At 43.0% G+C, this 288,358-nt stretch overlaps 1 protein-coding gene and 1 pseudogene across 1 annotated transcript; one reads left to right on the forward strand and one right to left on the reverse strand.

Moving 5' to 3' along the window:
- Positions 1–104,053: 104,053 nt before the first annotated feature.
- Positions 104,054–235,850, reverse strand: LOC126203407 (fatty acyl-CoA reductase 1-like). Its single transcript, XM_049937711.1, has 9 exons — positions 235,736–235,850; positions 194,839–195,069; positions 183,407–183,655; positions 179,340–179,485; positions 166,380–166,489; positions 149,649–149,841; positions 132,896–133,135; positions 115,468–115,725; positions 104,054–104,800 (listed from the first exon to the last, which is right to left on the reverse strand). The coding sequence occupies exons 2-9, from the start codon at positions 195,058–195,060 to the stop codon at positions 104,647–104,649; spliced, it is 1,572 nt and encodes a 523-aa protein (XP_049793668.1). The 5' UTR covers positions 195,061–195,069; positions 235,736–235,850; the 3' UTR covers positions 104,054–104,646.
- Positions 235,851–267,542: 31,692 nt separating this feature from the next.
- LOC126204706 (U4 spliceosomal RNA) lies at positions 267,543–267,626 on the forward strand (annotated as a pseudogene).
- Positions 267,627–288,358: the final 20,732 nt, after the last annotated feature.

Below are 288,358 nucleotides of genomic sequence, written 5' to 3' on the forward strand. Positions count from 1 at the left end.
CACACAAACAAACACAAACATACACACAAAATTCAAGCTTTTGCAACAAACTGTTGCCTCATCAGGAAAGAGGGAAGGAGAGGGAAAGAGAAGGAAACATTCCACGTGGCAAAAAATATCTAAAAACAAAGATGATGTGACTTACCAAACAAAAGCGATGGCACGTCGATAGACACACAAACAAACACAAACATACACACAAAATTCAAGCTTTCGCAACAAAGTGTTGCCTCATCAGGAAAGAGGGAAGGAGAGGGAAAGACGAAAGGATGTGGGTTTTAAGGGAGAGGGTAAGGAGTCATCCCAATCCTAGGAGCAGAAAGACTTACCTTACGGGGAAAAAAGGACGGGTATCCACTCGCACACACACACACACACATATCCATCCACAGATATACAGACACAAGCAGACATATTTAAAGACAAAGAGTTTGGGCAGAGATGTCAGTCGAGGTGGAAGTGCAGAGGCAAAGATGTTGTTGAATGACAGGTGAGGTATGAGTGGCGGCAACTTGAAATTAGCAGAGATTGAGGCCTGGTGGGTAACGGGAAGAGAGGATATATTGAAGAGCAAGTTCCCATCTCCGGAGTTCGGATAGGTTGGTGTTGGTGGGAAGTATCCAGATAACCCGGACTGTGTAACACTGTGCCAAGATGTGCTGGCCGTGCACCAAGGCATGTTTAGCCACAGGGTGATCCTCATTACCAACAAACACTGTCTGCCTGTGTCCATTCATGCGAATGGACAGTTTGTTGCTGGTCATTCCCACATAGAATGCATCACAGTGTAGGCAGGTCAGTTGGTAAATCACGTGGGTGCTTTCACATGTGGCTCTGCCTTTGGTTCCATCAGATTCACCTGGTCCTACTCCAAATCCCATGCCACTTTCCTTGACGTTGACCTCCACCTGTCCAATGGCCAGCTTCACACGTCCGTCCACATCAAACCCACCAACAAGCAACAGTACCTCCATTATGACAGCTGCCACCCATTCCACATCAAACGGTCCCTTCCCTACAGCCTAGGTCTTCGTGGCAAACGAATCTGCTCCAGTCCGGAATCCCTGAACCATTACACCAATAACCTGAAAACAGCTTTCGCATCTCGGAACTACCCTCCCGACCTGGTACAGAAGCAAATAACCAGAGCCACTTCCTCATCCCCTCGAACCCAGAATCCCCCACAGAAGAACCACAAAAGTGCCCCACTTGTGACAGGATACTTTCCGGGACTGGACCAGACTCTGAATGTGGCTCTCCAGCAGGGATACGACTTCCTCAAATCCTGCCCTGAAATGAGATCCATCCTTCATGAAATCCTCCCCACTCCACCAAAAGTGTCTTTCCGCCGTTCACCTAACCTTCGTAACCTGTTAGTTCATCCATATGAAATCCCCAAACCACCTTCCCTACCCTCTGGTTCCCATCCTTGTAACCGCCCCCGGTGTAAAACCTGTCCCATGCACCCTCCCACCACCACCTACTCCAGTCCTGTAACCCGGAAGGTGTACACGATCAAAGACAGAGCACTTGTGTACCTCCTCTGGACTGAGCACATAGTCTCTTGATCTATGATGCACTTGCACCAAACCATTTTTCTGAATTATCTGACCTGAGAGTTGAAAATGAATTGATAATTTTGTGCTGACTAGTAATTAAAGAAGCATGTTACTTTTTCAGTTTTTCCATATTATTAGAGTGATGTGATGGGAAAGTCGGCTGTATTATCCGTTTCACCTGAAGCTTACTCTTGAATCTGCACTGCACTTTCGGCCATGCCACTACAAAGGAAAGCCTTCGGTGATATGGAATGGTTCAATGTACACACTAACATAGAAAAACAGTTATTCATTGATTAAACTTGAACTGCAACGTAGTATTTTTGCTAACTCAGACCTATATATAATATAACACAATTAAGAGAATGTTGCTGTTTTCAGAAAAGAAGCTGCTTCATTGATTATATTAAATAGCTGCTGTTTATCTCATGTAGTTAGTTTGCTACACACATAACTTCACTGAAGTATATTACAGGAAACGTTACGTATGTGCCATAAGAAGAGAAACTTCTTTGAAACAGATTATTACTCGCCATCCACTTATCAGGACTATTCCATTGCTGGTGCTAGATAACATGTAGGAGTGATTAACAACAAATATTTCCAACATTCTCTGAATTTATAAGAATTCTCAATTTTCAGCTCTGTTTCAGAGAAGAGTTTGTTGAATTCTTTTGCACCACAATGCAGAATCCCACTGCGGGGCCAAGATAAGGATATTATTTAGTTCAAACTGATTTTTATTCTTAAAGAGTAAATATTTTTATAGATATCTGACAAGGGCTTACTTTCTACAGATGTACATGAAATGTATTCAACTATAAGCTAGAAAATGGAATGACGACAATAAAAATTTGTGCCGGACTGCGACATGAACCCGGATTTCCTGCTTATCGCTGCTGTCTCAGCACAACCTACGGCCAGACTCAAAGTTCCACATGTTGTAAATCATTTGTCTACAAAATGTACTTATACATCAATTATGTATGTTCCCATACAGGCGAGACATTTTACATTAAAGTCGCTTGCATGGTGCCAGCAGATAAATATGGTATACATCAATCATGTATATCCCGTACAGGTGAGACATTTTTCAAGAGAGTCACTGATCTGGTGTTGGCAGATAAACACGATATTGCAATGCCTGTGTTATTCCAAATTATGATGCACTGATGTATGCATGCATGTCTGAAGGAACTTTGCATCATAATTCAGACTAACACAGACACTGCAGTATGATATTCTACAGATATAGAAATGCACATTTATTCATTCATACATGCCACAACCCCCCCCCCCCCTCCCCCATGAACCATGGACCTTGCCGTTGGTGGGGAGGCTTGCGTGCCTCAGCGATACAGATGGCCGTATCGTAGGTGCAACCACAACGGAGGGGTATCTGTTGAGAGGCCAGACAAACATGTGGTTCCTGAAGAGGGGCAGCAGCCTTTTCAGTAGTTGCAGGGGCAACAGTCTGGATGATGGACTGATCTGGCCTTGTAACATTAACCAAAACGGCCTTGCTGTGCTGGTACTGCGAATGGCTGAAAGCAAGGGGAAACTACAGCCGTAATTTTTCCCGAGGAAATGCAGCTTTACTGTATGATTAAATGATGATGGCGTCCTCTTGGGTAAAATATTCCGGAGGTAAAATAGTCCCCCATTCGGATCTCTGGGCGGGGACTACTCAAGAGGACGTCGTTATCAGGAGAAAGAGAACTGGTGTTCTACGGATCGGAGCATGGAATGTCAGATCCCTTAATCGGGTAGGTAGGTTAGAAAATTTAAAAAGGGAAATGGATAGGTTAAAGTTAGATATAGTGGGAATTAGTGAAGTTCGGTGGCAGGAGGAACAAAACTTTTGGTCAGCTGAATACAGGGTTATAAATACAAAATCAAATAGGGGTAATGCAGGAGTAGGTTTAATAATGAATAAAAAAAAATAGGAGTGCGGGTTAGCTACTACAAACAGCATAGTGAACGCATTATTGTGGCCAAGATAGACACAAAGCCCATGCCTACTACAGTAGTACAAGTTTATATGCCAACTAGCTCTGCAGATGATGAAGAAATAGATGAAATGTATGACGAGATAAAAGAAATTATTCAGGTAGTGAAGGGAGACGAAAATTTAATAGCCATGGGTGACTGGAATTCGTCAGTAGGAAAAGGGAGAGAAGGAAACATAGTAGGAGAATATGGATTGGGGGGAAGAAATGAAAGAGGAAGCCGCCTTGTAGAATTTTGCACAGAGCATGACTTAATCATAGCTAACACTTAGTTCAAGAATCATAAAAGAAGGTTGTATACCTGGAAGAATCCTGGAGATACTAAAAGGTATCAGATAGATTATATAATGGTAAGACAGAGATTTAGGAACCAGGTTTTCAATTGTAAGACATTTCCAGGGGCAGATGTTGATTCCTACCACAATCTACTGGTTATGATCTGCAGATTGAAACTGAAAAAAACTGCAAAAAGGTGGGAATTTAAGGAGTTGGGACCTGGATAAACTGAAAGAACCAGAGGTTGTACAGAGTTTGAGGGAGAGCATAAGGGAACAATTGACAGGAATGGGGGAAAGAAATACAGTAGAAGAAGAATGGGTAGCTCTGAGGGATGAAGTAGTGAAGGCAGCAGAGGATCAAGTAGGTAAAAAGATGAGGGCTACTAGAAATCCTTGGGTAACAGAAGAAATATTGAATTTAATTGATGAAAGGAGAAAATATAAAAATGCAGTAAATGAAGCAGGCAAAAAGGAATACAAACGTCTCAAAAATGAGATCGACAAGAAGTGCAAAATGGCTAAGCAGGGATGGATAGAGGACAAATGTAAGGATGTAGAGGCTTGTCTCACTAGGAGTAAGATAGATATACAGCCTACAGGAAAATTAGAGAGACCTTTGGAGAGAAGAGAACCACTTGTATGAATATCAAGAACTCAGATGGAAACCAAGTTCTAAGCAAAGAAGGGAAGGCAGAAAGGTGGAAGGAGTATATAGAGGGTTTATACAAGGGCGATGTGCTTGAGGACAATATTATGGAAATGGAAGAGGATGTAGATGAAGATGAAATGGGAGATAAGATACTGCGTGAAGAGTTTGACAGAGCACTGAAAGACCTGAGTCGAAACAAGGCCCCGAGAGTAGACAACATTCCATTAGAACTACTGATGACCTTGGGAGAGCCAGTCATGACAAAACTCTACCATCTGGTGAGCAAGATGTATGAGACAGGCGAAATACCCTCAGACTTCAAGAAGAATATAATAATTCCAATCCCAAAGAAAGCAGGTGTTGACAGATGTGAAAATTAATGAACTATCAGTTTAATAAGTCACAGCTGCAAAATACTAATGCGAATTCTTTACAGACGAATGGAAAAACTGGTAGAAGCGGACCTCGGGGAAGATCAGTTTGGATTCCGTAGAAATGTTGGAACACGTGAGGCAATACTAACCTTACGACTTATCTCAGAAGAAAGGTTAAGGAAAGGCAAACCTACGTTTCTAGCATTTGTAGACTTAGAGATAGCTTTTGACAATGTTAACTGGAATACTCTCTTTCAAATTCTGAAGGTGGTAGGGGTAAAATACAGGGAGCGAAAGGCTATTTACAATTTGTACAGAAACCAGATGGCAGTTATAAGAGTCGAGGGGCATGAAAGGGAAGCAGTGGTTGGGAAAGGAGTGAGACAGGGTTGTAGCCTCTCCTTGATGTTATTCAATCTGTATATGGAGCAAGCAGTAAAGGAAGCAAAAGAAAAATTCGGAGTAGGTATTAAAATTCATGGAGAAGAAGTAAAAACTTTGAGGTTCACTGATGCATTGTTATTCTGTCAGAGACAGCAAAGGACTTGGAAGAGCAGTTGAACGGAATGGACAGTGTCTTGAAAGGAGGATATAAGATGAACATCAACAAAAGCAAAACGAGGATAATGGAATGTTGTCAAATTAAATCGGGTGATGCTGAGGGAATCAGATTAGGAAATGAGACACTTAAAGTAGTAAAGGAGTTTTGCTATTTAGGGAGTAAAATGACCGATGATGGTCGAAGTAGAGAGGATATAAAATGTAGACTGGCAATGGCAAGGAAATCATTTCTGAAGAAGAGAAATTTGTTAACGTCGAGTATAGACTTAAGTGTCAGGAAGTCGTTTCTGAAAGTATTTGTATGGAGTGTAGCCATGTATGGAAGTGAAACATGGACGATAACTAGTTTGGACAAGAAGAATGCTGAAGATTAGATGGGTAGATCACATAACTAATGAGGAGGTGTTGAATAGGATTGGGGAGAAGAGAAGTTTGTGGCACAACTTGACTAGAAGAAGGGGTAGGTTGGTAGGACATGTTTTGAGGCATCAAGGGATCACAAATTTAGCATTGGAGGGCAGCGTGGAGGGTAAAAATCGTAGAGGGAGACCAAGAGATGAATACACTAAGCAAATTGAGAAGGATGTAGGTTGCAGTAGGTACTGGGAGATGAAGAAGCTTGCACAGCATAGAGTAGCATGGAGAGCTGCATCAAACCAGTCTCAGGACTGAAGACCACAACAACAACAACACTCTCTCTCTCCCTCACACACACACACACACACACACACACACACACACACACACACACGGGGAAAGGGGGGGGGGGGTGCTGTGATCTCCAGGCACAAAGACTGGAAATATATGTGTCACTCTGATTTCAGTTGTGTTCCTATGATAACATGTTTTGTGAAAGTGACTATCTCCAATCTCAATTCCATCTTTGCAAGGAAGGTGCTATTAATGCTGTAACACTTTTAAAACCAATTAAAATTTTATCATCCATAAAAAAAGGCACTTTCAAGATTGTTGAACAAGTATTGAACAAGCTAGTTTATTACTACCAACTAACAAATATAAAAGCACAAAAATTATCCATTCTTTTGGAGCTAATAAGTCCTTCCTTTCTTTACTGAGTATTCAAACAGACACTGACATTTAGCCATTAAAGTGTCAGTTACCGCTTCCTCTGGAACTTGAATAAATCAAAACTGCTATAACATTTATGTGCCTCAACTCTGCACAGAGGTTCTCAAATGTACCCTCTACGCTCAGATAATGAAATTCACTGCAAATTTCAAAATTTATGCCAGAACTCTGAATGAGCCTAAATTTGATTTATTTCATCTACGAAAGCTACTAACTACTTTAAAATAGTTGGCTTTAGAAAGCATTTTGATACCAGCTAAAACATGAGCCTGTCACAGCACAAAACAGGCAAATGTGCTCTTCTTTAAAATACTCTTTACAGGGAAATGGGGGACCATCTGTCTCAAGCCTCATACCCCCTTTCTCACCAAGAATTTTAGCATCAAAATGTATTCATGCTGTTTTAACACACAACATTCTAAATGCTTTTATCAAATTTCTCTTTGGAGTGAGGCCTCCATACTCATCATCTCCCTCTCACTTCCACTGACTATGTGTGTCTCTCACACAGTCTTTGTTCTCTCACTGGCACTTTCTCCTGTCTATGTCTCCCACTGTCACTGTTTTCATTCATTTCTCTTGCTATTCCTTGCCACTGCCTCCTTCTCGGCCACTTTCATTGTCTCTTAATCCCATTGTCATTGTCCTTATCCCATTCTTTATCTCTCCCACGGCCACTGTCCCCCCCCCCCCTTTTTTTTTTTTTTCCCCCCCCCCTACAGTCTGCTCTTGGGGATGGTTGGCTTGGGGTTTTGGCCCCTAGATGGAGAAACATTAGTGTGTGGGTATAGGGGATGGGGGAAAGAGACCAAATTTTTTAGTGTTAAAGTTTGCCAGTGTGAGGAGGTCCAGACCATCCCTCGCCCTCCCAATCTTATGTATGGTCTCCAGTCATCTGTATTATTTATTTCCACTGTCTCCTCTCTCTTTTTCTCCATCTGCTGTTGTCTCCATCCATCTCTCTCTCTCTCTCTTACTGCCATTGTCTCCCATGGACCATCACTATCTCCTCTCTCTTTGGCTCCTGCTGCTGTTGTCTTCATGCACCTCTCTTCCTCTTTCACTACTATTTTCTCTTTCCCATCATCACTGTTTCCTCAGTCTTTCTCTACCAGTAGTACTGCCTCCTCTCTCTTTCTCTCCATTGGCAATGTCTCCTCTCTCATCCACTGACACTGCCTCTGTGCTATTCTCTTTCAGCACAAAAAAAGTTTGAATATGTTCCCATGTCAAAGCTATTCTCTTCCAGCACGAAAAAAGCTCGAAAATGTTCGCATGTCAAAATTTTTGGTGAGGAAGGCAGAATGAGAATTCAGGCAGTTGGTTCCCCACTTTTCTGTCACCTCTTTTGTGCTCCAACAGAAGCATTTTTCAGCTGGTTCCCTTCTTTTTTCTGTTACAGCAGGGTGTACTACTTATATAAAACGAATTCTGTAGTACAGAAAAGTTTTGACAGTTTATTTATATATCTTGAACACATTTACATACTACTCGCAAACTATATCTTGGCACCTCACTAGTGGGGGGAATGGAGGGAGAGATCGCAGGGAGCAGAAAGAGGGGGAGGGGGAGGAGGGGAGGATAGGGTTCTGCTATGGTAGAGCTGAAGTGTGGTGGGTAACAAGCTCTGCCTCCATGAACTTTAAGTACACTGTGCAGGTAGCACAAACCTACATTTTCAGCTTTGATGAGCTCCTGATAATCAACTACCCTATTTTGAACTGGAGTAGAAGGTAACCCCCACATCACTCATTTTGGAAAGCATCACAATGAAAATAGCACAACAAAACACAGACAGTGACAGCATAGCTTAGCAACAAAGCAAACAGCAATCCAGTTAACAACAGCTAATAGTATGCTGCATAACTGTCAGTGGACATCTGCAAATTACTATCGCATGAACCCTTCTGATTACTGCCAACTGCTACTGGTCAGAACTGGGGAGTCCACTTGCCGAGTTATAGTTCCCACGTAGTACTTTGACACATACAATCAACAAATAAGTATACAAACAATGGAAAATCCAGGATGGAATAATGACAATATTATGAAAAGGATAGATTGTTACTCATCATACAGTGAAAATGGAGAGTCGCAGACAGGCACAACATAAAGACTGTTAAAAAAACACACACACACACACACACACACACACACACACACACACACACACACACTGTGAACAACTGTGCATGAAGGGTGAAGATCTGGGTGGTTTCGATAAGGAGGATGCTGAAGTGGGAATGGGGGAAGGAGGGCAGGTTACCGGAGGAGGACAGTGAAGTGCTGTTTGTGGGAGCATCTAGGGACTGGGCAGAGAGAGGGTAGGGCAGCTAGATGCAGTCAGGAGGTTAGACAGAGGGACGGGTGGGGGCAAAAAAGAGAGAAATAAAAAGACTGTCGCTGCACTTCAGAAGTAGAAGGTTGGGGAGTGGGAACAAGGAAGGAATGTGTGGGTGAAGGACAATGACTAATGAAAGTTGAAGCCCAGAGGGTTCAGGGGACATAGGGAGTAAATTGCAGGGCAAGTTCCCACCTGCACAACAGAGAAAAGGTAGGAAGGATCCTGATGGCACTAGCTGTCATGCGATAATTAAAATTGAGAATGTTGTAATGAACAGCATGATCAGCACCTGCGTGATCCAGCTGTTTCTTGGCCAAGCATTTGCATGAATGTGTGTGTGCATGTGTGTATGTTGTGTATTTCTGAGGAAGGCCTCTGGCCAACAGCTTTTGTGTTTAATGTTGTTTTTGTTGTGTCTGTCTGCGAATCAACGTCTCAACTATATGGTGAGTAACAATCTATCCTTTTCATAATATCATCACAAATAAGTGTGCATAATATAAAGTTAGCACAGAATTGTCTCCCATACAACCTAAGTTTGCTTTTCATTACTTTACATGAAAATACACATTTTTGAGCTACACCTACAGTATACCAAAGAATGCAGTATTTGATTTGCAAGTACAAAGAATTTTGTACAACACAATAATCTTTTGTAACATGCTTATGCCACCAGGTGGCACCACTGAATAATTTCTAGTTCAAGTCAGCTTATATAGACACTGCATTATGAAGATTTCTTGGCAGAATAATGGTAATTAAAAACTGGTTTGGTGACCTTAGAATGCTTGTGGTGGTCCCAGAGGCCTTAGTGTGTGTTCACTATGTAAGTTAACACTACAGTTACACCTCACATAGGATTTCATGTGCATATTTTACATGCATAATTATGGTAACTTTGAACCTCTGGATCTCAGTAATGGATAATGAACAAGAAAAAAGTTTCAAGGTTCCCTGAAAACATCATTTTAAGAGCATCTGATAAAAATTTCGATGATCTGCCAAGAACAGAACTCATGGAAGTGATTATCCCCACAAATTCATGGCTTTTTTCTTTTCTGTTTTTTTTTTTTTTTTTCTGTTTTAAATGATCCACTCTTGAACAAATTGTTCTTTTATAAGCCACCCAAGACCTACTTTAGGACCAAACATAATGCTGAAAGAACCAACTGATCTGCTCAATTTGTATGGGTTGGAGAAAGTGTGCAATGTTTAAATTTTGGCCATTTACTGTAAGATAGCTAGATCATGTTCATTCTTCTGATACATATACAGATGTTGACTTACCCAAGAGCTATTCAAAACCCTTGACCCCTTATCTGTGTGGCAATAGAACCAGATATGTGACACCCTGAAAAATTAGATCTTCATGCTCAGCTATTTGGAAGATATTGGTACCTTGCACTGTCATGCACAGACTGATTATCCACTTTACGCCAATGTTTGTTGAGACAAATGACTGGTATTTTTACATTCTGAAAGAATAATATCACTCTATAAATTGTGCTTGAGAGTTAAGCAGTTTGGTCACAAATATTCCAGCACATAATTTATGTACTTTCTTTTTTCTGGTTTTAAATATTGTCAAGTTAACAGAGCAAGTAGCCCATATCCCTGTTGAATTGTGGTGCCCTAGGTAACAATATGTATTCATATTTCATTTTAATGTTCTATTTTACTTCCACAAAATATGTGAAGGGATAATGTGTAATAAAATCATGTTTCAGTGCTGTTTCAATTTGACATGAGGTTATTCTAAGTCATTCTACATTAGCTTACAGGTGGTTACCTGCACTCGTCTATGGAGTGGTGGTCTAGAGGAGTGTTTCCATCTCAGTTACACTTCACAGAATAAGGAAGAATACAAAAAATTATGTCTACATATGAGTGTCATTACAGCACTAGATATCAACATTCATACATAATAATTAATCACCCTGTTTAGACAAACCACACACAGAACAATATTTGTACAACAAAAAGATGTTGGATTCTGCATCTCCACAATTCGGGTCATGTCTCTCCCCATTCTCATACAGAATTTAGCCCTTCACCCCAGCAGCACCATATTCTGTCACTGCTCCCCCCAGATGATTTCCAGAAATTAACATTTAAAATTTTAATCTTAAACATTTGAATAAGGCTCCATGTCAGTTCTGTGAGAGTTGAAAATTACAGCAGCAACTCAGATGACAGATTGTTGGACATTAAAGTACACATTAGAACTTCACTAAAATGTATTGAAACACAGTAGGCAAACATAGTGCAAAGATGTAATGTGGCTGAACATAAAAAAGTAGCAGATATCAGCCTTCGAGAATGTTAAAAAGGTAGCAGATGTCAGCCTTTGAGAAATTCTGGTTTTTAAGTAATCATTGTTAACAATGTAAAGAAAATAGTGTCTGCTGACACATTGGAAGTCCATAATCATACTGAGCAGAATGTGTAGCATTTCTATACTGACTTGTGCTAATTTGCTATCAGCAGTTGCACGTCAGTTGAATCTGGCTGAAAAGTGGGTGTCTGAAGTAGCTATTTTCAGTAAATCACCCACACAAAGTTTACAATTTAGAAATTTTAATCGTGCTTTGGTGTCAGATAACTTACGATTTACAGCCAGCTTAAGTGTCATCTATTGTACTTTAGGCCAAGGTAAACAGCTAGCCACATACTACAGTCAGTTGATGTCCTGTAATAAGAGTGTTCTAGAGCAGTAACCTAATGCAGAAGTGACCCAAAAGTTTTCATGTGGCAAGTAAACCATTAACACACTTCCTAATTACACTATCTTTCCATATCAAAAAGGAAATTATGTGCATATTAAGCATAATTAGGAAATAACATAGTTCTCAGTCAAATACTATTAGTGTAGTTCACAGAATCTTATTGAAGATCAACATAGTACTTGAGATTAAATGCAATTTTAGAGCCAATCACTGAAAACAGTCACTAAATTACAGAAAGATCTCCTGGATATGAAATTTAGATAAAACTTAGCACATTGTATGAAGTGTAATTTGTGTTAACTCATCTGTGGTGGATTTATAGAAACATGTCTTGCTCACATTACAGTCTTCTGCAGACTGACTGAAATTGTTCTCAAAATGTTCCCTTTACGAGTTTAAAATAATTAGTAATACATTCAGCTGTAGCTGTTTGCTCTCTTTTAATAATCTACAGTTAAAGATTTACATTGTCGATTAACTGAAAGTAGTGGAAGATTCTTCTGAATGTGAACTTTCAGATACAACAATAATTGCTATTGAATTACACTGTCTAGTTTATCAAAACTTGCTATTCTGTTTCAGTAACAATGTTTTACTAATAAATGCTAATTACTCTGAAACTGAATGAGGACAAATGTTTTCAACATAAGCCATGTAAATGCCATAATTATGTAAAAATACGACCATCAAAGATATTTGTGCATATATAATTTACCTGCTTTGTTATAAATGGAACAGACTGTGCCAGTTTGTAGCTTATAAAAGTGGATAGAAGTAGAATTACAGTGATACCTATATTCTATAAACATTCAAAAATACACTAATTTTTCGTCAGTCATCTATTATTTCCAGTGCTTTGTAAAAATGCACAATTATGCACACATAATCTTACACACTTTCTTATTTACAATTTAAACCTGCTAACACTCAATTTTCTCATGAAAATTTGAGCCATGGAGCTCTGAGGCTCCTGAAAGTGTATTGCCTGTAATATGTTCTGTATGGATTAAGTTGCTTCTGATTCCAAACACATTTTCTTCTTAGGTAGTGTGTAACTATTAACATTTTCATGTACCCCACATGGTTTGTCATCTCCATCATCACTTACTAATTTCTCTTATTATTTAGACTTTTACAGTTATTGTGAGATTTTTAACAAGAGAATTTTAAAAATAATTCCACTCCCTCATGGTATGGTGATATAGCAACCTTATTATGGCTAATATTAAAAACAGTTGTAGGTTGCACCCAGTTCCTGATTAACTCAAGAATAATGCATTTTGCCTGAGTAGGTAGGGCACCATCAGGTTTTCTCGAAATATAAGGAGAAGATGACATTAAAATCAACCTGAAGTGGTCTTATCATGGATTACAAAACAGCAAAAAGATACTGCCAAAAGGCAAGCATCAATTGTGGTTACAGTACCAAATGTAATGTTGAAAAACAGACCATAAAGGCAGACTGGAGAAAAACAACAAGAACAGACAGTGGTAAAGAAACAAGAGAGCACAAGTTACCTCAGAAGCATTGGTGACAACAGTCATAGAAGTGCAGAACAAGACCACGTGCACAAATTGTAGATGTGGCCCCAGACCAAAATGGCACCAGAGGCCTGCCTGCATACCTGCAGATTGTATGAATGAATGATAAGAGCATGGGCAGCATTAAGTGGAGGGGCAAGGGCATTACAGTGCAGTAACAGAAAGAAATTGTAAAATAATAATGAACAGAACAACAAACAAATATAAATCACATTAGAATAAAAAATGCAAGTATACATTGTTCAGGATGTATAAGATCGAAAACTATGTGTGGAGGCATAAACAGAAAGGCTCATATGTGCAAGCACAGTACAATAATAAAATTTTGTAAAAGCAATAATAAATGAAAAAATTGACAAATATGGAGCTAAAATGAAACAATAAAATATATGTGATTAACAGTGGCCTTGGTCATAAAGAAAAGGGGAACTAAAAATTATTAATTCTTTAAAAATGGACACATGGAACCACAGAAGACATGATTTTTTACTGGTCAGCTGTTCCTTAAGCAACAGATGCTTCTTAATACATGAATGTTTAAAATTTCAATCTCTTCAAGAATGTTGAGTCCCTTCCCTTTGGGAGTCTGGTGTAAAACTTTTAGGGGTGGTTGATGGCCACTGGATTTGAAATATTCTGTGAAGACGGAATTATGTTTAACTTGCCCCCTTATGTGTGAGTACATGTTCGTGAAACCTAGGTTTTAAAGCACTTCCTGTCTGGCCAATGTAAGCTCCTTGACATTCACAGCACTCAAGTCTAAATACACCACAGACAACATACTACTTTCAATTTCATCATACTGCACTTACACCTTTGAACCTTTCTGTTTGTGCCTCCATACATAATTTTTGATCTTATACATCCTGAATTATATATCTTTGCATTTTTTTCTGATATGGTTTACATTTGTTTGTTTTTCTGTTCATTGCTATTTTACAATTTCTTGCTGTTATGCACTGTAACCCAACCCCAACACCTCCTCCACTTACAGTGCCACCTAGTGTCTGTCACAATACTTTGCTTGTGCTCTTATAATTCATACATGTGTTCTGCATGTATGCGGGCAGGCCTCTGGTACCATTTTGGTCTAGGGCCATATCTGCAACTTGTGCACATGGTCTTGTTCTGGGCTGCTATGACCACCAATGCTCACAAGGTAACTCTGCTCTCTTTTGTTTTCTACTTCTGTTCTCTACCACTGCCGTTTCCTGGTATTTTCCTCCAGTCCATTTTTATTATCTGCTTTTCATGTTATTCCATTTGGCATAGTAACTATAACTGGCATAAGCCACTTGGCAGTAAATTTTTGCTGTTGGAGTGTTCCAGAATTATAGCAGCATCTTCCCCTTGTACTTCAAGATAATCTAATGATGCCCTACTGGGTGAACTGCATCATTCTTGAGTTGATAAAGAACACTGTGCAACCTACAACTGTTTTTAATTTAAAGAATTTTTTATCCTAACCTATTTTAATGTAAAAATATCTTCATTCAAATACTAGTTCTGTGAGAACTTCTTTAGATTTATAAATGCTGTTCCAGGATTGTGATAGTTTACATACTTTGTATTTCAGTTTATTCTCTCTCTCTCTCTCTCTCTCTCTCATATATATATATATATATATATATATATATATATATATATATATATATATATATATATATATATATATATATATATATCACTTACAAATCTTCTGTGAATAATGACATTCACTGCAATTACAGGCATTCTGCAGAGGCTTCTGACAGATCAAGTTGAGGTTTTTTTTTGCAATAACAGTTTGTCCTTTGCTTCTGTTTTGGAGAGAATTTGCACCTATGTGGGTGAAGAGTGTAGCTCTCAGTGCTAGATTTTTCTGCTGCAACACTCTGTGAACATAGCATGATGCTTAAGTGTTGATACAGCAGTCATGTACCAATTACTGGGGTTAGCTATGCTGTGACAGTTAACTATTGATACAGATCATAAAATAAGTTGCTGACAATTACTTCTCCCTGTAAATGTATATTTTCATTTTTCCCACAACCTACATAGTTTTTCCTCACAACAGGGTTTACAGAGATTGAGCAATGAATTTATATTATTGGCACAAAATAAGATTCCATATTTATAGCAATGAGTAGCAATATTTCATCTTGAAGTGTCAGCATGCATATAATGTAAAGTGGAAAATAATTAGCAGTTGGTTAGTATAGCTGGTTAGTATAAGATTGCAGCTTTACAACTAATTCAGGCATCCATTCATAACCATTATGACCTCACATAAGGCATAGCTAATATTTCATTAATAAGTTATTCGAACTAATGTCATTAATAGTGCTTTTAAAGTAAGGCCTATAAATGCGAACTACAATTGTCGATTCCCTTTGCAAATGTAATTCTACGCTTAATCTGCATCCCAGAAGGTCCTTTTCCATGATAAGATTAAAAGACCAGAGTATATCATTGATTGAATGAATGAATGAAAGAATGTATGACAAGCATTATTTCCCTGAGCACTGTGCTTTATTATGTGAGATATACCTTATAGGATCTGTTATTGCAAATCTCACTTTATGTGGAACTAACATCTTTCTCTCTATGTTTACAGATTTTCCTGGTGACAGGGTATGTGTGTGACCAACTTAGGTGATCAGCAGATGATACTACTCACACTGCAATAATATGAATTAAAAAATATGTGATGGCTGACTGTTGATTTTCTGCAATGTGTCTTTGTCATTTCCTTTACACATGAAGTATCAGCATAGTATTCTGTCACTTCATGGAACAGTAACACTAAAGACAATCATTCAATGCTTCAGTTCTAAGAAACTGTGACTCTCAGATACCTGATTACATAATACTCTTAAAGTGAAAAATTTATTGCAAAGACTGTTTGTTCTCATCTCAAAATATTTTTCTGTGAGACACTCGCAAGTACGCTTTATTTTTTCCTCTTGCTGACAGCTTTCAATGAGACATCTAATGTCATATGTTTCATCAGTACATTGTTGTTGTCAAGAATCATACTATACACATGTTGCAAAAACATGTAAAGAAACCTCACTACTTCATTATCACTTCTTCTATGCTTCATCTTCATAAACATGTGCATTTCATCATCAACATGACATTCCAGTAGATTATATCTTCACTTTCATTCATTCAGCATTTTCTCACTTTTCCACAGGTAGCTGACAGATGTTTTATTTGAAAAAAAGATCAATGTCTACATAATTGATGTAATATACTAATAGAGACTTTTCTAATCTTGTGCATATGTAAATGATGAACTGTTAAGAATATATGATGTCCTCTCTGGCAATAATGCAATGTGCGAGACTATTGTTAAGACTTTTGTTATGTATATAAAATTCTAGAATTTTATCTCTGTCCAAAACACTCCTTACTTTCCTAAGTCATGCAGCTCTGTTTCTCAAACCCTATTTCTTGGGAGAGAAAATAATGCACTTTGTGTAAGAAACTATCTGTTTTGGCCTGAAAATGAACAAACTAGAAAGCAATTAGAGATGAAAGTAGTGTAATGAAACTGTAGAGTGTATATTGCAATCAAATTAATATAATGACTACAGCAGCAAAAGAAAAAAAGAAAATACATTTACACACACATTATTAATATTTATGTTTATTTAGAGTTAGTATATTCATTAAGATATTTTTGCCATAGGACATGTCATCTGCAGACAAATGAGTGTTTTATGTGTATTTCTTGGCCTGATTACTTTGTTGGGTGTGACTTTGTTCAATATTTATGGCCTAAATATTACAATGAAAGAAGTAATAAATTTAACTCCATTTTGGAAAGCTGGATTTGCTGTTTTGTATATGTTCACTGATTCATTGTGCTCTAATGAAAATTTGACTGATACCAAATAAAACTACACTGTTTCTGTCTCATGATTTTGTTCTGTTAAAACAATCCTCATGTCATTGAATACCTGGCAATGTCTGGAGCAGTTCTGAAAGCCCTTCTAGGGAATTATACTGTAAAATAACACTTTTTACGTGAAAGTAACAGGCAGCATACAGTTAAAACCAGCCATGCTCTCACAGATGTATATTTCACATTAGATTGTGTCTTCTTAAAATTGTGCACCATAGCTTCCATAAAATACATTTTCTTGTAGATAACCCCAACAACTTGATAATAGTTTTCATTTTTATTATTCTGAAACTCATTTCGACCTTGGATTCATCATCGGGCAGAATTTTCAAAATTTTTCATGGTGAATGTCATACATCCACAGTTTTAAAATGTATTCCATAAATATCATTGTGCAAAAATATAGCACAGGCATCCAATTGATGATGGTGTGCCACAAACCACGTTACAGAATGATAAAAAAAAATCTATTAACAACCTGTGATGGTTATTTATAACAAAATGTCTTGATAGACATTTTCTTACTTTCTTACAACAGGAATTACATACAAAATTAAGTTCATCAACAATGATAAATACTCTCTAGGTGTGGACAAACATCAATATGCTAAAACCAGTAATAAAGAAAAATGTAAGCATATCCTTGTACATGAAATTAGCATCTTACACAATATGTGGCAAGGAGGCTACACAAAATGTGCCAGTATGTCTCTTAAAGAGATTGAGAATATCTAGATGAAACTAAATGTGCAGCATGTGCTTTTTAATCTGTGCTTTTCAGAACTGGACAGTAAAAGTGGCTCAAATAATTTAAAGGAAAGGAAAAACATAACATTGGAAAAAGATATACCTACAAAAATTTCACCATATTGTTATTTCTTTAAAATTTACTTCTGAAATAAGGAAACTATTGACTGAAAGTCAATTTATTCATTTCTAACAATGTTGTCTGTGTGGAATGTGACTGTGAGGAGAGAAAGTTCACAGATAACAAAGCCTTATGACTGCAGCTATCTTGGTCACAGAGTCCAAAAATAAAAGCCTGAGCTTTAAGTAACATTATTCTCTCTTGAGAAGCTATGAATGGCAGTGAAGAGAAACAAGGAAGAGAAATCTGTGAAGATGAAATGGATGCTGATTATGAACTCAGACAACTAGCTGTCTATTATCAGTGGCGTATTTACAAATAGGCCCACTAGGCACAGGCCTAGGCACGACACATTATGGGGGACCCCTGAAAAGCTGTGATAAACTAATCAGGAGTTTCTTAAATACTGTAACATGTGTGGGCCTCAGTATGTAAAACCCAATTCTACTTAAATTTCTTGTAGAAATTACGGGAAAGCATCAAATCAACCCTCCATTACTGTAATTAATGTGAAAGCTCTGTGGTCTTCAATATTTGAGCTCTGATTTAATGACACCCGTTTAACAAAACATGTTTATACAGGGAATGTTTTACATTTTTAAACACGTGGTTGTATGAAAAGAACATAAGCAGAATATCTAATAATGTGTGAAATACACTTCACTACAGTTTAAAAATACTATTTTTTGATGAAAAAAGAAGAAGAAACCAACTTTCGTTTGCCTCATTTATTGTGCTGCAGCTTGCAAGATAGTATGTGGTATTGCAAATTTTATATTAAACTTCTTAACTACGCTTTATTTCTTCATGGAAAGGTTATTTTTATTTTATGTTGGAACAAAAGGTGCATTTGCGTGTAGACGTGACAGCAGTGTTCACACAAATGACAATACATAACATCAACTGCCAACAAGACTACTTAAACTTTGTAGTCTTGTCTTATCTACCCACAGAAACAGTTAAAATGTTATAAGAATAAGTGGGATAAGAGTCGATCCAGCACACCTGACTGCAAGAAATTGGAAAAATTATTTGCTTTTTAAATTAGAAAGGCAGTGTCAAGAATATTCAGAACATATTTGCTTCCCAGCTAAAATTCCGATGACGCGGGAAACAGAAGCCAAAAAAGGGACTGTACCAATTTCTTTACAAGATGAATTCCAGCTGGCAGGTGTGCTTCTACAGTTCACTGACAACAGAGACAGGCGAAAATGCAACTATATTATTCTGCGCTGTCGTTCTTTCATAGCACAGTTACGCCGAGTAATCCGAGTTGGTTAGTTCATCACTCCGTGTTTAAAGGAAAAATCTTTGTACTCATATGTCATGTTTAAAGTAAAAAGCTTTGTGCTCAAGTAAATACAGATGAAAGATGAAGAAAAAGAAATTGTTCCCGATTTCAAGTTTCATGAAAGACTTCGAGTCAGACATCACAAAAAAGAATAACCTCATTAATGATGATCCTGCAGAATGGCATGTCAATGAATCAACCATCAACATTCCCTTACAACGTGGCATTAATCAAAATTGTAATGGTGATTTTTCTAATTCAGGAAGATCAATAGGCAATAAAACCAGATATTTCAACTAAAATGTATTTTACATAAACTTTTAAATAGTCAATCAACTTCGTGTGATTTTCAAGTATACTCCTGCAGCATCAGTGCAGTGTTTTGTGCACCATATAAATTGTTCCGACGTAAGGCCATGACTGCTACTAATGGTATTGCAGATTGTAAAAATATTTCTAATATTTTATCCCATCATGAGAATTCACTTGAACACAAAAATTCTGAGTTATCACTCTTAACAAGAAAAAAAGTCAGTTGGAACAATATATAATATTTTCAGTCATATATTGAAACAGAAAAAATGTACTGGCGCAGTGTGTTGAAAAGGGTGTTTGCAGTAGTGAAGAAGCTAACAAGTCATGGACCTCCCCTATGTGGACATGTTGAAAGATTCCATAATGATCAATTTATGATGTCTATTGAACTTATAGCTGAGTTTGATCCTTTTCTCGCAGAGCACATTGAACAATATGGTAATCCAGGGCAGGGACATAAAAGTTATCTTTCTTGAACCAAATTTATCTTTCTTGAACAATCTGTAATGAAACAATAGAGCTTCTTGTAATGAAACAATAGAGCTTCTTTCTGAACGAATATAAAGAATTATCATAAGTGAAATAAAACAGGCCAAATATTTCTCTATAAAAGTAGATTCTACTGTGAATGTTTCACAAATTGATCAGTTATCTTTCATATTAAGATATGTGAATGAGAATGGTGAACCTGTTGAACGTTTCCTTCTGTTTTTACCAAACCCGGAACACAAGTCCAAAAACTTAGCTCAGGCCATACTAAAAGTCCTGTATACAATTCCATTGATATTACTGCCTGTAGAAGCCAGTCATATGACAACATAAGCAACATGTCAGGAACCTACACTGGTATGCAAGCACGCATTAAAGAACGAAATCCGAAAGCGCATTATGTGCCTTGTGCAGCACATTCTTGCAAGCTGTTGTGAGGAAGCATGTTCAATTTCCAATGTACTACAAAACCTTTACAATTTTTTCTCTGCTTCTACACAGCACTGGGATAAACTTTTTTTTTCATGAAACCAGGAAGCAAAATGGTAAAAAGTTGATCAAAAACACATTGGTCAGCAAGAGAGGAAGCATGTGTATGTCTATATGAAAACTGGGAGGGCGTTATCTATGCCCTCACACTTATTGCAAATAATACGTTTGAAAAATCACTTGTGCGATGTGAGGCTTCAGCTTTACTGAACCAACTCAGCAGAATAGAAACAGTAATCATGATGACAGTTTGGAAGGACATACTCCAGAGATTTATAAGTGTAAATCTAAAATTGCAAAGGGTAAATATTGATTCTAAAATAGTGCATGAATTATATGAATCACTTGTAGGGTTTATTGCATCTATTCCTAGCATGTTTGACTATTATGAAAATAAACCCATGCAGTTGTGACTGATACAGATTATGAATGCACCTACAAAACACCACAGAAACTTCATGATGATGAAGAAGCAGACCCAGAAGAAGTTTTTCTGACTGGAAGGGAAAAATTTGGAGTTAAAACATTCCTCCCAGTACTCAACAACTTGTATGCTGAATTAGTGATGGGGAAGGAAATACGTAGAACAGTCTGTGTTTCCGAATGTTGACATTAATCTTAGAATATTTCTATGTATGGCACTTACAAATTTTTCAGAAGAACACTCGTTTTTGGCTCTTAAAAGACTGAAACCATTCCTAAGTTCTACATCATCTGAGGAGAGATTGAATGCCTTGTCCATTCTTTACATCAAAGCCGACCTCCTAACTGATAACTGTCTGAACTAGTAAGATATGATCAATGAGTTTTCTGCCATTAAAGCCAGATGTAAGCTTTGCCGACTGGCGAGTTTGTTTATTTATTCATATTAATTTTAAAAATTTAAAATTATAATGTAATTTTTATTACATTCATCGAATTTACAAAGTATGTACTACCTGTTTATTTCACAATTGCTGATGGCAGAACTAAACCTCATTTGTATGCAGATATGATCAAAGATGCCCGACAATACTAAACAATGCCCAAATGACCCAGGTCACTCGGCGCTGTACAGTCAAGTCATACTGATACTGTAGTATATTACAACTGACTGCTGAAATGTATAGTTATCGCAGAAATATATGTTATCGGAGAGTAAGCTCAGATGAAAAAGTGTTAATAAATAACGTAGTTCAGTTCTGTCAATAAATACGTAAAAGCTTTGCTAATACTGTTAGAAAGAGCTATGGGGAGAGCAGTAGCTGCAGTACAAAACAGTTCAGCCCTTACATGGATTAAAGGTATTGTGTACACTTATTATGCAGCATCTAGCTACACAGACCCAATGCTGTACACTTTAACTATTAGATTATAAACCAAATCTGATTTTTCCAGACTAGTCGGTAAAATTATGTAATAGCAAATTCAGTTCTGTGTCTGTTCGTCTGTATTTAGGTATTAGTTCGTGCACCAAAATCTCTATTTCATTTTCATTTCTTATACTTTCCTATAGATTCACATATTAATACTGAATGTATTTTTTCTATCTGCTACATATTGAAGTTATTAGATCATAAAAACTGTTTAATTTTAATTTCGAACACACCTCTGTAAAAGTACCTATTAATTTCTAATTTATGACATGTTTGCTTTAATTTTTAGACCATAACACCACATTTTTATTTTCATTTTAAATGGTTTCATGAAAAATAACATATTAAAAGTGAATGTATAACAAAAATCTGTTGTCTCCTGCATACACTGCTGAATTTTTAGGCCACAAAAGAAAAGTTATTTTCCTTGTGTTCATTTCTGTTGTCGTTTGACAGAATAATGTGTTAACACAATGCAGTTTAAAGTTTGTTTTATCCGCTGCCATATACCAAGTACAGTTCAGGAACCATATTACAATTTGATTGAGCATGAACCTCCCAAAAATAGCCAAAAAGTTAAAAGTTCACAAACTCGGTGCTGGGAGAGGTCCCCCGAGTTGATCTCACCTTGAGCCAGTATGCAGATCATGCACTATGCTAACTCGAAATTCTACAAAGAATACCCCTGACATGACTCCTATACACAATACCTTACTTTTAATCCCTTGCCCCTATTGAAAAATGGCACCAGGTGAAAAGGCACATTGCAAATACAACAAAAATCAGTTTAATAAAAACACAAAAATAATCCCCCAAAAGAATGTCTAGATTCTGGGAACTGGTGGGTAATTTTAGCTGACAGCCAGAAATACTGAGCAGAATTAAACTAATATTTATTACTACTAAGTCTTTTACATTAACCTCTCAAAACGCAAGATGAGGTGATATCTCCTGAGTAATTACAGCACAGTTTGCGTAAATAAAAATGACAACTAATACAAGAGTACTATTTTTTTATGAGTTTTCAATATGGATTGGATGCACTGCACTGTACATATGGCCCTTCTGTACCTACCGATTACAGCTGGAGCTGTGGATATTTAGCCTGTGATGTTCCCTGCTACGTCAAAACCATGGCAGGTGGATACTTCATGCTGTAGAGATGTAAATCAGCATCTTGTTACAATTGTGACTGCCCCACATGATACATATGTGCAAAACTATTGTCTGGGCTGTCGGTTGAAACACAAAACTTCATTATCACTCCATCGCACAGACTGGAACAAAAGCAACTGCTTTTCTTCGAAGCCAAGATGTGTGTATCTAACTTCTGTCCAAAGTAAAAATTTTCTTATGAACTACCGAAGCACCGTCATTCCTGATTGCTGTCTGGATGCTCCGCAGCTGTCCAATCAGCATTGCTTTTGAGTGGTGCCCATTGTCTGGCGTTAACTAACCGAAGCGACACACCAGCGCCTTTTTCAGAATTCACGGAAGCTCCCTCTACCACCCAGCAATGGTGCCGCCATTGTCTGGTATGGGCATCCAGTCTAGGGTAAGATCAAAGGGACGCTTCTGCACAGGATGCCAATCTGGGTGGCCCTCTCTGTGGGAGTTATAAAATCTCCTCCCTACTGCTCAGCACTGAGCCCGCTTGCACTTGTTTCCAGCAGAGAATTCTGCCATGGAAAGGTTCTTCATAATACAGGATATTTACTGCAATGCAGCTTGTGTGCACTTAATGGACATATGATGGTTGTAATTACAACCCTTAACTTGATCTCCGCACTTTGCTGGTCACCTCAATTCAGTAATAAAAATGCAAGTAATAAAAACTGGGAGTGGATGGCCCAGGCAGGATGTCACTTTGCGGTGCATTAATTAAAATTCTTCGAGTGTGGAAGTTTGATTAGATCACATAAATAATACCACCAGAAACATGTTGATGGGATTACATTTTTGTTAATGTGTGAATATGGCTAGCAGAAAAAGCAATGAAGGGAAGTGTGGAAGAAATTTAGGTAAGGTGATGTAGCATTAAATGTAATTATTTAATACAGATATATATGTAGCTGCAATGTTCTTCCCTTAAATTTGATAGAAAACCTTTCATAGTTAAAGAAATCTCTGAATGAATAACTCAAACATGAGAAAATTCTATGTCAATACGGCAGTGAAAGTAATGCAGGTTTAAACAATGATACGGAGTGACCCTATTTTGAGTATCAAATAACACAAGGAAGGATTAACAGGATTAACATTACACAAATTATAGTATGTAGAAATAATGACTCATTAAAAATTATAGGACTCCTCACAGTAAGGAAGCAGGTTATTTTCAATACAGTCTGTACCATAAAGATATGTGATATGGAAGTCAATTGGGTAATGACATGATAGTTTCCCCCAGCATAAGGACTGGCTATCTAGCATTTCAGGAAGTTACATTCTACATGCTGCCAGAACACACATAAAAAGTAGAGAAAGCTGCAATAATTGTTAGAACTGTTAGTTTCTTACTGAGGAATGAAAGAGTGATAGGTTGGGGTAGTTTAAAAAGGAGGGGCACATCATGTAGATTCTAGGTAGCAAAGGACTTCCCAGTCCTGAGGACAATTGGAGACAGACATGGAATCCTATAGACACAGTAGGGGAGGTGGGGATCAACACCAACACACTGATAGATACTGTGCTAGCTTCAATTCACTGACTATATTCTACTCTATTGTACTTTCAGTGCCCCCCTCCCCTCCCCCGTACCTACAAAATCAGCTTATACATAAGACACTGGACAAGTCAATTTATATGTATGAAGGACTGTTGAAAATTAATGCCTCTGAATTTTTTATGTGAGAACTCAAAGTGTTTTTAAATAAAACAAATGGTAATAACATACATCTTTATCCTTCACATCTACATATTTGCAGCCCTCTGCCACTACAGTTCCCTGACTGTAGTGCGTAACATGGCAGTGCATAAAGCACCTACACTATGTGATCAAAAGTATCGGGACACCTGGCTGAAAATGACTTAAATGTTCGTGGCACCCTCCATCGGTTATGCTGGAATTCAGTATGGTTTTGGCCCACCCCTACCCTTGATGATAGCTTCCGCTCTTGCAGGTATGCGTTCAATCAGGTGCTGGAAGGTTTCTTGGGGAATGGCAGCCCATTCTTCACAGAGTGCTGCACTGAGGTGAAGTATCAATGTCAGTCGGTGAGGCCTGGCACAAAGTCAGCATTCCACAACATCTCATCTCAAAGGTGTTCAATAGGATTCATGTCAGGACTCTGTGCAGGCCAGTCAATTACACGGATGTTATTGTCGTGTAAACCTCTGCAACAGGTCGTGTATTATGAACATGTGCTTGGTTGTGTTGAAAGATGCAGTCACCATCCCCAAATTGCTATTCAACAGTGAGAAGCTACAAGGTTCTTAAAACATCAATGTAGGTCTGTGCTGTGATAGTGCCATGCAAAACAATAAGGGGTGCAAGTGCCCTCCTTGAAAAACAGGACCATACCATAACGCCACTGCCTCCAAATTTTACTGTTGGCACTACACACTCTGGCACATGATGTTCACTAGGCATTCGCCATACTCACACCCTGCCATTGGATTGCCACATTGTGTGCCATGATTCATCACTCCACACGGTTTTCCACTGTTCAATCATCCAATGTTTACACTCCTTACACCAAGCGAGGCGTTGTTTGGCATTTACCGGTATGATGTGTGGCTTATGAGCAGCAGCTGCTCAACCACGAAATCAAAGTTTTCTCACCTCCCGCCTAACTGTCATAGTACTTGCAGTGGATCCTGATGCAGTGTGGAATTCCTGTGTGATTGTCTGGATAGATGTCTGCCTATTACACATTACAACCCTCTTCAACTGTCGGCGGTCTTTGTCAGTCAACAAACAAGATCAGCCTGTATGCTTTTGTGCTGTTAGTGCCCCTTCATGTTTCCACTTCACTATCACATCAGAAACAGTGGACCTAGGGATGTTTAGAGTGTTGAAATCTCATCTCGCATAGAGACGTATGACACAAGTGACACCCAATCACCTGACCACGTTCAAAGTCCATGAGTTCCGCAGAGCACCCCATTCCACTCACAATGTCTAATGACTACTGAGGTCTCTGATATGGAGTACCTGGCAGTATATGGCAGCACAATGCACCTAATATCAAAAACGTATGTTCCTTTTGAACTCTAATGGATTATTTAATACAAATTTTATGAGAGAAAATATGTACTGTAATGCTTTGATAAAATATTTAACACTTTAAGCAGTTGTCTACAACTTAATCAAGGGTGAACAACCCATATTGCTCTTATGAAATACTTTTATATGGCAAATACTTTGGTGTCTAATTCCCTAATCTAATTTCCTCAGCATCTCCTACTTTAATTACACATTCCATTACAACTGCTTTACTGTTGCTGCTGTTCATTGTACACTGAAGAGCCAAAGGAATTGGTACACTGGCCTAATATCATATAGGGCCCCCAAAAGCACTCAGAAGTGCCACAACATGAAATGGCATGGACTTGGCTAATGTTTGAAGCAGTGCTGGAGGGATTGATAACATGAAACCTGCAGGGCTGTCTATAAATCGGTAAGAGTATGAAGGGTGGAGATCTCTTCTGAACAGCACGTTGCAAGGCATCCAGGATATGCTCAATAATGTTCATGTCTGGGGAGTTTGATGGGAGGCGAAAGTGTTTAAAACTCAGAACAGTGATCCCGGAGCCATTCTCTAGCAATTATGGATGTGTGGGATGTCACATTATCCTGACGGAATCGCCCAAGTTCGCCGGAACGCACAATGGACATGAATGGATGCAGGTGATCAGACAGGATGCTTACATATGTGTCACCTGTCAGTCATATCTTGATGTATCAGGGCTCCCATATCCCTCCAGCTGCTCATGCCGCACACCGTTACTGAGCCTCCACCCGACTGAACAGTCCCCTGCTGACATGCAGGGTCCATGGATTCAAGAGGTTGTCTCCATACCTGTACACATCCATCCATTTGATACAGTTTGAAATGACACTTGTCCGACCAAGCACCATGTTTCCAGTCATCAACAGTCAAATGTTTACGAGTTCATCTGCATGCAAGAGTGATAAAATATTTTTTTTCACACTGTCAAAGACATGATATGAAGTGCTATCGATAAACAATATGTAGTTACAATATCAGCAAATGTTTTAATATTGTACTTCAGCTCTGACTCCTCCCATGCTACTTAAGAGTGGTGAAATAATCTGTTTTTGTATGGATACATTTTGTCATTGCTCTGTAACTCCAGACAGTTTGTTACATACTGAACATAGGCAGATTTAAAGAGGCACATCAACGTACTCATTTATATTAGCCCAGCAACAATTTTTATATGTAAAGGTCTATTCATAATTTATGTGATTTCTTGAATACATATTTTATTAATCTCTGAGTCTTTTTTTGATTACAGTTGTTTTAATAATGATGTAAGCAGCTGTGACATGGCAGAGGTTTGTGTGCAATTTAATGGAAAATTATAAAGTCCTAGCATAAAAGAACCATAAGTCAATCTTCACGGCAATTTTACTGCAAGAAGTCCAATATTTCACACGATAATGCAAAAATACTTAGCAAATGCACCTCAGCCACCAATGCCATTGTCCATATGCCAAACAAAGTGTGAGGAAATAATATTATTTAATCTTAATACTTTGAAATCTTATTGATTATCTGATCTATATTCTTATCCTAACTCGCAATATTATTATTTGTATTGGTGACTGCGTGTTAGGACTTTCTTACGTGTATTATACCATCTGTTCTCTTTTCCACGACAATCAACAACAACCAGAGGAACAATTACCAACCATTAGTTGGAAAAGAATCAACAAATCCCAGATATGACCTGGCTGAAATTGCAGTCTGCAGATCCAAATTCCAGATTACAGTAAGACACACCATATGTACATTTGCATTCAGTTTACAGGGTACTCAATCAATCTTTATGTTCAGAGTTTATTCAAAATTCAGATTCATTTCATTTTCTGGCATTGAAATTAGGACAGTAGTTAGGACAGTAATCTTCACATGAAAGGTTCTTTTCAGTACACAAAACGGCCATATTCAGGTTTATTTCATGTAACATGGCAAGAAGCCAGCAAGACTGAAATTTTGCATGTGAAGATTATTTTCATTTACTCATATTAACAGAATCAGTGACTTAATTATAGGGATTACACACACATTTTTTACACACTTAGAATTTAATTAATTTCTTTTTGCATTTTTCATTATGGTTAAAACCAGAAAACAATTCAACCATAGTGCAAGACACAGTGATTGATTATATGTCCAAAAACAAACAGGTGATTGATCACACAGCGCAATATACAGTATCGAATAGACATATACATACAATCCTTCACCTAAACAACAGTATGACACACAAAAACATCACCCAAGATTTGGTAATGAACAATTTTATTGTCATGAATCGCAGCACACAGGAACACTGCACATGAACAGTGACACAAACTGACACATGACACCAGAATACAATTACAATTACTGCTTAGAAGACATACACCCACTAGAACACTACACATTCCCAGATTGTAGCAGACGCAGTGCCTATAAGGAAGAAGAAAGCCAGTTTAAACACAGTAAATTTCAACCCTTTATTCCAGGAAAGAATACCATACATGCTGTGATATTCCTCAAAGTATTCAAAAATGCCTTTCCTCCCTCTTGGCGCAATAGAAAGAAAATTTCCCACATTGTTGATTGCATTCAGGGTGTAGCTGCTGTCTGGGCATATGAAGAGAGTGACAAATGTGACACATATGAGCAATTAGAAAATGCATTCCTGAATAGGTACTAGTAAGAGACTGTTCAGCAACACATTAGGAAACAAGAAATGAAACCTGAGGCGATACTTTGAGAAATATCTCAACATGATCCACTTCCTCGATAAACCAGTCACACCTCATGACATAATCTGTTCACTCAAATCAAAATTTCCTTTTCACATAAAAGAAAAATTAGTCCATCTCCCTGTCCATGCCACAGAATACATTTCAGAAAGACTTTGCGCTACTGATTTACTCTACAAAGAGAACCAACAACACCAGTCCAGGAGCAGAAATCGTAAGTATTTACATAGCGGTTATGCCAAACTTGCAAGCTAGCCAAGCCAACTTAGGTGCACAGTCAAATGTTTCTTTCCAGCAGAACCACAAAATGCACAGAACAATTTCCAGAACTCACCACCACAAAACAATGCAAATAACTACAGTCATCAAAACAACTACACACAATGGGGCACACCCTACAAAAGACAAAAATTTAATAATTTCAATCTGAGAAAAAATTATAACCAATATAGACAGAACACTACCAACCTTGGTAGTGGACAATCTTCAAACAGAAAACAGAGGCAACACATAATACAAATTACACAGCACCACAAAACTACGTGCAAAACCAAAACTTTTATCAACATAATCAATTTCACAACAATCAACACTGGCAGCCACCACTGCAGCCTATACAACAGTTGTAGTGGACAAAAAGCAAATGTTTTAACATTTTACTTCAGCTCTGACTCCTCTCGCGTTGATTAGAGTGGTGAAATAATCTGTTTCTGTATGCACGCATTTTGTCATTGCCCTGTAACTCCAGACATTTTGTTACATACTGAACATAAGCAGATTTAAAGAGGTGCATCAGCGTACCTATTTATATTAATATACTGCCAAGCAACAATTACTATTTATATGTAATTTATGTGATTTCTTGAACATATATTTTATTAATCTCTAGGTCTTGTTTGATTTTAGTAGTTTTAACTATGATGTAAGTGGCTGCGACATGGCAGAGATTAATGTGCAATCTGGTGGAAAATTATGAAGTCCTAGCATGAAAGAACCATAAGTCAATCTTCACAGCAATTTTATTGCAAGAAGTCCTATATTTCACACGGTAATGCAAGAACACTTAGCAAACACATGACCTCAGCCACCAATGCCATTGTTCGCATGCCAGACAATGTGTGAGGAAATAATATTGATTAATCTTAACAGTTTGAAATCTTATTGATTATCTGACATGTATTCTCATCCTCACACGCAGAAGCAATATTATTATTCATATTATTTATAAATGTTGACGCTGACAGGCCCAGGTGAGGCATAAAACTTTGGGTCGTGCAGTCATCAAGGATACACAAGTGGGTCTTCACCTTCTAAAGCCCATATCGATGATGTTTCGTTGAATGGTTCACATGCTGACACTTGTTGATGGCCCAGGATTGAAATCTGCAGCAATTTGCATAAGGGGTTGCACTTCTGTCACACTGAACAATTAATTCATCGTTGGTCCCATTCTTGCAGGATGTTTGCTGCAGCAATGTCGGAGATTTGATGTTTTGCCGGATTTCTGATATTCACGGTACACTCGTGAAATGGTTGTATGGGAAAATCCCCACTTCATCACTACCTCAGAGATGCACTGTCCCAGTGCTTGTGTGTCGACTATAACACCATGTTCAAAATAACTCAACAAATTTTTCTTTGGTTTCATTTACTGCATGCTAAATGGCATTGGGATTAGGCTGTAGCCTTCTCTCCCACTCACTTCTCAACAACCCTCTGTTTATGCCCTTAACTCTTGTAACTGCACTGTGTTTTTGCACAAGTTTTAAATAACCTTTATTCCTTGTATTTTATCCCTGCTACCTTTTGAAGTTCAAAGACTATTCCAGTCAACATAGAAAAAAGCTTTTACTAGAGTTACAAATGCTATAAAGTAAGTTTGTCTTTTTTTAACCTATGGTCTAACAAGTTGTAGGGTCAGTATTGCATCACATGTTTCCGCATTTCTCCAGGATACGAGCTGATCTTTCCTATCTTCCCTGAATCAACTCATACCAGTTTCTCCATTCTTTTGCAAAGAACAGTGTTAACAACTGACACTTTGGTAATGTTCACACCTGTCAGCATCTGCCTTCTTTGGTATTAGGATGGCTGCATTCTCCTTGATGTCTGATAGTATCCCACTTGTCTCTATCTTAGAAATCAGAAAGAACAGTTTTGTCATAGATGACACTCCAAAGAACTTCGAAAATTCTGAGAATTATCATCTGCTGCATGGGACTTATTTGACTTAGATCACATCAACTCCACCTAAGATTTTGATTTGAATGAATTTATTATTTCCTTTTTGCGGGGAAAGGTGGTGGGAGAGTACCATCACTGAATTTTATGGGAATTCCTTTCAAAATATTTCTAACTTAGGTCCCTATTCGAATTTTGTTTTAATTAAGTGGATTAGAATTTACATTTGTTCAGAGGGTACCCAAACCATAGTCATTTAAAGTAACTTGATATTTTTATTTGTCACCTCTTTCCCATTTAGAATATGTGAGAGAAAATCCAGAAACACACAGTCTTATGCCCTTCATACATTGCCTCTAATGGGGGCCACCCATAATTCTGTCTGGGATGCAACAGAAAGCAAAACTCTCTTAACAGTAAATCACTAAAATATTTCATATGTCAGAATACACAAACTAAGCAAAATCTACATGTTGATTCAAATTACAAATGCCCTCAGCATATTGGCTTGTTACATACAGCAAAATCATTTCTAAAATAAAATTTTTGTTGTCTTCAGTGGTAACACAATAATGTGAATATGTCCACACAATGCCTCTTTCCCCATGCACAAACACAGACACATGGGAACAAAAGTGCAAATGCAGAAATCAGTGGAACAAACATAGCGTATGTATACATGCTCTCATGACAACATGTTGCCTCATTGGTTGAGCATCTTCCCTCTGCTTGGCAGTTGGTACTGAATTTATCCTGATGTAAGGTGGCAGAAAATGTAAGCAGTATCTAAATAACAGAGCAGCTATACTGTGAGAAATATAAAGCGACAGTAATGTTTTGTTTGCAAACTTCAAAAGGATGTCTCGGCAAGATTTTGTTTTTCTACTTATAACTGGTACCTTTGCTAACTGGCAACTTGTACACCTGTTTCAGCTATTTACTTCACATTTTGAAGTAAACAACTGCAGTAGTTACTCCTGAAACTAGGAAAAGCTTGAGTGATGTTGTTGGTGACTACATGAATGTCCATTGGTTTTCAGTAGGTACTTTGTATTTTGTTTCACAAGGAAAAATTATTTACATTGTTTCACTAAAAAAAAGTCTGTAGGATAACACTCCCACATTAGACAAATTTGAGAAGACCACTGACTGAGGATCCACGACAATGGAGGCCATGTTACACATATTTGTATTTTATCATCAGTGTAGTATATTTCAGTTCATAGTTGTTTTCTGAGATTAGAGTTTGTAGTAGCAATTTATTTAGCTCCACTCATGCAACCTTTTCCATTTGTTCAGATGCCAAAGTCCTCAATACCTGTTGTATTAAATCACTAAAACATGAATGTTCATCCACAAATCAACATGTACTTTTTGTAAATTTATAGTCTATTTCTCCTGTTGTCCTATTCAACAGTACTAGTCTGTTTTTGCTGTTTTCCTACTCAGTAGTACTTGTCACTTTCTTAATGGTAATACGAGCACATACTATTTAACTTATATTTAGTTAAAGTCCATACTTTCTACTCATGACGTTTGAATAATCATTGAGGTGGTGTTCCATATGATCTCTCATTCTTTTTATTCATCTGTAAATTTGTGTGTGGTTTCTTTGGGGTCAACAGACATCATTGCACATAAAATCACCTGCAAGCATAACAAAAACACAGTACAAAATGAGATGTACACAGTTCCCAGCTGTTCATGAGTGTCTGTCTTCTTCTAAACAAACAATATATTTTAATGAAATGTGCTCTCCATTCTGAACAAATTGAGATGCATACTCAGGCAGTCAGAAACTTGGTGTGCACTTGCAAAGTTGAACAGCAAAAAGGCATTTTGTGGACTCACAGTAACATAACAGTGTAGTGGCTATTGGAAACAGTAAATGACAAGAAAAGGGGGGACTCATTGTAAGACCACATGACCTTGGAATTTTAAGAGGCACAGATGCAAGACATGATGACTTTTTGAAAAGATAGCACTCTTAGTGTTGTTTTTAAATAATATTTTATACTCAGACCACAATTTTATTCTGGTGTACATTAACTGATTAAAGCAGAGAAGCTATTATATTGGCTACTCAGTAGTTTTTCCTGAGCAATTTGAAGACTGTACGGTCCATAATGGACAATTTGTAAAATATTGTAGAGCTGTGGGCCCTCACACAAACAAAATCATTGTGTCAATAGGATTTGCTTTGCAACTGAATTAAGTTTATAGTGCAGACATGAAACCATGGAGGTGGATTAGCCAAAACAGATTTAAGAATTGTCTCATCTGCTTTAGTTTCTTTGATGCCTGGCAAGTCATTTTTGTAGCTACACCCATCAAAGAAAACAAATCTTGCTCAATTACATGACCACAAAAAAGTAGTATACTGGATAATGGGATGCACTGAAATACAGGAAACGAGGAAGCAGACAACAGTTTGGAGAGTTGTCAAATGTACCACGAAAAGTGTCATTACCCTGTGAGATGTTTTGTGGTGCTAGATAACTAAGATCCATTCAAAGGAAGCGGGCCTACAAATTGCAACAGCAAACTGCAGTGTTTGAAAGCAGCTATTTGGTTGTTGTGATCTTCCTCCAGGCTTTGATTCAGAATAAAATGGCATTCATAGTCCTCGTATAGATCATCATCCTCTGATACATGGCAATCTGCCCTGACAAGATTTTGTGAAGTTCATGGGATGTGCATTTTAATCCATCACATTTTGACTGAATGTATTACATTCTCATGAGAGGGCAGCCCTCCATTTTAGCCGACGAGAAATTGAGTGTGATACTTGCCAGACTCTGAGCTAAACTATTAGGTTGGATGTTTTAATTTGTTGCAGAGGGGATAGGTGATCCATTTTTAGTGTAATGATTGACTGGCCACATTTATCTATTATAATATTTTAATTCCTGCTCCATTCTTAGCATGACAAAGTTGGCAATATTTCTGGGCCTACTATTTTATTATGAGCTGCTAAGTTACCTCATCTGAGGGACTTAAAAACAAGTCATTAAATGTTTATAAGTATGTTAGTCACTAGTCTTAAGGAGCAGGTAGTGTATCAACCAGTTTTATAAGGTTCCTGTGCAGTTCTTTTTGGATTATAGAAGCCAGGTAAACAGATCAGCAAGGCGGTGCATCTGAAGATAAGACACTTCACTGTTGTAGGGCTAGGTTCGCCACAGGTGCCAGTGGGACCAGGCCTACAACCGACCTCTATAATGAGGCTATATGACCACAGTATACAGGGTACACTTTACATAGAGTTTGTCGGCTGATCCGGTCATCAATATTCCACCTAGTTGAGTAACCAATTACAGAAATTGTATTGTTGAGCCTACCAAAATGGACACAGCCATTTAGGGTCTCCATCAAAGCATACCTAATAATATTTTTCTCAGACTAGGTTATACTTAAGCTAAGGTAGAAGCAGGCTCTGTCCTTAACTCTTGAGAGGCCTGAGATTACTCTCAAATTGCTGTTGCATAAAATCTGATATTTTAACCATAACCGCACCCAGATTTCCACTGATAGGTATGAACTTGGAGACAATCTTAGCATATGTATTGTTAAGTAATATAGTATGCAGTCTGTTTCTCAGTAAAATGACCAGTTTCAAAGTTGCCTACAACAGGACAAAATTTAATGTTCTAATATACTATTTCTACAAGAATTCTATCTGTATAATCCAAATGGCAGACACCTTAAAATTAGTGTTGAAGCCATCACAAACACTGGCTGACTGTCCCCATGTTCTCTGATGGTATGTAACTCTTTTGCAGTAATATGACTGTAAAATTACACATTATTTAAAAGCTTTCAGTGTAAAAGTATATCTAAAATATTATTTAGGGTTGAAATTGCACATAAGACAAAAGAAGAAGACTCTCAATCATAAAATCAGCAATAATGTGATGACACCCTTTTCTTGTATCAGCTTTAACATGCGAAGATACTGCTTACTGTGTGCAGACTTAAGAATTGTGCCAACAGTGCTAGGTAACTTGCTGCACTCACTTATTTGACTGTGGCATCCTGAATAAGCCAAGCATGAAATATCTGCACATCCCTTGTGATCTGTCTTGTGAGTTACTTACGAGATTACTTCTGTGGCTCGAGATTGGACATTGAGCCTAAGGTCTGTCTGTTCTTCACTACAGTAGATGCAGAATGAAGGAATAAAAACCACTCGTCCTGTTCACTGAGCAGCATTTCAGGTTTTTTTGTAGCAAATTTATCTACTTAAAGTGCATTAAGAACTTGGCCTTTCCCTATCATTTGTAGATCCATAAACTATTCAGTATACCTCCATTATTGTGGTTAAGGCCTTTGAGATGGCACCTCAAAGTAGATTGCTCGACTTCAGTCCCCCCATGTATTCCTTGTATCATATTACAGAGCTCCTTCTAGTCTGCTCAACATTTTACAGAATGCGCCCCTGTTTGTTGAAGGTATTCATCATGTCCTTTCTTCATAAGATTCTGTAGCAAACCTAGTGTCTAACTTGTCTAGTGTGGTAAATGCAGCCTTCACATGAATGTGACAGATCCTTCTCTTACATGTCCCACATTTGTAGGTCAGCTTAAATTCTTGCCTTTTACCTATCTCCTCAGTTTTAATTGTGTGTGTGTGTGTGTGTGTGTGTGTGTGCGCACGCGCGCGCGTTACAGTTTATCTCACTTCTTTGACTGGTAGTTGGATTTTCTAAATCTTTAGAACACATGTTATTAATGTGCCTCAAGTTTGATTATAAGCTTACCTGGATATCACATTTAACACCTGAATGATGATTCCTCATTAATGTAGACTGTAAGGAACAAACTGAGCTTCCATGCCGCAGTTCAACATAACCGTGTTTCCAATCGCAGCTCAATTATGAACATGTATTTACTGTACCTAATAGACATCTGCACTGAAAAACATAAGTACATCATGAGGGAATCAAATGAACAATAAAAAAGCACTGACTTGTGCAGAAGATGTCTGAGGAATATGAGGAGTAGAGTATTCGTCAAACAAAATTATTTGACAAAGGAACTCATTGGCTGAGTCTGAGATATTCTGGAAGTAGGCTCATCCTATCTTACTATGGCCCACATGATAAAGAATAGTTTCCTGTTGCAGGTCTCCACAGACGTTTCAACAGTCAGTCTCCCCTGGATGGGTCTGGCAGCTTATGACTCAGTCTGGTCGCCTTGTCTGGTTTTCGGCTTTCAGTGTCACCAAGACAGTTATTGAAATTTCAATAAGGATGATTGCCTGTAAGTGCCTGGTGCAGCTAGTGGATCATTTCAATGTATACTGTGTTAAAGACCACAACTGTGAAAAAATTCTCTACACTGTGAGCTGAGGTACTGTCACCTAAATCTCCTTTTGGTCTTCTCCAATTCCATGAGCTTCCCACTATGTGAAACCCCTCCTCCCTCCACGTTTCCATATCTATTTGATTTGATGTTTGCCTAATATATTTTTTTTTATTTCTGTATTACAATTACTGATTTCCCTTTTGGCATTCTAAACTATCTTTTCTGCGACGACTCTATATATTTGCATGATGCCTTTCTGTGGTGGAACTCCTATACGGACTGATACTTCTAAAGCTACCTCTAGATTCTGCAAATCACTGTGCCCATTCCATTCATGTGTGGAGTGCAGGAAGAATGATTGTTTAAATGCCTTTGTGTATACTATAATTATTGTAATCTTATTCTACGTGAGGGATCTGTAGGGCCTGTAGTATATTCCTACAGTAATGATTTAAAACCAGTTCTTGAAACTTTGTTAGTAGGCTATCTCAAGATAGTTTAACAAATACGAACAAAGAGATAGAGGGGCTGGCCAGTACTTACCTCAGCTCAGTACAGCCGATAGATACACATAAAACAGAACTGAAAATTTAAGTTCCTAGCTTTCGGAACAAATGATCCTTCATCGGGGAGGAGAGAGGGGAAAGAAAGGGAAGAAGGGAAAGGAGATTCAGTTACTCACAACCCAGGTTATGAAGCAACAGGGAAAGGAAAATAGGGAGGGTAGCAAGGATGGAGGCATGGTTGTCAGAGGGAAGCCAAAGATATTCTACTGTAAGTACTGTGCCAGCTTCAAACCAAAGAGGATGCATACAGAAGTAAAGAGATATATAGTATAAAGATAAACACAACTATGTAGGATGAAAAGATGCATGAATGGCTAAAGAGGAAAGGGAAAGAGGAGAAGACTGAAGAGAGAATGGGAGTGAGGTTGTTTAACGTAGGTTCAGTCCAGGGGGATGTACTGAGCTGAGGTAAGTACTGGCCAGCCCCTCTATCTCTTTGTTAGTATTTGTTTCACATCTTTATATGAGATTTTCCATTAATCATCAAGATAGTTTAAGTTTGTCTTTAAGACTCTGCTAAATCAGTTTCTTCAGTATGTCTGTGACACTTTTCCACAAATCAAACAATTTGTGACAATTCATGCTGCCATTCTCTATATATGTTCAGTATCCCCCGTTAGTCCTATTTGGTAGAGGATAAATGTAAGGATGTAGAGGCATATGTCACTAGGGGTAAGGTAGATACTACCTACAGGAAAATTAACGAGACCTATGCAAAGACTATGTACTTGAGGGCAATATATTGGAGATGGAAGACAACGTAGATGAAGATGAAATGCAAGATATGATACAGCATGAAGAGTTTGACGGAGCACTGAAAGACCTAAGTCAAAACAAGGCGCCAGGAGTAGACAACATTCCATTAGAACTACTGATAGCCTTGGGAGAGCCAGCCATGACAAAACTCTACCATCTGGTGAGCAAGACGTATGAGACAGGCGAAATACCCTCAGACTTCAAGCAGAATATAATTATTCCAATCCCAAAAAAAGCAGGTGTTGATAGGTGTGAAAATTACTGAACTAACAGTTTAATAAGTCAAGGCTGTAAAATACTAACACAAATTCTTTACAGATGAATGGAAAAACTGATAGAAGCCGACCTCGGGGAAGATCAGTTTGGATTCTGTAGAAATGTTGGAACACTAGAGGCAATACTGACCCTATGACTTACCTTACAAGATAGATTAAAGAAAGGCAAACCTACGTTTATAACATTTGTAGACTTAGAGAAAGCTTTTGACAAATGTTGACTGGAATACTCTCTTTCAAATTCTGAAGGTGGCAGGGGCCAAAAACAGGGAGTGAAAGGCTATTTACAATTTGTACAGAAACCAGATGGCAGTTATGAGTTCAGGGGCATAAAAGGGAAGCAGTGGTTGGGAAGGGCGTGAGACAACTATATAGCCTATCGGTGATGTTATTCAATGTATACATTGAGTAAGCAGCAAAGGAAACAAAAGAAAAATTTGGAGTAGGTATTAAAATCCATGAAGAAGAAATAAAAACTTTGAGTTTTGCCAATGACGTTGTGATTCTGTCAGAGACAGCAAAGGACCTGGAAGAGCAGCTGAACGGAATGGACAGTGTCTTCACAGGAGGATATAGGATGAACATCAGCAAAAGCAAAATTAGGATAATGGAATGTGGTCAAATTAAATCAGGTGATGCTGAGGAAATTAAGTTAGGAAATGAGACACTTAAAGTAGTAGATGCATTTTGCTATTTGGAGAGCAAAATAACTGACGATGGTTGAAGTAGAGAAGGTATAAAATGTAGACAGACAATGGCAAGGAAAGCGTTTCTGAAGAAGAGACATTTCTTAACATCAAGTATAGATTTAAGTGTCAAATAAAAATAATAAAAGCAAGTCTTCTGGTCCAGACTGTATACCAATTAGGTTCCTTTCAGAGTATGCTGATGCATTAGCTCCATACTTAGCAATCTTACACAACCATTCACTCGACAAAAGATTTGTATCTAAAGACTGGAAAGTTGCACAGGTCACACCAATATTCAAGAAAGGTAGTAGGAACAATCCACTAAATTACAGGCCCATATCATTAACGTCGATATGCAGCAGGATTTTATAACATATTTGGTGTTCGGAAATGGTCTATTGACACACAGTCAACATTGGTTTAGAAAACATCGTTCCTGTGAAACACATCTAGCTCTTTATTGACAAGGGATTTCAGATCGATTCCATTCCATATTCCAGGATTTCCAGTAGGCTTTTGACACTGTACCACACAAGCAGCTCGTAGTGCAATTGCGTGCTTATCGAAAAGTCATTGAGTAAAACAGAAGTGATTTTAGGTGTTCCCCAAGGTAGTGTTATAAGCCCTTTGCTGTTCCTTATCTATATAAACGATTTGGGAGACAATCTGAGCAGCCATCTTTGGTTGTTTGCAGATGACGCTGTTGTTTATCGGCTAACAAAGTCATCAGAAGATCAAAACAAACTGCAAAACGATTTAGAAAAATATCTGAATGGTGCATAAAGTGGCAGTTGACCCTAAATAACAAAAAGTGTGTGGTCATCCAGATGAGTGCTAAAAAGAACTCGTTAAACTTCAGTTACATGATACATCAGTCTAATCTAAAAGCTGTAAATTTAACTAAATACCTAGGTATTACAATTACACACAACTTAAATTGGAAAGAACACATAGAAAATGTTGTGGGGAAGGCTAACCAAAGGCTGCATTTTTAACCAAAGGCTGCATTTTATAGGCAGGACACTTAGAAAATGTAACAGACCTACTAAGGAGACTGCCTACACTACACTTGTCCATCCTATTTTAGAATACTGCTGCGCGGTGTGGGATCCTTACCAGATAGGATTGATGGAGTAAATTTAAAACGTTCAAAGAAAGGCAGCATGTTTTGTGTTGTCGCAAAATATGGTAGGAAGTGTCACAGAAATGATACAGCATTTGGGCTGAGAATAATTAAAGGAAAGGCGTTTTTCGTTGCGGCGGAATCTTCTCACGAAATTCCAATAACCAACTTTCTCCTCCGAATGCAAAAATATTTTGTGGAGACTGACCTACATAGGGCGGAATGATCACCACGATAAAATGCGGGAAATCAGAGCTCATACGGAAAGATATAGGCGTTCATTCTTTCAGCGCGCTATACGAGATTGGAATAATAGAGAATTGTGAAGGCGGTTCGATGAACCCTCTGCCAGGCACTTAAATGTGATTTGCAGAGTATCCATGTAGATGTAGATGTATTTATATGGAGTGTAGCCATGTATGGAAGTGAAACATGGACGATAAATAGTTTAGACAAGAAGAGAATAGAAGCTTTCAAAATGTGATGCTACAGAAGAATGCTGAAGATTAGATGGGTAGATCACATAACTAAAGAGGGGGTACTGAACAGAATTGGGGAAAAGAGGAATTTGTGGTACAACTTGAATAGAAGAAGGGATCGGTTGGTAGGAGATGTTCTGAGGCATATAGGCACCACCAATTTAGTACTGGAGGACAGTGTGGAGGGTAAAAATGGTAGAGGGAGACCAAGAAATGAATTCACTAAGCAGATTCAGAAGGACGTAGGCTGCAGTAGCTACATGGAGATGAAGAAGCTTATGCAGGATAGAGTAACAAGAAGAGTTGCTTCAAACCAGGCTCTGGACTGAAGACCACAGCAACAACATCATCTTTCCACCACTTTGAAATCTTACCGAGTTCTGACTGAATATTTATGCTGTTTCATACAGTACTTTATTACAGTACACTGCATCATCTGCAAAAAGTCTGAGATTACTATTAACAAGCTGGCAAGGTCATTAATATAAAATGTGAACAACAAGGGTCCCAACACACTTTCCTGGGGCATACCCACTTGTACATCTGACGATGACACTCCATGCAATTATACTTTTGACAATAGGGGTAATAGTTGTACTAATTCAGATGTTTTTTGAAATCAAGTGTTCTTTCCTTCCTTGGTCCAAAGATTTCATTACGTCATGTGCGAAAAGGGCAAGATAGGTTCTGCAATATTGATGTTTTTGGAATCCATGCTGGTTGGCACGGAGGAGGCCATTCTGTTCAAGGTATCTCATTAACTTTAAGCTCAGAATGTGTCCTTAGATTATAAAGCAAATTGATGTCAGGGATATTGGATGGTAGTTTTGTGGGCCATTTCTACTATCTTTCTTGTAGACTGATGTGACCTGTGCTTTTTTCCCAGAACTGGGCATTGGTTTTTTATTCGAGGGTTCAATGATAGATCCTAGTTAGAACCGGAGCTAATGCAGCTGCAAATTCGAATGGAATCTGATCGATATTCCATCAGATGCTTTAGCTTTGTTCAGTTTTAATGATTTCAGCTATTTCTTGACAACTGACATTAACATCAATTACACTCCTCTTTTCAGTGGTATGAGGATTAAATTTGGTCAATTCTCATGGGTTTTCTTTTGTAAATTAACATTTGAAAACAGAGTTACGCATTTCAGCTTTTGCTTTGGTACCCTCAATTTCAGTTCCTATCTCATTCACAAGTGACTGGACACTAACTTCACACTCAACCACAGTTTTTTCAGGTTCTGTGAAAGATCATTTGACGATATTCTGCTACAATAGTCATTGAAGGATTCACGCATTTCTCTCTTGCCAGCCAAACGTATTTCATTCAGCATCTCTCTATCTACAGCCCTATGATTTGTCTGACACCTATTATGTAGAAATCTCTGTTTCATTAATAGTTTCTTTACAATACCTATTATGTAGAAATCTCTGTTTCATTAATAGTTTCTTTACAATGACTGTATACCATAGAGGGTACCTCCCATTACGAACTGTACTACTGGGTACATATCTATCCACTGCATTGTCAATTATTACTTTAGACTTGAGCCATAGTTCCTCTGTGTTCTCCTGCTCTATGCTGAGAGTTTCAGAATCCCCCCTGAGATATGACACTACTGATTTTTTATGAATTTTGCTGGTAAAATTTATTATTTCTAAATTTAAAGATGTATGCATAGAAACCATTTTTATCTGTATACAGGGGCATGATGAAAAGTAATACAGGGTGTATATGCGGACAAGGAAAAAAAAATTCCCGGATTTCTCCCGGATTTCCCGGTTAAAAATACACTTTCTCCCGGGTGTAAACATAGTTTTTCCCGGTTAATTGCCAGTATATTTTCTCTCGGAACTGTATAACTTAATCCTTTGAAAGGTTATGGCTTTATACATGGGCGTAGAATTTACCGGCGCTTTAGAAAACGAAACACCTTTTGGAAAGATGTTTGATGTGCAGTAACATGTACGCTGCATATTTTCGAATTACAAAAGTATAAATTCGAATTCCACCAAGCACCGCATGTTACTTTCTGAAACATTGAAATCAAGATTGCGATGCGTGTTTGTAAGCCACTCACGTGATGTCACGTGATATCACCAGCCGATGACAGCGGATATTCACAGCTTCGGACACGTGGTGTAGTCAGCCAATAGCAACATCACTGTAAGTAGCGCGAACACACGAACAGGAAAAGTTAAAGGTTTAAATTAATATATATATATATATATATATATATATATATATATATATATATATATATATATATAATGTTGCTACAAGAAAAACAAAGCTTTCACATATAATATTGGTCTCTAAGGCCAATATGCTGCAAGAGAAGCTAAGCTTCGCATATAATGTTGGTCTTTTATACACGTGTTACATTTTAAAATATATCACTCAAATGTGCCAGTAAATTTTTTAATAACGAGATAAAAGTGTGATCTTCCGGGCTATAAATTCTTCTGTGGCTCGTCATCAAAGAGCTGATTTCTAAATGAGTCCCAGATTCCCAGTGAAGTAGGCATCGACCTGATATTAAGCTTTTCAAATGTGGTTTCAGGATGTAAATTTCTTTGGGTACCAGTACTTTGTTATCTCATGTCTGGTTCTTTGTTATGTCACAATGCCATATGTGCTAGAAGACGAAAACGTACACTTGAAATGCACCGAACAGTTGAAACTAGCCAATGGTTTGCAATTAAACCATTTGTTTCAAATATATTGACTGCCTCAGCGGAAAAGATTAATAAAAAAAGAAAATTTCTTCAGCAAACCGATAAAAATAACTTCATTGCTCTGCATGGCAATTAATGCTCGACTGTCAGAAAGATGGAAATAAAATAAAATCTGAAACTAATAATGTATTTTAGCCTTCCGTAATTATGTGAATGTATTTTAATTCACATGATAGATCCCGGCCAAAGAAATCAATTTTGTTTTCATTTGACGTGAGTGCAGTAGACAAAGAGGAAACAGCAAAATCACTAAATGTAAACACGGGTCACATGGAGACTACCGGCTTCCCTATTAGAACTCAAGACTGCTCTGCGCCTCAGACCCGTATCTACGATATTTCCGAACCGGGGCAATAGTAGATAGTGGCGTCCCTCGAGCGTTTGAGATAGGACGCCAAAAATAAAAAATAAATCGAATTTTCAAAAATATGTTTGTAGCGCACATTTTTCTTAAGACTCTGATACATAAAACATACGTGTCCGCGGAACTGTAAGAAATGTTATCTGATCTAAAGTGTGCCAAAGTGCAGCACCACACCTCTTCACACAGCATTCTTCTATCGCACGTCACTGTATTTCGGTCTGTGGAATTGAAACGTGTGATTTTGTACTGGATGCCATAAAAAAAAACTCTTCAGAAAATTTGCACTCTTTATTCCCTATTAGATAACAACTTGCTGCTCTGTGTGACATAAAATTAAGTATAGGATACATAAAAACCAGTAAAGAGAAGAGACAAGCAAGACAGTACACATTTCTTCAATCCTTAGCTCCTAGAATTTCTCTCTCTCTAATCTTGCTACAGCTTTACATGGCGCGCTTCCCTTTCTGCGAAAGGATCTGTTACCTCACCAAAGTTCGTCAAACGTTTTGCTACATGAAAAATCGAAATATCGTTGTCTAATACTGGAAAACCTGTAATTACAAATAGGCCCAATACTGGTGTGGTTTTCGACCTGACTACCTATATTTTGTAACTGTTGCGACAGTAAACTAAATAGGCCTTTATAATACTGCAGCAATTTTAACACACACCAAATAAACGAGACTGTTTTGGCAGAAATGGTCACTTTTATAACAAAAATGGTTCAAATGGCTCTGAGCACAATGGGACTTAACTTGAGGTCATCAGCCCCCTAGAATTTAGAACTACTTAAACCTAACTAACGTAAGGACATCACACAGATCCATGCCCGAGGCAGGATTCGAACCTGCGACCGGAGCGGTCGCGCGGTTCCAGACTGTAGCGCCTAGAACCGCTCCGCCACAACAGCCGGCACACCCCGGCCGGCACTTTTATAACACGACAGAATATAATTCACAAAGTACCAATATCAAATGCCTATTAGGCCTACTACAAGAAAAAAGCTCTACGTTAGGAAATAGTTTCACACTTCATTCATACGCTCCAGTTTCTCAAGCATGAGATCGAAAAGTAGTAGTGCGAAATTTTTATGTAAATTTGGAATCGTCTTATTCTTCCATAATTTGTGTGATGTCCCCGTTTCTTCCCCTTCCTCGTTCTAACAAACAATGTTGTCATCACTAATTCTGTATCTATTCCTGCCAACGTCAAAGCTTATTCGCCGGTTAACTTCAATAACTCTGCCACAATCACCAGTTTAGTTATACCGCGATTATTCTCCGGTTAGGCTTTGTTACGTCTTCGTACAACTCGTTACTTCAAGAATAGACCTCAAAGCGGCTGCTAGCCGGAGACGGTACAGCTGGCCTTGCTAGTATAGCGATCTGGCCAAAAATTTTCTGTCAAAATTTCATTTTCTTGGATGCACCGAGAAGATAATACGCAATCTTTCTTACCTGTTATTCGTGTTAGTCACTTATTCGCACTTTGGTAGTCTGAATCTATGGATTTCGCTGGTAATCATAACAACGCTCATCATTAGCAAATCCAATCAACCACATAATCACACAGTCATTATTGGCTTTCTTTCGTTCGGCTATACCCTGCTCAGCTCGTATAGCCCCTTTTGTCTGCAGGAAAGTTTATTTCTAGGTGTGACGAGGATTCCACTGACAGAGACATCACGTACACTATGCACGCATTCACAAATCAACTTATGATTCATTCAGAAATCAACTTAGGGTGTGTTCAACAATGTTCAAAAACCGACAGGGACACGTTTCAAATTCATACGAATAATCGATAGACCAACGTGCGCTGGTTGCTAGGCGCTTTGTGAAACAAGGTTTATGTGAATTGCCCCCCCCCCCCCCCACTCCTTTTTTTCCCCCTACGACTGCTTACACAGCTACGTTTCTGTAGCCAGAAGCGGAAGAAGATGCTACTCAACTGTGCATGCGCATGATCCCACTCGGCCGGCCGGTGTGACCCAGCGGTTCTAGGCGCTAGTCTGGAACCGCGCCACCGCTACGGTCGCCGGTTCGAATACTGCCACGAACATTGAAGTGTGTGATGCCCTTAGGCGACTGATGACCTCAGAAGTCCCATAGTGCTCAGAGCCATTTGAACCATTTTGATCCCACTCGTAACTGCTAAAACAAATCTAATGTTAACAGTTGTGACGTCATGCTCATCGGAGGCAATCTGTTGTTACGAAGTATTGCATAGTCTTCCTGAAACCTTTGACACATTTTGCTGTTGGCAGACGCTTGTATGAGCACTTGCACTTTGTTGCTGTATATGGCGCATTTCGTTTGCAATTTAAGTTTTATTTTAGTTTTTTCTCTCGTTCATGTTTTATTGCTGCAGTATTATTCTGCAGTAGCAGGATACAGTAATATCCTTTGTTAGAGTATTAGTTCGTACCAGTCAAAATTACAAAAATTTAACTGAGAACAAAAACAATGAAAAATTCCAGGAATTCAAAAAAATTCCCGCGTTTTTCCCGGTTTTCTCCCGGATAAAAAAATTCCCGGGTTTTTCCCGGATCTCCCGGTTGTCCCCGGTCGTAGACGCCCTGTAATACCTCTGATTTTTTTTACGTGAAAACTATTTAAAGCATTTTAAATAAAACAAATGTTATTAGCATTGTACCTCTTTATTCACCATGTATGCACATTTCTCCCAGCAAGAGACCAGTTTGTTGATACCATTACTGAAGAACTTTTTGATGAAGCCACAATCTCACCCCTGCTTGCACTGCTTCTTCACTACCAACGTGAAGTTCTCGAAGGTGTTCTTTATGTTTAGGAAACAGATGAAAATCAGATGGGACCAAGTTGAGACTGTATGGAGGATGACTGATAACACAAAGCCATCCGATTGCTGCAGGTGCCACATTGCTCGTGAGTGGTCTGCCATTGCCATGCCCAGGGAGAGGGTGCGCCACGTGTGGGTGAACTCTTTGAATTCAAAACTTGATTACGCAATGCTGTTTCTCATGCACTGACATACAATGTGTGATCAAAAGTATGTGGCACACATTTTACTTATTAAACAGGAAAATGCGTGGATTTAAGACAGAGGTCATGGATCTCAAATATTACACAGAACACGATTAGGAGAGACAGGCATTTCATAATCACGTATGAAGGCAAAATCCAGGTGAAGATAGAAAGCGCAAATTTAATAAGGCTGACGTTTATTCCACACCTTAGCGGCTTGTATATAAGTTAAGAAGGTAAAGGAACCAAGTTGAAACACATACTTGTATATAGATGAGGTGTAAATACAGGGTGTTTCAAAATGAATATAATGGTTTTAAGGGTTTGTAGCATTTAGCACATTCAACTTACTATTATAAATTATACACCAAATGAAACAGCAACTCAAACAGTTTTGTCTGAGTACCTGTGCACAAGAGTCCGGAACGACAAAGAGTGACTGAAGAACTTTGTGACCGAGTGAGAGATTCACGCTTAGCCCCAAGAAATCAGTTCGGGAGGCTAATTGTGAAGTAGCAGTTCCAGGGACGCCTGTGTGGAGACTTTTAAGAAACGCTTACAATTACGTCCTTAGCGTTTGCAGTTGTTAAGAGCTCTAAACCCTACAGACTACGATTTACGTGCCAACTTTGCAAACGATATGTTGCGATGAAGATTTTCTACATCGTGTCGTCTTCAGTGATGAATCGACATTTCAGCTAAGTGGAAATGCAAACACACATATGTGTGCGTCTACAGATCAGCAAATCCCCACGAGATAGTATAGTTGAAACGAGACTCCACAAAATTGATTTTTTTTTTTTTTTTTTGCCATATCCAAGCAGAAAGTTTATGGGCCTTTCTTTTTTGGTGAAGCAACCTTTTATATGCTAGAATTATGGCTCTTTTCTCAGTTGGAAGAAGCTTCAACAGCACTTTACTCGGCAGCAAGATGGCGCGCCGCCTCACTGGCATACCTCAGTACGCTGTGGTTAAACGACCCTGTCCCCGACCGCTTTAATTGGTCACAAGTGGCCCGATGACACAGCTTGTTTTGCATGACATCCATTTCCACACATGGTTTTACGCCATGCTATTTTTCTCTTTGGGAGTTAATGAACGATCATGTGCGTGTGTCTCCCGTACCAGCTGACCCACGCGACCTTACAGACAGCATTGTTGTAACAATTTCTCCAGACACACTGATCAGGGTTTAGGAAGAACTCACCTATCGACTCTATGAGCGACAAATGGTGCTCACATTGAACAATTGCAAGAAAAACTGTCCGAGATGCTCTTTCATTTGATGTATTTGTTACAATTTTAAGCGGAATGTCGTACAAAGCCTTATATTCACTTTGAAACACCCTGTATAATATAAAATAAAGTAAGTAAAATGACTTGTCAGGAATTAGTTTGTAAGAGAATTTATATTTGTAATAGTATTTGAAAAGGTAAACATTCCCAGCGCTCCATGCACTGAATGTATTCATCAACATTACGCACATATATGCAACAATGGTGCCTGCGCCGTACACATACGGCGCAGCAGAAAAGGGGGACAGTATGTTTAGGTCATAACCCCCCCCCCCCCCATACACACACACACACACACACACACTTCTTCTCACTTAATTACATGAGAACACAGCAATCATCTCGCTCATGGGCAGGACTGCAATATAATAACAAAAAATGTCAAATGCTCTGAGCACTATGGGACTTAACATCTGTGGTCATCAGTCAGTCCCCTAGAACTTAGAACTACTTAAACCTAACTAACCTAAGGACATCACACACATCCATGCCCGAGGCAGGATTCGAACCTGCGACCGTAGCAGTCACGCGGTTCCAAACTGAAGCGCTTAGAACCGCTCGGCCACACCAGCCGGCAATATAACAATAATATTGCTGTTCTGCATCCTACAAATCAGTTACGCGTAACATCAGCAATTAATAAGAACAACTGAATAAAGATTTTTTAATGCACTGGACAGTAAATGTTGTAAACAGAATTTTGTAGGCTAGCACTAACACATTCATCTGTCGTTTTAAGTAGCGATAAGTAGTATAAATAGTAAGGACCAAATTAAGTATATATTTATCCTAAATGAATGTGACACACTTGGCAGCTACAGGAACGAGCTAATGTTCTGACTACTTGAATGAATAAATGTAGCGCCGGTGTTTTTACACTTCATGAACTTGTAGATAAAATAGGAAACAGATTAAGGCAGTGGGAACCAATATATATACAAGAGGAAAGGAAATACACAAACACACACGTTGTGTTCACAGACATAGAAACACGCAGAGGAAGGAAAGACTATACACAACGAGATTATTAGGAGCGCGAACGAACGAGTTATAGTAACACTAAATACCCTTATCTTCTGCTAGCTACACCTATTTAAGCTAAGAACGCCTGATGCTAAGTTTGCTACGAAATACAACCTATCAAGTAACTCAACTACACACTACACGAAATTACAGCAAGCAAAACTTACAAACTACTGTGCTAAAACGCCGATACGAATGATAACTATGTACGTGAACGGATTCGACGCAACACAATGAGCGGAAGCATGCTACGGAGTAAATTAAAACGTCACGACACAAAACGTGCTCCTGAAAACACATCACTGCATGTGAATTCACAGTCAAATATTGAAACAAGAAGGTAATAGAGTTATTCTTAGGAAAGTAAATAAACAAAAGTGTCTAGGAATCTGCAGAAGTGTATAGCTTCAAAATTTGTGTGTATGTAAGTGGATAAGTTGTCTAGCCTACGGGAGACGACACGTATATTTAAGAATTTATATAATAATTAATACTGCATAGGGTATGTTGCGGCCGGCCGCGCTGGTCTAGCGGTTCTAGGCGCTCAGTCCGGAACCGCGCGACTGCTACGGTCGCAGGTTCGAATCCTGCCTCGGGCATGGATGTGTGATGTTCTTAGGTTAGTTAGGCTTAAGTAGTTCTAAGTTCTAGGGGACTAATGACCTCAGAAGTTGAGTCCCAAAGTGCTCAGGCCCATTTGAACCATTTGGTATGTTGCGAGTGAACGGTCTAATTGAAGTAAATAGTAAGGGTGGGCGGCAGGTACCCAAGAAGGGGCCCCCTATTCTATAAGTTCGTAAGAATGTATGTTTGTGGTTGTGTAAGAGTGGTAATGAGGATTGTCCAAGACAAGTACACTTGTTCTTTTACACTGGATCGATAAGCTTGATCTCTGCTGCATTGCTTTCTAGTGGAAAGAACCGACCAATGTCTCACTAATGACAGTCTGCGTGATGGAATACCGATTCGAACGTGGACACCAAGCATCATGATCACGCTGCTATCCACATCACTTGAAAGGAAGCGTGAAAGGATACCTGTTCACGCGTTACATTAAATTATACATAATGTATAAATACGTTCATGAATATTCTATTGCTCTATATTCTATTGCTCTAAAGTACGAGATTGCCAAGTTCTTAGGAACAGAATAAAATAAAAATGAACGCTAAAGTCTGTCCAATGCAATAGCCTTTGAAGATGAAGGTAGCTATTGTTTATTTTAACATATATGCAACTAAAGTGTATGTAACGTAGCTACAGCCAATATGCCTATGTTCGTCATTGAAAATGGACTCTGTAAGCAACCTGAGTTATCAGTAAACGGAATCTACCCTGCAAACCACTATGTGCATGTTGCACGAGTGTCAATTTCACTGTCATTTAAGCTCTCAACAGATCGTTACATGAAAAACTTAAAAACTAATATTTCGGTTAGCTATCTGGCTGTATATTTGAGTATGAAAAACTACAGGAACAGATGAACCTGTAACAATGAGCACCTAAGCTATTTCACTGCTTTTTTAACAAGAATTTACAAGTGATACAGAATCTGACTTGTGCAGCGGAATTTACGGGACTAGAGTACATGACATGTTGTGTCTCTGATTTGGCTCTAAGTTTTGCACTCATGCTTCAGTTGACTGCCTTTTTTCACGTGGTTTACAGCAATTCGCAGCAGCAGCGGCTAAAGCTTGTTGTTGCCAAGAATGAATTTAATAAAAAGTAGTTTGCTTGGATCCTGTTAATTACTAAATAACTTTTGAGAAGGAATTTCATTAATTAAGTCTATTTAAACTTCAGAATCATCATCAACAAGTATTGGTAATGGCAAAATGCCTCACAATGACCGTATCAATAATTGCTAAGTGCCAGATAAGCGAATTATTTCCATTTCAAAGTTACATTAAAATTTAATAACCAAAGCAGTTACATATTAATTAGATGTGGAGAATAAATATTATTATTTGGGGGATAAAGAGGCTTCTTTAACTGATAAGCAAAACATGGGATTATTGCAAAATCGGACAAACAATCACAAGCCTAACCCTGCAATTGCTTTTGCGCTATGCTTGCGAATTTTACCTTGAATTCCATCTTCAAGCATAGTTAAGCCATCTAAATCTCTCCTGGCTATATAAATGAAATCAGAACTAGATTGTGGTTAAGACCTGACATCACCGACGTGACGGCAGCGCAACACGTCTTCTGTCTCCGAGCTCTCGAGCGACACTACTACTTCCATTCTCGCAGACAGACCTCACCTCGTCTCACAACAATGCTTCGAATCGCGCTTCCTTGTTTCACCCTCAGATTATTACTATCGATATATGAGTGCTTACACACTGCAAAGAATAGCGTTAAGTTGACCATATTGGTTTTAATGTAATGGAGAGTTCTAACACACTCCTTACACTAGTAATAGTCAAAATTTAACAAATAGCTTGACTAACAAGCTGCTTAACAGAGTTCTTTCCTTTGTGTGTGGTGGAGATGTTCTTGTACGTGTGATGAAAGAAGTATTCATGATTTTCAGACTCAGCTTGTGAATGTTTTCTCTCATGTAATGACATTTTTTGTGTCTGAAAGAGAAAACTATAATAAATAAAATGAAAAAAAGAATCGTTTGTAAGAAGGAAGTTGACCCCCAACTGGCTAATAAGATGAAGCTAGATGGGATCTCTAATTTAAATGTCAAAAATACGTAATATTGAAAAAAAAACTTTAATCCTTCATAAAAACGTCTGTACATAAAGTTTGTTTCCAACAATTTTATAATTAGATTTATGTTTCATGTATTTTTGTATTATTAAATGTTCTACGTGGAAGTGCAAACACGTCTGATCTAAACATGTGGATTAGGAAAAATCATGACGCAGTGAATTGAGCGTCCGAAAGGTGTTATGATAATGTGGTAAAGTGTAAATCAATTAAAATCTGGATATGAAATACTTTCCCACAGACAAAAGGGACAGGGCTCTGCGAGCTGAGCCGAATAAACCCGGACGGGTAAACGACAATCGCTGTTTGTTTATGTGGTGGATGGGTATCCGAATGATCAGCATTGTTATAATTACTAGCAAATTCCGTAGCTTCAGACTACCAGAGTGGAAATAAACGACTAACATGGAATAACAAGTAAGAAAGATTACACTTTATTTTCCCCGTGTATCCAAAACAATGAAATTTTGACAGAAAATTTTTGCCAGGAGGTTACACTACTATAGTCCGTGAGACGAGTGATTGGTACTGACAGTTCCGGCGGGCAGACGGCGCTGTTGCCGAACGTGGCTCACAGCACGCGGCGCCCTGTCTGCTACACGCATTCTCTAGCAGCAGAAATAAAAGAGAGACAAAATACAAGTCGTATTGGTACGCGTGAATTTATTTAAAGTTGATGTTTGAAATAAAATTAACTCGAAAACTGATAAGAGCTATTTAGTACAAGTATCTAAGATGCTGAAACACAATAAAGTTATTTGTTAAACTTCACAACTGAAATGAAAACTATTTTCGCAAGTTGTTGAACATTAGCAGTTTTGGTTTCCATTGTTAAGTATTAGCATTATTAATTTGTTCTACTACAAGCTACAGAATAATTGGTCAGTGTACTAAGAGTTATAATCTGAAGAAAGTACTCACAATATGATGATCTGGTTGCAGATCGATAGCAAACTCCGTCCTTACATTCCTGAATACGTTGTAGTTACTGTAATGGAAAAACACCACTCACACCACTGTCAGAATCTGATTTGACATTGTCTTCCTCAGCACTACTCGAACTATCACTGCTCTCTCCCTGATGTATAATTAAATTTTCGATGCATTCTTCCACAACCCCTTCGGTTTTGGCCGCCTCTCTGATGGCACTTGCAGTGCTGTTTACAATTTTAGCCCACGTCTCGCTTGTCACTTTATTGATAGCTGCTGGAAGGAGAATTTCCACTTCAGAGATCGTGAATTTTTTATTGTTTGCAGCAATGTAATTTTTTATCTGCGCCCACACTCCTTCAATTGCATTGAAGTGACAGTGGTATGGAGGAAGCCGAACGATTTCATGCCCGTGCCTTTTAGCAATCTCGTCAATTACATATGTTGGAAATTGGAGTTTCTTTTGTGCCACAATTTCGAGCAGTTCCGCCTTCCTTAAATCTTCTCTGAAATCTACTTTTCGCCGTTTCAACCACTGAATGATATCGCCTTTTTTTGTTGCCAAGTTTGGTGCCTTATCGTGAACAACGGAATGATAAGGCGCATTGTCCATAACAATCACTGATGGACTTGTCAGATTCGTCATAAGCGATGTCTCGAACCATTCTTGAAATACTACACTGTTCATTTCTTCATGGTAATCTCCCGTCTTTTTTGACCGAAACATTTTCAAGCAGTTTGGCACAAAACCTTTCGATGTTCCTGCATGTAAGACAATAATACGCCCTCCTTTGCCAACAGGCACTGCCATTGTCCCCTCGGGCGTTCCATCATTCCAGCCTCTACGTAAAGAATGGCTGGCATTGACCCAAGTTTCATCTAACCACACTATACTTTCGAATTCCACACCCATGATCCTGCGCAGAAATCTGCACCGCCATGCAACTACATCTGGGCCTTTCTTTTTTGGTGAAGCAACCTTTTATATGCTAGAATTATGGCTCTTTTCTCAGTTGAAAGAAGCTTCAACAGCACTTTACTCGGCAGCAAGATGGCGCGCCGCCTCACTGGCATACCTCAGTACGCTGTGGTTAAACGACCCTGTCCCCGACCGCTTTAATTGGTCACAAGTGGCCCGATGACACAGCTTGTTTTGCATGACATCCATTTTCACACATGGTTTTACGCCATGCTATTTTTCTCTTTGGGAGTTAATGAACGATCATGTGCGTGTGTCTCCCGTACCAGCTGACCCACGCGACCTTACAGACAGCATTGTTGTAACAATTTCTCCAGACACACTGATCAGGGTTTAGGAAGAACTCACCTATCGACTCTATGAGCGACAAATGGTGCTCACATTGAACAATTGCAAGAAAAACTGTCCGAGATGCTCTTTCATTTGATGTATTTGTTACAATTTTAAGCTGAATGTCGTACAAAGCCTTATATTCACTTTGAAACACCCTGTATAATATAAAATAAAGTAAGTAAAATGACTTGTCAGGAATTGGTTTGTAAGAGAATTTATATTTGTAATAGTATTTGAAAAGGTAAACATTCCCAGCGCTCCATGCACTGACTGTATTATCAACATTACGCACATATATGCAACAATGGTGCCTGCGCCGTACACATACGGCGCAGCAGAAAAGGGGGACAGTATGTTTAGGTCATAACCCCTCCCCCCCCCCCATACACACACACACACACACACACACACACTTCTTTTCACTTAATTACATGAGAACACAGCAATCATCTCGCTCATGGGCAGGACTGCAATATAATAACAAAAAAAAAAAAAGTCAAATGCTCTGAGCACTATGGGACTTAACATCTGTGGTCATCAGTTCCCTAGAACTTAGAACTACTTAAACCTAACTAACCTAAGGACATCACACACATCCATGCCCGAGGCAGGATTCGAACCTGCGACCGTAGCAGTCACGCGGTTCCAAACTGAAGCGCTTAGAACCGTTCGGCCACACCGGCCGGCAATATAACAATAATATTGCTGTTTTATGTAGCAAAGCGTTTGATTAACTTTGATGAGGTAACAGATTCTTTCGCCGTGATGAGGTAATACATTCTTTCGTAGAATGGAAAACACTCCATGCAAAGCCTTGTTGGCAAGGCGTAGGTGAGTAATCAACATCAGGAATGTGCGTGTCATTCCGCCTGAAGGGTATGTTCAACTTCTAATACTGCTCATTTTCAGAACTGTGAAGGTGGTTCGATGAACCCTCTGCCAGGCATTTGAATGTGATTTGCAGAGTATCCATGTAGATGTAGATGGCAGAAAGCGTCCGAGATATGAAGTACAAAGTTTCACAATCATTATATGGATATGGGTCTAATAAGAGATATTATACTGCGTACATGTGGACATCACATTTCCACTGCAAGCTAGAAACAGTTCTGAAGCCCTCACCAATAAGATGTTTTAATCGGTACTTCGTGACGAGAAAAAGCATTTCAGTGGTTGCATACACGCTATCAGCATTAATAAACTAATTACACAAAGGAAGTAGTGGTCTGTATTACTCTAAAAGCATGAGTATCCTGAAAGAGTGTGGTGATTTGATATATTTATTTTGTTGAAATGTATTGCTGGCAAAGGCAGATCTACTTTCATGACAATGTTTTTCGAACGACGTGAACTCTTCCTCTCACAAAGCACACTTGGCTAGCTTCCCCATTTGTCGAGCCTATTATTCTCAGCTGCTGACGGTACACTGACCACTTTGTTGTGCCACGTATCAATTGTTTACTTTTATCAATAACAACTTTTTATATTTGCAAATCACGCATTGTCATTTTGGCAAGGCGTAGGTGAGTAATCAACATCAGGAATGTGCGTGTCATTCCGCCTGAAGGGTATGTTCATCATTTTACTACTGCTCAGATGAAGAAAAGGAATAAAATCCGTTGGGAAGTTTTCATTTCAGTGGCTCAGTGTTAAAAATACGATGGAACTGGGATTCAACGAAAATTCCAACAGAATTGTAAATTTATTTTTGCGTGAATTGTTAACCTTTTCTCATTTGAAGAAGCAACACCATTTACGAGTAACGGTCACATTTCTCTTGTTGACAGGTCTAAGAGTACTTCGTTTGCCCAAACACAATTTGCACTAACTCAGTTTTGCAGCAGCTGTTGTGACAGAATTCTGAAACAGAGTGTCCCATTAAACAGTAATTGGCGACCAGGGAGCTCTCAATAGCTTAACGAAAAACATCATTGCGTCGGTTTGTGGTGACATAAGAAATTTCATGTTTATTTTCATACTAGAAAACTCTTGTCTCGCTAGCTATTGATAACTCATAAAGAATTAGTAACTGGGATGAAAAAGAATATAATAGGAAGTACAACTTCTGACACACCGTCATAGGTAAGAAAGTTCAGTGTGTTTGCGAACCAGCAAAGTACTCTCCTCCGTGTGTGCCATCATTCGCCAAAATCTCGTTTCGATGTCTCGAACGGTTTAGGAGATGCGAGGGATGTAAGAATATTTCATTCACGTGGGCGTCATTGCGCTACATAGGATCCATTTTCTCGAGATCGGAGACAGATAGAGACCTCCTTTCAAGTATAAACAAAAATTCAATACGTTAGCTAAATTTCATGCGCAGCAACATTTGGTGTAATACGCACCAAACGCAAAATCATAGCGCCCCCTATTTTTCGTTGTAAACTTTATGAGTTTTGAGTAGGATCTTACTAAAATGTGTACATCACAATAAGCATAGCTATTAGGGAGATGATAGGCACTTCGCCACGAAGCTGACATATAACGCTACAAGTAAGGCAAAAATCAAATATTTTCAGTGAATAGTTTCTGTAAAATCGTTTGAGAAAAATAACAGGTGTTGTCAGCGCAGAGCGTCGCCAATCGGCACGTGCGAAATATGTATACGCGTCGCAACATGTGCGCGCGACATGTGCGGAACGTGCGCGCTACGCTGTAGTGTAGGTCACGTCACATGTGCTACATGCGTCTCAGGTTGCGCTTAGCCTTACAGCACTAACGTTTGTTGCATGTTGGATACAGTGTTGCCCTGTGTTACAGAACAATCGAGGAAATTGTACAGACGTCACTGCATTGTATTTAGAAAGCAGACGCCCACGAAGAAACTGTGCGAAGTGTTCCGACGCGGAGTAGATATGCTGGTGTCCAAAAGTAAAACAACAAACGGAAATTTTGCAAGATTGTGTTTATATTGTCACAAAACAATACAAATGGGCGACAATAAAGTAGAAACAATATGAAGAATACAGATCATAAACAACTGCAACATGTATAAATGCAGACAAAATTGTTCATTTTTTTCCAACTTAACGGATTTACGCACACATTCTGACTCCTGGTTAATGTGCCAACTCTGGCAGTAACAGAGGCATGCTGTGAATAATGTCACCAATCTCATATTGAGGCAATAAAGCCCATTCTTCCTTCAGATCTGCTCGCAAGCCTTGGAGAGTGGTTGGTGGATGCTCACGTTATGAAACCCGTGTCCTTAGTGCATCCCAGACGTGCTCTATGGGATTTAAATCGGGAGAGCGGGCAGGCTACGCCATGCGTGCATATTCTTCCGTTTCCATGAAAACATCAACCACCCGTGCTCTATGAGATCGAGCATTATAATCCATTAATAACAAGTCTGGGCCTACATCACCTCGCAACAACCCAACATGATGTCCCAAGATCTCGTCACGATACCTGACAGCCGTTAAACGTTGCACGATTCAACCGTGCAATTTCATGAAGAGTTTTTCGAGTGGTGAACATAATCCATGCTTACAGCATTAGGGATACTCCTCGATATCGGTCGCTTTCCACAATTTTTGGATCCAGAGATCGTGTTCCACATTCCCTCCAGATGCCAATGCGTCGAGAATCATTCTCCAGACCAAATCGGGACTCATCTGTTAAAGGAACATTTACCCACTGTTCGACCGCCCAGGTGGCATGTTGACGACTCCACTTTAGACATTTCGTTCTGTGAAGATGCGTCAGAGGTACACATACAGCAGGTCTCTGACAATAAAGGCCACTGTACTGAAGCCTTCTGTACACCGTTTGCCTCCAACAACACGTCCAATGGATGCCGGGTGAGATGCCAGTTGCCGTGTATTATTAAGACGGTACCGTCATCCCCTTACAGCCATATAACGGTTTTTTTTCTAATGTCACACGTGGTCGGCCTTCCTCTGATCTTCGCGATACAGTTTCGGTCCCTATAAACTGTCGCCACAACGGAACGATTCATCTTAAGCCATCGGACCACATCATTTTGCGACTGTCCTGCTTTCATTCTTCTTGTGGCCCTCCACCGGAGAGAGTCTGTAGGCGTTTCTCTGTGCCATACGACACTGTGCACATAGCGATTGTGGATGTGGAACTACCCGGCAAACATTACCCCGTTTGATAGGTGCCCTCACGTCATCATTGGCATGGTTGTCCGTTGAACCAGAATGCCATCTTCCGTGCAGAACACGATCGTGCGGATATTTGTTGACAGTTTGTATGATTATATCGTGAATTAGACACATGTCGGGGAAACAGAGGTTTGTTGCTTTAATTCTGGACACCAATGTAGTTTATATACATGTGTATCAGTGTCACTATTCCCGATTTTCTTCTGTTGCAGAGCACAAGAATGTGATCATTACTTGTCGGTAATACAGAGTTTGCAAATACTTCGTTTTCTATACAAAAGCCAGTGCTCATTACTCAGAAACAATGAACTACTGAAGTTATTTAATTACTGTTCGTCACAGGATATCACCTATGAAATTTTTTTTCTTACTTTCGGTTGTTAAAACACATAACAATGATTTTCTACGAAAGTGGTGAATGACAGGCTTGTTAATTACAGAGCTGACACTGAAAGTTAAATTTTCTGCCTCCAGAACGTAATTTTTTTCGGAGCACACTTTCTGCCTTCTCATTTCTGATTTCCGCTCACATTTTCAATCAGCATTAGAGTAGACTGCATCGCTACACATATTTGCAATTATCATAGTATTTAATTACAATAATTTCGTAGAAAGAAAACAGGTAGTGAGACAGCTGCGTGTTGCGACTTTGCTAAGATAATGTTCCAGATTTCACATTAGTTTGGCAATGAAGCCCTGCCACCGCTTTTATTACAATATACAGCTTACATAGTCGCAACCCAAGTTCAAAACGACGCATTACTGGAAGTTGTTTTACGAGTATTAACAAAAAGCGTGAACTGTCTCCAAATATTTAATTTCTCCTTCTAAATTTCTTGTGACATCATTAGTCTATTCATTTATAAATAACTTGCTTGCCTCAGCGACTTGATCATCAGTCACCGTTGAGTATTTCCATAAAACCGAAATGTTTCATTTAAAAGCTTCACTGTATCATATAGGATTTTCGAGCTAGATATTAGATTGTCAAAAAATAACATAAAATACATTTATCTTGAATAAATCTTACGAATTAACATCTGCTACTTCACTACTGGTTTCATCGTGAAATGATTTCCTCTTCTTAGTGTGCACCTTCCGAAATTCAGGATCGACATTAACTGCACTGGCAACGACTTTAGATCAGGGAGAATGGCATCGCAGCTTACGCGAATCATTTAATAAACATCTACCCGAGCACTCTAGCGAGCATCAAATATGGAATATAATACACTGTTTAAGAATTTCCCATCGTTGTGGAGTGCTACTGAACAAGTTGTAAAGAAGTTGAATCATTCCGAAAAAAGGTTTCTGAGTTTAACCTCTAAAGGCCAACACTCTTTGACCAAGAAATAATGTCACATTAAGTAAAAGGGGAGTTCCCAAGTTGACTGTCATATGGGCGAAGAAAAGAAGAACATTACTTCTTTACTTCCGAGCAAGACCACGGCCAACATTCGTTTTTCATCTCATTTCATTTCTTCCCTCTTATACTTCTTCCAGGACAACGTTATACAAATAGAGATATTTCATTTTTTGTTTATTCTTGAAAGCAAAATATTTTCTGTATACTCGTTTTCGGTGTAAATCCGTCATGGTAGCCGAGATCCCTAATGTGCTGCTTCCTGAACTCGGGTAGGCGCTCCGGCCCCAGATCGAATCCGCCCAGCTGATTAACGACGAGAACCGGTATGCTGGCCAGCCTGGGTGAGGTTTTTGGGCGGTTTTCCACATCTCACTAGGCGAATATCGGGCTAGTCCCAATGTTCCGCCTCAGTTACACGACTCGCAAACATATGAAAACGTTTGCACTCTTCCATGGCTTACACTAGACGCAGACAGCTGGGGTACACTAATTCCTTTCTGGGGGTTCGGGGTAGCAGCAGGAAAGGCATCCAGCCACCCTCTGCAGCTAACACTGCCAAATCAATGGTAACATGGCCCCACGAAAGAAGGAATAGACTAATTTTTCGTGTAAAATCACCTTGTGATGAATCAGAAGTGCAGTATCATTGAATGTTGTAGGCAATCCTACCAAATTATAGCGATGTTTCACAGCTATCTCCGTACCGTTTATTCGTGATATGTTTTGGTAAGATTTCGTTCGTTTAGGGGGGGTAGGACGTCACACGGGCCGACTTGGAGCAGGAGAGTCACCAAAGGACATTTTAATTTCTACTGTCACCATGACCAGGAAGGATTGAGGACTGAAACTCATCGCAGTGGAAGTTCAAAAACGTAGCAAAATACGTTTTTTTTACATGTGAAATTTCATCATTTTTTCACTTATTACTGGCTGCATTTGTTGCTATAGGAACACTTTTCTTCCTAAGTAAGAGAGATTCTTCGATGAATTTTTCAAAGCATACAAACAGTAGTTACAGGTGTATGACACTCTAGAATTTTCCAAATCTATTAAAAACTGTGGAAAAATTGAGATAATCAACTATAAAACTTGATTTCTTGCTAAACATGAAGTTTAAAATGTAACAGTTCATTCATTTTTTCATAAATTAAATAACTTCTAGATTTTCATACTCCTGTAACTATGGTTTGTATACAGTTCAAATGTCATCGAAAAATCTCTCTTACTTAGGAAGAAAAGTGCACCTATAGCAACAAATGCAGCCAGTAGTAAGTGACAAAATGATGAAATTTCACATGTAAAAAAAATTTTTTGTTACGTTTTTGAGCTTCCACTGCTATGAGTATGAATCCTGAATCCTTCCTGGTCATGCTGTTAAAGTTTTGTGAATTTATTTGTAAAAGTATAGACAGTGGAAATTAAAATGTCCTGTGGTGCCTCTCCTGCTCCAAGACTGCCCGTTTGTCGTGCTACCCCCCGTAAGCAAAGCACATTTTCGACTCTATCACAAGGTAGTTATAGTACACGAATCTAAAGAAAATGTTGTACATTCAAGGTTAAGCACGAAAAAAAATTGTATGCAGTTGGCCTGTATGATTCATAAAACTGAAGAACTGGAGTGGAAAGGATTGGTTATCCTGGTGATGGGTTAATGGTGTTTTATTTACTGTATGATAGAAAATTTACTTTACAATAGCAATCTGATATTTTCCAGCTGAGCAACCTGTGAGATCCGAATCTTGAGAGATTTGCACCCTTCTTCAGTCTTGGACCCCGGGGATTGAGCCCCTTCTTCCCCCTCCCCCCCACCCCTCTCGTCGACCCTGCAGAGCATTGGCTCCTGAATGTGTCCTAAAGAAGGATGCTCCACACTAACAGAATTCAGATTCTCTGGAGATCGATTATAACCTGTTAGAAGCATTCATTTCCTTGTTTGTTGATTTCGATATCCACTAATTGCCATGGCTACCCAATGCTTACTTTTGACTTGATTTTTTAATCACCGAAATAAAATCAATTAACAGCTATCTGCATGACTGGCAACATGATCGGATGCTCAAATTTCTGCTGTAAGTGTTACTTTCCACTTGTGATTTTGTACTTATGTATGTATTTATGGTCTACTTGAAAATATGGCAAATGCCAAGTATCGACCATACTCTCGTTTTTAGGTTTTTAAACCGCATTTCGTATCGTATAATTACGTAGGTAACGACGTAGTGACATTTTATCATGCAGCATTATGTGAAGATTAATTATTGGTGTACGTAATTAACCAGGGAAAAGTTTACCTAAAAACAGTAGGACTCGCGCTCTGAGGATTCCGTACAATCTTAATTATGTTTATAGACAATAATAATAGTTTCGCGTTGCTCAATGGTGTGGCGAAAGTCCTTTTATTGGACACCGCTTCGACGACTTGAGTGTCCGTAAACCTACGCCATTTATCCAGCCGCGAAAAGGAACCGTGTGTAGTTTCTGGCGGCTGCTCACATTGTTGCGAACTGAAGGCTATGTTAAAAGGAAAAAAGCCATGATCTTATCGAGAATCTATCCCAGCACCTCTCGATTTTGACTCACACACTTTTCTTTCCTTTTTTTTTAATCTAAGGAATTAGTTGCAGGAGCAAGATGGCTGGGAGGGGCAGAGGTCGAACCCGAGGCCTGGCCATCCTGCCACCACGTCCACACGTCTGGCTCCAAGATGAGGGAGGAGACTAAGCAGCTTTTTTTTCAATCCTATTTCCGCCATAGCGAGTGTCCCAGTCGTCTTCTCTTTGTCTGTTGGCATAAGTCCCTCCCTGCCTCCCCCCTCCCTATTCCTTCTGCAGGTGATCAGTATGCTCCAGAAATCTTCTCCAGTAACCTAGTTTCTTACACAAAACGCCCCAATGACCAGGAGGGTCGCAAATAATGAACCTGAACAGTTACTGAAGCGGGTCCTGTACTTCGCTGCTGAAAGTCAGATGTGTCGGGCACTAGAGATAAAAGGTCGGTGTACTTTAGCGTGCATCTCGAAATATGCAGTAAAGGGCCACACGTTTTGGCCAGTTAACAGCATTCGTCCTGACTGCTGGGATATATAGTCAGTCTGTGTAGATTTTATCAGTATGGGAGATGGACTCTGGCATCCGTTGTGTGTGTCACCAGCAGTCATCGGTCGCATCGCAAGTCAGGCGACCAGTATCTGATTCAGTGACTGCGCATCTCGGACACAAGGGGTCACCAGTCAGATTAATGAAGTGTAGCTGCTGACGAGTAGCGAATTTCCCATTTCAGCGCCTTGTACCACAGCGAAAACGTCGACTTAGGTAGAAAATGTGGTCCCTTAGTATTCGTCGGATCCGCGTGTCGCCACTATCAGTGATTGCAGACCGAGCGCCGCCACACGGCAGGTCTAGTCTAGAGAGACTGCCTAGCACTCGCCCCAGTTGTACAGCCGACTTTGCTAGCGTTGGTTCACTGACTACAGACGCTCTCATTTGCCGAGACGACAGCTTAGTATAGCCTTCAGCTACGTCATTTGCTACGACCTAGCAAGGCGCCATATTCAGTTACTAACAGATAATATTGTGAATCATGTACCTTAAAGAGCGACGTTCATCATTAATGGATTAAAGTTAAGTGTGAAACTAATTACGTCCGCTTTCTGAATTCTCATTCCTTGTCATGTTCCAGACCTCACGTCAGTATAGTTCTTCCCTCCTCACGCCAGCTTGCGTGAGCTAAAACGCGTGCATTTCGGCCTCCTCCGGTAACACGGTGTTGGCTCTTCTGCCAACCCAACAGAAAATGTGCGTGTACGGCACATCACACAATGCTCCAATCTCTGAGCGACTGTACTGATGGCCTGTTGCTGTTGGTAAAGGCAGTAATAGTCATTAGAGCTGGGCACCTGCAGCGACAGCAGGTCCGTTAGTATCTGATGTCAATCAAGGACTCTCTAACGTGGGCGAGTGAAGGTGACATGTGTCCCAAGCGAATGGTGGTTGTAGAGAGTGTGGTACCACTTCAGCTACGAGGGTGCCGATTATGGTTCAAATGGCTCTGAGCTCTATGGGACTTAACATCTGAGGTCATCAGTCTCCTAGAACTTAACAACTTAAACCTAACTAACCAGACACACATCCGTGCCCGAGACAGGATTCGAACCTGCGACCGTAGCGGTCGCGCGATTCCAGACTGTAGCGCCTAGAACCGCTCGGCCACCTCGGCCGGCAGGGTGCCGATTCGATTGGTGTGGTCAGAGGCCCACGAGCGATGCACAGTGCTGAGACAGAGTGCTCGTGTGCGGTTGTAGACATGAACTACACAGATACATCAGCTCACTGTGCTAGTGCCTGGGTGGCATATTGGACTTTAAAAAACGAGATTGGCGCTCATGAAAAGTCCATGTGCTGCTTGACATCTGTCGGCCATTGCAACTGTCAAGGGAAAAACATACGCGTAATAGTTCAATTTTGGGACAAGATAGGCGCTGACGTAATGCGTTCGTAGGGGAATGTCCATTCGCCGTGGTTTGTTGCTCTGAGCGCGTGCCTGGTGTACTAGGTGGCGGTATCTAGCCGCCATCGTGCAGCGAGCATCGCTAGAGAACAGCAGCCCCAAATATTTCAGTGCAGGTAACTTGTCAAAGGGCACCGCCGTTGTTTGTCGGAGCCTCCCTCCGACATTCGCGGATTTTGTCTTCTTCGTGCTGATGATGCTCCCAGCAACCGTCCGGTACTAGCGTAGCCACCGAAAAGTTGTGTGTATTTCATTCCCCGATCTGGCCAGGAACACAACATCATAGGCGAATGCACCACAACGAAAAGTGACGTCTCATATGCAAATGCCTTCCAATCGCCGCCATAGACGACGGCTTGTTTGAACATTGCCACAAATAATATGACCGACAAAGGGCATCCTAATGACACGGACCATCCAGTAACAATGCTACCAGACTTTTAACCCTTGACCATCGTGCGGGATGGATCAATCAAATGAGGACCCCTGAAGACTAAGTAGAGAGGTCCACGCACTCCATAACCACACGTCAGAATCCGTGGTCAACTCGGTGAAGCGCAAGATCGAAATCGACTGCGACAATGGTGCCCCGTAGTTCGCAGGCTGTCGTGAATGTTCTTATGTTGGGGTATGCTCCTAACACTGTCTGAATGTTGTTGAAACCACCTAAGCATGTTTGTTCGGTGCGGACTGTGAAATGCTGCCTTCTGAATAATTAGTGGAATACGCCCCGAACGTTTAATTAATTCTAAATGCCATTAAGAATAAGTTCTCTCTATGTAAATAAATCTGTAAGTAAGGAGAAAAGGTCATGATTTAATATGGGGGAGGGGTGTATCTTTGTGCTGTTCCGATAAAGAATGTTCCAGGCAAATGTTTATACGTCGAAACTTGATAACAAACGCTCTGTAAAGCAAGTTGAAGGCATCCGTCGTAATTTGTTTTGGACTATACAAAACCAGGAGCTGTGATCCCTCGCCCCCTCCCTCCCTCCCCCCCTCTCTCTCTCGCTCGCTCGTTCGTTTTCGATGGCTGTTGCATAAAATGTAAGTGACGCTCTCGGATCTGTAACTTTTGGATAAATAATTGCGTTAATTTAAATATAATAGTAGTGTTTTAATCAAGAAACCTACTTTCCTCTTCCCTTAATGTCACATCTCAATTTATTGTGTTGTATTTTAGAACCTTTTCAGGCTGGAGCGAAAGAGAGTTGCCGACAAATCGTCTGGTGGCCACAACTGAACGCTACTAGTGTTAAATTGGCATTTACTTTATAAAACTTTTCTTTTAGGATCCCTGAGATCTCTTTTACGGACCTTTTATATCAGTATCCGGGCAATGTAATTACGCAAATTGTGTAATACTGAGATCGGTCACTGGCTTCTGAACAATGCCATCGGTCAACGTCCTTGTCAGTCTGATGGGAATCTGGTGCTGCATGGCGGAATGAAATTTCATTATTAACAAGAAAAAATTTTCTTCGTACCATTTTACCATTTCAGGAGCTATGTCACCAGCAGAAGTGATTAAAAAGTTTTATAGCACTATTTTCTTTTTTTTCAAATATCAGTAATTTTTATACACTGAAGAGCCAAAGAAACTGGCACCTGCTTAATATCGTGTAGGACCCCGCGAACACGTAGAAGTGCCGCAACACGACGTGGCGTGGACTCGACTAATGTCTGAAGTAGTACCGGAGGGAACTGACACAATGAATCCTGCAGGGATGTCCATAAATCCGTAAGAGTACGAGGGTGTCGAGGTCTGTCTGAACAGCACGTTGCAAGACATCCCAAACATGCTCAATAATACAGGGTGTTTCAAAAATGACCGGTATATTTGAAACGGCAATAAAAACTAAACGAGCAGCGATAGAAGTACACCGTTTGTTGCAATATGCTTGGGACAACAGTACATTTTCAGGCGGACAAACTTTCGAAATTACAGTAGTTACAATTTTCAACAACAGATGGCGCTGCAAGTGATGTGGAAGATATAGAAGACAACGCAGTCTGTGGGTGCGCCATTCTGTACGTCGTCTTTCTGCTGTAGGCGTGTGCTGTTCACAACGTGCAAGTGTGCTGTAGACAACATGGTTTATTCCTTAGAACAGAGGATTTTTCTGGTGTTGGAATTCCACCGTCTAGAACACAGTGTTGTTGAAACAAGACGAAGTTTTCAACGGAGGTTTAATGTAACCAAAGGACCGAAAAGCGATACAATAAAGGAACTGTTTGAAAAATTTCAACGGACTGGGAACGTGACGGATGAACGTGCTGGAAAGGTAGGGCGACCGCGTACGGCAACCACAAAGGGCAACGCGCAGCTAGTGCAGCAGGTGATCCAACAGCGGCCTCGGGTTTCCGTTCGCCGTGTTGCAGCTGCGGTCCAAATGACGCCAACGTCCACGTATCGTCTCATGCGCCAGAGTTTACACCTCTATCCATACAAAATTCAAACGCGGCAACCCCTCAGCGCCGCTACAATTGCTGCACGAGAGACATTCGCTAACGATATAGTGCACAGGATTGATGACGGCGATATGCATGTGGGCAGCATTTGGTTTACTGACGAAGCTTATTTTTACCTGGACGGCTTCGTCAATAAACAGAACTGGCGCATATGGGGAACCGAAAAGCCCCATGTTGCAGTCCCATCGTCCCTGCATCCTGCAAACAAGGAAAAACAGGCGATAAAATGGTGATTTAAAGTGTAAAATGGCGTAAAAATGCGGAAAGTTAAAACAGAAAGCTAAAGGGGTTGGCAATGTTGATAAAATACACAGGAATCAGACAAGTAACATAGTAGACACACAATTAAAAAACATGGCGACAGTCTGGTTTCTGTTTGCAGGTGATAAAAAAAAAATAGCACACCCAGCGACAGTATGATGGCTGTTCGCTACACTTCCCAAAAGACACAACACGGAGCACGCACTGGAAAAACACACTGTTAAACACTGCACGAAAAAGGCAGCACAAAGATGGCACTGCCGATCCAAGGCAGATGGGGGGGGGGGGACCTGGAGTAGGGGGAAAAACAAGGAGGGAGGAGAGGAAAAAACGAAAAGGGGGGGGGGAACCAAGGAGGGAGAGGACTAAGAAAGGGGGAGAAGTGCAGACGCGAGACGGAATGAGAGGAGGCAGAGGAGGGAAATGTAAAAGGACTTGGGGGAGAGAAGGGGGCAAAGAGAGGGGAGGTGTGGAAGAAAGAGGATGGAAGGGGGGAGAGGGAGCCCGGGAAAAGGACAGAGGAAAGGAGGGGGAGTGAGGATCAGAGTTGATAGGAGGGATAAATGGAGGGAGAGAGGGCATCATCTGGGAGGGGGAGTTGATGGAAGCCACCTTGGGAAAGGAGATGTAGGGTGTAGAGATGGAGGGTAGGGGGGACACAGCAGTGAAGACGTGGCAGGGGGCGGGGATCGGAGAGGAGAGGAGCAACCAGGGGGTGAGGGGGCTCAAGACGGCGGGAGGTGTAGAGGATGTTTGAGGAATAGGAGCAGATGGGGGAAAGGAATGAGATCATAGAGGATCCGCGTGGGGGACGGGAGGCATACATGGAAGGCGAGGCGGAGTGCAACACGCTCAAGGATCTGGAGGGACTTATAGACTTTGGGGAGGGGGGGGCAGATATCCAGGCAGGACTGGCATAACAGAGGATGGGACGGATTAAGGATTTGTAGGTGAGGAGGATGGTAGAGGGGTGCAAACCCCATGTCCGGCCGGAGAGGAGTTTGAGGAGTCAGAGGCGGTTGTGGGCTTTGGATTGGATGGAGCGGAGATGAGGGATCCAGGTGAGGTGACGGTCAATGGTGAGGCCAAGGTAGGTGAGGGTGAGGCGGACAGGACGGGCACAGACAGTAAGGGAGAAATCCAGGAGCTGGAAGGAGCGAGTGGTACGACCTACGATGATCGCCTGGGTCTTGGAGGGGTTGAGTTTCAGGAGCCACTGGTTACACCATGCAGCAAAAAGGTCAAGGTGATTCTGGGGAAGGCGTTGGGACCGTTGGAGGGTAGGAGCGAGGGCGAGGAATGCGGTGTCATCAGCATATTGCAAGAGGTGTACTGGAGGGGGGGGGGGGTTGGGGCATATCTGCCGTGTACAGGAGGTAGAGGAGAGGGTAGAGGACAGGGCCCTGGGGCACACCTACAGAGGGGTAGAAGGTGTGGGAATTGGCATTATGGATGGTAACATAGGAGGGGCGGTGGGAGAGGAAGGAGGCCACCAGACGGATGTAGTTGATAGGAAGGGCGTAGGTGTGGAGTTTAAACAGGAGACCGGGATGCCAGACACGGTCATAGGCCTTTTCGAGGTCAAGGGAGACAAAAATGGCGGAGCGATGGGAGTTTAGCTGGAGGGAGAGGAGATGAGTGAGGCGGAGAAGTTGGTCATCAGCAGAGAAGGAAGGTCGAAAGCCACATTGGGTGTGTAGGAGGAGGTGGTTTTGGCGGAGGTGGTGATGGATGCGCCGGGAAAGGATGGATTCCAAGAGCTGAACACCGATGTGAGACAGATAGGACGATAGGAAGAGGCATCAGATGGAGGCTTGTTGGGTTTGGAGAACATCAGGATACGGGAGGTTTTCCACAGGTCGGGATAGAAGCCAGTGGCAAGGATGACATTGTAGAGGGTGGCAAGGATGGAAAGGAACGAGGGAGGGCAGTGTTTGAGGTGGCGGTAGGTAACGCAGTCGTGGCCGGGAGCAGTGTTGCGTTTAGTGCGGAGTGAGCGGCTGATGTCCTGGGTAGTGATGGGAGTGTTAAGTTCAGATGGTGGGGTGTGGCCCAAGTACTGGAAGCTAGGATCAAGGGGAGGAACAGAGGTATTCGTACGGTCCATGACATCAGGGAAGAGGGAATAATCAAAGTGGGGATCATCTGGGATGGAAAAAAACATCAGAGAGGTGGGAGGCAAAGTGGTTGGCCTTACTGAGGTTGTCAGGAAAGGGACGGTCATTAAGGAGGAGAGGGTACTGGGGGGCGGGGCGGTTCCCAGTAAGGCGGTGGAAAGCAGACCAATACTTGGAAGAGTTTATGGGGAGCGTGGTGTTGAGTTGTGTACATGTCTGGCGCCAGGCACGGCGTTTCTTCGCAGTAAGCAGGTTGCGGATGTGTCGTTGTAATTGCCGGTGGCGGGTAAGTGTATCCCCGTCACGAGTGCGCCTCTCCAGGCTCGTGCGCCAGCCTAAATACTGCTCGGCGCATGGATATGGCTGGTTCTATTTGCAGTCACGTGGCGAGAGGAAGGAAAGAGGTCCGCGGCTGTAGCGACCTCTTGTGGCGCCGTGGACGCCTCCTGGTGGTCTGTGGGAAGCGTCTGTGTTTCCGGGACGACCGGCCAGGCTGACCCCTACTCGGTGCGGGGCCCGCTGTACCGGTCTGCTTCGCGGGAAGCGAGAGTTGCAGGCGCTAGGAAATTTGGTGGCCAGTGGAATTGTTTAAACTCAGAAGAGTGTTCCTGCAACCACCCTGTAGCAATTCTGGACGTGTGGGTTGTCGCATTGTCCTGCTGGAATTTCCCAAGTCCGTCGGAATGCACAAAGTACATGAAGGGATGCAGGTAATTAGACAGGATGCTTATTCACCTATCAGAGTCGTATGTAGACGTATCAGGAGCCCCATATCACTCCAATTACACACACATCATTACAGAGCCTCCAGTGGCTAGAACAGTCCCCTGCTGACATGCAAGGTCCATGGAGTCATGATTTGTCTCCATACCCATACACGTCCATTCGCTCGATACAATTTGAAACGAGACTCGTCCGACCGTGCAACTTGTTTCCAGTCATCAACAGTCCAATATCGGTGTTGACGGGTCCAAGCGAGGCGTAAAGCTTTGTGTCGTGCAGTCATCAATAGTGGGCCTTCGGCTCCGAAAGCCCACATCGATGATGTTTCGTTGAATGGTTCGCACGCTGACACTTGCTGATGGCCCAGCATTGAAATCTGCAGCAATTTGCGGAAGGGTTGCACTTTTGTCACGCTGAACGATTCTCTTCAGTGGTCGTTGTTCCCTTTCATGCAGGATCTTTTTCCAGCCGCAGCGATGTCGAAGATTTGATGTTTTACCAAATTCCTGATATTCACGGTGCATACGGGAAAATCCTCACTTCAACGCTACTTCGGAGATGCTGTGTCCCATCGCTCTTGAGTTGACTATAACACTACGAGCAAACTCACTTAAATCTTGATTAGCTGTCATTGTAGCATCAGTAACCGATCTAACAACTGTGCCACGCACTTGTCGTCTGTTATAGGCGTTGCCGACCGCAGCGACGTATTCTGTCTGTTTACGTATCTGTGTATTTGAATACGTATGCCTATACCAGTTTCTTTGGCTCTTCAATGTAATTGGTTTTGTAGGTAGTGGCATGGAGGCGTGCGCAGAATATGCGGGTGAAGTTCCTGTAATCGGCGTTCAGCAGCATGAGTGGGCGAACGTCTTGCCTCCTTAAACTGCCACTCGGTTTCGATACCAGGATCGGATGTTGTCCGTGAATTCTATGGGGACAGTGAAATCAGGGCAGATCAGATCTTGATGCATCTGGAGCCACTTGTCGCCCATAATGTCGTAAAAAGTGAGGTGGAATTCCTGAAGCAAACCATCTGGTCCTGGTTATTTGTTCGGTGCCCCTTACACATGTCAACTCGTCGGATGTGGTGACCAACAGCGAGGTATCATCGCTTGCCACATCTCTAGCTGCGGGAAAATCGTGCAACACTTCTTCACAATCTCGAATGTTCCGTGGATTTTCTACATAAAAGATCCCATAGTTCTGGGCATATCCGCCCGCCTCCGTGTTTACTGCTGCAATGTGCTGAAATTTGCGGTGGCGCCTCTCACGCACAGTGTGATAGGGTGACCCCATTTTGGACAGACGTCATGTTACGGAGCCATGCAGACGCCTTCAAGCTGCTCCGCTGTACTGCAGAGTTGATGGACTTTGCATAGCAGGTTGACCATGCCATGCAATCGTTGCGTGGCATGCAACCGCTAGGCAGGAACGATGCGACAACGGCCGATACACACACAAGACCGAGTACACACAAGATTGACACACGTGGCGCTGCAGTACAAGGAGAAGTAAGAACAACTCGCTTGCTCGACACACGAGGCAGAACTACGACCTAGCTAGCGCACCAGTACCGTTCTCTCACTGTGGTATTCTTAATACACTCCTGGAAATAAGAACACATTGACACCGGTGTGTCAGACCCACCATACTTGCTCCGGACACTGCGAGAGGGCTGTACAAGCAATGATCACACGCACGGCACAGCGGACACACCAGGAACCGCGGTGTTGGCCGTCGAATGGCGCTAGCTGCGCAGCATTTGTGCACCGCCGCCGTCAGTGTCAGCCAGTTTGCCGTGGCATACGGAGCTCCATCGCAGTCTTTAACACTGGTAGCATGCCGCGACAGCGTGGCCGTGAACCGTATGTGCAGTTGACGGACTTTGAGCGAGGGCGTATAGTGGGCATGCGGGAGGCCGGGTGGACGTACTGCCGAATTGCTCAACACGTGGGGCGTGAGGTCTCCACAGTACATCGATGTTGTCGCCAGTGGTCGGCGGAAGGTGCACGTGCCCGTCGACCTGGGACCGGACCGCAGCGACGCACGGATGCACGCCAAGACCGTAGGATCCTACGCAGTGCCGTAGGGGACCGCACCGCCACTTCCCAGCAAATTAGGGACACTGTTGCTCCTGGGGTATCGGCGAGGACCATTCGCAACCGTCTCCATGAAGCTGGGCTACGGTCCCGCACACCGTTACGCCGTCTTCCGCTCACACCCCAACATCGTGCAGCCCGCCTCCAGGGGTGTCGCGACAGGCGTTAATGGAGGGACGAATGGAGACGTGTCGTCTTCAGCGATGAGAGTTGCTTCTGCCTTGGTGCCAATGATGGTCGTATGCGTGTTTGGCGCCGTGCAGGTGAGCGCCACAATCAGGACTGCATACGACCGAGGCACACAGGGCCAACACCCGGCATCATGGTGTGGGGAGCGATCTCCTACACTGGCCGTACACCACTGGTGATCGTCGAGGGGACACTGAATAGTGCACGGTACATCCAAACCGTCATCGAACCCATCGTTCTACCATTCCTAGACCGGCCAGGGAACTTGCTGTTCCAACAGGACAATGCACGTCCGCATGTATCCCGTGCCACCCAACGTGCTCTAGAAGGTGTAAGTCAACTACCCTTGCCAGCAAGGTCTCCGGATCTGTCCCCCATTGAGCATGTTTGGGACTGGATGAAGCGTCGTCTCACGCGGTCTGCACGTCCAGCACGAACGCTGGTCCAACTGAGGCGCCAGGTGGAAATGGCATGGCAAGCCGTTCCACAGGACTACATCCAGCATCTCTACGATCGTCTCCATGGGAGAATAGCAGCCTGCATTGCTGCGAAAGGTGGATATACACTGTACTAGTGCCGACATTGTGCATGCTCTGTTGCCTGTGTCTATGTGCCTGTGGTTCTGTCAGTGTGATCATGTGATGTATCTGACCCCAGGAATGTGTCAATAAAGTTTCCCCTTCCTGGGACAATGAATTCACGGTGTTCTTATTTCAATTTCCAGGAGTGTAGATAATAAGTTATGTTAAATATGAGATTTGTTATATATTCTGTTGCACTGACCTTCCTGGAATCAAATGATAGATATGTTACACATTAAGAGAGAATCATTCAGATTGTTTATCGGAAATGATAACAAAATCCTAAATATATATAGCAGGACAATTGTGAACCACACCAGGAAATAAATCGACGGTCATGTAATTTTACAACGTTTCCATTTTTCCATCAGACTAACGACTGAAGAAATAAGTTCGCTCAGCCTACGTGCTAAGATGGACGGCACTTGGGAGCTCGCCTTTCGAAGATGCGATGACGCCAGCTGCTGTGGCGTTGATTGGCAGGCGAAATATCTGAAGAACAGCCCAATAATTTTGATGTAAGGCATAGTTTGGAGTAATATCCAGACTCACAGACTGTAACTCAAGTATCACAAATAAAGAGCAGCGGCAGTAGTTTAGACAGTTCTACTCTTGAGTACCTGGCGCAGTTATTGTTTTCCTCAGACTGTGAAACTTGTTTGCCAGATGCAGTTTACTTCTTTTCGTTATGCAGTACCACCTGTGATTATCCCATAAACATTATGAGAAGATGGCACTTTTTATTCTTGTGATCATTATAAACTTATGAACATTTTCCTTAAGAATACTTAATTTGGCAGGACATAAGATTTCAAATGAAGGAAGTGATGAGGGCTCAACAACTTGCAAAGAAAGGACCCGGTGAGTATGTGCAGAGCTACCCGATCCTTTCCTCTGCTAACATGAAGGAAGAAACAGCTGTCATCAGTACATGATAGTACTGTCTATATTGTCTGAAATATATTTTCATTGAGCGAAACTGCAGTTCAGTCTGCAGTAATCAAAATAACGAATAATATCATATACTTGTTGTAATTGCAATGTAATCGCTGATATTGCTTCGTCAATGAAAGCGAAATGCGTCTGATGAACGGCCGTGTCAAAATGCTGTGCAATCAGTAAGACGGAAACCAAAATATCAGTAAGAAGTCCATCAAGCTGAGTGTGGGGTGAAGTTTCACAACTGGTGATGTTTGCTTTACAATTATTCCCTGATTCTTCGTACTAGCGAAGCCTCCGGGGTATCAGAAACTTCATACGAGAATTAACTTAGTGTAATTGTGAAAACAGACTACTATATTAAATACACTCTACATGTGGCTGAAAATTACTCAGTCGGTGACTCTGATTTTACTTTCATTTCATCTTTTGATGACATACCGAATGAGTCCGAACTGCTCTTAAAGTACCGTTGTCTGCATTGTGAAAGTTCTAAGACATCTACATCTATACCCTACAAACCACCGTAAGATGCATGACAGAGGATACGTCTGATTGTACCAATCATTACGGTTGCTTCCTGTTCCATTCACGTATGGAGCGCGGGAAGAATCATTGTTTAAATGCCTCTGTGCATGCAATAAATAATTTTGATCTTATCCTCATGATCCCTGTGTGAGGTATACGTAGAGGGTTGTAGTACGCCCCTGGAGTAATAATTTAAAACTGGTTCTTGAAACTGTGTTAATAGACTTTTTCGGGATAGTTTGTTTTCAAGAGTCTGGCATTTCAGTTCGTTCACTATTTCTGTGACACTCTTCCACAGACTAAACAAATCTGTAACCAGCCGTGCTGCCCTTCTCTGTACATGTTGAATATGCCCTGTTAGTTCTTCTCACAAGCTTTGTCAGTATTCTAGGACGGGTGGCACTAGTGATTTGTAAGCAACCTCCTTTGTAGAGTGGTTGCAGTTCCCCAGTGTTCAACCAATAAACCGAATTGTACCACCTGCTTTACCCACGACTGAACCTATGTGATCATTCCATTTCACCCAGATATTTGTATGAGTTGGCTGATTCCATTAGTGACTCACTGATATTGTAGTTATAGGATACTACGTTTTTTCGTTTTGCGAAGTTCCCAATTTTGCATTTCTGAACATTTAGAGCAAGTTGCCAATCTCTGCACCACGTTGAAATCTTATCTTTTACTGAATATTTATGCAGCTTCTCTCAGATAGTACTTCATTACAGATAACTGCACCATCTACGAAAAGCCTGATTTTGTTGTTAATATTGTCTGTAAGGTCATTAATATACAACACGAACGGCAAGGGACCAACACACTTCGCTGGGGCACACCCGAAGTTATTTCCTCATGTGACGCTGGCTCTCCATCCGAGATAACATGCTGCGTCCTCCCCACCAAAAGTCCTCAGTCGAGTCACAAATTTCACTTCATACCCAATAATCGTAGGTAGGCTTTTCGGAAATCAGTGATGCAGCGTTTGACAATCAGAACTAGTTGCAGACAAGCGCCAAACTTTTCATTGTAGTATGCGATTATCTCTTCTTAGCTACTTATTGCTCACTACCGTAAATCGTTGCTTGTTACAACCATTGTGTTAATTCCCAGAGCCAGTTGGAGAACATCTTTCCACGCAAGCGAACTAATCATTTGACACCGCCCCTCCTCCCTCTCCCCTTTTCCTTCTTACATTTTCACCTGTGCGATTTTCGCCACTAGTTGCGATATGTACGATATACAAGTCTTGCGTTGGGCGCCAGGTGCGCCGCAAGTAACCCTACTGATTGTGATAACAGAAATATTACAGCTGTGGCGCCTCTGGGACTTCTCTCAGCTTGAGGTCCCTAGCGGCGGTTTGTGTCGCTTGCCTGTAAAACCTGCCCGGGTAGTCCCATAAATAATCTCCATAACAAGACTTATCATCTGGCGCACGTTTCGCATTGTCTGACAGGCTCTTTACAAAGTGCCCTTTCTTAAGCGAGGCTAGGACATACGGAGGGCTGTGTGTATGCACAATGCGTCTCTGGTGCTCGCGCTATGGGGTCTGACTTTCCCCTCGTGCTAGGCCACTACCACCAATCAACAGTACTTTACCATACTCATTCCGTCTTGGAATACGATAATGCTGCAAATGTGCAAGGAGGGAGAGTGGGCGTGGGGTGGGGGAAGGATAGCCCAGCAGGTGCCCTAGTCTCGCTTAAGAAAAGATGTCTTGTGCAGGGCCTGGCGGACAATGCAAAATGTGCAGATATCTGAGGGACCCCTGCAGACAATGGAACAGAGCCTAGGCGCAAATCGGCAAGAATTCGGACAGGGAGGGATGTGAAACTAAAGAACTGTGGAATAGGTCAGTCATCTCAAAAAGAAATAAAAGAAAAAAAATGTGTGGTGGACAGTAAGGATGCTGATTATAAATCATGAATGCTAGGAGATTCTCAGATGAAGCACAAAAGTGAGACAGTCCAGGTCTTACGCAGAGATAGCCATTTCAGAGACGTGTTGTGTGGCTGCTTTCACAGCAACTAAGGAACGCAGAAAAACAACGGAACAATATGCGACAAATGCTGGGAACAGCATTGACAGTGAAAACGTGAAAAAGACTTCATTCCTCAGTAGCACACCAGCCCACGCAACGTAGAAAATTTTCATCCTGCGCTGAGAGGCGTTGTCACGGAACACCAGTCCGTCGTCGGGCGACACTGCAATTTTAGTCCGCCAATGACAGATCCGAGAGGAGGGAAAATTCAACCTGACGGTGAGTATAGAGAGTGAGAGAAATGGAAGAAGATGGTCGGTGGAAGCAGGAGGACGTGGGGACTCTTCCATCCCTTGCCTACATCTGCCTCTGGACACAGTGACATCGCGACTTCGGCCACGCCACACACGGCGAGCCACCAACGCGGAGGCCGTATCTGGATCTTGCCGCAAAGCCGTCGGTCGTGGACCTTGCCGCAAAGCCGTCGGTCGCCGATGGGAGAGCTGCCGACTCGTCTATGAAGAATGGTGGAACGATTTATTCCTCCTCCTTCCCTATAATTATTGAGTCGTGTCCACGCCCAGTCAAATCGGCCCTGAGATTTGTAACTTTTTTATGTATATAAAAGGTACTGGCATACAGACATACAAGGTACAATTCCCTCTGTGGCATTGTAGCGAGAAGGAAGCCACTCTTCTTTACTTCTCTGGTTTCGGTATCACTAATCTGGTGTCTTGCTGCTTCGGTGGTTCCTCATCGCACAGTAGTAGTGCTCAGACGCTAGTTTCATGTAGGTTGGTGATTCTGCTGATGTGGGGTGTGTGTAGGGATGCCAGTTGTTAAATGTTAACAACATTTTCTACTGTACTCGTTTTAATAAAGAAAATACTTTGAGGCACACGTCATAGAGTGTGCTCCCTCCCGCCGTTGGATAAGCAGCTGCCAGCAGCAAATCGTATACTCTTAGCTCACTTATTTGTTACATAGTTTAATTCTTAATTTCTTTGCGTGTTTTTGGGTACTTGCATTGTTTAATTCATAAATTTCGGGCGTATTATAGTATTTTAGAGTTGTAGCATCGCGCTTTTGTACCTGAATAGTGTAAAATCGCGTAGTCTCCTTCTGCCGCCGAGCAGTGTGTCAGCAGTGCGCAAGTAGCAGCATTACTGCATTTACTATTGTATTTTAATAACCGTTTAAATTTTGTGTCGAATTGTTTGTGCTCTCTGTAGATTAGTTCAGACGTTCTTTGCACAACAGTTTTTTTAGCATGGATAGGGACTGCGACTGCTGTGTTCGGATGCTGAGTTGGCATCCCTTCGCTCCCAGCTTCAGGCAGTGTTGGCTTCGGTCACACTGCTTGAGGCTGTTGCCAATGGGCATCACTGTGGGGGTCCGGATGGGGGTTTGTCGGGGACGGCCAGCTCGTCCCACGCATCCCCCGATCGGACTGCGGCTGTGACTGCCCGGGATACTGCCCACATTGAGGCTAACCCCTCACCCGTGGTAGACTGGGAGGTCGTCTCGAGGTGTGGCAGGGGGCGAAAGACATTCCGGAGGGTTGAATGGAAGTCCTCTCTAGTTTGTCTGACGAACTGGTTTCCGGCTCTGTCTCCAGCTGATGCTGATCTTCGGCCGGACATGGCTGCTTGTCCTGTTCCAGAGGTTGCCCTTCAGTCTGCAAGATCCGTGTGGTCACAGAGGGTGGGCTTCCTGGTAGTTGGGAGCTCCAACGTCAGGCGCGTAATGGGGCCCCTTAGGGAAACGGCAGCAAGAGAGGGGAAGAAAAACAATGTGTTCTCTTTGTGCATACCGGGGGGAGTCATTCCAGATGTGTAAAGGGTCCTTCCGGATGCCATGAAGGGTACAGGGTGCACCCATCTGCAGGTGGTCGCTCATGTCGGCACCAATGATGTGTGTCGCTATGGATCGGAGGAAATCCTCTCTCGCTTCCGGCGGCTATCTGATTTGGTGAAGACTGCCAGTTTCGCTAGTGGGATGAAATCAGATCTCACCATCTGCAGCATCGTCGACAGGACTGACTGTGGACCTTTGGTACAGAGCCGAGTGGAGGGTCTGAATCAGAGGCTGAGACGGTTCTGCGAGCGTGTGGGCTGCAGATTCCTCGACTTGCGCCGTAGGGTGGTGGGGTTTCGGGTTCCGCTGGATAGGTCAGGAGTCCACTACACACAGCAGGTGGCTACACGGGTAGCAGGGGTTGTATGGCGTGGACTTGGCGGTTGTTTAGGTTAGGTGGCCTCGGGCAAGTACAGAAGGGGCAACAGCCTCAAAGGGTGCGGGGCAAAGTCAGGGCATGTTGGGACCAAGCAGCAATCGGTATTGTAATTGTAAACGGTCGAAGCTGCGTTGGTAAAGTACCGGAACTTCAAGCACTGATAAAAAGCACCGAAGCTGAAATCGTTATAGGTACAGAAAGCTGGCTGAAGCCAGAGATAAATTCTGCCGAAATTTTTACAAAGGCATAGACGGTGTTTAGTTCCTGTGAATTATTATGGGTGGAGGTTACACTCAACAACCGAGCTAGGTTAATAATGGGCTCCTTTTACCGACCTTCCGACTCGGCAGCGTTAGTGGCAGAACAACTGAGAGAAAATCTGGAATACATTTCACATAAATTTTCTCAGCATGTTATAGTCTTAGGTGGAGATTTCAATTTACCAGATATAGACTGGGACACTCGGATGTTTAGGACGGGTGGTAGGGACAGAGCATCGAGTGACATTATACTGAGTGCACTATCCGAAAATTACCTCGAGCAATTAAACAGACAACCGTCTCGTGGAGATAACATCTTGGACCTACTGATAACAAACAGACCTGAACTTCTCGACTCTTTAAGTGCAGAACAGGGAATCAGTGGTCATAAGGCCATTGCAGCATCCCTGAATATGGAAGTAAATAGGAATATAAAAAAAGGGAGGAAGGTTTATCTGTTTAGCAAGAGTAATAGAAGGCAGATTTCAGACTACCTAACAGATCAAAACGAAAATTTCTGTTCCAACACTGACAATGTTGAGTGTTTATGGAAAAAGTTCAAGGCAATCGTAAAATGCGTTTTAGTGCCGAGTAAACTGCGAGGGACGGGAAAATCCCGCCGTGGTTCAACAACAAAGTTAGGAAACTACTTCGAAAGCAAAGAGAGCATCATTGCAAGTTTAAACGCAGCCAAAACCTCTCAGACAAACAGAGACAAACAGAAGCTAAACGATGTTAAAGTTAGCGTAAGGAGGGCTATGAGTGAAGCGTTCAGAGAATTAGAAAGTAAAATTCTATGTACCGACTTGACAGAAAATCCTAGGATGTTCTGGTCTTACGTTAAATCAGTAAGTGGCTCGAAACAGCATATCCAGACACTCCGGTATGATGATGGCATTGAAACAGAGGATGACACGCGTAAAGCTGAAATACTAAACACCTTTTTCCAAAGCTGTTTCACAGAGGAAGACCGCACAGCAATTCCTTCTCTAAATCCTCGCACAAACGAAAAAATGGCTGACATCGAAGTGTCCAAGGAATAGAAAAGCAACTGGAATCACTCAACAGAGGAAAGTCCACTGGACCTGACGGGATACCAATTCGATTCTACACAGAGTACGCGAAAGAACTTCCCCCCTTCTAACAGCCGTGTACCGCAAGTCTCCAAAGGAACGGAAGGTTCCAAATGATTGTAAAAGAGCACAGGTAGTCCCAGTCTTCAAGAAGGGTCGTCGAGCAGATGCGCAAAACTACAGACCTATATCTCTGACGTCGATCTGTTGTAGAGTTTTAGAACATGTTTTTTGCTCACGTATCATGTCGTTTCTGGAAACCCATAATCTACTCTGTAGGAATCAACATGGATTCCGGAAACAGCGATCGTGTGAGACCCAACTCGCTTTATTTGTTTATGAGATCCAGAAAATATTAGATACAGGCTCCCAGGTAGATGCCATTTTCCTTGACTTCCGGAAGGCGTTCGATACAGTTCCGCACTGTCGCCTGATAAGCAATGTAAGAGCCTACGGAATATCAGGCCAGCTGTGTTTGGATTGAAGAGTTTTTAGCAAACAGAAAACAGCATGTTGCTCTCAATGGAGAGACGTCTGCAGACGTTAAAGTAACCTCTGGCGTGCCACAGGGGAGTGTTATGGGACCATTGCTTTTCACAATATATATATAAATGACCTAGTAGATAGTGTCGGAAGTTTCATGCGGCTTTTCGCGGATGATGCTGTAGCATACAGATTGCAGCATTAGAAAATTGCAGCGAAATGCAGGAAGATCTGCAGCGGATAGGCACTTGATGCTGGGAGTGGCAACTGACCCTTAACATAGACAAATGTAATGTATTTCGAATACATAGAAAGAAGGATCCTTTATTGTGTGATTATATGATAGCGGAACAAACACTGGTAGCAGTTACTTCTGTAAAATATCTCGAAGTATGCGTGCGGAACGATTTGAAGTGGAATGATCATATAAAATTAATTGTTGGTGAGGCGGGTGCCAGGTTGAGATTCATTGGGAGAGTCCTTAGAAAATGTAGTCCATCAACAAAGGAAGTGGCTTACAAAACACTCGTTCGGCCTATACTTGAGTATTGCTCATCAGCGTGGGATCCGTACCATGTCGGGTTGACGGAGAAGATCCAAAGAAGAGCGGCTCGTTTCGTCACAGGGTTATTTGGTAAGCGTGATAAGGTTACGGAGATGTTTAGCAAACTCAAGTGGCAGACTCTGCAAGAGAGGCGCTCTGCATCGCGGTGTAGCTTGCTGTCCAGGTTTCGAGAGGGTGCATTTCTGGATGAGGTATCGAATATATTGCTTCCCCCTACTTATACCTCCCGAGGAGATCACGAATGTACAATTAGAGAGATTCGAGCGCGCACGGAGGCTTTCCGGCAGTCGTTCTTCCTGCGAACCATACGTGACTGGAACAGGAAAAGGAGGTAATGACAAAATGGTTCAAATGGCTCTGAGCACTATGGGACTCAACTACTGAGGTCATTAGTCCCCTAGAACTTAGAACTAGTTAAACCTAACTAACCTAAGGACATCACAAACATCCATGCCCGAGGCAGGATTCGAACCTGCGACCGTAGTGGTCTTGCGGTTCCAGACTGCAGCGCCTTTAACCGCACGGCCACTTCGGCCGGCGAGGTAATGACAGTGGCACGTAAAGTGCCCTCCGCCACACACCGTTGGGTGGCTTGCGGAGTATAAATGTAGATGTAGATATAATTTACAATATGGCGGCTCTTGGCTACGCCATTTTATTCAACCATTTACAACACATTAACACATTTCTCACTTTCCATACTCGTGATATACATTGCCCATGACACGTGGCGTTCACTGATAACTAACCTTCACTTTATATTTTGTGTAACAGCTGGAATATCTACTCGTGACCTTTCTTTTGGAGCTGCCCCCAGTTACTCAACCATGCGTTTTGAGTGGCGCCTCGCTATTAACTCATCCTGTCTTCCCGGCGCACAAGAGAGACCCCACCTTTCTCCCTCAGCCAATAAGAACACTTCACTCGTTTCGTACTTTCAGCCAATGGGCGTTTAGATCGCTGTTGCCAGGGAGATCTGACGTTACGTTTGCGGACATTGTGATGGAAGTTTGCCTCGGAACACTGTCTCAGATTGTAAGATCCTACTCCCGAATAGTCAGAATAGTCAGATCTTGTCCCTACTAAGGTTGCACAACATTGGCTCCTATGGTATTATCATTAATGCTCATTGCTGACGCATAATTGTCAGATGTACAAGTAGATTTTCTGCTACTGAGCATTCCCGATCGCATAAATGTGCTTAATACTTGGCCTAAAAACGTGAAGGGAATGCACCTACGCATTACAAAGGCATTGAGGAATGAAATAAACAGGAAGTGCAGGGAAGCTAAGGCGAAATGGCTACATCAAAAGTTTGAAGAAATCGAAAAAGGAATGATTGTTGGAAGGACTGACTCAGCATATAGGAAAGTCAAAATAACCTTTGTGAAATTAAAAGCGAGGGTGGTAACATTAAGAATGCAACGGGAATTCCAATGTTAAATGCAGAGGAGACAGGGGATAGGCTGAAAGAGTACATTGTACACTGAAGGCCTCTATGAGGGGGAGGATTTGTCTGATGTGATGGAAGAATAAACAGGAGTCGATTTCGAATAGAAAGGGGATACAATTTTAGAATCAGAATTGAAGAGCGCTTTGGAGGACTTAAGATCAAATTAGGCAGAGGGGCTAGACATTCCATCAGAATTTCTAAAATCATTGGGGGAAGTGACAGCAAAACGACAATTCACGTTGGTGTGTAGAATGTATGAGTCTGACGACATACCGTCTGACTTTCGGAAAAATAATTTCTACACAATTCCGAGGAGTGCAAGACATGTCAAGTGAGAGAATTATCCCACAATCAATCTAACAGCTCATGCATCCAAGTTGCTGAGAAGAATAATATACAGGAGAATTGAAAAGAAAATTGAGGTTATGTTAGATGACGATCAGTGTGGCTTTAGGAAAGGTAGAGGCACCAGTGAGGCAATTCTAACGTTGCGGTTGATAAAGGAAGCAAGACTAAAAAATTCTAGACACCATCATAGGATAGGATTTGTCTACCTGGAAAAAGTGTTCGACAACATCACATGGTGCAAGATGCTCGAAATTCTGAGAAAAATAGGGGTAGGCTATAGGGAGGGAAGAGTAATATACAATATGTATAAGAGCCAAGAGGGGACGAACAAGAACGAAATGCTCGGATTAAAATGGATGTAAGACAGGGAGGGATTTAGTCTTTTGTAGAAGAGAATCGAAGCACTTGAGATGTGGTGCTACGGACGAACGTTGAAAATTAGGTGGACGAATAAGGAAAGGGATGAGGAGGTTCTGCGTAGCATTGGAATGGAAAGAATAATGTGGAAAACACTGACAGGGAGAAAGGACATTTGTTAAGGCATCAGGGAATGACTTCCATGATACTTGATGGAGCTGTAGAGGGCAAAAACTCTAGAGGAAGACAGAGATTGGAATACATCCAGCAGATAGTTGCGGACTTAGGTTGCAAGTGCTGCTCTGAGATGAAGAGGTTGGCGCAGGGGAGGATGCCGTTGCGGTACGCATCAAACCAGTCAGTACACTGATGACTCCAAAAAAAAAAAAAAAAAAAAAAAAAAGGAAAGGAAAGTTATGAAAAAATGCACTCATTTAATGTTGTATTCATCTTAACAATGTCTTCCACTCGGTTATCAATCCCTTAATCGCATTACCTTTTGCTTTATTTCACAAAATTACTGGTATGACCTACTTATTGGTTTGCAATGCGGACCAATATAATTAGTAATGTCCGGTTATGCGTTTATGCAAGAGACCAAATAATTCTCAATTCGCTCCAGCAGTATCACACATTATCTAACTTGCAGTGTATTCATTCACCTGTTTCATTTTCTTCGCTGTTTTATGAGACCAGTTTTTTGGTCATTGCGAAAGCTTTCCTTACACTGTTTCCATTTCTGATTGGAAAGTATGTGTTATTCAGTTTATGAAATATCCTTGTGGATGTTCATGTTTTGTAAGCAGTGTCACGTTCACATTTCATATGTTTTATTACGCGTTACAACTTGTCCCAATGAAAGCATTCTTAGGCGAAACTACTTTAAGTTAATAATATTAAAAATAATGTAATTTACTAATAATGGAAATAGTGTCGGGCGATGCTAAAATGCGAATTACTTTGGGTATATGAGCTTCATGTTTGCAGTACACGTAACACATAAAAAACAAAAATAGCTACACTCCTGGAAATTGAAATAAGAACACCGTGAATTCATTGTCCCAGGAAGGGGAAACTTTATTGACACATTCCTGGGGTCAGATACATCACATGATCACACTGACAGAACCACAGGCACATAGACACAGGCAACAGAGCATGCACAATGTCGGCACTAGTACAGTGTATATCCACCTTTCGCAGCAATGCAGGCTGCTATTCTCCCATGGAGACGATCGTAGAGATGCTGGATGTAGTCCTGTGGAACGGCTTGCCATGCCATTTCCACCTGGCGCCTCAGTTGGACCAGCGTCTGTGCTGGACGTGCAGACCGCGTGAGACGACGCTTCATCCAGTCTCAAACGTGCTCAATGGGGGACAGATCCGGAGATCTTGCTGGCCAGGGTAGTTGACGTACACCTTCTGGAGCACGCTGGGTGGCACGGGATACATGCGGACGTGCATTGTCCTGTTGGAACAGCAAGTTCCCTTGCCGGTCTAGGAATGGTAGAACGATGGGTTCGATGACGGTTTGGATGTACCGTGCACTATTCAGTGTTCCCTCGACGATCACCAGTGGTGTACGGCCAGTGTAGGAGATCGCTCCCCACCCCATGATGCCGGGTGTTGGCCCTGTGTGCCTCGGTCGTATGCAGTCCTGATTGTGGCGCTCACCTGCACGGCGCCAAACACGCATACGACCATCATTGGCACCAAGGCAGAAGCGACTCTCATCGCTGAAGACGACACGTCTCCATTCGTCCCTCCATTCACGCCTGTCGCGACACCACTGGAGGCGGGCTGCACGATGTTGGGGCGTGAGCGGAAGACGGCCTAACGGTGTGCGGGACCGTAGCCCAGCTTCATGGAGACGGTTGCGAATGGTCCTCGCCGATACCCCAGGAGCAACAGTGTCCCTAATTTGCTGGGAAGTGGCGGTGCGGTCCCCTACGGCACTGCGTAGGATCCTACGGTCTTGGCGTGCATCCGTGCGTCGCTGCGGTCCGGTCCCAGGTCGACGGGCACGTGCACCTTCCGCCGACCACTGGCGACAACATCGATGTACTGTGGAGACCTCACGCCCCACGTGTTGAGCAATTCGGCGGTACGTCGACCCGGCCTCCCGCATGCCCACTATACGCCCTCGCTCAAAGTCCGTCATCTGCACATACGGTTCACGTCCACGCTGTCGCGGCATGCTACCAGTGTTAAAGACTGCGATGGAGCTCCGTATGCCACGGCAAACTGGCTGACACTGACGGCGGCGGTGCACAAATGCTGCGCAGCTAGCGCCATTCGACGGCCAACACCGCGGCTCCTGGTGTGTCCGCTGTGCCGTGCGTGTGATCATTGCTTGTACAGCCCTCTCGCAGTGTCCGGAGCAAGTATGGTGGGTCTGACACACCGGTGTCAATGTGTTCTTTTTTCCATTTCCAGGAGTGTATGACAACTCGAAATTTTTGGTAACATTTTAGGGAAGCAGCAGTCTTTTAATATGAAATCAGTGAAAAGACAGTCTAGATTGTGATCGTACTCTATTAAAATGATCGGCTTCGGCCTATACAACGCGTACAACAGCCAGTTGAACTCAGTCGCTTGAACTGCAGTTTCAGCGACAGAGGCCAACCAGCTGTTGTACGCATCGTCAACTTCAGACGATAGTGCTATCTGAAGATGGCTTTGTAAAGGCCGAAGCCGGTCATTTAAATATGGTAAAATCGCGATATAGATTGATTTTTCATTGATTTTATATAGCTATGACAGTTTCTGAAGAGCAGGCTATCAAAATAATTTCCTCTGCTCTTTATTTATGACGTCTGAGTTACAGTCAGCGAGTCCCGATATTATTTCTAACTTAAAATCATAGCTGCAGAAATTCGAATAAAACTCATTGGGCTATGGTTCAAATATTTCGGCTGCCAGTTGGTGCGGTAGCAGCGGGCTCCTCCGCATCTTCGACAGGCAACCTTAGCAAGTGCTATCCAACCCAACAAGTCAGCTGAGCGAACGTATTCCTCCTATCGCTAGTTAATGGAGAGCTGGCAAATTTGTAGAATGCGTTGGCAACTACGTGACCATCAATTTGCTTCCTGGTGTGGTACGTCGTTGTCATTTCCGATAAATAATCTCACTTAAAGTGTAACAGTAAGGTGAAAAATTTACACTACTGACCATTAAAATTGCTACACCGAGAAGAAATGCAGATGATAAACAGGTATTCATTGGACAAATGTATTATGCTAGAACTGACATCTGATTAGATTGTGACGCAGTTTGGGTGCATAGATTCTGAGAAATCAGTACCCAGAACAACCACCTCTCGCCGTAATAACGGCGTTGATACGTCTGGGCATTGAATCAAACAGAGCTTGGATGGCGTGTACAGGTACAGCTGCCCATGCAGCTTCAACACGAGCCAATTGATTGGCCACCATTGACCAGACGTTTTCAGTTGGTGAGAGATCTGGAGAATGTGCTGGCCAAGGCAGCAGTCGAACATTTTCTGTACCCAGAAAGGCCCGTGCAGGACCTGCAACATGCGGTTGTGCATTATCCTGCTGAAATGTAGGGTTTCGCAGGGATCGAATGAAGGGTAGAGCCACGGGTCGTAACACATCTGAAATGTAACGTCCACTATTCAAAGTGCCGTCAGTGCGAACAAAAGGTGACCGAGACGTGTAACCAATCTACATCTACATTTACACTCCGTAAGCCACCCAACGGTGTGTGGCGGAGGGCACTTTGCGTGCCACTAATGGCACCCCATACCATTACGCCGGGTGATACGCCAGTATGGCGATGACGAATACACGCTTCCAATGTGCGTTCACCGCGATGTCGCCAAACACGGATGCGACCATCATGATGCTGTAAACAGATCCTGGAATCATCCGAAAAAATGACGTTTCGCCATTCGTGCACCCAGATTCGTCGTTGAGTACACCATTGCAGGCGCTCCTGTCTGTGATGCAGCGTCGAGGGTAACCGCAGCCATGGTCTCCGAGCTGAAAGTCTATGCTGCTTCAAACGTCGTCGAACTGTTCGTGCAGATGGTTGTTGTCTTTCAAACGTCCCCATCTGTTGACTCAGGGATCGAGACGTGGCTGCACGATCTGTTACAGCCATGCGGATAAGATGCCTGTCATCTCGACTGCTAGTGATACGAGGCCGTTGGGATCCAGCACGGCGTTCCGTATTACCCGCCTGAACCCACAGATTCCATAATCTGCTGACAGTCATTGGATCTCGACCAACGCTAGCAGCAATGTCGTGGTACGATAAACCCCAATCGCGATAGGCTACAATCCGACCTTTATCAAAGTCGAAAACGTGATGGTACGCTTTTCTCCTCCTTACACGAGGCATCATAACGTTTCACCAGGTAACGCCAGTCAACTACTGTTTGTGTATGAGAAATCGGTTGGAAACGTTCGTCATGTCAGCACGCTGTAGGTGTCGCCACTGGTGCCAACCTTGTGTGAATGCTCTGAAAAGCTAATCATTTGCATATCGCAGCACCTTCTTCCTGTCGGTTAAATTTCGCGTCTGTAGCACGTCAACTTCGTGGTGTAGCAATTTTAATGGGCAGTAGTGTATTATTTGATTCCGGCAAGACCTTTCCGCTGAGAATCTGAAACTAAACTCATAGCTAACATTAGTACTTATCACTATTAGTCGACAATACTGCACTGAAAGCTCATTCCTAGCAGTACTGGTGTGCCAGCTAAGTGGCACTTCTGCCTTGTTCGCCGAAGGAGCAGGTCGTTGTTCACGCATCCGCTCCACCGCAGCGTCGCTAGTGTTGGGTGTTTATCGCTACCGTGGTGTTTGTGCTTTCGAATGTGTGCTATCGTTGTTGTCTCGTGTCGTTTTCGTTGGACGTGTGTGTCTAACAGGGTCCTAGTATGCTCCTGTTTGCTTCTTATGGCGTTGCAGGTTCTAATCGTGCCTCGGGAATGGATGTGTGTGATGCCCTTAGGTTAGTTAGGTTTAAGTAGTTCTAAGTTCTAGGGGACTGATGATCTCATAAGTTAAGTCCCATAGTGCTCAGAGCCATTCTCAGGGCGTCCAAGAGCGTTCCATGTATAGCGTGACACTTATTGAAGTATATGAAATAAAATCGTCATAACTTCTGAACCTTGAAACTGCACGGCTGGCCGTGGGGCGTCATAGGAATTACACTGAACAGCCAAACAAACTGGCACACCTGGCTAATATCGTGTAGGGCCCCACGAGCACGCTGAAGGGCCGCAACACGACACGGCGTGTACTCGACTAACGTCTGTAGTAGTGCTGGAGGGAACTGACGTCATGAATCCTGCAGGACTATCCACAAATCCGTAAGAGTGCGAGGGGGCGGAGGTCTTTTCTGAACAGCACGTTGCAAGGCACCCCAGATATTCTCAACAGTGTTCATGTCTCGGGAGTTTGGTGGCCAGTGGATGTGTTTAAACTCAGAACACTCTGTAGCAATTCTGGACGTGTAGCGTGTCGCATTGTCCGGCTGGAATTGCCCAAGTCCGTCAGAATGCACAATAGACATGAACGGATGCAGGTGAACAGACAGGACTGAACCGTGAATTATTTTCAAAGAATATTCTTTTTAACAAATGGGAATTTTATTCACTTCAATAGTGCCTAAAAGCATTTTTTTTAAAAGAAACAGATTTAAATTGTAATCCGAAAGCACCCTCTAAATATCAAAGTTACAATTTATTCAGAGGCAGAAAGGAACAAGTTTTGACTGTATGAGCTTTCGGGCAGAGAACCTTCCCGCTCCCTTTTGACACGGCCGTCGTTACGACCGCTCACAACAGCCTCTGAATGACTACACTGGTGCAAATCTGCAACACACCAGATAAATTTAAACTAAGAGTTTTAACAATTTACACAAGCACACAAACTATGCACTCCCCGTAGGAGGGATGGAAATGGTACAAAACACTAACAAGTAAAATATTAACCTTGCCGCCGAAGGTGCAACTTGATTTTACCTTCTAAGAAAAGTCTTACGGTGAAAGGGTGGCAACTTTATATACTAAAATGATCATTTAAATAAAAGCCCATGAAATGCAATCTTATATAAAATTCTACAAGGTTGGCCAAACCTTAGTTAAGATGCTCTACAGTACACAGATACCGCCTCTCAAGATCATAGGCCATAATATCAAAGTTTACAAAGATCAAAACATATTTCAGGTATTAGGCCGTTTCACTCCAAGCAATAAGTTCGTTAACACGCCAAATCCGACAAACATGAAAGAGGCAGCTACTAACGTACGGTAGATTGATAGGGAGATTACCGAACAAGCCGAACCGCAGGTTGCTCTAACCCGCCCATACTCCACAAGGGAAAAACGGACCACCCAATTTACAAACAACCACCTTCCCGAGGGTGGGAAAACGGAGAAGAATGGTGGGACGACCCCAAAGCAAAACGGCTGGTAACCTCACCGAGAAAACAATGGAATTTAACAAGAGTAAATCAAACAAGATATCACCAATCACTTAACTTCTAATAAACTGAGATTTCTCGAGAAGACCTGGCGAAGCACCCCCAAATCGCTCTCCCGAACCGTCCGCTGCCAGCCGCTTCAACGGACACAGGAAGGCGCGCCGATCTCCCGTCTCACGGCGTCCCAGCTCGCACAAGCCAGACTAATGTCGTGGGTAGACTCCTGTTGCTCTCGTGTCGACCGCGAAGTCACTACCCCTCGCCATACGCCGCAGCCCACTGGACTCACGTGGCGACCTCACATGCGCCGACGCTCAAGACGGACAAGTCATCTTGTGTCTCAGTACGCGACCGACCAACCGATCGATCCAACAGCCAATGACCATTGCCTGAGCAAACTCGAGCAGACTGGCGGCGTAACGCGCAGACTCAGATGCAGGAACTAAGCCCCGACCGGGCGACCACTAGCTGAGTTCTCTTACTGGTGGAGTGGATCTCGTTTTGCCGGCTTTAAAGGTTGATCCGAAAGACTGACATACTAGTACTCCGAACGACAAACAGACACTAACTGCCTAACAAATGCGGACGACAGACGAGCAAGCTGGGGACGAGAGACTGACCCAGACTCTGACCGACTGGCGAGCTCGTAGCGCCCCTTAAATGCACGGAACAGGCAACCTTTCCCCTTTCCCACCAGAGGGAGGCACCCAAAGCGGCGACTGCCACAGTGGCGCCACCGCCAGAAACGGAGGGCGACTGCTTCACACTACGCGCTGCGGCGCGCTCTTCAAAACTGCGATTTTTTACCACGTCTCAAGGACACTTACGTACGTGTCTCCTGTCAGTGTCGTATCTAGATTTATCAGGGGTCCTTTATCACTCCAATTGCACACGCCCCACACCATTACGGAGCCTACACCAGTTTGAACAGTCCCCTGCTGATAAGCAGAATCCATGGATTCATGAGATTGTCTCCATACCCGCACACGTATATCCGATCGATACAAACTGAAACGAGACTCGTCCGACCTGGCTACATGTTTCCAGTCATTAACAGTCCAATGTCAGTGTTGATGGTCCCAGACAAGATGTAAAGCTTTGTGTCTTGCAGTCATAAGCGTACACGAGTGGGCCTTCGGCTCTGAAAGTCCATATAAACGATGTTTCGTTGTTGGTGGCCCAGCATTGAAACCTACAGCAATTTGCGGAAGGCTGCACTTTCTGACACTCCAATCCTTTCTCTTTAGTCTGACATCAGCTAAAACACCCTGTGAGTGCGTTATCGTGTATAGAATAAATGATTGGCGTTAGGAGTTGGCACTTATTCTATGACAGAGCACATCGGTGTTTAGCTGTACACAATTTGTTTTTAATTCGTGATTATTGTCAAAGAAGTACACGAATTTACATATATTGTAACATGAAAATGTTAGGACAGTTGTCAATATAACGCATTACGTCCTGTTTGATCGAAAACACTGAACACAACAATATCAAATTTAACTAGAAGGTTCTCTAGAATATTATTTTTACTATTATACCGTGAAGCTGGCCAATATTACGAAAAATCATCCCATTCGGGTTCTAAGTTGGGTACTACTTATAATGACAATCAAGTCTACGGAGGACGGTTAGTTTTTGTGACAAGCTGAGCAAAAGATTACTCAAGGTTGCTCGAGTTCCCAGTGGACGCAAGCTGATGAACCAACCAGTTTATGCCTCTGCTAGCGGTATTTCCTAGCTGCGATCAGCTGCCGGCTGCATGGGTACTCTCGTCCTCTGAAAATCCTATAAAAGCTAATCAAAATCTTTACTGATTTTATCTGCAGAACTAATCCTATGTTTCTCGTTAGGCGAGAAAACATGAACTCATTCCTAGTCTGGAAATATGGCCATATACACGAGAATAGATGGAGCAGCGTGTGTAATACAATGCCCTCTCAGTTCTGTGTGTGTGAAATCTTATGGGACTTAACTCCTAAGGTCATCAGTCCCTAAACTTACGTACTACGTAACCTAAATTATCATAAGGACAAACACACACACCCATGCCCGAGGGAGGACTCGAACCTCCGCCGGGACCTCTCAGTTCTCGCAAAATAATTAACTACGTGGCTGTTTCATTTCTCCACTGTATCCCTAGATCTAAAAGTGATAAACTTAATAAACTGTGACCTGCCATCCTTGTTGAAACTTGTATTTTTTGTTTATAACAATTATTAGTTTCTTATGAATAAATAATTCATTTGGTTATGTATGGATTTGGATGGTTTGTTAACTGGATTTCTTTAGGGTCTGCCGGCCGGTGTGGCCGTGCGGTTCTAGGCGCTTCAGTCTGGAACCACGTGACCGCTACAGTCGCAGGTTCGAATCATGGATGTGTGTGCTGTCCTTAGGTTAGTTAGGTTTAAGTAGTTCTAAGTTCTAGGGGAGTGATGACGTCAGATGTTAAGTCCCATAGTGCTCAGAGCCATTTGAACCATTTTTAGGGTCTACTCTCACTGACAGGGTTATGTATTTAGTGGTAATCCTGAAATGCTGCTTGTTTAGGGCAGGAGACTTCGGGAAGACAGAGACCGTATCTGCGAGTGATGTCTTGCTAATGCATGATGTTTTGGGCCAACTTGTTTTACAGATAGTATTTGTTTTATTAAATTAAACCTCTGTCGCAAGGATATCCCGGTAAATTATGATTCAGTTGTATTAGAACACAGCGTATTTTGATAGCGTTTCTCGTTTTGGTTTATTGAATATAACTGGAAAGCTGGTGGCACTTGACTCGCAGTGCGCCGCCACTGGCGACGTTAGTAGTCACGAAGAGTCGGCGGCCGGAAGGCACGCATTAGCTCCGCCTGTGACGGGAGGTTGTTTGTATGTATGCATGTATGTATGTATGTATTAAACCTGGAATCTAGAAACGATACAGCGCTTCGTCCCGCCGTAGCCCTCAGTGGTTTACAAACCCACGACAGGCCACAGCAGTCCACCCACCCCACCGCCGCCCCACAACGAATACGGGGTTATTGTGCGGTTCGGCCCCCAGTGGAACCCCCAGGAACGTCTCATACGAGACGAGTGTAACCCCAATTTTGGCGTACGCATTCGTGTAACTGAGGTGTAGTAAGGGGAACCAGACCGCATTCGCCGAGGTAGACGGAAAACCGCCTTAAACACCATCCACAGGCTGGCCGGCACACCGGACCTCGACACTAATCCGCCGGGCGGATTCGTGCCGGCGACCGGCACGCCTTCCCCTTCGTGAAGCAGAGCGTTAGACCGCACGGCTAGCCAGGGACGGGAGGTCAGGTACAAAGAACGCGCCGACCTGTCCGCTCTTGCCTGCTGCAGCGGGGGCTGGCGAAGTAACCAGTGTGCTGCGTAAGTGGCGACAGAAGCGGACGTGTGTGTTGCGTGAGAAGCTTCAAAATGATGGGTGTTTGCGCGCTGGACGATTATTCCCCAACCCCCTCCGCCGACCTCTGAGCGCCGGTACGGCGGACGTATGGACGCCTGGGGGTGGGCGTGTAGCTGCCGGCAGGCAAAGCCTATACGTGTGCAGGTCTCTACGGCCGGCACGGCTGCGGCCCCCGGCAGTCGACGGACGGCGCGCTCTTCACCATTGGGTTTCTTCATGAGATATGTTTAGTGGAAACGTTACGGTGGAGGAGGGTGCTTGTGTTCTCAAATGTCGCTGCATACAAGGCCTCTGATATACCGAGCGCTACGATCTATTTGTGGCGGATATTTAATTACTTGATTTGCTTCACGTTTGCATGTGATACTCAAACGCTGAAAATATTTTTTTATTATGACGAAGGGTCATGGTAAGGTGGTGGTGAGTGTTTGAGTGTTTTAAGCGATCTATTTGACTCGCCTAAATTGTTAAACTATTTGATAGGGTAATGCTAATAGAATATTTCCCTCTATTTTTAGTATCGAAAGTGTGTCAGCTGTCCCTTTTTCCCCAGCATTAGCCAATAGGAGCACAGTGTTCTGAGGAGCGATGAAAAATTGCCATCTGCATGTTTGGAGAAATTTATTCACGTAGATAAACAGGAAGCGAGTCTGGGATTTCCTGTTCAACAGAATACCGCCACTTGATGGTTTGTCAGGGGTCGAGAGATCAAAGGAGGCCGATATCCGGTCGGCGGTATTTAGTAACACGACCTGTATTAGGACATTGGGCGGTTTTGGACCTTTGTGGCAGCGCCCTGACGATAGGCACCCACACTACTATGCCGGACTTCACTCCATTCCTCGATGATTATTTAACCAGGTTGTGGGAGACAGAGCTACCTTGGGTACATCATCGACGTATTATTTACAGTCATTTGAATTGAATTTTGTGTCGTGAGATACTTCCTCTCCAGCACAGAGTGAGTCTTTTTCCCCCCAATTTTTTCTGGGAGGTTGAGGAGGGATGGGACGAGGGGTGGGGGTGGGACATCCTCTGGTGGTGGCATTGTGTACTAGCTCAGCCGATTCCTGCATATCAAGGTGTGCATACACACGACACTTTTTTCCAAAATAACATCTCCAATCTACAGCAGTGTAATTACGTAATTAGAACATGGAGTTGCTGGATGCGGGCTTTTACCACTAAATAAAGATATTTAACCCCTGAAAATTGAACTTTATAAATAAACAGTTTATCCTCTGCTACGTACTCGTAATTAACATTGACTTCAATTTCGTATCATAAGATCCTTTCTCTCCAGCACATTGACCGTCGCCCTGATGTGTAGGCAGAAGTGCCAACACCGTGTTGTTTGAGGAAGCCGAAATGCACGCTATAAGCTCATGCAGGATGGCGTGAGGTCTGAAACAGGATACTTAATGAATGCTATAAAGAAAAGTACGTAGCTGCTGGAATACTTAACTTTAATCCATCATTTGAATACATCATACTTGACGGTACGTTATCAAGAATATTGACTGTAATGGCGCATTGCTAGGTCGTAGCCATTGACTTAGCTGAAGGCTATTCTAACTATATTCTCTGCAAATAAGCGAGGCTTCGTCAGTGTTGTCGCTAGCTAAGTCGTCCATACAACTGGGGCGAGTGCTAGTAAGTCTCTCTAGACCTGCCGTGTGGCGGCGCTCGGATTGCAATTACTGACAGTGGCGACACGCGGGTCCGTCGTATACTAGCGGACCGCGGCCGATTTGAAAGGCTACCACCTAGCAAGTGTGGTGTCTGGCGGTGACACCACACGCCCCTCCTGGACCCCCCCCCCCATGTCTGGACAATCCAAGCTAAGGCCAACTCCATCTCCTCAAGCTCCTTTCTGGCTGTACATGGGGTCTGGACCCCTCCACCGTCCTCCACACCTATAAATCCCTCATCTGCCCTATCCTCTGCTATGCCCACCCTGCCTGGATCTCCGCTCCTCCTACCTTTTACAAATCCCTTCAAATCCTCGAACGCCCTGCTCTTCACCTCACCTATTGCATCTGTCTCCCCTCCCCCACGTGAATCCGGTACAACCTTATACCGTTCCCCCACCTCCTCCTTTTCCTCAAATGGATACGGATCCTCTACACCTCCCATAAACTCGATCCTCCTCACCCGCTTGTCTCTCCCATCCTCTCTCACCCCGGCCCGCTGCCGCACCTGTATTTCCACGTCCCACCTGCTCTCCATCTCGCCACTCTCCTTACCCTCTCCCAAGGTGATGATGCCCTCCTCCCCTCAATGTACCCCTCCTATCAACTTTTATCCTTCACTCCCTGTGTTTTTTTCCTCAGGGCACCCTCTCTCCCTTCATTCCCTCCTCCCTTCCTTCCCCCTCCTCGCCCAGGTTTCCCCTACCCCCCCATACCTTCATTCCTCCCCCCATTTCCCCTCCCATTGGCATTTCTGCTCTCCCCTCTCCCCCCCACCACCTTCTTTCCCCTCTCGGCAGGTCTCCGGACTCGCACACATTAAGTGGACATTCACGCGCCGGAGATCATCGCCATGAGTTTAGTGTGTGTGCCATCGTGTTTGTGCCTCAGTGTTTGTCGCCGCCCACGCTCCATCGTTCACATGTCGTCTCCATCATCAGTGTCCGTGTTCAGTGCAAACAGTTTCTTTGGTTGTCTTCGCGTGTGAACGGTTTCGTGTTTTTCGTTACTGTGTCTACTGTATTTTTGTCCCCCACTATGTTCTGTATATTCTGTGTCTCCATTGTTTTTCTTTTGTAAAACCTGTGACTGAAGAGCAGCGTACTGTGCTGCTGCCACCCCACCTTCTGTAAGGTGTTAAATAACGATAAAGGGGAAAAAATCTCCAGCACAGAGTCCTTTTCCCACTACTTTCGAGATCGGGGAGGGGAGGGAGCTGGGGGATTTACCAGAGTGGGAGGGGTTAATTAATTGATGGATTTAATTACTTAGTTAATAAACTTTATATCAAAAGTGTGAGGGGGAGAGGGTGAGGGTTGGGGGTTTTCCCAGAGGGGTGGGGAGGAGGAGGGGTAGGGGTTTCTCAGAAGGATGGATTATCCCCAGGGGTCATAAATCAACACCCAGGGGGTCAAAATGGTTCAAATGGCTCTGAGCACTATGGGACTTAACATCTGAGGTCATCAGTCCCCTAGAACTTAGAACTACTTAAACCTAACTAACCAAAGGACATCACACACATCCATGCACGAGGCAGGATTCGAACCTGCAACCGTAGCGGTCGTGCGGTTCCAGACTGAAGCGCCTAGAACCGCTCGACCACATCGGCCGGCCGCACCTGTTTGAAAGACTTTGACAGAAAAGTGGGGAAACAGCTACCTCAATCCTCATTCTGCCTTACGCACCAAAAAGTTTGTTATGCGAACATATTTTGCTATGCGGAGAAAGACAGCACGGTACCAGTATGTTCCAAAAAGCTGCGCATGAAAATGAAATATTTCTGAGGGTCATATCTCTGGTTCCATTGATCACCGAGGAAAGGGCTCAAATGGTTTGGATAGCCCTTGGCCTGGTGATCGATCCTATACCTACCTGAAGAACGGGCATACTGCACCTGTCTTAGAGTGCAGAATCAAAATTTCTTCTCTTCCTCCTACTCAGGCTAATTGAGAAAATCTCTTGGTACTTTTACATTGGATGTGGTCTAGGGTGAGCATTAGGCGGCTTATAAAACCAGCATTTGTTCGTCGGCGGTTCCTGGGAAAAAACACAAAACCAATTTTGCTGTTTTTTGCCCCGCGGGCTGCAAGTATTTACATCTACATATTACTTTGCATTTCATCGAACCACCTTTAACCTACTTCTCTACCGTTCCACTCCCGAGCAGCGGGCTAGAAAAACGAATACTTAAATCTTTCCGTACGAGCTCCGTTTTAGTTATTATGTTGATCATTTCTCTCCATGTTGGTGGGCACTAACAAATTACCTTCACACTCTGAGGAGTAAGGTGGTAATTGAAATTTCATGAGAAGATCCTGCCGCAGCGAAATACGCTTTTGTTTGAATGACTGCCACCCCAATTCGTGAATTACATCCGTGGCGCTCTCTCCCTTATTTCGCGATAATACAATACGAGCTACCCTAGTTTGAACTTTTTCGATGCTCTTCGTCAAATAACTAACCACAGCAAATGGTTGGAATTATAATTGTACATTCATTAGACATTTTCCTGTTTTCGAGTATCGTCGTCCTTCATCAAGATATACCCGAAAACACATAATTTCTGGGTAGCAGAAGTACCAGTTGTGGCGATGGCCACTTCCATAATTTCTTCATGGATAATCGACAAATTTTTACCATATATTCTTACAATGAACCTTGAAACTTTTTTCGAGATTCAGAGATTCTAAGTTACTGAGCCGTGTGTGGCTCGTGTTCATGCCAAATTCTTTGGCATATTGTCACACCCAGTTTCTTCCTTACTTACTGGCCCAACGAAGTTGCTGCCTTGCCTCCTTGAATGGCAACAGCAGAGCTTATCAACACTAGTACTGTCATACTATGTTTGGTGCGACCGCTAGTATTTCCGAGTGGTGGTGCGGTGTGTGGTGGTCAGTCGGTTGGGACGGAGCAGCGAGGAAGTCTCCACGACGTGTAGCCAGGCCGGGACTGCCGGCGACGTGCACGTGCTGTCGGATCGTGAGGCGCTAGCTGCGAGAGCGACAATGTTCGTTACCCACCGAATCTGAACCCTGAGGCTGAGTGATCGGTTAACCTGTTACGAAACCTATTGTGACATCTCTTTGTTCATTTGCAGGTTGTTGCTCCCTGGGCTGTTCGGGTTAGCAGTAATGTATGATGTGTTGGAGTCAGCGAATCTTGCAGCCATCTTCCTATATTGTGATTGACTATTAAATTGACTGTTACTTGCCAGTGAAGTGCACCAGCGGTATTTTCTGCCCTGTGTTCATTAACGCCCCAGTAGCATAGTTTTCCTGCAATGTGCCTTTCCTCGTCGTGATGATGCTGTCTGGCACAGCGAGTAGTTCGACAGCCCTTTAAGTTGTTTGGTTCATATGTTGCTTACAGTGGCTATTGTTCCTTTGGCTGTTTTTAGACGCCAATTTCTGAAGATGTAGTGCTGTTCGTATCCTCGTCCTTGGTCGATATTTTCCATCGTTGTGTCGTTGGTCGGTCGGAAGGAAATTGGTTAAATTGTTGGTCGGTCCTTAGGCCGTCCCTAGTTTGCGTTGCCATCCAGTTATTTAACTTCCACTCTTGGCTGCCTGTCTCACCTCACCTTACGTTTGACTACCTTCTCAGGCTGACCCTTGGAACACATCTGAGCACCACTTGTTCTGTTCGCTTTAGATTGTGATTTTCATTTTAGTGTGAAGTATTGAGCGAGGCCTTCGGCCGTATATTAAATCAGTTCATTTTAAATTTTACATAATGGCCTTCAGCCATGCTAAATTAAAATTTTGAAGATTGATTTTATTAAAAAAATATATATATATACTTTTCCTTAAAATTTATTCTATCTGAAATTGTTGGTAATCCAGACCCTAAGCCGTTAGTTGTTCGATGTGTTATATGTGGCCTTCAGCCGAGGATTTACGTGAACACCTTTTAATAACGCCTTCAGCTGTATTTTTTAAAGGAAACTATTTTATAAGAAGGAAGGGGTTTATGTTAAATTCTTTGTCTGTCTTGTTGTTCAAGCCTTCAGCCGTGCAATAAGTTAATATTTCTTTAATTAGGCTTTCAGCTGTTCTGTTGTAAGTTTAAAAGAAATTTCTTGGTTAAAAAATTGTTTATTACTGCGTTTTAATTATAGTTGTCCTTCAGACGTGTAGTGTAGACCTTGATCCACTAATTGTTTTCAACTGCATTTTTTAAAATTTTTTACCTTTTATTTTTAATTGCTTTTGATTTCTAAGCCAGGCCTTCAGCCATTCTTGTTTTTGGTGTGGTTTTGGGCCTTCAGCCCAGAAAGCATCTCAAGTTTTCTTTAACTAGGCCTTCAGCCGTATTGTCTAATTATGATCTTTTAAAGCAATGTATGAATAAGTGGTTATTAGAAAAATAAAATTGTTTGATTGTGCAACTCACAGTAACTGTTTACGGCCCATCCACAATCGTCACCTTATCCTGTGCGCTCTCTGAGTACCTACCAACCAGGTTTCAGTTACTGTATTTATACAACTAATATCTGATGCGTAAATCTAGTTTTAACTGTCATTATGAATACATGGAAAGGGTTCTGGTGTTATTGCGAGGTTTCTGAAGGCGACAAATTATGTTTTTAATCGCTATTCTTTCACCAACAAAACTTTACGACGCGCTGTCTCTGTAAAGTGGGCACTTCAATCCTTCATAGGCTGTGTTAATGTAGGAATTCTTCGGTGGTGCTACCTGGCGGCGTGAGCAATTTACAAAAAATGGTTTTGTTTAAGGAATTTCATTGTACCTGAAAATCAAACATCACATTTTCTGATATACTGTAGGTGTAGCCTAAAAATGTTGTGCGTTTGTATGTAAAGAAGTGTAAAGTAAACTTGCGTCGGATGGGAGACGATTTTCTTTTAACCTTTATTAGTAGTACTTATTTGTTGTTTATATGTCTCAAAGCATGTGATTGTGCTGAATTATAGAAATAAACTGCCAAAACTTTACTGACTTGCAGAATTCCTATTATACAGGGTGAGGCAGATAAGACAAGACACCCCAACGATGAATGAATAAATATATAAATTCACTTGGTGACTTGGTAGTCACTTCTAATTCAGCCTTTGTTTTGTATATGTGATAATTTTTCTGTAAGGTTAGAAGGTATCTGCATTATTTACTCTAACTATTTACATATATTTCTCTCTTGTAGTAGATATTTTACTATTTTCTCCTAAGTGTTCTGCAAATGTTGAGTGAATTGTTTCATATTTCCATTATACCTGTTCAAAGAACACATCAGTGCATGGAGATGTGAGGCAAGTCACTCAACTTCTGCAGAACATTTATGAGAAAATAACCATAAACCTGCTACAAAAGAAAAACACATGAAATAAGTTAGAATAACTAACAAAAAATTTAATAAACTAAACTCCGCCCGAATAGGCCATGAAGTTCCAGCGTTGCTGATCGTCCGCCGCGTCATCCTGAGCCCACAGGCGTCACTGGATGCGGATATGGAGGGGCGCGTGGTCAGCAAACCACTCTCTAGGCCGTATTCCAGTTTACAAGACCGGAGCCGCTACTTCTCGGTTTGCCTAACAAGGGCTGAGTGCACCCTGCTCGCCAACAGACCGGATGGTCACCCATCCAAGTGCTAGCCCAGCCCGACAGCGCTTTACTTCGGTGATCTGACGGGAACCTGTGTTACCATTGCGGCGAGGCCGTTGGCAAGAAATTTACCACATGTACAAAACAAAGCTTGAAAAGAAGTTACTACTAAATGACCAGGTTAATGCGGCTAACAACCCACTGTTTACACTGATTTATCATATAGTAGACAGTAACCCCAGTAGGTGACCACAAATACCATTTCTCTCTCAAGTACATAAATGAAAAATGAGAAAGAAGTAATAACAATAATAATAATGTAAATGTAAATGTCATGTGCCTAGGGCCTCCCGCCGGGTAGGCGGTTCGCCGGGTGCAAGTCTTTCGATTTGACGCCACTTCGGCGACTTGCGCGTCGATGGGGATGAAATGTTGATGATTAGGACAACAAAACACCCTGTGAACGGAGAAAATCTCCGACCCAGCCGGGAATCGAACCCGTGCCCTTAGGATCGACATTCTGTCGAGCTGACCACTCAGCTACCGGGAGCGGACAGTTATAATAATAATAATAATAAAGAGTAAAAGTCTTTGCTAAAACGGGATTACAGATAACTAACGAGAAAACACAATATATGGAAAGAAAGAACAACAATACACAAGTCATGCGCACAAAATATGGATTGGTTAACTGAAAGGAAAAATTCAAGTATCTTGGAGAATACATACAAATAGGATCAAACAAGACTGAACAAACAGAGAAACTTCAGAAAGCGTATAAACTTACATGGAGGCACTACAATAAAAGAAACATCTCAAGACAGGCGAAACTCAGGTTGCAATAAGAGTTATACAGTCAGAAGCCCTCTATGTATCAGAAACGACCACAATCGGGGCATCAGGCATCACACAGACAGAAAAGATAGAAAGTAAAATCCTTCGAAATAATTTTGGAGCAGTACTTAGAGATGGTATATTGATGAAGAGGCCAACGAACGAACTATACGAACATACAGACAGACTCACAGACATAATCAGAAAAATTCGATTAACATTCTTTGGGAACATACACAGAATGAATAACACCAGACTCACAAAGAGGATTTTTGATGTAGTAAACAGCTCAATCAAAAAAAAAAAAAAAAAAAAAAAACCAATTGGTTTCATGAAATAGAAGAAGACCTAGAACAAGCAGGAGTCAATAAGGAAATGATAGACGAAGGAAACAAATTCAGAAACAAAATTATGAACACGAAATTTGAGCCGGCCGAAGTGCGGTTAAAGGCGCTGCAGTCTGGAACCGCAAGACCGCTAATGAGTTCAGCAGTTAAGTCCCATAGTGCTCAGAGCCATTTGAACCAACACGAAATTTGAAGTAAAAGAAGGGAAGAGACCAGAGAAAATATGGACAGAGCAAAGCAAACACGAACACAGTCAAAGAATGAAGAGGTTTTGGGAAGAGGAAAAGAAGAAGAAAACATGAAAAATGGGGAAAACTGAATATGTATGACACTCTCTGAAGGTAACTTGTAACTGAGGCGAAACGCGTCTGCCAGCGCAAGTTAAATAGAAGATGTGCAACATGAAAAAGGCATTTTTCTTTTGAACTACCGCAATTTATTCTTATATTGCCATTTTTGATTAAAAATGTGCAGATGAATTGGAGCAGCTATTTTCTGTGTCCCGATAAAAGTGAGTATGAGAAACTGATGTGTTTCAGCACTGCCTTGTAAAGGTCTGCATCTTCTTTGATTTAATGTCAGTGCAAAAACACAGCTGCGCCGAAAATAATTTTCACGAAGTTTGTTCCAGCCGGGCAGGGGAGGGGTTAGTGGAAAAATGTTCCCCTCGTGCCCCTTTGTTACCCCTCTTGCCCTCAACCCCCCCCCCCCCCTGTCGCCCTTCAGGCACCAACGGTGGAGAGCATCTACAGAATGTAGTTCAAGGTCGGTATCCCGCAAGTAGGTGACAAGGTGACGCACATCCACGACTCATCACAGAATGTGAAGGTTGGAAGTAGGCTCCCTTGGTGAATCTGCGGTGGACCTGACGACGAATTGCAACACCGATGCAGGAGGAACAAATGTTCTGGGGATGAGCTTTCAGCGCACATTGGTCAATGGAAATGAAGTATCTCGTCACATCAAGTCGATGGATCTGTCCAAATACGCCACAATTCAGGTAACTGGCTGCTCGAAACATACATGGCGCCACTGTAAGTGGCCAAAGGGAACAGAATTATGTTATGGGCGACATTCACCTGGGCTTCCACAAGATCTGTAGCAGTAATCGAAGGCAACATGATAGCTGTGGACTGTATCAACGTTATTGCTGACCACAGGCATCCTTTCATGTCTGATGTTATCCCCGGCAGCGGTGGCATTTTCCAAGAGGATAACTATCTCTGTTTTTAAAATAATTTTGATAAGTGGTCTAATCTCTTTTAGGCTCATCTAAATAATTGTTTGATATTGTTGCTTACTGGCGACTCTGAAACTATTTTGCTTTATTTCGCACTTTAAGCAAGCTCTTGTCTTTACCACTTTGTCTATCCGTGCACGACTCTCACCCAGAACCAAGCTTCCATATGTCGTCGTTCATGCGCCAGAACCTGCACTCGTCCAGAGTTCCCGTACAGAGGGTACCGATTTTAATTGAAAGTCGTTGCCTGGTATCGTCGGATAAATACGATATTGCACTGCCTGTGTTGTTAAGAAATACGATTCAGTGATCTATTCGACACGCGTACATTTCCGAAGGACAGGCACTGCGGCGATTAGAGCCGCCATCAAGTACACGAAATGTATTCGCACTTGCGAAGTTGGACAACCAGCACCTGTATAATGGCATGACGATAGTGAAAATTTGTGCCAGACTGGGACTCGAACCGAGATTTCCCGCTTGTTGCTAGCGGTCGCCTTACCATTAGGCTATCCGAGCACGTTCCCCAACCACACCCAAACTTCCATATGTCGTCACCCATCTGTCTACAGGAGGAACTCATTAATTCATTATGTATATTTCCATAAAGAGGAGACATTTTAATTGAAATTCCTCTGACCAATGTGAGCGAATGAATTACGATACCACAGTGTCTGTGCTGTCTGGAAGTACGATGCTGTGTTAGTTCGGAAATGCAGGAACTTCCGAAGGAACATTACATCTTATTCATTAACAACACAGGCATTGTGATATCGTATTTATCCGCCGGTACCAGGATACCTATGTGCGTTGAAATTTTATCTTTGAACTATTGAGAAGATTAATTTTCAAGGCTTCTAAAATATGTGTATGTGTATATGTTTTCCTCATATTGCTGCAAGAATGTTTCGTGCAACTTGATGTGGCGAACCCCAGATCCAAAACGATGATGATGTCAATACTATAAGATCCCTCATCATTGGAAACATGGTAAAATCTGATACCCAGTATTTCAAGCAGTGTCAGTTTCTGCGAATCTTCCAGTTTCTTTTGTGTTCTTAAAGAGTGCTACACGCTATCCTACGTGTTTTTCGTATGTATTACGAGCCACAGTCTTTCCAGCTGATCTTATGGACTGCACTTTCGTTCATTGGGGAGAGTTTGTCTTGGTGATTAAAAAATTTTTTGCCTATTGTCTCTGTGGCAATGTATGTCACCGAATATTTAATTTTCTTCCGAACACTGGCTCACCAGAGGAGACGGAAGTTGAAGGAAACTTACTCCACCTTTGTGCAGCATTGTCTGGAAGCCAGGTACAGTTACGTAGTAGACGTAGACATATTGCCTTCTGTGCACAATGGACAGGAATTGGCACAGCTTGAAATAGTGGGCATCAAGAGAGACTACTAGAACCATCCTGAAAAATTACATCATGAGCAGAGTTCAATTACCCTACACTTCTTGATGCTGTTAAATCTGACTGGTTACCCGTTAAAGTTTTGTTAAATTGTGTTCGTCTACAAATCGATGCACAGGCTATTTTCCCTCATCAAAATGAATTTATTGCTTCTATATTTAGTATTAACACTAAATTTCTTTGATGATTGTAAATTCTTTACTGTTGACGTTAGTCCGATTAGCACAAAGACATCTTTTCCATTATTGCTGTACGTGGGCTAATAACACTAACTCTATATTTTCCCACAATCTACTGTGTCATTCTACTGAGTAAATCAGTTTGACTTTACTTAAATTACAAAAATAATGGATGTGTTGTTATAATTTCTTAATTTTAAGCCCGCCACCGAAAGTTGTATTATAGAGATAATATTCTCTATAAATATTAAATAACTTTGGAAATGAACAACACTTAGGATATTACAATCTCAGTTGTTTTGTGCATATGTATTACGTAGTTTTATTTTTCTGTGATGTTCCGTAACCACAAGTGTCTCTACACCACGGATCTACGGATGTTCTGATGCTTTCACACGACCACAATATCACCAATTACAACACACATATGTAAATCAGAACACATGTCTCAAAGTACAACAAAATGGTGAAATACACAACAGATTAAACAAACAGAATAAATACATTTTCTGTCAGAACTGAAGACCTTTTTGCACTGAAAGAAAGTAAGAAAAAACCTGATGTGGATTAGAACATTTATTCAGAAGTTTCGACAATGTTTTTAAATAAAATAAAATTGAAACACTAATGTGTAAAAAACAAATTTTTCATGTAAGTGTAATATGAGAAAATAATTTTATTTTATTTTCTGCTTATTAAAAGATGCGTTGGCTGAGAAAGTGATAGTCTTTAGCACAATGCAGTTTAATAGTTTACAGTGGCCATATCAAAGGAAACACCACTGAGTGATTTACACATGTTTACATAAATTTGGAAATACCGGAAAGCTGTAGAATCTCATAGAAGCATCCTCTTAGGTGTGATCATATATAAAAAAAAAAAACGCAGATGAGAGTGGGGAATTACTTTGCCAGACTGCGTCGTGTGAAAGATAAATAAAATAAATTAAAATGGTAATTGAGCTAATGTTATGTTATGAATGAAGAAATTATTCTCCACTCTGACAGTTCCACATTCTCATTTATACAAGCTGCAGCTGACGAGAATGTGCATTTGTCAGCTGTTAAATATACTCATAACAAGTATATTGCTGGGAATCTTTAGTTATTTGATAATTTTGATTTATGGTTATGGATTATTACAAGTAAGTGGTATAACTGTATAAACAAAAAATTGATGGAAAGGAGTATAAAGATGTGTGTAATGCACATGTAGCTGAGACTTCTTCTTGATTGTTGGTGTTCTCATGAGCTAGCGGTGTGGGCCCTTCACCAACATGGGTGGGATGGACGCGGGCCTGTCGTTACAATGACGTGGCGCCTGTGGACAGGGATCTGAAGCCAGGACCCCCGGAGACGACGGCAGCCGCCCGCAGCAGCGGCCCAGACCACGAGTACAGCAACCAGAGGACGAAGGCGTAGAACATGGCCTGCGTCGTGCAGTGCAGCCAGTACATCCTGGAACAAGCCGAACAGCTGTTTCCAATCGCGTGTCGACTCCATCAGAACCGTACAGGTGTTGCAAAAATTGTGCCATCTTCTGAAAGACTGCGTGCTCTATTGCCGAACACTGTGCTTCTGGAGGGCTATAAGCTTTTATGGCAGCAGGAATAAGTCCATTTAAAAGGGTACTGCGAACGCATAAAAAAATGCTGACAACTATACTTAACTTACAAGAGTGTAACAAAGAATATGAACTCTTAGTAGGATGTAAATTATAGAAAAATAGCCATTTTTGCTGACGAACTCTTTAATATGCGATTAACCACATTAATTATCATACTGACTTTACTAAATTTTTCTGAAGTTCCGTAAATTAGGTTTTTTATTTGCCAGTCCATACTTGGAATCTCCGCACTGACTATCTTACTTCTATGCTTGAAGCTTTAACTACATATTAACAACATGAACATGTGGAAAGCCTAGAGTACAATCGTATCATTTAAGTCAGAAGTTTTTATTCTTTAAATGTTTATATGTGATAGTAAAAATTTTGATAACTTTTTGGTAATTAATCGGTACTTCCTGTTGATAGTGCGTTAGCCTCTGTTCTCTACATTCCTTCAAATAGTACGCTGCAACATCCCGAAACATTTCAGACTCTAGATTTTTCTGTGTAAAATAAAAAAACTGTCAGAAAATTTCATTCTCAGGAAATTCAATTCAGAGATATGTTTGTTCTTTACGAATGAAAACACAGAAAACACTGGTGTATTACTTTCACAAACCGGATTTAGGATGTTACGCTATCGTGAGGAACAAAGATAAGTATGCGGAGCAGTGAAAAATTTGTTAGATCAAAGATTTTAAACTGCAGAGTATCCCCATTTCCAGAGATGGAAGTTGTTAACATTAGATTTAGGAACAAAACATAAAGGTCTATAGCTTTGTAAACGCAATGCAAGACTATTTAACTAAGGTAAAACATGTGACACATTAACTAATGAACTATTTACAAATTACAAAACTTGTTCATTGAAGAAGCTACATTGCAAAATTAACTCGGGTAACATGTTCCAAACATGTGGCAGAAAAAAAATTCTGTCCTAAAGTACAAACAGATAAGATGTACTAGTGCGATTAAGCACGTAAGTGAAGCAGCTGTGATTATACAAAGTATTTTTTAACACTTTTTTTAACCCTTTTTTAACCCTTAACTCGCTAGGTGCCTTTCCTGTAACGTATACCACGAGGTGGGATCTCTGGGACCCTATATTTAAACCGAGATTTAAGGCAAAAATCAGTTCTTAATTTATGCTATATTTTACAGTTATTTAAGTGTTGTTTAAATGCATCTAGTTTACTTTATTGCACTAAACAAAACGTGCAGCATTTTACTATTTATCACACAAAAGCACATAATTTTGTGTGGTTCTTTTAAACAGTACACATAAATAGATTGCGAGAGTACTGAAAAATTATATAATGTCTATAGCAAGTAAATTTCCAAATAAAACTGAATTCCAGGGTTTAAATTTGCGCATAAAAATTCTCCCAGATAGGTACAAAAGTAAGTCTGTGTAATTGATATTCATTGCTGGGAACTACATTTTTATTATCATCACTTAGAACACATTCGATTTTAGCAGACACCTTAAGTATTCATTGAAGAGACAGACAGATCCCCAGCACAACTTTCCTGAAGTTCCTCTGAATGATACTATTGTTCGATAGCAGTACTGTGATCAATGGATAATGTAAAATCGTCGTCTTTTTCGTTTATTTCTTGATCTATACCACTGACACCTTCCTCCATAGACTGACTAACAATTTCATCAGACTCGGGGAAGTTAAAAATGACGCTTTTGTGTCAACATATTTTATGCTATACGGTGTCGTACTGAAAAAAAACAGGTACGTAGTTCACGAGGCGCGGTCTGGGAGACTCCAACACCTATCAATAACACGTGTCAACAACAAACACAGAAGGCGGTAACGCAGCATCGTAGGAGAGTAGGTGGAGTTCCACCACAACTGGCGTTGGAGAGCGAATTCGAAAATTTTCATGCTGTCTGAGAGACCACACCTTGGAAGTAAAGGGTTAACACAGCAGGAGAACTTATAGCAACTGAAATAAAGGAAAATGAAGCATGTGAGTAAGAGGGATGGTTTACAATATGGCCTGGATGGGATTATAAGTACTATTTAGAGGTGGCGAGTAAGGGAAGTGTGTCTGCTCATTCAGTACCAAGCCTGGGCTGATGGACATATGTTAATTAATTTCTGTTACGTCAAGACAGTCATCTTCCTTCCTTTATGGATATAATTTATGATCCACTTCTAATGCTTCTAATATTCTCTACGACAAAAAAAGATGCAACACGAAGGAGACATTCAAATTGGTCACACACAGTTATTCATAGAAGTATCGACGGAAAATACAAAACTGTAAACTTCGACAGCCGATGGATCAATGTGTGACGCTACGGCGCAATTTTACCGCGGAGGGCATAAAGTCTTTACGAATTGCATTCCGTGTACTCACTTGGACTGTATCTATGCCTGATAAGACAAGTTCGTGAATGATATACGCAGATGTCAGTATTTGAGAGACGACGTGTCATTGGGCTCAAAGAAACTGGTTAGAGTAATAGGCGAATCGCTTGACATTTGAATAGGAGCGATGCATCTGTTGGGACGGTGTTGGCAGGAATGAGTGAGCCATGGCCGAACACGGGAAGGAAGCGGACGACCTAGAGACACGACGGAACGTGAGTAGCGAGCAGTCGTTATAGGGACATTCAGAGCACCTGGTTCACCGTTGTCATCGATCTGACGTGCAAGTGGTGCTCCAGTAATCACAAGGATCCCAGAAAGGGAGTCCGCGGCTCGTGGTCTTGCGGTAGCGTTTTCGCTTCCCACGCACGGGGTCCCGGGTTCGATTCCCGGCGGGATCAGGGATTTTCTCTGCCTCGAGATGAATCGGTGTTGTGTGTCTTTCATCATCATTTCATCCTCATTCACTCGCAAGTCGCCATAGTGGCGTTTAAGAACTTGTGGAGCGGCGGCCGAACCGCCCCGCGAGGGGTTCCCAGCCATCAATGCCATACGCTCATTATTATTACAGAAAGGGAGCCGAGCCGAAAGCGCTCGTTGGGCCGACTAGATTGATCTCTGTACCCCAGTAAGCTCGTCTATAGTGGTGTCTTCAGTGATGAGTCCCACATGGAACTCAGCCCCGACCATCAGTGAAGACGCGTCTGCAGACACTATGGAGAACGGTGGCTTACCATACTGACTGTTGACCGTCATACAGTCCAACTACCACGAGTGATGGTCTGGAATGCCACTTCAAAAAAAATGGTTCAAATGGCTCTGAGCACTATGGGACTCAACTGCTGAGGTCATTAGTCCCCTAGAACTTAGAACTAGTTAAACCTAACTAACCTAAGGACATCACAAACATCCATGCCCGAGGCAGGATTCGAACCTGCGACCGTAGCGGTCTTGCGGTTCCAGACTGCAGCGCCTTTAACCGCACGGCCACTTCGGCCGGCTAATGCCACTTCATTTCCCAGCAAGATCCCCTTGGTTATTAACTGCGGCAGCCCCACAGCACAGTGGTGCCTCGACGATATTCTACGCCCCGTTTTGTTCCACTCCATGGCAAGTCATAATAGAGTCGCGGTTTGTCGGCCTATTCCATAGTGAGACGTCTGCGACCACCCACGGATTAGCCAGCTCTGAACTTTCCCTTTCATGTACTTTATTAGTTTTCGTAAACGTGTTTCCAGCCTTTTTTGCACGCTCTACAGTATTCTCATACGATATACTTTACAACACATTTACAAATCCTTTCGAGTCTCCATATCCAGGGAACTTCACATAACTTACACCACAATTCTCTTTTGACCTTAGAAAGCTTCTGAGAACTACCTCAGGTTCCATTCCAACATTGTAGCCAAAAAAACTCAGAAGACAAACATGATTCCGGTTGCTTCATTTGCAACCATGGCAATATTTGGTCAAACTTTGGATGCCCATCAGCGTTCCCTTTTCTATGGATGTTGCTGTGTCAGTGACGTGATCCCGGTTCTGCCCCGTCCCCTCAAAATTCGCACTTGTGTTAGTGCCACCTTCGGTCCCTTTCTGCGCTGTTTCTTTTTGTATCATATATTTCTAGTACTATAAATAGGTTTAATAATGTTACGTCAAGCAAGACCTGTGCGCCAACGATAATTTATGTAAACAGCTGAAGAGGCAGGAGCTCTTTGCGTTGCGACGGCATTATTCGACAAACTTATCATAATACGAAAAGAACAAAGGGTAAAAAGCTCTTGTTCGGGACATGGGGGAGAACGGTTGGGAGTAATTTTTATCTAACAACTAGCATTGTTGTAGTCGCCAGTAAATATAAAACCTATGTGGACCAGATTTCAGTAGCAACTGACGTCAAGGGACAGGGAAAGTGTAGAAATACAGGGTGTACTAAAGTCTGGGAACACTTTCAATTATTTATTGCACAAGAACTAAACATTGTGCAGATGTCGTACATATTGCATTTTCAAGAGAAACTCTGAAAGTTTTTTTTACAAACATTCGATATGCGGACCATGAGTGACCCGGCAGACGTCAATACGGTAATCGAATTCTTGCTATACCCGTTCCAGCATGGCATCGTCGACTGTGGTAGTCGCTTCCCGTATTCTCTCCCAGAGATCTGCTACATCACGTGGTAGAGGTCCTTACACCAGATCTTTGATGTGTCCCCACAGAAAAAAGTCACGCGGAGTGAGATCTGGCGATCGGAGAGGCCATTCCATGAAAGAGGTCCCCATCTGTAGCACTGCCGATCCATCGATAAAACAACTCCGTGTTCAGGTACGCAGGAACTTCACGATGAACATGGGGTGGAGCCCCTTCCTGCTGAAATATGGACGGAGAGTCCGATTGCATTTGAGGCATCAGCCGTTGCTGCAACATGTCCAAGTCTCTCGTACGCGCTCCACATTCACTTCACTCATACTGGGACGTCCGCTTCTCTTTGCCGGGCACAAGCTACCCGTCGTAACAAATTTGTTGTGCCAGTGGTAAATGGCCTTCCTTGTTGGTGGCTTCTTACTGTACTTGGTTCTAAACGTCCGTTGAACAGCTGTAGCACACTTGTTTTTGTCGAACTCCAACACACCGAAAGCTCGCTCCGCACATGAACTTGCCATGTTTGCGACTAGCGCTGACTGTCGGCAAATTATCAAACTATGCTGTGGTTGTATACATGAAAAAAATTTTTTTTTCAGGGTTTCACTTCAAAATGACATATGTATGATATCTGTACAATATTTGGTTCTTGTGCAGTAAATAATTGAAAGTGTTCCCGGCCGGCCGGTGTGGCCGTGCGGTTAAAGGCGCTTCAGTCTGGAACCGCGTGACCGCTACGGTCGCAGGTTCGAATCCTGCCTCGGGCATGGATGTGTGTGATGTCCTTAGGTTAGTTAGGTTTAATTAGTTCTAAGTTCTAGGCGACTGATGACCTCAGAAGTCGCATAGTGCTCAGAGCCATTTGAACCATTTGAAAGTGTTCCCGGACTTTATGTACACCCTGTATTATTGGAGAATATAATTATAATGTCAAGGTATGAGAGTGAGAATCATTCTAGTAATTTTTCTCTTCATGTCACCATGTATTATTATCGGCAGTTTGTGGACCGTAGTGATAGGTGTAGGATGGATGAAATGTCGTGTGACGAGGGCCTCCCGTCGGGTAGACCGTTCGCCTGGTGCAAGTCTTTCGATCTGACGCCACTTCGGCGACTTGCGCGTCGATGGGGATGAAATGATGATGATTAGGACAACACAACACCCAGTCCCTGAGCGGAGAAAATCTCCGACCCAGCCGGGAATCGAACGCGGGCCCTTTGGATTGACATTCTGTCGCGCTGACCACTCAGCTACCGGGGGCGGACGTAGGATGGATGAGTAGCACGAACCTGCGTCACGGCCATTGCTTTATTTGAGGAAATTATTATTTCACTGATATTCGATTTTCCCACAAGACGGCAGCTAATCTCCACCTTCCACTTAACGCGATGGGGGCTCCTGTTGTCCAAATATGTGAGAACGATGCGAAAACAAATTTTCTAGGTCAAAGAAATAATATTGTCTAAGTCATTTCAGATACCTCGTCGGTAACAGACTGGAGTTCCGTAATATCTACGCCAAGGAGAGGTACTGCATTATTTTCCTCTTACGCAAAGACATGGTCTTGATTTTTGTGTGCAAATATTTTAAATAAGAGTATCAATATTAAACAGATACTTCCAATTGCACACCAAGTGTCTTCCGATGGTTACTTCATAGAAGCGGTACTTACTAGACTATGGCCTTCAAGTAGTAACGGTGTTTCTCATGTCTTGGAGGTGGTGGTCAATCTACGATAGCACAAAATGCTTGAACTGCTGTTTTAACCTTCTCCTTCCATAAGCTAGTCTAATATTTGAGTTATAAGCTCTTCCTTTGCACAGTCCTGGAGAATAACCAGTTTTAGTTACTCTACAGAAATCACAAAACATCTTAAGCATACTGGCCGCACATTTGCTGCCTTCAGGATCTTTTACAATTTCAGTGCCACCTTTTCCACAGAGCGCACATACAGCAACATCCTTTAGAAACCAACACAAAGCACTCAGTTCAGCAATTGCGGAACTACATTCGGCTATAATGTCTTCATCAGTTTTCTTAGAAGTGTCACTCTGGGTCTCTCGAGGCACTTGATGACGTCGACCTATCTCTAGTAGGTTTTTAGATGTACTTGCACAGTCCCTACTCTCTAGCGAAATAACCCGATTACCAAAAAACTTGTTTTTTCCAGTACCAAAATACTTTTTTTGGGACATAATAACTTTCGAGAATGTCAAAACAGCAACAAATGAAAAAACGAAAAATTTTGCAGTGAGGTGACAAGCGTCATGGGATACATCCGAGTGTCGTGTCGGACCCTCCTTCACCCTGTCGTAGTGCACCAGCTCGACGTGACATGGACACCACTAGTCGTTGGAAGTCCCACGCAAAAATGCAGAGTGTTGCCGGTGCAGGATTTTGCGCACAAACTGACCTCTTGATTACGTCCCACGGTGGACGATCTGGGTGACCAAATCATTCGCTAGAATTGTCCAGAATGTTCTTCAAACCAGTCGCTAACAGTTGTGGCATGGTGACAGGGCACACTGTCATCCCTTAAATTTTCATCGGTTTTTGGGGAACATGAAGGCCACAAATGACTACAAATGGTCTCCAGGTAGCCGAACACAACCATTTACAGTTAATTATCGGTTCAATTGGACCGGAGGACACAGTGCATTCCATGTAAACACAGCCATACCATCACAGAGCCACCACAAGCTTGTACAGTGCCCTGTTAACAGGTTGTCAACCTGGGCCCATGGCTTCATGGGGTCTGTGCCATACTCAAACACTCCCATCATCTCTTACCAACTGAAACTGGGACTCATCTGGCGAGACCATGGTTTTCCAGCCGTCTGTGGTCGAAGCCATAAGGTCACGTGCCCAGGAGAGGCGCTGCAGGCAATGTTGTGCTGTTAGCAATGCCACACGCGTCGGACATCTGCTGCCATTGTTTCATTAACGCCAAATTTCACCGCTCTGTCCTAACGGATAGGTTCGTCTTACGTTCCATATTGGTTTTTGCGGTTATTTCAAGCAGTGTTGCGTGTATGTTAACACTGACAACACTACGCAAACACCACTGCCCTGGTCGTTAAATGAAGGCCATCGGCCAAAGCGTTGTCTATGGTGAGAGGTAATGCGTGAATTTCGGTTTCCGAAATGGAATGTCCCATGCGTCTAGCTCCGATTACCAATCCCCGTTCAAACTGTGTTAATTGCCGTCGTACGGTCATAATCGCGTCGGAAACCTTTTCGCATGAATCACCTGAGTACATGCGGCATCTCAACCAATGCACTCCCCTTTATACGTTGTGTACGCGATAGCACTGCCATCTGTGTAAGTGCATATCACTGTTCAAAATGGTCCAAATGGCTCTGAGCGCTATGGGACTTAACTTCTGAGATCATCAGTCCCCTAGAACTACTTAAACCTAACTAACCTAAGGACACCACACATATCCATGCTCGAGGCAGGAGTCGAACCTGCGATCGTAGCGGTCGCGCGGTTCCAGACTGAAGGGCCTAGAACCGCTCGGTCACACCGGCCGGCCATATCAATGTCCCATGACGTTCGTCACCTCAGTGCACAAGCAAACCAACGCTCTAAACTCAAAGATACACAACGGAAAACATAAGAGCAGAGAAAAGTTTTCAAATCGAAATACAATGGTATAGCGTACGAGGTGTGTCTAAAAAGTTCTGTGAATGGTGCCATATCTGAACGGCAACTTGGATCATGTGTGCATGGGCATGGGTCTTCAGAGACTTGAGGAGAACCGAAACACGGCATGCACTGCAAGTGACAGGCTGTGTAAACAGACTGCGACCAGTTGAACGTAGTCAGTGACGAAGTGTCCAGCGCAATGGGGCAACGTGTAAACATCGAGCTCCGTTACAAATTTGGAAAGACTGCAACGGAGACACATGGAATGTTGGTGCAGGTGTACGGGAGGGGTGCCGTGATCAGAAAAGGTGTTTACGAATGGGTTAAACGCTTTCGTGAAGGAAAGGAAACAACTGAATATGAACGACGTTCAGGTCGGGCATTGACAAGCAGAACACCAGAAAAGATCGAGAAAGTGCGACAAATGCTGGCACAAGATCGGCGACGGGCTCTTTGATTGCGGGAGAATCGGGAATTAGCAAGGACACGGTGCACATCATCGTCCGCGATGATTTGAGTAAGCGGAAGATCTGCCCCCGATTTGTGCCGCACAAGCTCGCAGACGGGAGTAGAAAGCAAAGCGGATGGAAACTACTGGTGATTTCATTTCCTTGTGTGACCAGGATCCAGTGCTTCTCAACACCATCATCACGGAAGATGAGAACTGGTGCTACAGTTCGATTCGGAATCAAAACGGCAATCGATGTCACGCTTTTGACCGTCTACCCCGCGACCAAAAAAGAAGTCGTCTGCAAACATCCAAGGTGAAAACACTGTTGATCGCCTTCTTCGACAAGAACGGCATCATCCACTAGGAATTTGTTCCTTCAGGTCAAGCCATTAATACTGCATTTTACCAGTCCGTTTTGAACAGATTGCTACAGCGTATCCGGCGGGTTCGGCCAGGGTTGCACAGGACTGGGAAATGGATGCAGCTCCATGACAATGCCCCTGCACACTGCGCGATCCGTGCGCCAGTTCCTGGCGCAGAGGGTGGTAACTGTTCTCCAGCACCCTCCGTACTCCCTTGAGCTGGCTCCTGAGGACTTCTTCCTGTTTCCCCGTTTGAAGGGGGCCATGAAAGGTGAACGTTGTGCGGACGTGAGTGCCATCAAAGATTGTGTGACAATCGTTCTGCAATCGATTCTACAGGAGGCCTTTGCTGATAGCTTTCCAGAAGCTGTACGAACGCTGTCATAAGGTGTTGTAGCGGTTGGCGACTATTTAGAAGGGAAATAAAGAACATTTGTTTGTATCTTTCGTTCTGTTTGTTGTCTGATAGTATTCACCGAACTTTTTAGACACACACGTATTTCTCTAGAAAGGGAGACTAATGGCAACATCTGATGTTGAAATCAACGGAAACATGGGCGCGGCCGCACGTGGAGAGTTCTTTAGGTTGCTTTTTATCGTTCCGTACCTCAGTGGGTGAAAACGGAACCCTTACTGTGTGGCTCTGTTGTCCGCCAGTTTGTCTGTCTATGTATCCCCTTTTCTCAGCAACGGGTAGACGTATCAATTTATGTCACATTGTAAGGACTACGATCTCTTGGTGAGATAAGAAATGTAAGCTTCTACTCAATCCAATCAGAAGATACGGCTATTTAGTCACATATTTTGATATTCGCAGACTTACTCATTAAAACCCACACTGTACGTCCCGTTGAGGTATAAAGATGAAATTTGGCAAACACCAAGGTTTCACAATACAAGTGAAGGAAAAAATTCAAAGATGGTTAATTTCAACTTATATCACACGAAAAGTCTCTTTTTCTTTTTAGTTATTTATTTGTCGACTTTCACTCTTTCCTTCTGTTATGTTTGTTCTGTTTGCCAGGCACTAAATAAAAACCTATTAATTATTGATATAAATAATTAACAAGATTGAATATAATTAATTACAAATAATGAATGCTAACATTAATTATATTATTACTATTAATTTAATATTAACACCACTTATTAAATATTAATAATCAAAAATAACTAAAATCAACAACGGTTATTATATGACTAGTTTGTTTTGTGTATGGGTTCAGAGCATACAGTAAGGTAACGAGCTATGTGGCCAGTCAGCTGTGGCTGCGGCTTGGTGCGAACAGTATATGGCTGGCGCCTGTGGGTCGTTATAGGAAACGTTTCTCTAGAAACAGAAATTGCTGGTCAGACAGGCAATCCCTCCCACCCTCTCTCCTTCGCCAACAGGGAGACTTTTCAAACAACCAGTGTAACCCTGTGAACATACCCTCACTGCATATTAAAAGACTATTTCTGATGCATTTTCAGCGTATTTCATTAAATTTACGTTTCTAAAAGTAAATGAGAATAAAGTGCTTACCTGTTGAGTCGTTTGCGAGTTCCAGATATATTTGCCATATCCTCATGTAGCAAGTATGTTTTTGCTCCAATTACAGTGTTCCTCATGTAGTCGTACCTATCAATCTCCGAGGTATCAAAGTAAAATGTTTCCTGGTCCTGTGGTGACATGTATTCGAGTAGCGAAAAGAGCTTCTTATTGATAAAAAGCCACTCGTGGAACATGTAGTAATTTAACATTAACTGGCCCGTTTGCAGGCGCTTCTGGATGTGCACCAAGCTAAATCAGTACAAAAGATTATATAAGTTTCGTATTAAACAGAAAATAAATCGTCCAACACAGAATTTCAGTTGATGACACAGCAGAACTAACTGTATCGGAGTTTGACTGTACAAGGACACACAACATGATGAACAGAATAATCTCTTTGCTCAAGAGCCTATATCTACACTTACATCTACATATAAATCGAAATCCATAGTTGCAGAACACTGTAAAGCGCGTAGTGGAGGGTGCTTCTAACCATAATGTGTCCCATTAATACAATTATCAAACTTTCGGCTGTTATTTCCACCGTCATCTTCAGGAATACAACTGTGGACTTCTGGGAATAACACGGTGACCGGTTTCCATTCACGATGATCTGAAAAGTTGCATAGAGCCGGGCGCTTTGGTTGTGCACAGCTGTTAATAGCAGTGTAGGATAGTCCATGTGCGTGGAACCACCCTTCTCAAACAGAAACAGGAGAAGAAATACAAATATAGTCAAGAAGTGTGAGAAGGAAAGGGAGAGGAGAGGGGGACAGCATGTGAGGTTTTGTTGCCAACAAGGAGCGGCCATTTTGGAGGCCTCTACCATGGATTAAACTCGTGATTTTCAAACTGTGTCATGTGACGTAGCCTACATATAGACAGCTACGCGAAAATAACAATGATATCTTTCATATGAGCATTGATTCGTTCAGTCATGAATTGTGATTCGTATTTCTTGTTTAGATGCCAAGTAAAAGCTTTATGTAAGGGATGGTCTGTCTCGATGACGTTGTAATGTTACAGTCTATTCAGTTTGTATCACATGCATCCTTTCAGTTTTTCTTGCATATCTGTTTTTCTGCTGTTTATTATTGATGCTATATGGTTGTTGCTTGATTGGAAAAACCATGCACATGAAAGGTTCAATTTTAAAGGTAGGATAAAGTGACAAGAGCCAATATTGATGTTACATTTTTTCCCTTTTTACGTCCGAGAACATAAGCAAACAGACGTCGGCGCATTCTTGGGGAGGTACAAGAAACCAACCAGTACGCCAAGAACTACGTTATTTTCCTTATAGGATAATTACTTTACCTTGTTCCTGACCTCACGCCAATCTGCGTGAGCTTAACGCGTGCCTTTCGGCTACCTCCGAGTGGCTTGGCTGTCTTGCTACGCCACTACAGTAATGTGTACCGTTTGCAGTGGGAAGTGGATTATAACAAGGAATGTGGCTCGGTATGTAAGCAGCTGAAGTAGTGAGAAATACGAAATAGTAGTTCGTTTAGGCGTCCTTGTCGTTTGTGTGTGTAATTGATAAAAATTATTCATGTTGTCATGATTATAGGAAATGTATTTTTCGATAACTCAGAGGGTTATCACAGAGGAGTTTTTAAAAATTGTAGGGGATAAGTTACAAGTGGACAATTCAGAGCTGTATATGAGACCAGAAGGCCTTCGGAACAACGAGAATGAATTTGTTTGTCATAAAACTCTGGAGTATGCAGATGACAGGCAAAGAATATTTGACGACCGTTGGATCAAAAACGGGACTTGGGACATGAGAATAGAAATATTTTTGAGAGGTTGGAAATAGGGAATGAGAGGAAACAGAGAGGAGGGAGAAGAAGAAAATGGAAAGTGAGAGTAAGAAGCCGATAGATAGTTTGCCTGTTCCCCCAATACATACCTGTCAATCTGGTAAGGGATACAACAGAATTTGACGACTGCCAGAATATGTTGTTCAGTTGGAATATGAAGATAATTAGCGTGGTGATGCTATGCGAATTCCTGAAAGTGTTTATAATAATAACGTTTTTAAACTCATGGAGAGTAACACAGAAGTACGAGCTCCGATATTATGTGGAAATGTGCAGTCCAGGATAGCAGGAATGAGTGTGTGGGTGTGTGGATAACAACATGAGTGCTGCAAGGCCAGCAGCATCTGCCGCGTTGGGGGATAGTGAGAGGTTTAGAGTTGAACTGCTGACGATGTTATTATTTTCGATACTACGAGAAAGGCACAAGAAGGTATTGATAGTTATGATGTGACCGATATGGAAGTGGTGCACCTATCTCCTCAGAATCAGGCAGAATGGAGGAAAAGGAACAACAGAAGAGTCTGTAAAGCTAGTGGTGAAGCAGACAAGGAGGAAACCGCTGGTTTGCCAGAGAAGTGGAAGGAAATGATAACACAAGTAGTAACTCACAGCCTTGCAGAGCAAGCTGCTAACATGTACTGCAAGCTGTTTACAACGAAGCCACATTCAGATATGCAGGTGAAGGATGCGAGATAAACATGAGAGCAGATTCTCTGACCGAACATCATTCCTGAATTAACCTTCAGAGCTGGTAGACCGTTGCAAGTGAGCAGCTGTCGCGATGTGCGTTTGTCACATGGGACAAACCAGTTAAACTGCGTATGAACACGCAAAGGCTTAATTCGTTTGATGTAATGCCACTAGGCACCAGGATGTTGCTTTGGATAAGCAGAAGTACCGGGAAGCCTAGTATTTTGGATGGAAGACAGTCTGCGATGAGACCTACAGAAGGAGAAATAAGTGACACTACTAAGTATAGTGAGCAGTGGTATCATATGTCATTCATGTATGGGGATAGATTTAGGAAGATGGTTTCTAGGAAAGCATAAGGGCAACTATTGTCCGAATGATGTTCCAAGACAAAGGATTAAAAACTTCCGGATAGACAAACGATACGCCAAACACAAGAGTTTAATGGAACCAGACCATTTATTGCTAAGGTTAATTTAGTGAGAGAGAAAGAATTCTCCAGTGGTTTTTTTTTAGTTTGTGAGTACGGGATGGATAGCTAGAAGATGTGTGTACATATACATGGTAAGTTGCCTAGTAATGAAACATGTTTAACAGAATGAGCACAGAGCATGGTGCCCTTGAGAGATGTTGTAAGAGAGGGACTTCAGGGCGATGACAGAAATAGTGAGTTTGTGTGTGACATTATAGTGTGAGTAGAGAAACGTATTCCATACAGTTTAGGAGGATACGAAGCCTCGGATCGCAGTGTGAGGACATGGAGAGTGAGTATCCAAGGCCACATCACTAGCACGATAAAAAAGTAAAGACACAACGTCATACGTTTTTCAAGATAAATAATAGGCTATTAAGTGGAGTAATAAATTAGCAGCCTGTGTAAGAAGAAGTCTAGTGAATGACCTTAGTAGGTTAAATGCAGTCTCAGTACGGTAAGATTTAAGCTGCAAGACACTATCGTTGTGGAAGCGTGTTCTGTGAAATGTGGTACGATGTTCACTGACATTGGAAACCTCTGATGTAGACTGGCGCTATGAGTGGGCATTGAGGGGCTGGAGGAGAGGGACAAGGTCTTCGTAGAAAGTGATAGTGACCTGTCACTACTATTTTGTGGGCAAATATGTGTCAGTACAGTGGTAAAGCATTGCAGCAGCCGCTTGCTTCTAGGAAGTGTGAGGTGTTGGCATTCCACTAACAGTAACAGGGCTGTTTATCCATTGCGAGATGGACCAGGCCCAGCTCTGCAAAACCTGCTAGTACAGTGGAGAGACACAGTTCTTGCAATATATGCAAGGCTGCCTACCGACTGGCTTCAGTGGTGCTGTCAACAACGTAACTGGGGGCGGCGCATTGGCATAACAGACGCGCTGCTGTCTGATAAAAGCAGCTATCATTTTGTAGCAGAATCATTCACAGTCCAGCAGTATGACTAGGACTTGAACGAATGAGGGGTTGACACGAGCCTCCACTGCCATGCCTCACGCACTATCTTGAGACTTGATGCCATAGCGCAAAAGGGATATCTCAGCCCCACTTCATCAGTAAGCGTGACTGCTACCCAGGGGAACAGCAGGTCGAATCCCAGACATAGCAGCTACGTTCTGCCACCACCAGAGCAGGCGGTGGCATGACTCCATCATCACCTGCCAGTACACAGCCAACCAACAACATGATGGTTACTACACGATTTTTGACTGTCCCCTAGTACTGCTGACGCCATGTGTTTGTTGCAGGACTCCTATATCCAGGTCACGTGCCACATACTTGGAAAAGGCTGTGTCCTGGCACGTGATGGATGGAGGGCAGTGGCATCTACTCCGTTGTGCGAGAAGGCAGATGCTGTGACTTTGACTGGACCTACTGTCCCCTGTGGCAGGAGTCAAGCTTGGTGATGTTGTGGACCAGGATACCCCTGCCGCACCGTGGCACAAGTTCTGGGAGGTGGTGGTAGTGTGATGGTGATACCTCGTGGCTGCATCTGGTATCTCCTTGTAGTCCCGTCATCTGGCAAAGCCCCCATGTTCTTCTAGCAGCACTGCTGAATTGCGAATGATTATGCGCAAAAGGACAGCCTTTTTATAGCGAGTTGCGGCAACCCTGTCATGCTGATAAGCCGATTTTAAATGGTTCAAATGGCTCTGAGCACTATGCGACTTAACTTCTGAGGTCATCAGTCGCCTAGAACTTAGAACTAATTAAACCTAACTAACCTAAGGACATCACACACATCCATACCCGAGGCAGGATTCGAACCTGCGACCGTAGCGGTCACTCGGCTCCAGTCTGTAGCGCCTAGAACCGCACGGCCACTCCGGCCGGCAGACGATTTTAACCATGATATTAATAACACCATTGAAACCCATCGGTGCAGAAAACCTCTTGCCTGTACTGCAAGAAATGTGTCTCACCATTGTACTGACAAGTTTTGCAGAGCCAAGTCTGGCCATTCCCAAAATGATAAACTGTGCTGTTGCTCTAATTGTAACGGAGCACCTGATGCTTGCCAGCTGCCAGCTACTGCTGCAACGCTTTACCTCTATTGTCCCACAGATTTGCCACAAAATAGAAGTGGCACTTCAGGGGGAAGAACATCAGTCACACTTTCAAATTAACCACCCTGGAATTTTCCCGGAGCGATTTAGCGAAATCATGGAACACAGATGTGGATAGTCAGATACAGATTCGAATTGTTGTTCCTCTGAATCTGAGTCACTGTACCACCTGGCTCAGTGATACGTACGTAATACAGACAATTTGGAGGAGCAAATATTTACTCCGAGAGCCCACTGAGAATTGTTAAGCGCGGTGCAGTAATGGAACTTTGATCGTTGCCAGTGTCCTTTAGTCAGCCAGTTTTATCAGTTGTGGAGGTCAGGTGTATTTTTTATGTTACAGAACAATGAAAATTAAACTGCAGTGCCACGTGTGTTTTGTACTCATAATACCAGGTATTTTCAGAAATATAACGATTTTATTAGGTATAAAGTTCAAATTTTCTTCTAAAAACACAGATCTGTAACCATATTTAGGTTTTACATGAGCAACCTGTTTGTGGTTTGTCCTCAAAAACGTTTTCAAATAATTTTACTTTGGTCCAAGGTCGAATGTTCGCTGGTGAACAGAAATCTGTGGTGGAAAGGTGGTATTTCTGAGTTACCAAAATTTCACCTTTGTATGTGGAATCTTGTCCACCATAGTCTTTGGTCATGTGAAAATTCGTATTCCACGAAATATGAAGGTCCCCTTGCTTATTATGAATATCAGCAGTTACAGTGATACAACATAATAAAGATCTCATCAAAACGCCTTCTTCCCCTCCTAAAATGGTGATTAGCCATTTCGTTTGTCTTTGGTTATGTTGTCTTCTTCATATTTCGTATTTTGAAGCATTTCGATTAGATTTTGGTGTTATTTAGTAATTGGTTGTGGAAATATAGTATGTAAACGATTAGAGGGTCGGGTATTTTGACTGATAGCTGGTAGATGTCTCAGCCTTGCTTGAAACTTGATTTTTGTACATCGCCCGGTTTACACCTAAAAACAAATGTTAACTGCCTACATAGCATATTATTTTAACAGAATACATGCGTTTTACAACTTGTCATACTTAGACATGGAAATATCATGATGTCACTTAATGTAAGAGTTCATCATGCATGTGTGTGTGTGTGTGTGTGTGTGTGTGTGTGTGTGTGTGTGTGTGTGTGTGTGAGTGTGTGCCCTGTTTTGCAGAGCCAAGTCTGACCATTCCCACAATGGTAAACAGTCCTATTGCTCTAATTGGAATGGAGCACCTCATGCTTGTGTGTTGTAAATATCTTTCTGACACTTGTCATTTTTTTCTGGGCAATGAGAATGTGTTTTATAGAACAACTCAGATGTAGGAATGTTTAATTTTGGGGTTCCATTTTCCCTTACACCCTGTACAGTTAAGAGAAATAACTATGGAAGGTCACGAGTGGTGGCATCTGTTGGAGATTACAAGCAACAGTAGCATAACACAGCAGTTGTTTTTATTTCTTATTTTGAAGATTTGCTGAATGGTAATTGAAGTAAACCTGATCTTTGGCAACAACGTATGTCTAATTCATTAACTACAGGGCATGAACCAATGTTCGTTGTTAACTATTTATGGTGAGTATGTATAATGCTCATTCTCATATTCCTTAGGAGTGCTATACGATTTTCAATAAAATTTGTAGAGGTGGGATGGAATTTACTGATGATAGAGTACAGTATGTGGTACAAACAATTTTTTTGGTGAAATATGAATACGAAGAGAGAGAGAGAGAGAGAGAGAGAGAGAGAGAGAGAGAGAGAGAGAGATGGACAGCTTGATCCTCTTCAATATGACAAAAATTTACACTGTTTACGTGCTTATCTGTTTTCATAATTAATATAAGTCGTTTGGATACTTGTGTGTGACTGTGTGTGTTACTGAACGAAACATACGTATCTTAGACACGGAAATACTGCAGCATTTTCAATGTCTTTGCATACTGTTGATAAATAATTAACATTTTTGAGATTAAAAAGCGGCTGTCGGGCTACATTGTAATTGGTTGTTACATAACGTGCTACTGACTAAATGGCTGTTTCATTTTAGACAAAAATACTGCACTGTGATTGGCTGTTTCATTTTAATAGATGCTAAACATTTTTCTTAAATTTTCCATCAGTATTATTTTATATTTTTAGAAGAATTTCCCACCATTGCCATCTTGCCTATTTTTAAATCTCCCGTCTGCACCATGCTGCACTTTGCAATTCCCAGCCACCGTCAACTTAATGATGTTCTGGTCTCTGGAATGCAGGCAGCCTGAACTAGCATTCGCACTTTTCAGCGTCATGTAAGTGTAAAGTTAGCTGGATAGTTGGTAGCCATCCTGCTAATATCCTTTGAGACTGTGCTTTCATCCTGTTCCTGAATGTTTCTCCTATTTCTGTCATTACTTCTTCGGTATATAATGGAATAGCACAGGCGACAGATTACATCCTTGTCTTGCGAGAAGGTCTTTCGGATCTGAGCACTTCGATCTTGGTCTTGCATTCTTTTTTTCCCCTCTTGGTTCTAGTCTATACTACCCGCTTTAACTACAGCTCAAACCTATTTCCCTGAGAATGTCGAGCGTTTTGCACCACTTTACGTGGCCAAATTCTGTTTGCAGGTCGACAGATCGTATACAAGTGTGTTTTGTGAGTCCTGGTTCCATTATCAAGCGCAAAGTCAGACTTGCCTTTCTGGTGACTTTACCCCTACTAAAGCCAAATTGATCGTCATCTGCACATTCTCTATTTCCTTTTCCAATTCGCTGTATATTATTTTTGTCTGTAACTTGGATGCTCGAGCTGTTTACCTGATAGTGCTGTAGTTCTCTCACTTATCTGCTCTCGCTGTTTTCGGTATTGCGTGGACGATAGTTGTCCGAAAGTGTAATAGTATGTTCCCAGACTGAATGGTACAAAACCTAGTGATAACTGCTGAACATTCTTCGGGAAGAATGGAAACGAACGCTGCATACACTGTCACAATTCACAACAGAATCTCGACGACTGTTCTGCCCTCTTCGATTTTCTTCACACTCAAAGAATTTGTTGGTACGTAACTCGACGTCAGTTTCCTAAACCAGTGCGACGCGTTTGTAAAAGAGAACAAATCTCGGAAAGAAATCACCTTTGAAGATTAGAATTTTTCTGAGCAGATTTAAGGATAAAAATTATCGAAAGGTAAGAGCTTCGCTAGTAACTGAATATGCAGCGTGTGAGTCGTACACTTAAGCACCAAAGAAACTGGTATAGGCATGCGTATTCAAATACAGAGATATGGAAACAGGCAGAATACGGCGCTGCGGTCGACAATGCCTATATAAGACAAGTGTCTGGCACAGTCGGCTACTGCTGCTACAATGGGAGGTTAACAAGAATTAGTGAGCTTGAACGTGGTGTGGTTGTCGGTGCACGAGCGATCGGACTCAGCATCTCCAAGGTAGTGATGAAGTGGGGATTTTGCAGTACTAGAATTTCACGAGTGTACCCCGAATATCAGGAATCCGGTAAAACAGCAAATCTCCGACATCGCTGCGGTCGGATGAAGATCCTGCAATAACGTTACCAACGGCGACTGAAGAGAATCGTTCAGCGCGATAGAAGTGCCTCCCTTCCGCAAATTGCTGCAGATTTCACTGCCGTGCCGTCAACAAGTGTCAGCCTGTGAATCATTCAACGAAACATCATCGATATGGCCTTTTGGAGCCGAAAGCCCTCTCATGTACCCTTGATGATTGCACGACGTAAAGCTTTATGCTTCGCCTGGGCCTGTCAGCACCGAAATTGGACTGTAGATGACTGTAAACATGTTGTCTGGACGGACGAGTCTCGTTTCAAATTGTATCGAGCCGATGGACGTGTACAGGTATGGAGAAAACCTCATGAATCCATTGACCCTTCATGTCAGCAGGGGACTGTTGAAGCTCTTTAATGGTGTGGGGCATGTGCAGTTGGAGTGATGCGGGACTCCTGACACGTGTAGATACGACTCTGAACGGTGACACATACGTAAGCATCCTGTCTGATCACCTGCATCCATTCATGCCCGTTGTGCATTCCGACGGACTTTGGCAGTTCCAACAGCACAATGCGGCACGCCACACGTCCAGAATTGCTACGGAATGGCTCCAGGAATGTTGCTCTTCTATCTGCAGACTGGCATATGCTTACAAAGCAATGGGAAGAAAGCTTATCCTAAACCTTCGAGCGATTCCAGCCACATCTGGTACACATATTACTTATGGTTTGTAAAGAAGTACTGTGGGGTAAGAACCACTAGTTTCCTGTCCGGGTGAGCGTAATAACGTGGAGAGAGAAGATGGGGAAGAGGAAATGGACAGATAGTAAGTGGGAAGGAGCAGATGGGCACAGATAGGGAAATCATGAGATGGACACAGAGAGAAGGTTTGGGGATGTGGGCAGAGAGAAAGTGGAAGAGGAAAATTGACAGAAAGAGGGGAGAGGAGAAGATGGACAGGGTCATGGACCGAGACAGAGTGAGGAAGAAATGGGCGGAGAGAGTGGGTTGAGCCGTGGTAAAATTTGCTGTTTTGAAGAGCGCGCCGCAGCGCGTAGTGTAAAGCAGTCGCCTTCCGTTTCTGGCGGTGGCGCCGCTGTGGCAATCGCAGCTTTGGTGTCTCCCTCAGTCGGGAAAGGGGGAAAGTTGCCTGTTCACGTGCATTTAAGGGGCGCTATGAGCTCGGCAGGGAGGAACTCTGTCAGTTTCGGCGAGTCTGGTCAGTTGGTCAGCCGGGTCAGTGTGGGGCAGTCAGTGTCTGTCTGTCGTCGGGAGTGCTAGTATGTGTTAGGCCGCCAGTCTGCTCGAGTTGCTCAGGCAACGGTCATTGGCGGTTGGATCGATCGGTTGGTCGGTAGCGCACTGAGACACCAGATGACTCGTCCGCCTTGAGCGTCGGCGCATGTGAGGTCGCCACGTGAGTCCAGTGGGCCGCGTCGTATAGCGACGGGTAGTGGCTTCGCGGTCGACACGAGAGCAACAACAGTCAACCCACGACGTCGGTCTGGCCGTTACGAGCTGTGACGCCGTGAGACGGGAGATCGGCGCGCCTTCCTGCGTCCGTTGAAGCGGCTGGCAGCGGACGGTTCGGGAGAGCGTTTTGGGGGTGCTGCGCCAGGTCTTCGCCAGACATCGCAGTTTGTTAGAAGTTAAGTCATTCGTGATATGTTGTTTCATTTACTTGTTAAATTCTACTGATTTTCATCGTCAGTCTCTCGTCCCCAGCTTGCTCGTCTGTCTGTCGTCCGCATTTATTAGGCAGTTAGTGTCTGTCTGTCGGTCTGCCGTACGTCAATATCTGCCTCTGTCATGTTTATCCGGTGTTAACGAATTTATTGCTTAAGGTGTGAAGGCCGAATTCCTGAAATATGTTTGTATCTTGCCTATCATCTTTGAGAGGCGGTATATGTGTAATGTAGAGCATGTTTGTACATTTTATGTAAGACTGAATTTCATGGGCTTTTATTTAAATGGTCATTTTAGTATGTAAAGTTGCCACCCTTCCACCGTAAGAGTTTTCTTTTAAAAACAAAAAACAAGTTGCACTTTCGGTGGCAAGTAATTTTTATTTAAAATTTGAGTGTTTTGTACAATTTCCATCCCTCGTATGGGGTGTATAGTTCATGTGTTCGTGTGAGTTAAAATTTTTAGTTTAAAGTAATCTGGTGTGTTGCAGATTTGCACCAGTGTAGTCTTTCAGAGGTTGTTGTGAGCGGTCGTGACAACGGCCCTGTTAAAAGGGAGCGGCAAGCTTCTCAGCCCGAAAGCTCATTCAGCCAAAAAATAAAAAATAAAAAAAAATGTTATTTCTGCCTCTTAATAAATTGTAGCCTGATATTTAGTGGGTGCTTTCTGATTGTAATTTTTAAATCTGTTTTTTTTAATTTTTTTTTTAAAGAAAGGGTTTTTAGGAATAAAATTTCCGTTTGTTGAAAGAAATTTGTTTTCATCAGTTACCCACTGGCAACAGTTCCACGATCACATAGTGTGAGTAAATGTGTTTATGTTCTTGATAAATCACTAGTAAATAAAGTAAATTCTTTAAGAAAAGATTTTGGAAGTAAATCCACGGTTCATCGGTGTTCATAATGTTCTGGCTGATCAGTGTACAAGAAGTCCCGTACTAAAATTTTCTTTTAAAACGAAAACATTTTTTTTATTTTAAATTTTTGTGCTGTGGATTATTTTGTGGTGCAGGCTCCTATACCAGACGTCGTGGGGTAGGGTGCCGATCCCTCATTGCAGATGTCGGACTCGTAGGCTGGGAAAGAGAAGGTATGTGACAGAAGCAGTACACTTGGTGCGGCTGCTTACCGCGTCTACCTGAACCATCGCATAACGCAAATTTTGTACGTGCCCCTATGGTCAAGCCTCAGCGTAGTCGCAGCTCTGTACAGGACTGTTGTTTTCGCCTGCAGCATTTGCGGTTTTCAGGTGAGTTCTGGCAACAGCGCTGCCACTTGTCAAGGATCTTCTTTCGTTGACTCCCCTGTAGAATCCAGGCTAGACACCCTGCTCGTAAATGCTAAGTAATGGTAAGTAATACGACTGTTAGAACGGGTAATGAACGTCTGTGATGTGTTGATGATGTCAAAAGAACTTTAACTAAAGTTCTTTGGAGCACACTTAAAACAGTACATTTTTTTACGTGCAGATGTACTGAACAGTGTCTTACTTTGTGCAGTGAAACATTCATTAATGAATCTAAGTGAAGTTACAAGCATACAATCCATATTTTTCCACTGCTTACAGAATTTTAATCAGACTGTGGATTTAGATACTTACACCATACTCTGTTATGATGTGGTCTAGAAGAGTAGGTGCATTCTAATGGCCCCATTGCCATAGGACTGCCGGCCGCGGTGGTCTCGCGGTTCTAGGCGCGCAGTCCGGAACCGTGCGACTGCTCCGGTCGCAGGTTCGAATCCTGCCTCGGGCATGGATGTGTGTGATGTCCTTAGGTTAGTTAGGTTTAAGTAGTTCTAAGTTCTAGGGGACTAATGACCACAGCAGTTGAGTCCCATAGTGCTCAGAGCCATTTGAACCATAGTGCTCAGAGCCATTTTGCCATAGGACTACTATATCACCCCTACCATGGATTGTGTCAAACAGAGATTACAATTAGAATATACTGCAGAAATCGCGACTCTTGGAACTTGTTTTGCTGTGAACTTCCACTTTTTGAACATATTTCACCATCTTACGCATAGCTATCTTGGATACGTGCAAACAAACGTAAACATTCACACACATCTTGTCTATTCTACCATCTTATCAGCATATATGGTCCTCATATCTATCCTCAACCTTAATACTATTGTCTGAACAACACAGCACGAACACACGCTCTCGTTGGAGCAAAATGCTTTCTGTCCCACTATATCATCCAGCCTCATTCTCCAAGTCCTTTTCAGTAGGAGAAACCTAGCTGTGGAATGACCTCCCTTACTCTACCAGAGAACTGCGTAACATATCCAGCTTCGAAAGACAGTTGACTCTGTATCTATTAAAACAACAATAACGACTGACCTCGTTCCTGTACACACCCGTTACTCTGTCACAATAAGTAACCTTATTTCCAACCAGATATCTATTGAAGCGTCTTAGCAGATTAAAAATGTGTGCCGGACTGAAACTCGAACTCGGGATCTTTGCCTCTCTCGGGCTATTTCTCTACCATCTTAGCCACCCAAGCGCGACCCACGACCGGTCCTCACAGCTTCAATTCCGGCAGTCCCTTGTCTCCTACCTTCCAAACTTCACAGAAGCTCTCCTTCAGACCTTGCAGAAGTAACACAGCCTGGGCGATGCTTCCAGAATGTAATTTTCACTCTGCAGCGGAGTGTGCCCTGATATGAAACTTCCTGGCAAATTAAAAGTGTGTGCCGGACCGAGACTCGAACTCAGGATCTTGGTCTTTCCCGAGCAAGTGCTCTCGGTCCGGCACACAGCTTTAATCTGCCAGGAAGTTTCATATCAGCGCACACTCCGCTACAGAGTGAAAATTTCATTCTTATAGATCTTCATTTCCCAAAGCCCACAACTATTAACACCCTTTCTGAATCTCTCTCCTTCAGAATACATTGCACTTGCTATCACCACCATTATTATTGCTATTATTATGATTATTCTTCCTGTTATTATTTTTAATAGTAAACTCTGCAAACGAGATCACCGTGCTGGACATCGTATTTTATCACTGGCCTGATAATTCCTAAGCGTCTAGAACTGTGTGATGTGCAAATTTCAGTTAAGCTACTTTTTGAAATCGGCAGACGTATACGTGTAAGTCGCTGTAGTTCGATTTTCAATTTCTCGTATTTGCAGATGTTTCTCACCGTTTCTGCTATCACCGGATACGGCGATGTCAGTTATCACACCTTTTTTCTCCATAGTCGTGTTGTCTGGTGTATTGTGTTCCAGAATTCGATGTGTCTGTAGTTGTACGTCCCACGGTAATTTGGCACATTCGTTTTCGACAGTTTTTTGTGGTTTGTGTTGCCACCAGTTTCTTGTCACTGGCAGATGGTAATTGTGGCACAAATTTCAATGGATGATTTGTGAGCCTGCCGTTGTGGCCGAGCGGTTCTAGGCGCTTCAGAGGTTCTAATCCTGACTCGGGCATGGATGTGTGTGATGTCTTTAGGTTAGTTAGGTTTAAGTAGTTCTAAGTTCTAGGGGACTGATGACATCATGTGTTAAGTCCCATAGTGCTCAGAGCCATATGAACCATTTTGATAATTTGTGGACCAGTATTATTGTTCTGCTTGCAATCAGTGTGCAATCAGTTTGCAAAAGTTCAAGATGTGGCCGATTGTTTTTTCAGTTTCTTCGCACAGTTCGTAATTTGGGTCTTCTGCCGATTTCTCGTTTCTTGCTTTGGTGGAGTTAGTTCTGACGGCTTTTCCCTGTGCTGCAAAATTCAGTCCTTCAAGTTTCCTTCCTAGGGTTTCGTTGCTCAGCAAAATTCAAAATATTTTTCGTTATACATATTTTTTTTCGATCTTTAAAAGTTTGCCTATCTCTGTTTTGCCTCTGCCTCATTACGCAAGATGTCATTCAGAAATTGGAGTACAGCTTTCCTTTTTTGATTCCTTGTTTTCTGTACTTTTGAAAGACGGTGAAACTGACTGTGAAAATGACGGTTTCGTCGACTTTCACATTATCCGTATATAGCGAATTCCTTTATTTTTATTAAAGATTGTCCGATAGAGATTGCCAATACATGATGTACCTGTTGGCGTATTCTTGAGAATTATATTAGGCTGAGCTGGCAGCTTCACAGACAGACAGCAGATAAAAGTCGGTCAAAGTGCACCATTAACTTATCCCAGATTGTAAAAGTTAACGCCGACGCCAGGTAGGACATCGTTCGGCTACTGCTATTCTGTGTACTGGTCAGGACGGGAGGACTGGCGTGGCGAGTCGACGTAATGTGGACAGCAGGTAACACCGCGGTCGTCCGGAAGGCCGCAGAGGAGTCTTAGAATCTTTCACGAAATTACCGCAGCTTCCACTTTCCTAAAGCGTTTTTCTGCTGTGAGAACGTTGTAACGTACAATAAAGTTCCCGGAAGGCGGAAACAATGAGACTTAGGCGGAGAATGCAAAGAAGACGGCACCTGTCTGCCGATAGAAGAGCAATATTCGTGGAGCCACTCTGTAGCAATTCTGGATGTATGGGATGTCGCATTGTCCTGCTGGAATTGCCAAAGTCCGTCGAAATGCACAACGGACATCAATGGATGCATGTGATCAGAGAGGGTGTTACGTACGTGTCACCTGTCAGAATCGTATCTAGACGTATCAGGAGTTCCATATCACTCCAGCTGCAGACGCCACACATCATTAAAGAGTCTCCACCAGCTTGAACAGTCCCCTGCTGACATGCAGGGTCCGTGGATTCATGAGGTTTTCTCCATACCTGTACACGTCCATCGGCTCGATACAATTTGAAACGAGACTCATCCGACCAGGCAACATGTTTTCAGTCATCTACAGTCCAATATCGATGCTGACATACCCAGGCGAAGCATAAAGCTTTATGTCGTGCATTCGTCAAGGGTACACGAGAGGGCCTTCAGCTCCAAAAGGCCATATCGATGAATGTTTCACAGGCTGACACTTGTTGACGGTGCAGCATTGAAATCTGCAGCAATTTGCGGAACGGTTGCACTTTTATCGCGCTGAACGATTCTCTTCAGTCGTCGTTAGTAACGTTATTGCAGGATCTTTATCCGGCCGCAGCGATGTCGCAGATTTGATGTTTCACCGGGTTCCTGATATTCGCGGTACACTCGTGAAACGGTCGTACGGGAAAATCCCCACTTCATCACCACGTCGGAAAATCCGTCTCCCTTCGCTTGTACGCCGACTATAATATCACGTTCAAACCCACTTAAGCCTCGATAACGTGCCATTGTAGCCGCAGTAATGGATCTAACAAGTGCTCCGGACACTTGTTGTCTGGCATAGGCGTTGCCAACCGGAGCGCCACATTCTGGCAGTTTACATATCTCTGTATTTGAATACGCACGCCTATACGTTTCTCTGGCGCTTCAGTGTATTAGGCAGATAGAAATCTTAGGAAGCTACATGCTCAGCCGCTCCTTTCAGGCGCCGACAGGTCAGAGCCAAAACTTCCTTTCTTTAGCTGTAGGCCTCTGGGCGCTAAAATGCGGAAATTTCATTGGTCAACCAGGTCTGACGTAGCAGTTTTGGAAAATTATTGAGAAGTGGAAAGACGCTCCAGGACAATGGCACTTGTCATTGGATGACTGCTCGTGAGAGACTAGGACTGGCTCTCAAAGAAGAAACGAATGTTACGGGGAAAGACAGGAGGCGCTAAGGCGACACTTCGTCCGCTGCTAGTGAGAGAATTACTTAGAGTTCTGCTATCAGGATTCAGAGTGAGAAGCAGTCGTTTCTCTTTGTAGCTCCAACTGGAGCACGATGCAAGGTTTGCGGTAGGAAGCTTTTCGGAATTCATAGCCGTCTCCTGACACAGCGGCCGTCGACTGCAGCTCTGGCGGACAACAAAACGACGCTGTTAAGAAAAATGGTAAGAGCCGCAATCGATCTCGGCGTGTATAGGTCTCAATGTACGTTAGAGTGTTAATGAGCAGGAGGAAGACGCCCTTCTGGCATGAATAACATTACGAACTCAGATTTTTGGCAATCACTGTCGTTAGATCGCGGAACACATCAGTGTGCTACTCATGTAGTAACCTACCTATCGGTTCCTTGTCTTGAATCTCAGCCATCGTTAGTTGCTTGCAACTGTTTCATGTTCTTGTAATAGTTTTTAAGTGAACAGGATGTTATTAAACTTGTTCGTGTTATACTTCAGTGCAACTACTGCATTTGTTTTGTGTTAGGATTTATAATAGACAATAGAACTTACGGTAACTTTCACCTTTATTATATACGTATCTCACCTGATTAGAAAATTAAATTACAGTGTCTGCCATCCCATAAAGTCTGTAGGGCCATAATTTTGGGTTAATAAAAAATTCTTCCGCAACAAATGATAGTTTGCAGTCTTCTTGGGCATCTACGTACGTACCGTAACAAGTTACCTAAGGGCACAGGAGGTGGGTTAGTCCAATTCAAGAAGCTTTCTGTTTTTGACTTACATCTTAGCCGATTCTCGGCCTTCAGTTACATAGCTGTGAATGCATTCTTTTGGTGTTCCACTGTCTGCCTCACTATCAAGAGTCCTCTATAGCCTCCTTTTGTGGGCAAGGACAGCCTGTCGATGTCACAGCGAGGGTGGAATATGTGGTGAATTGGCACCTTTTCTGTTGTTTTCCGTCCAGATTATGCGGCTCTGGCTGTGGCCAGTTCACAACGCCGTGCAGTGTATCTGACGACAGGTATGGCCTAGGTGTTGACTGCCTTGATGACACTGCAGCCATCCAGTTTTCTTTGTAAATTTTTTTCGTCCCTCTGGGTGTAGACTTTGCTGACCAGACACTTTACGTATCCAAGCTTGAAACTGTCCAACTGCGAAATGCCTAGGTTTATGTAGAATTCTGGTTGATGGCACTTCATGACTTGTCCAGTTGGCTTGTATTCACTGTCTACTTCTCATTATTGCTATTAGCAGTTGCAGTTGCAGTAGTACTGGTTGTATTAATGTTATTAGTTCTTAAGCAATACTGTTATCCACTCTGTTATTGGACATATTCAATTCGCATGTAATTCTATTAATACTATTATAATACTATTCATCATATTAAAGAGCAGTTATTTCTTCTATATAATTATTAGGTAAAAATACTATATGTGTAAAGTCTTGGTTAAATACACAAAGAAAAGATCTATAAATAAATGTCCATACGTACAAAGGTCTCCTCCCAGAAAGCATGATTAAGAAGTCAAGCAAGTAGGCAGGTAATAGCTCTAAGAAAATGTGGATCAGCTTGTGCAGCACAGCGCTCTTGGTGAAGTGCCCTGCAGGGTACCAGACGCCTGGCTCCACTGGAACTTCGTTCAGTGTATTCCTGTAATCCTCCAGGACTTGGCCCCAGGTGACGCGATGCCTCTCCCCGCTGGCCACATTGCAGACGTAGGGGCTCTGTGGTCTGTGGGAAAAAAAATTCAATTCAGAGCAAAGTAGGAACACTTTTCAAAAGAATTAGGGGAGTACGCGTATCGACGTCTTGTATGTTAAATCCATTCTGAGCCTGTGGTCTTACTGCAAGACTTGAGATCTTCACTTTTAATGTAGGCCACAATTGAAATCATTCGCCGACTATTGCCTGTGTTACGCATTACAGAGTCAGATCATCCCTCAGAAGGAAATGAGTACCGGAGTTCGAAAGTTTTATAGTGACGTACACAAATGGCAGTTGTCATTTGTGGACCTTGTATTCAACCAAGTTCATGCAATGTGACATCAAAATACAGTGTAAGACGCAGGGACGATCTGTTTGATCCAAAAAGGATGGTCTTTCGGTCGTGTTACTGCGGATTCCAATGCCTCTCCATGTGTCATCCATAGAACTGTGGACACGCTGCAAGGAGACCAGTACACGAGGCGAGTTGGGAAGGTCACCGACGCATTACAGCCCCACGTGATGATCGATACCTCGCCATCTCTGAGTTGCGTTGTCGTACCGATAGCACCAGAGCACTGAAAGACGCTCTCAGAAAACCACTGGAGCCGTTGCGTCTGCTCAGACTATAATGAACAGGTTACGAGAAAGAGCTGTACGATTCATACGTCCTGTCTGAGTACCCCACTTGACACCACAACATGCTGTAGCTCTCCTTCATTTCTGCTATTCCCATATAAACTGGAAACTTCGTCGCTAGCGGAATGTGCTATTCGCAGACGATTCCAGATAACCTCTAACGCAATTGATGGTCGAGTTCGTATGTAGAGACCCGTGGTGAGCGATCCTTGCCGAATGTTGTCCAGAAAATCAACAGGCTTCTAAGGTTCTGTGATGTCGTGGGGAGCCTTCAGATTTGCAGCCATGGTCGCTTTACCGCCAGACAGCACATCGAACAGGTCCAGTTAAACTGTGTGGTGGCTTTTGCATACGGTAATGCCCATGAATTCCACCTTGTGCCAGGGCCCATGTGGCGGGCGTCAACAGGGATGTCTTGCTAAGCCTGGACATAGAACTAATGGAATGGCCGGCAGTGAGCCCCGACCTAAGCCTCATCGTGTGTATGTCGGATCCCGTTTCACCACAAACTCTGGAAGAACTTTCATTGAAGAATGGGAACGAATACCAAAGGGTGACTTCAGTGGATGCATACGGAGTATACCACGTAGGTGTCAGGCAGTGATAAACGCTCATGGAGGGCAAGCGTGTTATCGCAACTCTCAAAGTCCAATGAAAAGCACCGAGGATCACACCTATCGAATATATCAGTTCTTTTAATGTAAGCTATCGAGGATGTAATTATGTTTATTAATTTGTGACAGGTGAAGGTATGACGCTCAGAGTCTTGTTCTCATACTTCTTTTGAGCAGTGTATATTCGTGCATAGTTAGCGCCATGATATTTGAAACTTCGTGACGGACTGAATGTAGTTGGCACGCTGGGATTGAAATCGGTATCTTGACAGGAGCCCCAGGTCATCAAAGTGCTCTGTATGTTCCAGAGACACAGCCGGCCGGTGGTTTCAACCCACGTTCCGAGACTCATTACAGCTGTTATCAGGAAGTACAACTGAGGTCCGCAAGTTAAAACTGTACTCAACAAGAAGGTTAATATGGGCGCCACCGTGCTTGTAGATAGGCACCAACTATGCCATGCATATCATCTTACAGAATTTCAAGTGTCATATTACGAAAGTGATACACTGATAAGCCAAAACTGCCCGCAGCAACTTTGGATGTCGCCAGCTGGCGCTGCTGGCACGTAATGCTGTAACAAAAGCATATAAGCGGATCAGACACGGACGGGGGATCACCCTGGCGAAGATATTGGCTGCAAATGGGGAAATCCATTGAGTTAAGCGACTTTGACAAAGAGCAGATTATTATTACAGTGAGCCTGTGAATAAGTATCTCACAAAGGGTGATGCTGATCGAATGTTCATATGCTACGGGAAGAGGTAGGACAGTGAAACTACGACTGTTCGTTAAATGATTGGACGTCCGTTACTCTTCGCCGAACAAGGGGTTTGAAGGCTTGTCTATTCTGTAAAGCAAGATAAATGGTGATCTGTGACATCTCTGCCGAAAGAGCACAATGCTGGTGCTTGCGCAAATGTTTCGGAGCACATCCTTCATCATACATTGTTGAAGATAGAGACCACATGTTGACCAAACGATATTGTCAATTACGATTGCACTGGTTCCGGGACCATCGGGATTCTGCTATCAATGGAAACGTATCGGCTTTTTGTGTGAATTACAGTTTTGCTACACTAGGTCGATGGACGTTTCCACAAGATGAGCTCGAGACGGGCAAGCTGGAGGGAGCAGTATTATGCTATGGGGGATATTCTCCTGCCTTTGTATGGGACCTGCGGTAGTAATCGAAGACACGCTGACAGCTGCGAACCACCTGCATCCCTTCATGATTGGCTTCTTCCCCGACGGCGATGTCATATTTCAGCGGTATCACTGTTCACGTCTCAGAGCCAGTAACGGGCTAAAGTGGTTTGAGGAACGCTGTAGCGAACTCACGTCGATGTCTCGGCAACCAAATTCGCCTATGGAACCCCCCATCGGGGGCCATCACCGCGTACGCAAACCAGCGGCCCGTGATTTACGCGAGTTACGTGACCTGTGTGTAGACATCTAATGCCACATACATAATGGTTGAGAACCATGCACTGAACAACATTATATCAATTTTACTTCATTTGCAGACTAATTATTATAGTTATTAAGAGTAGTACGAGGGGAAATGGAAACCACAGTGAAAATCAAAACTGTTTTTCCTACAACTGTTAGCTACAACTTCCAGCTACTTCTCTACATAGTCACCGCATGACTTAAACATCTGTCGTAGCGTTGTACCGACTTTCCACTACCCTCGTCATATAAGGCAGCTTTCTGTGATTTTCGACAATTTTCTGTAGTGCAGCTCATTCATTGTCTGTGACAAAACGTTGTCTTCACAGCCAGAGTTTCATTGTAACACTTCCCATCGAAAATGCTGTACGTGCGTCCTCAATGACCAGGCGGTGTGCGGCTGAGAACTGTCGTGCTGAAGGAATCTAATGACAGCTACGTTATGTGTGGTTGCACGTAGTCAGGCAAAATCTCCCGGCAGGCATCCATACTTGGCATTAGACACTGTTCTAGGCATGTTAATGTGCTTCCTTTGCGTTCAGATTTGAGAAGAGCGCCGTGACGCCATCTAAGGTCATACTGGAGATGCCGCCGAACACATCCAAGCAAAGCTTTTAACTGTGGTTTCCATTTCGCGAACGATCGTTCCTTACTTTCCGAATAGCACTCGTATGTTACTAGACTGGTTAGTACCTCCAACTACCTGTGGTAAGAGCAAGCCATTAATGCTCATTTTCCCGCAGGCAGCAGGTCAGATGCTGAACATATTGACGCAGAACTATTAGTCCTTTCTGATAGGTGTTATCCAGTTACTGGCGCGGTTACGATTGTGCAAGAAACATCATGTAGTACGAGGGCGGTTCAGAAAGTAACCTCCAATTGGTCACAGTGCGGGTTGTGGGGGGAGTAGCGACACCATCTGTGCGTTCACGCACTCAACAGGTCGAGTGAACGTCGTACCTGCGCTAGTTTAGTTTTTGTGGCAGTTTGAAATGTGTGCTGCAATAGAAAACCCCGCCAAATGTGAAGTGCGTGCTGTCATAAGGTTTTTTACAGCCAAAGGATATTCTGCAGCAGCTATTCATCGTGAGCTTTGTGCCGTGTACGGACCAAGAGTTATGAGTGAAGGAGTTGTCCGTGAATGGGTACGTTTATTTAAAAGTGGACGAGAAAACGTTCATGATGAAGAGAGGAGTGGTAGACCATCATTGGTGACTGACGAACTCGTTCAGACAGTTGATGCAAAAGTTCGTGAAAATCGACGTTTCTCAATGTCGGAGTTGTCTACTGGTTTTCCACAGATTTCTAGGACTCTCTTGTACGAGATAGTGACAGCAAGATTGGGTTACCGTAAGTTCTGTGCACGATGGGTGCCCAAAATTCTTAGCGACCACCACAAAACTCAAAGAATGGCCTTTGCATTAGACTTTCTGTCACGTTATGAGGACGAAGGAGAACCATTGTTAAACAGAATCGTGACCGGTGACGAAACCTGGATTAAGTAGGTGAAAGCTTGAGACAAAAGAACAATCAAAGATGTGGGCACATTCAAATTCGCCTACCAAACCAAGAAAAGCCTCGCAAGATTTTTCTGCCAGAAAACTGATGGCAACGGTGTTTTGGGATGCCAAAGGGGTGTTGTTGGTTGAATTCATGGAACGTGGTACGACCATTAATCAAGACGTGTACTGTGAAACAATAAAAAAGTTACGACGGGCTATACAGAACAAACGCCGTGGTATGCTGACTTCCGGTATCGTTTTTTTGCACGATAACGCCCGTCCTCACTCTGCTCGCAGAACAACGGCCCTTCTTGAGTCCTTCAAGTGGGACGTTATCAACCATCCACCTTACAGCCCAGACCTGGCGCCAAGTGATTATCACCTCTTCATGCATTTGAAGAAATGGCTTGGGTCACAGCGGTTTGATGACGACGAAGAGCTCAAAGATGCGGTCACAGGCTGGCTCCAGGCACAAGCGGGTGATTTTTATGCAGAAGGAATTTCAAAGCTTGTGAAGAGATACGATAAGTGCCTCAATCGCTATGGAGACTATGTAGAAAAATAGTGCAAAGATGTAGTTGTAAGATGTATATATTAAAATATTTTTATTTAACTTGGTGTATTTTTTTAAATCAACCGGAGGTTACTTTCTGAACGGCCCTCGTACATTATGTGACGCGTTTATGGGCAGAATGTTAGACGCAGAGAATGAACAGCTAACAAATTGGAGCAGAGGCGCGCGTAGTGGCCACGTGGTTTGAGGCGCCATGTCACGGATTGCGCGGTCCCTCCCGCCTGAGGTTCGAGTCCCCCTTGGGCATGGGTGTGTATGTTGTTCTTAGCATAATTTAGTTTAAGTAGCGTGTAAGTCTTGGGATCGATGACCTCAGCAGTTTGGTCCCTTAGGGATTCATACACATTTGAACATTTCTGAACTGGAGCGGCTGCGTATTGAGGTAACAATAATCACAATATCGGCATTTATACCTCCAACCCTCTGCATTTTCTGGTGCTGCAGTGGTCTGAGGGGCATGAGAGTGAACTCGCCTGGATGTCTTGCCCACCAAATGCGCCTCATCTGAATCTTACGGAGCGCCTTTGGGACCTTATCACGCACCAGCCCTGGGCCCACAAACCACCGTCCCCTTACTGCCTGATTTATGCGTAGACATCTGGTGACGCATACTCTTGAAGCCCACCAAGAATTTGTCAGATCCATTCTAAGTAGTATCGCTGCTGTAATGCATTCCACAGGTGGACGAACACGGTGTTTGTCTCAGCGTTTTGGATCCTAAATCTACATCTACATATACATGGATACTCTGCAAATCATACTTAAGTGCCTGGCAGGCGGTTCATCGAACGACTTTCACAATAGTTCATTGCTATTCCACTCTCGAACAGTCTGCAGCGAAAACGAACACCTATCTTTTTCTGTGCGAGCTCTGATTTCCCTTATTTTATTATCATGATTGTTTCTCCCTATGTAGGTCGGTGCCAACAAAATATTTTCGCATTCAGAGGAGAAAGTCGGAGATTGAAACTTCGTGAGAAGCTCCCGCTGCAACGAAAAGCGCCTTTAATTGTGTCCATCCCAAAACTGTATCATGTTCATAACACTCTCTTCCCTATTTCTCAATAATACAAAATGTGCTGTCCTTCTTTGACCTTTCTCGACGTACTCTGTTAATCCTTTGTGGTAAGGATCCCACACCACGCACCAGTACTCCAGGAGTGGGTGGACAAGCGTAATGCCGGCAGTCTCTTTCACTGAATTGTTGAATCTACATCTACGTCTTCGTACAGTAGATACTCCGCAAGCGACCGTACGGTGCATGGCACAGGATACCCTGTACCGCTACTTGTCATTTCCTTTCCTGTTCCACTCACAGATAGGGCGAGGGAAAAACGACTATCTATACGCCTCCGTATGAGCCTTTATTTACCGTATTTTATCGTTGTGGTCCTTACGCGCAATATTTGTTGGCGGCAATAGAATCGTTCGGCACTCAGCTTCAAATGCCGGTCTCTAAATTTTCTCAATAGTGTTTTTCGAAGAGAACGTCGCCTTCCCTCCACCGATTCCCATTTCACCCGCCGAAGCATCTGCGTAACACTTACATGTTGCTCTAACCTACCAGTAACAGATACAGCAGCCCTCCTCTGAATTGCTTCGATGACTGCCTTCAATTCGATCTGGTACGGATACCAAACTGTGGAGCATTACTCAAGAACAGGTCGCACCAGCGTCCTACATGCGGTCTCTTTTACAGGGGAACCACTCTTACCTAAAGATCTCCCAATACGCCGAAGTCGACCATTCGCCTTCCCTGTCACAGTTCTCATATGCTCGTTCCGTTTCATATTGCTTTGCAACGTTATGCCCAACGGTAAGATTTAACTGTGTCAAACAGGACATACTGTATCCGAACATTACTGATTTCATCTTCCTACTCATCAGCATTAACTCATATTTTGCCACATTTACGGCTAGCTCACACCAACTGGAAATTTTTTCTAGGTCGTGATGTACGACGGTAAGTCAATTATTATCCGCAAAGTAGTTATAAAATTTTACTGTAATCAAATAGGAAGCTTACAAGAACATCACATAGTCTCCATGCGTTTCAACGCACTTCGTCCATCGTTGTACGAGTACAAGCTTCCTGATGTCCTCATAAAATAAGGTTGAGCTGTGAGCCAGGAATGGACCACTTCTTTCACTGCTTCGTCCGACGCAAATCGACGGCCCCCTTAAGGCCTGTTTGAGTGGACCAAACAAGTGATAGTCAGAAGGGGCAAGATCGGGACTGTATGGAGGATGATACACTACTTCAAATTTGAGTTTCTGGAGCGTTTCAGCAGTGTGCACAGCAGTATGTGGACGGGCATTGTCGTGCAACAACACAACACCTTCTGACAGCAATCCTCGGCGTTTGCTTCGAATTGCTGGCTTTAGCCTGGCAATAAGCATCTCACTGTAACGTGCACTATTTATTGTTGTGCCCCTTTCCCCATAATGTTCCAGTAGTGGACCTTGCGCGTCCCAAAAAACCGTAAGCATCAGTTTTCCTGCGGACGGTTGGGTCTTGAACATTTTTTTTGCACAGCCGTTTACTCTCCGGCTCGTAATGATGGATCCATGTTTCGTCACCAGTACTGATCCTGTCTACGAAGCGATCCTGTCTTACCATAGCGATCCAAATGTTATTTGCAGATGTCCAAGCGCGTTTGATTATGCAATTGTGTGAGTTGTTTAGGGACCCATCATGCACAAACTTTATGAAACCCAACTCTGTTGTGGATGATTTCGTAGGCAGAACCGTGACTAATTTGCAGACGATGTGCCACTTCGTCAATAGTTAATCGTCTGTCTAAGAAGATCATTTCACGAGAACGCTCAATGGTTTCCTCACTTGTGGCAGTAAACGGTCGTCTGGCTGCTTAATCGTGCGTAATACTTGTGCGACCATTTCGGAATTTTTAAATCCATTCGTAGACACTCCGTTGTGGCAAAACACTGTTCCCGTACTGTACCAAAAGTCTTCGATGAATTTCTGCCCCTGATACGCCTTCCGACCACAAAAAACGGATCACTGAAAATTGCTCTTCTTTGGTGTAAATAGACTGCGGAGCAGCCATGATTACAGCACGGCAGCGATAACGAAAATAACCTAGCAGCTTGAAAATTTCAAAGATATAACAACAAATAAACAGAGTATGCGTCATCAACGTAAAACGACAGTACCATCAAAATAAACAAAAAATAACAAAATTGCGGATAATAATTGACTTACCCTCGTATATTCCTAGAGTCACTCAACTTCGACACCTTACCACACTCCACGGCAGCATCAGAAACAACCGCAGATTGCTGCCCACCCTATCCGCCAAATCATTTATGTATACAGAGAACAACAGCGGTGCTACCACACTTCCCTGTGGCACTCCTAACGATAGCCCTGTCTGTGTTGAACACTCGCCGTCGAGGACCACATATTGGGTTCTATTGCTTAAGAAGTCTTCGAGCCAGCCGCATATATGTGAGCTTATTCCATACGCTCGTACCTTCATTGACAGCCTGCAACCTCAGTGCACGAGCCATGTTGGTATCACCCTAAACCTGATATGCGCCGCCTCCGCTGCTCACTTTGTGGTATGGGTAACGAGCAGTACTGGTAGTTACCGATCTCCTGGAGGACAGGTGTGTACCGTCTGTGGACATAAGTGATGAACTGCTCGTCTTTGTATCATCTCGCCTTCCGTCAAGTTGTGCCCTATAGTTCTTTTCCCCTTGGCTTTAATTCCATTTCCTCTTCTAAATGTTAGTGAATTTTCTTTAATGTACAGACTAAATAACAAGGGAGTTATGTAACAACACTATCTTACTTTTCTTTCAGATACTGCTTCCCTACCACGTCTTTCAGCTTTCGTAATGGCAACCTGGTTTCTGAACAAGCTATAGATAATCTATCGCTCCCTACATTTTATCCCTCTTACCTTCTGAATTTCAAAGACAGTCTACAGTTGTATAATACAAGCACTCTTGAATACTGACTGAAACTTCCTGAGAGATTGAGAAATTAAATCTGTGTGCAAGACAGGGACTGAAATCCGGAGCCTTGGTGTTGGAAGTCACAGCTGTTACTGACTGAGCTAGCCAGGTACGGCTGGCTAAACCCTCTCTTTCACCCCTCCCACCGCTCCCATCCTCCCCCCCCCCGCTCCCATCCTCCCCCCCCGCTCCCTCTGCTCCCCCCCCCCCCCCGACTGTTGCTGCGCTCCTCTCTTTAAAAAGATATGAAGGTGTAATAGCTATATTTCTAGTGGTGACTGAGAGCGGTGTACAGAACAACATGAAACAGTATTTACTTAATTTGCACGCTAATAATTGTAGCACTTTTTTAGGTTGGTTGGTACAGCCAAGTACGCGTGGCAAGAGCAAGCTATTAATGCTTATTTTCCCCTGGGCAGCATGTCAGGTGTTGAAGTGTGAGTACATGGACACATAACTGTTAGCCTATACTGACAGAAGTAGCCCACGTAGTGGTGCAATGAAGACTGTATAGCAAACGCCAGGTAGTAAATTACGTGAAATATTTATTGGAAGACTGTTCGATGCAGAGAAAAAAAAACAGTGATGTATGTACATTTTAAAGTACCACATATAAAAATATCTGCATTTATACCCATTACAACCTGTATACTGATTAATAGGTTATTGCGACGTGGAGGAATGAATGGGTAGCATATAATGAAACTTTTTGTCTGAAACAATGAATTTAAATGGTTCTCCCCTCGAGTATGGAATTTAATCAGTCCATTAAATATAAAAATATTAAACTGCCTCAAGAGCTAATCACCTTACTAAATTGTTGTACACTTTTTTGTCCAATTGAGTGTGACATCAGTGGTACATTTCAACAATGAAGTTGGGAATAAGGGGATGACAGATACTCGAAAAGTTTGAATGAGAGAGGAAGGTCGCCAACTTTGAACATTAGCTGTAGGTATACCATGTTGCCCTGCAGGCTAGCGCCAAGATTACAGCACACAGGGTGCATCCGCTTGCCAATGTGAGGAGGATTTTGCCCTTGGCCTGGCCAGGGTAACAGTCAGGGTTGGTTCTTTCAGGTCATCCCCACTTGAGCTGGTATTTTGAGCCAAGTGGTGGGAGAGCTGTTCGACGGACAAATTTTAATGGCCAAGCTAAAAAGCCACCAGCACCTCATTGTCTGTCTCGATCGACGCCATTGTGGCAAGAAGTGAGGTTTTTCCATGTGGCGATCCCATCACTTTCCCTTGCCACACACTCCGTCCTTTGCACTCTGTTTATGCCGTTGATTCACTGAAATTGACAATGGCCCGGAGAGTGGTGTGCTGACCACATGCCTCTCCATATCCGCATCCAGTGACGCCAACGGTTGAGGATAACACGTTGGTCGGTCAGTACCGTTGGGCCTTCTGAGGCCTGTTTGGACGGAGTTTGCTTTGAGTTTTATTCCTTCATAAAGTACATCTTGGTGTGCTGTTTATATAAAACGATCAGTCAGCATTAAGTTTGACAGTTTATTTACAGGGCGTCAATTATTGAACTGCATGAAAGAAAAAACAACGTAAATTAGATATAAACAGTGGTGTGCACCACTTTATTCAACATGTAAAAGTCACCACAGATATTCGCATTTAGGTTATGACACGTTCGATATGCCTGCCATCATTGGCGATGATGTGGTGCAGACGAATAGCAAAATTCTGCATCACCCGCTGAAGTGTCGGAACATCGATGCTGTCGATGACATCCAGAATTGCTGTTTTCAGCTCAGCAATGGTTTTGAGGCTATTGCTGTACACCTTGTCTCTAATATGCCCCACGTAAAAGGAGTCGCATGTGTTCAGATCCAGAGAATATGGCGGCCAATCGAGGCCCATGCCAGTGGCCTATGGGTAAAGTGGACTTTGTCGCTAAACCAAACCATTCAAGCGTATACTAATTCTCATCATATCCCGCGGCAGTTCAACTTCCTAACGAAAACCGTTCAGATCCGGAGAATATGGCGGCCAATCGAGGTCCATGCCAGTGGCATCTGGGTAGCCCAGAGCCAGAATGCGGTCCCCAAAGTGCTCCTCCAGGACATAAAACACTCTCCCACTCCGATGTGGTCGAGTTCCGTCTTGCACGAAGTACACCTTGCCGAAATCAGAGTCACTTTGGATAATGAGGATGAAACCATTTTCCAAAATGTTCACGTAACGTCCGATAGTCACCGTGCCATCAAGGAATATCTCACCGATTATTCTGTGACTGGGCATCGCAAACCACACAGTCAGCCGTTGAGGGTGACGAGACTTCTCTGCGGTGAAATGCGGATTCTCAGTCCCCCAAATGCGCCAGTTTTGCTTAATGACGAACCCATCCAAATGAAAGTGGACTTTGTCGCTAAACCAAACCATTCATGCGTATACTAATTCTCATCATATCCCGCGGCAGTTTGAAATTCCTAATGCAAACCGTTCAGAAGTTATGACCATTTTATTCAATAATTGTCACCCTGTCTATACTTCGACACATTTACTTACTTTGACACACATAAACAACAAATAAGTGCACAAAATATAAAGTTAACACAAAACAGTTTTCCATGCAACGTAAGTTCACTAAACACTACTTTACATAAAAATGCACAAAATTTTTAGGCTACCCCATGGTACACTAAAAATAGAGACTACAAACATAGTTTGGTGACCTCAGAAACCTTGTGATGTCCCCACAACACTTTCCATGTGTTCACTGCGTTAGATGAAAACTACAGGGTGTCCATAATGTTCCTGTTTCAGAACGCTGTACAAAGAGAACAACTCCTCAGAATTACGTCAAATTTTAACAGCATATTATTGACGCAGGGGGAGCGTCATGGAACAAAAAAAATTAACGAAAATATTACCAATTTGTGTTTCAATGTAAGTGAGGGGTTACAGATGACAGATGAGCCGTAATACGACGACTGTGGTTTGAGTCTCACATTACGTAATCTGCAATGTTCAATGTGTACGTCTGCACAAGTTCAGCAGTCAGTTGTTGTAGCACTGGTAGTTAGGTGAGCCCATACATCACTGCAAAATCTTACCACATCGGATGGGAAAAATGGATTTTTAACTCTCCTAACGCCAAATACCGCACAAAGAACACAATGACACCAGTTTTGTCTTTGGGCCAAAAACAGGATAAAAAGCAAAATGACATTGGTTTTTAAATGTCCTCTTGCCAAAAACCGTATAAAAAGGAATATGACATCGGTTACTAACTGTCGCAAGGCTAGCGCAGAACATATTCAGTAGGTGAAATTTAAAATTTTCCCGGCGAACTAAATATTCAAAAAGATTTCGGGCTTGCAGCCGGTCGTCGTTATCTTCCATCCACGATATTTCGACTGAGTCTTCGATGGCTCACCTGAGGATGGCTGGCAGTTGTCCAGTCGAAATATCGTGGATGGAAGCTAACGACGACCGGCTGCAAACCCGAAATCTTTTTGAATATATTCAGTATGCTGTTCATTGTTTTCTGCGGCAAGTTGAAATCGGAAAGAAGCATGTTCCACTACAGTTCAGAGTGTCTCGGGGGTCACGTTAAGAATGCATTGCACAATGCTTGCCTTCAATTCAGCTACATTCGTAACTGAAGGACCGAACACCACATCTTTCCGATAACCCCAGAGCCAGTTACACGAGTTAAGATCGGGTTACCTGGACGGCCAGGCTGTAGGGAAATGAAGGCTGATAATTCTAGCATATCCGAAATGCCCCTGCAGCAGCCGCTTCACTGCCAGAGCAATGTGCGGAGGAGCGCCATCTTTCATAACAATGATCCTCCCCACATATACAAACTATTGGAGGGTTTAAACGATGTCGGTGTGCAAAATACACTCGTAGCCATTACCAGTGAAGGTACAGGCAACAGGACCCGCAGGACTTTCCCCAAGAAAAAATACGGCCCTACAATAAACGACACCATCAACCAAAATCACACAATTATTTTTGGTGTGTGTGTGTGTGTGCGGATTTTTCATCCCCCATATTCTGCAATTCTTCTCATTCACATGTCCTTGGAGATGGAAATGGGCTTCGTCTGTGCGTAGAATGTTCCATGGTCATTCGTTGTTCATTTCCACACGAGTAAGAAATTCTCGAGTGATCGTCTTGTTGGTAGATCAGCACTAAACAACACCTGAAAATGGTTGATGTTGTACAGATAGCAATGTAGGATTTTTTGTAGGATTTTATGCGCTGTGCTTGCAGGCATGTTCAACGTTCAGGCATGTTTGCATGTTTGCACACCGCCGCTCAACACTTCCTGCATGCTGTGGCCACATCTTCAACAGATGTCGGACCAACTACTTTCCTCCCGCGACTGCACTTGAAAAGAATCTGTCTTTTCGAATTTTGTAATTATTTTCTACAGACACTTGTCAGACATCGGACCAATGCCTTTTCTCATACCCTCAATTGTCCGGAACTTCTGCAGGACTACTGGCGCACAGTCACTATTCTAGCTTTACTAACAGCGCGATCCTTGATGGAGACAGCCATGTTCAGCGTCTCGGATGCAAACTGAGGAACAGCCGCGCACTGCGCGTCTGTTGGTTTCCACCTTCTGCCGCTTACAGTGCCATCAATGGGTAAAATTTTCGTTAATTTGTTTCCCCTGTGCCAGTAATCCGCTATTCAAATTTGACGTCATTCTTAGCAGTGGTTCTCTTTTTACAGCGTTTTGAAATTGGAACTTCACTTATGGACACCCTGTACATTTATGTCTCGGACATTATATTACTTGCATATGTTACATGCATATGTATGGTAACATCTGACGTATACATCTCGCTAACGGATAATGATATCGAAAAAAACTTTCAACTGAGGCCATCATCTTATGAGCATACACAAAAAATTCTTACAGTTTGTCCTGAATGGGAATTATAGAAATGGCCGTAACCACAATTGGTACTTTTGGTACCCAAAAGTGATGTCTTTTTGCGGTTTTATCAGGAATTGCTCATAAGTAAATAATATGTTTCCTAGCCATTTGAAGTCCACGCTAGACCGCACCTAATGCAAATAAACAACTGAGCTGCTCAGTTTCCGCAGGCTGAAGGAAGTGTGTAATATTTAAGATTTGGCCCTGCACTATAGGACAGCAACAGAATGCACGTTCTTCCAATAGTTACGTAAAATATCGCTAGGCCAACGGCTATCTGAAACACTGGACTCTTTGTCTCTGTGATCAAAAGAGCCTGAGATATATCCAGAAAATCTCATTTTTGTGTGCGGCTTTTTGGAACTTATTTGTACCGTGCACTGTTGTGCACAGTCTGATTATCATTCTCGCTGCATGTGAATTAATTTCATAGGGACGGCAACATGTATTCCTCGGCCCAGCTACCACCATCTGGTAACCTCCTTATCATCACACACGTGTGTGAAGACTAGAAAGCAGGGGATGTGGTATCACGTACCGACACTACCCAACAGGCATCATCGTTTGCAGCAGAATTGCAAGTTTCCATCAGATGTCTGTAGCAGTGATGCAGGACCCAGCAGAGCCAATGGAGCACCACTGATAAGCCAGAGACTCTGTACCATGAGTGCCCTCTGCTGCCACAACACAGGACAGCCAGTGGCAGCCACACAGTCCCACTCATGTCCAGACCCACTTCACTATGTGATGCTATGTAGACCCCGGCTATTTGTAGCTCCAACACCATCGATAGCGCTTCAGTACAGCAAGCCCCATCCTTGATGATATTATGATAGCTGCACTCAATTTCTTCCAATATTATTTACAACACTTGGAGATATATAAGTAAATCTTCTGTTTGTTAAATCGTTCGCCGATCATTTCTGCTCCTCTTAAGCTTTCCTAAGACGACAGCTGCCGCACCTCTTTGTAGCCCACATCTACCTACAGTTGTGTACGAAGTCATACACAGCAGGGGAGAGGAACTAGCAGAAATAAAGTTGTGGGGGCTGGTTGTAAGTCACGACTGGATAGCTCAGTTAGCAAGGTCATTGCCTACATAAGGCACTGGATCACGGGGTCCTGGGTTCGATTCCCGGCCAGGTTGGGTATTTTCTCTGCCTGGGGGCTGGATGTTGGTGTTGTTGTCATCATTTCATCATCATCATTCGTGACAGTTGCTAGATGAGTTAAAAATTGGACCGTGTAAAAATTGGGACTTTGTACGGGCGCTGATGACCGCGCAGTTGAGCGCCCCCCAAACTAAACATCATGATCATCATCATACAAAAGGCACGATTCTGAGTTCGAGTTCCACCCAGCACACAGTGTTAGTCTGCCAGGAACAGTGCACTTAGTTTTCGAAAACAGACACAAGTCGTACTTTGTATTTTCCGTTATGACCGGTTTCGCTCTTCAAATGAACAAGAGCGTCATCGAAATATACAATTTAAAGTTGGCTGACAGCGTTAAAGATTGCCTTTACAGTTGTCTGACAGATCGAAAGATTAATTTGACTGTACTATAGTACATAAACTTACGTTTAAAGTACGTTTAAACTACAGTAGTAAATGATGACATCGACAATGACAGCGCTGTCAATGTCATCATTTACTACTGTACTTTAAATGTAAGTTTAAGTGCTATAATATAGCCAAATTAATCTTTAGAGCTGTCAGCTCTAACAACCCTACCACAACAAAGGTCAAAATTTTAATAACGATTGTGGTGTTGCTCACGCTGCTAAATACTGCATTTTCGGGCAACATCACTCATATTATGTGGCAGGTGTCATTAGAGCACAGTTAATAGTCATTTCATGTAATAATGAAAAAACTAGGCACTCATCTTTTTGTGTTTCCGACGCTAGTCTCGTATTATCATGGCTCAATCGTTGAAAATCTAGGTGATTATGATTCCAAGCTCGGATGCAAAGAGGCATAGGTTTTATTCTGCTATATTCAAAAGTTTTGTAGATGCGCTTCTCAAACCATTCTTGGAGATTAAACCTTTCAAAGTTAGCACAATAGTGATGGAAAAAAAATAATCAGCACTCCGAATTTAAGTTACACTTCCTTTTAATTGCTTTTATTGCAATATCACGTAACACACGAAACATCACTTCACAATAGAAAACATACTTGAAAACATCTTCCTCACAGTCACTGTTAAAGTTCACATTTTATAAGCTGACGACAATATTCGTCTTTCCAACATGACGTCTACGACTTGACTTTTTCAAGGTCCGACTCTCTAACAAGTTAACAACTAACTAATAATCGCTTACGCGCCCAAAAATCAGAGTTACGTCAAAGATCATACTGACAAAAGAAAGAATACACATAAGAATAATATCATTGCAATATAAACATATCGATGTATCAAAAGTGAAATCAAATCTGAATGTTGTCTCAGAAATATGTTAAGTAGTTAACAGAAATACAGTAAAATATTACTGGTATCTAGAGGTTCAGGTGAGGTACCATAATGGTTACGTAATTCAAGTACAATTACACAGCCAACTCTATAATCAATCTTGAATGCTGTCAGACAACTTTAAACAGTATATTTTGATGATGCTCCTGCTCATTTGAAGAGCGAAACTGGTCTTAATAAAAATATACAAAGTACGACTTGTGGCTGTTTTAGAAAACTTAGATTTAACAGTCGCTGGCCCTGCAGACAATGCCTGCTCTTGGTGAAGAGTGCACATTTTGCTGCAGAGTGAAAGAATGATTTTAGCATGTGGTGAATGGCTGAGTGGCTGTTAATGTTATGTCAGATAGGCTAAAAGCAAATTAAAAATGTGTTGTAATACTTACTTGGTTTGGGCGAAATGCCAGACGAGAGCGATGATGGCGTTAGCAGTGCAGTCGACTGGGATGAGGTCACCGTTGACGTCTGGGTCGCCGAGGGCGCTGTGCAGCAGGCCCTTGCCGGCGGCCAGCAGCACTCCGACGGGGCCGTTCGTGTTGTCCACCCAGCCCGGCATCGGCTCCTTGTACGTCGGAATCACTGCGGAACCAATCATTTCAGTTACACAGCTGGTATTGTCAACAGTTCACTAAACTGCAGCAGTGAAAACTCTCTTATCACGCACGAACATGAACTTAGGTTTTGAACTGGACACGAGTACGGAGGTCACACAGACGCCGCCATCACTGCAGCCTGCGCCATGCAGCATTCACGAGACACAGTGACCAGCTCTAGGTGGTGTTCACAAGTTAAGATGGTCAGCAAATATGGTGCTCATAAACTGCAGCCAGCAGAAGTTAGCGTCAATAAGACACCGTGGGAAGCTGTTGGCAGCACTCAAAAGAGGCTGTGGACAGCCCCAGGTCGTGTTCACAACACACTACAGCCAGTACTGCGCAGTGCTCAAAAGATAACAAGGCCAGCAACAGCCTGTACTTAAAAGATATCAGTGGCCAGCGCGAAGAGGTACACAGAAGAAACTGTGGCCAACATTAGGCAGTGCTCACAAGATGCTAGTGTCAGTGCTGGAAGGTCACAAGACACCATGGCCAGAGATAGGAGGTGCCCACAAGGCACTGGGCAGTACTCACAAGACATCATGGCCAGCATGATGAGGCTCTCAGAAGACACTGTGGTCAGTGGTGGGCATCTCTCATATTCCACTATGACCAGAGCTAGGAGGTGTTAACAAGACACTGTGGTTATTAGCACTAGGCAGCACTCAGAGGACATCATGGCCACCACGAAGAAGCACTCACAACTGTGGTCAGTGGTGGGAATCCCTCATAAGGCACTATGACCAGAGCTAGGTGTTTACAGGACACTGCGGCTAGTAGCACTAGGTAGCAGTCACAAGACGTTGCGGCCACCATGATGAGGGACTCACAAGACACTGTGGTCAGTGTTAGGCAGCTCTCATATTCCACTATGAGCAGAGCTAGGAGGTGTTCACAAGACACTGTGGCTAGTAGCGCTAGGCAGCATTCAGAAGCCATCATGGTCATGATTATGAGACACTCAGAAGACACTATGTTCAGGGTTAGGAAACTCTCATAGGCACTATGACCAGAGCTAGGAGGTGTTAACAAGACTCTGTGGTTATTAGCACTAGGCGGCACTCAGAAGACATCATGGCTACCATGATGAGGCACTCACAAGATGCTATGGCCAGTGCTAGGCAGCTCTCACAAGACACCATGACAAGAGCTAGAAGGGGCTCACAAGACACTTGGCTAGCAGTAGATCTCGCTCATTAAAACGCCACTGTCAGTGCTGTGCAGCCCACAGCACTATGCAGCACTCATAGTACATTAAGTAATTGGCTCTCACAAGGTGCCACAGTCAGTGCAAGGTGGTGTTCACAAGACACCAGTGCAGAGCTGGGATGAGCTCACAAGACACTGCCATCAGCACTACACGGCTCCCACAATAAACAAGGTGTAAAGATCTGACCAGAAAAAGGATCACCCTGTTTTCCCTCACCATTTGCCACCCCCTGCCATTCGTGATTGGCCGAAATGTGATTTTTTTTCTCCAGCGTACTGGATCTTTCAGACGTACACATCAGCACTGAAAATTGTGTTCCTTTCCTTCATTACTTTACTTTTCCTGTTACTTTTACTGTTCCTTGGCATGGGGTGGTGGTTGTATTCAAACGCCCATGGCCACTGTTCATATATTTTATTTTGAATGTACCTTACATACATTCTTTCAAAACGATGTGAGATTACATAAAATGATGTTACACAGAATGAATCACAATTTATACACTGATGAGCCAAAACATTATGACCCTGGCCCACCGCAACACTGAATGCCACCTAATGCCCTTGTGGGCATGTGAAGTGGTAGAAGTATGTATGCGGAGCATACATGGACGGGCGATCACTCTAGCGAAGATGTGGGCTGCAAATAGAAAAATCCAATTAGATAAGCGACTTTGGCAAAGGGCAGGTATGTCGAAAACAGCGCATCTGGTTGAATGGTCACGTGCTACTGTCGTGAGCATCTACGCAAACCGATACAAGGACAGTGCAACTAGCAGTATTTGCTAAATGGATCGGCATCCACGACTCTTCACAGAACGTCGGGTTCCAAGGCGGTGATCTGAGGCATCTCTGCCGAAAGACAACAATGCTGGCGCACATAGAAGTGTCTTGGAGCTCAGCACTCATTATACATTGCTGAGCATGGAGCTCCGCAGCAGAGTCCCCCTATATGTTCTTATGTTGACACAACGACATCATCAATTACGACTGTAGCAGGCACGGGACAATCGGGATTCGACCGTCAATCAATGGAAACGTGTCGGCTATTCGGATGAATCACATTTCTCCTACACTACGTCGATTGTCGTCTCCACAAACGCTATCATCGAGGTGAACGGCGGCTCGAAATGTGCAGCGTGCTACGGATGCAGGCTGGTGGGACCAGTATTATGCTGTGGGAGACTTCTCCTGCTCTTGAATGGTAACTGTGGTGGTGATCTAAGACACGCTGACAGCTGCGAACCACCTGCGTCCCTTCATGCCTCGTGTCTTCCCCGACGGCGGTGTCACCTTCCAGCAGTGTCATTGCCCATGGCACGGAGCCAGCAGCTTGTAACAGTGGTTTAAGGAACACTATAGTGAATTCACGTTGATGTCTCGGCAATCGAATTCGACTGATCTTAGTCATGTGGAACCCATCTGGGTCGCTATCGGGCGCCATCACTGTGTACGCAAATCAGAGGCCCGTTACTTACGCAAATTACATGAGCCGTGCATACACATCTAACGCCACATACCTCTGCAATCCTACCAGCAAACTGTCAGATCCCTAATACGCGGAATCAGCGATGTATTTCGTTCCAAAGACGGACAAACAAGCTATTAAGCAGGCGGTCGTAATGTTTTGGCTCATAAGTTTACTGTATCTCATTTGTTCCGAAATCGCTGTTGTTGAAGAGTTCTTAGTGCCTGGATGATGGGTCATACAACATACACTAGTGCTAGAAGGTTTGTTGGTAGCTCCGAGCATGAGTTGAACGGGCGGATCTAGCGTGAGCCACAGGTGGTACCCGCTGGCGTGAGTGTTTTAAATAGCTTGTGTAACGCAGGAAGTATTGAGTATTTTCTTTGAGTTTTCTGTCAAATAGTTCCACAGTTCTGTGCTTCTGGCTGTGGTTTCCAATCCAGGAAGGGAGTGAAACATCAATAGGATTCTTTCTGAAGTGATAAATGCTATAATTTAGTAGAGTGTGATTAATGGAAATCAGCAGAGGTAACTGGCAGCGTACAAGAAAAGAGCGGCTGCGTGCAGTAAGTATAATATTCATGCATTACCATATATTATAGGATTTAAGATTCACTGATGACTATATCTCGTAGAAAAGGCCGGAGACGGCCGGGGTGGCCGAAGTGTTCTAGGCGCTACAGTCTGAAACCGCGCGACCGCTACGGTCGCAGGTTCGAATCCTGCCTCGGGCATAGATGTGTGTGATGTCCTTAGGTTAGTTAGGTTTAAGTAGTTCTAAGTTCTAGGGGACTGATGTCCTCAGAAGTTGAGTCACATAGTGCTCAGAGCCATTTCAACCATTTTTTTGAAAGGCCGGAATAGATTTAAGTGTGACAAATTTGGATAAAAACTGATGTCGAAATTTCTGTGGTTAAATTATTGTCGTATCGATGTTTTAAACTTTAGACAATTGTTGGAAAAATTTAGAAAATATGACGTACAACTGTGTCAAAAAACAAATTCGCGTTCCGATTTGTATTTAATGTAATATATCGGAAGCATGCATTTCCTATTCGTGTCCATGACTGGAGTGTATCATTACAGGAAATAGCACCGTGAACAATATAAGCATAACAGCCAAGCAAATGTCAGCGGAAAAGAATACCCGACTTTTTAAAGATTACTCCGTGTTTTGTAGCTGTTTCTGCACTAATCCGAAACGCATGTACTACGTACAATCTGAGCATAAAACGTTGCCATACATGAAACGTAACGAAAATTAAATTTCAAAGAATGAACATTAATTAAGAGATGTTAGTTTTTTAAATTACTGTTAAACTGTCACGAAAACTGCTTTAGAGTTCCAGTGTTTGTCCTGTGGATTTGTATTTTCCTTCTAAAAACGATGTCTTGCGCCCTAATATTGGTTAACTTTTTCCGTTTCTGAGGATTCGAGATGATCAGTTGAAAGCTACAGATATTTAAGGCAACGCTGCTACTGTAGTAGAAACTGTGGAATGTCCCGCCGTTCCTGTTAATGAATGTATGACGAACACTGAAATTTGACCTACTTATAAAATGTATTTTTTCGACAGAAATACGTTTCCATTTGTTGGCGGTGAAAATTCGAGAGGCTCTGTTCGAAGCTTGCGCTCTACCTTAGCGTGCTTGAGACACCTGAGTTCGCGTCTTTAATAAAAAAAAAAAGCAAGTAAAAGCACTTCGAGCAGCAGCATCTTCGGCCCAATACGCCCGCCGCTGATAAACTGCCCTATAAATAGCTTTCGTCCTGCATAAAGCTCAGCATAGGTGCCGTACGACCATCTTGCGATTTCGAATTGCAATTTACTTTTCTGCACATACTTCTAATAAAGAGGAACGAAAATCCATTGACAGTAACCATGGTGTCTCGCTAAGACGGCCCTACATATATAACAAATAATAAAGGAACTGGGAGTCTAGTAAGTTGTTATCGAACGCGTCTCCTTGTTATGATTTATAAACAGGCGTTCGAGAGACAGCGCCCAGTCACAAAATCTTTGTTAACTCGGAGATATCAGCAGCGAGAATGGATGCCATGACCACACAGGACCCTTCATAAACAGGCCGTGATGCGCACGGCAACAGCGGAGACACCCTCATAGAAGGCTGTGAGCCATCAGCTGGGGTGGCGTGTGTTAATACCTGGCACAGTATGTCTGTTTCATCTAAAATCAGATTTACACGTATTAAACGTAATTCTGAAACATTACTTCACGCCTTAGTAATTCTGCTGGTTTGTAGACCTACATAACGTTAGCGGGGCATTTACGACCCAGAAAACTAAATAGAACCTAGAAAACATTAGTACGTGATGTGTCAAAACAGTCTTTAAATTATTATATTGTAACTTTGTGTGCAATATTTTATGTCTTCAATTGTCACGAGAATAACTCTGTTCTGGTTTGTGTACCTTTTTACAATACTGCCATGTTGATAATATCACTCTGCAAACAAAAATTTAACTTCGAAAATCCTAGGTCCAAATAAAAATATGGACACATGTGTTCCACCACAATGAATTACAAAATCGGGAGGCTTAAATTTTGTTTTGGCAGGGAAATTCTATTACTGGTCATAACGCAAGACAGCAGATAAGTTTTATTTTCCAAATACAGGGTGTTACAAAAAGGTACGGCCAAACTTTCAGGAAACATTCCTCACACACAAATAAAGAAAAGATGTTATGTGGACATGTGTCCAGAAACGCTTAATTTCCGTGTTAGAGCTCATTTTACTTTCGTCAGTGTGTACTGTACTTCCTCGATTCACCGCCAGTTGGCCCAATTGAAGGAAGGTAATGTTGACTTCGGTGCTTGTGTTGACATGGGACTCATTGCTCTACAGTACTAGCGTCAAACACATCTGCACGTAGCATCAACAGGTTAGTGTTCCTCACGAACGTGGTTTTGCAGTCAGTGCAATGTTTACAAATGCGGAGTTGGCAGATGCCCATTTGATGTATGGATTAGCACGGGGCAATAGCCGTGGAGCGATACGTTTGTATCGAGACAGATTTCCAGAACGAAGGTGTCCCGACAGGAAGACGTTGAAGCAATTGATCGGCGTCTTAGGGAGCACGGAACATTCCAGCCTATGACTCGCGACTGGGGAAGACCTAGAACGACGAGGACACCTGCAATGGACGAGGCAATTCTTCGTGGAGTTGACGATAACCCTAATGTCAGCGTCAGAGAAGTTGCTGCTGTACAAGGTAACGTAGACCACGTCACTGTATGGAGATTGCTACGGGAGAACCAGTTGTTTCCGTACCGTGTACAGCGTGTGCAGGCACTATCAGTAGCTGATTGGCCTCCACGGGTACACTTCTGCGAATGGTTCATCCAACAATGTGTCAATCTTCATTTCAGTGCAAATGTTCTCTTTACGGATGAGGCTTCATTCTAACGTGATCAAATTGCAAATTTTCACAATCAACATGTGCGGCCTGACGAGAATCCCCACGCAATTGTGCAATCACGTCATCAACACAGATTTTCTGTGAACGTTTGGGCAGGCATTGTTAGTGATGTCTTGATTGGGCCCCATGTTCTTCCACCTACGCTCAATGGAGCACGTTATCATGATTTCATACGGGATACTCTACCTGTGCTGCTAGAACATGTGCCTTTACAAGTACGACACAACATGTGGTTCATACACGATGGAGCTCCTGCACTTTTCAGTCGAAGTGTTCGTACGCTTCTCAACAACAGATTCGGTGACCGATGGATTGGTAGAGGCGGACCAATTCCATGGCCTCCACGTTCTCCTGACCTCAACCCTCTTGACTTTCATTTATGGGGGCATTTGAAAGCTCTTGTCTACGCAACCCGGGTACCAAATGTACAGACTCTTCGTGCTCGTATTGAGGACGGCTGTGATACAATACGCCATTCTCCAGGGCTGCATCAGCGCATCAGGGATTCCTTGCGACGGAGGGTGGATGCATGTATCCTCGCTAACGGAGGACATTTTGAACATTTCCTGTAACAAAGTGTTTGAAGTCACGCTGGTACGTTCTGTTGTTGTGTGTTTCCATTCCATGATTAATGTGATTTGCAGAGAAGTAATAAAATGAACTCTAACATGGAAAGTAAGCGTTTCCGGACTCATGTCCATATAACATACACTCCTGGAAATGGAAAAAAGAACACATTGACACCGGTGTGTCAGACCCACCATACTTGCTCCGGACACTGCGAGAGGGCTGTACAAGCAATGATCACACGCACGGCACAGCGGACACACCAGGAACCGCGGTGTTGGCCGTCGAATGGCGCTAGCTGCGCAGCATTTGTGCACCGCCGCCGTCAGTGTCAGCCAGTTTGCCGTGGCATACTGAGCTCCATCGCAGTCTTTAACACTGGTAGCATGCCGCGACAGCGTGGACGTGAACCGTATGTGCAGTTGACGGACTTTGAGCGAGGGCGTATAGTGGGCATGCGGGAGGCCGGGTGGACGTACCGCCGAATCGCTCAACACGTGGGGCGTGAGGTCTCCACAGTACATCGATGTTGTCGCCAGTGGTCGGTGGAAGGTGCACGTGCCCGTCGACCTGGGACCGGACCGCAGCGACGCACGGATGCACGCCAAGACCGTAGGATCCTACGCAGTGCCGTAGGGGACCGCACCGCCACTTCCCAGCAAATTAGGGACACTGTTGCTCCTGGGGTATCGGCGAGGACCATTCGCAACCGTCTCCATGAAGCTGGGCTACGGTCCCGCACACCGTTAGGCCGTCTTCCGCTCACGCCCCAACATCGTGCAGCCCGCCTCCAGTGGTGTCGCGACAGGCGTGAATGGAGGGACGAATGGAGACGTGTCGTCTTCAGCGATGAGAGTCGCTTCTGCCTTGGTGCCAATGATGGTCGTATGCGTGTTTGGCGCCGTGCAGGTGAGCGCCACAATCAGGACTGCATACGACCGAAGCACACAGGGCCAACACCCGGCATCATGGTGTGGGGAGCGATCTCCTACACTGGCCGTACACCACTGGTGATCGTCGAGGGGACTCTGAATAGTGCACGGTACATCCAAACCGTCATCGAACCCATCGTTCTACCATTCCTAGACCGGCAAGGGAACTTGCTGTTCCAACAGGACAATGCACGTCCGCATGTATCCCGTGCCACCCAACGTGCTCTAGAAGGTGTAAGTCAACTACCCTGGCCAGCAAGATCTCCGGATCTGTCCCCCATTGAGCATGTTTGGCACTGGATGAAGCGTCGTCTTACGCGGTCTGCACGTCCAGCACGAACGCTGGTCCAACTGAGGCGCCAGGTGGAAATGGCATGGCAAGCCGTTCCACAGGACTACATCCAGCATCTCTACGATCGTCTCCATGGGAGAATAGCAGCCTGCATTGCTGCGAAAGGTGGATATACACTGTACTAGTGCCGACATTGTGCATGCTCTGTTGCCTGTGTCTATGTGCCTGTGGTTCTGTCAGTGTGATCATGTGATGTATCTGACCCCAGGAATGTGTCAATAAAGTTTCCCCTTCCTGGGACAATCAATTCACGGTGTCCTTATTTCAATTTCCAGGAGTGTATTTTCTTTCTTTGTGTGAGAGGAATGTTTCCTGAAAGTTTGGCCGTACCTTTTTGTAACTCCCTGTATATGTAACATAAAACGTAAGTTGTAACAAATTTTAACTAAGAAAGGGTTAATAGCGTGGCATCGATAGGCAGGAGTCGAGAATAATTCTGCGGGGACATTACATTCATTCGCCATAAAATACGGGTGGGTTTATGTGTTTCGTGTCCGCCACTACATTCTCTCATGTGAGAGAAATTCTTCATCTCAGAGTAGCGCTTGAAACCCACATGCTCAATTATTTGCTGGGGGCGCAAGAACGCATGCTTGTCTGAAACCCTTTTTAATATGAGTCCGCCGTTCTTGGTCTTCCACTCTTGGCTCTTGTAAATATTGTGTATTATCCATCTGTCCCTATAGCGTACCCCTATTTTTCTCATAATTTCGAACATCTTATACCATCTGACATTGGTGAACGCTTTTTCCAGGTTGACAAATCCTACAAATTGGTCTTGATTTTTCTTTAGTCTTGCTTCCGTTATCAGCCGCAACGTAAGAACGGCCTCTTTGGTCTTTTACATTACCAAAAGACAAACTGACCGTCATTTAACATATCTTCAATTTTCTTTCCGATTCATCTGTATATTATTCATGTCAGCAAGTTGGATGCATGAGCTGTTGAACTGATCGGACAGTAACTCTCGCATTTGTCGGCTCTTGCAATTTTCGAAAATGTGTGGATGATGTTTTCCCGTTGCATTCTAGATGGTATATCGGCAGTCTCACAAACAACATGAGTAGTTGTTTTGTTGCCACTCACCCAATGATTTTGGAAATTCCGGTTGAATGTTATCTATCACTTCTGCTTTATTCGATCTTAAGTATTCCAAAGCTTTTCTAAGTTCTAAACCTGTAATTAATTATGCATCTAACTTATGATTTTATTGTAGTGTCGTACACTTTCGACACCAGGCAAGGCAGTCAACATCAAGAAGTCGGCAGCAAAGCGTGTGGCTGCCCCGCCAATCCACAGCTGGCTAGAAGACACACCCTCTGCAGCACGCGAAGCCAGTTCCACCACACAAAGCACTTAAGCAGCGACAGCACCGACGCCAAGAGTATGATAATGAGGTAACTCGGCGCATTCGTAGCCTACTAGCTAGCCTCACCTCTCTGTTGATACTGTGTAAAGCGAACATACTTGTGTTAATGAATTATTGCAATGCAAATCAGGTTCGTTTAAATACAAGCTGTAACGGTCGTAAGCGTTAGTTATCATTGAGACTTGACGCGGGGAGTTGACGTTAGTCAAGAACGCCTTTATGGCGACAAAGACGCCATTGTCAACATTTCACTAAGTTTGAACGAGGTGGTGTAAAAGGGCTGCGAGAAGTTGGATGTTCCTTCTGTTCTATTGCAGAAATAATTGGCAGGGATCTAGCAAATGTACATGACTGCTGGCAGCAGTGACTACGAGGATGTACGGTCGCACTAAAGAAAGGGCTACTATCGCGTCGGGAGACCATCGGGTTCAGCGTATGGCTCTGGGGTCTGCGATGCTGTTTCGTATGTCAGCTGTAGCAGTTGGTGGTTATCCCACGCACTGTGATCGCAAATTTGTACGTCAATCTGGTGATTGGACCTGTTGTGTTGCCATTTATGAACAGTATTCTACGAGGTGTCTTCCAAAGGGATGAAATTCGCCCAAACACCGCTGTTGCAACCGGCATGCTCTTCAGAGTGTCGAGATGTTGCCTTGGCCTGCTCCATCTCCAATCGACCACTAATGGGCAACAACTCGAGCGTCATCCATAACCACATTAACCGTCCCTTTACTGAGCGACCAATAGGCACGGAACTCCATCCCACAAATTGACATCCGGCACCCGTCCAACACAATGCACGCACATTTGCATCCTTGCATAAAACATTCTGACGATTGTACCGGTTATAATCACTTAGACATGCTACCTAGACAAATGCATTCCCGAAATTTCATTACTTTTTTTAAATTTTTTGTGTTGCGATCTCTTTTTTGTCAGTGAATTACGTGCGCTTCTCATTATTTTTCTCTCTCTCTCAGCCCCTAATATTTCTAAATTTATAAAATTGGTGTTCCTATTCATCCTTCAGAGAGAGATGAATAGAAACGGCGCTGTTAATCTTTTTATCGTTCCTTTTAATTCATCCTTTGGATGAATAGGGACATGTCAAAATCTATTTTGTTTCCAGGAGGATAAGAAACAAAATGTTCAAATGTGTATGAAATCTTATGGGACTCAACTGCTAAGGTCATCAGTCCCTAAGCTTACACACAACTTAACCTAAATTATCCAAATGACAAACACACACACCCATGCCCGAGAGAGCACTCGAACCTCCGCCTGGACCAGCCGCACAGTCTATGACTGCAGCGCCTGAAACCGCTCGGCTAATCCCGCGCGGTTAAGAAATAAAATTTATCTGGTTTAAAAGAAGTTTTATTCAGAGAAAACCAAGAATATGGCACAAATTGTTTTCTTATTCTTGTTTCCAAAAAGAGAGTGTTACACCTTAAAATATTGTTGTAAGGTGGCTACAATTTCACACCTTACAAGCACTCATCTACATACTTTGCCGTGATTTAGAACCGGAATTAGATATCATTTGGTAGGTTGTAATTCGTATATATGAATATTTAAAGAAGACGTACACCTTGTAAATAGTTGTTAACGCTTATATTGCATGAAAGGTGATGGAGTGTCTTTATTATCAAAACGACGTAATCAATGATTGCCTATACTAGTGGAGGTTGGAACGGCAGTGGAAATGAAACGGTAGGGGTAACTCAGGCCCTGGGTGGAAAAGCCCGCACAGGTGTGTTGGTCCTGCTTAACAGAGGAAGTAGCCCTAGCCGGACGGTCGGGGCACCTGAGCGCTGAAGCACAATAGAGTGGCGGCTGCCTGGTATTGTAGCTAGGCCTGAAGGATAGTCGGAAACTCTGAAAATCTTGGAGGCAGCAGAGAGGAACAAGGAAGCATTACCTTGGAAATCACGCAGGCTGGGTTTTTTCCGAGGATTTTTACTCTGAGAAGCGTACCATTATGTGAATTCCTAATTAACGGGGGTAGGTATTTCCTCGCAAACTTTCCACGCTGGACGACAAAAGACTAAAATACGGTTGTTCAGCGTTCGGAAGAATCTGTAGAGAGGGAGAATATTCCGTGGTCTCGAGAATATGATTCGCCTTCTGTAGTTATGAGGGAGGGCAGCTGAGCTTTGCTGGGAAGCCAGCGGTGGTGAAAAAGAGGTCTTCCGTTTTGAGCGCCCGTGTCTGATGGTAGCTCAGTATCAGCTTTGTTGCTACAGACGGACTTTCTGTCTTTGTTCTCAGGAGAGTTTATAGTTAGAAGGGTTAGGCACTGTACTGTTACGAACTTATACGATTCTGGACTTCGCCTCTGGGTAGGAAGTCGTCGTTGAGTGCGCAGTGTTCAGTGATTGAGAGCACTCCTTCTGCCTATACTCACGTTGAGACTTTACCTGAACTCTGCCCTTGTGGCTGGGAAGTTCGCGTTTCTCGTCTGTAGAACACAGAGAGGAAACGAGTTTTTTTTATATATTTTGTGGCTGGAGTTCTTCCATCGTCACAGACGTGTACGAGAACCATCACTCTGACAAACTGGATGCAGTACATACGGTGATATGCTTCGGCTTATTAGGACTATAAAGCTAAACAACTGTGATCACGTAAATTTTATTTCCACTGAGGTTGCACACCACTGTAGATCATCTTTGAAAGTAGTGTCTCCTAGTGTTTGGTACGTAGGTGATGTCAGTCATCTCACGATATTTACTGACTAAAAAATGACTCTTCATCTGTTAAAATAGACCTGTTTAATTCGCCTTGAATCCTTCGAAAAGAGCATAACAAAAACGTTTCCTTCTACATAACAAAATTTACATGCGTACAGTCTAAACGACTGCTCACTTTTTCGATATATTTGAATCCCAGCGTTGTCTCCTGGTTTGAGAAAAGTGCCATGCCGTTCTTCATTTCCGTCAAATTCTTAGCCTTCTTCTGAGCAGATACTGTTGGTTAATGGTTCTGTTCACCCTACAAATTTCGCAAAATAGCCACATGTTTTCAGACAGCTGAAGCGAAAGTCGAATTAAAGTATACATTAAAACTGGACTTTTGGTTAACGAAAGGCAATTGCAAATTTGCTTTCCATATACTTAACCACAAGTGTTTACCTGGAGGTCCAGAAATAGAAACTAGTTAAGCCACTACGTAAAAGGACGTTGTCACGCCACCCTCTGATTACCAACGTATTTGTATTCATCCTACATTGTCCAAAGCCTTTGAATGTATAGCCCACGACGAGGTAACGAACTACCTAACGACAAACAACCTACCAGACTAATAATAATCAAGTTACGGAAAAACATCGCAGCACAACTTCTGCCTTACTAAAGGTAACAGATAATCTGAAGCTTGCCATGGTTGCACAAGATGCGATTATCATGTGCTTCTTTGACTTCAGCAAAGCCATTCACACTGTCGAATTCGACATTTTACTTGCCAAATTTAGCAGCCTAAATTTCTCGCCAAGTGCACTGCAATGCCATCGCTCGTACCTGACGTCTCGCCAGTATTGCTTCATTTGCAGCACCACAAAGTCGTAATGCAGGCAGGTGGTATCAGCGTCCCCCCAGGGTTCGGTACTGGGTCCTATACTGTTCCCATACTATGTGAACGACGTGTCATCATTTTTGTCCTACTACAAATACCACATGTAAGATGATGACCTCCAGTTGTATCCAAGTGTAAAACTAATAAACATCAAGACAGCTATCTAGAATCTCAATACCGATGTGTGTCCTCTGTCAAAAGGTCGAAAGGGGTGCAGCAGATAGGGTGAAAGTTCAAATCTTCCAAAACCCAAGCGGTAATGGTTGGTCATTGCAGGCACATTAGCTCGAATTATCGGGTATCTCCGGCATAGTTAACCCTAAATGAGATTTATATCAACATCCCTCCTACAGCAAAGTCTATGAGCTATAAAAGACGGAAATATAAAGTGGACTGACAATTTAATGTGCAAGAAGGCATCATCATCTCATTATGCCCTACAAAAACATAAAAAGCTTTTCCATCTTCACCTGAAACATAAACTTGTACAGACACATACACTTCCACTTACTGATAATAGCGATGTTATCCTGATACTTCCAGTTATTGATTACAGCGATGTTATCACGCTAGGCCTTTCTTAGGAAAGCTCACTGCGCCTGGAACTGGTTGTGGTTGCCTGTGTTCGTCACATCTGTGATGTTCGACAAAAAATGGTTCAAATGGCTCTGACCAGTATGGGACTTAACATCTATGGTCATCAGTCCCCTAGAACTTAGAACTACTTAAACCTAACTAACCTAAGGACATCACACACATCCATGCCCGAGGCAGGATTCGAACCTGCGACCGTAGCAGTCGCACGGTTCCGGACTGAGCGCCTAGAACCGCTAGACCACCGCGGCCGGCGATGTTCGACACCTTGATCATGTTTCACAATCATATGCACAGTTAATTATCCTGGCTGCGTTCAGAGTAGTGCAAGAATTTCCATATCCTCTGTCTTGCCTATTGTCCTATCAACAAACACCGTTCGCCATCTCTCTCGTCGCCCTTACACCTCTTGTCTGAACAATATGGCGTAAACACCTGTTCCCATGAGAACAAAAACTTTTTGTTCCACTCCATCGTTCAGCCAATTTCTCGAAGTCCTTAGCAGTTGCAGAAACGCGACTCTGAAACAACCACCAGCATGATGTTAGAGAACTGAATAACATCTTCAGCTTCAGAGGACATTTATTGACATATCTACTGTAGCAACAATAAGGATTACCACTCTCTCTGTACGAACTCGTTACCCTTGTACTTCCTTCTCTCCGACCAGATCTTGGTCCTTTCCTAGTTTCCTTAGCTAGTGCTGTCTCTTTGAATTTCCTTTCCTCAGAAATCACTATATCAGAAAAATTCTATTTTATACACTTAAAAATTATTTTTTATCTGCCACTATCATTATTGTTATTATTGTCATTCTTCTTTATTTCTTCGTTTGGATCATCTAAGGACCATGCACCAATTTCAATTCTTCCTTCTTTGTTTTTCTTTCTTCTTCCTCCTGTATTCTTCCATCTTTTCACTATGTATCCTTTTTCTTTCCTCGAACCATTTTGATCCTGTCTTCTTCTCCCTCCTGCCTTGGAATCCTTCCATTTTTAACACTTTCCTCTCGAAAATCTTTCTTTCTGTTGCATCTTATTGTCTTATTATTATTCCAATGGCCACTATTAGTGGCAGCAGCAGCAGTAGTACAATTACTCTCAGTGTTAACTTTAGTAATTCGCAGTCGGTATCATTTACTCATATTGTCACTATAGACACCCAAATCGTTTTAATGACATTTTTCACATTAAAGTTGCTGTTTATTAGGTAACCATGATGTAAAAAAAAGTACAGTATCTGTGAAACCCTGATCCGACGTAAGAGAGGGTCTGATGAGTCTAATCAGATCAGGTTAAATAAAGAAATCAATTAAAACAACACGATTTTGACTGCATTTTTTAGATAAAATTCGAAGTAAGCAGAGTCAGCACCACATCCGATGTTTGCACTAGAGTAAACATCAGCACACTGTGTTTGAAGTTCGTAATTTCCATGTAAGATTGGTTCACTATCAACTTAGACAAACAAGTCTTTGAATGATATTCCCATCTGTTGTCCCATACAATAGCATACAACTTCTTTGGAAGTTCGTTTCTATTCACCCTATTATTTCTATTCATTCCATTTCACGGTATCTAATTTCACTGCTATAATCGTGATATTTCCACTTTCACATGTGCCGCGTTAGTTAGTAATGGCGTTCACCTTTGCAGTTACACTTTCTCTCTATTGTTTAACCTGGTGGGTACCGAACTGTGTAAACACTAAACAGAAAATACAAATATTTCGTTTGGCGGTCTGATTCATCCCCAGCACAGAACCCCACTAAACTGTCCTATATTTCAGATGTTATGATTTTCACACACTCGCCAGAAGGCACATAGTGACAAACAACGCATTGATTTTCAATCAGTTCGTTGTAAGAACAGCTTTACAGAAACTTTTTGCAGAATCCCTCCTTTGATAATCTATGCTGAGATGAATTTTCTGTGAAGCGCTTCGCATATGTAACCCTCTACGGAAATATGACTTGGGATGTGTCATTACAAGAGGGGGAGTGAGAATTCACTTTTGCAGTCGAGGCTGTTGCTGTGTCAGTTAGCTACATTTTCTTCCACACTTGATAAAGGAATGAGCAGCGTGTAGATTAAAACGCAAAGTTGGGTGCACGTCATGCGCAGAATGCAAAGACAGGGTGTAACGAAAAGGAATGGCCAAACTTCCAGGCAACATTCCTCAAAAATGAAGAAATACAATATTTTATATGGACATCTGCCCTTAAACAGTTTATTTCCATGTCAGTACTCATTTTATACTTCTTTTCATAATCACATTAATCATGGGAAAGACACAGAAACAGGAAGTACTAGCCCATACGTGAAATGTTTTCTTACATGAAGTGTTCAAAATATCGTCTTATCTACGACTGGTTAGAATGTACAGTCAGTTGTAATTCTTAGGTTCAGCGTCAGTATTTGTGGTTCCGTAGGAACGAAGGTAATGTTGACAAGTGATTCACGTCATTGTTCATTTTGACACGCTCTACCAGCATCAAGCCCATATCATCCACCAACGTAGCTTCCCGTACACTGCAATGGAAGTGTACTTACACACAGAGCTGCCAGATATTCATTCGCTGTACAGATTAACGGATGGTAAAATATGTGGCGCTCAACATTGGCATGTGCAGAGAGTTCCATAACGACGGTGGCCCTATAGAAAGCTGTTTGAAGCAACTCATCGTCGCCTTAAGGAAGATGGGACCTTTGAACCCACTACTGGTGACTGGGAAAGGGTTAAAAGGGTGAGGGTACCTCAGCTGAGGAGGAACTTCTTCTTATTTTCAGGACAACCCTGGCGTCAGCGTAAGACAAATGGCTGCAGCAAGTAATGTCCACCACATGACTGGAGAGTGCTATGCGAGACCCTGATGTACACGCACCGTGAATAGAATGTGGAAGCACTGTCAGTGGCTGATTGTTCTGCACGGATACACTTCTGCGAATGATTGATGCATATCTTTTTTAATATGCTGTATATTAAACAGGCCTAGCAATGCGAGCGTATACTTACCAATGGACGGTCTCGAAATAATAATTGGTAGTCTGGAGGCGTAATCGGCTACAAGTTTCTCAGCAAGGTTCTTGGATAACACGTACGTGTTAGGCAAGTTTCCCAGTAATCTGTTGGCAGAACCAAAACACATAAGTCAACAGAGAAATCTTAAGAAAATGAGAGAGTGTTTAGGGGAGACATTTCTTTACGTAACGGAACTAGGTGCACCGTTTCGCCACGTGTGTTCGCTGACTGTTTTCACACTACTGACATTCAGAGACGGTATTCAAACTGCCGTGTGATGAACGTTGTTTCAAAGATGTTGCTGAAAATGTCGTCTGTTTACATTAATGCACAGCTGGTGTCTGCGCACTAATGTTTGTCTAACACACTCAAAACAATCAGGTGCTTCACTAATATTGGCTGAAGCTTTAGACTAGCAAACCAGACCCTCTGGAGTGTCTGTGCAGTCAGGCAAGGATTACGGTTCCAGACCGACGACACCCTGGACGTCAGAGAGCATTTGGACATTGTTGTTGGATTTTGCAGGGGACCACCACTACTGTGACCATTGGTTTCCCCTGACATTACTCTTAATGTGGCCGAGAGATGAAGCGTTTGGTGTTCGAAACATCGATAGACACACTAGAAGGGGTGGTTGACCGAATTCTGTCGTTCTGTGAATGGGTTTACGAGAGGTGGCTGCTTGAGGAAATACATATTACAACTAATTAGCATCTTTCAAATGGAGCCCGTTTGCAGATGATATTTTTGAGGTTACTGTGTAAATTTTACTTCGGAACGCTTTGGCGCGGTCGGTGAGTACGTGAATGGAAACTTTGCTTTTCCATTACACATCGCCTTCATAACTGCTTTGTATGCTAGATTGAAAATTTATTGTGATGTTGTTTCGTAAAACTTTTCTCTTGGCGTTTCTCTCTGAGTTTTACATAGTCTATTGAATTTTGGCAATCTCAGTTCGATTGCCAGTTACCGAGAGCACCATCAGTGTCCGCGTCAGTAATACCTTGCGTAAATATACCTACATGAGCAAATTACTTCTTGTCTCATAAGCGAATTTTCCAGAAACACAATAGCAGACCTTCCTTTCCATAACCGCACCCCCATGCCATTTTTAAAAAAAAGCTCTCAGCTACAACCTCCCAAAGCACCAAATCTATTTTTGTTGCTTTTTTTATAATTTAACATTTCTTGGACGTAAGTTAATGTTGCTGTGACTGTGTGCAGTTCGAACTTTTATATATGAGCTGGGAGTGGATTTCGGTCAGTCCTGTGCAGGCAGCTAAAAATGTGTCAAACATTCAAGATTTTTCCACTCGTAGATAGACGAGTGGAGGCGCGTTATCCAAGTTCGATGCCTGTACACTTTTTTCAATTACTCAGTAACTACAGAGAGCACAAACATTCTTTTCTCACAGGTTGTCCTTACAAGAAATTACCTTTTCCGCGTTAAAGGTACAATCATGCGCTATTCGCTTCCAGAACTTAGCCATTTAAATTAATTATTTTACTCAATCTACATTCTGACTACTACGACGCCAGATCAGATATCAAAACAAGCTAACAGCAATTAAATTTCGCTATATTTACAACACTTTTCTAGCAGTGCTTTGAGAATCTATACAAAAGAGAAAAAACTTCAGAAGTTACAGCTCCCCAGAACATTCTATTGACTCAGAATCTGCCACATAAATAAATGAAATGTTTGAGTTTCTCTTTAAGGTTGTGACGCAAACATTCATAAAGAGTTAATGTGATTTTTGCCTTAGGACATTATGTATATTCTCCTTTCATAGCTAAACTTGACGTTCACTGTGCAACACTGCGTTTCTGGTCTATGGACATGTTTTGTTTAGTAATTATCCACCTTTGTAACATGGTCCTTTGCCAGCCAGAGGTCACCAAATTCTGAGTATTCTTTGTTATAAATTTTAATCTCTTTTGCTACAGAAACAAATAATGAAAATGATCGGCAGCTGAAAGGTAAAGAATTTTGATGGTGCACAGTAGCAACCAGTCACCATTTGGTTTTAGTTTACTTTAGTAAAAGGGCACCAAGTGTTTTGATTTGCAAAGCGATTTATTTCCATGTGCTATAAGATGGTCAAAACACATACTGAACCAAAATGTTCTGCGTGTCGTCCAACAAAGTTGAATAAAAATCGAGGTCGGAGTGAGTGTATGTGTGAACATTATGAACAACGTAAGTATCATCCGTTCGAGAGAGACGATAAGAACAAATGTCTCTAATAGTCATTTCTCGGCATCTCAGTTTTGCTCCTACGTCAACACGTTTGGAAAACACGGAAACCGCCTGAAGATGAATTTATAAATTCTAAACGGGTAACGGTGCTTATTTAATATGTAAAAAAACACAAACTGTGCCTGATTCCTGCTATGTAACATCAACAATCTGTACAACTTAACCGCCACGATTCTCATATGCAAGCAATGTTGTTATTGGACAAAACAGCAAACACGCACAAAATCGAGGAAAACAAATTCCTGACAACAACATGTTGCTGACAGTTCGTTTATCATCGAAGCTTGGGAATATAATTTCACCATGTGAAAGTAGTGGCTAACTCAGATGAATTTCATTGAAAAGTTGTTGCCAACTGAAAAGTATGAGGAACAACCATTTACATGCTGTTATATTTCTATAATCTACTGCTTCCCACAACGGAAGGAAAAAATAACAGAAACGCTAGGAAAATACAAAACTGTTGACAAAAAATATTGAGAATATCGCTGTCTAACTCCGTAGCTAACGCTCGACCGTGTAGTCACCATTGACCTGAAATTCATGTCGCAACTGATAATGCCAGTGGTGGTAGATTTTTTTGTTACCAATATGTGAAATATTAAATTGCGAATTCAATTAAGTATTTACACATTAAACTGCGGTTAGTCGCCCACAGAGAAGTATAAAAATTAATGATACTACGTTACTATGTCCAGAATGATATCAGCGCACACTCCGCTGCCGAGTGAAAATCTCATTCTGGAAACATCCCCCAGGCTGTGGCTAAGCCATGTCTCCGCAGTATCCTTTCTTTCAGGAGTGCTAGTTGTGCTAGTCTCGCAGGAGAGCTTCTGTAAAGTTAGGAAGGTAGGAGACGAGATACTGGCAGAAGTAAAGCTGTGAGGAGCGGGCGTGAGTCGTGCTTCGGTAGCTCAGATGGTAGAGCACTTGCCCGCGAAAGGCAAAGGTCCCGAGTTCGATATGTTACCCGTAAGAAGGACCACACACGAAGATTACGATAATTTAAACGGGCGGATCGTGGCGAAAGATCTATTAGAAAGTTCTTGGAAATTCTGCCTACACGTAAAATCAGTTAAAGAGTCATAATATAACTTTAAATCTCTTCTGGACGAGGTTTGGTGTCGCAACTGAAGACAGCAGACAGAAAGCAGAAATAATTAAAATCCGCATACAGGAAGCTGCGGGTAGGACCAGCGCTCTGACGGTTCCGCACAAACGCAACTACGAGTGTAGGTAGGTCAGCTAGAAATTTTGATGAGTGGATCTGCGAGTATCAAAATATGTGACATAAATGGTTATGTGTTTTGACTGCACTGACGTACAACCTTCAATTCCTTACATCGCCAGGGGATCATAGACTGTAGTATTTTATATAAATGTCAACTTCATACATCTATCTGTTCGTAAGAAAAAGGGTCTTAAAACACTGACAGCCAGACAGACAACAAACTGATGCTATTACGGTTCCGCATCTCATATTAAGAATATAGCGATTGCTTATCAATATTTAGTACCTTATACATAAAACTATAGCAAATATTACTACCAGTTAGTTAAAAGTTGTGAGCGTGGGGTTGATCTGAGATTCTGTTATTCTGCGCAACAGATTAATCTGAGATGTACCCTTTACCCTGTGGCTCCTGCAAGATGCAATTTCCACCCCTACACTACTACAGAAGTCAGACAGACGCTCCTAACGTTCTAAAGAGAAATGCCTGAAAAACTTTCAGCTATAAATATCTTCTGGAGTCGTCCGCTGTAAGGAAATGACACAAAAATTCACAAAATTTCTTACGTAACTAGTGGGATACTTGGGTACTGGAGTAGTGCTAGTTAGTGTAAGAAAAACATGAAACTAACGAAAGTTATAATTTATTATGCAAAAATTCTGAGAAATCACAATGGCACTTTTAGTTATGAATTGAATAAGTTGTATCCTGGTTCTTTTCGGAATGTGAAGTTACCTCTCAAGGATAGGATTCGCTAATGAAATTTCTATACAAAGTTTAAGATTGTTGTTGACTTGGCAGAATGGCTGAGAGGTGCGCCTACTCAACTTGAATAATTATCCTTTAGAATGTTACTAGGTACGATCGAGGCTGTTGCGTTTGAAAAGCAGTGAAGTGTACTGTTTTGGAGGAAATATGGAGCTCGCAATAGCTGTAGCGCACAATACCATAAGCTGTGATGACTGCTGTCTGCGCCGCTCGCTGCTGACAAATAACTCTCATTCTATCTGGATTGACCTTCGCCAATCAAAATCTCCCTACGCCTTGATGAAGTCAAGGATTCCTATTTGCCCCTAGTCTAACTATTGGCGTGGTACACCGGTCAGATAACCAGTCCACCGCGATGCCACTCAAAAATTCGCTCACAGACGTTTAACTATAACTCTCTCCGTTAACACTGCATAATAAGTGTGACGGCCAACACAGTGAACAACGCTTAATCGCAAGGACTCGATATAGAGAGTCCCACTTCTATTCGCTCTCGACAAGAGGTGCTCTCCCAGTGAAGTACTGAGGAGAGACTTGTTCCTCGCTCCAAGAGCGACAACAGAATGGCGCCTCTCCACGCCAGATGTGAAGGGGTATATCTTTCGGTCTCTTCCATTACTCCTTTAGCTCGAGGCATCAGAAATATCGTCTGCCAATCAGCATTGCTCTTCTAAAACGGGAGAATCATGTTTCGTTTAAGGCGACCAATCCGGAAATCTGTAGTATCGGCGTTTGGAGTTTGCTGTCTCCCTGTGAAAATCTCTGAAACTGCGTGCTATGTGTAAAGAATGTGTAGGCTGGCCGCTCCCACACAATGTAGCGGAATTTGCTTTTAAGCCGAACACGGGGTCGGTCCTTCTTTCCCTTGGGCGAACGCTGTCCACTCCACGGGCGGCCACCGGCCGACGTAGATGGGTTGGGACTGGCCTCCTAGCGTGCGGTTGTCTCTCTCGAACTAAAAGCTCTTGTGACCATCGTGCCTGGAATGTATGTGTGTACGCCAGCCTCGAGTATTTCAACCATGGCGCGCACTTGCGATTTATTAGTTATTTGCATATCGTTTACATGAATTCATACAACATTGACTTTATCTTATCGAGTTTGGGTTCGAATGAAGCGTCTTGATGTGCGGAATATGATTGTGAGGGCGGAATATGTAAGCAATGAAGGTCAGGAGACCACGATGTCTTACAAAGTCCAACAACGTACTCCCAGCTACTTAATGATACCGAGCGATGTGGCGCAGTGGTTAGACACTGGACTCGCATTCGGGAGGACGACGGTTCAATCCCGCGTCCGGCCATCCTGATTTAGGTTTTCCGTGATTTCCCTAAATCGCACCAGGCAAATGCCGGGATGGTTCCCTTCAAAGGGCACGGCCGACTTACTTCTCCGTCCTTCCCTAATCCGATGACACCGATGACCTCGCTGTTTGGTCTCCTTCCCCAGAACCAACCAACCAACCAACTTAATGATACCTGGTGCTAATGAAGCATATAAGCATTTATGATGCCGTCTTGTCGATAGTTTCTTGTCTGTATTAAAAAATAAACAAAGTTTAACCTTGTGTTGGAATGGTATAATGCCGGTTTTAGGAGCACGACACATACATACACTGATCGGCCAGAAAATTATAACCACCGACCTTATAGCCGCTATGTCCATATTCGGCATGGATAACAGAGGCGACGTATCGTGTCATGGATGCAATGAGTCCTTGGTAGGTGGCTGGGGGGAGTTGGCACCACATATGCACACACAACGCACCTAATCCCCGTAAATTCTGGGCAGGGGGGCGATGAGCTCTGGCGCCATGTTCAATCACAGCCCAGATGTGTCGCATTAGGTTCAGATCTGGCGAGTTAGTGGACCAGAACATCAATTCCAACTCGTCACTGAGTCCCTTGAACCACTCCATCCCTCCTGGCCTTCTCACATGGCGCATTATCTAGCTGAAAAACGCCACTCCCTCTGGTAAACATGATCATCATTAAGGGGTCTGCAACCAATTTACGATACTCCTTGGCCGTCATGGTGCCATGCACGAGCTCTACTCAACCCATGGATGCCCATGTGAATGATCCCCAGAGCAAAATGGAGCCGCTGCCAGCTTGTATCCGTCCCACAGTATAGGTGCCAAGTAGATGTTCCCCTGGAAGACGACGGCTTCGCGCCCTCCCATCGGCATGATGAAAAAGGTATCGGGATTCGTCAGACCACGCAACGCTCTGCCACTGCGCCAACGTCCGGTGTCGACGGTCGCGTGCCCATTCCAGGCTCATTTGCCGATGTCGTGATGTTAACATTGGGACATGCATGGGTCTTCGGCTGCGGAGGCCCATTGTTAGGACTGCTCTGTGCATGGTGTGTTTAAACACACTTGTACTGTGCCCAGCATTAAAATCTGATGTTATTCCCCCCCACAATTCGCTGCCTGTCCTGTTTTACCAGCTCAGCCTACGACATTCGACATTTATAATAGGGTTTGGAGACGCAACCCCCGACGTTTGCACGTGGTTTCGCCATGTGTTGAAGACACTCACCAGAGCACTCCTTGAACACCCAACAAGTAGGGTGTTTCCGTAATGCTCGTACCGAACCTCCGGACCATCACAATCTGCCCTCGCTCATATTCAGATAAATCGCGCGACTTCCCCATTCTGCACACGGACAGCATGCTCAATGATACTACACGCACCGTGTTTGTGTCGATCTAGCAGTCATTCCTTGCCACACTGCTATCGCCTGGACAGGTTTATATCGTTACCAGGTCGGTGGTCATAATGTTCTGGTTGATCAGTATATTTCCTCATACAGGTATGCAAGTCACGAGCACTTGGTTCCCATTTTGTTTACGGAGTACACGTTTTCTCTAAGATTAACTATCCACAAATGTTCGAAGCTTCGACAACCGTTAGGATATATTTTAGCCACCAGTGAACAAAATAGTGTCTATTATTGTGACTCCGTCCAAGTTCCAGTCCAAGTGAGGCGGAGCTCTTTCGTTGGTAGGTTAATGAAGACTTCAGGTTTTGAAAAAAACTTCCAATTTCGCAGAGGGACTACATTTCGTAGTCAACCTAACTGTGCTATTTGAGCAGTTCTGAGCGGGTTACATAACTGCACCAGGTCGCACTGACTTCTTCTAACAGTCAGGTCCGCCTCTTTGGTGTATTCATGCTCGAAGGACCGCTGAAACATAGTACAAAGGTATCCCTCACAACGAAAACGCCATCTTTGTGAAAAATATCAGTTTCAGAACTAATTCCAATTAGGAGAGGCAAAAATTACGAACAATTTTTATATATCGTGGAATTACTACTGTCTGTTCCGAATCTTTCGTTCGCCCTCGAGACACACATAAATCACAATCTCGTACCACGTTTTGTCCCAATGGACGATTTTGCAGTTTTCCTCCTCCAGTACTTCAACTGCAATTTCTCAGTGGCAACTTACAGCGCAGAGGATATAGGAATGGGCTGCAATCACGTGTTTTACATTTTCTGCAGAGGAGTGTGTGTTCGTTCTAATCGTTCTCATCGCATTTTTAATTTATGTGCCCGCATCTCGTGGTCGTGCGGTAGCGTTCTCGCTTCCCACGCCCGGGTTCCCGGGTTCGATTCCCGGCGGGGTCAGGGATTTTCTCTGCCTCGTGATGGCTGGGTGTTGTGTGCTGTCCTTAGGTTAGTTAGGTTTAAGTAGTTCTAAGTTCTAGCGGACTGATGACCATAGATGTTAAGTCCAATAGTGCTCAGAGCCATTTGAACCATTTTTAATTTATGTGAATTGCATATGTGGAACACCACTCTCCCTTTTAAAGACGCTGTGCGGTTTTTGTCTATAATTTTTGACTCCAAACTATCTTGGTTACATACATGAAGGACCTGAACGCAAGATTCAGGAAGACACTGAAAATTTTGATGTGTGTCAGCCACAGGTCTTGGGGAGCGGACAGGGCGCATCCGCTTCAGTTTCACTGGGCTTTCGTGCGATCACGGATGGTCTATGGGTGCACAGAGTACGGGTCAGCGAGGCCTTCATACATGAAGATGACGCCGTACACCAATGTGGGATCAGGCTGGCTACGGGCACTTTTACAAGGCCAGACCCATACCCAGCGTCGTACTGAGGCTGGGGAACCACCACTTACCATATGGCGGCAGCTTCCCATGATGTATTACGTGCGTCAGTTCCTCGCTACTCCCACTTCCCCAGCATACCACACCTTCGCTCGTCCCTCTATGGAGCGCCTCATTACGAATTATCCACGGGTAATGAGGCTGTTTGTTACCTGGCAAAGTGGAGTCCCTTGGTGTAGGACATACACAGGCTCAAATACGGGGCTTTAACATACTGCAGGTGCATAGAATATTTTAGATTACTCTAGTACAGGAGAGGTAGCACTCATGCATATGTTTTTAATACATAATTTTCCGACTTCTTAATTAAGCACCACAACTCTGTAGTTTTATTTACAGATGGATCTAAACAGGAGGACTCGGTTAGTTGCTCTGTTATTTTCCCTGATCGTGTCCTCAAGATCCGGTTGGCCTAAGACTTTACTGTCGTCTACGCGGAATTATAAGTGATATTGCGAGCACTGAAGCAGATGAGGCGTGTGTCGATGTTAAATTCCTTGTCTGAGTGCCCCTCACTCTCTCCAACGCTTGTATCTAGCAGATAAAGTCGTTCAGAATATTCGCCCTTTTCCAACTGCAAAGACTGGGGAAAGAGGTGTCTTTCCGCAGGGTGCTAAGACGCACGTGTATTGTGGGGAAAGATGTGGAAGCTACGGAGGCATGTCACGATCCTCAGTTGGTTCGGCGTGGTGCCATCCCCCTGCATGCTATCTCCTCGCAGTCATGAGACGATGGGAGCATGACTGACTGGAGATGACAGACGATAAGCTCAGTCTAGTAAAGCACACAATGCGGCCGTGGTGTACCTCCTTCTAGCCACGCAGGCGGGATGAAGTCCTCCTTACTCGTCTTCGCATAGGCCACAGCCCCATGACACATGGCTTCTTGCTGAACAGAGATGACCCCTCGACGCGTGACGCTTGTGGCGTACAGATCACTGTGCGCCACATTTTAGTAGACTGCGTTTTATTTTCAGGCCAGGGGCAGCGGCGGATTTGTCGACAGACGTGAATGTATAAATGTCATGGTCACTAGAGCATCCATTCTGGATCCCAAAGTGCTAAAATCACCATTGTTTCTAAGGCGAGATTTCTAGAATACATCACTTTCTCAAAAATTTTGGAGAATGACGTCAACAGTGAAACAATTCTGTAGTTATTGACATCTCTCTTACCACCTAAGGTGGAGTTTAACGACGGCACGTATTTCAGTCGCTGTGGAAAAATGCAGTGCGTGAAGTAAGTGCCGTTAGTGGGAGAAATGATGCAGAGGAAGCATATTCTGTAACAACACGTACCAGGCTTTCGTCACGGATCCGAAGCACAGTCAATACATCATCAACGAGGCGGATTTTAGCGTCCAGACAGTGACTCGCCTGAAATCATCGAAAGCTCTCTTTGCGACCTCGCTCTTCCTACTGGCGACCCCGGATCCGAGTTGGACAGGAAGATGTACGAGTATGACATCACTTAGCTCGCTGCCTGTAAAGTCACAGCGGAAGACCTTCCTGTCAAACGCGGTAACCCGCGGCCCCTTTGGTGACAGGGGACTGGCCACCTCGAGCGACACTGCAGCTTTCCACCTCGCTGCTTCAAGTGCGCCCGCTCTCACCGGAGTGTGGACTTCCAACTGAAGGAGGGGTCGACGCCTTTAAATCTGTCAACTGTGAAGGCCCACTTGTCACCGTTTCCTGAGCTGCAGCGCCTTCACATGCGCCGATCAAAGGCAGGGGGACATCCACGTCCAACTCTCGGCGGCAATGCTATGCCAACAAGGGAATCTTCCCATCGCTCTCCCCTCAGATTTAGATTTAGTGGTAAAATGGCACAGTGGATAACCCGTCAAAAACTGAACACGGATCAAGTATGAAAACAGGAAGAACGTGAATTGAACTGTAAAAATAAAAGCAAAACAAAAACAGCAAACGTTCGAAGGACAAGATGTGCAAACGAGCAACAGCGTCGTGGTTCAGTAGTCACGGCGTTGGACTGCCAAGCGAGTAAGCCTTGTTCAGATCTCTCTCGCGCAATTTATTTACTTATTTATTTTGACAACATAATAAACTGTCCGTACGGCCATTGAAACTTTTATTCTCATTCTGTAGTATTGTCAGTTGTCAAACTACACACTGGTTATAGAAATGGCTCTGAGCACTATGCGACTTAACTCCTGAGGTCATCAGTCGCCTAGAACTTAGAACTACTCAAACCTAACTAACCTAAGGACATCACACACATCCATGACCGAGGCAGGATTCGAACCTGCGATCGTAGAGGTCGCGCGGTTCCAGACTGTAGCGCCTAGAACCGCACGGCCACTCCGGCCGGCGGTTATAGAATATAAGTCATTTGGTAAGAAAACGTTACCGTCAAAAGTAAACGTGATCAATTGTGAGAGCTGGCGAATACGACATAGACGTCTCACAGAAATGGAAACAGCAAATAGACGGGTGTGAATTATGTTACAACAAAGGAATTCAAGAGTCGAAACTTCCAAAACGGAAAGCAACTTCAAAAACGTTAAAAACGTATGTTTTGCAGTGAACACATAGTGTGTAGTGGGGCGATCATTCTGTTGTAGAGATCATTCAAAAGCCAAGATCGCTTAAATACTGTTTACTGGATCCGATGATTGCACCTTAAGTGTGTCGAAACCGGTTATCCAGTAAACAGTATTTGAATGATTTCTACATATGTTTTGACAGAGCACAGAGAAACCGTGTGATTGTGAATCAGTTGCGTTCATTTGTTGAAGCTTATGTGACAAACTATTATGTTTTCATCGTCTCCTTGACAGTGATCACATTCACATTCATATGAACACCTAAACCGGACAAGGAGGCATATCTCACTCGCTTACCAGGCGTACAAATTAAGTGCGTTGGTAAGAAATTTCTGTCATATGACACACGTACTGTCGCTAATGCCGTGTTGGAAATACCAGACGTGTTTCTCTGTGGAGGATTGGGTTGACTTTTCGGCTTGTCAACAAACGTTTGCGGTTCACATTCGAAAGCCACTTCCATTCGGCTGCTAATAGAGTAGTTGTGCAGAATCAACTGTCATTATAAGTCCCTTCCCTACGCCTCGCTGTTGCAAACGGACGTTACACCACGACACAGACACAGACACAAATTTGAATACAGTGAACAGCGGAAAAAGGAAAAAGAGAAAATAACACGAGGGGGGTTGGAACACGAATCACCCGCATGGCAGTCCCACACCGTGAGCACTTAACCAGTATAACCAGTACGCCGTTGGTCTCTTAGGCTGCTCTATATTGCACTTCGATCGTTCACTGTTTTCTTTTAACAGTTCAGTACACCTTCATGTTTTCATGCTGGATCTGTGTTCAGGTTTTGATGAGCTGTCCACCGGGCCATCTTACCACTAAAGCTGAGGGGAGTGCGATGGGAAGTTTCCCTTGTAAGATGTATTCTCCACAAGTAGCCACCTCTGGCCAGAAGACTGCCTCATCGTATACATATAGCCCGTGGGGAAGCCAGCGCAGCCATACGCCACCACGGGCTCCTCCACACCGTGACACCCCTACAGCTCCATGACGTCATCTTCATGGGCCAAGCTGTGCAACTGCAGACTCACCAACCGGATGATAACGGTCTGTTAACACGATGATGACCATGATCCTGGACCTCGTTTCGGACCTGAAACAACTTCTGCAGTAGGTGACTGCAGCAATGAAGAACGCCATCGAGGCAGTCATCAAGAAACAGTGAAATGCGCCCCTGGCTGTTAATTGCTGAGGATCTGTCACCTGTTTGTGGGATGCCAACGGCATACGCAATTCTTCTGAGAGCGAGCAATTGACATTTGTTTGATTGTTAAAACACACCTCGCATCGACGCCCGTATTATGAGCTGCCACTGCACAGGTTGACCGACGGGAGGTGATAGCACGACCATTTATGTGTAGCCCATGTCCTAACATCACCTGTTGCATAACCAACACTTCAGACGCTGGAAGCTGTGGGGGTAGCAGTGATAGTGTTACAGAGACAGGTCTACCCCACTCTCAATTGTCACCTCACCCTTTTACGTCGTCGATAACGTCACGCATTGTTGCCACATTGCTCCCCCCTAACATAGACCAGTTACCGGATGTATAAAATGGCATAATTTCAAAAAATGTACAATGGTGGAACTGTGCCGTTCCTGGGCCAGTCGAAATTCTTCTGACTGCTCTGTTGTTTTGGGTTAAACTAGAAACTTGTCCAAGAATATTTGGAAGATACTCCTCTAGCAGCCATAATGGAAATCTTATTTCGGAAACTGTACCCTCTACAGATTCTAAACATGGTGCAACAGTTCAGTATGAAGCCTATAATGATGAATTAGTCAGCTCTTTTGAATTCGTATTTGCGTTAGATTCCTCCACGACATGCACAATCACACCATCCTTTTCATGTCCGTGATAACCTTTGATCTGTGACCATAATGTTCAATGAATGTGATCTGATTAATTCCTGTAAACATGTAGTGACTGTGTGTAAGGTATAACTTAAGAAGAAGAGAGAAATGATCATGGCATAGGCTTACTTCGGTGTTAAAGCTGCTAGAAGATCGTCGTCCATCCATGAAACTATATCCATTATCTTTTCTGGGTCTGCTTTTGCCGGGTACAGCCTCTCTTCAAGCACTGGCTGGTCCGAATGGCAGAAGGAGGTTGATACATACATAAATACCTGGAACAAAGAAGGTTGAACGTCCCTGGTTGCGAACATCAATTGCAGTAGTTATGTGTAGAAGAATAAGTTAATTTCTGACAGAAAGCTCATCGAACTAGAATACTCTGTTAACATGGGCGTAGTAAAATATCATTGCAAATCTCGGGGAGAAATAAATCATTAAGTTAACATATTTTCATTCAGTAATGTCACATGGCATAATGTTCTGGGGTAACTCCTCTTTAAGTAAGAAAGCTTTCATCACTCATAAACGGGCTATAAGAATAATACGTGGTACTGATTCGCATCATCTTGTAGATACCTGTTTCAGGAGTTGGGCTGCTTCACGGTATGTTTATTCCCTCATGAAGTTTGTGGTAAATAATCCACCACAGTTTTAAAGGAACAATGATGTATATAATTACAATAACAGAAGAAAAATGACATTCATTACTCTACCTTAAGTTTGTCTTCAGCATGAAAACAGGGTGCAAAATACTGCAAAAAATTTTTTGATCCAGAATGAGATTTTCACTCTGCAGCGGAGTGTGCGCTGATATGAAACTTCCTGGCAGATTAAAACTGTGTGCCCGACCGAGACTCGAACTCGGGACCTTTGCCTTTCGCGGGCAAGTGCTCTACCAACTTTTTTTTTTTTTTTAATCTCATTTTGTTCGCTTTTGTTCGTTGCATCTGCACGGGGCGGACGTCGTAAGACAGCCGTTTAGGTTCGTTGTTGATCGATTAGCTCAGTTTTTTTTTATTACAGAGGGCTGCTAACCCTCTGACCGAACACGCTGAGCTATCGTGTCGGCTAAAATTTTTCACTTGTGACCAACTGAGCTACCGAAGCACGACTCACGCCCGGTACTCACAGCTTTACTTCTGCCAGTACCTCGTCTCCTACCTTCCAAACTTTACAGAAGCTCTCCTGCGAAACTTGCAGAACTAGCACTCCTGAAAGAAAGGATAATGCGGAGACATGGCTTAGCCACAGCCTGGGTGATGTTTCCAGAATGAGATTTTCACTCTGCAGCATGTAAGGTAAATTCGTCGCTCCAAGAGGTGATGAGATGTGGAACACTTTCACAGAGCAGCTTTTGTGCATAGTTACAGGTCCAAGTTAGAAGGTCACAATTTGAGCCAAAATTCTCAGTAAATATTTAGACATTAAAGCTAGAGTTTAGTCTTTATTATCAAATCAACTCAGTGCATTAAGAGAATGTCTAGTTCGAGTCGGATTAGTTTCTAATTTACAAGTATTCCCTTACGATTCAATTTCAAGCATAAAGGTTTTAGTGTGTACTTTATATTGTTTAGGCACCGAACTGTCATATCCCTCTCAGAAAGTTATAATATTTTGGGTAACTGGTCCTATGTTGTTATCCGATAAATCTCAGAAATTATGTTAGTTTACTGGTAGACAGTTATTCGTGCCAGAGAATGCAGTATATCGAAACTGTAACATTGTGCAATATGGTATAAAGTCAGCTGGGCAGAACGTACTGCACTGTGCTCATGCACTGGATGCATAGCTGATCACACGAAGCGACTGAGAAATACATTCTGTCGTCTACCACTGGCTGTCTGGAACTTATCATTGTAAGAATTTGTTGTCTTTGCTGACCTCTGACTGACTAACATTTGAGGACAGAGACGATAATATCTGAGGGTGGACGCGGAGGGAGAAAGATGTATGTAGAATGAGAGTGTGGCTTATTCTATTTCAGTTATGTCATTATTTTCATATTGCTTGTGATTAAGTGTGGTACGCAGTTCACAATAGCAGTTAATGAAAAATATTTTGGAAGCTCTAAAGTCTCGTAACTGTTCAAATCGTAGTGATCGTCATTATAGCAAGGATGATTCTTATCAACAGAGCTATGACCATGTGATAGGGGAACCATACCAAAGAGTGCGCAGTTAAGGAATAACCGTAAATATCTGGGTTATTATCAACAGGAAAACAAAATTATTTTAGGTTTATATTTATTAACACAAAATCCTGTGTTCAGAAAACTATAGCAACGGAGAGCTAATAACTTTTAGCTTTTCAAAATTACAAAAAACCGGAAATGCGCACTCTTTCATTCACCTGCGGTTAAGAGCGTTCAAAACATGCCCAAAGAGTACGCATTTAGCAGGTGTCACAAATGAACTCAATATCACCCTCAAATGAAGAACACTGTTCGTGCCACCATCTGGATGCACTGGATCCAGTCATCTGGATACGCCAAAATTTATGTTCGCTATTCACAGCTTTCAGTTTTTTTCCTTAAAGCAGACTGCTTCGCACCAAGAGCAGCGGCAACCTTTGTTTGCTTTCTCCATTTTCAATTCATTGTCTGGCCTGACTGAGCAGCTCTTCAGTTTAATGAGCTCTCTGTCCGATTTAATTTTAAGTCAGTCAGAAACAAAACCTATCCTTGAAACTCCAGAGCACAATCAAGAGGTACAAATTTGTTTTGCCCTAAAGAGAGATCGAGCGAGGTTGCGCAGTGGTTAGCACACTGGACTTTGGGAGGACGACGGTTTAACCCACATGCAGCCATCGTGATGTAGGTTTTCTGTGATTTTCCTAAATCGCTTCAGGCAAATGCCGGGATGATCCCTTTGAAAGGAAATGGTCGACTTCCTTCCCCATCCTTCCCTAATCCGATGGGACCGATGACCTCGGTGTTTGGTCCCCTCCCCCATATCAACCGACCAAACGCACTCTTTGGGGACATTATACGCACGCTCCTTCGTACAGAAACAATGATTCCAAGCGGAGTCAACAGATCGCAGTACACGTCACATTTGCAAAACATGTGGATGCAACATGATGGATTGCAAGCCAGCGTTTCAAAATGCAGTTAGGAATTAAAGGCTATTGCTCGTGTGTACTGCATACAGCTTATGTAACAAAGTGTTGTGTAGATAGTTCCGCGTAGTCAGCGCGTACACAACTTTCCCACTAGAGCGCGCCCCGCTAAGGACAACAGCGCAGGCGCAGCGCTCGTCCATCTCCGCACTATGAGATGGCGCTGTCTTAGAGACGGACCAAATTCTGCTTCAGCCGATCCGCGTATTAATATGTAACGCAGCCAATGAGATTGTTGCCAACGTAGAACCTTTTCTCCTCGCGGATCACACTCGCGCAGTGATACCTGAATGCTCGAGGTATTATAACGAGTGTACAGACTTCTGATTAGTCAGTCTGCATCAGTCTGCATTAGTCTATAGTCAAGTTTCAGTCTGCACCTAATAAGATTATCATATTCCTGTACATAGCCATGAAGAGAAATGTATAGACAGTTTGTCAAGTATCAGAGATATGTGAGAATAAGATTAACGTACCAAGACCAAAGGATCTATTTTAATAAATGTGTGTGAAAATTAATCAAGTTCTGTTTGAAGTTGGTCATCGTCAATCTGCTACTCTAAGCGTGCAAGTGGCATTTCTATAGTCTGACCTAACGGCAGAAGATAAACACGCCACAATAAGACCACGAGACATATTGCTAACACTCGCCTACTTCATTAGAGCTACAAGTCAAATAATCTGATGGTGTGTGTACCGAAGGTCTCACAGTACGCACACCACATAAAGTACCAGAAATACATCGAGAAAACTGAAACATGATTCTTACCTGTTTCACTTTGGAAACACAGGATTTCTTCACACAACTTCGACTAGGTGTTTCTGATACCACTATGAACACAACTACGTCAGTGACTAGTTGATCAGTTTAGTCAACAGTTAGGAACACAAGCTGCGCTCTCTTTGGAACTGTGCATTCTTTTGTACATTTAGCCTAAGTGCTGTGTAAGGGACACAGGTATAGAAGATATTAGGGGACTGCAAGAACATTTGCGACGTTCAGCTGCAACGACAACCTTAAATGTCTGGCTCTTATGACCAGCCAACACCATCTCATCTGGTGACTGGTGACACACCTGGAGGTTGGGCAGCTGCTCGGCCAGCTGCAGCATGTGCTTGGTGCCCACCACGTTGGTGGTGACGGCCTGGCGCAGGGTCTCGTCGAAGCGGACGCTGGCGGCGTTGTGGAAGACGACGCTGACGTCACGCCGCAGGGCTGCCATGTCCTGTTCCGCCAGCCGGAAGTCCGGCGCGCTGAGGTCGCCGGCCACCACCGACAGCTGGCGCGCGAAGTCGGGCCGCTCCTCCCGCAGCTTCGAGAACACCTGTGGGACGCCGACGGGACTCTGCACTGACTGCTGGTGCGCATGGCAAAAACATACTGAAAACCGTGCTGGGGGCAGGGCACGTTGACTGCTGGCACCCACCAGCAGCACAGCCATGTAATTCTCAGAGACAATGCACTGCAATGCACTGCAGATTTATAGTACATTCCAATATTTGTTTATTTGAGTTATGTATTTATTTATTAATAAGTCACATCTGCAAAATACTAACGCGAATTCTTTACAGACGAATGGAAAAGCTGGTAGAAGCCGACCTCGGGGAAAGTCAGGTTGGCTCTCTGAGCACTATGGGACTTAACATCTGTGGTCATCAGTCCCCTAGAACTTAGAACTACTTAAACCTAACTAACCTAAGGACATCACACACATCCATGCCCAAGGCAGGATTCGAACCTGCGACCGTAGCAGTCGCGCGGTTCCGGACTGCGCGCCTAGAACCGCTAGACCACCGCGACCGGCCAAGTCAGGTTGGTTTCCGTAGAAATGTTGGAACACGTGAGGCAATACTGACCCTACGACTTATCTTAAAAGTAAGATTAAGGAAAGGCAAACCTACGTTACTAGCATCTGTAGACTTAGAGAAAGCTTTTACAATGTTGACTGGAATACTCTCTTTCAAATGCTGAAGGTGGCAGGGGTAAAATACGGGGAGCGAAAGGCTATTTACACTTTGTATGGAAACCAAATGGCAGTTATAAGAGTTGAGGGGCATGAAAGGGAAGCAGTGGTTGGGAAGGGAGTGAGACAGGGTTGTTGCCTCTCCCCGATGTTATTCAATCTGTATATTGAGCAAACAGTGAAGGAAACAAAAGAAAAATTCGGAGTAGGTATTAAAATCCATGGAGAAGAAATAAAAACTTTGAGGTTCGCCGATGACATTGTAATTCTGTCAGAGACAGCAAAGGACTTGGAAGAGCAGTTGAACGAAATGGACAGTGTCTTGAAAGGAGGATATAAGATGAACACCAACAAAAGCAAAACGAGGATAATGGAATGTAGTCGAATTAAGTCGGGTGATGCTGAGGGAATTAGATTAGGAAATGAGACTCTTAAAGTAGTAAAGGAGTTTTGCTATTAGTGGAGCAAAATAACTGATGATGGTCGAAGTAGAGAGGATATAAAATGTAGACTGGCAATGGCAAGGCAAGCGTTTCTGAAGAAGAGAAATTTGTTAACATCGAGTATTAATTTAAGTGTCAGGAAGTCGTTTCTGAAAGTATTTGTATGGAGTGTAGCCATGTACGGAAATGAAACATGGACGATAAATAGCTTAGACAAGAAGAGAATAGAAGCTTTCGAAATGTGGTGCTACAGAAGAATGCTGAAGATTAGATGGGTAGATCACATAACTAATGATGAGGTACTGAATAGAATTGGGGAGAAGAGGAGTTTGTGGCACAACTTGACTAGAAGAAGGGATCGGTTGGTAGTAAATGTTCTGAGGCATCGAGGATGTAGGCTGCATTAGGTACTGGGAGATGAAGAAGCTTGCACAGCATAGAGTAGCATGGAGAGCTGCATCAAACCAGTCTCAGGGCTGAAGACCACAACAACAACATTTATTCATTAGGCATGATTGGCGGTTATAGACCCTCTCTTATATCTAACCTGACATGTGTAGTAAGTTAACATTACAACGTACAGGATGAATTGGGAGGAAAGGTATATTCTTTGGGAGGTCATAGTGTTAGTGATTCTGAACAACAAACTTCAAATGAACATACGCCCTCTTCTTAACCGTATCCAACCTATAGCTGTCTGAAAAGTCGTCAGTTTCATGCCCTTTACCAGCACTCACATGTGAATACAATCAAGTGTCATTAACCTACACAGTGTTGTCTTCAATGATCATTTTTACCGACTATTTCAATGCACACTTCGGGCCCTTATCTTAAGCGTGTGCGCTCAAGTAAACGACTATACAAATGAGCTGAGATCAATAACACAACAGCTGTCTACAAGAGCTACAAAATTCTCTGTAGTCGATAGCGAACTTTTCCAACATCTTTTCTGAGAAATGTACACAACTGAACAAAACGTTAGATCACAATGTTAAATTTGCTGTCAGCTGCACTTGTTCTGTTCCCCCTTGTTTTTATTGGTTTTCTCATATCCTGGCAAGAACAGGACAAATGTTGATATGACGTTTTTGTTCTGAACCACTAATATTATGACCGCTCAGAGCATGTACCTTTCCTCCTGACTGTCGTTGTACACGACATGTAGTGGGTATAAATGTAGATATTTTTATATGAGGTAGCTTTAACAGGTACGCACATCTGTGGTGAACAGTCATCCCACAAACGTGTTGTATAATTTGCTACCTGATGGTTTCTTGCATGGTCGTTACTGCACCACTACGTGGACTACGCCTGCCAGTATAGACCGACCGTTTGGTGTGCACGTGTCCACACTTCGGCACCTGATCTGCTGTCCAGGAAAAATGAGCATTAATGGATCGCTCTTGTCACATGTACTTGGAGGTATAACCAATATTTAACGTTGTTCAGTACACCGTTCTAAGTGACTAATAGAAAGCACATATACCCCTCACACTCTGAATAAATTACCGTGCAAACTAGTATGACCAAACAGATGTAAATAACAGATTTAAATAACTATCGCAAAATCTCATTTCCGCAAGTTACAGACAAAACTCTGTCAACACGCATCCTCAAAATAGCTCAGGAGCAGCTCGCTCACAAAACAGGCGAATACCAAGCCGGCTTCCACCGATCGGAATTTTAGAAAACAAACATTCAATTTAGAACAACGTTAAAATACAAAGCTATCACGAATAGCCCAATCTGCTTAGTGGACTTCAGAAGGCGTATGATTCAGTCGATTGGCAGCCCTTTTTTATCGTTCCCGAAGGACTCGAGCTGAGAACCCCAAATCTCAGCCAGCCGCGGTGGTCTCGCGGTTCTAGGCGCTCAGACCGGAGCCGCGCGACTGCTACGGTCGCAGGTTCGAATCCTGCCTCGGATATGGATGTGTGTGTTGTCCTTAGGTTAGTTAGGTTTAAGTAGTTCTAAGTTCTAGGGGACTGATGACCACAGATGTTAAATCCCATAGTGCTCAGAGCCATTTGAACCATTTTTGAACTCAAATCTCATCAAAGAAAAAAGTCATCAATGTAATCTAGAAAGCGTAGTCCATGAGTGGGATATCAGAACCATTAGCGACCAAACCGGTGTTTGATATGGCGGCGGTGTGTGTCTTATTTCCCTTAATCTGGTTTTGGCCAAAGTCATCCGTGAGTGGGAAAAAGAACTCAAAAACCTAAAGTATTGGAAACCCGTCTGACTTGAAGGACCTAAAAGTCAAATCCAAGTTTCTTGGCTGGCTTTTTCACACGATATTTCAATAGTAGCAGACAACGAAACGTCAGGAATAAAACAGAAACTCTCATTGAATCTACTTGAAGAGGTAGCCTCGAAATATCCTTCCAAAAAATATAAGTACACCTGCTCGAAACATTCTACTAAAAACGTGATCATAGAATATGGAAAAATCTAAAATGTTCGACACTTCAAGTATTTAGATGAAATACAGAGGGAATTCTAAAGGTGGCAGGGGTAAAATACAGGGAGCGAAAGGCTATTTACAATTTGTACAGAAACCAGATGGCAGTTATAAGAGTCGAGGGACATGAAAGGGAAGCAGTTGTTGGGAAGGGAGTGAGACAGGGTTGTAGCCTCTCCCCGATGTTATTCAATCTGTATATTGAGCAAACAGTGAAGGAAACAAAAGAAAAATTCGGTGTGGGTATTAAAATCCATGGAGAAGAAATAAAAACTTTGAGGTTCGCCGATGACATTGTAATTCTGTCAGAGACAGCAAAGGACTTGGAAGAGCAGTTGAATGGAGTGGATAGCGTCTTGAAAGGAGGATATAAGATGAACATCAACAAAAGCGAAACGAGGATAATGGAATGTAGTCGAATTAAGTCGGGTGATGCTGAGGGAATTAGATTAGGAAATGAGACACTTAAAGTAGTAGAGTTATGCTATTTGGGGAGCAAAATAACTGATGATGGTCGAAGTAGAGAGGATATAAAATGTAGACTGGCAATGGCAAGGAAAGCGTTTCTGAAGAAGAGAAATTTGTCAACATCGAGTATAGATTTAAGTGTCAGGAAGTCATTTCTGAAAGTATTTGTATGGAGTGTAGCCATGTATGGAAGTGAAACATGGACAATAAATAGTTTGGACAAGAAGAGAATAGAAGCTTTTGAAGTGTGGTGCTATAGAAGAATGCTGAAGCTTAGATGGGTAGATCACATAACTAATGAGGAAGTATTGAATAGGATTGGGGAGAAGAGAAGTTTGTGGCACAGCTTGACTACAAGAAGGGATCGGTTGGTAGGACATGTTCTGAGGCATCAAGGGATCACAAATTTAGCATTGGAGGGCAGCGTGGAGGGTAAAAATCGTAGAGGGAGACCAAGAGATGAATACACTAAGCAGATTCAGAAGGATGTAGGTTGCAGTAGGTACTGGGAGATGAAGAAGCCTGCACAGGATAGAGTATCATGGAGAGCTGCATCAAACCAGTCTCAGGACTGAAGACCACAACAACAACAACAACAGAGGGAGAAAAAATGGCACAGAAAATTCGGACGGAGAAACTTATGCGAGTTATGGTAAAATGTGCAACATCTCCAACAAAAGACGAATGTTCATAACCCCGAAAATAATAGCCTGTAACACAGTTATCAGTCCTGTAGCTTGTACGCTAACAAAACGGTTACACTCCACAGCAGACATGATGTGGAAGATATCCTAAAAGAAGAACGCGGAACTCTAACAAAGACATTCGGCCATAAAAGAGCAGAACAACAGAGGACGGTCTCTAAAAACAACATAAAAACTAGCGAATCTTATGGCAGATGTAAGTAAAACATGACTGAAATATTATTAGCACATTAGCATATGTACAGACTCCCCCCCTCCAAACAAACGCAGTCTCGAAAGTGCGACGTGCACACAACTTAAAGCCATATCTTAGATCCAGGAGGTCAAAATAGATTTAGAAAAGTCTCACTTAAATTCACTAGATATCTTCAACAGAAAGTTATGCAGACTAAAACTTAGCAATTGTGGAGTGCTGTCAGAGAATTAGGTCACCACAAGACCAGGGACAAAGTGGCCTGAAGATGGAAAAAGAAACTATGGAGAAAAAATGAGAGCTAATTGGAAACTCTGAAGATTGAAACATAACAGCCTTGAGTTATGCGATAGAATCCAAATGCACCTAAAATAATAATAATAAAACATAGATCCAGTCATAAAGAATTAATCATCACGGCACATAAATAGCTACCAATTTATTATCCAAAATATTTATTGGCAAGTTGTCAGCGACTAACTACATATAGGGTGATGGATAAGTAGCTGGGGATTTCGGAAGATTCTGCTTCCCGGTGGAGCACATTTACCCTCGTCAGACATTTAGTCCTCATGGTAGATGCTTCACAGTATGGCACTGGCACAATGCTGCCTAGCAATTACTGAAATGACATTCAACAACCAATTCTATAAAAGACTAAAACTCGCAACAGCTGCTCAGATGAATTATCGTTCAATAGAAAAGGAGACACCGTCTGTTATTACTTATTTTTATATCAAAAAGTTCATTGTTTTCTCATGTGAAAAAATATTATGAGGAGGCTTAAAAAGTAAGCTGCACAGTATTATTAAACGCTGCACTACAATTCAAAGTGATGCAGATACATCTGCTGTTTTTCAACATAGTCTTCAAGTCCCTGTAAATAACGGTTGGAGCTTGTAAGGGGTCTGTAGGCCCTTACTATAACTTAACACTAAAAGGTTTTTGTACTCTAACCAATGTCGTATTTAATTACAAACTACGTAGGAAAGTTAATCCAACAGCAATAGAGAGTTTTTCAAAACTTGTCAAGGAACAAGCAAGATGTTTATAGTGCTGATAATATAGATGATAAATACAATGCTTTCCAAACACATTTCTCATGCTCCTTGAGAGTTGTTTTCCATTAGAACATTCTAAACGGGGTACTAGCAGTAATGGACAGCCCGGTTGGCTGACTAGTGGGATAAAGAACAAAGCGGGAATTATATCAAAATGTTAGAAGTAGTCACAATCAAGCTACAGTAGCCTGTTACAAACAGTATTGTAAGGTGCTTAAAAATGTTATTAGCAAGGCAAAACGTATGTGGTATTCAAATAGAATAGCTAATTCACAGGATAAAATTAAAGCCATATGGTCAGTTGTGAAGGAAGTGTCTGGTCAGCAGCACAAGGTTGACGATATAAAGTCAGTTTGCAGTAATAATATTTCTGTTACTGATAAATCAGATATATGTACAGTATTTAACAACCATTTTCTGAGCATTGCTGGTGAATTAAATAAACATTTAGTATCTACAGGAAACCATACAAATTTCTTATCAAATGCCTTTCCGAGATTGACGTCTGAAATACTCCTCTGTGATACAGACAAGAGGGAGATTGAGACAACAATCAAATCACTGCAGACTAAGGACTCTCATGGTTATGATGGAGTGTCTAGTAGAATATTAAAGTACTGTGCTGCACATGTTAGCCCTGTATTTAGCCATATTTGTAATTTTTCCTTTAGGAATGGTCAGTTTCCTGAGCGATTAAAGTACTCAGTAGTAAAGCCGCTTTATAAAAAGGGAGAAAGGGATAATGTAGATAATTTTAGACCTATTTCTATGCCATCAGTGTTTGCAAAAGTTATCGAAAAGGCTGTGTATGTAAGGTTAATTGATCATTTTACATCACACGATTTGCTATCAAATGTACAGTTCGGCTTTAGAAGTCGTTTGACAACTGAAAATGCTATATTCTCTTTTCTCTGTGAGGTACTGGATGGGCTAAACAAAAAGTTTCGAACGCTTGGCGTATTTTTTTATTTAACAAAGGCATTTGACTGTGTTAATCACACAATATTGCTCCAGAAGTTGGACCATTACGGAATAAGGGGAGTAGCTCACAATTGGTTCACCTCTTACTTTAGCAACAGGCAGCAAAAGATCATTTTTCTCAATGTTGATAATGGCTGTGATGTGGGATCTGAGTGGGGTACTGTCAAGTGGGGGGTGCCCCAGGGATCAGTGTTGGGGCCGCTCCTGTTCCTTATTTATATAAATGATATGCCCTCTAGTATTATGGGTAACTCTAAATTATTTCTGTTTGCTGATGACACTAGCTTGGTAGTAAAGGATGTTGTGTGCAACATTGACTCGGTTTCAAGTAGAGCAGTACATGACCTCAGTTCATGGCTTATAGAAAATAAACTAACGCTAAATCACAGTAAGACTCAGTTTTTACAGTTCCTAACACACAATTCAACAAAACCTGACGTTTTAATCTCACAGAATGGGCATATGATTAGTGAAACTGAACAGTTCAAATTCCTAGGTGTTCAGATAGATAGTAAGCTATCGTGGAAAGCCCACATTCAGGATCTTGTTCAAAGACTTAATACTGCCATTTTCACTATTAGAACGGTATCGAAAGTGAGTGATATTTCGACACGTAAATATGTCTACTTTGCTTATTTTCATTCACTTATGTCGTATGGTGTTATGTTTTGGGGTAACTCTTCCCATTCCAAAAGGATATTTTTGGCTCAGAAACGGGCGGTTCGGGCAAAAAGTGGTGTGAGTTCACGAACCTCTTGTCGACCTCTTTTCACGAGTCTGGGTATTTTGACATTGGCCTCTCAATATGTATATTCCTTATTGTCGTTTCTTGTTACCAATATTAGTTTATTTTCAACAATAAGCAGCTTTCACTCGGTTAATACTCGGCAGAAATCAAATCTCCATTTGGATCGGACTTCCTTAACTCTTGTGCTAAAAGGAGTGCAGTATAGTGCTGCATCCATTTTCAATAAGCTGCCACTCGAATTAAAAAATCTTAGCAGTAATCCACGCGCTTTCAAATCGAAACTGAAGAGTTTCCTCATGGGTCACTCCTTCTATTCTGTCGAGGAGTTCCTTGAAAAATTAAGATGATTCTCAATGTATTGCTGATAGCGTTTGCTTAAACTTATGGGCTGATTTTATTTCAGGTTCATGAACATTTATTTTTATCTGTTTTACTTTTTATGTTGTAAGTTCATGTACTGACACGTTCCATGACCTTGGAGATTTGCTCCTCAATTTGGTCCTACGGAACTTGACATTTAAATAAATATATAAATAAAATAAATCTGTGCAGACTTGGTCAAATAGCTGACACCATTTAACTGTGGCCAGACGCAAAATTGTTTTTGGTTTATATACTGCCAGAAATTCTCAATGAATCTGCGTTCAATTTCGTGTTTTTCACTTAGGTATTGTGCTGTACTACGTACTTCACCTATGGAGTATGTCTCCAGTTGCTGCGCAGTTTTCACTCTCACAGTGTGATGCAGCTGTTACCCACACACCAGCAGAACTGGGTCAGCATGGAAAACAGGCATGCTCTCTCTTCTAGGGTTGTGATACTCTCATTGTGCAATGGTCTTAGGGTTGGGTGAAATGTGTAACTTACTTTTGATGTCCCATCGTACATCTGGCCACAGACCACAAGCCACTTATCTTGAAGTTACTCCCCGAGCCAACGCAACAGAGAACAAAGTACATTCTGCATGTTACTCAAGACAGTTTAGAAGTTGATTATATCGACAGATGAGGGCTTGATGGACTGCAGACTAGCGCATCATGCTTGCGTCAGCTGTTCAGAGCCCCAACCCCAAACTCCAAAACCAGCATGTTACCTGTTAACATAACTCAGTAGCTAATTTTTATGGTCACAGAAGAAACAGTATGTAGGAGTGATGTTCAAAAGAAAATGTAGGAAACAGCACTGTGGTTATAAGTGAAGTCTTTACTAAAAATAATCACCAGAGACCTGAGCACAACTGTTCCATTGTTTCACGAGCTGGCGGATTACCTGCTCCCAGAATTCCTTTGGTTATGGCAGGAGCGACTCTTCCACTGTGTCCTTCGGTTCGCTATCTCAGTTGAAGCCCTTCCCTCAGATTCTTTTTTAGATGGTATAGCTGCTCCTGCTTGAACTTGGCCACTACACTGTGTGTGACATTGGAGATCGTGCAGCAGAATCGCTCCCTCATTGAGCAGCTGAGGTCTTTTGCTATTGATGGACTTCAGTAGGCTATGGATTGTCTCACAGTACACGTCACTGTTAATGGTTCTTCCGTGCTCGAGGAATTTGATGGGTATTGGACCTCAGACGTCGAAAAAAGTGGCGAACTTCACCTTGCCTGCTGATGGCATAGCTTTGAATCTTTCAGGAGGGACGGTGGCCGGGGACGGGGGCGGGGGGGGGGGGGGGTGATACAGACGTACAACCACGCCAGATCCTGCATTCATGCCCCTAGATGTCTCACTACATTATCGCAAAGTAACATATCTGAATTTCAACCAGTTGGTTGTTACGACGTTTCCTACCTTTTCATTGGAAGGCTCTTTATACTTTGACTACACTGAAGTCTCAGATCCTCGCATTCAGGGGGATATCAAGAAGAAAGGCATTGTCAAGGTGTGATGTGTATCATTTCGACAGTGTATCAAAGTTGAAAGCATAGTAGGAGGCCAGAACATTCAAATGAAACTGAAGGTGATAATGTCAACCTCTGAGGAACCTCACTTTTATAGATCCACCCCTGTACACGACCATACCCTGACCAAAATGCCGCATGGCCGCAGGCTGTGTGCAATTTCCAATCTTCTGCACCAGCCCATACTACCTACTGCATGGGCCCTGTAACCTGGAATCATAGATATGGACAAACAACAGAGTTGACCTGTGGTCATCACTGGTCGTAGCAGGAATCAAATGTTTGAAATAGCAACTGGGCAAGAGCACCTTGTGGTGTATCAAAATCAACTGTGGCTGTGATTGGGAAATGACAGCCGTGATGGATTTATCTGATACTACATTGTTTGGCCTCAAGTGCCCATCAGAGGCTGTCAGAATTACTGACGGTGTTCTCGGAAGTCCCAGGTTGGGACCACTACCCTCCATATGTCAACACATTACCCATCGAAGTTCCTCACGTGCACTGCGACTACCTCTCACATAATATGTCCACCACATTCTATGGGCTATGAAGCAACTATGGAGTTGAAACTGCTACCATCAGCTGTGAACTATGAGGCGCCTATGAAGGTCATACTGTTGCCGCCAGCTGTGGAAGCCGCATTCCCATTTGGGGACCAAGTCACTGGTACCATGTCCACAACAACAATCGTCACAGAGTAGTTGACAGTGACAACCATGCAGACACTAGTGGCCCTTCGGGCTAGTTAGAGGGAGGAGGAATGAAATATCCACAGCACAGGCGATATGAAGGCTGACTCAGAGAAAGGGGCTGATTGTACAGTTTCTTGTTCTGACTCCAACTGCTGAAACCAGAAGCATCATGGTAAGAATGTGACTTGGAGATGAGTAGTAACCCTCGAATGTGAATAAATACTCAGAATAGTTGGTAGATATACTAGTTTGTAATTTGATATTAAAATCATAGATATGTGGAATACCGAATATAGCTAATACCTCGTTTTCTGAACTTTGACTATGATTCTGGAACGCCTTTGGATGTCTGGTTTTCATATAAGACGATTCTGTATTTTCTTCATTATAATGATTTAGCCTCACATTATATGTAGACGTAAGGTTCACTTTCTCTTCAATTCCATCTATCGACCTAGTATCGATCTCATTTTCCATGTTCAATATAGTTCACAGTACTTACTTCCCTAGCTTAGTGTCAAGCTACGACACATGAGAACTGGAATTATCGGCAACGCCAAATAAGCACTGAAATTATTAACACCTGCGTAAACAGACCATGCTATGTCCGTACCTCCAACATCGCTGGGTTAGCAGAGCATGCCAAGACAGTGACCTCTTTGTTGCCCAAATACGCTGCATGTCCCATCAGCAAAATTTCTTTTCAAAAAATGCAACACTAAATGACGTAATTGGCTTAGTAGAGAAATTGTTCCAGAGACTTAGCTGTTTCTGACGCATCTTTTAATGGAAAACGCCTCTGCTCCCAGAGCGCTAACATCCTCGACTTAGAGACAAATGTCGCAACACAATGTTGGCTTGAACTAGCCTGGCCCGTCTGCATGACTCACAACGTCTGAGGTGTAAGCCTCGAGTCTCGCGTGTGGGTCCTGTCCGCGCTTGGGCCGCACCAGCAGGTAGAGGGTGCCGACGTCTGGGCAGGACCGCAGCAGCTTCTCCACGACGGCCTTGCCCAGGAAGCCGGTGGCCCCGGTCACCAGCACCGACCGGCCGGCGAACCACTGGGCCACCTGGGAACCTGAGTCGGTGCACTCTCCTTCCACTGTACGCATTGCTGTCACCTGCCACAAAGAAAATTTTCATCACTTGCAGTCGGAAGCGAGAATTTTCATACAGTGTGTTTCAGATAGGTATTTTTCTCACTAAGCTACAAAATAATAAGTGAAAGCAACATTTATAATATAGTTAAACAGTATAGCAATGTCAGTTTTGGATCACCTTATTCACATTGTTAACATTACATAACATAGGTCACTGACATTCACAGACAGTCATTGACGTATCGACGATGTCATCAACGCATGTCTCATTTTTGATGACGCAGTGAGTTTGAGGTCATATGGCACACTAATATTTTCGATGAACCCATCGAGAGATGAATGTAGAACATTGGAAATATTGGTAGGAAATTTAAAAAATATAATAGAGTTGATAGTGGGCAGTAAATTTAAAGACAAACACACACACACACACACACACACACACACAATCAAAAATTTACTGTATTTCCACATCTGTAATAGTTTCCAAAATTAGACAAGCATCTAAACTATTATCTCATAAGTAAGTTTCTCTCTATCATGCTTTGTGCTAAATACGTTACTGCCCCACGAGTAAATTTCTTATCTCTGTATCGTACTGTAGTAAAATGTGTGTATGAAATTTCACTTATCCCTATCTCTCTGTAATCGTTACCTGAACGAGGCATCAACATTACTTTACAAAGGGAAATGAGAAAACACAACAAAAACACCCTAGGCGTAAATTTTATTTAAATTTTCAAACAACAAATCATATTATCGCTGACACACTGAAATCATAGTTAACGTGTCAGCACATGTTTCCAGTCGGAGTACAGAAAAACTTTTATTATACAAAAACATTAATTTTCTTCCATATTCAAAAAGAAGGCCCAATGCTCTCACTGAAGTCGTCTGCAAAATCTCGCAGATGGCAGTCGTGCGGCCACTGTTCCAACAACTTCAGGTTACTGGCTCATATTTGTCGACACATATTTTGATCAGAGTGCAGGAAGTGAGGGAAGCCCTTCTCAACACGATGCACGTTATATTTTGGCAACAGGTCTAGTCTTTAGTACACTTCACTTCCTCGAAGCCCTTCACGATGACACATGACTCATGTGGAATAACTGAGTGTATACAATTCACCATCACTTACAAAGATACACTATCTGAGCCCATCCTCTGAAGGGGGTGATTTTTCCATCAACCATTTTGCTGAAGTTATATCCAACTCATAGTACGGCTTTTTGCACTGTAGAATACGACTACCAGAGACTACTTCGTGAACCTTCCCACGACCGAAATGAAACTCTCTTCATAATATATCGATTGTCTGTGGTGCAGAATCTTTGACATTCAGAAACCATTCAGGAATTTCACACTACAGGAAAACGGCGTTTTCTTTGAATTGTTACAAGTAATTGACAGTGAAGCCTGACATTGTCAAGGAGGACACGGCGGTCTTAATGCGGTTTATTAAATAAAGAATTTTTTAAAGCGAAGAACTTTTAGCGCCTAGGCGAACATTTCCCTGTCATAACGAAAGTCGACAACTGTTTCGGTTGCTATCTGCAATCCAATTCAGACTGGTAATACTTGGAGGAAACGTAGCCTAAGAAAAACATGTACAATCAAGTAGAATACAAGACACTGCACAAAATCTGAGCAAAAGTAATGGAGAGCCAATTCTAAACGTCAAAGCCGGCCGGTGTGGTCGTGCGGTTCTAGGCGCTTCAGTCTGGAACCGCGTGACCGCTACGGTCGCAGGTTCGAATCCTGCCTCGGGCATGGATGTGAGTGATGTCCTTAGGTTAGTTAGGTTTAAGTAGTTCTAAGTTCTAGGGGACTGATGACCTTAGAAGTTAAGTCCCATAGTGCTCAGAGCCATTTTTTAAACGTCAAAACGAAAATTTGATAAATCCACTTAACAGTGAAGTTCAAAATATGTTAATTCTTATAAGATAACATACCGATCAAAATGTGAAAAAACGGTGAATACGCATTGGAAAACATCAATAGCTGTAGTCATGAAATAACATGCATTTGTAACTACCAAAATATGACCGTGAGCAAGCTAGGTGGCAAGCCTGTCGAAAGAATTGAAGACCAGGACCTCAAAAACCTTAACTCCACATTCAAATGAACTGAAAAATTATAAAGATAACAGTGGCGTAATTTCGTCTCATCTGGACGAATATTTTACCTTTCATTGTGTTGTGGTCTTCAGTCCAGAGACTGGTTTGATGCAGCTCTCCATGCTACCCTATCCTGTGCAAGCTTCTTCATCTCCGAGTAACTACTGCAACTTTTGTCCTACACCTGTTTAGTGTATGCATGCCTTGGTCTCCCTATACGATTTTTATCCTACACACTTCCCTCCAATACTAAGTTGGTGATCCCTTGATGCCTCACAACGTGTCCTACCAACCAATCTCTTCTTCTAGTGAAGTTGTGCCACAAATTCCATTTCTCCCCAATTCTATTTAATACCTCCTCATTAATTATGTGATCTGAACATCTAATTTTCAGCATTCTTCTATAGCACCACATTTCGAAAGCTTCTATTCTCTTCTTGTCCAAACTATTCATCGTCCCTATTTCACTTCCATACATTGCTACACTCCATACAAATACTTTCAGAAACGACTTCCTGACTCTTAAATCTGTACTCGACGTTAATAGATTTCTCTTCTTCAGAAACGCTTTCCTTGCCATTGCAGACTACATTTTATATTCTCTCTACATTGACCATCATCAGTTATTTTGCTCCCCAAACAACAAAACTAATTTCCTCGGCATCACCTGATTTAATTCGACTACATTCCATTATCCTGGTTTCATTTTGTTGATGTTCATCTTATATCCTCCTTTCAAGACACTGTTCATTCCGTTCAACTGCTCTTCCAGGTCCTTTGGCGTCTCTGCCAGAATTACAATGTTATCGGCAAACCTCAAAGGTTTTATTTCTTCTTCATGGAATTTAATTCCCTCTCCAAATTTTGTTTTGTTTCCTCTACTGTTTGGTTAATATACAGATTGAATGACATAGGGGATAGGCCACAACCCTGTCCCACTCCCTTCCCAACCACTGCTTCCCTTTCATGCCCCTGGACTCTTATAAGTGCCGTCTGGTATTAGCACGAATTTTAAATAGCCTTTCGCTCCCTGTATTTAACTCCTGCCACCTTAAGACTTTGAAAGAGAGTATTCCAGTCAACATTGTCAAAAGCTTTTCCTAAGTTTGCAAATTCTAGAAACGTAGGTTTGCCTTTCCTTAATCTATCTTCCAAGACAAGTCGTAGCGTCAGTATTGCCTCGGGTATTGCGACATCTCTACGGAATCCAATCTGATCTTCGCTAACGTCGGATTTTATGTTTTTCCATTCGTCTGTACAGAATTAATGTTAATATTTTGCAGCCGAGACTTATTAAACTGTTAGTTCGGTAATTTTCACACCTGTCAACGACTGCTTTCTTTGGGATTGGAATTATTACATTCTTCTTGAAGCTGAGGGTATTTCGCCTGTCTCATACATTTTGCTCACCAGATGGAGGAGTTTCGTCATGGCTGGCTCTCCCAAGGCTATCAGTAGTTCTAATGGAATGTTGTCTACTCTCAGGGCCTTGTTTCGACTTACATCTTTCAGTGCTCTATCAAATTCTTCACGCAGTATCATATCTCCCATTTCATCTTCATCTACGTCCTCTTCCATTTCCATGGTATTGCCTTCAAGTTCATCACCCTTGTATAGGCCCTCTAGGTACTCATTCCACCTCTCCGCTTTCCTTTCATTGCTTAGAACTGGTTTCCAGTCTCAGCTCTTGGTATTCATGCAGGTGGTTCCCTTGTCTCTTTACTTTCCTGTAGGCAGTTATCTATCTTATCCCTAGTTATATATGCCTCTACATGTAAGAAAATTTGTCCTCTAGACATTCCTGCTTAGCCATCCTATCGATATCATTTTTGAGTCGTTTGTATTCCTTTTCGCTTGCTTCATTTACTGCATTTTTATATTTCCTCCTTTCATCAATTAAATTCAGTACCTCTTCTGTTGCCCAAGGATGTCTACTAGCCTTCGTATTTTTACCGACTTGACACTCTGCTACCTTCACTATTTCATCTCTCAAAGCTACCCATTCTTCTTCTAACCGTATTTCTTTCCCCCGTTCTTGTCAATCGTCCCCTAATGCTCTCTCTGAAACTCTATACAACCTCTCGTTCTTTCAGTTTATCCAGGTCTCATCTCCTTAAATTCCCAACTTTTGCAGTTTATTCAGTTTTAATCTACAGTTCACAACCAATAAATTGTGGTCAGAGACCACATGTGCCACTGGAAATGTTTTACAATTTAAAACCTAGTTCCTAAATCTCTGTCTTACCATTATATAATCTATTTGAAACCTTCCAGTGTCTCCAGGGGTCTTCCATATATACAACCTTCTTTCATGATGCTTAAACCAAGTGTTGGTTATCATTAAGCACTTTTCAGGAGGAGTAAGATAACATATTACTCTCGCCCCCACATACATCTCTCATATTGACCAGAGAAATTAGAGAAATTGACCAGAGAAATTAGAGCCAATATAGAGGGTTACCATTGCTGCATCTGTTCCTGGAGGTCTTCACGTTGTTCGCTTGCCAGTAAATCATCGCCAGCATATAGGAGAGACCAAGAATGAGGTGACTGTGAGTCTTATTCACAGTCTCCATACAGGGGATAAACAGTAGAGGTGCTCATGGGAAGATTGTCGCAATTTGAGAAGTTTACGGACAGCAGTCTGTTGTCCAAGTATTGTAGGAGTGCGATTTCCGAGGCGCCGCACGAGGATTCCACTGCCGCACCATCGTCCACCGGAGACCGCAGCCACAGCAGCAGTAGTATGGTGAGATCGCTCCTGCTTCGGCCTGCGTTAGGGGTGGCGTTAAATAGTTGGATCACGTGCAATTGCTGTTTCCACTGAGGTTTCGCGATACTTTGGGATGTAGTGATTATTCTTATTTTTCGTTTTGTGTCGATGTCAGACGGTCAGCCAATTTATGAGAGATTGCGTTTTGTACCGATTTTGACACAATTCACTGCCAGTACCAGCTAGGAGGGTAATTTGTAAATTGTTCATTTGTTATTTTCTTATTCAGCATCGGTCTGAAGCTGATAATAAATTTATTGATTCAGTAGAGCTTTTACTTTCAGTAGTTTGATCCTGAATCACCCTTTGCTTTACTTTATTTCTGTGAAATTGTCTGATATCATTGAACCCCCTAAGTGTTCGTTATGGTTCCTGTTTGGAATTAAAAATAGGTGTGATTCATCGTCAAAACTACCACTGCAGATTAATTAGGGGTAACAGGGCGACATTTAAATCTAACATTATCGAACACACGCAAAATCCAGACAAGCAACGGGTGGTGTGTTATAATATTACTCTATACTCAGGGGTGACTCAAAACCCTTTCCTTTTTTTCCACTTAACTTCCCTGATCCCTTCTATATCTTGACTGTGCCTTAGCACTGGGCTTTCCAGATTTTCTAGCTTCCCTATCAAGTTCAAACTTCTGACATTCCACACGCTGAGTCATAGATTGTTGTCCTCTCGCTGGCTATTCAATCTTTTTTCTCTTGGTCACCTCCCTGGTGCTAGTCTCCTCCGAGAGATCCGAATGGAAGACTAGTCCAGAATCTTTTGCCAATGGAGAAATTGTCTTGGTGCTTTTTTTATTTCAGCCCACATGTCCTGTTTAAACATATTATTTGTATTTAATGCAGGGATTTCCATTTCCTTCTGCATCCTCATTCCATTGATCAGCTACATCATACTAAAACCAATATATAAACTATATATAAACCATATATGAAAGCAATAAATAATGCAATACAGATTTTGTTTCTCTTTCATTTTTTAGAAAGTTCATATATTTTGTGATTTATTTACTAAACTTACAATGACACATTCAAATTTTTGAATGCAATATTTTTCATAGATATTGTTCATTTAAGCAATATTTGTCATTAATGCTTCGATTTTATTAAACCTACGAGGGCTCTTCATTGAACAATGATCATAATTTTTATGGTCATAATTTTTCCCAGTAGAATTTAATCTTACCATATTCTGCTAGCTTAATATGCCGAACTATAGTTCGCTTCATGTAGGATGGCGGTCCTTTTTTCAGCCGTTCTGCGCATCCACCACCATTAACTGCTAGCAGCCAATAAGATTCCTTCTCTTATCGAGTGGATAGCCATGAGTTACAAACTAGACTGCGAGAATCTCTCTCCCGCATGTTACACTGTTGCTGCGACGAAGCAGTTTCATTCGCAGAGCCGCCGAATTATTCATTCAGATGTTTATGTAGCAGTATAGCTCTGAGTATATGTCTGTACACGTTTCAGTGTGATTTCCAAATGCATATGTCAGGTGACGGCAATACACGTGAAGTTCCTCGCAAGCAACTTTAATTAAATTGCGTGACTATGGAGTATCTTCTTAGTTGAGGGACTGGATTCGTGATTTCCTGCAGTAATCGACGGAAAATCATTGAAACAAAAGTGAGACCTGGCGTTTGCAAGGAACTGTTATAGACGCTCGTCTGTTCGTGATCTAATAAACGGTTTATGAAACACTCTGAGCAGCCCTCTTAGATTGTTTGCAGATGATACTGTGGTTTACCTTCTTATAATGTCATCAGATGATTAAAACAAGTTACAAAACGACTTAGACAAGATATTTGTACCGTGAGAAAAACGGCAATTGACTCTAAATAATTACATGTCTGAAGCCATCCACATGAGTGCTAAAAATAATCCGATAAATTTCGGTTTACGAGATAAAACACACAAAGCTAAAGGTTGTAAATTCCACTAGATACTTACAGATTAATAATAACGTAAGTTGCAACGATCGCATGGATAACATTGTGTGTGAAACAAACCAAACATTTCTATTTATTGGTAGAACACTTAGAAAATGTAACAGCTGTGCTAAAGGTCCTACTTACACAACGCTTATCCGTCCTCTTCTGGAGTACTGTAGATAGGATTGATCGAAAGAGTTCAAAGAAAGGCAGCTCGTTTTGTGTTATCGCGAAATTGGGGAGAGACTGCCACGGATACGATAGCGAACTGGGGCGGCTGTCATCGTAACAAAGACGTTTTTCATTGTGGCAGGATCTTCTCATGAAATTTAAGTCTCTAACTTTCTCTTCAGACTGGAAAAATTGTTGTCAACCGCCTACACAGGGAGGAATGATCATCATAAGAAAATAAGAGAAATTAGAGCTCATACAGAAAGATTAAAGTGTTCGTGTTTCCCGCGCGGTATTCGAGGTTTGAACGGTAGAGAAATAGCTTGAATCTGGTTCGATAAACGCTCTGCCAAGCACTTAATTGTGAACTGCAGAGTCATCATGTAGATGTAGGTGCTTCACAAGCAGTCGAGGAGGTTTATGTCCCGTATTTACAACTTTTTCAAATGTGAATCTGAAAGCGATACTTCTGTTTTTGACATTTTGAAAACTCGAGAATGAACTGCAGAACCATGTATTGGCAAGATTAATGTGCAGAGAATAGTAAACAAACCGTAGAAACCTCAGGAAAATGTTTTTTCGTGTCGCTTGGAAAACATCGAGATCGCAAGAAACCTGAAACACAAATAGATGGTTTTGACAAGGATTTTTTAAAAGTGATTCGTGTTTGAAATGTATATACATCAAATAGCTTGCTACAATTACGCCTAAACAAATTGGTTTCAAAGGTAGCACTTCGTCAATGCAAATAATTTTAAAAGACACTGGTTTCAGATATGTTCAGAAGAGAGTTTTTAATCGAAAGAAGTGACATAGAAGCAGCACTAGCCACGTACCTTATAAAGACGCACGATACAAGAGGAGGGGGTAGTCCTACAGAGTATTATCTTGATGAAACATGGGTGAATCAGAATAATTCCGTGAATACCTGTTGGAAACTGAGTGATGGTACTGGTGGTTTTAAAGTTCCCACAGTAAAAGGTTCTCGGATACTTATTCTGCACACTGGCTCTTCTTCTGATTTCGTTCCTGAGAATAAACTCGTATTTATGTGCATGAAAAGCAGTAGTGACTACTATTCGAAACGCTGTCACTTTCAAGAAGTGGTTCAGTGAACAAATCATGCCATACCTTGCTTCGAATTCTGTCTTTGTAATTACCATGCTACTTGTTCAGCTGTTACAGGGAAATCACCAAGTACGATCACCAGGAAAGGGAATATTGTGCTGTGGCTGAATAAATAAAAATATTCCGGACAATATAAGCCAGATTCGTGATGAAATCCTGCAGCTCATTCATTTATAAAAGTCACGCGACGGAATGAACAAACTTGACTTCCTTGCATGTGAATATGGTCACACAGTTTTGCTTTTACCCACATATCATTGTCAGTATACCGAGAGAATTAATTTGCTCACAGGTTTTAAACTATGTAAGAAAAAAAAAAAAAAACAAACAGAACACTGAAGATAACAGACACTGAAACGCTTGCGTATGAAGCAATAGACAGCATCTCTTCACCACGGGCACACTGTATGCAGCACGCTAGAAAGTTTCAGAAGTAAGACTTTGATAGGGAGGTGAAGACATATAAAAGCATTGAACCTGTCATTCTAAATTGACATTTAGATGGTCTGGACATTAACCCAGATAACAGATGCTATTACGATGTACACTTTGAAACAAAGTAAAGATTTTCCTTGATTTTATAGCCTCTTTGTTTAAAGATGTTTCTGTAAACATGTGAATTACATACATAGTACATGAGAAGATCCTAGCTTTATTCATTAGGAATACGTCATCATCATAAGTCGTTGTGCTCACTGCTGAGCGTCGTGACCCCATGAACCAGACGTCTCCATCCCGGACAGTTGCCAGCTTCTCTTGGTGCCTGCTGAAGAGGTAGAACGGAGATCTTCTTGTTTTGATCCAGCCGTCTGCTCGCTGCTCTTCTCTTGGCCTCTTTCCTTGCAAGATTATTTTCTCTAGATTTTCTCCGTCTCTTCTCACAATATGGCCAAAGAAATGGAGAATTTTTTCGGTGACTCGAAAAGACAGTCGTCTCGAGATATCGAGTTGTTCAATAATGGACACATTTGTTCATTTTCGGTCCATGTTATGCGTATCATCCTACGCCAGCACCAAAGCTCAAACACATCAATGCGCTGTTTGTCTCTGGCCTTGCGTGTCCATGTTTCGCAACGATAAAAGAAGGCAGAAAACACGAGTGTTTCAACTAGTCGGAACTTTGTGGTATTTGTTATTGCTCTGCTCTGCCAGATCTTGGTGAGCTTCTTCATAGCTACTCGCCCTAGCGTCATCCGTCTTCTTATCTCATCTTCACAACTTCCGTGTTGCAGATGGTTGACCCAAGACAGATGAAGGAATGCGTGACTTCCAGGTCCTTTAATCGTCCTGTGAGTTGGATGTGTTCTTCTCGATCAATTACCGTAGCCTGTGAAATATTCAGGCTATAATGTTCAACACATTGCCCAAGGAATAAAGTTTTTCGCAGTGTGTTGTATGCTCTGATTATTCCCGAGAATGCGTCCGCAGAAATTCGTCAAAACCTGCAATATTTCGAGACATTAATCCCTGTCATTTTCAACGCACGAATTTCTTAAAATGAAAGGAAGGGTTTCGTGTCGGGAGTTTGGTGGTTTTCAGTATTATTGGTCAGCATTCTGTCGAATTATTGAGAGAAGACGGTTAATTGTTAGCTTGTTCAATGGACCATAAATGCGTTCTCCCACTGTAATGTCGAGCAAATTAGTTTAAACTCATAACGTCTGTTGACACCGAAAAATATGATAACCTACTGACAATTTCTACTATAATCTTTTGCATTAGTCTTTGCTACCAGTAATTCCTTTTTACGCATAATGATTTACATTGAGCTGCAGAGAAGCACACATATACACTCCTGGAAATGGAAAAAAAAAAACACATTGACACCGGTGTGTCAGACCCACCATACTTGCTCCGGACACTGCGAGAGGGCTGTACAAGCAATGATCACACGCACGGCACAGCGGACACACCAGGAACCGCGGTGTTGGCCGTCGAATGGCGCTAGCTGCGCAGCATTTGTGCACCGCCGCCGTCAGTGTCAGCCAGTTTGCCGTGGCATACGGAGCTCCATCGCAGTCTTTAACACTGGTAGCATGCCGCGACAGCGTGGACGTGAACTGTATGTGCAGTTGACGGACTTTGAGCGAGGGCGTATAGTGGGCATGCGGGAGGCCGGGTGGACGTACCGCCGAATTGCTCAACACGTGGGGCGTGAGGTCTCCACAGTACATCGATGTTGTCGCCAGTGGTCGGCGGAAGGTGCACGTGCCCGTCGACCTGGGACCGGACCGCAGCGACGCACGGATGCACGCCAAGACCGTAGGATCCTACGCAGTGCCGTAGGGGACCGCACCGCCACTTCCCAGCAAATTAGGGACACTGTTACTCCTGGGGTATCGGCGAGGACCATTCGCAACCGTCTCCATGAAGCTGGGCTACGGTCCCGCACACCGTTAGGCCGTCTTCCGCCCACGCCCCAACATCGTGCAGCCCGCCTCCAGTGGTGTCGCGACAGGCGTGAATGGAGGGACGAATGGAGACGTGTCGTCTTCAGCGATGAGAGTCGCTTCTGCCTTGGTGCCAATGATGGCCGTATGCGTGTTTGGCGCCGTGCAGGTGAGCGCCACAATCAGGACTGCATACGACCGAGGCACACAGGGCCAACACCCGGCATCATGGTGTGGGGAGCGATCTCCTGCACTGGCCGTACACCACTGGTGATCGTCGAGGGGACACTGAATAGTGCACGGTACATCCAAACCGTCATCGAACCCATCGTTCTACCATTCCTAGACCGGCAAGGGAACTTGCTGTTCCAACAGGACAATGCACGTCCGCATGTATCCCGTGCCACCCAACGTGCTCTAGAAGGTGTAAGTCAACTACCCTGGCCAGCAAGATCTCCGGATGTGTCCCCCATTGAGCATGTTTGGGACTGGATGAAGCGTCGTCTCACGCGGTCTGCACGTCCAGCACGAACGCTGGTCCAACTGAGGCGCCAGGTGGAAGTGGCATGGCAAGCCGTTCCACAGGACTACATCCAGCATCTCTACGATCGTCTCCATGGGAGAATAGCAGCCTGCATTGCTGCGAAAGGTGGATATACACTGTACTAGTGCCGACATTGTGCATGCTCTGTTGCCTGTGTCTATGTGCCTGTGGTTCTGTCAGTGTGATCATGTGATGTATCTGACCCCAGGGATGTGTCAATAAAGTTTCCCCTTCCTGGGACAATGAATTCACGGTGTTCTTATTTCAATTTCCAGGAGTGTATATACGCGCAATGTACACATCTAAAAGAGTTTTATGGAATGGAAGGAGTTGTCAAAAAATGATTTCGGTTTGAGTCTGAAGTTTATTTTGTTGTGTATTACATTTTCACTTATAATATGGTTCAAATCACTATAAATGACAATTATTGCAACCGTTTCCGATGATCTTGTCTTTAGACAATAGTCATTTAAAAAAAACTGTCCTTGACGTCTTCATAAAATTGCATTACCTGTTTTCACCTTCCAGTGTTACACAGGCAATTGCTGTGGAACAGTGGACACAACCTCAAGACATAAAGTAAGATTTCTTTCATGTAGACGATTGATCGAAATCGGTTTTAGAATGTATTATTCCCTCTTAGATTTGAACGTATGATGCAGTGTACCGAAGGCAAATGAAATTGATTGTTGTCTGCAGCAACACATTTCGGCAAAACGGACTTCGTTTGCCCTCTCTCTACCACCACGCGTGCGCAAACCTTATGCCCTCCACGCTTCCCTATCCCTCCGCCTCTGTGGGTGGAAGGGCCGTCCAACGTGACGTGGGCTATAGTTTTGCCATAGGCACTCCGGATTCCCACCTGTGAAACGTGGGGCAGTTGAGGCGTGTTGAATAACACTACAATGGAGCTGACGCGCGATGTTAGAGGAAGATCCGGAGTTTCTTTAAAAGGTACCCATTCCTGATGAAACTTGGCTGCGTAATTTTGATCCTGAGAGCAAACAGCAAAGCCCAGTGTCGATATATTCTTTATCACGAACCCAAAAAAATCCGAAGTGGTTGCAGCCTAGTGTGGAAATCTCCTTGAACACCAACCCCCAAAAAAGCAAAAGTGGTTGCATCTGCTGGGAAACTTTAGTCAGTATCGGAACGATAAAAGCAACTAGACTTTGCAGGAGCTGTATCTAGGGCATTGTTCCCAAAACCACAAGCAGGTTGGCTATAACTGGAGTTAATGGGCTCCCCATCGCGACGCCATGCGTCTGGTTAAAATATTCTGCAACATAAAAAAAAATGCAGTGACGTCATAGAGTGCAAAGCCTAGTGGCTTTTATCGTTACATCGACGACACGTTCGTTGTCTGTTCTCATGTTCGTGAAAGACTGGGAGAATTCGTGGATCACATCAACAATATCCATGACAACGTCGAATTCACGATAAAGGTGGAGACACATGGCGTCTTACCGTTCATTGACGTCCTCGTCCTTCATAAAGCAAATGAGAGTCTCAGCCACAATGTTTACCGGAAATCCACCCACAAGGACTGAAATCTGCACGCTAGCAGCTAACGCTATCCTTCGCAGAAACGTTGTGTTCTGAGGACCTTGTTGCATCGAGCGGAAGCAGTCTCAGACGCTGAGAACCTCCCGGAGGAATTGAACCCATTGCGGGAAGTGTTCAGGGACAATGGCTACAACAACCGCTAGATTTCTCAAGCTATCTTTCCGAAAACACGTAAGCAGAATGATACCGAGGAAGTAGGTGGCTCAGTAACAGAGAAAATTAGCCGGCGCCTAAAGAGGCATAAAATAGATCCAGTCTTCAGGGTTCCAACAAAAATTCGACCGCTCACGAGGCCTGTGAAAGACGATGTACGCCTCAGAACACTATGCTTGTGTAAAATACTTTGTGGACGTGTGCAGTTTTATGACGGATAGACTGTGTGTACTATTGAACAACGCTGCGTAGAACACGAGAGATGAGTTCGCCTTCGGTACCCTGAGAAATCAGCGGTAGTAGGGCATGCTCTAGGAAACGAACATCCTATTGCGTTTGACGAGACATCTGTTATTACACGGACTAACAGTTTCTGGGAGAGCTTAGTAAAAGAAGCGATGGAGATGAAGGCTTGTGACAACACCGTCAATGAGGATGGTGCTCTACAGCTAAGCACGGCTTGGGATCCGTCCACAGGTAGGTTGAAGAGGGCGCGCAACCTCGTACTACTCTACACGGCGCTGGAGCGAGCACCAGTGACGTCACAGAAGGCAGAGTGGCTATATGAGGACGGTAACAGCAACCAAGAGACAGTCACCGCTAGACAATGGCCTAGGAGTACTCGGCCGAAAGCTCGTGAGTGTTAATGTACTTGACGCAACTGGACACTCGACAGACTTATCAGTACGTATCGCCGCGAAACCTTTCATTAGAAATTTATGTATATTTACGAAATATGGACTGGAAAGATGTAAGCAACGCATTTGGTGTCAATGTAAAATGTGATACACAATTTATAGTTATGAAAAATCCTGCGTAAATAAATTTAAAAATTTCAGTTCCCGATTTTTTGTTTTTTGGAAAGTATTACTCGATATACTGAGAACAGGTGCAACTACTGCTCAGAGTAGCTGTTCGGCTTCCACAGAAAAAGTTCACTACACAGCGTAGTGAAGTTACTTAGTGAATATTGGTGCGTGTGTGGCGGGATCGAAGCGAGCGACCGATAGCAAGTGAAACCGCTAGCGCTTTACCACTCGTTCGCGGGTCTATTAACAACTCAGACATTTCTGCACTTGATGTACTAGCGCCAGTTTCCTAACTCTGAATTTCGTTTCCAATTTTGGCCTCTAGTTTGGAATTCTGACCCAGGGTAGGCCGTCGATTTCGATGACATTGATCACTAGACGTATTATTTAGTCTGTGAACGTGTGCACCGAAATCAATGCAGCAGAGCTTCCAAGGACGCAGTTTCCCACGCCTTTCACAATTGGAGGCGCTGTCGTGACCCGTAGCTTGGATCCGTTTCCTTGTCAGACTTCCGCCCTTTGTGTATTTTATTGTCGCCGATCGTGCCCTAGAAAGCCATTAATTAGAAATATCTACATGCTTAAAGCAGTCTAGGAAACACTTGTTTCTCTCTCTCTCTCTCTCTCTCTCTCTCTCCCTGTCTCCCTCTCTCCCTCTCTTTCGAACTCACACTTTGTGTCTGATTTCGGTACTTAAATAAACGCAAGTAAATGTCAGTTACTTATTTGTGCTTGGAATTCACAATTTTAGAACTTAGCAACCAGTATCCAATAGGAAGAGCTAATTACTTATTCTTCCCTGTCGTCACAAATGTCTTGCCCACACATTCATACAAATCGTTGTATATATGTATGTTTCATAGAATTGAACTGACCTTGGTATACGTGTCACTTACTATCTGGAAATAAATACAGTAGGTATAGGAACCATCACCTACCTCACAAAGAGGTGGGGGTGAGGTTGGTGGTAAAGAGAGAGAGAGACATGAAGGTATAACTCAGGAACGCATAACTTAGGAACGCTGAAGCCATTTGAAACAAATTTGGTACTCATATGAGGCCTTATTTGTAAAAAAAAACAAATATTCCTGGAGATAAGATACCCATAAAGATGGCGTTTGGGATAACATGGGTGATATGTAAAAATGTTCAAAAATGAATGTGAAAAGTGTTTGTTACATTTGCACACCTACAAAGTTGAATCATTGTCCACACCTTGTAAAGAAAAAGTTCACCGAGCATTCGAAAACATGTATAAACTTTCAGGCTGTCAACAATAAAGTAAATACTCAAAACGGCTGCAAATGCAAACATACGTCAAGAACTTGTGTACCAACAATAGTTATATATACGAGATATGATCAAAAAGTATCGGGAAATTTTCAATTTCACGGGCTTTATAAACCCGACTTTAAATTTTTTTATTTTGTTGGTAGACATGTTCCTGATGTATTTTCGCTTTTTGAGCTGTTTTGAATATTTATCTCATTGTTGATAGTGGAAAAGGTTACACATGTTTTCGAGTGCTCGGCGAATTTTTACTTGTAAAACGAAAAATGGCCCTGAGCATTATGGGACTTAACATCTGAGGTCATCAGTCCCCTAGAACTTACAACTACTTAAACCTAACTAACCTAAGGACATCACACACATCCATGCCAGAGGCAGGATTCGAACCTGCGACCGTAGCGGTCGCGCGGTTCCAGACTGAAGCGCCTAGAACCGCTCGGCCACACCGGCCGGCCGTAAAACGACAGATCAAGCATTTACATTAAATTTTGCTTGTAAAATGAAATAAAGTGAAGTACCGCATTCTAAATGGTGACCGCGGCTTTTGGAGAATCTACTATTAGCAAGACAAGATTTTAAGACTTGTATAAATATTTCAAAGAGTGTCGAGAAGACGACGACAGTCCTGGACGCCATAGAACGTCAATTAATGACGACAACGTGGAAGAAGTAAAGAAAATGGTTCTGGAAAACCGCTAAATCACGAACAGAGTGGTTGCTGTTGATGTCAGCATTTCCTTTGGCCCATGGCAAACAATTTTTCCGGATGTTTTGGGCATGATACGTGTAGCAGTAAAGATTGTTCCGGAAGTCGAATTTCGCCCAAAAGCAACGTCGCCAGGATCCTTTCAGGAATTGCTGAATTAAGTCGACAGAAGTCTATAAAAGATTATGAAACATAGGTATAAGGGAATAACGTCTTAGCCAAGGCCCCCTATCGTCCAAATAGAAATTGCCTGAATAGACAAGAAAAAATCGACAAGTTCGATCACATGTGAAGGTTCTTTCCACTGTTTTCTTCGATTACTATGGCATAGCGCATTATGAAATGCTGCTTTATAGTCGTAAGGTCAATAACAAATACTATCTGGAAATTATGCGCCATTTGTGTGGTGGAAACCGAAGAAAACAAACGGAATTGTGGCAAAACAACTCGTGGAAACTGCTTCCGCACATGCCTCAATGTTTGCTTTCGGCAAAAATAAAAGTGAGTTGTAGAAATGCTTCCAACATTGAAAAAAGCGCTGTGACAACTGTATTATTTCTAAGGGGGAGTGCTTTGAAGGGGACAAGTTGCTGAATTAATAAAGATTCCTCAAGAAAAACAAAAATTCCTCTTTTTGATCATATCTCATACACATATACTTCATAATTTTACAATTCAGTAACTGGGATTTCATAGGAAGAGCTAAATCCGATATCACTGTCTTCTCAACAATTGTCTAGTTGTGATAGATCATCTTACGAGGAACAATATTTTTGTGTCATTGGTTGGTTGGTTGTTTTGGGGAAGGAGACCAGACACCGAGGTCATCGGTCTCATCGGGTTGGAGGAGGACGGGGAAGGAAGTCGGCCGTGCCCTTTGAAAGGAACCATCCCGGCATTTGCCTGGAGCGATTTAGGGAAATCACGGAAAACCTAAATCAGGATGGTCGGACGCGGGATTGAACCGTCGTCCTCCCGAATGCGAGTCCAGTGTCTAACCACTGCGCCATCTCGCTCGGTTTTTGTGTCATTGAAGACTAATTATGCCCCTGAGAGACAGCAGGGCGTTAGCAGTGGACGGTGTTTGTATGCAATGCATGTTGCCTATCATCCAGTCATCTGCTGCACATGAAAGGCAGTAAACCGCGAAAAACTGAAGTTCCTGATTTGATTCTAAAATATCTTTCTCCACTTAGGCACTCGCTGTTATTGTTTTATAGTTAGAAACCATTCTACCAGTTTACTGGGCTAGGTAGTACGATGCACACTTGATTAGGACATCCTGCGAGATCAATGAAACCTTGTCATTCCACGTCCGTCGAATTCTAAAGGATGTCTAGTGCCACTGGGTAGTATTAGCAAACATTTTGTGTCTGGCAAAAGACGAATCTGCTTTCTGCAGATAAGAGGCGAGGACGTCTTGTTTGCGTTTCGTCCGCAGAGTCGCGATGCGCGTAGTATGTTTACTTCCTCGCCACAGTTAGTTCTCGTCTCCGTCGACATTGAGTCGCTATGGCTCATTCATACAGAAAAGCTACCATCAATATTAGCTTTCAGCACGACCATGTAGGACCACAAGCCTTTGAAATTGAACGATCCTTCCTTGATGAAATTCAAATACCACCACAGCACACCGTCGGTAACCACCTATCCACCACAAGTGGCTGTAAACACTATGGGACTTAATATCTGACGTCATCAGTCCCCTGGACTTAGAACTACTTAAACCTAACTAACCTAAGGACATCACACACATCCATGCCCTAGGCAGGATTCGAACCTGTGACCGTAGCAACAGCGCGGTTCCGGACTGAAGCGCCTAGAACCGCTCGGCCACAGCTGCCAGCTATCCACCATGAATAGCGTCGTCTGCGTCAAGATGGTAATTCGCGAACACTCTCATGTTAAAACACTCCGATGGTCACATCGGGGCGGTTACCGAAGGATTGGGCTTACTCATACTACGAGCCCTCGAACTCCCGTTCGCGGCTTTCCGACGTATGTGGAAGTAATTAGCCACGTCGCCGAAATGTACATGGTCCTCAACTTCGTTCGAGAAGTCAAAATCAAATTAACAAAATACGTGCAATCAGACCTAGTCAAATATGGATGTCGAGCAATCGTGATATACGATGGACAAATGGTTCAAATGGCTCTGAGCACTATGGGACTCAACTGCTGTGGTCATAAGTCCCCTAGAACTTAGAACGACTTATACCTAACTAACCTAAGGACATCACACACATCCATGCCCGAGGCAGGATTCGAACCTGCGACCGTAGCAGTCGCACGGTTCCGGACTGCGCGCCTAGAACCGCGAGACCACCGCGGCCGGCTATACGATGGACAGCCTCGTACTTGTTCTGACTGCGGCCAAGTGTATCATGTACGCTCGGTGTGTATTCAACGTCGGGGTTACACAAACCTCATTAGGTGACACGTCGCAACCCCTTACGATAATGGCCCTCTCCCCTCAGCTCCGCAAGGGTGACACGGACGACCGTCATGGCAGACGGAAGACCACCTGGAAGAGAGGGAACGTTAGACTGCACACCCGCAGCACGTCTAGGGTTCGGTGACACCATTTGCAAAGTTGACAGAGATTGCAGAAAGCCGCACATAGACTAAACAGAGAGATTCGGACGAAGGAATGGAAATCGACGCTAGGGTTGCACCGATCTCTGCTTTTCCCCCTGTGGTGGAGACGGTACGGAAACCTCAAGCTCTTTCGGGCACAGAAACCCAAGTCCGCAAACAGAGGTCACCGAGGAAACATAAAAACCGACGTCGTACACCCTTAGGTGATTTACTCCTGCGGACGCCTTCGACAGGTGACCAAGGAACGGCCGACGAGACGGGAAAAATAGATGACGCAGGTCGTCTTCATCTGTTGCTTTCCCTGACTACTACACACACGTTTCCACTCTCTCGGACAAACAGATCACATGCACAGCGCCAACCACCGGTACACAGCCAGAAACAACTGCAGATTCACCCTTGGTCACTCAGCTCACAAGTTTCCTACTGCAGCCACGGTTAACTTACGGACCTTGGGCGGATGACACCAAAGACGATCCTATGCCCGCTGTGGTGGATGAGGAGTCTCAGACACTTCGGCCCCTCCCGAATAGCAGTAGATGACGACGTGGAAGCATCCTACAGATGACAGACCACAACATGTACAGCGAAGCTGACGGCGGCCCACATTGCAGGAGACGATATACAGACCTATCGCTTAGCGACCATCAATGTTAACACCATTCAGACACGTCCGAATTTGTCGCTGCTCCAACACATGCTCAGTGCAGCAGACGTTGACATCGACTATTCCCAAGAGATCTTCGTTGACGATTACCCGGGTATGTGTCCTACGCCTCACCAACTAACTGGACCGATGACCGTAGCAGTCTGGTCCCTTTAATCCCCCAAACCAACCAATCACCAACTAACTTTGGCGTCACAGTTCTCCTCAGGGAGGGACTCGAGGCGGACGAAGTACGATGTCTTCCCGGTGCTAGAGGAATGGCCGCAACGGTGCTAGGGGTCCAGTTTGTCAATGCGTACGCCCCTAGAGCTTCGAATCGCCGTCGCGACCGATAGCTCTTCTTCGCAGAAGGAGTAGCACCGCTTTTTTTTAGGGCAGGCGCGACGACTTGGTGTTTGCAGGCAACTTCAGTAGCACCCAGGCACCTAAAGATCAGCTGCCACGCCACCCAGACTTGGAACACTCATTGGCGCTGTCTATCTGGTTGATACATGGGAACATGTCCAAAGAAATCGACCGGGATTCACTCATTTTATGAGTCACTCGTCTAGTAGCATTGATATTTGTTACGGCTCCCGTTCTCTCTCTCGGCAACAGTGAGCGACGCGGAGGTGCAGCCAGTAGCCTTTCGAGATCACGAGGCCTACATGTGTGACGTCACCCGACATCCCTGGTCGCTAAACCTTGCTCATCTCGCTTCCCAGATAGTCGGCGCGCCATCAAGGACGCGTGGAGTTCGTGCGTCTGCCGCTTCCCAACGTACCCTACATCCGTCAGTTGGTGGTTAAACTGCGCCAAGCCAGCCTACGGAGAACCTTGATTACGTATAGTCGGAAGACCGCTGCTTGGAAGCGGCACACTCTCGATTTTTATTCACCGTCTTTCGCGAATGTGCCTTCTTGCCACCCACACAGGAACGACAAATGAAAGTACAGCGTACGAAGGCGCAGATCGTACCCAATACGCGCCGACACTTCGTCGGGATGATTGTCCGAGCACGAACACGTGACAGGCTAGGCTAGCAACGTAACGACCCACCACGTATCACGCCATTCGTGAATGTAAACTGCGAAGATGGGTGGTGATACAGGCCGTCACCACTGCAGACGGTTTCCGCCACGCCACACAACGCGGTATTGGCACAACCTTCTTCGATAATTACGGACGACTTTATTTTGCTCAATGTTCCGATTCGACGCCGGTGACAGGTGTCTCACGATTGACAGTTCCACAGGACTTACAAACTGAATTATTCATCGAAATTACGGAAGACGAAGTTATCGACGACATAGGTAAAGGAGCGGCGAACAAGTCCCCTGGCCCCGACGGGCCCCTGTGGTGTTTTATAGAACTTTTCACTATTTACTGGCTCCGAAGTTGACAGACATCTGTCGGGAGGTTATGTCCCCCGCGGTGCCGCTCCGACCAGCCTTCATAGAAGGAATGGCTATACCGGTTCACAAACCGACAGGTGGCGCTCGGAAACGTGATTACCGCCCGTTGACCCTCGTCAGCTGCGACATATCCACCAGACTGTCAGCAAACCGTATAGGACCGACCCTGCCTCACGTCATCTCACCAGATCAGGCTTCCTTATGAGGTGTCAATAATATCCAGACGGCACTTATACCGTGACAAAATCGCACTAGCGAGGCACGCCGAATCCCGGGAGCGATGGAATCACTACATTTTAGCCAACCTTTTGATTGTGTGGAGCACGCGAACCTGACCTCCGTTCCCTCAGACATGCAGTACCCACAACAACTCAGAGACGTCGTGACCTCCAAGGTGCTCGTAAATGGAAGTCTCACGCAGTCCTTCCAGATTTACAGATCGGTGCGTCAAGGCTGCCCCCTGTCGATCTTACTCTATGCTCTGGCCCTGGAACCGCCCCTCTGCGGCCTCCGTCAACGACTCACCAATTTCGCTCTACAGCATATGCAGACGACCTGATTCTCATGCTACGCAATCGCGACAATATAACGAGCGCACTAGAATGGATTACCACATACGGTGTGGCTTCAGGCAGCTGTCTCAACCTGAACATCACCAAATCGATCGGCATGAGCATAGGAGACGGGATGACCCCTGCGTGTGTCGACCCCCTACAGCTTAGTGGCACTGCCAGATGTCTCGGAGGAGAGTTTCACGAGGACTTACGGCACATTGCGGCCCTTAATTATCGCCGTTCATTACAACTAATTCGGGTCCAGATTTTCAACTTTCGTCTGCGGACCCTCAACATTCTTCAAAGGACATATTTCGTTAATGTTTACCGAGCATCGCGCCTTCCGCACATAGTGCGTGTCCTTCCAGTATCGTTGCTGATGTCTCGACGTATATTAGCGGCATTTGGAGCTTACGTCAGTACAGGCATGTTCTTCAAAGTCAGTTACTAGTGGCTGACCCGTCCCCCTAGAAAGGTGAGGCCTTGGCCTGGTCCATGTCCACGACAGAGCGGTGGCCCTGTTTGTCAGCTCGCACATCAAACTGCCCGGAAAATTTGAGGGATTTGCTGCTGGAGTCCTTAGTTCCGACCACCATTGCGCGCCCACTGATGACGCAGGACGTACCCCAACTTTCCAGTACTTCCGGAATGTTTACATTCGACACAATTATGCTCGTATCGCAGTAGCATGGACGAAACGGGCGACGGCACGGGAGATATATCGCGTCCTACAGCAGAGGCGTCAACCAAACGTCGTGGAGGCCAAGGAAGGTGGTGTGGCGGTTGCACCGGTAGATGCAGACGTCCAATCAGCATGGTATATCACAGTCAATGGTAAACAGACAATCCGGTCACCCCTCCACGAGACAAATATGGCGGACTCGCCTCCTTGTGCAGACTGCGGAGTACCAATCACAGACGAGCACCGTCTTCGATTTGGCGCGGTAGAATACGTATGGCACTTGGTGCAACAAATTATGTCGTATTTGCTACGGGTACCCCAGAACGTATCACATCTCCGCTTCTAATTTTTCCGGTTCAAATGGCTCTGAGCACTATGGGATTTACCAGCTGAGGTCATCAGTCCCCTAGAACTTAGAACTACTTAAACCTAACTAAGCTAAGGACATCACACACATCCATGCCCGAGGCAGGATTCGAACCTGCGACTGTAGTGGTCACGCGGTTGCAGACTGAAGCACTTTTTCCGGATGAACAGTGTTTCCGCGCTCCGTGGGCACGCGATGCAATATTTATTTCACCGCGGACGTTAAAGATGTATTGGACTTTTTGATCTACCTACACTGCACGATTGTACGGAACCCAAAATATAGGCAACATTTTTCTAATCACTTAGGGAGTGCCACACGCGACCCTCCCCGCATCTGGATCATCAACGGGTAGGAGAAGATACCCACTGACTGAGCTGACAAGAAAACGATTAACAATCGGTGGAATAACATACGAAATGTCTGAAGACTTGCCTGGATGGTGAAATGCAAGGAGAGTAGCGGCGGACTCTTCTGCATCGTGTACGAAGCGCGACCGCACACACACACACACACACACACGCACACACACACACACACACACACACACACGAAAAAAATAAAAGGACTTTCCTACCATTGCTTCCCCTCAGCATTCCTAATACCTTCACAGCGAGGGGGACATTGTGGACAGGACTCTGCCCCCTCTGCCCTTCCATCTATGCCTCCCCAACGCACAAAAAAAGTGTAGTATGCGACCAGCCCGACAGGTAAACCTTCTCTCCTTTGATAACTCATACATAAAAAAAATGGTTAGACGAGGCATTGGTATAAGGAATGGATATGCAGTCTCCGATACTCCAGTCGCGTTGGTGCTAATCTTTCTTTTATATATATATTTTTTTGCCAGTTAAAGCATCAAACATTTACACCTTCACAGTGCGGTATCCTGTGCTACATTACCTTTATTTGAATATTAAGACGTAACATGTACTTCTGACAGACATAAACGACCACCTTGTTTCGTCCATGACATAAAGCGAACAGAAAATAATAGTGGATACAGTTTCTATTCAACAGGTAGACTAAATAAGATTGCACATTATGCGAAAGCAAAGAGAGCTTCACTGCAGCCAAAACCTCTTAGACAAACAGAAGCTAAACGATGTTAAAGTTAGCGTAAGGAGGGCTATGCGTGAAGCGTTCAGTGAATTAGAAAGTAAAATTCTATGTACCGACTTGACAGAAAATCCTAGGAAGTTCTGGTCTTACGTTAAATCAGTAAGTGGCTTGGAACAGCATATCCAGACACTCTGGGATGATGATGGCATTGAAACAGAGGATGACATGCGTAAAGCTGAAATACTTAACACCTTCTTCCAAAGCTGTTTCACAGAGGAAGACCGCACTGCAGTTCCTTCTCCAAACCCACGCACAAAGGAAAAAATGGCTGACATCGAGATAAGTGTCCAAGGAATAGAAAAGCAACTGAAATTATTCAACAGAGGAAAGTCCACTGGACCTGACGGGATACCAATTCGATTCTACACAGAGTACGCGAAGGAACTTGCCCCCCTTCTAACAGCCGTATACCGCAAGTCTGTAGAGGAACGGAAGGTTCCAAATGATTGGAAAAGGGCACAGGTAGTCCCAGTCTTCAAGAAGGGTCGTCGAGCAGATGCGCAAAACTATAGACCTATATCTCTGACATCGATCTGTTGCAGAATTTTAGAACATGTTTTTTGCTCGCGTATCGTGTCATTTCTGGAAACCCAGAATCTACTCTGTAGGAATCAACATGTATTCCGGAAACAGCGATCATGTGGCATCCAACTCGCTTTATTTGTTCATGAGACCCAGAAAATATTAGATACAGTCTCCCAGGTAGATGCCAGTTTCCTTGACTTCCGGAAGGCGTTCGATACAGTTCCGCACTGTCGCCTGATAAACAAAGTAAGAGCCTACAGAATATCATACCAGCTGTGTGGCTGGATTGAAGAGTTTTTAGCAAACAGAACACAGCATGTTGTTTTTAATGGAGAGACGTCTACAGACGTTAAAGTAATCTCTGGCGTGCCACAGGAGAGTGTTATGGGACCATTGCTTTTCACAATATATATAAATGACCTAGTAGATAGTGTCAGAAGTTCCATGCGGCTTTTCGCGGATGATGATGTAGTATACAGAGAAGTTGCAGCATTAGAAAATTGCAGCGAAATACAGGAAGATCTGCAGCGGATAGGCACTTGGTGCAGGGAGTGTCAACTGACCATTAACATAGACAAATGTAATGTATTTCGAATACATAGAAAGAAGGATCCTTTATTGTATGATTATATGATAGCGGAACAAACACTGGTAGCAGTTAGTTCTGTAAAATATCTGGGAGTATGCGTACGGAACGATTTGAAGTGGAATGATCATATAAAATTAATTGTTGGCAAGGCGGGTGCCAGGTTGAGATTCATTGGGAGAGTCCTTAGAAAATGTAGTCCATCAACAAAGGAGGTTGCTTACAAAACACTCGTTCGACCTATACTTGAGTATTGCTCATCAGTGTGGGATCCGTACCAGGTCGGGTTGACAGAGGAGGTAGAGAAGATCCAAAGAAGAGCGGTGCGTTTCGTCACAGAGTTATTTGGTAAGCGTGATAAGGTCACGGAGATGTTTAGCAAACTCAAGTGGCAGACTCTGGAAGAGAGGCGCTCTGCATCGCGGTGTAGCTTGCTGTCCAGGTTTCGAGAGGGTGCGTTTCTGGATGAGATATCGAATATATTGCTTGCCCCTACTTATACCTCCCGAGGAGATCACGAATGTAAAATTAGAGAGATTCGAGCGCGCACGGAGGCTTTCCGGCAGTCGTTCGTCCCGCTAACCACACGCGAAAGGAACAGGAAGGTAATGACAGTGGCACGTAAAGTGCCCTCCGCCACACACCGTTGAGTGGCTTGCGGAGTATGAATGCAGATGTAGATGTATGCTACGCACAACAATTCCATTCTGTATGTTTGACGTCCACGCTTATATTTACAGATCCAGTAAGTACAAGCACGAGCAACGTTCGCTTTAGAGATGATGTTCAAAGCGGCCACCCTGCGTTTACAAACATTATACTCTGCTGGACCCTATGCAACACACTAACATGCACACGAGCTGTTAGGCAGTGTACATCCATGGCTGGGGTACTATAAACTTTTTCCTTTAAGTGTCCCAGCAAATAAAAATCTAGTGATTGAAGATCCCAGGGAACATGGAGACCAGAACATTGGACCACCGCAACCATCCATTTCCTTGGATACCATTCATTTAAAGAGTAACGCTCATTCCTTCCAAATTGTGACAGCGCATTATCATACTGAAACCCCAGCTGTCACCAAACACCAATGGAACGTTTTCTAATGCGTCAGACAAAGTATTGCAAGGACACATATGACTCAGGGTCACAGTCAACTAGTCCAACAATACGTAAGAGCCAAAAAGCATCCTCCCGCGCTTCCAGCCCACAGGTTTATGCCAAAGCATGCCTGGAAACCCCCTTCATCGGTTGCATGTGGGTTGTGTTCCGACCAATAATGGCTGTCGTTGAGGCTGAAAATACCCTCACGAGTGAAGCTAGATTCTTCAGTCCATATCACGTTATTTATCAAATGTCTGATTATCTGCAGCCATTGATGTCCAATGGGGGTTCCAACAGAACAATGCGACACCCCACCCGTCCAGAATTGCTACAGACTGGCTCCAGGAACACAGGAACACTCTTCGGAGTTTAAACATTTCCGCTGTCCACCAGACTCCCCAGACATGAACATTGTTGAAGATATCTGAGATACCTTGAACGTGCTGTATTTATGTATAGCTGTGCAGGATTCATGTTTTCAGTTCCCTCCAGCACTACTTCAACATTAGTCGAGTCCATGCCACGTCGTGTTGCGGCATTTCTGCGTGCTTGCGGGGACCCTACAATTTCTTTGGCTCTTCTATGTATATACGTTAATAAAAGTAGTTTTAAAGATGATACGAATTTTATACAATTGCGTTTCTTCCCCATTCGAAAGCTATACTGAAGCTGTTTGTCTCAAAATTCTTAGATTCCAGGGATATTTTAGCAATTGGCAAAATGGTGAGGAGTACTTGTGATGTATTTATAAGTCATTATCACAAACACGCCTACACAAACTAGACAAAACCCCGTTTCTTATAGAAGTATGGTAAGATAAGTGATGATTAAGATATTTGTATGGTGGATCGCTCATTGCGAAGGAACCTGCACAAGTAACATAATCTTCAAAGAATAAAGTTTTTACCTCAATACAACAAATAAATCATGAAGAACTCAAAGTGAATGCTGCTTAAATTATAGATGAAACTATTAACAAAAACTCTTCTTCTTCTTTTGCTAGTGCCTTTGTCCCACATTTTGCGCAGCGACGGCATGATTAAGGTCGGATTTGGCATGGTTAATTTTAAGGGCTAACCGGATGCCCTTCCTGTCGCCATCCCATACCCTCCAGGAAGGAATTGGTGTACCCCAGCTGTCTGGATCCAGTGTAAATCATGAAATAGTGCGAACGTTTTTCAGATGTCTGCGAAGCGTGTAACTGAGGCGGGACATGGGGACCAGTCCGGTATTCACCTATTATAATGTGGAAAACAGCCTAAAAACCACATCCAGGCTGGCCGGCACACCGGCTCTCGTCATTAATCCGCTGGATTCGATCCGGGGACGGCACGCCTACCCGAGTCCAGGAAGCAGCGCGTTAGCACTCTCGGCTAATCTAGTGGGTAACAAAAGGTCTTTTCATTGTAACAGAAACTATACTTTCCCTCCTTTAAAAAAATGCGCATTTCTTAAATTATGTACTTATGGATAAAAAATAGGCACATGTTGTTATTGCACAACACTCATATTTAAAGACATTGATGCCGAATTCCTTAAATTTAATATTTTCAAACTACCATGCAAGTTTCGAACCTACACTTCTATAGCTGTGTAATATTATGTTTGAACTTTTCTGTTATATCAAAAGGTCGTTCTAAATATCTCTATACACATCAGTTACTGTTCAGTACATGCAATGTCATATTTATTATAGGAAATATTGTAAAAAGTTCGTGAGTAGGTTAACCACCCACAAGGGAAACATTGCCGAATCCTCAGATTTGGGAAAAATGGCGGACGATTCGGCCTGTTACGAAGGAGCTGTAGCAGTGTCAGCCGCGTCAGCCAGAGCACCGCAGCGCGGCTGTGTGCCTACTGGGGGCAGCGGCTGGCTCGCTTCGCGAAGTTGCGCCGGCCTGCGCTTACTGCAGTTTGCCAGCAAGTGCTCAGTCGACCTGCAAAAAGAGCGAAGGTTGGGACGGAGGGGGGGCTGCCCACTGTGCGATTTCTGGATGCCACCAACGTACAGACACGAAAGTATATGCTTCTTCAAGACAGTAGGAACATTGTTAACACCGCTGTCAACTTGGTAGACGAAGCGGACCAGAGGTGTACACGTTCCACATTTAACCTGCCCTTGCTTGCCTGTTATCCGGAAAGACAAGCCACAGCACTCTGTCGATAGAATGGGCAAGCTGTTTTAATCACTTCCGAGCCAAGCTGTGCCCAAACCGAGCTGGCTAAAAGAGTCTCGCTTGCCTGCCCGTCTTCCCTCAGTGCTACACTACGTAACAGCTTTTTTTGTACGCTTTCATTGTAGCGTTATGAATAGGAGTATCTTTCTAGCCGAGTATCACAAAACAAGTCTCAATGAAATATATATTCATTTCGGATTATTGTAGGCCAGTGGAATTAATGAAACCAAAAATAACCACCATGTAGAGTAACTTAAGGGGCGCTCATATATTCGGGTCAGTGAAGTAACATATGGCCTTACGGAAGGCAGAATCAAAAGGGGAGGGGGGGGGGGAGCTCCCATTTTCCGACTTTCTGCACGTTTCAAGAAAAGAGGCTACGAGCAATGGGAACATCAGTGGCGAATATCGCAGGAGGGAAAAGTTCTTCTCGTTCGCTTCAGTCCAGCGCTCTGTCCTAACGAAACTGCGAGGACGAGTAACATTAATTATTCAAATAAGGTTGTGACAAGCATGTTTCCCTGCAACCGTCTGTAGCATCCGAGTCACAGACTCTCCCAATTGCAGCGAACACCCAGAAGGCGACATAGATCTTAACCACCTCGAGTTGGCATCTTTTAAGTATACTCCACACCAAAATAAACGGTGGGAAAAATACGAAAAAATGCGGACTCCCTTGCCAACTAACATCAAAACACTAATGAGTAAAAACACCCTCGAAATTAACTGTCTAGTAGCTCGTTTCCTATTGGAAACGGATGTAAATGAAATGCGACTAGTGTTTGTCTAGTTGTTGATAAAAAAAACAGCTGAAGTTTGAGAGCAACAAGAAAAACCACTAAATAGTTGAATGAACGAATGAATACGTGCTTCAACTCACAGAGCAACTCAAGACTCGTTTCACTTCAAATGAAAGAGTGAATTACTCGGTACGCAGAACAGCACAGGATCGTGTCGACCGTTCTCATTCGGTTGCTTCCAGAGACTGGTTTTACGTGAAAGAAACGACTGAATAGTAGATTCACCCGATACAAAAAACTACTGCTGAACGAGTCGGCTGTTTTCCAACGTCCGACTGAGTCGATTGTGTTCATTCGGCTGTTCCCATCACTGCATACATATACATCTACCGATTTCTACATCTACATCTACATCCATACTCCGCAAGCCACCTGACGGTGTGTGGCGGAGGGTACCGTGAGTACCTCTATCGGTTCTCCCTTCTATTCCAGTCTCGTATCGTTCGTGGAAAGAAGGATTGTCGGTATGCTTCTGTGTGGGCTCTAATCTCTCTGATTTTATGCTCATGGTCTCTTCGCGAGATATAAGTAGGAGGGAGCAATATACTGCTTGACTCTTCGGTGAAGGTATGTTCTCGAAACTTTAACAAAAGCCCGTACCGAGCTACTGAGCGTCTCTCCCGCAGAGTCTTCCACTGGAGTTTATCTATCATCTCCGTAACGCTTTCGCGATTACTAAATGATCATGTAACGAAGCGCGCTGCTCTCCGTTGGATCTTCTTTATCTCTTCTATCAACCCTATCTGGTACGGATCCCACACTGCTGAGCAGTATTCAAGCATTGGGCGAACAAGCGTACTGTAACCTACTTCCTTTGTTTTCGGATTGCATTTCCTTAGGATTCTTCCAATGAATCTCAGTCTGGCATCTGCTTTACCGACGATCAACTTTATATGATTATTCCATTTTAAATTACTCCTAATGTGTACTCCCAGATAATTTATGGAATTAACTGCTTCCAGTTGCTGACCTGCTATTTTGTTGCTAAATGATAAGGGATCTATCTTTCTATGTATTCGCAGCACATTACACTTGTCTACATTGATATTCAATTGCCATTCCCTGCACCATGCGTCAATTCGCTGCAGATCCTCCTGCATTTCAGTACAATTTTCCATTGTTACAACCTCTCGATACACCACAGCATCATCTGAAAAAAGCCTCAGTGAACTTCCGATGTCATCCACGAGGTCATTTATGTATATTGTGAATAGCAACGATCCTATGACACTACCCTGCGGCACACCTGAAATCACTCGTACTTCGGAAGACTTCTCTCCATTGAGAATGACATGCTGCGTTCTGTTATCTAGGAACTCTTCAATCCAATCATACAATTGGTCTGATAGTCCTTATGCTCTTACATTGTTCATTAAACGACTGTGGGGAACTGTATCGAAAGCCTTGCGGAAGTCAAGAAACACAGCATCTACCTGTGAACCCGTGTCAATGGCCCTCTGAGTCTCGTGGACGAATAGCGTGAGCTGGGTTTCGCACGACCGTCTTTTTCGAAACCCATGCTGATTCCTACAGAGTAGACTTCTAGTCTCCAGAAAAGTCATTATACTCGAACATAATACGTGTTCCAAAATTCTACAACTGATCGACGTTAGAGATATAGGTCTATAGTTCTGCACATCTGTTCGACGTCCCTTCTTGAAAACTGGGATGACCTGTGCCCTTTTCCAATCCTTTGGAACGCTACGCTCTTCTAGAGACCTACGGTACACCGCTGCAAGAAGGGGGGCAAGTTCCTTCGCGTACTCTGTGTAAAATCGAACTGGTATCCCATCAGGAACAGCGGCCTTTCCTCTTTTGAGCGATTTTAATTGTTTCTCTATCCCTCTGTCGTCTATTTCGATATCTACCATTCTGTCATCTGTGCGACAATCTAGAGAAGGAACTACAGTGCACTCTTTCTCTGTGAAACAGCTTTGGAAAAAGACATTTAGTATTTCGGCCTTTAGTCTGTCATCCTCTGTTTCAGTACCATTTTGGTCACAGAGTATCTGGACATTTTGTTTTGATCCACCTACCGCTTTGACATAAGACCAAAATTTATTAGGATTTTCTGCCAAGTCAGTACATAGAACTTTACTTTCGAAGTCATTGAACGCCTCACGCATAGCCCTCCTCACACTACATTTCGCTTCGCGTAATTTTTGTTTGTCTGCAAGGCTTAGGCTATGTTTATGTTTGCTGTGAAGTTCCCTTTGCTTCCGCAGCAGTTTTCTAACTCGGTTGTTGTACCACGGTGGCTCTTTTCCATCTCTTACGATCTTGCTTGGCACATACTCATCTAACGCATATTGTACGATGGTTTTGAACTTTGTCCACTGATCCTCAACACTATCTATACTTGAGACAAAACTTTTGTGTTGAGCCGTCAGGTACTCTGTAATCTGCTTTTTGTTACTTTTGCTAAACAGAAAAATCTTCCTACCTTTTTTTAATATTTCTATTTACGGCTGAAATCGATGCCGTAACCGCTTCATGATCGCTGATTCCCTGTTCTGCGTTAACTGTTTCAAATAGCTCGGGTCTGTTTGTCACCAGAAGGTCTAATATGTTATCGCCACGAGTCGGTTCCCTGTTTAACTGCTCAAGGTAGTTTTCAGATAAAGCACTTAAAAAAATTTCACTGGATTCTTTGTCCCTGCCACCCGTTATGAACGTTTGAGCCTTCCAGTCTATATCCGGCAAATTAAAATCTCCACCCAGAACTATAACATGGTGGGGAAATCTACTCGAAATATTTTCCAAATCATCCTTCAGGTGCTCAGCCACAACAGCTGCTGAGCCAGGGGGCCTATAGAGACATCCAATTACCATGTCTGAGTCTGCTTTAACCGTGACCTTCACCCAAATCATTTCACATTTCGGATCTCCGTCAATTTCCTTCGATACTATTGCACTTCTTATCGCTATAAACACGCCTCCCCCTTCACTGTCCAGCCTGTCTCTGCGGTATACATTCCAATCTGAGTTTAGGATTTCATTACTGTTTACATCTGGTTTCAGCCAACTTTTTGTCCCTAGTACTATATGGGCGTTGCGACCGTTTATTAATGAGAGCAGTTCTGGGACCTCTCTATAGACGCTCCTGCAGTTTACTATTAACACATTAATATTGTTATTCCCTGTTGCATTTTGCCTACTCCTACCTTGCCGCGTCTCAGGAGGCGTCTTGTCGGGCCTAGGGAGGGAATTCTCTAACCTAAAAAATCCACATGTGCACTCCACACGTACTCCGCTACCCTTGTAGCCGCTTCCGGCGTGTAGTGCACGCCTGACCTATTCAGGGGGACCCTACATTTCTCCACCCGATAGTGGAGGTCGAGAAATTTGCACCCCAGATCTCCGCAGAATCGTCTGAGCCTCTGTTTTAAGCCTTCCACTCGGCTCCAAACCAGAGGACCGCGATCGGTTCTGGGAACGATACTACAAATAGTTAGCTCAGATTCCACCCCGCGAGCGATGCTTTCCGCCTTCACCAATTCCGCCAACCGCCTGTACGAACTGAGGATGACCTCTGAACCCAGACGGCAGGAGTCATTCGTGCCGACATGAGCAACAATTTGCAGTCGGGTGCACCCATCCCCATTCGAATTATTACTTCGTGGTGCGTCGTTTAGTTTTTATATTGGAGTGTACATAAATATGTGCTGTAAAGGGAGAAACGGAATCACATTGTTGTTCCTTACTAGTATATCGCTTCTCAAAAACTTGCATTATTATTATTATTTCTTTAAATTTCACCTGGTACGAGGGTTGCCCTGAAAGTAGTGCACCGCATTTCTTTTCTTCAACAATTCTTTATTGAACATAATGAAAATTACAGTCCCGAAAGAACTGTGTTTTATCTACACGCCCTATTTTTTCACGTAGTCTCCACCCCGTTCTATGACCTTCCTCCAGCGCGAAACAAGAGCGTGTATGCCCTGTCAGTACCTATACTTGTTCTGGATGCGGAGACAGTTCTTCACTGTGTGAATCACCTTCTCCTCGTCCTCAAAATTCTAAACGAATGGCTTCCTCTGATGGCCCAAACGAGTGGAAGGCCGAGAGACTAGGTCAGGGGTGTCAGGTGTGACGGCTGTGGATGGTCTCCCCGACCGATGCAAATCGTGGAGCTCCTTCTGATGATGTCACTCTCCGTGTGCAGCGACTAACTATACTTCTGTCGACAGCAGATGATCCATAGACTTAGCACGAGCGTTTTGTTTCTCTTCAGCGAGAAATTCAGTGACAGAATATTTCTTGCAGCGTACATCACCTACAGACGCCATTTTGAAACTGTCCTTCAGCTACGCTATCTATCGGAAGTGCCGGCCGAAGTTGCCGTGCGGTTAAAGGCGCTGCAGTCTGGAACCGCGAGACCGCTACGGTCGCAGGTTAGAATCCTGCCTCGGGCATGGATGTTTGTGATGTCCTTAGGTTCGTTAGGTTTAACTAGTGCTAAGTTCTAGGGGACTAATGACCTCAGCAGTTGAGTCCCATAGTGCTCAGAGCCATTGGAGCCTATCGGAAGTGACGTAAACATGGCGCGCTCACTCAGGAGGCATCAAATATACACTCCTGGAAATGGAAAAAAGAACACATTGACACCGGTGTGTCAGACCCACCATACTTGCTCCGGACACTGCGAAAGGGCTGTACAAGCAATGATCACACGCACGGCACAGCGGACACACCAGGAACCGCGGTGTTGGCCGTCGAATGGCGCTAGCTGCGCAGCATTTGTGCACCGCCGCCGTCAGTGTCAGCCAGTTTGCCGTGGCATACGGAGCTCCATCGCAGTCTTTAACACTGGTAGCATGCCGCGACAGCGTGGACGTGAACCGTATGTGCAGTTGACGGACTTTGAGCGAGGGAGTATAGTGGGCATGCGGGAGGCCGGGTGGACGTACCGCCGAATTGCTCAACACGTGGGGCGTGAGGTCTCCACAGTACATCGATGTTGTCGCCAGTGGTCGGCGGAAGGTGCACGTGCCCGTCGACCTGGGACCGGACCGCAGCGACGCACGGATGCACGCCATGACCGTAGGATCCTACGCAGTGCCGTAGGGGACCGCACCGCCACTTCCCAGCAAATTAGGGACACTGTTGCTCCTGGGGTATCGGCGAGGACCATTCGCAACCGTCTCCATGAAGCTGGGCTACGGTCCCGCACACCGTTAGGCCGTCTTCCGCTCACGCCCCAACATCGTGCAGCCCGCCTCCAGTGGTGTCGCGACAGGCGCGAATGGTGGGACGAATGGAGACGTGTCGTCTTCAGCGATGAGAGTCGCTTCTGCCTTGGTGCCAATGATGGTCGTATGCGTGTTTGGCGCCGTGCAGGTGAGCGCCACAATCAGGACTGCATACGACCGAGGCACACAGGGCCAACACCCGGCATCATGGTATGGGGAGCGATCTCCTACACTGGCCGTACACCACTGGTGATCGTCGAGGGGACACTGAATAGTGCACGGTACATCCAAACCGTCATCGAACCCATCGTTCTACCATTCCTAGACCGGCAAGGGAACTTGCTGTTCCAACAGGACAATGCACGTCCGCATGTATCCCGTGCCACCCAACGTGCTCTAGAAGGTGGAAGTCAACTACCCTGGCCAGCAAGATCTCCGGATCTGTCCCCCATTGAGCATGTTTGGGACTGGATGAAGCGTCGTCTCACGCGGTCTGCACGTCCAGCACGAACGCTTGTCCAACTGAGGCGCCAGGTGGAAATGGCATGGCAAGCCGTTCCACAGGACTGCATCCAGCATCTCTACGATCGTCTCCATTGGAGAATAGCAGCCTGCATTGCTGCGAAAGGTGGATATACACTGTACTAGTGCCGACATTGTGCATGCTCTGTTGCCTGTGTCTATGTGCCTGTGGTTGTGTCAGTGTGATCATGTGATGTATCTGACCCCAGGAATGTGTCAATAAAGTTTCCCCTTCCTGGGACAATGAATTCACGGTGTTCTTATTTCAATTTCCAGGAGTGTACATACGTAACGTTTCGCATTCGTAGCATTGGTTTCGACTGAAAAAAAAAAAAAATGCAGTGCATTACTTTCTGGGCAACCCTCTTAACAAGAAGTATGGTGGATTTTTGTAAGCTCTATCAGCCAGCAACTATCCGTTCTGCGGATTACCAATGTTACTACACGTTTTAATAGAAGCATAATATCGGAAAAGCTGGCACAGTGGTGGAAAAATGGATCATTATTTGGAAGGATGGCAGTTCAAATCCCAGTCTGGCCGCAAAGATTTAGGTTCTCTGTGGTTACCCTAAATTATTTAAGTCGAATACTGTGACGGTTTCATTGAAAGAATAACGCCGATCTCCTTACCCATACTTCTACATCTACATACAATACTCCGAACGCCATCGGACAGTGCGTGGCAGAGTGTATCCTGTATCATTACAAGTCGTTTCCATTCCTGTTGCAGTCGCAAATAGAGCGAGGAAAAGCGGCACTGTATATGCCTCTGTATGAGCCCTAATTTCTCGTATCTTATCTTAAGCGGAACATATGTTGGCGGCGGTAGAATCATGTGGCAGTGAGCTTCAAATTCCGGTCCTCTAAATTTTCTCAATGATGCTTCTCGAAAAGAAAGTCGCCTTCCCTCCAGGAATTCCCATTTGAGTTCGCGAAGTATCTTCGTAATACTTGAGTATTGTTCGAAACTACCGGTAATAAATATTGCAGCCCGCCTCTGACCGACCTGGCACGAATCCCAAACTCTCGAGCAGTACTCAAGAACAGGTCGCACCACCGTCCTACTTGCGGTCTCCTTCACAGGTGAACCACTCTTTCCTAAAATCTCCCAATAAATCGAAGTCGATCGTTCCCCTTCCCTACCACAGTTCCATTTCATACCTTGTTGCAACGTTACGACCAGATATTTAAACAACTTGACTGTGTCAAGCTGGACCCTAGTGATACTGTATCCGAACATTTGAAGTTTCTTCTTCCTAATCATCCACTTTAGCTTACATTTTGCCACATTTAGGGCTATCTGCCATTCATCACACCAACTGGAAAGTTTGTCTAAATCGTATCTGCCTACAGATATTCAACTTCGACACCTTACCACAAACCACAGCATCACCAGCAATCAACCGCAGATTGCTGGCCACTCTGTCCTCCAAATCATTTATGTTTAGAGAGAACAACTGCGATCCTATCACATTTCCCTGGGGCACTCCTGACTGTACCATCGTCTCTGGTGAACTCTCGCAGTCGAGGACAACATACTGCGTTCTGTAAGTTAAGAAGTCTTCGAGCCACTCACATATCTGTCAACTTATTCCATATGTTCGTACCTTCGTTAACAGTCTGCGATGGGGCACCGACTCAAATGCTTTCCGGAAACCTAGAAATATGGAATCTGCTGTTGTCCTCCGTTTATATTGCGTAATATAGCATGTGATAAAAGGGCGAGTTTCATATGAGCTATGCTTTCTAAAACCATGCTGATTCGTGTATATAAGCGTGTTCGACTCAAGACAGACATACATTGGAACTGAGAGTATGTTCGAGGATTCTATAGCAAACCGAAGTTAGGGATATTGGTCTGTAATTTTGCAGTCCGTTTTTTTGCACTTCTTATATACTATAGTCACCTGCGCTCTTTTCCAGTCACTTGGGACTTCTGTCCTGAATGTGACATTTAAAACTTCTGCTTTCGTTTCGCTATCTTCAACTGTCACACCAGACTGGTCGACAAGGGAACCGCTTAGCGATTTTACATAGGACACTTCCCCAAATCCTACATTGTTCTCTGCCTGTAATAATATCCCCGTCGACGAATATTAAGCGTCAGTCTTCATTTAGAATTATATTATAAGGGACGGACAAAATCTTTCCGTTTTGGAAGTTGCTGCAGCAAACATGTATGCAGCGTTACTCCGATTCAAGCATATAAGCACCTGCATGTATGGAAGGAGTTATTTATTATTGCATCCATGTCTTCCGATGTGCGTGCGCTAAATACGGAAACGTGACCTATGGCGACGTTGTTACAAAGTACGTGAAAATGGGACCAACTTGCTGTTATTCTTTTCTTGCCTGCCGGAGGACAAACACTGGGAGAAAGTGAAGACTGTTTACGGGGCAGCATGTCTGCCAAATCACCGTCGTGGAATGGTGCGCCAAGGTTGCTGCTTCATGACAGAGCACCACCCCATATCGCAAATGTTGTAACACAATGTTACGCCAAGTCAAATGTGGGACGCTCGATCAACCTCCCAACAGTTCTCATCACTCCCGATGCGATTATTATGCGTTCGCCTTGGAGGGTCCACGACTTCTGTCGGACAAGGATGTGCAGAAGGCAGTTAAGGACTTCTTCACGGTGTTTGACCAAACGGGTATCTTCAACTTGGTGCGCCGGTGGGATGATTGCCTCAATGCTCACCAAGATTTTGTCTGATCAAAATACCGATTCTGGACTGTACGACCTTCGAACGGAAACTTTTTAATAGCTCCTTATAAATATGCCCCTGATGTAACTACATAATAACAAAAAAAAAAAAATCTCAGTAGCCATTGTGCCTCACACAATAGGCATGGTAGATGCTTCCTTAAGGTTAATTTTCATTTTTCCATTTTTTTTTTTTAAAATGAAACTTTCAACTAGTGACCCTGTGCGAACAAACAGGATCACGCTATCTCGTCAAACTAAAGCCAAATAATAATAATAATAATAAAATGTAATAAATGAGTAAAGTACAAGCATTCTGGGAACTTGTAGAAGAAGAAATATCAAAAATTCCAAACTCAAATGTTGTTATACTAATGGGGGATTTTAATGCGCAAATAGGGAGGGAAAAATCGTTTCGAAAACTAGTACGGTACTATCCAGCCCATAAAAAATAAGAAAGAAGAATGGCACAAGACTAATCAGTCTTTGTAGAATATTTCAGTAGAAGGTAGTGTCAGCCTTCTTCAAAAAATTACCAAGAAAGGCAAAAACATGGATCTCTCCGAATCCATTGCTAAGGTAGTTCCAGTTAGATCACGTGGCTATATCTAAATGCAATTTTAAAGAAATCATGAATCTAAAAGTAGCAAGATACAGGGTTCAAATGGTTCAAATGGTTCAAATGGCTCTGACCAGTATGGGACTTAACATCTGTGGTCATCAGTCCCCTAGAACTTACGATAGAACTACTTAAACCTAACTAACCTAAGGACATCACACACATCAATGCCCGATACAGGATTCGAACCTGCGACCGTAGCAGGCGCGCGGCTCCGGAATGAGCGCCTAGAACCGCGAGACCACCGCGGCCGGCAAGATACATGGAGTTTGATTCTCATCATTACCTGGCTAATTTTAGTCAGAGAAGTTTCAGTTTAATTTTAAACTTCTCCGCAAAAAAAGAAAAAAAAAACCGAAAGCGAAAGCAAAAATTAATTAAATGTAATACAGGCAGGCTCAACATCACCAAAGAGGTAATAAAAAGTTTTCAGGAAGAAATTAAAGTAACTAAATCAGGGAAATGGGAAGAAATATCGAACGAAATCAACAGGGCAGCGAAAAAGTGTTTGGAACAACAAAAATGAAGAAGAAGATCTGGTGGAATGTAATCTGTGAAGAAGCAGTTACAGAAAGAACAAAATAGTCGAAGAAATTGAAATGTTCTGGGAATCCTGAACACCTTGATGAATTTAGAATGCAAAGGAAAAAACAGCAAGAATAATAAAGACTGTTACAAGATATTTTGAGAAACCACAGCTTCTTGACATAAAAACAACTTTGTAAAAAATAACTCCCAGAATTTCCAACATATGTTTAAAAGTCATCTAAAGGGCTACGAAGCTCCAAGTACTTGCTTGACAGATGAAAATGGTAAACAACAGCCAGAACTGCGAAATACTAAGAAAGTACTATGAAAAATTATTGAACTGTGAAGAACCAAACTGTAAGATAGAACTTCCAGATCTCCATGAAAATACAGAAGCAGATCCACCACCTTCAGCTGAAGAAATTAAAAAATCAGTAAGTACCTGAAGAACAACAAAGCCAGTGGAGGAGAGGCTATTACAGCTGAACGTATTAAATGGTCTCAACTAAAGATCATAACTAACCTTCAGCTCATGTTTGAAGAAATATGGTTCAAATGGCTCTGAGCACTATGGGACTTAACATCTGAGGTCATCAGTCCCCTAGAACTTAGAACTAATTAAACCTAACTAACCTAAGGACATCACACACATCCATACCCGAGGCAGGATTCGAACTTGCGACCTTAGCGGTCGCGCGGTTCCAGACTGAAGCGCCTAGAACCGCTCGGCCACTGCGGCCTGCCGAATGAATATGGTAAACTAAAAAGACAACAGAAGACTCGAAAGTGTCTCTCATCCATTCCTTGCATAAGAACGGTGATAAGCAAAATGTAAATAACTACAGAGGTATATATTTATTGGCAGTGGGTTATAAAATATTTGCAACAATACTACTAAACAAGGTAGAAGCAACACTTGATAGCCATTTGGGAGAATATCAGAGTGGATTTAGAAAGAACAGATCTTGCTCAGAACAGATTTTCAACCTAAAGTCCATAATTCGTCACAGGTTTACAAAGATATGCTTGTAACATTTATAGATTTTGAAAAGGCATTTGACTTGGTTCATAGGGAAAGACTAGATAAAGCGATCAAAGAATTTGGCATCAAATCTAAATTAGCGAACTTTATTCGTGAAACGCTCACAGACACCAAATCAAAAGTAAAGTTTCGGGGTGAAATTTCGAAGGCATTCAACATAAAAACAAGTGTAAGACAAGGTGATGGCCTGTCTCCACTCCTCTTTAACTGCATACTAGGGGAAAATTGTAAGAGAATGGAAACAAAAACTAATAGAACAGAAGCTATCACCAATCAGACTGGGAACTAAAAACAAATGTATTGAACTTCACTGTTTAGCATTTGCGGATGACTTTGCCATTCTTTCTGAAAACCTAACAAATGCTGGAATATAAATCAATCTCTTAGAAGAAATAGGCAACAAAGCAGGTTTAAGAATATCTGTAGAAAAAACAAAACTTTTGACAAATATGAAAAAATGTTCCGGGATGCCTAGAAACAGATATTGGCCAGATAAAGAACGTAAATAAATTTAAATATTTGGGAGAAATTATTCAAGAAAATGGCTTAGAAAAATTCGCTGTAAAAGAAAGAGTACATAAAAAGGAGAGAGGTTATGGAATAACTAGGAATGTCTGCAACAAAAGATGGCTGTCTAAAAATTTGAAGATACAGCACTACAACACGGTAGTAAAACCAGAATGTCTTTATGCAAGTGAATGTTTAGTTCAGAGCTACAAATTACACAAACTAGAAGTGCTAAAAAGAAAAATCATTCGAAAAATACGTGGACCACCAAAAATACAGAGGTATAGAAATTAAGAAGCAATGAAGAAGTTTATCGCAACATAGAAAACATAAATGAGACACTACGAAAGAGGCGACTGGTATTTTTTGGACACTTATACAGAATGAACAGCAACAGGTCAACCAAACAGATTTTTAAATATCTTTGGGACAAGAAGTCAACAATAGCCTGGATTTAAGAAGTTAGGGAAGATCGGGAAAGAAACAAATGCAACAGAAAGAGAGATTTCCAAGAGGGAAGGTCTTGTAAATGGAAGGATTCCAAGGCAGGAGGGAGAAGAAGACAGGGTCAAAATGGTCCAAGGAGAGAAAAAAGGATACATTGTGAAAGGTGAATCCTGGAGGAAAAGAAAGATCAACAAAGAAGGAAGCATTGAAATTGGTGCGTGGTCCTTAGATGACCCAAACGAAGAAAGACGAAGGAAGAAAATGAAATAAATATCTCTCAGAGATAAAGGGCATATCAGTAACTTTGTGTTTTGCACTTCAAATATGAATTATCCTAGGATGTTATCTAATATTTAACATTTTAGTTGCAATGAGGTACACAGCCAAATGAAACTGCCGTGCTGGCTTCCAGTAGTTGGATTAAAATACTCTTTCATTTTGCTTTCACCAACTCAACGGTTTTCAGCTGCATAGCCCTTTTCAACCTGTTGTACAAGAGAACCCGTGAAATGTACATAGTAGGGAAGGCAGTCGAAGAACCGTCAAGCAAGGGTAAAAAAACTATGTAGGGGTATGCCAGTCTTCACAATTACTGACGCAACAACAAGTGTTTTCTAAACAGTTGCAATGGAGCTTAACACGTAGAAGATTAATAATAAAATTCAGTTTTTAGTATTTCGGAAAACGTTACTGTAATTCTTAAAAAAAAAGAACAGTACATGAAAGCTGTGAAGATGTAATTTTCATCTTCATTTACCTTCACAATCAAAAGAACAGGCAAATTATTAGAACATAAGCAAACATCAAACACATCAGGATTACTTCTAGCAAAGCTATGAGTACATTGAGCGAACGGGAATGTTTGCTTTACTTTACTTCTCGTAAAGATAGAGTACGTTGAGCCAACGTCAATGATTGCTTTAGTTTTTTACAGATAATTTATCTAAGAGCTTACCGAGGTACGTTGCTCTTACTAGAAGGGTTGTTCTCGACCTGTGTCCTACTAACGGAGCTGCCTGTAGACGAGAGTGCGCGAGTTGTTTCTGCGCCGTGGGTCGGTCTGCAGGACTGACCAAACTGACTCGTCCGTCGCCAGGCCCACCGGCGGCCGTTCACGTCCGGAGCTGACAGCTGCGGCCGGACGTAAATCACACGGAGCATATCATTAGCATTAAGTGGCGGGGCGCGCGCGCAACGGGGTGACAGTTTGGCCCTGAGGCGTGGACTGGTCTGGCTAGGCCGTGCCAATGTAAACGTTGCGGACGAGGTCAGTAGAGTGGCGGCAGAAAGTTAACTCGAGCAAGCCTGGCATCGGCCCTTCCCAGTTATTCCAGTCAAGGAACGAACATTAGGGGAAAAAGTTCGCGTTGACGAAAATTTTTGTAAAGTAGTGGGGGAGACTGTCATTAACAGTCTATTAACATCATTATCAATGGGTTGTGAGCTTGGCGGTGGTTGGTCGAGGTGGGAGAGGGCCGGGGAGCTTTAAAGGCGACTTTTTCATGTTTTTCTTGAAAACAGCTGCTTCTATCGAAAACGTTTACCGTAACAAAATTATACTGCACTGGAACATAATTAAATGATCACTTTTTCGAAATCCCATAACTGTCGGCAATTCCTACACATAAGTTTGCATTTGACTGAAATTTGCCTACAACCATCCTGTGTAAAGATGCAAAAACGTAGGTCCATGCTACGTCACCCTCGGGTTCGGCGACAAACAGGAAGGTGTCGTCACAGGCGACAGAAGTTCATGCGAGCTGAAGGTGGGTTAATGATGTCGCATTGGCATCAAATTTCACCAAACCGCTGCTCTGCGCCACCTTACATGTATCACATGACGGGAAGGTCGTCACATCCCCTTTTACGCACCTTTCACCCCTTCTCGATGGAATTACAACCGCAACGTCCAGCGTTGAAATAGCACGGTTTTCTTACGGGTGGCCGAATCTACACGAAAAGGCCACAGGGAGCGTCGTAACGGTCATCAATGAAACCCTCCTTCGCTTGGGGCGTTGATTCCCTCAAATTTCGCACCGAGCGAGGTGGCACACTGGTTATCACACTGGACTCGCATTCGGGAGGACGACGGTTCAAACCCGCGTCCGGCCATCCTCATTTAGGTTTTCCGTGATTTCCCTAGTCGCTCCAGGCAAATGCCGGGATGGTTCCTTCGTGAGGGCACGGCCGACTTCCTTTTCCATCCTTCGCTAATCCGATGGGACCGAAGGCTTCCCTGTTTGGTCCCCTCCCCCAGATATCGTTTTCGACATTTCGCAGTGCGATGAGCGGCAGGATGACCTTGTGACATCTTAGGATACTGCTGACACCCTCGGACTTTTCAGCCCAACTCTAAGGATGTTGTCGGGCTGCATCGGCATTGAGCGTAATCTGACCTCTTTAGAGTATAGTGCGACCGCAATTTTTCTCTGTTATACCAGGAGGAACGACTAGGAACCGTAAAAAACTATTCGATGAAACCTGGACGTGACACGAAGCAGCAAAGGATACACATGCCTTTTAAGTTCAAATGGTTCAAATCGCTCTAAGCACTATGTGACTTAACATTTGAAGTCATAAGTCCCCTAGATTTAGAATTACACTCATGCTCATAAATTAAGGATAACTGCAGAGTGTGGTGCCACACAACGTGACACTACACACAACTGGCGCTAATAGCATTGCACATAGCGAACACATACGACACATACGTTGAGAAAACTGTCCAGAAACACATGTGCTACAAAACGCCATTGTTTCCTGCGCATGTACCGCGACATCAATATGGGATGTCATCACCATGCACACGACACGTGCACAGGCCACACAACGGGTTGGCATACCCTGGATCAGGTGGTCGAGCAGCTGCTGGGGTATAGCCTCCCTTATCTTGCTCCAGTGCCTGTCGGAGCTACTGAAGTAGCGTAGGGGTTTGAAGCCGTGTAGCGATACGTCGACCGAGAGCATCCCAGACGTGCTCGATGGGGTTTAGGCCTGGAGAACAGGCAGGCCACTCCATTCGCCTGAGATCTTCTGTTTGAAGGTACTCCTCCACGATGCCAGCTCGGTGGGGCCTTGCGTTATCATCCATCAGGAGGAATGTGGGACCCACTGCACCCCTGAAAAGGCGGACATACTGGTGCTAAATGACGTCCCGATACATCTGACCTGTTGCAGTTCCTTTGTCAAAAGACATGCAGGGGTGTGCGTGGACGAATCACAATCCCACCCCACACCATCAAACCACGACCTCCATACAAGTCCCTTTCAAGGACATTAAGGGGTTGGCATCTGGTTTCTGGTTCACGCAAGATGAACATCTGATGAGAATCACTGTTCGGACTATACCTGGACTCGTCCGTGAACATAACCTAGGACCACTGTTCCAATGTACTGTGGTCTTGACACCAGGCTTTACGGCCTGTCCTGTGACCAGGGGTCAGTGGAAGGCACATTGCCGGTCTCTGGGCGAATAAACCATGTTTGTTCAGTCGTCTGTAGACTGTGTCTCTGGTGACAACTGTTCCAGTGGCTGCGGTAAGGTCCCGAGCAAGGCTACCTGCAGTACTCTGTGGCTGTCTGCGGGTGTTGTACACTGTGGACGTCCCGTACTGTAGCGCCTGGACATCTTTCCTGTCTGATAGAGTCATTGCCATAATCTTGAGACCACACTTTGTGGTACACGGAGGGTCCGTGCTACGACCTGCTGTGTTTGACCAGTCTCCAGTCGCCCTTGTATTCTACCCCTCACAGCGTCATCAATATGTGTTCTTTGAGCCATTTTCAACACACAGCCACGATTAGCACGTCTGAAAACGGCTGCATACTTACTCGCTGCACCGTACTCTGACATGCACCAGCACACCTCTGCGTATGTGGACTGCTGCCAGCGCCACCGTGCGACGACCGCAGGTCAAATACACCGCATGGTCATACCCCGAGGTGATTTAAACCCGCAAACCGCCCACCAGGGCGTTGTTTCACCATGTATCAGCATTATACTTAATTTATGAGCATGATTGTACTTAAACCTAACTGACCTAAGGACGTCACAAACATCAATGTCGGAGGCAGGATTCTAACCTGCGAGAGTAGCAGCCGCACGGTTCGGGATTGAAGCGCCTAGAAGCGCTCGGCCACAGTGATCGGCATTGCCTTTTAAGTCCTACTGTTTCGTGCCCCCCTGTGCCGCGATCACTTGGGGATGCAACATTAACATATGAATAAACCGGCAATGGATACCTCCGAGACCCCCCAGTTCTGCAAACCCGTCGATGCCACACGTGCACCTTTTGTTGTGCACATTAAAAATGCTGTTGTCAGAAACTTCGACACCAGTGCAGTCTCGCAGTTGCTATAGCGCTTGAAGGAACGCAAATCCCACCTAAAGTGTGTCGAAGGGGTTGCCTAACTGGCAACTAGTTTGCAGATATACCCACCGATCACAGAGCGAATTAAAGCTATATTGAATAATGCGTAAAAGGAATCAGTGACTTTTTTTTTTTCAAATCACACAGCAAAGCTGGACAGGAGACAGTGGAGAAGTATAGTCTATCTCTAAACTGACAGACTACTAGCACTGTTGGTGGGGGAAACTGTCTTTCCCTGAACAACTCTACACCTGCCGCAAATCAGTGGGTCCGTAGCATTGTAGAACAGTGCTCAGAGATTTACATGATTTCTGCCCATATGTTTTCCTTCTGTTATGCTATTAGTAATATACACCTGCATTCCACATAGTGATAACGCATATCTGCGCGTGTCTGCACCGATTCTTAAGGCGAGCTTTGGGCGGGCTGGCATTACTTCGTGAAACACGCTGTTGTAACGTAGTACGGTACAAAGAGGGAGGAATTGCCTGTTCGATCTTTAATTTGTGTACCCATGAGGGTCACTCCAAAAGAAATGCACACTATTTTTGTAAAAATACAGTTTTCATTCTGCATCTGTGAAAGTTTTGCAATGCGTAGATACATCCTTCCCGCTTGTTTTCAAATTTAGTTCAACCTGTTCCCGTGAGTGGTGCCGTCACAGCATGTCTTCAAGATGGCTGCTACGCTTGACGTTCGTCAGAAGCAACGTGCTGTCATAGAATTACTGTGCTGTGAAAACGAGACAGTGGAAACATCAACAAGAAGTTTAAAAAGGTATATGGAGATGCTGCTGTCGATCGCAGTAAAGTTAGTTAGTGGGCAAGGAGGTTACGTGATGAAAGTGGGCACGGCAATATTGAGGATTGTCCTCGCAGCGGCAGGTCTTGTACTGCACACACTCCACACAATGTGCAGAGAGTTAACGAATTGGTGACTGCTGACAGATGCATAACAGTGAACGAATTGTCACGATAGGGGAAGGAAATGTTTGCAGAATACTGAAAGTGTTGGCGTTAAAAAGGTTTTTGCCAGCTGGGTGCCCAGGATGTTGACAATGGCTCACAAAGAAACAAGAAAAACGGTATGCAGCGAACTTTTGGAGCAGTACGAGAATGGTGGAGATGAATTTCTTGGATGAATTGTGACAGGAGACGAAACATGGCTCCATCATTTTTCACCAGAGACAAAGAGGCAATCAGTGGAGTGGGATCATGCGAATTCACCCAAGAAAAAAAAAAAATTCAAGAAAACACCTTCTGCTGGAAAAGTTATGGCTACAGTGTTTTTCGATTCCGAAGGACTCTTGCTTGTGGACATCATGCCAAGTGGAACCACCATAAATTCTGATGCATATGTGACAACACTGAAGAAACTTCAAGCTCGACTGAGTCGTGTTCGACCACATTGGAAAAAGCAGGATGTTTTGATGTTGCACGACAATGCACGGCCACATGTCAGTCAAAAAACCATGGAAGCGATCACAAAACTCGTATGGACAACACTGAAACACCCCCTCCTTACAGTCTTGACCTGGCTCCATGTGACTATCATCTCTTTGGGGAACTGAAAGACTCTTCGTGGAACAAGGTTTGAAGATGATGACTTGAGCACATTGCCAAACGGTGGCTCCAACAGGTTGGTCCAGAATTTTACCGTGCGGGTATACAGGCACTTGTTCCAACATCGTGAAAAGACTGTAAAACTTTCATACATGTAGAATAAAAGATGGATTAAAAAAAATGTGTGCATTTTTTTCGGAATGACCCTCGTATAAACAAGGTAAGTCCATGACCACAATCCGGCGACCTCTCTACCCTCACACTTCTAATCTCCACTCCCTTCCCCCTTCGACTCTGTTACACCCCGGACCACAGTTAAGCCCTTAATACGACTATACTGCATTTAGACGTGGTACATACATTTAATGTTTATTGAAGCTCTCCTTATTTAAGAATAAACGTTAATTTTATAAAACTAAAACATTGTTTTTAATAAGCTGCCATATTTCTGCCCCGCAACGCAGAAACTGTTAGTCCTAGAGAGAAAATGAATGGGATATTTTTATAGAAAATTTACAGTGCACCAATATTGTGTTGACAAATATTTTCGATAGAAACCGTGGTTTTCGACATATCCAAAAATATATAAATATATATAAAAAAGTGACCTTCAAACGCTCTACCTCAACTCCACCCTTACATCCCACTGAGCAGGATTTTCAGTCTGTTGTTCACGACACTTCCCCATACCACTGAACGAAAGTCTGCGGCTACATGAATGTTCCACCAGTCGACCTTTCCCGATCTTCGTTGACTGTTGTACGATCGCAATATCATTTCCTCAGATCATGGCTACAGAAGCTCTCCCAGCATCCTGACCCAGTCTCACTCGTTCTTCCAGCTTCCATTTACACGTCCCTCTTTTCAACCCAACATCATCCAATGAGGATTCGTTTTTACATCATTTGCCTTAGGAGCAATAATGTGGCTGTTTCGAGCTCACTCATGCTGGAGAATACGAAAGATCAATCGAGAAAACATTAGTCACATAACCAGAGCTGCTGTTAACTGGAATTGAACACCACATTGATTTATTCGGCATGGTCCTACTACACATGGTATTTCGTTGCCTACTACCGAACTTTGAATTGGTTTTCGAGGCACAGTGACATTTCGAATTTTCACAACAACAAATCTCTGGCAGAGGTAGAGAAACGATAAGACTCTAATATTGCTTCTTTCTTCAGTCATCCTGTCCAACTTTTAACCCCTACACTACAGTCCATTGCCAAATTAACTACTTTTTAACGCCTCAGAATGTCTCCCAGCAACCAAGGAGCTCCTACTTGTAGTTAGGCTGGACATTGCGTTTGTTTTCTTCTATAGTTTAGTTCAATATCTGTCCACTAGTAACCCATGAAAACTATATAAACTATGTGTCGGATATGTTCCTTCTGTAGCACCGCATATCAAAAGCCTCCATACTCGTTCCTGCCTGTACTTATTTTCCGCTTTTGACTTCCATATAAAGCTACACTCCAGACGAATGCTTTCAGAATAGTTTTCCTAAGACCCAGATTCATATTGGCTGTTAAAGTATTTCCATTTTACAGAAAAGCAACATCTTTATATCCCCCTTACTTCCGTCATTTTTCGCTATTTTGCTGTCCAGATAGCATCAGCTGCTCTACCACTTTCAGTCTGCCATTTCCCGATCTGATCAACTGAGCATATTCATTCAATTAGGCTCCATTCCACGGCCATCCTTTTTCTTCTTTAATGTTCATCTAATCATTGTGCAGATATATAATGAGAAACTCTACATCTACATCCATACTCCGCAAGCCACCTGACGGTGTATATGTTTAGCAGCTCAAACCGTTTTATTCAACGCGACTCACAACTAAAGGCACAAATGAGGAGATGCTTCATGCCAGTTTCTTGTCTTACTGTCACGCCTAGAACATAAACTTTTTTGCATAGTGAAAAAACGGGAAAATATATCCTGAACAAAATTTCCAAAGGGATTAACGTGTTTAATTGCCCGATATTTACTATAGAATAGTGGGTACAACATGCGATTAGAATCGTTCTGTAACAGAAACTTCGACGAAACAGAACAACAAAATACGTAACAGTCGGTATGGTTGCTAGTAGTTACTACACATAGTGGTACGTTGTCCATGAGGTGCTTTGAGAGACCGCTGGCAGTGTGTAATACTCCTATGAATCAGCTGCGCACAGGTTTGGAACAACCCTCAGAGCTGTTTTGGTACCCTTGATTTTTTCGTTCCCATATGTACAGGTAAGCTGTTTTGTTGAATCCACCAGACACTTTTAGTAGGTTATGAGAGAAAGTTCTAGATGACCTTGTCCTTGAGAGATAAGGACTGTCAGGTTACACACTTGTGCTAGTTATATGCAAAGCCAGCCCCACTCCCGTCCTCCCAAGGAACCACCGGCGACTGACCATGGACTCGCCCATCCCTTCCCTTCTCTCTGACCCCTCAACTGAAAGTCCACTGAAAGTCTGGAACCAGAGGAACTGAGTTATTCCCTGCCCTGTGAAGTGACCACATGGCATTGATGGCCATAGTGGCCCACCTGGGGAATTTTGACAGCCGACAGCTGAAGCCACATTGGGCGAATCGCGTGTCGACGATGATAAAATAATGAAGACAACGCAACACTGGGTCCCTGAATATAGTAAATCTAAAACCCAGCTGGTGATCGAAACCGAGCCCACTGTGTGGCAGTCAGATGCTCTGACCACTCAGCTGAGTGGGAAGACCTCTTTACTATATTAGGAATTCAGCTGCCATTTGAAGCCTGGTCTTAATAGTGAATGGATGAAGTGCCAGCAGGAATCAGCACAACTAGCACCCCCAGGCCTAATAACAAGAAAACTATTAGATTTGAAGGTAAGTATGTATTAATAACATCTTACAATTATCAGTATTGTTATCCTATAAATATATTCGGCTATACCTAAGTTTTGTTATTTTTTTCCAGTAGCACACTGTCCCCCCGATGGAACTGCTGGACGAGGAAACTCACGTACTCCTGGCCACAATGCCTCAACAACCCATGGGCAGTCTTCCTGATTTATTGGCATGATGTTTGTGCTGCCACAGCTGCAGCAGCCACTGCTCTCGAAACTACCACAGCTCAGCGAGCTGCAGGCAAGTCGTACAGGGTATCACTGTCCGCCAACACTTATAACTTGATTCTAAATGGAGCTAAGCGCTCTAATGTAGGCCTAGCAATAAATAATGACTTTGGTGTGGTGCCTGAAGTTGAAAATGAACAGTATTTCGATACCATGGTCAATTATTCATGGTACGAGTGGGAATATCTGAGCAACATGATCCAGTATACAGGGTGAGTTACCTGAAACTTGCACCGAAAATACTGCGGAAATGAAAAGTGTTACTTATGTGCGGTTTTCACAGAATCGATTGATAGTCAGGGTATCGTGTTGTCAGCCAATAATCAATTTGTAATAATACTTAGAAACTGTATTTTTTTCCAAACATATACTTTTTAATTTGAATAATGCCTATTGACATAAAGAAACTAAAAGTAGGGTAAATCAGAATCTCAGTGGTGTTTGTTGAAGTATTTTAGTGCTAGTCGTTTACGAGATATCGTATTCTGAAAAGTTTCCGTACTGATATTTTTTGTGCCATTCAACACGCATAGCTGTTAGCTACGATGTTATGTTTACTTTCAGTGTACTCTTGTGTTCCTTGAGAGCATTGTGACTTGTTTGTCAGAGTGTGACGATCCAAGCAGTAGGTGTTGAGTGGAGGATGGGGTCTACCAGTGCAGAAGCAGCCGAAAAGCTCATGATGTAGGGAGAGCCTAGAAAGAATACAGTTCACTCCTGTATGGTGTATTCGGTAAGATATCCCAATAGATGTCAACCATCTTGGCAGTTATTTATCAGCCTCTTCAATCAGTTACGTGAAAGTGGTAGTGTAACATATCGACAATGTGACAGAAGGAAACAAGTGACGACAGAAGACGGGAAATTAATGCTTTTGCTGCTGTTGCAGTTGACCCACACATTAACTCCCGTGAAATTGCACGAGCAACTGGCATGAGGAGCAAGTCTCCTACCCATTCTTCAGTGAAATAGGTCCCGTCCCTATCATATTTCCCTCCATAAAGGGCTGCATGGGAGAGATTAGGTGAATCGTGTTAACTTCTGTACATGGGCATTGAAACAGGATACTCCAAATGTACCACATATCTTGTTTAGTGATGAAGCTACATTTACCAATAATGGCGAGGTGAACCGCTGAAACATGCGCTATTGGTTTGTTGACAATCCCCATTGGCTTCGTCTGGAGGAATGTAAGCGCCTATGAAGCGTAAATGTTGCGTGTGATAGTGAACCACCAACTCATGGGCCTCTTTTCCATGGGCAGAACACTGAACGTGCAGAAGTATCGTAGCATCCTAACAGACCATCTTCCACTGATGCTAGAAGATGTTTCTCTGCGGGCTAAGAGGAACGTATGATCCAAACATGTTGAATGTCCAGGCTATAGTGAACGAAATGTTACAGCATGTCTTTACGAATTTTCCGAATTCAGCCTTGGCCAGCCTGTTCCCCAGGTCTGCCGCCTGTAGACTTTTTTCTTGTAGGGAAAGCTGATAGACGCTGCCTACAAAGACAAATTTACTGCCCCCAATTCTATGCAATGACATATTACTGTAGCATTATAGAGCATCCTCGTCGCAATGCTAGCACATGTGCGGCATCATTTATTCGATGCCACACTGGAAGCATGTATTACCGCTGCCAGCGGTCATTTTAAACACAGCCTGTGAGGGTCAGTTGTCTCGTTACTGGTGGGTTCCTCATACCTTGTGTATGTACTTGTGGTGTTCTTGAGTGTGTGTTAATACAGGTACTGTGCAAGTGTCGGTGCGGAAGCTTATCAAAATACTATATCTCGTAAACGACTCGCGGTAGACTCGTGCAACAAACACCACTAGCATTGTAACTTACCCTACATTCAGTTTGTTAATGGCAAATAAAAAAATTAAAATAGAATATGTTTGCACAAAAAAGTACATTTTCCAAGTATTATGAAAATCTTTTTATTGTGGGCTAACAATACGAGCCGCTGACTACTAATCGATTCTCTGAAAACCGCATATCGATTGCACTTTCCATTTCCACAATATTTGCTGTGCAAGTTTTAGGTGAGTCGCCCCGTATAGGGGGGAAATTACAGAGGAATAAGATCCAATCCATACTCCTACCGACAGTCGTATGTATGGCTGGAAAGATTCTGTTGTTGACATGTATGGCGAGGAGATACTTCAGTTAACCTCGTGGGACACGACAATTACGTAAAATATTCCAGTATACTAAAATTCAATGATCTCTACAGTGGGTTTATGACTGCCACAGGCAGACTTTGCTGCTAGCTTGTGTATGTAACAGGGGAGTATTATGCGACTGTTGACTATCTGTTCAAACATTGTATAACTACGTGCAAATTAGAACAGTGTATCAGTGTCGGTATTCTCCCTGTACCAAAATGCATAAGTGTGCAATCTGTGAAGTCTGTTGAGACTGAGTTCAAGGAAAGGCCGAATTTAAGGGTTATAAAATGCAGCTTTTATCAAAATACTGTTCTTCAGTTGCTATTTTCATTTCACTTTAGTAGTTTCGACAAATAGTTTGTCGTCTTCAGAAGCCTACAAAATTAGGGATCTTGCCAATATTTGGAGCTAGGATACATATTTACATAAAATATAGGAAATGTATTACTGAAATTACTTAGTATTGATTTAATATGTGTCAATACCTTCTTCATATAAGCATAATGCTATAATGTGTCCAAAAATGTACATATTGTATGTTATTATTGTAAACATAGATGGACAGATCGATAATCTACAATAAATGAATCACATCTATGTACATGTCAAGCTGTTGTGCCACCAGCAAGGAAGATATATAAGAGCGTATAAAAGTATGTCTATAGCATATAAGGAAGTTATATGTAATATATTTGAAACCAGTAAAGTGAGATAAAAATATCTATACAGCTGAGGATTGAATTTGATTATGAAATACATACTATAATTTCTCATAAATAACATCCATGAATAATAGAATATGTATAAACCAATACAACACAGTATAAATCTTCTTGTTGTTATTTCACACCCTCATGACCTTTGCAACTAACTATAAAAAATATAAGCTTCTTACCTCCACTACTGCTTCCAATCTCATAGAACACCTGTGGTTGAGTGTGCAATAAGAGGTTGCATTGTCGACAGAGAAACGCGGGTCCACAGCTTAATGGCGGTGAGGGAGGGGGGGGGCGATGGAAGGGGGAGTTGGTTAAGCAGTCACCCATAGGCACACAGCCCCATCACAACAAATCAACAGATGGGCTGATACTCAGCTACATCGCGTCCTCCTTATTAAAGCATGAAATAAGTGTTAAAGAAAAGATGTAGACACCATGGCTTAGAGGGTAGCATCTTTGATTCCAAACTGTGCCATAATCCAACGTACTTGCTGATCTGCATTGCCTACATATATTACTTTAAAAATGCAAAATTGTCTTTTTTCTCCAGTACAGTGCACTTTATTAGCTGAGGCTCATCACTCTGGCATTATGCATCTAAATCATAATGTCCATAATAGGACCCACACACAGAAAGAAGCGTATAATTTTTCAACACTTGAAGCAGCAAGTTAATTCTGAGTGAAATGTCACATAGCAAAGGTATAATCTGCGTAGGAAACAAACAATAGTTTATAGCATTCAAAGTGGGACATCTTTCAGTAAGTTTTCTATAAATGTTTGAAAGCACGTTACAAGTATTTCGTCATTTCAGCCACTCGTCGTCTTCCTCGTGGAAACCATAGTCCTGCAGCTGATGCATTGTAATATATTTAGGAATATCCAGAACATATGAGTCAAGTCAGTTTCTTGAATATAGCAAAGTTGTGCAGTCACTGTTCTTCCTTAGTAGCGAGATGAGGGCTGACACACCAGCAGATATAACTTATAATATTCATTCACTAACCCTCACACAAATTAATGAGAAGCATATTCGCTCTGCAAAGGATCATAAAATTGTTCGTTCTGATGAGAACTGGCAGTAAAAATCAGCGTATTCATCTTTTAACTGCAACGAAAGTTAATAATTAAAAAAAAAATATTGCTTACACTGTTGCAAATAACGTATATTAACAGTGTTCGATAAATATTTAACCCAGTCATGGGAGACCCAGCAATGAGTGAAGATGTCAGGGCACATAGCAAGTGAGGTGAAGAAGGCACATGATGTGGTAATTATGTTAACATTAGCTACAGTTTACACAACACCAGATGCATCAGTGTGGGCATATTGTCCGACTGGGTGTGGTGTCACCGCCAGACACCACACTTGCTAGGTGGTAGCCTTTAAATCGGCCGCGGTCCGTTAGTATACGTCGGACCCGCGTGTCGCCACTATCAGTGATTGCAGACCGAGCGCCACCACGCGGCAGGTCTAGTCTAGAGAGACTCCCTAGCACTCGCCCAGTTGTACAGCCGACTTTGTTAGCGATGGTTCACTGTCTACATACGCTCTCATTTGCCGAGACGATAGTTCAGTATAGCCTTCAGCTACGTCATTTGCTACGACCTAGCAAGGTGCCATATTCAGTTACTGTTCTGAACAGATAATACTGTGACTCATGTACCGTCAAGAGCGACGTTCATCGTTAATGGATTAAAGTTAAGTATCAACCTAAATTCGTCCGCTTTCTGAATACTAATTCCTTGCATGTTCCAGACCTCACGTCAGTATAGTTCTTCCCTCCTCACGCCAGCCTGCGTGAGCTAAAACGCGTGCATTTCGGCCTCCTCTAGTAACACGGTGTTGGCTCTTCTGCCAACACAACACTGGGAGCTCTAACTGGTGATTGTATTTGAAAGTCGATAATTTAGTGATGCTAAAGTGATATTAAACATGGATGAATGGTTCGACTATGTGAGACATTACTGCAGATTTCTGCTTTATTCCACAGGAAGAGCCACACTGTCAGATCTCCTGGGAGATCACACAGTCACAGCAGGAAACTTTCCTGGAACAGGTAAAAGGGTTCACAGCAGAGAGTGCATAAATCTAGAGGAACAGACATTTAAGAATGTGATAAGTTACTCTATAAAATGTTCTGTAGAATGTTGACTAAGGTGGCAATCGAACATTCACTAATCGTACGAGACATTGTAGAGTACACTGTTGGGATTAGCTCAGCAAACTCTACGCTCATTGGAAGAAACACTCACATGACTACAATTCATGCTGTACATCTTTAGAAGTAGGTATATGTGAGAACATCACATATAGTCAAGTCTGTTTCTATATCCAGAAATATATAAGTGTATTAACAAAATGTTTATGATCTACATACGTGTGTTCTCGATAAAATACCCTGTATGCCAATGCAAGTGCATAGTCATCGTCATGACAGAGTGGAAGAACCAACCTCATTACAAGAGTCTTGTAGTAACAGACTGGTCCTGCAGTGGTAATGGAAACTGGAAGAAGAAGATAAAGTATGGGTCTTTAATTCCCAATACTATAAATACTTTGGGTGTCGGAAGGTCAGATTGTGGTATGACTCTAAGGTGGTGGAATAAATGAAGGTCAGTTCGCACCTTACATAAGAACTTCATACATCGTAATGTGAATGTGAATACGACACCTAACTTTATTCGGCCGTAATGAGCAAATTTGCCTATCAGTATGTAATGCAAAAAGGGATAGCACTCAATCGGCGGTACTAACACACCGATCCTGTATAATGCATGTCTATGAGCAGAAGGTGGAACAAGCAGCGAGAGGAAACGTTTTGGTCTGGTAGCAAGGACAGGCAGAGACGAATGCCACGCCACAGAGGGCACGATGGAAACCACTTAAGGGGCGACCCAGTCGAGAGTCAATGACCGATTGACCAGGTGACTTGGCGGGAGAGAGAGTAATGGGCCGAACAACCAGGAGGAGGACAGAAAAAGCCTATAAAAACTGCATTTCTGAATTTCAAATGGACACAAACAAAAACAGTGACGCATTCGATCACGTGAACTGCAAGTGGTACACATGTGATAGACACGTGTAACTTTTTAGGCGTGTGGAGCAGGCACAAAACGTCCGACTGAGAAGGAGTAAAGTGCCGAAATATCAACGCAGTTTAATGGTAGGACCCTTGCGATTGGTAGAGAGAGTTTCCACAAAATAAGAGGAACGCTCCTAATGGTCGGAAAAAGCCGTGACGTGGAGAACAACCCAGGTGGGGAGACAGTTCGGTTATGAGAAAGACAAGATGGAAATTTTTGGGGGACTCATAACGCTCTGTACGATGCAGGGGAGACAATTGTGTGAACACTGCGTTCACAGCGGCTGACATGGAGCTAGATATTAGCTGTAGCGTCGTTGAGCTCCAACTGTGGAGAAATTAATCAGCCAGTTAGTTAATGTTCTGATGAGAAGTGAAAGGGCATTATAATATGCACACTGCTCCAGCTATGCGCGTGTATGTCGCCATAGTCTGGGACTCGGAATGAGTTCATGTTTTCTCGCATATCGAGAAACATAGGGAGAGTTTCTGCTGGAAAACTTAGCAAAGGTTTAATTAGTTTTATAAGAATTCCAGAGGGCGAGAGCAGTCAGGCAGACGACAGCTCATCGCAGCTAAGGTAAATACTGTGTGCAGGGGTGTAAACTTGTTGGTTCACCAGCTTGCGTCCACTGTAAGCTCGAGCGGACTTGGGTAACCTTTTGTTCAACTTGTCACAAAACTTGAGAGGTGGCATGAGCCCCCTCTCATATTTCTATCTTACGATTCTCCTCTCTAGTTGCATGCGGTGGAGGGTTGCTTTTCCTTAACACGCGTACTTCCCACGCAGCGTCTCTCGTCACCCGGGTGGGCCGGTGACAGGCGGGCTCTGTGGAACTGGAGAGAGTTAAGCCGACGTGTGTGAGGCAGTCGAGTGAATGCTTTTCAGACGCCGACATTGTCAAGAGACACGCCCGCTGGGGTGTGAAGTAGCGGCTGGGCTAGAGGTTCCGTTACTTCAGAGAAACTTTGCGAAAACACTTTCTGGCGGGCTACCAGCGAGGCGTGGGAATGACTGGTGTACCCACGCAGTTGTGGCGGGAAAATTCCCGCACTTTCTGCAAAATCAGCACAGAAATTGGCGCCAAGAATCTCCATTGGTGGAATGGTAGTGCTCCGGCAATGGAGTGGAATTTCCGCCGGTTTTCGAGTTGCTGATTGGAACGTAACCACGGCCACTGTCGTGGGGGCGGGAATGTTCGGTGTTCGGCCTGTACGGGTGCTCTGGGAAGTCGGCAGTCGCCTTTCGGTCGAGGACGTCGGAGCAACCAGCCCTCGCCTGCGGTACGCCAGATCGTGTTCTGGGAGATAAGAAGACTGTTGGTAATGTACGTCCGCAGCACCGGCAGATAGGGATTTTCCTAGGTGATAATCAGAGCTCAGCAGAGCGCGCCTGTTCATCCTTTTCTAACTTTGTTCAGTTTCGAGTAGCAGCAATTACTATTGGGTTAGCTGTGTGTCTCTCTTGAGATTTGAGTGGAAAGGAATTGGCTCCACATACCACTTCGTCTTAAACCTCACGATCTAAGTTAGGGACAACTTCACCTTTACTGTGTTTGTATGAATCTCCAATTTAGGCAATTTGATGTTTTATATTTCCTGTGTCTCTTTTACTATTCTGCGTTTAATCTTAATAAATCATATTGTTATTTTGGACAGAACTTTCTTTCTGTTAATCAATAGAGCAACCCTATCATTCCTCACTATGCTAATGAAACCTTTGTTTATTTAACTTATTTATCAAATTAAATTATTGCAGGTGCCAAACTCTCTTCTACTCCACTAGCAGGGTTGATTAGAGTCAGTTCGCGTATTTGTTTTATCCTTGTGCAACAGCAAAAGTCGGAGTTAGAATAAGGGGGGGCTTAGAGCATGATTTACACATGTGGATTCTAGTAGAATTTAGTGATAAATACACTACTAGCCCCGGCACCTCGCATAATATGGCGACCCTTGGCCTCGGATCTTTCCTGTGAATCTCTGATAAACAAACAGGATTCTTAGTAGGAACATTCAATTTTTTTTCTCTCTATTTTTTTTAATGATTAATACCCAAGTTTTTTTGGTAGTTCCGCGTTTAGTTTTAAGTAGCGGCGCATGACTACAGTTTTTGTTTTCAGTGTATATATTTTTTGTTCATTGTTTTTTTTGTGTTTCGCTGATGTGGTGTCTGTACCGCATCGCACTTTGTCGGATTTGTGTGCGGTTTCTGTACCACATCAAATTGTGTTTGTGATTACAGCGTTGGAACAGCGTTGTTGAAATTTTATGTTTATGTGTAAAAAATATATGGAGTAGATTAATTTTATTGTGCATTTTAGATGAATTTGTTTTTATGAATGATAACGAGAAGTAAGGCACGACTATTATCGGGCGAAGCTAAAACAAAAGAGGATAGCATAATGGATAAGGGGCAGTTTACTGACGGGAATAGGTTCGGAGATGAGATGGGCACATTTTTAGCAGGACAGGACGCCAGGGGCATTGATGAGGAAGGTGATTTGGACGCGATCTCAGAGCAGCGTTGCGGCCGTGATTATGATAGTGAAGTAGAGGATGAAACAGAGAAAGGCACACAGGTCGAGACGGTAGCAGAAGTTTATAGTCAAACGAACGAGTGCAGACAGAGGCCAGCTCGGTCACGTCAGAGCTCTAGCGCCCAGGTGTCCAGAGTTACATCGCCCATGTTTGAAGAGGATCAAGAAGATGACGTAAACCCAATACTGAGCTTCCTACGATCAATGAAAGAAGAAGCTGACGAACAGCGTAAGAAGCAGGAAGAAGCTGACGAACAGCGTAAGAAGGAGAAGGAAGAAGAGGAGAAACAACGTAAGAAGGAGAAGGAAGAAGAGGAGAAACAACGTAAGAAGGAGAAGGAAGAAGCTGACGAACAGCGTAAGAGGGAGAAGGAAGAAGAGGAGAAACAACGTAAGAAGGAGAAGGAAGAAGCTGACGAACAGCGTAAGAAGGAGAAGGAAGAAGAGGAGAAACAACGTAAGAAGGAGAAGGAAGAAGAGGAGAAACAACGTAAGAAGGAGAAGGAAGAAGCTGACGAACAGCGTAAGAAGGACACGGAGGCAATAATTTCGCATATAGGGGAAATTCGTGGGGAATTATTAACAATAAAGAAAGAATGTGGAGAAGCAAAACAAATGTCAACGGTAGCACAAAAAGTAGCAGGCCTTGCCAAAACTGCAGCAACAGGGGCAATGAAAGTCGCGGAAGCAACTTCTAAACTCGCAGGGCGCTTGCGACGTACAACACAATCCCACTCAAAATCCCTAGCATTCTTAAAAACTCAAGGTAATATCGCGGTTGCGAACTCCACGAAACGAATGGAAGAAGTAGAGAGTCGGATAGCAAAACTAGAGCAAAACGGGCACACGAGCACTGCGCGTTCGGATACCCATGATGGAGTACACAGAATTGTGTCTCCGAGGAAAAGCCCGCCGTGCTCTAGCCCAGTGACAGAGTGCGGAACTAACAATGCACACGCAGAAACAGCAAGTAATAGCTCCAATAATTATAGCCCACTTAGGAGAGTGAATTCTGAGTGCCATTTCCACTGTGATACAGAGGTTGCACATCACAGTTATCAGCAAGATAGAACAGGACACTCAGCAGACGTGCAAGTATCGGAAACGAGTGACAACACCAGTGCGAGGATCAGACAGGATTTTGATCACAATCACTTCCTGTCGATACTGAAATTCCAGAAGTTCAAAGAAAATGGAGGGTCGATGCATCCGAAGAGCTGGGTGATGCAGTTTACAAATTCATTACCGGCATCATGGCCAACCCAGGCAAAATTAGAATTCATGTGTGGACACATCGAAGGCCAAGCCGCGGAAAAGATGCGGGGTGTGGCAGTGACGTGTCGGACTTATCAGGAATTTGTTGGTGCATTCCTGCGGACCTACTGGTCAAAGGAAACGCAAGATAGGATTAAAGAGGAAATAATATTTTGTCCTGAACTGGAAGTGTCCGGGCATAGGAGCGCAACCAAATTTCTTGATGATTTACTCAAGAAGAATCAATTTTTAGATAGTCCATATAGTAACGGAGAAATCATTAAATTTTGCTTTTCCAAATTGCCAGTTAGGTACCAACAGACACTTGTCGGCAAGTGTGGAGCTGACATAGAAGCATTCAAGATTCTATTGCGCGAACTCGAAGTAGTCTTTGATAAACAAGACGCAAAGGACAGGAAGAAGGGGCAAAGTAACAAATACCACCGGCCAGGAACAGAAGACGACAGCAGATTGCATAATCGCACTGGTCAGTTAGGAAACCAGGGTTACGGAAGTCAAGGTTACGCTATTCAAGGTTATGGAAACCAAAGACACGGAAACCAGAACGTCAGGGAGCAGGGTCAATCTAGACAAGGAATCTGGGATAGAAGGAATAACGAACGGCAAAGCGACCGTAATTGGAGAGAGCGAAACCAAGGACAACGGTGGAACCAGGAGATTGAAACCAGACCCGCAAATCCTAATGCACGTCAGAGGAGGGGGAGCCTAACTAGGGATTGACGCCAGACTAGTGCGAACACAGGCCGCCGGAATTTCGCACGTAATCTCGGACCTGGCCAACTACGGATGATACATTACGAAGATTTATCAGAAATCCTGCTCGAGGAACATAAAGCAACTCCTCGACATGATCGGCAGCCTCTTATCACAGTAGCAATAGCTGAAAAGAGTCTGAATGCGATAATAGATAGTGGAAGCTACATAACAGCAATATCTGAGGCAGCATACAAGAGGTGCTCTCAAGAGATGGACTGGCCTGTCCTATCGGTTAAGAAAACCAAAATAAAAGGGGCATTAGCGGGTAAATGTACGGAGGTCACCCAACAAACAAGACTGGAATTCTCCTGCCAAGGACACAAAATAGAGTCTAACTTCTGGATCGTGCCAAATCTGGCGATCGACATGATAATAGGAACGGACTTCCTAAATGAACATGAAGCGATAGTTGATCTAGGACGAGGTGAAGTGGTTTTGAGGAAAGGGAATCCCGTCCACATTAAGTTCGACGATCAGCTGATCCCAGCTCAACTACCGTCTAACTGTGTTCGGATAAACTATGCGTGTCTGAAAGACAGAAAGGAAGAACAGGACGACGTTGCGGATAGGGGAGAGGACACGGATGAGAATGAAGTCGGAATAATGGGAGAAATAAAGGAGAAAATAGGAGAAAAAGTGGAAGCAATAAAGAATATAAGGGGCGAACACCGCAAAGAACTTCATAAATTACTAGTAGAACATGCGGAGGTCTTCCTTCCCAAGACAGGATCAATAAAGAACTTCCAATATGAATTTCGTGTACGTCCGCACAACCAGTTTCGTGTGCCACCCTATCCAATCCCCTTGGCATATCGACAGAAAGTAGCAGCTGAAATTACGCGAATGCTGAGTGAAGGAATAATAGAACCTACGGCTTCAGCCTATAATAACCCGTTAAGAGTAGTCGAGAAGGCAGATGGTAGTATTCGTTTAGTCTTGGACTCGCGACAAATTAATACCATAATAGAACCCGAAACAGACAGACCGGAACGATTAGAGGAACTCTTACAAAACTTCCATGGAATATCAATCTTCTCATCAGTTGATCTAAAATCGAGTTTCTGGCAGATCGAGCTCCATCCAAATTGCAGACAGTACACAGCCTTTTTAGCATTTGGAAGATGTTACCGGTTTCGTCGTCTACCATTTGGTTTGAACGTTTCATCTGCCGCATTCATTCGGGGGCTGGACGGCATACTAAGCGATAATTTGAAACGTCATGTCACCAGCTATGTGGACGATTTGCTGATCGCGGAGAAATCTTGGGGAGAGCACAATGCGGTCCTCGGTGAACTCCTAGCGACATTCAAGGAATACGGTGTGACTATCAATATCGAAAAATCGAATTTTGGGACGTCCTCTGTGAAATTTCTAGGACATATCATCACGGGTGAGGGCATTGCGCCAAATCCCGAAAAGATCGAAGCGATTGAAAAGTTTCCCATTCCTACGACAAAGAAGCAGTTAAGGGGGTTCTTGGGGATCATAAATTTTTACAACCGCTTTATACATGTCAAAACTCAGAGCAGTCCTCGGTTGCATCAACTTACAGGAAAGAAGATTCCTTGGGAATGGGATGAGGCGGCCGAATCCGAATGGAAAACATTAAAATTCGCATTATTACAAGCACCCATCCTATCACACCCTAATTTAGCTGAAGAGCTTTGCATAGTAACGGACAGTTCATACTCCGGTCTGGGTGTCATGGTGTTCCAAGACTATGTACATGAAGGAAACAGGGTGTGGAAGACAATTGCGTTTGCTAGCAGAGTACTAGCCAAGAGTGAGAGGAATTACTCAGTAACCGAGTTAGAGGCGCTGGCTATTGTATGGGCGTTTGAAAAATTCAGATACCTTCTGTTTGGTCGCCAGACGAAAGTCTACACAGACCACAAGGCACTCGAGTTCTTGATGACTGCAAAGCTTAATCACAGGCGGCTCATTAGGTGGGCATCATATCTACAGCAGTACAACTTTTCGATAGAATATATCCCCGGCAGTCAGAACATTATTGCAGACGCCTTATCACGGTCCCCGATCGGATTTGAGCACAACATGGAAGAAGATCTAGAGGAAAATCACTACTGCCTTTACTATATGCAGAAAGTAGCCTTTGAGAATTTTATTACCTGTAGTATGCAGGACATCAAGAAGGAGCAAGACAAGGACCCTGCCCTAGTGTTATTGAAGCAGAAATGGATAGACAGAAGACACGCCACCATCAGGCAGTTCTACCTCTTGCGTAAAGGCATAATTTTCCACCGAAATTATACCAATGACACTGAATGGGGGGTATGCATCCCTGAACACCTAATAAACAAGGTTATATGGCATACTCACCTTAGCTATGGACACTTCGGACCACGCAAGTGCAATCTCAAGCTAAGGACCATGTGTTACTTTCGAAACATGGAGCGTCGAATTCGGAGGGTACTGTCGGTGTGTAAAGACTGCCAAAAGGCTAAGCACACCACTGTGAGCATGCAGGCACCATTATACCCAATCGTACCGACCAAATTAAGACAATTAGCAGCAACAGATTTGATGGGACCTTTGCCAAGAACAAGAAGAGGATATACTTACGTATTAGTGTTTGTTGAACTAACGTCCAAATACGTTACCTTTACGCCACTGAAGAGGGCGACAGGACGAACTGTATCACGAGCCCTCATCCGGGATTTCCTACCACAGGTTGGTCATGTGAGTAGAATCATTTCTGATAACGGGCCACAGTTTAAGTCAAAAACATGGAAGGAGACGTTGCGTCGATGTAAAATTGATCCCATTTTTATATCTTCACACCATCCGAGCTCGAATGCTGCAGAACGGGTTATTAAAGAACTCGGAAACTTGTGCCGGTTGTACTGTAACAAACAGCACACGACATGGGACGTTTTCCTTAAAGACTTCCAGGAGGTGATCAATGAGGCACCCCATGGGATAACAAAATTGGCACCCATTACAGTACTAAAAAACTGGATTCCTAAGGACTTGATAACCAAGGTCGTAAACTTCCCACCAAGGGCGCGAACGCAGCACCAAGCCATAGTGGATTTGGCTCTCAAGAGGATACGGGCTGCAGCAGAGGTCAGGAAGAGACGTGCCGACAGGGGAGCTCGTCTACGACACTTCCAAGTTGGACAAAAGGTGCTCGTTAAGTCTTTCCGACTTTCGAACAAACAAAAAATGAAATGCCAAAAATTCTATTCTGTTTACAACGGCCCGTACCGTATAAGGAGAGCAGCTCACCACAATGCTTATGAATTGGAGACGCTGAAAGGAAAGAAGTCCATAGGACTCCACCACATATCTCACATAAAGGAGTTCGTAGAATAGTAGTAGTGTAAGAAATGTACATAGTAGAATAGGCAAATATATGAACCTTTGTTCGGGGAACAATAATCGTTACATTAATAGATTAAGATTGCTAAAGTATTAACACGCTGCGTTGTCTTGCATAAGAATTTACTGCTGCTATCCTCTTTTTGTTTATGTTTGCGATCTCCAATGTCGATGGAGTAGGAGACACTACCTTTTCATGAGCAATGTTTTTGTCCTTTCCTATCTGGTGTCCATGTTAAGGGATAAGGATGAGTGACGAGACGTCGCACAAACGGGCGCATACAAGAACGTGCTCTTAGAAGCGTTCTGAGAGGTCGTGATACGCTCCATAGCGGCCACAACCAGTTCGTGAGACGTTCATACCAATGCTTGCAGGCACGCGTCAGTGCACTGCACGATTGTGGTATATTGCGCGATTTCGAGGGTGAATATGGGCAGTATAGTTTTTGCAGAGCTGCGCCGGTATCGTTGTCTTGCAAGTCGGGGTGAACCTGTGAGCATTTGACTCTAATGGTGCCCTAGACGAGAGAAATGAGGGCATAAAAGCCTACCATGCTAATGTGCTGGTTGGGGATTTAGCGTGCTGCTCGTTTTTGTCACAGATGAATCACCAAGGAATTGTACTTGGATATTCGTGACATACTGTGTAGCTGGCGTGTGTTGGGTGTCTGAATCCTCAACAGGAACCAGTCCTGGCTTGGTCATATTACATTGCTTCTGGAAAGGTGTACTTCGATCGCGAAAACCGCTTCACATAGAGAAGGAAGTTGCAACTATAAATTTATTGTCGTGTATAGCCATGGCTAACCCAGTCTCTGGAGTTTCAGTGAGGCGTAATGAAAACTCGGAGGTCATGTCGTACGGCGCGCACATCACTGTCGTCAATAGCGGCGAGCAGCAAGACATCTCAGCGTAACAGGAACTATGTAAGGGTATTGTATAAGGTAAATAAAAAAAAAAAATAAATAAATAAATAAATAAATAAATAAATAAAATAAAATAAATAAATAAATAAATAAAAGGGAAAGTACAATACTAGGATAAGTTAAACTGTAGGATTTAACAATAACTAGGTTAATATTGTGGGGGTTTTCTACCACAAGTGTGGCGCGCGCCTGTTGAGTTGCTATTTTTCAGGTCACCAAACCACAGACCCGAGATGGAGGGACGACGGGCGAGCGAAAGTAGCGTAGTTGCATGTTCTTTATAGCACAGTAAAACTTAGACCTGCATAACAACATAATTTAATTAAAAGACGTAGAATGTAGATCGTTGGGATATGGTAGTTAATTCTTGAAGCATGTCTACTGTCGATCTATATAATTAATAGTAATATTAGTGCGGGCCCGCACATTTAGTTGTTCACCCATTACAAAGCATCAGTTATCACACACCATGTACTTACTGAGATCGGTCTCTACACGTATATCAAAATAAATTATTTCCATGTCTAGATTAGATGTTATAATGATTGCCATAGATTAATAACTATAAAAGTAAAATAAGAGTGTCTGAAATGACAGACCATCAATGTTTCATTAGGTAAATTTATTATAACATAGAAGGTCATGGGAAAAAGTTAGGCATAAGACTTTTGTAAGAATTGTACAGATGACGAGGAACGTGGCAATGCAGAGGCCAGCCAGCGCAAAAACAAGAGGTCTTCGGCTACCTGCTAGAGGGCGAGCGTCCCGTCCTACACGCTGACAGTCACCCGGCTGCCTACCTGAGGGATTACACGGGACCCTTGCCCCGCCACAAGCGAAAGTGGGGCTGGCCGTTGACCCTGACACGCGACAGCCTGCTAGCTCTCCAGACGCGGCAGCCGCTTGGAGGGATTCCCTGCGGCAGACCACGTTGTCGTGAGTACACGAAGAAGATCACATATCGTGTCAGAACCTGCGCCTCATGTGCCTCAGGACAGAAAGGGACGCTCTATACTCACCTGTTTGGGTTTTTACAACTCACTAGCATTGGCCGATCTGCATACACAAAGCAGTATCGTGCCACACTAACAAATGTATGGTCTCATGTCTTACTTCTCCTCTCTATTAGAGAGCAGTTTTTAACAATAGTCGCTCCTAGTTCGATCCTGTATGGATGACCTCACACACTTGTGGAGTCACTCCACGTGCCATCATCCCTCGTCGAACTGCAATATTGGGAAACATAAAGTTCTGTCCAGCGAGAGAAGAGACCTAGACTAGTGATGTATCCCAACGAGTAGACCTCAGAGACAATTAATCGACGTGAGGAGAGCCTATCACTGTGTCTTCCTACCATACGGCCGTGATCATATGCGTGGGTCTGACTACAATCTCAACAGCGTACTGCAGACACTCCAGAACTCCCTATTGCTGTTGCCACAACGTAGCAACTACAACCGACGTTTAGCCTTATGTGATGTCAGTACAGTGGAATCAGTGAAGTGCCACGGATATTTCTAACAATGTGATTTAGTGCCTCATTCTCAGCACAGTCGTGAACTTTGTGCAATGTGCACGCACAATTTGATGCCCCATGAACCTTGTTTTTTTTGTTTTTCTTAAATTTCTTTCTCTTATGTTGTTTCTGTAATGTATGTTATACCTTGTATGCGTTTGTGTTTTACACTGTAATTCTTATTACAGATTACTGTATTGTTCTCCACATCATGTTTTTTTTTGTATTTTGTGTTTATTGTTGTGTGTATGCTAACAGTGTGCCTGAAGTCCCCATAAACTGAAGCAGATACCACCACTGTCATTGTGAATGGACCATCAGTTCAGGGAACATTTTGTAAAGGTTATTCTTGCTGCAGGGAGACAGAATGAATCGGAGGTTGTAACTAGATTCTGAAAACTCACAAAGAGATTGTTAACTTAAATATTATCATGTGTGAGTGAGGTCAGGTTAGTTTAATGATTAAAATTGTTGTAACATCTTGGGCATTTAATTGCGGAGCACTCCAACTCTGATTGTAAAGAATAAACTGCTCCATATTTGGCTCAGATGCCCGGGCCATGTTTAGAGCGTGAATGTCTGCGTGAATCGGTGTTTGGAAGGGGCTCCCTGGGTATGGATGTGTGATGTGAGTGTTAGTGTTCCATATTAAGAAGGTGAAGTTGGCTACATCATAAATAATCCTCCCTCTATGAGTTGCATTTTTCAGTTGCAATGATCTTTTTTATAGAGTGCGGTATGTGGAGTCACTTTGTAAGATTGTTCTTGGGCGATTGACTCACTACCTTGCTCCTAAGTGAGCCAACCGCTCACCAATTACAATCTAAAATGGCGTAGGGGCAATGAGAGGTGGCATGAGCCCCCTCTCATATTTCTATCTTACGATTCTCCTCTCTAGTTGCATGCGGTGGAGGGTTGCTTTTCCTTAACACGCGTACTTCCCACGCAGCGTCTCTCGTCACCCGGGTGGGCCGGTGACAGGCGGGCTCTGTGGAACTGGAGAGAGTTAAGCCGACGTGTGTGAGGCAGTCGAGTGAATGCTTTTCAGACGCCGACATTGTCAAGAGACACGCCCGCTGGGGTGTGAAGTAGCGGCTGGGCTAGAGGTTCCGTTACTTCAGAGAAACTTTGCGAAAACACTTTCTGGCGGGCTACCAGCGAGGCGTGGGAATGACTGGTGTACCCACGCAGTTGTGGCGGGAAAATTCCCGCACTTTCTGCAAAATCAGCACAGAAATTGGCGCCAAGAATCTCCATTGGTGGAATGGTAGTGCTCCGGCAATGGAGTGGAATTTCCGCCGGTTTTCGAGTTGCTGATTGGAACGTAACCACGGCCACTGTCGTGGGGGCGGGAATGTTCGGTGTTCGGCCTGTACGGGTGCTCTGGGAAGTCGGCAGTCGCCTTTCGGTCGAGGACGTCGGAGCAACCAGCCCTCGCCTGCGGTACGCCAGATCGTGTTCTGGGAGATAAGAAGACTGTTGGTAATGTACGTCCGCAGCACCGGCAGATAGGGATTTTCCTAGGTGATAATCAGAGCTCAGCAGAGCGCGCCTGTTCATCCTTTTCTAACTTTGTTCAGTTTCGAGTAGCAGCAATTACTATTGGGTTAGCTGTGTGTCTCTCTTGAGATTTGAGTGGAAAGGAATTGGCTCCACATACCACTTCGTCTTAAACCTCACGATCTAAGTTAGGGACAACTTCACCTTTACTGTGTTTGTATGAATCTCCAATTTTAGCCAATTTGATGTTTTATATTTCCTGTGTCTCTTTTACTATTCTGCGTTTAATCTTAATAAATCATATTGTTATTTTGGACAGAACTTTCTTTCTGTTAATCAATAGAGCAACCCTATCATTCCTCACTATGCTAATGAAACCTTTGTTTATTTAACTTATTTATCAAATTAAATTATTGCAGGTGCCAAACTCTCTTCTACTCCACTAGCAGGGTTGATTAGAGTCAGTTCGCGTATTTGTTTTATCCTTGTGCAACAGCAAAAGTCGGAGTTAGAATAAGGGGGGGCTTAGAGCATGATTTACACATGTGGATTCTAGTAGAATTTAGTGATAAATACACTACTAGCCCCGGCACCTCGCAAACTAACCATCCTCCGTAGACTTGATTGTCATCTTAAAAACAGTACCGAACTTTGAACCGGAATCTGATGATTTATCGTAGTACTGGCCAAAATCATAACGTAATCTTAAGAATAATTTTGTAGTGAAACTTCTAGTTAAAATTTTATAATGTTGTGTTTAGGTTTATTTAACTTTCTGAGAGTTAAAAGTTAATACTGTTGTGTTTAGGATTAGTTCACTTTCAGAGGACGAGATGCGTCATTTTGACAACTATCTTAACATTGTCAAACTGTAAACCGTGTAAAAGCGTGTATTTCCGTGACAAGAGTGCAATATTAATGTCATTAGAGCTTACACTGTTGTGTTCATCCATAGAATAAGAAACCATCTAATCAAAACCTTGCAAATCGCGACCCTGCTGGGATGACAACTGGTCTGCGAAGTTGGCAGTTAGTCAAATTTGAAAGAGCAATTAAAATTTAGCTTGAAAATTTTTTTGTTATTGTTGTTTTTGTGGCGAGGTTACCCAATGTATGTAAATGTATAGTGGTCAGAATACAGTAAATGTTTGTTCCGAAGTGTAGAAAAACTGTATTAACAAGTAGGATACCGTTTGTGATTGTGTAAAAGTAGCTTGTTCATGATCTTGCTGGCGCACTCCACGTTTTCCACGGCGGTGTTGAGTTAGGTTGAAATTCTACAAACAGTGAACAGCGTTGATAATGATGTGTACATAGGATAAGAAACTTTCTATGATATTTTGGAAACGTGTAAGACGAGAGCGCAAACTCGCGCAGTTCGAGAAAGACAGAGGTTAGTTAGACGATCGGAGATGGCGGAAGAACGGAGAGTATCGCAGATACGTGGAACTGAAGATATTGACAGGATAGAGATTGATGTTCAGCGAAAGGTATCGAGTGCGAGTCACGGAATGGAACTTAGTGATAGTGCAGAGGGAATGGTGGTAGTTCCGCGATTGGTATTACTGTCTGAGAATTCACACATGTACAAATTCCGCCGTTTCCAAGTTACGTTGCAACAGGTTATAGACCCCAAGTCAATATGAATCAAATAGGAAGGCAAAACACTGAACCAGTAACGGGAAATGTAAATGAATCTTTCAGGCCGATACACGAGGAACGGCACGGTTTAGATAACTGCACACCACTGCGTAGATACGATGCTAGATGGGACGTAAATACGTCATCACAAGACCCAAATGTGGTAGAACCAATACCAGAAAACATGACACTGTTGAAGCGAACGGTTAATGTTGTGAAAACACAAACGCTGTATGGTGGAAGAGGAAAATTTGACAATGATCACTTTTTGGCAGTCAGAAAATTCCAACATTACAAAGGAAGCAGGAACGGCTTACACCCACGCACGTTCATAAATCAACACCAGATCGGGTTACCAGAGCATTGGCCACTGCCATCCTAAGGCTTATGGACGGCGCAATAGCGGAAACAGTGCAAAGAATAGCTGCAAACTGTCAATCGTATGAGCAATTTAAATCCGCATTTTTGGAGCGATACTGGTCCACAGAAACCCAAAATAGAACAAAGTATGAGTTCTTACAGAAAGAGTCATTCGAAAATTCAGGAGAAAAGAAACTAGATTTTTCGAAGAAATGACGAAAAAGAATCAGTGTTTAGATAATCCATACAGTGATGGGGAACTGATACGAATATGCACAATGAAGTTACCGTACGTTATCAGCAGTCGTTGGTTGGTAGGAGAGGAGATAATATGCAAGCATTTAAAGGAATGTTAAGAGGACTTGAATTCATTTTCAGTGAAGATGATGCGAAGAAGCTACGTACAGTGAGAGAAAACAATAGTACGGAGAATAACAGCAACCGATTAGGCTTTAATAATAGTTACAATGGCAATAATAACGTAGGAAATGGTAATCGTTTTAGAAGGAGTGATAATCGCCCATGGGATAACAATTATAATTATGGTTTTGTAAACGCACGGAGGTCAAATAACAATTATGGTTTGGTCCTAGAAACTATGGCGGTAACTGTGATCCGAGTTATAGCCCCCATGCAAACGAAGCCAGAAAGTTTAGAAGTTTTCAGCAGCAAAATACAGATTATGCAGGCGGAAATGGAATGGTCAGAATGCAGAAAGGTTGGGAAAATTAAGCTTCAGCAGGAAAAAACAAGCGAAATGAAGAGGTACAGGAAGTCGAGTTGAGGCCACCAAACCCAGGTAAGAGACAAAACTGACGAGCTGAACGAACGATGAAAGATTTGGGAATCCTCTGTATTTTAGCAAGCAGCATAATACGTGCGACAGACATTTGTCTGATTTCCAAAATGTTATAAACGAAATGCCACATAGCAGTACGTTATTACCTCCAATCACCGTTCTCAAAAATAAACCAGCACCAGATAAAATCCGAGAAATAATTAAATTCCCACCATTACCCCGAGTACAACATCAGCATTTAATAAAATTATCACTGAGCAATTTTAAAGCTGCTGTGTTAAAGAAAAAGAACCGAGCGGACACTGGAACAAAATGTACTAGTAAAAACCCACCCTCTCTCTAGCAAGAAAAAACACCAGAGCCATAAATTCTTTTGTATTTACAAAGGCCCGACGGAAGTGAATAAAGTAGTCCATGAAAATGCAGTCGAAATGATTACTCCAAAAACAGGAAAATCACTATGTTTTCACCATGTTGAGTCATTTAAAATTATATAAAGGCTAGACAGAAGAGAAAAGAGTAACTCCACATTAGAATTTAGCTGTATTAAATGTCCAGAAATCAAAGAGCATGAAAGATAATAAAATGCACCTAGATAAAACTTTTAACTTGTACTTATCCAGGTTAACTAAATGAAATTAATTTAGTAGGAAGATGAAAGGAGAATGAAAATAGAAAAGACAGGAAAGTTAGAATTAAAGTAACTCTTATGCGGACGAAATGCGTTCTGGAGAAAGAATACAAAACAAAGAAGGAAGATAGACATCAGCATGTGGACAATTTGAAGAAACAGTAGTAGATTCTCTCTTATAGGCGTAGTGTGAAGGAGGAGTAAATTGAGTTTTGTGGGCGAAAGGAAATAAAGAAGTAAGAAGGAAATGGATAATTAGGTGAGAAGGAGATAGTCGTGTATAAGTTGTTCCGTCAAGTACGGTGAACAAACAATTGAGGAGATATTGTGGGGGAATATGTGAAGTATATATGATTTATGGAGGGTACCACAAACTGATATTGAAATAGAGATATGAGGGTAATAGATACGAGGGCAGTTCGAAAAGTAAAGATACAATGGCTCGCAATAAAAAATGCGCAACAATTTCAAAGAAGACGCCATAAGAACGGATTAACGCTAATGAGGTTAAACAAGTCTTCAATCCCAATTCCCGGTACAGAGAAGAACGAAGACACAAGTGGGAAGACAGGAAGATGCTCCAAGAACAGAAGATGAAACGCAAAGGATTTCGAAGGAGCCTGGACCAGAAGGGATCAAGAAACCCTTTCAAATCCCTTCCCATACAAGACCATTATTGCATTTAACTACCAACGAGAATCCACTTTAACTGTTATAACAGTATAAATATCCGAAATCCCTTATGGGAAATTGCAACACCTTCAAATGTCATAGCGAGAAAGGGTACCTACAGATGAATTGACCAACGGTGAACCGGCATAAAGATTCGACGAATGATGAAGAAAAGTTTTATTCTGCCAAATATGGATCTCCAGTACAACGTCACCATGGGCATATGCAACCTGGAACAAAGGTAACCACGCATTCACGACACGCTCAGACCTTCAGCAACCTCTATCTCTGCCGACGGTCATTCCATGGTCAGCGAAAACGAGGCGAGACGCATGCCGACCGTCATTCCATGCTCAACGGAAACGCGGCGAGGCACACAGCCGACCGTCATTCCATCTACGACGGAGACACTTCGAAACGCATGAATAAAAAGTGAAAATTTCAGTGAACCATGTTAAAGATATAGCTGAAAGAAGTGTCTGTGACAGACTACAATCAGAACAAACTGAAAAAAGATAATTTTGATTGTGTTTAAAAACATTTGAATTTGAATACTTTTATGTGTTAGCAATAGATCTTTATTAACGATGTCTTTTTTTGAAATTTCATCTTGACATACCAATAATATTTCCTTGTATTTTATATTTCTCACCATGTTTAAATGAAGAAAACCTAATATTAACGTTTCTGAGAGGTTGAGACTCGAGTGTGTAATGTGTCCATCAATAATATAAGAGAGACAAATATGGATGGTGAGCCATGCTGCAGCTCACGTTGGTGCTGTTTGTAGCTTTCCACCCTCTCTTGAAGAGAGGGTTTAGCTTTTGGATGATGTCAATGTAAATTTTGTAAAGTAATTAGTGTTAATAGTAATTTAATATGTTTGTGAAACTCAAATTTGAAAATTTTTGTGAAGTTATAATGTATAGAGTTAAGATTTTTGGGGAAAATATACATGATTATGAATAGAAATATGTCAGTAATGTTATGGGAGGTTTAGAATTGAATCTAAAAGCTTGATGGTAAGAAATGAAAATGTCATAGATTATGATTGATATGAATGTTAGGGAAAAGTAAAATTTATTATAAAACTGGTGAGAATAATGTTAAATGAAGGTTTCGTCAACTTCAATACATGTTCATTAAAATTTAACGTAAATTAGATAAGCAAAAAGCCCATCAGTCAATGAATGTTAAATTTTAAAAGAAAAAATGAAATCACTTAAGGGCTCTAATCTGTAGACAGGAAATCGAGTATAATATAAAATAAAAAGATAAGGAGACTAGGTCGAACCACTGTTTAAGGTATACAAAATATTAAAATAGGAAGTTGGTCAGTGAATATGTCAATTGCTACAGTCAGAAGTTGCAAGCAATTTTGCACTGACTTCAATCAGTTTCTCAACGTCTGATTGACCCATCGCAAAATTGAATGCGGAAGGAGGCGGATATGTAAGGTGGCCGAATAAATGAAGGTCACTTTCGCACCTTACCTAAGGACTTTATACATCGCAGTGGTAAGGTTTATATGATACCTAACTTAATTCGGTGGTAATGAGCAAATTTGACTATCAGTATGTAATGCAAAAAGGTATGACACTCAATCGATGTTACTAACACACCGGTTTTATATAATGCATGTCTATGAGCAGAATGTGGAACAAGCAGTGAGAGGAAACGTTTCGGTCTGGTAGCAAGGGCGGACAGAGGCGAATGCTGTGCCACAGGAGGCACCACAGAAACCACTTAAGGGGCGTCCCAGTCGAGAGTCAACGACTAACCGACCAACCTTTGTGCAGTGGCAATATCCTAACCAATGAGGTTTATCCGAGGTGCGATTATTGCTAGTTGAAAACTTTTTTTTACCGACCAGGTGACTAGGATGGCAGAGAGAGTAACGGGCCGGGCCATCAGGAGGAGGACAAATGGTTCAAATGGCTCTGAGCACTATGAGACTTAACATCTGAGGTCATCAGTCCCCTAGAACTTCGAACTACTTAAACCTAACTAACTTAAGGACATCACACACATCCATGCCCAAGGCAGGATTCGAACCCGCGACCGTAGCGGTCGCGCGGTTCCAGACTGTAGCACCTAGAACCGCTCGGTCACACCGGCCGGCGGAGGAGGGCAGAAAATTCTTTAGAAAACTAATGATTGTAATTATTATAAAGAATCCGCCTCGATTGCAAATAAAAACCGGATGTTGACCTAGGTTTCGGGGTGGATAACCACGCCTTCATTGGAACACGTGGAAGGTGTGGTTATCCACGCTGAAACCTAGGTCAACATCTGGTTTCTATTTGCAATCGAGGCGGATTCTTTGTAATCATTAAATTATTCACGAATGCTGACGTGCTGCAATGTTAAAAGTTCTTTAAAAAACTGTATTCAGAATACCAAATGGATACAAACAAAACCAGTGACGCATTCGATCACATGAATTGCAAGTGGTACACACGTGATAGACACATCTAACTTTTTAAGCATCTGGAGCAGGCACGAAGCGTCCGACTGGCGGAAACGCACTGGGAAGAAGTAAAGTGCCGAGATTTCGACACAGTTTAGTGGTAGGACCATTGCAATTGGCACAGAGAATTTCCAAAAATAAGAGGAACGCTCCTATTGGTCGAAAAACCCGTGATGTGGAGTACGAAAGAACCCGGGTCGGGAGACAGTTCGACTATGAGAAAGACAAGCTTTTGTATGTCCACTCTCTTAGCAGGAGGTCTCTGGGACAACAGCGGTTTACTATTTTGAAAAGTAAATAAAAACACCTACAGCCATCCTTATGATTTTATTTTATTTTGGCAGTTGATGGTTGGAATGCTGACACATTGTCTGCGTATCCAGTAATGCTGGCAACAGATGTGGTATGCGTGGGGATCATATGAACCTGTATTGCATCAAAGACAGCCTTAAGATGAAGCACTGAAACGTTGGAACTGGTAGTAACAAAATAAAATAAAATGATAAGGACAGCTGTAGGTGTTTTTATTTAGTAGTCACGATGATATAGATAAGATGGAAATTTTGGGGGGACTCTTCTCTGAACGGGCATCTAGTACAGAATGGGGAGCATAACGCTCTGTACAACGCAGCGGAGAAATTTGTGTGAACACTGCGTTCACAGCTGCTGACACCCAGCTAAATATTAGCTGTAGCGTCGTTGAGCTCCAACTTTAGAGAAACGAACCAGCCAGTTCTTGGGAGAACTGAGGGGGCATTATGATATGCACGCTGCCCCAGCCATGCACGTGTATATGGTCTGAGAGTAGGGATGAGTGCATGTTTTCTTACATATCGAGAAACATAGGAAGAGTTTCTGCTGGAAAATTCAGCAAAGGTTTAATTAGTCTTATAGGAATTTCAGAGGGCGAGAGCAGTCAGTCAGACGACAGCTCATCGCACCTAATTTAAATACTGCGTGCAGAGGTGTAAACTTGTTGGTTCACCATCTTGCATCCAATGTAAGCTCGAGCGGACTTGGGTAATCTTTTGTTCAACTTGTCACAAAACTAACCATCGTCCATAGACTTGATTGTCATCCTAAAAACAGTACCGAACTTCGAATCAGAATCAGATGATTTATCGTAGTACTGGCCAAAATCGTAACGTAATATTAAGAATAATTTTGTAGTGAAACTTCTAGTTAAAATTTTATAATGTTGTGTTTAGGTTTATTTAACTTTCTGAGAGTTAAAATTTAATACTGTTGTGTTTAGGATTAGTTCACTTTCAGAGGACGAAATGCGTCATTTTGTCAACTATCTTAACATTGTCACACTGTAAACCGTGTAAAAGCGTGTATTTCCGTGACAAGATTGCAACATTAAACAATGTCATTAGAGCTTACACTGTTGTGTTCAGTCATAGAAGAAGAAACCACCTAACCATAACCTTACATGACTATCATTGTTAACACATCGTTAGACGACCTCAATCGAACACTAGATATTTCTTTCAAAAAACCTGTTCCAGCCCAGATGCCAGCTATTGCAGAAGATTTTGCAAAGTATCAGGAGAGTAATGTACCAGACAACCAGCGATAGTAGCGATATTCCACCGTATGAAAAAGTAAAGACGACACTATATTCGTGTTTTCCAATTTTGCAGTGGAAAACAAGGATGAGATCCGCAAATAGTTCTGCTTTGGCTGTCAGATGAAAGTTGACATCTTCTGTTTGAGGCACAGCATACTCTAGTTGGTCAGGAATAATTCAACATATGCTAAATACTACATATGACTAATGCTCACACACCAGATGACACTCGACAAGGGCGACCAAAAAGCACAAACAGTAGGAATCACATTAACATTACCAGAGCAGTGTTAACCAGTGTGCACAATGAAGGCGATGACATTGGCATTCATTATTATGCTGAACACATTACTTCATTAATTGTAATATTCTTGTATTAATACAATACATATCATAAAGACCCCAAAGAAATCATGGAATGACTACAACAATTCACGCGCAAGCCACCACAAGGAATACAGCTCATAAAAGCGAAATGATATCAGTCACTGTGGACTTTTGAGAACACATATTATTGAATGGGAGATATGATACTGCGGGAAGAATTTGACAGAGCACTCAGAGACCTAAGTCGCAACAAGGCCGCGGGAGTAGGCGACATTCCAGTAGAACTACTGATAGCCTTGGGAGAGTCAGCCACGACACACGTCTTCCATGTGGTTGGCAAGATGCATGATACAGGGGAAATACCCTCAGACTTCAAGAATACAATAATAACAATCCCAAAGGAAGCAGGTTTTGACAGGTGTGAAAATTACCGAACTATCAGTTTAATTAGTCACAGTTGCAAAATACTAACACAAATTCTTCAGAGACGAATGGAAAAACTGGTAGAACCCGACCTTGGGGAAGATCAGTTTGGATTCCGTTGAAATGTTGGAACACGCGTGGCAATACTTACCCTGCGACTTCTCTTAGAAGATAGGTTAAGGAAAGGCAAACCTACGTTTCTAGCATTAGTAGACATAGAGAAAGCTTTTGATAATGTTGACAGGAATACTCTCTTTCAAATTCTGAAGGTGGCGAGGGTGAAATACAGAAATACAGGGAGCGTAAGGCTATTTACAATCTGTGCAGAAACCAGATGGCAGTTATAAGAGTCCATGGGCACGAAAGGGAAGCAGTAGTTGATAACGTTGTAGCCTATAACCGATGTTATTCAATTGAGCAAGCAGTAAAGGAAACAAAAGAAAACTTTGGAGTAGGAATTAAAATCCATGCAGAAAAAACAAAAACTTCGAGGTTTGCCGACGACATTGTAGTTTTGTCAGAGACAGTAAAGGACCTGGAAGAGCAGTTGAACGGAATGGACAGTGTCTTGAAAGGAGGATATAAGTTGAACATCAACAAAAGCAAAACGAGGTTAATGGAATGTAGTCGAATTAAATCAGGTGATTCTGGGGGAATTAGATTAGGAAATGAGGCACTTAAAGTAGTAAATGGACTTTGCTATTTGGGAAGCAAAATATCTGATGATTGTCGAAGTAGGGAGGATATAAAATGTGGACTGGCTATGGTAGGGAAAGCGTTTCTGAAGAAGAAAAATTTGTTAACATCGAGTATAGACTTAAGTGTCAGGGAGTCTGTTCTGGAAGTATTCGTATGGAGTGTAAACATGAATGGAAGTGAAACATCAGCGATAACTAGTTTAGGCAAGAGGATAATAGAAGCTTTCGAAATGTGGTGATACAGAAGAATGCTGAGGATTAGATGGGCAAATCAAGTAACTAATGAGGGGGTACTGAATAGAATTGGGGAGAAGAGGAATCTGTGGCACAAATTGACTGGAAGGGATCAGTTGGTAGGACACATTCTGAGACATCAAGAGATCTCCAATTTGGTATTGGAGGGAAGCGTGGAGGGTAAAAATTGTACAGGAAGACCAAGAGATGAATACACTAAGCAGATTCAGAAGGTTGTAGATTGCAATAGTTTTTCGGAGATGAAGAGGCTTGCACAGGTTAGAGTAGCATGGAGAGCTGCATCGAACCAGTCTCAGGACTGAAGACCACAACAACAACAACATTACTGAATAATAACCATGGAGATAGTGGTCCTTGAATTAGAAACGTCTGCTCACGAAATATTCCAACATAGATGAGTCACAATGCAAGTTTTGATCGAGTTATGCGAGGCTGATCTTGTGGATATGAGCAATATGCACAATTGCATAAAGGTTTTAAATATATTTTAATGATCATAGATATGTATTCCATATTCGCTTGGTCCCTTCCTTTGAAGGAAAAGACAGAAGAAATTTGCACTGGTGCTTGAAAAATTGTAGCAGACTGAACAAAATGATGTCCTGACATCCTGTAAATTGGCCAAGGAGGCATATTTTACAATAAGTGATTCGAGATGGTTATGGAGCGATATGGAATAAAGCACTCTTCAGCACTCTCCCACATGAAAAGTATTGTGGAGCATCTTAACAGATTTATAAAAACTCATATATCGATGTAATTTAATCTTAGTTTTTAGCAGATTGCTGCCCCGTCCTCAACTGATATTTCTCGGAATCAGCCTCAGTTGCACAAATTTCTTTTGGTCTTTACCAGGTTTCGGCTAAATTAATCTAGTGTGGTGTCACAGCGAGACACCACACTTGCTAGGTGGTAGCTTTAAATCGGCCGCGGTCCATTAGTACTTGTCGGACCCGCGTGTCGCCACTGTCAGTGATCGCAGACCGAGCGCCACCACACGGCAGGTCTCGAGAGACTTACTAGCACTCTCCCCAGTTGTACGGGCGACTTTGCTAGCGACTACACTGACGAAGCCTCGCTCATTTGCAGAGCAGATAGTTAGAACAGCCTTCAGATAAGTCAATGGCTACGACCTAGCAAGGCGCCATTAGCCTTACATAGCTTGTATCTAAAGAGTCTCACTTGTATCGTCAAGAGCGATGTACAACAATGATGGATTAAAGTTAAGTATTCCAGAAGCTACGTACTTTTCTTTATAGCATTCATCACGTATCCTGTTTCAGACCTCACGCCATCCTGCGTGAGCTTATAGCATGCATTTCGGTCTCCTCAAACCACACTGTGTCGGCACTTCTGTCGACACATCATCTAGCCTTCTTCAGAAGCGTAAAATTACTATAACATGCCAGAGTAAAGCACAGTCAACATTAAAATTAAAACCTATAATGCCGTGGTACCATGTCGAACAAAATTACTTAGCTGAAGTCAAGCCCCGGCATCTCTTCACCACGCTGTCGGTTGGCAGCGGCAACTAATGTTAGTTAGCTTTTCGTCCGGGGAAGCAGGCCCACATAATCAACATACAATTTGTCCAACGGATGCTCTTCCCGTTCTGACGGCAGAAATCGCCTTGCCAGGGAGTTACTTGGTTTTCCCTTCTTACAGTCTTGGCACTGTTTGACTAAACCTCTGTATAAAGTATTGGCCAGGTCAGCTGCTCCTTGACCTTCTCTAAGATTTTATAAAGACCTAAATGCCCTCCTACTGGAGAAGTACCGGAATAAATAAGGTTCGTGGGAGACAAATTCTAGCTTTCCCACATATACCCCTGCGGTTACACAGAATGCCGTTCTTCAGAAAATTGTTCAAATGTTCAAAGGTGTGTGAAATCTTATGGGACTTAAATGCTAAGGTCATCAGTCCCTAAGCTTGCACACTACTTAACCTAAATTATCCTAAGGACAAACACACACACCCATGCCCGAGGGAGATCTCGAACCTCCACCGGGACCAGCCGCGCAATCCATGACTGCAGCACCTGAGACAGCTCGGCTAATCCCGCGCTGCTCAGAAAATTGTCACTGGATCCCTGTCCATCTAGTGTATGCTTCCTGAGGCGCCTCCACAATGGGTCTTGTTCTTGTTCGGTTTTCGAATTATTAAACAGTTGGGGTACTTCCGTAAGAATCGTACATACTAGGTGACTGTCCGGCATGTCCTCATCAGGGTCGTGCTGTTGGAACATCCTGCTAATGGCGTCAGCAACCTGATTATCAGATCCCTTAACGTGCCGAACCTTAAAATGGAGAGCCAAAATGCGGACCGCCCATCTTGCGATACGCCCTGTCTTCCTAGGACCCAACTGAGGGCCTGATTATCCGTCTCTAGGTCAAACTCACGATGTTCGAGATAGAACCGAAATTTTTACGGGTCAAATAACACAGCTAATGCTTCGCACTCATATGCCGATTAATTGAGCTCAGACCCCTCCAGACATCGGGAAGCAAATACTAACGGACGCCTGATATCTTGATATTCCTGTAAAAGAACTGCCGCCAAACCTGTATTGCAAGCATCAGTCTGGAGCACAAATCTTTTCTTAGTCAGGTGCTGTTAAATAAAACCAGTGGTTTGGCAATCTCAATTTTAATTCCTTCAAAGGCTTCCTGTGGACTTTCAGCCCAAATGAATTTCGCATTATTTCTGCGTACCAAATTTAACGGAGCTGCAAGTTGGGCCATGTTTGGGACAAATCTGCGGAAATAATTAGCCATTCCTAGAAATCGGGCAACCTCCCTATTATTTCGTGGCTGCGGAAAATTCCTCAACGCCTTAGTGCGTTCCTGATAAATGCTAATTCCGTCCCCGAACACCAAGTGACCCAAAACTGACACTTGGAGCTTAGCCAAGGTTACCTTTGAGAGTTTCACAGTAAGCCCCGCATCCCTGAGTCTGGATAGTACCTTCTGGATGTGTTCTAAATGCTCTTCAAAGGAGGCACTAAATATGACCACATTGTCCAAATAATTTAAGACGCAATTAAATTTAAAATCACCTAAAATTTTATCCAATAAACGGGTTAAAATTGCTTCACCGGTTGACAGACCGGACGGAACCCGATTGGACTCATATCAATTCCAGTCCGTGGCGAAGGCGGTGAGATGCTTAGATTCCTCCGTTAAGAGTGTCTGGTAATAAGCCTGATTAAGATCTAAAACCGTAAACCAAGATGCTCCAGAAAACTAGGTGAAACAGCTGTGGACATCAGGCAGTGACAACGATTCCCAGACCACCTTTTTATTGAAAAGCCTGTAATCAACCACAGGTCGAAAATTTTGTCCCTGATCTTTAGGTACTAAGAAAATGGTGAAGTACTCCGGTATCTTTCCTCTGCGCAGGCCCTCCTTGCGTAGCTCATGGCTTCGGCCACACGGACCTCGTGACCACCTCTTGGAACAACGCTACCGCCAATCCCCAAACTTGGTGCCCTAGTCCTCTCGGTTTTTTTTTCCTGCTTTGAATTTCGATTCCCTCCCCCAGGGAGGGCTGTCAGCAGATAAAATGCCTCTCTGCAGCCTACAGGAGTATTAAAAACATAACGAGTAGAGAAACAAATAATAAAAACAGGAGATAAAACGGCGAGTGTTTAAAACTGGAACATGGCGAAATGTCGCGGGAGTGAAATTATAAAAACACTGGATTGTTGATGCTGATTAAATCACATAATAATTAGACAGCGTTAAAAAATCGGTGACTGTCTGTTCACGAGAGTTAAAAAACACACCAAGTGACAGGATGCTGTCTGTACACAACACGTAAAGAAAAACGGGACGCACAACAAAAAAATGGTTCAAATGGCTCTGTGCGCTATGGGACTTAACTTCTGAGGTCATCAGTCCCCTAGAACTTAGAACTACTTAAACCTAACACACATCCATGCCCGAGGCAGGATTCGAACCTGCAACAGTAGCGGTCGCGCGGTTCCAGACTGTAGCACCTAGAACCGCTCGGTCACTCCGATCGGCGCGACGCACAACACTGACACATCACTGAAACACTGTACTATGGAGTAGACACGAAGGCAGATAGGGGGGAGGAGGACCCAGACAGGAGAGGGGCGAAAGGGGGGAGGAAAGGAAAAGCAAAGGGGGGAGTCGATGGAGGGAGAGGGGACAGAAAAGGAGTGAGACAGGCGCACGCGAGAGGAGTAGGAAAGGCAGGGGAGTGGAAACCAAGTGGACTCAGGTCAGAAAAAGGAGTGAAAGAGAGGATAAGTGGGAAAAAAGAAACAAATTGCATCTGCATCAGATGGTTGGAGTAATTATGCTAGTGTCTATCTATGATACTGGCGATGGCATTCGGCTACAGTCATCACACGGAACCTTTGCTGGGTATCCAGTAGCTTCTAAGCTATGCACCGCTACTGTGACCCTCGCCACATAATGCTGAACATGGGACACACAAATTGCTTCGTCACTGCATACTACAGGCTCTCTGCCGACATCTCTCCAAGACACTAATGCTGCCCTTAGGAACATCCTCACCATTAGATGGGTGATGCGCTATTGCATATGGCTCGAGGACATTGTTCGAGTCAATCTATGATAGTGGTGCTGGCATTCGGCTATGGTCAACAGATGGAACCTATCTTGGGTGTCCAGTAACTTGTAACCTATGCACCGCTCCCGGTGGGACACAGAAATTGATTCGCCATGTCATACTACAGGCTCTGTGATGACATCTCTCCAAGACACTAATGCCCCCCTCAGGAACTGCTGCGCCATTAGACGAATGCTGCACTATTGCATATGCCTGGAGGACATTGTTTGAGAAATTCTGCTATTGTATATCTATGATAATGGCGCAGGCATTCGGTTACCCCACCACATGGAACCTCTCCTGGGCCGGCCTCGGTGGCCGAGCGGTTCTAGGCGCCTCGGTCCGGAACCACGCGGCTGCTACAATCGCAGGTTCGAATCCTGCCTCGGGCATGGATGTGCGTGATGTCCTTAGGTTAGTTAGGTTTAAGTAGTTCTAAGTTCTAGGGGACTGATGACCTCAGTAGTTAAGTCCCATAGTGCTCAGAGCCATTTGAACCATTTGAACCTCTCCTGGATTTCCAGCAGTTTGAAGCCAATGCACTGCTGCCAGTTTACTGTAGTCCTCACACGCTCACATTGAAGATGGGACACAAAAATTGCTTCGCCAAGGCATATTACAGGATTTCATCCGACGTCTCTCCATGACACTAATGCTGCCTTCTGGAATCCGCTTGCATTAGACGTGAGCTGCGCTATTGTAGCATATCCCTCGAGGATATTGTTTGAGTCATTCTACTGTACATCAATGACACTGCCGCTGGCATTTGGGTATGGTCACTGTATGGAACCTCTCCTAGGTGTCCAGTAGGTTGTAACTCATGCTCCACTGCTACTGATCCTCGCTCACTCACTATTATGACGGGACACAGAAATTACTTCGTCATTCCATACTACAGGCTTGTTGCTCCCTATAGGAATTGTATCTCCATCAGACCAATCGACTGGTGCTGAACTATTTCAAATGCCTCGAGGACATTGCTGGAGACATCCTGCTAGTTTATATGTAAGATATTGGCGCTGGCGTCCGGCTACAGCTGCCTCATGTGACCTCTCCTGGGTGCCCAGTTACGTGTACCAATGCACGGCTGCCGAATTACAGTGACCCTCGCACCATCATATGGAAAATGGGACACAGATATTGTGTGGCCAAGGCATTCTACCGGCTCTCTGCCGACGCCTGTCCATGACACTAATGCTGCCATCAGGAACTGTCTCAACATAAGACGGGTGCTGAGCTATTACTGCGTATGACTCGAGGACATTGTTGGAGTCATCCTGCTAGTGATATCTATGATACTGGCGCTGGCATTCGGCTATGGTCGCTACATGGACCGTTTCCTGGAACTTTTAAACGATGCACTGCTGCCGGGTTACTGTAACCCTCACAGATGATAAGATGATAAGACACAGAAATTGCATCGCCATTGCATACTACAGGCTCTCTACCAACTTGTCTTCAAGAATCCTCCTCTTAGGAGTTGCTTCTCAATCAGTCGGGTGCTGCGCTATTGCATATGTCTCAGGGTCATTGTGGGAGTCATTCTGGTAGTGAATACTGGCACTGCCAAAGTTATGGTCACCGCGTGGAACCTCTCTTGGGTGTCCAGTAGCTTGTAACCGATTTATCTCTGCCGTTTCACTGTAACCCTCGCATCCCCACATTGATAATGGGACACAGAAATTGCTTCGCCATTGCATACTACAGGCTCGCTGCCGACGTCTCTCCAACACATTAATGATATCCTCAGGAACTGTATCACCATCAGACAGGAGCTGCGCAATTGCATGTGTCTTGAGGACATTGTCGAAGACATTTTGTGTATGATACTGGCGCTGGCATTACGCTACAGTTTCCGCATGTAACTGTAACATGTAACATCAGTTCTAACTGATGCACTGTTTTGCGTTTACTGTAACCCTGGAGCTCTCTCATTGGCGTTGAGGCACAGAAATTGCTTCGCTATTGTATACTACAGGCTCTCTGCCGACGTCTCTCCCACACAATAACGCTTTCCTCATGAATTCTATTTCCATTAGACAGGTGCTGCGCTATTGTTGCAAATGCCTCGAGGACATTGTTATAGTCATTCTGTTAGTGTATATCTATGATATTGGCGCTGGCATTCGGCTACAGTTCCCACATGGAACGTCTCCTGAGTGACCAGTTGCTTGTAGCTGATGCAGCGCTGCCTGTTTACTGTAACCTTTTCAGCCTCTTATTGATGATGGAACACAATTGCTCCACAAAGGCATTCTAAGACTCTCTGCCGACGTCTCTCCAGATTAATACTGCCCTTGCCATTACACAGGTGCTGAGCTATTTTATATGTCACGAGGACATTGTAGGAGTCGTTCTGCATTCACCCATGGTCACCGCATGGAATGTCTAATGGGTGTCCAGTACCTTGTTACAGAATCATTGCTGCAGGTTATACTTGCAATTACTTGTTGACGAAGGGACACAGAAATTTCTTCACCTTTGTATACAACCTTCCTCTCTACCGACGCCTCTCCAGTACACCAATGCCCCCCTCAGGAATTGCATTTCCATCAAATGGGTGCCGCGCTATTGCATATGCCTCGAGGACGTTGTCGGAAACGATTTGCTACTTTATATATCTGATACTGGCTCTTTCTGATGGCTACGTCGCCGCATTCATTGACTATGGTAGAGAAATTGGTCGCCATTACATATTACAGGCTGCCTATGCCGACATCTCTCCAAGACTATAATGCCGAACTCGGAAGTTGCATCTGAACCAGACAGGTCCTGCGCTTTTGGATATGCGTCAAGCACAATCGGAGGCATTCTGCTAGAGTATCTAAATGATACTGGCACTCGCATTCAGCTACCGTAACCACATAGAACTTCTTCTGGGTTTCTAGTAGCATGTAAACAATGCAGCATGGCCAGTTAACTGTTACCCACAATCCCTTACATTGATGGTTGGATCTCAAAAATTCCTTCGCTATTGCCTAATACAAGTTCCCTGCTGAAGTCGCTTCAGCACACTAATGCTGCCCTCAGGAATTGCCTCGCCGTTAGATGGGAGCTGCGATATTGCATATGCATGGACTACATAGTCAGAGATATTCTGGTAGGGAATATCTTACTAGCGCAGTCATTTGGCTGAGGTCATTGTATGGAACTTATCCTGCCACTCGCTTGTGACTGTTGCATTGCTGCCAGGTTTCTGTATCCCTCGCGCCCTCACATCGTCAATAGGAAACCGAAAATTGCTTCGTCATCGCCTACTACAGGCTGTCTGCCAAAGTCTCTCCAAGACGCTTGCGCTGCATCATCATCAGACGGATACTGTGCTATTGTATATGCCTCGAGGTCATTGTAGGAGACATTCCGCTAATTTACATATATGATACTGGCCTTGTGAATCAGCTACGGTCACCGCATGCCACCTCTCCTTGGTGTCTGGTTGCTTGTATCCGATGCACCGCTGCTGGTTTACTGAAACTCTTTAACCTTCACATTCATGATGAGACACAGGAACTGCATCGGCATTGTATACTACAGGCTCTCTGCCGACGTCTCTCCAGGACACTCATACTGCCCTCAGGAATTGCCTCGCCATTAGAGAGGTGCTGCGGTATTGCCAATGCCTCGATACAATTGTTGGAGTCACTCTGCTAGTGTATATAAATGATAATTGCGCTGGCATCGGCTACATTCAGCACGTGGAACCTCTCCAGGATTCCCACTAGCTTGTAACCCATGCACCACTGCCAGTTTACTGTAACCTTTACACCTTCACATTGATGATGGGACAGAGAAATTGCTACGTCATTACATGCCACAGGCTCTCTACCGACGTCTCTCCAACACACCAGCGCTTCCCTCAGGAACTGTGTCTGCATCAGACGGGCGCTGTGCTATTGCATATGACTTGAGGACATTGTTGGTGTCTTTCTGCTAGCGTATACTTCCTTCGGATTCGGCTACTGTCACTACATGGAACCTCTCCTTTGTGTCCAGTAGCTTGTAACTGTTGATCTGCTCTTAGTTTACTGTAATCCTCCACTCTCACAGTGATGATGGGACTCAGAAATTGCTTCGCCATTGCACACTGCAGGCTCTCTGCCAATGCCTCTCCAAGACACTAACGCACTCCTCAGGAATTACATATCCATCTGATGTGTGCTGGATTGTTGCATGTGCATTGAGGAGACTGTCGGAGACATTCTGTTACATATGATACTGGTGATTCAGCTACGGTACCCACATGCTACCTCACTGGGTGTCCAGTAGCTTCTAACTGCTGAACCGCTCCCAGTTTACTGTAACACTCGCACGATCATATTGACAATGGGACTCAGAAATTTCTTCACCATTGCATACTTCAGGCGCTCTGCAGACGTGTGTCCAAGATACTAATGCTCCTCTCAGGGATTGCATCTCCATCAGATGGTAGCTGCGCTATTTCAAAAGCCATGAGGACATTGTTGATGACATTCTGTTACTGTATATTGTACTGTCGTAGACATGCGGCTTAGGCCACCACATGGAACCTCTTATGGGTGTCCAGTAACTTCCAACAGATGCACGGCAGTCGGATTACTGTAAGCCTCATAACCACACATGGACGAATGGACAGAGAAATAACTTCTCCATTGCATACTACAGCATGTCTGCTGAGGTCTCAGCAAGACACTCATGCTGCACTCTGGAATTGACATGCCATTAGATAGGTGCTGAGCTATTGCATATTCCTCAAGCACATTGTTGGAGTCATTTTACTAGTGTATACTTCCGCTTGGATTTGGTTATGGTCTCTGCATGCAACTTGTTACTGATGCAACACTGCTGGTTTACTGTGACCCTTGCACCCACACATTGACGAAGGGATGCACAGATTGTTTTACTATTGTATACTACAGGCTCTCTGCCGACGTCTCTCCAAGACACGAATGCTCCTCTCAGGAACTGCATCTCCATCAGATGTGTGCAGCTTTATTGCATATGTCTTGAGGACATTGTCAGCGACATTCTGCTAGTATATATATATATATATATATATATATATATATATATATATATATATATATATATATGGAGATGCATTTCCTGAGGGAGACAGTAGTGTCTGGGAGTGACATCAGCAGACAGAGTATAGTATGCAATGGTTACCACATTGAACCTATTCTGGGTGTACAGTAGCTTGTAACTGATTCACTGCTGCCGGTTTACTGTTATCCACGTACACTCAGAAACTGCTTCACCATTGCATACTATACTCTGTCTGCTGACGTCACTCCCAGACACTACTGTCCCCCTCAGGAAATGCATCTCCATGAGACAGGTGCTGTGCTATTCCATATTGCTTGAGGACATTGTAGGAGACTTTCTACTAGTTTATATTTGCGATACTGGCGCTGGAATGCGGCTACAGTCACTGCATGCAACCTCTCCTGGATGTCCAGTAGCTTGTAAACGACGCACCACTGCCGGGTTACTATAACCCACGCATCGTTACATTGATGATGGGACACAGATTTTGGCATTGGATACTTGCTTCCTGCCGAATTTATTCCAAATCTGCCCACAGGTACAGCCTCGCCCTTAGGAGGGTTCTGCACTATTGCATATGACTCGAGGACATTGTTGGTGTCATTCTTCTGGGGTATAACTATGACACTGGCTCTAGCATTCCGCTATGGTCACTGCATGGAACCTCTCCAGGGTGTCCAGGAGCTTATAACCGATGCACTGCCGCCAGTTTACTGTAATGCTCGCACCCTCTCGCTGATGAAAGGACACAGGACTTGCATCGCCACTACATACAAAGGGCTGTCTTGCAATGCCCACACAAAACACTGATGCCCCCCTCAGGATTAGCATCCCCATCAGACCAGTGCAGCGCTATTGCATATATCTTGAGGAGACTGTCAGAGACATTCTGGTAATATATATATATATATATATATATATATATATATATATCACTGGCATTCCGCTACGGTTCCTGTTTGGAATCTTTTCTGGGTATCCCATAGCTTGTATCTGATGCACCACTGCCGGTTTACTGTATTGTACGCAATCACACATTGACGATGGGGCTCAGAAAGTGCTTCGCCATTGCTTACTGCTGGCATCTCACCAAGACACTAATGTTGCTCTCAGGAATATCCTTGCCTTTAGACGGGTGCTGTGCTATTGGATATGCCTTAAGCATATTGTTGAGTCATTCTGCTAGTGTGTACCTGTAATACTGGCGCTGGCATTTGGTTACAGTAACCACATGGAACCTATCCTGCGTGTTCAGTAGCTTGTAAGCTTTACACCTCTGCCAGTTTACTGTAACCCTCTCTCCCTCACATTGACGATGGGGCTCAAATTTGCTTCTCCAAGGCATGCTACAGGCTCTCTATTGACATCTCTCCAAGACACTAATTCTGCCTGCAGGAATTGCCTCGCCATTGGATGGGTGCATATGCCTCAAAGACATTGTTCGAGTCATTCTGCAAGTGGATAGCTATGTTTTTGGAGCCGGAAATTGACTACGGTCACCGCGTGGAACCTCTCGTGAGCATCCAGTGCACAGCTGCCGGTTACCTGTAACCCTCGCTCCCTCACATTGATGATGGGGCACAGGAATTGCTTTACTTTTTGTTTCATTATACAGGTTAAATCGTTTCTGTTTCTCTAGAAGTTCTGAATTAGTATACATACTTAAGGTTGTAACTTTCCAAAAATTTAATATATTAATTAGGTAGTCCATAAAGTTATTTTTATTTTACCCTAATCTAAAGCTAAAATTAATTTGCCATAAGTGAGAAGTGTATGACTCACCATAGGATTGTTACTTCTGGGGTGTGGTGAGAGGGTTGTTGCAGTTTCTTTCATGTGGGTGACTGCAGTGGCGTGGGAATTGGGGAAATAAACGAGGCTCATTGGTTGTGTTGGATTTGCTGTAGAGATAGGAAGATAGTGGAATAGGAGAAGAAGATTGCAGCTCTTCAGATGGAACTATATAAAGCGATACAAGATCTGGAAAGGTTAAGAGGTGAGAAGGGAAAAGAGAGGTGGGAAGCGACAACAGGTTATAGAAGAAATAGGAATAGAACGTTCTCAGACAGTGTGGCTGTGAATGTAGGGGACAGGTTCGATTTGTTGTCACAGCTGAAAACTGATGAGCCACAAGTAGATGTATCAGTATACAGGACACAACAAACTTTCAAAAAGTGTTTGAAAAGCAAGAAGTCAGGAAAAGATGTGAAGAAGAAGAAAGTTTTGTTGTTATGTAGTTCACATGGGAGAGGTGTTGGCCAACTGTTGCAGGATGAACTAGGGTCGGGTTAGCAGGTCACAAGTTTTTTCAATCCTAGTGCAAGTCTGGGTCAGGTGGCGGAGGATGTAGGTTCATTTTGGAAAGACTTCACAAAAGAAGACACCTTGATAATAGTGGGTGGGGCAGGCAGCAGCACAGATAGGAACCATAGTTATTCAATTGAGAGTGACCTGGTAAAGATAGCTTCAGCATGAGATGTAGTAGTGTTGAGATTATGTCTTTTCTAAGGTGTCATGACTGGTCTCATTTGAACCCTTCTGTTGGGAGAGTTAATTTCGAGGCCAAACGGCTGCTTGGATCAGGTATGGGGTCTCATATCAGTGTGGTTCCTATTGACTCTATCAGCAGGTGGGACTATACTAGGCATGGGCTTCACCTCAACAGAAAAGGGAAGGGAAACTGTCTGAGCTAATAGAAAATAACTTAAGGAGGGGCACTGTTGCAAGTGGTAAAGTATCAGTGGATACAAGTGACAAATCAGTGGTTTTTTTGAGGTAGAGAGGGCAGAAACAAAAAATGTTCAGAGACAGGCTGAAAATGACATGCACATTGATAAAAGAGGCACCTAGAAAGCACATTTTAATGTATGTAATTGATGCTGACAGCCTCTGATTGAAACTAGGGATACTTAAAAATTGACAGGAAAATTAGGCCCATCCAGTTGTAATTCAATCAGTGCATTAAATCAGTTAGCCTTATTGCATCAGAGTTGAACAAACCAGTTGATATAATCTGCCTCACATCATGTGACCACTGGTACAGATATGTTAAATGTTATAGGATTCAAGTTAGCTTCTTATTTCTGTAGAGAAAATATGGAGAAAGGAGGAGTTGCAACATTTGTCAAAAACTGATTCGATTTCAAGAATCCTGATAGTAATAAATTTTGCTCAGAGCAGTACTTAGCTGGTTGTGCAGCAGAAGTAGTATTTCATAATAAGTCCTTTACAATAGCACATATATACAAATCACTTTAAGGAAATTTTAACCTTTTCTTACAAAATCTGGAAGCTCTGTTGTCCCATCTCATGGTAGAAAACAAGAAAATAGTGGTTGCAGGTGATTTTAATGTGCATTTATTGAAAATCTCTGTCACTGAACAATTATTGCAGTCAGTAACAATATCATTCAATTTAGTTCCTACTGTGAACTTTGCAGATAGGTTACATAAATGCTCCATGACTCTTATTGATAATATCTTTGTAGGCAAATGTAGGGAAAGAGGTCATACCACAAAACCAATAGTAAATGGGATATATGATCCTGGCATGCAGCATCTTGTGTTAAATGTTGAAACGTGTCAGGATAAAAAAATCTATTAAAGCTGAATAAAGGTCGATAGTAAATTAGTCAAAAATTGAGAAATTCAGGAAATCGCTCAACGACATGAACTGGATTGATGTTTACAATACTTCTGACTGAAATGGAAAATACAAAGTATTCATTAATAAAGTTACCTCCTCTTTGGAAAGTTGTTTTCACCTAAAGGTAATGCAAACCACACAGAAGTCAAAAAGTAAAGCATGCATTACACATGGAATAAAGACATCATGTGGGACAAAAAGGAGACTGTATCTACTATCTGGTGTTAAAATTGCATGCATTACAAAGAGTACTGCAAAATATTGAAGGAAGTAATCTATAAATCGAAGCAGCTTTATTATGAGAAAAAGATTATTACCTGAGGCAACAAAATAAAAACTGTATGGGATATAGTGAAGACAGAGACAAGTGGGGCCAAAAAGGAAGAGGAACACATATCTCTAAAACTAAATGCGACTTTGGTAATAAATTCTTTTACTGTTAATAAATGAAAAGCACCAGTTTGCTTTTGTTCTACAATATTACTTTTATTGTTAACCGGTTTTCAGCTTACAAGGCCATCTTCAGTGTTGCAAACCTCTTAAATAGGTACTTCATGTCTGTTACATACAGCTTGGGGGTATCAGGTTTGGTGAATGGTGCAATGGAGTATCTCAGAGCAGTCTTTAAAAATAAGTTCAGTAAAAGAAGTAGCATCCATCATAAAATCCTTACAATCTACGTATTCCAGTGAATATGATAACATATCAAAAAGTGCTTATGCAAGTTGTGTTCTACCTTAAGTTATTTGTGTAATCAATCTCTTCTCATCGGTACATTTCCAGACTGCCTAAAATATGCTGAAGTTAAGTCTCTTGACAAGAAGGGGGATAAAGAGATACCATAAAACTATAGACCAACTTCCCTTTTGCCGGATTTCTCAAAATTATTTGAAAAGGTTGTGTTCAAGCGTCTCTTTAAACATCTGACTGCAAATAATACATTGTCCAAGTCACAGGGTTATGATATAGAGAAAGCTATTTACACTCACAGTGAGAATGTACTGGCATTTTCTGTGGCCTATCAGATGCCTTTGACTGTGTGAATGACAGCATTCTCTTAAGTACATAGTGTCATCAACAATGCTGTGGAATGGTTTGAGGCTTATCTATCCAACAGGAAACAAAGGGTTTCGTTGCAAAATAACTGTGCAGTAAGCAGTCAGTCTTCATCTGATTGGGAAATAATTACATGTGATATTCCTCAAGGTTCCATCTTGGGTCTATTGCTTTTTCTTATGTACATTAACGACCTGTCGTCTGTTACATTGCCAGATGCTAAGTTTTTTTGTTTGCAGATGATACAAACATTGCAATAAGTAGCAAGTGAAGTTCAGATTTAGAAATAGCTGCTAATCAAATTTTCGCTATCATTAATAAATGGTTTAAAGCTAATTCACTGTCATTGCACTTTTAGAAGACACACTATTTGCAGTTCAGAACCTGTAATGGATTTCCTTGTAGCATATGTATAACATATAAAGACATGTAGATGGAAGAGGTTGGCAGTATTAAATTCCTGGATTACAAATTAATAATAAATTCAGTTGGGAAGGGCATACCACAGAATTGCTTAAGCTTCTGAACATGTATGTATTTGCAGTGAGAATGATGTCATACTTTGCATGCTTTGCTTACTTTCATTCTATTGTCGTACGGGGTCATATTCTGAGGTGCCTCATCAAACTGAGCAACAGTTTTTAGGGTGCAAAAGTGTGTGATAAGAATCATTTGTCGTGAAAATTCAAGAACATCATGTAGAAACCTGTTCAAGGAAAGCTGTATTCTAACCACTGCTTCTCAATATATTTATTCCTTAATGAAATTTGTAGCAAGTAATAGATCTCTATTTCCAACCAATAGCTCAAATCAAAGAATGAATACTAGGAATAAGAAAAATTTACATCAAGACCTAAAATCAATAGCCTTGGTCCGAAAAGGGGTCCAATATTAAGGAACACACATTTTCAATAATGTGCCAGCAACAATTAAAAACTTGGTTTCAGATAAAGCACGGCTTAAACAGAGATTTAAAGACATTTTGACAGGCAACTTCTTCTACTCTATAGATGAATATCTTAACAGAGAGTGTTAAGCCAGCTTAAGTAAAAATGTCTGTTAGATTTCAGTTTTGACAGCACTTGGTCACAACAGTCAAGATTTGGTATTTAGTGTATGATAAATTTATTAATAGTGCATAACAATGTTTCATTCTGACATCATGTTAATTCTGTAAATATTAGCTGTTCCAGTCTGGCGCATTGTATTCACTTATTTCGACAATCTCCTGACAGATGATCAGGGTAGTAAATATTATATTCAAAAGTTTTACATTTTTATGTTATACTCACTGACGTGTTCCCACATTTTTAATGTCTATGGAACGAAAGCTGAATCTAATCTAATCTTCGGGATGGCATACTGCAGACTGTCTGCCGACATCTACCCAAGACCCTAACGCTGCCCTCTGGAATTGCCCCGCCATTAGATGCGTGCTGAGCTATGGCATATGCCACGTGGACATAGGTGGAGCCAGTATGCTAGTGTATACCTGTGATATTGGCGCTAACATATGGCTTCGGTCACCACATGGAACTCGTCCTGGGTGTCCCAAGGCTTGTAACCAACGCACCGCTAACAGTTTACTGTAACCCTCGCAACCTCACTTTGACGATGGAACACAGAAATTGCTCCGCTACTGCATACTACAGGCTTTCAACAGATGTCTCTCCAAGACCCTAATTCTACCCTCAGAAACTGCCTCGCCATTAGCGAGTTGCTGCACTATTGCATATACCTCGTCGACGTTGTTTGATTCATTCTGTTAGTGTATATCTATGATACTCGCGTTGGCATACAGCTACTGTCACCGTATGGAACCCATCCTGGGTATGCAGTAGCTTGTAACCGACGCACTGCTGCTGGTTTGCTTTAATACTCGTACCCTCACATTGACGATGGGCTGTAGAAATTGCTGCGCCATTGCTTACTACATGCTCTCTGCTTACGTCTCTCGAAGACACTAAAGCTGCATCAAGAAATGCATCGCCATTAGATTGGTGCTGAGCTATTGCGTATGCCGCTAGGACATAGTTCAGCTCTTTCTGCTAATGTATATCTGAGATATTGGTACTGGCATTCGGCTGTGGTTTCCGCATGCAACCTCTTCTGCATATCCAGTAGCTTGTAATCGATGAATTGCTGCCAGCTTACTGCAACCCTCACATTGACGATGGGTCTCAGAAATTGCTTCGCTATTGCACACTATAGGCTCTCTGCTGACATCACTCCGAAACACTAATGTTCCCCTCTGGAATTGCATCTCAGTATGACGGGTGCTGTTCTATTGCATATGCCTCGAGGACATTATCAGAGACAGTCTGCTAGTATATATATATATATATATATATATATATATATATATATATATATATATATGTGATACTGACACTGGCATTCGGTTTTTGTCGCCGCATACAATCTCTCCTGGGTGACGAGTAGCTTCTAATCGAAGTTCCGCGGCCATTTTAATGTAACCCTCATATTGACAATGGGACACAGAAATTACTTCAGCGTTGCCTACCACAGGTT

Source organism: Schistocerca nitens, chromosome 9 (assembly GCF_023898315.1).
Source record: "Schistocerca nitens isolate TAMUIC-IGC-003100 chromosome 9, iqSchNite1.1, whole genome shotgun sequence".
Taxonomy (NCBI): Eukaryota; Metazoa; Arthropoda; class Insecta; order Orthoptera; family Acrididae; genus Schistocerca; species Schistocerca nitens.

Coding starts and splice junctions, on each gene's coding strand:
- LOC126203407 (XM_049937711.1), bottom strand. CDS start 195,060: ATGCGTACAGTGGAAGGAGAGTGCACCGACTCAGGTTCCCAGGTGGCC. Junction 179,486..183,406: donor AGCAGCTGCCCAACCTCCAG/GTGTGTCACCAG, acceptor TCTTTGTTCCAG/GTATTTATGTATGTATCAAC. Junction 149,842..166,379: donor TATTTCGAGACCGTCCATTG/GTAAGTATACGC, acceptor TTGGTTCCGCAG/TGATTCCGACGTACAAGGAG.